We start from the raw sequence: 245,992 nt of genomic DNA, 5'->3' as shown, positions 1-245,992 counted from the left end.
CCCCCAGCTACCTGCTAACCCTTACATGCCTCTCAATCCCACCTCACCCCACCCAGGGTTTTCCCTCACCTGAAGTTTCCTCCTCCATCCTCATGATTTTAACTTCTCTACCTCCTCTTTGCTCCGGTTGCTTCCTACTTCCTTCTCTTGCCCAGGGGGCCCTTAGTTCTCCCTTAGTTCTCTACATACCCAGCTTACTTTGGTGAACTGAGAGTTGGATATTGTTCATCCATTAATCATTCACCCATTCATTCAGCAAATTGTGAGCACCTACTTTATGTCAGCCCCATTTATGCTGGGAGGAAAAGATGTATAGGCAGTCTTAGGAGAGAATGCCCATCCTTGGTGTTTGAATTTTGAGAAACAGAAATTAAATTGGACCAACTTAAGCAAAAGAAGGGTTCATGGGAAAGATGTTGGGGTAGCTCGTGGAACCAAAAGAATTATTGAACAATTAATTAGCCTTGGAGAGAGCGGGAACCAGGGCAGCTCCAGTGCTTGCCCCCAGGAGCTGTTGCTGTAGGTCCCAGTGTCTCCCTCCATTCAGGATCCAAATTCCAGGTAAGAGAAGCTGGCCTGGAGCTCAGGGCCTCACAGAGTGAGAGAGAGGCAGTTTCCCAAAGGATGAGGATTCTTGCCAGAAGAATTATGGAGAGTGGAAGGGTAGAAAGGGGTTTGAAGTACAAAACTAAGAGATATTCCCTGACACACACATGGTTCTTCCCATCTGATGTACTGACTCTCCCAAATACAACCCCAAACAAATTCCTCTCTGCTTAAGAAACTCTAGGTCATATCCAGCTACTAAGTCCAGGGGTAATGACAGGGCTATGATTTTCCCCAAAGTCCAGTTGTCACTAGTAATAATCTACCCCTTTTCGTTTTTTCACACTAAATCCCACTTTGAAATCCTGTAGCCCATGGATTAACTGATCAAATTAACCATGTTCAACCGAAATTATATAACCCAGCAAGAAAGGTGGTATAGGTAAAGACCATTTCTACAGCTGGTCATTAGAACTAGTGTCTATGATTAGGGCTTTTCAGCCTGTTGGAGTTCAGCTCTGAAGTGCAGCCCTTAGTGGTATTGCCTTTATGACAGGAACTGCTAGACATGGCAGTACCAGCAAGCACACTAGGAATCTCCCATGTCCATCTCTAGTCCTGGCTATGTAGCAGCAACCATGTTTTCCCTCCTTGGAGTTCATCATCCTAGCTATACCCTCAACCTCTTGTTCTCTGTCCCTTAGAGGCATAAGGAGCCCAAAACTGGCTTCCTTTTCAGTTGAATCATTACTCTCTCTCTTTGAGGATGTGTTTTTCCCTTGGGGACTAAAACCTCCACACCAGACTGGTTCCAAACCTTAAGTATGAGAAAAGCAGTGAGATATGGTGATAGCATGTCCATCTCCTCACTTTTTTCTAGCCCTGTAGGAGAAATGACATCATGTTTGATTGACAGTTCACAAAGTTTATACCTCCTCCTGCAGGCCTGAATCAGCCTCTCAGGTTGTTGTATTTGGTGCCATGTTTTCAACACACCATTTCACCATACTATCAAGTCAACTGGTCTGTGGGAATCTCACAAGCTGAATGAAGGTCCTATGTACTAACCCATTACTTTTGTTGTAAACTGAGTTCTTTGGTTGAGTGCAAGGTGTGAGAACACCACAATGATGTTTGTGGTATTTGATAATTCACTGCATATTGATGGTGGGAGAGGCATGATGGGTAAGGAGAACCAATCCAAATCCAGAACAAGTGACTGAGCCCTCTTAGGGCCATAGGTGTAGATGGAGGGAAGCTCAGCAGTGGGGTAGGAGGTGGCATAGTGGGGGAGTGAGTGAGCCATCCACATGTACTGCTTGTGCCTTTAGAGTCCCATCCTGAAGTGACTGTGTCCACCTGACTTCATGGCTGGTGGATCAGACAACTCCCTGAAGGCAGCATGGCTGCCTAATGTGCCTAAGCCATGTGTGGACCCCCTAGAGCCTAGTGGAGAGCCAGAGGGGTATTTCTCAAAATACCTGTTGGCCTGAGCCTCGCTTGGTTCTGAGTGCTGAATTCCCCTACCACATATCTCTTAGCAGGACTTATCACACATTCCCTAGAGCACTCTGCTCTGTCACAGGCTCCACATGGCTTCCTGATGTGCCACACACAGACACACTGAATCTGGAAGGTCATATGACTTGGTGGCAGAACCAGTTGTACAAAAGGCTTTTCCAGCAGGAGAGCTTTCACTTGCTCTAGGAGCAGCCCAGAGCTGGCAACTTACTAGATCAGTCAGTAATTGGTTTGGAGTACGATGCCCCAAAGTGGCACACGTTGCCTGGACAATTCCAGGCCGAATAGCCTTAGTGGTAAGGAGTTTGACCCGCATTATGAAGGAAATAGTCAACCCCCAGAACATTTACAAGGGGGCAATGTTTGTATTGTTTGTGTTTTCATGTGATTTATCTCTTACCTCTGACTTTCATATGTCTTACCCCTAAGGCACCTAGGGAAACTGTGGACCCCCAGACCCTTCTATAAACCTAGATAGATGGACACAGATCCCTTTGGGGGAAGGCTGCAAGGAAGGGTCACAATATGCATCAAAAGTTAAAATAAGCCTTTCCTTCAAAAAGATATTTGGGGGCTGGGGTTGTGGCTCAGCGGTTGAGCGCTTGTCTCCCATGCATGAGGCACTGGGTTTGATTCTCAGCACCACATAAAAAAATAAAGAAAGAAAGATATTGTGTCCATCTACAACTAAAAAAAGATACTTTAAAAAAGATATTTGGATATTTGACTTCCTCTCCAGTTAAAGCCTAAGGAAGGAGATCTTGACTTTATCTTGGCAGCTTGAAACAGACCTGTTGGCCCAACCAGGAATTATTGCTCAACCAGATACAAGACTTACTGGGTGATATTTTAGGAACTGCCTTTCCTTTTTCATTCCCAGGACTCAGCGATTGATTAACCACAGCTCAAGGTCTGGTTTCCATGTTCATGGCTATTTTCCTGACCATCCAACTTTGTTCCTTCTGACTATCTCTGAAGCTGAAGTCAGGGAGTTTGTATTTATAGCAGCTCTTCCAACCAGCATTCCAGGCCTAGAGATAGAGAGGAAGCCAGCAGAGCCTCACTCATTTATTTCTCAGGGCAAGGAGGGAGCCCACCTTCCAATCCTGCTAGAGGACAATGAGAGGGCAGGTGGGTTGGATACATGCCAGGGACTCAATAAAGCATTTTTGTCTTCTGAAATCTTTGAATTCTTTCCTTTCTTGGATTTTTTTTTAAATGATATGAGAGTCTTGATATGTTGTTCAGCCTGGCCCCAAACATCTGGGTTCAAGTGATACTTCTGCTTCAGCCTCCTAAGTACCTGGGATTATAGGCACACACACTACCACACTTGGCTTGTTAGGTCTTTTAATAAAATCTAGCATGAGCCAACATTTAGTCTAGAATTATGTTATCCAAGGCCCCCTAAATTAGTTAGAACCATATCTGGCTATGAGTTTCTATAGTGAGCAAAGAATCTCTGATAAGTGAACATATCAATAAATACGATCTAAACCAAAAGTATGTTCTGCTCATCTTGGTCAAACAATAATAAGTTTCTGTAAATATCCCTTTTTGGGGGGGGGTTTACTGGGGATTAAACCCAGGGATGCTAAACCACGAGCCACATCCCTAGCTCTTTTTAGTTTTTATTTTGAGACAACCTCACTAAATTGCTGAGGCTATCTTTGAACTTGTGATCCTCCTGCCTCAGGCTCCTAAGCCACTAGGATTGTAGGTATGCACCACCACTGCTAGCTCTATATGTTTTTGACAACATATATCCTCTAATTGATAGTTTCTTCTAAGAATCTTTCTTTTTCCTGATTCTGAACTACCACCACCACCCATCACCATCCCACTGTGCTAGGTATCCAACCCAGCTTTGGGCATTCTAAGCAAGTGCTGTTCTACTGATCTATATCCCCCAGCCCTGTGATTCTGCTTCTTATCCTCTGGGGTTATGTCAATTGTGGAGTTGAATAGTAGTGTACTGTGGGGCAGGAGGGAAGTGCTTTGCTTTCTCCTACCAGAGTGAGGTATGCTTTCTTGCTAAAGGAAATGTTTCTGTGTTTTTATATCCTCTGAATATTCCCAGACATCATTGATCCAATTAACAAAATTCTACCCTATTCTGAGATGGGGTGAGATTGTGAATTCGGCTACTGGTGAATTTAGAAATTTTACAGAATTAATCTCTGAGTTTATTTTTAAATAGACTCAATGGATTTGAGCTGTAAGGAGATTCCTACACAGTAATAGAAAGGTTCATCCATGCCCTGAGGTAAGAAGATTTAAAATATCTTCCTCTAGCTTTAAAAGGTGTCCACTGATGCACAAAGACTACTACTTTCCCATTCCAGCACAGGCATTTCAATGCTCTTCCCCCAATCTCACCTTCATAACAACTTTTAAAAGAAAACCCTCAGTTCTTGGGGAGGGGAGAGCCCATCCTTCATCATTTTCTCTAGTGAGAACATCTGCATCTGTTTGGGTCTCTGACTGCCAGCAACAGAAACCAGCTCTGACTTGCACAAGAACCAAAGGTGCCAGAGTAGCTCGTGGGTCTGAAGGAAGCCCTGGAAAACAAGGCTAAGGGAAGATGGTAACTAGGTCAGCTAAGGACTGTGGCCTTGGGACCCTGCAGGCCATCACCCAAGATGTTCCCTTCTTATAATTCAAACCTGATTCCCTTATGTGACTATGGTTTCTACTCCAGAAAGACAGGCTTAGCACTGGTCATATGTCTTCCTGAGGCCAGGGTAGCAGGAGTGCCATGAGACCCAGGAGGCGTGATTTCTGTTCCCCTCTCATCCCCCCAAAGAGGCATATACTTCTAAAAAATGGTTTGTAGAGAATACAAAGTAGGAGAGTCCTGGCTTATTCTGCGTGCCAGATAGAACCTGCTGAAAATGTGACAGGCGGCTCTTAGCACAAGTGTTGTTGCCCTGGAGAGGCCTTACACTGGGCCCCAGCGGCTTTGATGCATGTCACTAACCTGGCGAATCTATCCTAGGGCTGGCTCTGGGCCACACTTTTGTAACTTGATGCTCTCAGTACCTTGAGCTGATCAAACACAAGGAGACTGCCTCATTCTGGTTAAACTTACAAGAAAATGGAACTGCACACTAAAACTCACTTTGTTCATTTTCACTGAGAAACAGAACCATTCCGTGAACTGGAACAAAATTCTTGGTTACTTCTGAACTGAAGGGGAGACAAATTATCAGGTTTGGTGGGCTTAGAACAAGTCCATCAAGCCTGTGATGTTTTACTAAGTTGCCTCATTTTTTAAAAAAATGTATTTTTACTAATATTTATGGACTGCCTATAATATGTGATAATTGTATTGCTGTGTTTCTAATAGTGAACAGGACAGATATATAATCCTCCCAGTCTACTGGAGGAGACAAACATTAACAAATACACCAATAAATGTATGATGGCAAACACAGAAGGAATAAGGTGCTACAAAGTAGAAGAAACTAATCAGGGTGGAATCTAATTCTAATTGGGGGGGTCTTGGGAGCCTCCCAGGGCTTGACATTTGAGCTAAGATCAGAAAGATAATGGTCAGCAGGCACATTGGTAACTCAGGAGGCAGGGGCGTCACAAGTCTGAGACCAGCCGGGGCAACTTAGCAAGACCTTATCTCAAAATAAAAAAAAAAGGCTGGAGGTGTATTTCAGTGGCAGAGCACTCCTAAGTTCAATTCCCAGTACCACACAAAAAAGAAAGAAATCACTCCCTTTGTTGCTCGCTTATTTGGACTGTACTCAAAACAGAAAGACTTAGAGAGGAAATTCTCCTCCTTTACTCCAGGCACTGCCCAAAGGGGCATATCCCACTCAACTGGGACAAATTTGAGCTCCATTGTGTGAGACTAATAGATTTTTGAGACCAAGTGACTCTCTTAAGGAGGCTCTTGGGGTACAGCTGCCCTGACTTCTGAGTGGGAGGCGCCCCCTACTGGTAGTCAGAGGTCTTGGAATCTCACCTTCCTGATTATCAGAGATGTCTCTATCTTATTTCCAAAGGGTGGGTCTTAGCCACTGTGTACACATAGTCTCAGGATGCACCACGCAGGGGGATGAAGGACAGACATGGATGGTAAAGTTACAGCAGATCATGAATATATGGATTTCTAAGCTGAGGTAGTGGTCTAGCCAATTACTCTGGCCACTGGCTTTTATTGGTTACAGTACTATTTCCAGGCTCAGTTTGGGACACATCCCCATGAATTCAATCAGCTGACAGTTCTGACCAAATTAAATACCCTGGTTTCACACTAAGCCTCTTTGGTTTCACCAAACCTCTGACAGATTCTTGGAACAGGCTGCCCTCCCTGGGCCCTCCCTGAGGCTCTTGAAGCAAGCAGATCCTATGGGGAAGGAACCCTACCTTGGCATGGGCCTATGCCACAGAAGCCTGTGCCTGCTTCCAGCAATCAGTCCTTACCAATAGTGCCAACAGTCCCTTGCTGGAACTCTGTCCAGACCCGTTATTGAGGATACCTATTTGCCAGGAGTTGCAAGAGAATAGGTAAAAGCTCACAGCTGCCCTTCTCTGAAGCATTGCCCTGGACCAAATGGAAACTACCTTACTTGGAGGCAAAATTCACTCCCACCCTTCGCCCATTGTTGGTCCATGATTGGCAAAGAGTATGAGAGGCTGGCCTGGTCTGGTGTCACCTCAAGGAGGGACTATCTCCATGGCAAGTTTGCACTGCAAAATTTCCCTGTGGGATCAGACGATGAAAGCCAGGCTATAGCAGAGAACAAACTCTTGCTTCTTACCCTCTCCTTATTCTGTCTCCCTCACTCCCCCTCTGCCAAAGGCCCTCCCCTAATATATCACTTAAATAAGATTTCCCATCTCAGGCTGAGGAATCTGCCTCAGATCCATCAGATATCCTTCTGTGTTGACTCTTGAGGACAAAATTTTCACTGCCGTTATTAAGGCAAAGCAGATGTTCTTGGAGCAGTTGGATTCCTTATTTAGGATATTAGCCTGACTGTCTAGTAAGTCAGCTCCTGCAGCATTCACACTGGGTCTTATGCAGAAGTCAATCAGGCATTGTCCCAAGCTACAGGAATTCTGACCAGAAAACACAATTCCAAACACTGGCCCAGAATCCAGCCAGCCAAGCAGCAGGTGAGATGGCTACATGGGGTAGTCATCTCAAGTGCCAGCTCAGAGCTCACAAATACCAGCATGTAGCATGGCAGCTCCTGGTTCTACCTCAGTCTGTTCAATTTCTCAATAGTTGCTTCTTTAAGGTACTTATCACACACTTTCATGGAGGGCAGGTGTGAAAAAGGGTGGCTGGTACCTACCTCACTGAGCTATTGTGAGGATTTATTGAGATAGTTCAGGTAAAGATTTTAGCACAAAGCCTGTCATCTACCCAGCTCTCAGATGTGCCAGTTGTGTCATCATCTCTCGGAACTTCAGGATTCATCTCTGGGCCCACACACATTCTGCTCTTCTCCTCCATGCTGGGAGCCCTGCTGTTTCTCCATTCCCTGCAGGTGGGTGGTTGGCAAAGATCTCTGCCCAAACTCCTCTGACTACTGACTTCCCAGCTCCTTTCCTTTTTGAAAACAGTCATCTCTGCCCTTGGAATGGAGGACTGGTGGGATCCAATAGGAAATTGCTGCTGTGGAGGCTCCTGGCACATGAGCTGACCAATGGTTTGCTCCTGTGATGGGGCAAGTTCTCCTACAAATCCCCACAGTCACAGAACTCGCGGAAATGCACACAATCTTTAGAATAATGAAACTTGCTTCTACAGCATGGTGAAGTGAGAAGGAGTGTTTCAAAATGAGTCATGGGATCTAACTGGCAGGTTCATAAGAAAGAACAGTTGGAACTACTGAGAGTAAAATAGAACAAGAGATGTGGATGTGCCTTTGATCCTTTGCCATATTATTATTGGTGGAATTCCACCAGGGTGGAAGGAGAAAGGATATACCTAGAAAGTTCCTGTTATGGTTTGGATATTAGGGTGTCCCCCAAAAGCTCATGTGTGAGACAATGCAAGAAAGTTTAGAGGTGAAATGATTGTGTTATGAGAGGCTTAACTCAATCAGTGTGTTAGTCCCCTGATAGGGATTAACTGGTGACTGTAGGCAAGTAGGGTGCGGCTGGAGGAGGTGGGTCATTGGGGGCCCACCTTTGGGATATATATTTTGTGAGCTGGGCTTAGTCTCTCTCTCTCTCTCTCTCTCTCTCTCTCTCTGTCTCTGCTTCCTGGTGGGATGTCCTGAGCCACACCCTTCTGTCAAGATGTTCTACCTCACTTTGAGCCCTGAGGAATGGAGCCAGCTGTTTATGGACTGAGACCTCTGAAGCCATGAGACCCTCAAATAAACTCTTCATCATCTAAAATTATTCTTGTCAGGTCTTTTGGTTGCAGCAAAGAAAAAACTGACAAAGCAGTTACAATGCCTGTTAGATGTGACACTCAAAGGTATCCATTTTTGTCCCTCCTAACAATTGTATATAATTTGTGACACCCACTCATCTATATATTCAGTGCGAACACTGCTGGCTTTAGGAACTTCATTTTCTTAGCTCTTCCCAGGTGCCTAAGTCCTGTTTATGGCAATCCTTGGTAAAATACTTGGTTTTGCACTAAGGCTCAATGGGTGTTCCATCAGATCTTCTCTGATGGGAAAAAATGGTACAATCAAGGAAATTTTTCTTATATAAACTAAATCAACTTATCAACAGTGACTCTATGTTGAGTTCTTAGCCAATAAGAGAACTGGTCTTATTAATTTGGTAAAAAATGAATAGCCCCATATCCCTTGCTAATGGCTAGAGAAAATGATGCACTCAGAAGGAGGATACGCCTTTGGTATAAACCCCATAGAAGCCAGGGACATTGTCCTGGAACTCAACAAGATGTTGTGAATTAAGATTTACCTGGGTTTGTAGGTTATCTTAATCTGGATCAAACTGAAAAATATTTCAATGTCTCGCTCTGTCAGTCAGATTTTTGTTGCTATGACCAAAATGCCTGACAACAAAAACTTAGGGGAGGAAAAATCTATTTTGAGCTCATGGTTTCAGAGGTTAAGTCCATGGCCGGCCAACTCCCTTGCTCTAGTCCAGAGTGAGGCAGAACATTATGGCGGGAGTTTGTGGCAAATGAAAGCTGCTCAGCTCATGGTATCAAGGAAGCAGAGAGAGTGTGCAGAATGCCAAGAACAATATATAAATCTCAAGGGCACATCCCCAGTGACCTACTTCCTCCAGTCATGCCTCACCTGTCTATAAATATCACCCAGTAGTCCATTCAAATTATTAATTCATCAAATGGATTAATCCACTGATGAGGTTACCACTCTCACCATTGCCTAAAAGCTTACCTCTGTACCTCATTGTATCAGGGACCATGCTTCCAACACATGAGCTTTCTGAGCAATATCAAAGATCTAACCTTAACATTCAGTATATACAGAGCAAATATGAGATGGAGAAGCAGGAGGGATAGAAGGTAAAACAAGAAGAACAAGGGAAATATTCTTTACAAAGCAGCAACCAGCTAAATATTTGGAAATAGTGACGTCTGAACTTCTTGGGTAAATTTCCCTGATTGGTGGCCTTGAATTGTCATGGGTATGCAAGTGTCCTTATTCTACCAGCCCTACACTGTTGTTGAGGTAGATGAGCCCCAGACTCATCCTTTCATTCTGTGTTGTATTATGGCCATTAATGTCCATCTGTTCCCAATGAGTAGAAAGGGTCAAGGGGCAGAGTACATCTGGGAACCCTGGGATAATCATACCAAGCAGGCTGAGAGTGTGGGGGGGTCTGCCTTATGTGTATTATTAGAATGCTTCTTTCCCTGCAAACACCTGCACTTATATAGTTGCTAAAAGAGTATCATGCTTTAAGACTTGAAATAATCCATTCCTGAAAGAAAATTTATTATGATTTACAAGCAGAGAGTATAAAAGCCTGAGCTATTTCTTTAGTCTTTGTGTTTTGTTCATATCAAAAAAAATTTTTGAATAGAGGGATTGTGTCTTGTCCCTGGCTCCATATGTACACTCTCTCTGCTTCCTAGTTACCCATGGGCTGAGCAACTCTCCTCCACCCTGCCCTTCTGCCCTGATGTTCTGCCTTACCTCCAACCAAGAGCAAGGGAGTTGGACAACCATGGACAGAACCTCTGAAACCACAAGCCCCCAAAAGCTTAATATTTTTGCTATGTACTGTAGTTGAAATAGATCCCTTCTTGTTATAAGGCTCTGCTACAATGAACAGGATATTTTTCTAATTAGTAAGTGAAACATACTAATTTCTAGTTAGTAAGTGAAACTGCCTCTTTCATAACTGAAAGAGGCAGACATTTTTAAAAATTTTTTTTTAGTTGTAAATGGACACAACACCTTTATTTCATTTATTTATTCATTTATTTTTAATGTGGCGCTGGGGATCGAACCCAGTGCCTCACAAGTGCTAAGCAAGTGCTCTACCACTGAGCTACAACCCCAGGCCGAGGCAGACATCATTTTAAAAATGAGAACAACAAAATTGTACTAGGCTTTTATTCTGACAATATTCCCAGGCTTAAGGAGAGAAGAATGACAAGGTTATACTCATGAACTTTGAGCCTGTCTATTTGTCCACTGTTAGGACACCTGAATCAACACAATGAAAGAGATGACACTGGCAAAAAGCCAAGAAATAAGCGTAGGCAAAGTCGTGAGAAGAAAATCAAAAGATTGTTGAACAATCCTGATGATGTCTGCCTCTTAGAGTGCTGAGTGTTTTACTCACTATTTATTAAAAAATATGTATCCTGTTTATTAAAGCAGCCTGGCAAGGTAAAAGGATCCTTTCCAATTCTTTGGCTAAGAATTTCCCTAACACAGGAGATGGTCAGATAATCAGTCACCTCTGAAGAGTGGCACAGGGATGGGAGAGGTGGAACAGCCCCTTCACTATATACCCTTCTAAGTGTTGGGGGTACTTGTTTGTGTTTTTGGTTTGTTTTTATTTTTGTTCTTTGTGCTGGGGCTTGAAGCCAGGGCCTTGTGCATGCTACTGAGCTATAACCCAAAGTGCTGTTTTGATGACAGGGAGGCTATATATGTGTATTCATGTGGTCCTGTCCTCATCCTGGCCCTGTCCTGTACTTCACCAGTCCCTCTGGGTCGACTGGGTATCAGAGGCCATCTCCTCGGGAAGTATGCCACATAGGGGGTCATTGAGGTACTGAGGCCACTCAGCTGGATGGGTAGGAGCAGGACACCCATTTCAGCTCTTGGTCTTCTCCTGGGGAGTCTCAGTCATCTCTCCAGCCTCCCAGTTGCCGGCGCTGGGTTTTCAGCCAAATGCTACCTAAAAAGAGTTTGGCTTCACAAGGCCTGGGATCCCTGCCGGCCACTAATTCATGAGGGAAGAAGCAGGGAATAGGCACTGGTCCCCTAACTTGGAGAGGGGTCCAGTGTGTTAAGATGCCCTCAGGGGGCCGAAGGTGTAGCTCAATGGTAGAGTGCTTGCCTTGCATGCACAAGGCCCTGGGTTCAATCCCCAGCACCACAAAAAAAAAAAAAGAAGAAGAAGAAGAAGATGATGATGATGAAGATGGCCCCAGGTGCTGGGCTCTCTCTCAAGCATGTCATTTAATTCTCCGAGGTACTTTACCTACCTTCACCAGCTCACAGATGAGGAATCAAGTTAACTTGGAGAGTCTGGAGTGAGTGAATCTCAGTTAGAACATTGAACTTAGGGCTCTGTGCTCCAGGTTCATCCCATGAACACACAGCCTGTTGGACTCTTGTTCTAGAGATCAGGCCCATAAAGCTGCAATGAATGTTTTGAAACCAACCTGGTTGCCACTGGATACACTGGCTTCCCTCTGAGCACCAACAGACACCAAGGGGGGACGGGAGGGGAGGATGACAGGAGGAAGGGTTGACAGGAGGAGTTGGAAGGGGCAGAGGTGGAGAAGTTAATTAGTACAGTCCTTTGCCCTTCATTGGGGCTCAAGGAGGCCCCCTTTTAGGCAGCTTTGAGTCCATCTGTGTCTTGCTCCAGGTAAACAATCGGTCTACAGTCAAGGGGACATGTGGCCCCATCAATGTGAGTGGACACGTTGTGGATCTCTGTTGGAAAATGAAAAACAGAAAATTGTATACAGTTAGGGGGAAAGTAGGTGGGAAATTCCATGTACTCAATGATCCTTATCTGTGGAAGCCTCAGATTAGGGGGATTTTAATGCTTTCTGTGTTTTTCTATAAGATTTAAATGTATGTGACATTACTTCGGTAATTAGATTTTTTTTTTTTTTGTATTGGGGACTGAGCCCACAGTGCTTTTCCACTGAGTTATATCTCCAGCCCCACCCCCACACACATGCCTTTAAAAATTTATTTCATTTTAAGATAGGGTCTCCCTAAAGTTACCCAGGCGGGCTCAAACTTGCAATCTTCCTGCCTCAAACCCCCCCCCCACTCAGTCCCCGATAGCTGGGGTTACGGGTATGCACCATTGAGCCCAGCTAATGTTTTGGTAATTAGAATGAAAGAGAAAAAGAAGCCAGGTGCAGTGGCATGTGCCTAGCAACTCGGGAGGCTGAAACCGGAGAATCACAGGGTTGAGGCCAACCTCAGCAATTTAGTAGGACCCTGTCTCAAAATAAAAAATAAAAGTGCCGGGAATCTCACTCAGTGGTAAAGTGCTCCTGGGTCCAACCCTCAGTACCGCAAAACAAACAAAAAAGGGCAAAGAAAAGGAAGTTTTTAGAGAATAGGGGTCCCTCCATCCATCCGTCATCTAAACTTCCAAAACAACTTGCCTACCTGTACCAGGTGCTCTGCTCTTATGTTACCAGGAAGTAGTTTTGTGCCATAAAGGATTTTGTCCTTAGTGTGTACTATTAATTATTAAGGAAATGTCTGTTAATCTTGTCAGATAAGCTTAATGCTTAGCTTGAAGACTGAAAAACTAAATTGTTTGTCCCTTGACTTTGCACAATGTTGCTTAGGCATTTAGTTTAAAGGGGAAAAAAAAGAAAGAAACGAAGAGGAAACAGTGGGATTTTGTTTTCCTTTCGTGACTGTTTCAATGCTTAGACCTGCAACACGCTTCCTATTTGTGACAGCTACACATCTTCCCTATCTTCCAGCTTAGGAAAATAGGTTGTTATAATAATTACTAATCCAGGGAGGAAGAGAGAGTGAGATGCAAAATGGAAGGTGAAATACAGGGGATGACAGATGGAAACCGGAAGGGGGAGAGCGGGAATACCAAAGGTTGCTTCCTGGAGGAGGGGAACCAGATCTGGCCTTGGAAGAGGTCAGTTTAGGAGCAGGGAGAGTGGAGGGAGGGCATTTCTGGCGGGAGGCAGCCAGGTGGGGCAGAAGCTACACTGGGCCGGACCTCTGTAGGCTCCCTTTCCCACCCCGCTTTTCCCTCAATAAGGGTTGGGATCCTGCGGCAGCCTTGTGTCGCTGGACTCTGGGGAGGCCCAACCTACTGCAGTTCTGGACCTTGCCCAGGAATTTCCACTGAAAGGTGAAGACAGGCCAAAGCACAAGCAGGCTGGCTCAGCGCATCCCTAGAGAAACCTGTGCTTCCATTTCTTCCTGAGAACCACCTGTCACCACAAATATGTGAGTAGGAATAAGGTCCTGTCCTCTCTGTGCAGCTGTATCTGTGTGTGTGCTGGAATCAGGGCTTCCAAGGCTGTGTGTTTGTGTGTATTTGTGTGTGTGTGTGTGTGTGTGTGTGTGTGTGTGTGTGTGTGTGCATACGTACTCAATGTGTGTCCCTGCTTGTTTGTATGTATGTCTGGGTATGTTATCTTAACCAGTCTGCTGTTGGAATAGAGTACGGTAATCCCCAAAGGGAAAAAAAGGAGGAGGAATGGGAATAGGGAGACAGGGTCATACTTAGGACTTTATTTACAGATGAGCTGAAGCCTATGAATTGAGCTTCAGCAAAAAAGGAACTATAGACTGAGTGTAGTGGCTCACTCCTAGTAACTCCAGAGGTTGAAGCAGGAGGATTGCAAGTTTGAGGCCAGCCTCAATAATTTAGCTAGACCCTGTTTCAAAATAAAAATATAAAAATGACTGGGGATATAACTCAATGGTAGAGCAACCCTGGGTTCAATCCCCAATGTTGGGGGAAAAAAATAAAAGGAACTATTGGCTCTTGGCATGAAAAAGTCCAGGGGTAGTTATCTAGGGACCAGATTGTTATCTTCAGGATATTGTGTCTCCATTTTTCAAGTGTGGAAAAGTATAATACAATAAGTATATCACTACTTTTTTCCCTTGAAATATTGCATTAAAGAGAAGGATATGCTCTTCAGTAGAGAATCAGAGGGCTTTGGGGCCGAGTGCAGGCAGGCAGCGTAGAGTTGAACCATCCCAGCCCTGCCAGAGCATGAGGAGATTTTTATATTGCACAGTAAGTCCTCCAACAGTCATAATTTTTCCATGAAGAAGATTAAACCTTACACACCTGCTTCAAAAAACCAAAACAAAACTACCTCCCTGCCCCCATCCCAGGGAGGGGGGGAGTGGAGAAAAAGAAAAAAAGGAAAGAAAGAGAAAGGAAAAAAGGAGGAAACAAAGAACCTCTAATCCTAAGGGCTTACAAATGAGAGGCATGGCCTTTTCTCTATTTTCTATATTTATATGAAAATAATTCATGCTTCATGCTAAATACATTATTTACCTTATAAGAACTTTGTTGTTTTTAAATTTAAAAAGTTTGTTTAATGATTGCTTTTTCTTTGAAGGAATCCATGCATTATGGATCAGAAATATCTGCTGGCTATACTGGCTAAATGTGGAAATCGGATTTTTTGCAAAGATGAATTTTTTTGATACAAGGGATTGAATTCAGGGGCACTCAACCACTGAGCCGCATCCCCAGCCCTATTTTGCATTTTATTTAGAGATAGAGTCTCACTGAGTCGCTTAGTGCCTCGCTTTTGCTAAGGTTAGCTTTGACTTGCAATCCTCCTACCTCAGCCTCCCGAGCCATTAGGATTACAGTCATGCACCACCGCACCTGGCACAAAGATGGATCTTGACTGACATTAATTGCAGATTCTTTTTTGAGGGCAGTATAGGAGTTATTTTTTTACCATGGTTTATTTTTTGTGTGTCCATCAACATGTGAGCATATCACTTAATGGCAAGTGATTTTAACCTGTTGTGTGGAGTGAGGCAAGCCAGGGCCTCTCTTCAGAAAAATGCCTGTATCAGATACATACTCATTTCCTTCCTTTCCTTCCCTGTGAAATGGGCAGAATTTGCTGTTTTGGCCTGGAACTCCTGGAGCTTACAGGACAGGTTCAGAAGGGAATGTAAGAAGGGCCACCTCCTCCATGTGTTGGAGGGGCCCAGGCCCAGGCCCGAGGCACAATGAGGGGCCAGCTCTGGGATGGCTTATGCAACCCCCAGGCAAGGGCCTGGTGCTTCCAGGCTTCTGCTCCTGCCACCCTGCCCTCTTCCCCACTCCATCCTCTTCCCTTCCTCCACCTGGATCCTGCAGGCTCTCCCTTTAGCTTTGGGCCCTCTCTGTCTTTGTCTTTCAGCTGGAAGATCTGGCCCATGGAGAAACAGACACCCAAGCGAGGAGAGTTCATTTCTCTCAAACCTGCAACCCATGGCTTGGAGAACACGGACGCTGAGTTATTGAAGAGCCTGGTCTGTCCCCTTCCCCAGTCTCCTCAGTCTTTGGGTTTGAGTCCTAACCCACAGTGGGAGGGTCTGTGCCCACCTTCTTATATATCCATCTTCTTTGGCCTCCTCAGCTATTTGCTTGCATAGTTAAGGCAACTCTGATGAGCTGGAGTCCCTGTATAACTCAGCCCCCTTTATTTCACTCATGAAACATTTATTGGGCACCTACTATGTGCCAATATAACCCATCCAAGTCTGAAAGGTCAGAGAAATTTCCAATGTGGAAGTAACATTTAAGCTCCGATCTGAAAGATGAGAAGAGAAACAAGATGATGGGGTGAGTCTCTGAGAAAGCCTCAGCCTTCCAGGAGCTCCCAATCTTCTCCTTCCTCTCCACTGGCCAAGTTGAGGATCACAACCTGGTCTTTGGAGCATAACATGGCACCCTTTTCTCTCCCAACCTTCTGCGGCCAGACCCCTTCCCTATGCTGCCCTGTGCAGCACCCCAGGAGGCAGCTTTCACAATGTCACCTTGCAAGAATGTCCCCCACCCAATAACTCCAAGGACTGTGGGGTAAATGGCGTTCTTTAGACATACAATGAGGTAACCCTGCCTGGGACTTTCCTTAGAGGCTTCCTCTTGGCCCCCAACCAGTCAAAGTGTTCCTCCTTGATGCAGACTGCAAGTTCCCTGAAGGCAGAATATGTCTAACACAGAGCCCTGAACATAGTAGGTGCTCATGGTATACTTTGCAGAATTTAATTAAGTAGCCCTCTGATTATTTCTTGTGCAAAAGTCCCATTCTTACCTCAGTCTACTAATGAGGGCCTGTGGGTACCGTGGGGGTGGTCTGGGCCCCTCAGCTCTACTATCTCTCAGGTGGGAAGGCTGGTCCTGATGTCTCCCTGATGGCTTTAGGAGGAAGGCCGGCTCCCTGGCAGTGACTCCAGCCCCATGGAGCACGAGGGCAGCTGGAGCAAAGCTGACCCGAAGTCCTTCTCTAGATGGTAGGTGATCCCTGTGAGGATTATAGACTAGTCAGGGGAAATAGGTTGGGGACCCTGGTCTCCTGGCACATGTGGGGGCTAGATACCTTTGTTGAAGGAGGAACCAAGGCATTTCAGCAATTTCTTGCAGCTAGATGAGCCATGCTGTCCTCTCCCTCAGAGGTAAGCCAGGCCACAGGTCCTACCTGCTCACAAGCAGCCAGAAACCCCAACATGTACAGTGGGCTGCTCTGGCGGAAGTTGGGGAGGAGGCCCTGAACCAGTCAGGGCTTCCCCTTTAACCTCCCCCATCCCCCTTATACCTGGTCCTGCCTCTGAGGGAACTTAAGGGGAAATCTGAAGCTCAGTTTAAAACTCTTGGACAGACCCAGGTTCACAATTTATGTGGAGGGAAAAGGACCAGCCCAGAGTGTCCTCGGTGGCAGGATCCTGAACTGAGCACAGAATGAAGGATCTGGAGTGGCAATAGGGGAGGGATCCATCTATTGTCTGGATGGAGGGACTCAGGAAGATGCCTCACTTGCCCTCCAGAGAGGGGACGGGAGGATAAAATTGCTTCTAGTGGTTGAATTCCATGAGCACTGAGTGCACATCTACTAGAGGTACCTATCGTTCCTCCAGGGACAAACAGATGACCAAATGACCAGGTAAGAATTAGCATTTGGACTGGGTCTGAAGGTAGTCACAGTTGGGCAGGGGCCAGGCTGCCTCCCTCTGGAATAGGTAGTGCTGACTTAGATGATGAGTGTCCTGATCCAAAGGGAGCAAATGAAGATCAGGAAGCTACCTGTATCTTGCTCCATGGACAGGTGGAAATCAGGGATGTGAAGGCTGTCATCTTTGTATATTTCTGTATGTTGATAAGGTTCTTCCCTATCAATTCCCTCAGCTTGGAAACAGGGTTTATTCCTGGGGGAATGGGGCCTTCTGGAACTGCTCCAGTCCAAAGGCCCAACTTGTGTAGACCTAGAGGCAGGGAGGTCTGAACCATGGCTCAGTTTATTCTGGGCTGGGTTGTCTTGCAACCCTGTGGAATGTCAAGGCCAGAACCTGGCTTGCCCTCTTTCACCATTGTACTAGGAACATACTTGATTGGTTTCTACCTGAAGGTGTTGAGGATCCAAACTGGGATTACTTTTATGGGAGTAAAAGGGCCACTCATGAACACTGTTGGTCCTCTCCCCAGGAGGAGCCTGCAGCCAGTCCTGAGAGCCCGAAGCTTCTACAGGAAGCACGCACAGTTGTTCCGATGGATCTATATAGGCCTGTTATGTACTGGTGAGCTGGGGACAAAGCCCTACCCAGAAATCACTGCTTCCCCAGCCTCATGTCTCAGGACAGGGTCATTCACTTTACCAATCAGTCAACAAATGTTTGCTGAGCACCAACTCAGGGCCAGCTCCCAGGCTAGGAACTGAGGCACCAGTTAAACCAGACCAGATCTCATTCTGAAGTCACTCCCTCATCAGCTAGAAAGGGATACCAATATGCCCACATGATACAGTGAGCCATCTGAGAGCACCAAGGAGGCATGGGGCGGGGAGAGTCAGGGAGGACTTTCAGGAGGAAGTGAACTTCAAGTCTCATGAGGGGTGAATAGGAGGTGAGGGAAGGACAATAAGGAGTGAGAGGAGTCACAGAGCAGAGATGAAAACCATCATGGTGAGGACTTTGATGAAGTCTAGTGTGGCTGGAGGATAGAGTTTTTTTTTTTTTTTTTTTTCTGTAACATGCCACAATTTTTATTGCAACGTGGCCATTTTTGTGAGGATGGGGAGTTTGATCTCAAAACAATGTTCCATTTAAGGCTCTTTTATACAGAAATTGCCATCATGACTGATATTCAAAATATCTTTAGTGTTGCAAGACTCACATGGTAAACATAAAACTCCTACACTTATTCAGTAGTGTACACTCAATGGAACACAAAAAGGCATTAATAACAGATATTTCTTTTAAGAAGACATGTAGGTAATAGGAATGAACACTGAGGTACTAGGATAAATTGATGACACAGTTAATGAAACTTAATTGGCATTCCTTTGGGGGGATTAAACTCATTTTTTTAAAAAAAAGTGCTTTTAATGCATAGTGTTATATTCGTGCTGCCATGTCACAAAAGAAGGCTTGCCAAGGCAGGTGAGGTGTATGAATGATCCACCGCCTCACAGAACTACAATCAAGTGCAACTATAATAATACTGAAAAAAGTTCACCATCTGACCAGTGGATAATACTTTCAAGGCATTCAATCTGCTTATCCTTTGCAATATTCTAGACTATTCACATTGACAATCACATTCATTGTAGTGCTTGCTGCAAAGGAGGCATATAACCAGTTGTTTTGGCTAAAATAAAGACAGGAAGGCATTCCTTCTACATAAAAATAACCATATTGAAGAGTCTAATGGCAATCACTGACAGGCTGCTTAAATGAATGATATCTCCTTCATTCATTGTGTTGGAAGGGCCCAGAGGAAAGGGAAAAAAAATGAAAAAACACCTAATGCTATTCCAATGGACTGAGCTGGAGAAATGAAACCCCTTAAGATCCAGATGGCACTTGATGGTCATTTTATAATGGTTTTCCTTCAAGTGAAACTACTACATTGCCTCCCAATTTCTCTCCAAGTGTTGATCGGTCCTTAATATCATCCAAGCCATTTACTTGCCACTCGTGTTTAATACCTGTGAATTTCTTTTTAATGGCATCTTTAGAGCTAGCATAAATCATCTTGCTTTTTAAGGGTGCACTTTCAGGAGCCCAGAATATAAATACTAGGTCTTCTTTCTTAGACTCTTTTGTTTCGTATGTGGCATCGTACAAAGCATATCGGCAATCATTCAGAGGTAGCAACTTCACAAAAGATGTGTAGGGGTCCTCTACAGTATCACCAATGTCACTCACCAAGATCTGCTTTGCTTCCTCTACAATTATTTGTCTTTTGTCATCGCTTAAACAGAAGAGAACTGCTTTCTTTCTTTTTTTGATCTCCTCTTGTGTAGAAGATTTCCTTACTTTCATATCATTAAAAACTTTGATGACTTCATCACTCACTGTAACTCCAGATGCCATAGTGCCCGCGGCTGTGACTGGAGGATAGAGTTTATAAGGAATGCCAGTGCATGCGGTTGGAAGGCTAGGAAAGGGTCTGAAATTGGAAGTGGGGGTATGGGGGAAGATTCTCAGGGATTTTGATTTTACTCTCAAGAGAACCATCAAAAGATTGAAAACACAGACATGTCCAGGTGGAATTCATACTCTGGGATCCTGGGAAGACAGAGGGAGAAGGAGACATTGAGGGCCATGATATGTTTGAGAATTAAGTGATGGAAGAGGGACAGGGCTAGATTTGAGAAATCCTAGAGAAGCAATGCCAGTGTAACTTGGGAGGTGACCAAATGTGCAGGATGAAGGAGACCTTGAATCAAGGCTGCCTTGGGTTCCTGCATAAGTGATGGGTGAATTATGGAGCTTCCTGCAGAGCTATAGAACACAGGTGGAAGAGACGGTCTTGCTAAGGAGGGAGGTGATTTGGACAGTCTATTGGAGGTAGCACCTCCAGGTCATCCAGGGCAAGAGAAAGTTTCCCCTGGAGAAGTTACTTGGAGAGTGAATTGAGAAGTGGGTCAAGGACAGAAGTCTGGGACCATCCACATGGAAGATCAATAACATCTCTGCAAAGGGTAAACAGAGCAAGGACAGAGTCAAGTCCATTAATTTAGGGGCAAAAAGGTGGTAATGACTTAGGGCATAAGTGCAAAAACTAAATTGGAGTAAATGGGAGGTGAGGCAGTATAGACAGAAAGTATGGAAACTCTTTAGAGAAATTTTTATGAGAACAGAGAGGAAATATTAATGATTAGGATTTGACAAAAGATCAATGATAGACATGTGTTTGTGATGGGGGACACTTGAAACATGTTTGTGAGCTGAAGTGGGGGCTTTGTAGAAAGAGAACATTCCCCAGAGAAGGTACCTGGGCCCAGGTGGAGGGACAGGTCTTCGTAGGCTGAGACTTATCTCTGTCAGGTTAGAAGTAAAGAGGGGAAAATGGGTGTGGATATAGAGACCATAATAGGTAGCTAGGGAGGGGAGAGGAGAGTGAGAGAGGTGACAGAAATGGCCCTAGTCTCTTGAAGTACTTAAAAACAACTTCATCTGCTGAGATGGGGTGGGTTCATGATTTCTATATTAGTCAGTTTTCTGTTGCTATAATGAAATATCTGAAGCTAGATACTTTATAAAGGAAAGATTTATTTAGTTAATAGTTTTGGATGCTCATGGACATGGTACTAACATCAGCTAGAAAAGTTCATCACTTCTGAGGGCATACCCCCAATGACCTAATTATCTTCCATTAGGCTCCACCTCTTAAAGGTTCCACTACCTCTCAAAATTACCACACATGAATCGAACTTCTAACACATTATCCCTTTAGAGGAAACACTCAAGCCACATTCAAACCATAGAAGTTGCTCATAGTTTCCTTCATAGATGGTGTCTAAGACTGAAATCATTCTCCTTTGCTTTCTATGATATTAACTTTACTCAGATTCAGATATGCTTCCCTTGAAGGAGTGATTGCATAGACTCTCGTAGAGAATGGATTAACATGGATGGCTTTATTGTCCCTGGTATTAGAAGACTTTGCCTATCATTCTAGCCAAAGTCGAAGGGAGGTCTTTGATTGGTCCAGCTTTGGTCATGTGTGCGTGCTCTCTCTCTCTCTCTCTCTCTCTCTCTCTCTCTCTCTCTCTCTCTATATATATATATATATATATATATATATATATATGTTGTAGATGGACATGATACCTTTATTTTATTCACTTATTTTTTATGTGGTGCTGAGGATCAAACACAGTACTTCACGGGTGCTAGGCAAGTGCTCCACCCTGTCTTGGTCTTTCCAGACCCTTCCCTCCTCCCTGGCCTGCCACAGCCCACCTCGCAGATGGACCTAATTAGGGCCTAACATCCTCCCTGTGTGAGACATTTAACTTGTCTGGCCTGTTACGTCACCATCTAAGTGGGCATCACCACAGCAATGACCTTGTATGATGGCATGAAAATTCATTGTGAAAATGGCTATAAAGTGCTGATCTCAGCGCTTGGTGACCATGGCACCTCAACGTGTCCTCTTCCCCTTAACTTCCAGAGCCTACCTGCATCCCAGGCTGGGCTCTGAGGGGCTCTACCTGTGCCTCTAAATACCACCCATACAACAGGAATCCCAGTCCACAAGCTTCTGTGAGGAAGGGAGCTTTATTTCTACAACTCGATTTATTTTCTGTTGCCATTTTATCATCCCAGGGAGTGGCAGGAACTTAATTTATGTCTATTTGGAAACTCCCTTCACCCCTTTCCCTGGCAGACCCCAGGAGGCCTTAGCCATGATCACTCCTCAGGTTTCTTCTGACCGGCCCACTTCCAGGTGGTCCTAGGTTCTCCATGCTGGCAGGGAGCCCTGGAGATGTCCTTCCCCACCACAGGCCTGCCCTGGTTTCCCACCTCTCTTGTCTTCCTCATTTCCACTACTTAGTGACTACAGAGTGTACATACTTACCAGCTTTCTGGGGCTCCGCCTGACCCCACACCACGTAGTGATGCTCTCTGAAGTCTTAGTTTCTCCCTGGGGCTCCACCCTGGAAGCAAGGCCCATGGCTCCTCTGCTTGCTATGCCACAAACCCACTGGGTGCTGGCCACCTTTCCAGGCTCAGGCCTCTCTGGGACCCATCAGTGTCTTTGCTCTGATATTCTCTAACTAGTCTGATAGCAGAGGGGGCAGGGTGGGACATATTTCCTCATGATGTTTCATTCCACATTTTTAATCTATGACTCTAAGTCCTTTCCAATCCTTTAAGGCCATTTTTTTTATTAAAAAATTTGTGTGTGTGTGTGTGTATTTATACTGGGGATTGATCCCAGGGATGCTCTCTACCACTGAGTTGCATATTTTTATTTTGATACAGGGTCTTGCTAAGTTTGCTATCCTCCTGTCTCAGTCTCCCAAGAAGCTAGAATTACAGGAAGGTCCTACCACACCTGGCAAGGGCCCTTGATTTTGAAATTTGAAATCCCAAGGAGACACATTTCCCCTGTGGTCTCTGCTTGTTGAGGAACAAGCCCAGACTGGCTCAGCTGCTCACAGGAGAGAAAGGCAAAAGGTAAAAAGGAAACTTCAGGGAGAAAATGGTCATTGATTAATCATCAATGATTGATTACTTCATGGAGTCACTGATTCAGCTCCATCCTCCATGGGACATAGCATGGTTCTAGATGGTAGCAGGCACTCCATTGATGCCCAGAGATTTATGCTGTCTTATCTCACCTCTCTATTTACATCTCCTTACATTTGGTCAGCACTTCACAGTTTACAAAGCCCATTCACACACATTCTACCAGCTAATTTGTAACAAAATCTGACATGGCAGGATGAGTGTTCTCATTTCCAAATAAGGAAAGAGAAACCAGAGAGTCTGGGTGAATTTCCTGCCCTCTGTGCTTTGAATGGAGTGAGATGGAGTCTGTGTGAGGCTGCAGGGCCTGGAAAGATGGTTGATCCTTTCTCTGTTCCGTCTCCCAGCATTTGCTGCCTTCCTGCTCGTTGCCTGCCTCCTGGATTTCCGGAGGGCCCTGGCGCTGTTTGTCCTTGCCTGTGTGGTCTTTGTCTGCCTGGCCTGCAGGCTGCTGAAGAAGTTACTGGGGCCAAAACTGAGGAGGTGTGTGAAACTCCAGGGCCATCCCCGCCTCATCCTGTGGTTTAAGAGGTGAGTGAGCTGGCAGCCTGGGGCGGGCAGGAGGCAGCAGCCTCAGCCTTGGCCTACCGGAGGGTTCCCATGTCACAGAGACCACTCCCTACCCTGTTTGCCTTCTGGGCTTGGGGGCAAGAGTTGCAGGGTGGATTCAAAAGCAGCAGCCATCTCTGTTGTGTTTTGCCAATTCTCAGCCTGAGTTACAAAAGGTGGCTGTGATGACTGAGACAGGACTGGACAGTTTCTTAGGTTCCAAGAGCCCAGCCCATCCAAGCAGGGAGGGCCCTTCTCAGTGCCTCCCATAGGATCCCCTGGGGCAAGTGGGAGACATATGGCTGCCAGGGACCCCCCCTGGAGTCTGGCTTAGCAGGCTAGATTGGGGTCCAGGTGCTAGTATTTTTAATTATCCCCCAGGCGATTCTGGTGTAGTCACTCATGTCCCTGGACACATTTGGGGATCTCTTGATTTTGAAACAAGATTCCTTGGAGCTCTGGAAACAATGGAGATGCCATAGTGTAGGTTGGGGAAGAGAACATCAAACCCCTGTCTTAGTCATTTTCTACTGCTATAACTGAATACTAGACTGGGTGGTTTATAAAGAATAGAAGTTTATTTTGGCTCCTAGTTCTGGAGGCTGGGGAGTCCAAGAACAGGGCGCAGCATCTTAGCTTCTGGTGAGGCCTTGTGCTGCTTCAACTCATAGCAGAAAGCAAATGGGGTACCTGCAGAGAAGACAAAGTAGAAGCAGCTGGGTGTGGTGGCACAGGCCTGTAATCCCAGTGACTCTGGGGGCTGAGGCAGGAGGGTCGAGAGTTCAAAGCCAGCCTCAGCAATTTATCAAGGCCCTAAGCAACTCAATAAGAGCCGTCTCTAAATAAAATACAGAAGAAAAGGGCTGGAGATGTGGTTCAGTGGTTAAGTGCCCTGGTTTCAATCCCTGATTAAAAAAAAAAAAAAAAAAAAGCAGCTTTGATTTAAAATGAATCACACTCACAGTGCTCCCAGTAACTAATCCAGTCCTGTGAGAGCAAGAATTGATCCATGCCTGTAAGTATTAACCCATTCCTCATAGAAAAAAACTAAAGGCCCCACTGCCACGTTGGCAGTTGATTTCATTATGAGTTGTGGTGGGAACAAACCATGTCCAAGTCATAGAATTTCATCCTGACTCCCTAAAATTCATGTCTTTCTCACATTAAAAAAATAAAATCATTCCATCCCAATAGTTCCCAAAGTCTTAACTTAATCTGACACCAACTCAAACTCTGAAGTCCGTCTCATCTGAGACACAAGGCAAACTCCTTCCAGCTGTTCGGGAGCCTATAAATCAAGACCAGTTATCTACTTTCAAAATTCAGTAGTTGGGATAGGCAAAGGGAAAACACTCACAATCTCAAAGGGGAGAGAGAGGTAGAAGGAAAGGAACAATAGGTCCCAAGCTAGTCTGAAACCCAAGAAGGCAAGACATTAACTCTTAAGATGTCAGAATAAGTTGGGGGCAGTGTTACATGCCTTAATTCCAATAGCTCAGGAGGCTGAGGCAGGAGGATTGTGAGTTCAAAGCCAGCCTCAACAACTGAGCAAGACCCTACTTCTAAAAAAAATATAACAAAGGGACGAAAATGTGGTTCAGTGGTTGAGCACCCACGGTTTCAATAAAAAAAAAAAAAGCCAGAATAAACCCGGGGTGGTGGCACATCCTTATCCCAGTGACTCAGGAGGTTAAGACTGAAGGATTGCAAATTCAAGATGTAGTTCAGGGACAGAGCAAACCTAGGTTCAATCCCCAGAACTATTGACCAAAATTTAAATATATACATATATATATTCCAGAATAAATTTTCACACTGTGTGCTTCCTTCCAGACACACTGGGTTAGTTGGGTCTAAAACCTTAGGCAGCCTTGCCCTATGACTTCACTGAACTCAGTCCACATGGCTGCTCTCATGGTTGGATTTGCATGCAGCCTTCAGCTCTCCCACATTGGCATCACATGCCACACGTGTCTCTACTGTTCAGGGGTCTCAAAGGCAGTCTCAGCCTCCTGTGCAGGTCTCAGCATGGTCCTCCAGACTCTTCATAGCATTCTTTGAAATCTAGGTGGAGGAAACCATATTTTCATAGCCCTTGTGTTCTGCATGTCTGCAGAAAACCCCACATGGTGGTGGATGCTGCCCAGGCTTATTGCCTGGGCCCTCTGGAGTAGCAGCACTTTGCAGAGCATCAAAGAAGCGAAGCTGTCAAGAGTGACAATTCCAGAGATCTGCAAAGGCCCCCTGAAATGACCAGTTGAATTCTGATCAAATATATCTGAGGAAACTACTCCTAATAGTTTACTACTAGGAAACTACTTCCTGGGCTATATAGGAACTACCCACAAGGATGAGAGGGAACTGTGCTTGGAATCAGAGGGCCAGGAAGAGTGTCTACTCCTGACAGATTGTGGACAAACCCACAATCCATAGGGCATTGTACAGAGTACTAAGAAGTGTCTTGGCTCACCTTCTGGGGCCCTGGGTGTGTGTATTTGGTGTGTGTGTGTGTGTGTGTGTGTATGTGTGTGTGTGTGTAAGATGCTGAGGGTGATGGATTTCTCCCTCTTTCTTGCAGAGGTCTAGCCCTTGCTGCTGTCTTGGCCTTGGTCTTGTGGCTGGCTCTAGACACCTTCCAGAGGCCTGAGCGGCTGGTGTCCTTTGCAGGAACCTGCGTGTTCATCATCCTACTCTTTGCCTGCTCGAAACATCACGGTGCTGTGAGTGCTTAGCTGACAGCGGGGGCTGGAAGCCGGGGTGTTCTTTCTTCTGCCCCTTGGCTGGGGCTGGGAACTGGGTGGGAGCAGAGGCTCCTGTTGGGAGAACACCCAAGGCTCAGAGCCTGGGAATGACTGTACATCAGGATAGGCTTCCTATGAAGCAGGTGAGGGACATCCTGGAACTGGAGACCCCAAGTGGGTAGTCACCTCTTTTAGCAGAAGTCCTCAAGCTCCCCAAGGGGGGCAAGGACACTGGATAGACAGATCTGCTGCATTTCTCCAAACCAAGAGGCCACTGGAGGCATTTCTTTCCTTGGTGACATGTCCTCAAGTTTGTAGTCTCAGAAATCATCCCCATTACCCTAGAAAACACAGAATCAGACTCCAGAGTCCGTGTGAAGAACCAAAGGTTTTTTGGTATTATTAGTGTAAAACAGTGCTCCTCTTCCTCTTTTCCTTCTCCTCCTCTGTACTGGGGATTGAACACAGGGTGCACTACCAGTGAGCTACACCCTGAGACCCTTTTATTTTTTATTTTGAGATGGGATCTCACTAAGTCTGAGGCTGGCCTTGAACTCATGATCCTCCTGCCTCAGCCTCCCAAGTAGCTGGGATTATAGGTGTATACCACTGCACACAGCTTAGAAATGCTAATTTTCATAGTCAGAAACTGGGGTGAGATACCACAACCCTCTCATCTCTCTTGGTCATGGCCATTAATCAAGGAAGATATCAGATGTTCAGGAGTGATGATGGGATAGAGAAAAGACAGATACAACATAGAGAGTAAAAGTTGCAACCAGGTGGGCAGCCAAGCCCTGGTGAGGCTTGGCTCATCAAGTTTGTTATATAGGTTTCATCAAAAATTTATCTGTGGAAAAGTTTCAGCAAACAGGCAATCTGAAGGACGCTGGACTGGCAAGACATTAGGGTCATCTTGTTTTGCTCAGAATTCACTATTCCTGGGAGTTGGTGCTGAACTCAAGGCTTCAGCTGATAGAGCCAGAGCCATGAGCCTTCACAGTATCCCTCTCTGGCCAGTGTTACCATAGCAACTGGGGCATCTTGACCTGCACTTCACACAGGCAGCCCCCAGCTCAGATACAGCCACAAGAGTCAGACAGGCCATAATTCAAATCACTGCTCTCCACGGTGAGGCTCAGCTATCTTCATTTCAACAAGGCCTCTGGATAATTCTGATGCATAACAAAGTGTCCATCTGCCTATTTGGGAGGTCCCTGCCTACGCACAGCTGGTTGGCCCTACTGGATTGGTCAGATGGACTTTCTCTTCCTCTGCCTCCTTTTTCTCTCTCCCATCCTCTGGAATCAGGACCCCTCCCTGCTTCATAGTGTTGTTACTACTTTCCCCAGGCTATAGCCAAGTTTCAGAGCTCAGGATTCGGTAAGGAGTCTTTAGGTGCTGAGAGAGAAGACCAACCCAAAGGAATACAGCTCTCCTGTACAGGGTGGGCCTCAAGGGAGTGGGGTTTGGGAATCCTGCCAATGGAGGACAGATGGAGAGGGTTCAGGCAGATGGAGGTTACACAATGAGCTGGGTAGGCCCATGTCCATGTCCTGAGGCCATGACTCAGAAACTAAATGCCTTGGCATGTTCAAAGCTGGGCTGGCTTCTCAAGGGTCCTTGATTGGAATCTTGAGCCACCCCTGCCCACTGCCCACCTCATGGCTGCTAAGAGCATGGCCTATTCTGAATCCTAGGGAGGGAGTAACTTTTGGCAGCAGGCTCAGGGCTCTGGCCTCCAGGCAGGGCAAAGCTCCCATCACCCCCAGCAGTTCTGTGCTCTCCATCCTCACCCCTCATCCTGTTCTCTGTGGACCACCCAAGGAGCGAAGCTCACCAAGTCCTATTTATTGGGTGGCAGGTGTCTTGGCGGACCGTGTCCTGGGGCCTTGGGCTACAGTTTGTACTCGGACTCTTTGTCATCAGAACAGAACCAGGATTTGTAGCATTCCAGTGGCTGGGCGATCAGATCCAGGTTTGTACATGGGGCCTGACTGTTGAGAGCACCTTAGGTCATCAGGGAATGGGGGAGAAGCCACTTGGTTGTGGGGGAAGGTGGGTGGGGAGGCCATAGAGATAGTTTGGGACTAGAGGGTAGGTATGGATTGGGGCCCAGGCCAGGTGGACTGTTGAGGGCCGACAGGGCCAGGTACTGCTTCCCTCAAGCCAGGAACTCTGACCTAAGGGACAGAGCAGAGTCTGACATGGAAGAGAGTCCCTCAGCAGTGTGGCCTGCCAAGGTCACCTGTGACTCAGGACTTATAGTGTTAAAATTGCTTAAAAACAAAACCCTGCAAATGATTTGCTCTATGTGTGTATGTGTGTGTTCTTAGAAATGTCTACTGAAATCATAATTGTTGTGTGTGTGGTACTGGGGATTGAGCCCAGGCCCTCACACATGAGAGGCAAGCATTCTACCACTGAGCTACATCCCCAGACCTCTTTTTTTTTTTTTATTTTTTTTTTAGACAGGGCCTCACTAAGTGGCCTCAAACTTGTGATCCTCCTACTTCAACCTCCCAAGTACCTGGGATTATAGCACCCGACTGAGGTTATAATATTTCATTTTTTTCTGTGGTAAAATACACATAAGACAAAATTTACCATTTTAACCATCATTAAGTTCATGCACATTGTTGAGCAACCATCATGATTTTACTTTTTTCCCCCCAGTGCTGGGGAATGAACCTCAGGCTTTTTACATTCTAAGCAAATGCTCTACCACCGAGCTACACCCACAGCTCATAACTTACTGTTTCAAATATAAGTGATTGAGGACCCAAGGTTGAACCTCTACTCACCCTCTTCTCACCAGCTCAATGTCCACATGCTCTGTGTGGGGTGGAGCCAGGATCATTCCTGGGGTCTGTGCCCACCTATTGGCTTTGCTGATGGCACCAGCCTAAGTATTATAGAAGAAAAGGCTAAGAGTTACTGCTCTGGTCATGACCCCATTTTATTTTATTTTATTTTATTGTGGTACTGGGGATTGAACCCAGGGGCAATATACCACTAAGCTACATCCACAGTCCTTTTTATTTTTTATTTTGAGATAGGGTCTTGCTGAATTGCCCACACTAGCCTCAAACTTGCAATCCTCCAGCCTCAGCCTTCCTAGTAGCATATCCTCAATTTATAGATGAGAACATTGACTCCTGGATAAGAGAAGTGACTTGTTCCTGCAGTCACAATGCCAGATCTCCTGCAGAAGTGAGTGTGGACTCCCACATTAAGGCTACCAGTCTGGGATGGAGACAGGACATGGAGACAGTATACCATTGGCTGTCAGGGGACGAAGCAGGCACAAAAGACACCCCCTTTAACAGCCTTCTTCAACACAGCTTAAGGTCTTATTTCCTTATTATATCTTCTTTAATGTTTTTTAAAATATTTATTTTTTAGCTTTAGATGGACACAATATCTTTATTTTTTATTTGTATGTGGTGCTGAGGATCGAACCCAGTGCCTCACGCATGCTAGGCGAGCGTGCTACTACTTGAGCCATGTCCCCAGCCCTTCTTTAATGTTTTAACAACTCTCATCTCAGAGTATTTAAAATTTAAAATTGACCAAAAAAGTATCTCTCCTGCAGAACATGCTCTGAAAGAACAATGATTGTCACTTTAGTGTCTGTTCCTAGGCAGTGCCTCACCCCTGACAGGGACAGGGCGGGTGGGGGGAGCTGTGTTTCAAGGGCAACCTGCCTGGGCCAGGGAGGTCCTGTGGCTTTGGCATCCCTCTCTCCCACCTGGACCAGGGCCAGGCCCCTGCTCACCCCAGCCTGGGACTCTGCCCACAGTTCCCTCTCTCCTTCCTTCCTAGACTCACCCCATGTTTTTCTTGTGTGTGTGAGTGTACTTTTTTTTTTTTTTTCCTTTCAGACCTTCCTGAGCTACACTGAGGCCGGCTCCAGCTTCGTGTTTGGGGAGACTCTGGTCAAGAATGTCTTTGCCTTTCAGGTCAGCCTCACTCTTGGTCTAAGGCAACTGCTGCCCAGGTCTCCAGCTAGTGGGGAGCCTGAGCCAGCGGGGTGGGGCCAGGCTGGGAGGAGAGGGCAAGGCCCCCAGCAGGGAGGGTTCTTGTGGGCACAGGCTGGTTCTTGGAAAGTTAATGAAGCTTTAGCTCCTGGGCCCTGGGAGGGGGTCAGCAGTGCATTAAATTTAGGAAAGTCAGCTATTCTGTGTGCTTTTCCCTAAAGATAAATATATGACAGAATTGCTGGGAGGCTGATGACAAGAAGAGGAGGTGGGGAGCACAGGGATGGCTCCTGCTGAGACACTAGCCCCTAACATGCTGCAGGGACTCTGGGCCTATAAGGGACAGTTTCCAAAAGCTCAAACAGTCTTCTCATGGTGCTCTTCTTTCAAGGTCCCTCACAACCCACCTCTCTGCCAGGAAGCTATTCTTCTTAGTTCCGCAGCAAACTATAGCTCCCTCCTCCCCAGGCTTCTCTCCTTCCCACTCTCTCTTTTTCCAACAAAAATTTATCGTGCATCTACTGTTACATAATTTTTTTCCTATACTAGGAATTAAACCCAGGGGTGCTCTACCACTGAGCCACATTTCTAGTCCTTTTTATTTTTTTTTTAGCTTTGAGACAGGTCTGGCCAAATTGCCCAGGCTGGCCTCAAACTTATAATCTTGCCTCAACCTTCCAAGTCCCTGGGATTGTAAGTATACTGGCCGCTGCGCCCAGCATACTGCCACACAAAATATTATAGAGGAAATTGAGATTGAATATACTGTTCTGTTTCAAGCACTTAATTTCTAATAGTAGACACTGGCCCTAATTTAAAACAGGGCAGCCTTGATGAGGATGCTACTGGTGTGACCCACTTTGCTGTACTGAGTGGAAATATGGTTGCATTTCTTCAGTTACCTGTTCAATCCCTTAAATACCTTGTTTATTGAGGACTCTAGTATTGTCTTTTTCTACCTCACACCCAAATTTTCTAGAGACACCTAGATTCACTCCAGGCTTCAGCTCCATTTCTAAATGCCAGGCTGAGAGAGAGAGAGAGAGAGAGAGAGAGAGAGAGACAGACAGACCTGGGGCCCTGTTTACTCAGTACCTGGCTCCAGTTTTCTGCCACTAATGTCATAGTACCATGGAGGAAAGTTGCTGCTGCCTACCTGGCATGTCCTGGATCACTGTCCCTCAGAGGGACTATACAGGCCCCTATGTGTAGGTCCCAGATATTTCTGCTTTTTATCATTATTCTGGCCACTTTTTCCAGAGCCTCCCAACTCCTATGGGAGTGTTGGATCCAGGAAGCTTCCAGCCTAAGGCTTGGACTTGGCCCTGGACTTCTGTACTGGTATTGAGCCTAGATCCCCCTTCCCAGTTCTGACCCTGACCTCTGGTGGGTTCCCCTTGGACCCTTGGTGTCTGTTGGGCCAGCAGACTGTCTGAGGAATCTCCAGCCCATCTAAGGAGTTTTAATCATGCCAGCCCTAAAAGAAAAGGGAGGGGACATTTCTTATCATCTCAGGAGTCTTGTCTCCTGTACAGATTTTCCTGTCATGTTTTCTGAGGTCAGTTCTGTATAAGATAGATACATGGGTAACCCCCCAGAAGTCCCCTAACACCACCCCCTTAAGGCAGTATAGGCTGCTCCCTTCTTATCTGCATAATCAAGAAGAGGGCCACCCAAGCTTGCAGGAAGAACAGTGAAGATCTGCTTCAGGGTGACTTCTTGTGGCCACAACACAGAAGCTCCAGCAGTTTCTCAGATTTCAACACACACACACTCTGCAATTCCACCACCCAGGGCAGCTGGGCTCAGTACTGTAAGAGAGGCGCAAAGAAAGTGCTTGGGGAGCCCCCTGTAGGGAGAGATTGTTGGTAACTAGGATCAGCAAGGAAAACTCCCTGAGGATGTGGCATTTGACATGGAGCTTCAGGACAGGGTGGACTGGGACATGTGGAGCTAGGAGCAGGAGGAGTAAATGGCTTGGACAAAAGCATAGAGGCGAGAATATGTTGGGATGTCGAGGGTACAGGGTTCAGTGTGAAAGCTGTTTGAGGGAGCATATGTCAGCAAGTTTGGTCGGGCTATATCTTGAAGGGTCTTAAATGCCAGGCTGGGACATCTGGGTTTTGACTCCAGTAAAAGTGGAGCCATTGGAGATTATTTTATTGGAGTTTTGGATTGTTAACATGTCAATAGTGGGTAGAAAGGATTATAGTCATGATGCTGCAGAGAGAAAGAGAGGGACTGAGGTGGGGAGTGGGCGGGGGGAGAGAGAGAGAGAGAATGAATATGTATGCAAGCAAGGAGGTTGTTTCATAATCCAGGAGAAAAGTCACCCAGGGGACACGGGATGGGGGACAGAGACAGCTGGGTGGAGCTCATTGCTTAGCAGTTGTGGTTGCATTTAGCTATTTAGGAAGAGGCTTGGATCTTACTCATCTTTATGTCCTTTGCCCAATCTTGAACCCTACAAAGCCCTACCCAGCTACTCTGCTCCTTACTCAATGACTGAACTAAGTGATGATTCTCATGTGCCCTGGGAAGCCCTCCTGCACCTTCTGGGGAAGCTTTGCTTCATGTATCCCCTGCTACTAGTTGTATTCCATACAGCCAACCTCTCCAAGCTGGGCCACCATTGCCTTGTGGAAAGACCTTGAGTGGCTTTCCCTGTGCTTCAGTATCAGAGCTAAGATCTTTCTTCACCCATCCCAGAGGAAGCCAGCACTTCTCAGCCTTCTAGGGCCAAGAGATACACAGAGGATTAGAAGTAAATTCAGAGTCATTATAAACTATTTTGTCCTCCTCTATGCTTGACTTCCTGGAGGACCAGAGAAGAAAAGCTTAGGGAAAAAGCAAAGGCTAAAGAAATCATAATAACAGTTCCCACTTACAGAAAGGGAATTTCTGCCACTCATTTCACCCTTACAGCAAACCTTCAGGGAAAATACTATTACTCCCCTTTTGCAGAGAAGGTTCAGAGTGACTTTTGCTCCTACAAGATCACAAAACTGGTGAGGGCTGTAGTCAAGATTGGAGCCCAGATCCAACACTCTTGTTTATTAGATTCAATGCCCTGATATCAGAGCTCTTTAGTTAATGGTAACAAAGGTTCCTTGACCTGAGGAACATTCATTGGTTCCTCCAATTTATAGGAAATAATATTCCTTAGGTCTACTCAGTTATAAGTGACAGAAACCCATTTGCAACTCACTCTAAAGGCAGGATTGGGAAGGGCTGCCTCTTACAAGGATCACTAACTGAAAGGGCAAGGTAGAGCTGGCGAAGGCCAGAACTCAGGGCCCAGTGTTGCCAAGATCTCTGTTTACCTGTGGATGTCAACCCTATTCTCTCATACAAGATATGCTCCTGGCCCCCATATGCTCATTCTCAAGGTGCAGCCCCTAGGATGGGGGCAACTCTTTTCTCCCAGCTCAAGTCCTAGGACAGATTCTGATTGGTCTGACTCAGATCATGTGACCACCCTTGGACCAATCACTAACCGCAGAGCCTTGAGATACTGCAGTTGGAGCAAAAGGGGTCTTATGCTCACCCTTGAGGAAAGACAGGGCCAGAGCAGGACTCCATCACTGCATTTCCAATCAAGGGACATCTCCTTCCTCACACTATGAGTAGAAATCAGCAGGATCATGTTTCTCCTCCAAATATATAAAAAGTACCCTTCATAGCAAAAAATGACCATTTGAAAAACATATCTATGGTAGCAAAAGACTGAGATTTGATATTCAGTTAAGAGAGAAATAATAAGTGTGGTGGACTTAACCAGGCTCAGTATTTTGCAGTTGAACATGAAGAATTTTCTGGACCCTGGGAGATGATAACCTCTAGATAAATTCCTGGCCAATGTATTGGCCAGTGGCATCCTTAGCAATGCTAAGCCAGATGAGAGAGGTCTTAAGACAAATGCTTCCTGGCTACAGAATTCTCTTTCCTACCACAATAACTAAACACAAAATCTCATTCACACACTCTATTCATCTCTTTCTCTCTCTCTCTCTCTCTCTCTCTCTCTCTCTCTCTCTCTCTCTCTCTTTCTCTCACAACACACACACACACACACACACACACACACACATACACTTTTCATGCTTTGGACTTGCCTTCAGGTGGGGATGGCTCTGTTGAGTGCTGAGTTGAATGGAAGACTCAGGAATTTTCCATCTGTTCTTGTGAATCATGTGGATCTAGTCCAAGGCCTATGGCAAACTTCAGCCTGGGGGAGTCCCTAAATTCACTCAGACTGTCAGAATCTAAGCTATTTCCTAGAGTGCCATGGTCCAGCAGATGTCTTCTCCAGAAAGGCGAGTCTTTTTGTGGGACTTCTGCCTTCAACCTACTCTGGGCCTAGAGTCCAGCACTGTCAACATGGCAGCCAGCTCTTGGCTAGATTAGCTTGATTAGTAATTCCACTTCCCTTCTAATGACTTTCCATCCACAATGCCACCCACCCCAGGCCCTGCATCCTTCTCATTCCTCACCAACCTAGGAACACACCTACTCATTCTCTCACTCTCCTGCAGCTTCTGAGACATGCTTCCATCTACTGAGCTTAGCAGTGCTGTTCAGGGCTCTCCCTGAGAGCCCTTATGGTGAAGGAAGATGTTTCTGTCTCCTGAGAATTTTGTTGTGTTTGCCTGAGGCAGACTCCATAATCCCTAGTGGTCAGAATGTACATATACACACACACAAAAGATAAAATAAGATATGGATTGAAAGGTGAATTTGTGATTAAGGGGTTGTGGGCAACCTTAGTGAGCATGGTTTTCAGAGGGAGGAGTGGGAAGTGAGCGGAGGCTGGAGCAGGACAGCTGAAAGGAGGGACATGGGACCATTGAGTATGTGGCATGAAGGCAGAGGACATGAGAGGGCAGTTTGGAAAGGTCATCCTGTACACAAACAGGAAATCAGGAGACATGTCCAGTGGACAGCAGTAACCCACTTTACCTGGACCTGGAGCCCTTCAACTTCATGGCAGTAAACACCCCAAGCATACTGTTTACCCATCTTAAAGGAAGAACTTGGAGGACTCAATAGGGAGGTCTTGGGTATTATATTATTTATTCACTTCTTGATAGTGGCAGGCTGGGATATAAGGGTTGCACCATGCCTACAAGTGAGGGGATAGTATGGGTCCCATGCCCATTGAGCAGGTGGATTTCCTCATATGTTTTATGAGTGTATTCCTTTACTTTACAACTAGGGTCACTCTATCTCTTCTTAAGAATGGAGAAAAGTGGCCAGCTCCCTCTCTCTATTTCTTCATTATCACCTTCTTTAGAGTCTTTCTTATCTCATTGTAAGCTTTCCTAGGAACTGGTTAGTGTTTAACCCAATACTCCACCCATTTAAGGCCTTAGAAGCCCCTTAATGTCCCTCACAATCTCAGACTGTCCCATATCTTCCAGATAGTTCTTGGGACAGGCACACTGCTTTCATATTCCATAACAGCAGTACGAAGAGCAAGAACCTGTCAGCAAGTATGCGTGGGTAATAAAGATAAGATTAATTTGTTTTGACCCTGGAATTAAAGCATGAGAAATATTGTATTTTAGTCCAGTTCTGTTTTGTTCAAATCTATCCATCTAATTTGTAAGTTGGACTACCCAGGAAAGTCCTTGTGTTGCAGTCACATGTAGTTCTGAGCAGGTCCAACAGTCAATCTGATTGGTGTGTGTAGCTTCCAATACTCAGTCCAGGAATAGAATACTTACTTGTAAGCTCCATATACAGGAGATGATATACAGGCTATTGTATGATCTTGTGTTAGTAAAGCAGCCTGAACAGTAGACTTGTCTGGGTATAATATCAATCCATTTGTTTGCACTTCAGGGATATAGAAAGAATAAGACACCTTGGGAATATATAATTGTCTTAAACTGATACACAGTATTCCTTGGGTGATGACACCCTAGAGTAACATCACCTGTACTTGTGAGGGCCAGGTTCCCAACACAGTAGGACTTACTTGTAAAATCAGACATTCTCCCTCCCCACAGGGGTTGGTAAGGCAAACCACTGGGGGCTGACTTGTACAGTCCATGGTCAACTAAGGCTTCTTGTCTTCAATGTGGAAGACAAGAAGACTCAGTTGTAAGTTGTTACTTGTTTCCCCTGGCTGGTTTAAGAAATGCTCAATTTATTATAGCCTAAGGTATAATAGCCTTTATCTGCAACCATAAGGCTGGCAGCCATGGGTGAGATGATGTATGGATTTCTCATTTGGTGTCCTCTGTGCCTCAGGCTGACAAGCAGCCCACAGATGAATAGAGTTACTTTCAATCCTTAAGGCTTATTTCAGCAGGTCATTCATTCTTTCACCTAATCCAGCTCCTGTTGGAGTGTATGGCAGGTGGAAGATCCATAATATGTCCTGGTCTTGAGCCCACTGTTGTATGTTATGACCTGTGAAATGGGTTCCTTGGTCATTCTCATTTAGCTGTGGTGTGCCGTACCTGCCGTACCTGACACTCAGCTGGGATTCAGTTCCTTATTTGTTGTCCTTTGATTGGCTCTTTTGCTGAAAAAGACTTAGATCAAGTCTGTAACTGTGTCCACACAAGTCAATGCATATTTGGCCCCTTCTGAAAGTGGGAGAGGACCAGTACAATCTGTCTGCCATCACTAAAGAGGGAAATCACCTTGTTTGATATGCCCCTCTGTGGCATTTAGTCATCATCATGGGTAGCGCTGAGAGCAGGCAAGACAGTTCTGACACACAGCAGCAACATCGAACCTCATTAGGGGTCACAGCTGCCCACATACTCTTCTGACCTGCATGCTTTAATCCACCATGTAGCCAAGTGGAAGTTTCTTTTGCTAAGGCTTCCTCCAGCGATCTTTTTTTGTTTTTCTTTTTATTTTAATATATTTTTAGTTGTAGATGAACATAACTTTATTTACTTATTTTTATGTGGTGCTGAAGATCAAACGTCCTACCATTGAGCCACAACCCCAGTCCTCCTCCAGCCATCTTATCTTTGCCAACTGGTGCTTTGTACAACCTTGCCTGGTGCTTCTTTGGCGATGGGCTCCTTGGCAAGAAGGGCAGCCTTAGTGGCACACAATTGTTTTTAAAAAAGCTTTAACATTCCTTTGCTCCTTTCCATAATTGTGACCCAAATCCAATGGGGGTCTTATGTCCCTTCATCTGCTGCCATAAGCCCCATCCAAAACCATCCAGAGTGACATGGATGGTTAGCTTAGCAGGTTTTGTTATGCCCAGGGTCCCAAGAGCTTGTGCTTGTTTTACTGTCCATTTGGCCTGAGTAGAAGCCTCAGTATGCCAATCAGCCGAGTCCCACACTGCACCCCTCCTACACAAATTATCTAGGGGTCTTAATATTGAGTGAGATGAGGGATGAGAGCCCTCCAATGACCCAATAGCCTCACACATTCTTGTATTTGTTTTACTGTGTTGGGAAATGGAAAATTCCTGAACTTTATTTATTACAGCCTGAAGTATAACCTTCGTCTTACCCAAACAACACCCAGAATTTCACCGACAAGTTGCGGCCCTGCACTTTGTCAGAGTTTATGGTCCATCCTTTCCTTGGAAATGAGTCAAAAGTGTGAGGGTAGCCTTGGTGAACACTTAACAAGAATTGGGTGTGACCGTTAGTTAAACATTTTTTTCAACTAAGGTTGGCATCAGGTTTGTTATCATACCATGACACCTTGGCAATGGAGATACCCTTGAGGTAACACTGTAAATATCCACCATCGGCCTTCCCACTTGAAGGCCAATGGGATTTGACTCTCTAGAACTTTATTTGTGATAAAGAAGGCATTAGCAAGGTCCAGCACACAGCAAGATGTTCTCAGCTGAGTATGTAGCTCTTCTAGAATAACAGCTATGTTGGGAACAGTTGCACAAAGTGGAAGGTCACCTTATTTAATTTTCTGTAATCCACTGTCATGTACCAAGTTCCATCCTGCTTTCTTATCAGCTACACAGGGGAGTCAAAAAGGTCTGTGGGCTTGGAAAATTATATTTACTTTAGCAAATTCATATATAGTCTCCATTATCTCCTAATGGCCACTGATATTGTTTGGTGGAAACAATTCAGCAGCATTCAGGCAAAATAATAGAGAGTATTTAGCGTGCCCCCTGAATGTTGACTTTACCACTGACATGTGCTCAATTTCATGGCAATGCAAATGGAACTCCCCTGCAGTAGTCAATAGGCATTTACTGCACAAGATATCGCCACTCATTATATTTTCAGGTGTGGGGGCTATAAACACTGGATAGGAGGTAAAGGGCAGGTGCCCAAACCACAGAGACCACATTACGGCTTGAACTCTTGCTGTTTTCCCCCCATATCCTTCAATAGCAGTTAACTTGCTGAGAATTTGTTAGGATTACTGTAAATCAATGTACACAGCTCCCATGTCCACAATGCTATTACTATGAATATTTTTTGTTTGTTCTCTTTAGTTACATAACAGTAGAGTATATTTTGACATATTTATACAAACGTGTAGTACATCTTACTCTAATTAGGATCCCAGTCTTATGGTTTTACATGATGTGGAGATTCACTGTGGTGTAATCATTTATATACATAGGAAAGTTATGTCCGATTCATTCCACTGTCTTTCCTATTCCTGTGAATAGTGGTCCTCCCTCCTCCAATAGGGAAGGCACCCCAAACCACATCAAGGTGGTAGCCAGTCTGAGATCCCCTCCTACCCCCCGCCCCAGACTTCATGCCCTTTCTCAACTCCAGAGTTACCTCGACGTAGCCTTCTTTGGGATCCTGGCCAATCATGCCAATTATTCAACTCCAAGGTTGAAAATGCCCCAAGCATACAGTTTATTGATCCCAAAGGAAGAACTTGAAGAACTCAATAGACATTTTATTACACACTCCTCAGCGGTCAGGCTGGAATGCAATGGAGGGCCGTGGCATGCCTACAAGCCAGGGAAATATAGAGGATAGGTTGCATGACCACTGTACAGATGAATTTCCTAGGATGTTTCTTAAGTACTTTACAACCAGGGTTATCCTGTTTAGATCCTCATCTAAAGATTAGAAATAAGTGACCAGCTCCTCCTCTCCATTTCCGCTGTTATCACATTCTTTCAGAATCCTTTTTATCTTGCTGCAAGCTTTCCTAGGAACTGACCAGTGTTCAGCCCAACAAGTCCATTCTGCTTTTGGGTCATGTTGGTGTTATAACATTGCTACGGCCTCTGAGGGGCCTCTGAGGGGCCTTCCAGCTTTGGGTTTCTATGGTTCCTCATGGCCTGGGACTGGTGATGGCACTGTCTACAAGTGATTAGGTTGTGGGGTCTGGGGACATGGAGCTTTGCCCAAACAGCCTTAGGAAGTCATCAAGAGCCTTGGTTTAGCTCCCTTCAAGGAAAAGAGGGAGCTGGGCCACATCCCCAGTGGGCTTAGCCCTGTTCCAGGCCAAGTTCACTCAGAGCGTGTGGTCTGCACTCTGGAACAGTGGTTCTCAGGGTATGGTGTCCAGACCAGTAGTACCAAGAGTCCTGGAAAGACCCAAATATTAGACCCTGCCCTAAACTTTCTGAATCTGAAATTCTGGAGGAGGGGCTCAAAATGTGCATTTCTAACAAATCCTCAGATGACCCCACTCTGAGCGCCCACTGCTGGCCTGGAAAAGCTAGGAGTTCCATCATCAGGACTTATTTGGCTCTTCCTCAAAGGGAATTGTCATAGTCTACCTGGGATGCTATCACAAAAAAAAAAAGAAAGAAAAACAGATTGGGTGGCAATTGAACAACAGAAATTTATTCCTCACAGTTCTGGAAGCTGGAAATGAGATCAGAGTGCCAGCATGGGTGGGTCCCGATGAGGGCCCTTTTCCTGGCCATAGATGGTTTTCTCTCTGTGTCCTCACATGGGACCTCTTTTATAAGGATATTAATCCCATTCATGAGAGCTCCACCCCCATGACTTAATCACTTCTCAAAAGCCCTCTTCCTAATACCACTGGGGATTAGGTTACAGCATATAAATTTGTAGGAGGTGGAGGACAGACAACAACATTCAGTCTATAGCAGGGACACATGCTGCCCCTGAAGACAGAAGTACAAGATCTTTCTTGGGCAAACTCCTTTGGGTCACTGAGGACCAAAGCAATCTGTCTGGTGACCAGGAGGTCTCTGTATCTTTTCATGTAAGTGACTTTGGGCAGGTAGCCCACAACTTAGAGCCTCAGTGTGCCTATCTGTGAAGTGGAGACAGTTACTTCTACCTTAGTGGCTTTGAGGATCATCAAGTCACTGCACTTTGGTTACCTAGAACATAGTAGGACTTTATAATAAGCACATAGTGGGACTTGCTTGCACTTTTCTCATCCTTCCATGACAATACTACCCTGAGCTACCTGTTCTTCTATCATGTCATGCACTGCAGGTCCCAGAGGTGTTTCTGGGCTGGGAGATCATATTAGACACAGGGACCTTATTTAGTATTAAATATCCCACCTTAGAAGATCGGGGATCGCTTCTCTTCCATTTCCTCTCACACCCTAGAAAGTCACCACTTAATCCAAAACCCAGCTTCCTTTCCACCGAAAATCTCCATCATGCAGATAAAATATATCTCTTGGTGCTAAATCTGGATTTGGGTCCTGCCACCCTGAGTGCCTCCTTCCTGGCTTGTGTCCATCTCTGTGGCCCTGCCAGCTGCCCTGCTGTCCCTCACATGAGCAACTAGATGGGCAGTCTAGACAGTACGTGATCTTCTGTGCATCTCACTCCAGGAAAACAGAATGATATCACCACCCCACGCTGGTGGTGCTTCTAGCCCCAGGCAGTGGAGGAGTCACAGGGCAGGAAATGGATTTCTGGAGCCAGCGTCTGTGATCTCTGTCAGGTGACATCCGCAACTGCAGTGAAATTGGTGACAGATGTGAAGTGAAACAAGTCCAGATAAAAACTGGGGAGTTCTGGGAAAGGAGAGGATAGTCCCCCACCCCAGCCAGCAGGGCTTGCTTCTCATTTCCAGCCCAGCCAGTCAGAGCCCAGGATCTCCCTCTCACCAGGAACCTTCTTTGTATTCCCCTCGCCCCTCCTCTTTTTTTTTTTTTTTTCTTTGTGCAGTACTGGGGATTGAACCCAGGGGTGCTCTACTACAGAACTACATCCCCAGCTCTTTTTATGTTTTTTTTTCTTTTTTAAATTTTAAGACATTGCTGAAGCTGGCCTCAAACTTGTGATCCTCCTGCCTCAGCCTACCCTACTCACTGGAATTATAGGCATGCACCACGATGCCCCATTCCCTTTCGTTTTGAACGAGAACCTAAATTTGATTGCTCTAGACTCTACCTTCTTCAAAATCAAATCAACAGGGCCTTGATCCTCACCCGCTTCTAGCCAGGCTGCTCTTCCTGCACAGCCCAGGGTCTTGAAAGGGCTAGCTGGACTCATTGCCTCTACGCCTTTTATTTCCTCCCCTCCTTGGGTATCCCCACCCTTCCTCTGATACTGCTCCCACCTAGATTGCGTGAGACTTCTGAATTGCTAAGTGCTAACAATTAGCCTCAGGCCTTATCTTACCAGAGCTCTGAGGCACCCCTCAGCTGACTGGGCGTGCCTTCTCAGTTTGTGTCACATGCCTCTTTGGTTGTCTTCCAACCTCTGGCTATTTCCCCTCTTTCCCTTCTTATCCTTCTGTGATGATGATGACCCCAGGGCCCCGTCCTTAGCTCCTGCTCAGCTCACCCCAGGCAGTTTTCTCAGTGTATCACACTCCATCATCTCACCCTTCACTTTTTATTGATGAGTCCCAACTTGATCTGACCCGGATTTCCCCTTAGCTCTTAATCCTTTTATCTAGCTTCCCACTTGATACTCTACTGGGATGTTCCATGGACATCTCAAACCCATCAAGTCTAAAGTGAACTTCCCCCAGACCTCTCCTCTGCCTTTGCCCCTCTGCCTTGTGAAATGTCCAGCTGTTATAGAAAAATTATAGGAAAGGCAGGGAAATTCAGAAGTAGAGGAAAAAAGAAAACAAAATTCCTTTAGCCCCCACTCACAGAAGCCAGTCCTTTGGCTATCAGAGAGCACTGCCTTCCAGGTTCCTTTCTATATTTTTAATATTCCAATTTTCCCATTTAACGTTTTAGCACCAGAATGTTCCCAGATTATTACCAATTCTGCATGACTTCAAAATTGATTAGTTAACAACTGTTTGGAAGATAACACATGAATAGAAAAAAGGCAAAAGATACAAAAAGGCAAAAGGGAAAAATCAAACTCTACTCCTCCCCAAGGCACCTGCTGATGCTGGTTACACTCATATCCTAGTAATGTCCCATGTCACACAAGGCCACAACACAATGCTCTCTCACTTTTTACCCCCATAACAGCATGGCATACACCCCACCCCTCAATAATCCCACCCCCCATATATCTTCTCTTTCTTCGCTTAACAAACTAACTTGGAAATCCGTCCAAAATTTCTATAGAAAGCGTCCTCATTCTTGTGTTCTGATTTAGTGCACCATTGTGTGGTCATGCCAGAGGTTATTAAACTAGTCCTCTGTCTTTTAGATACGTCAGTTTTTGCCAGTCTGAATTATAAATGAGACCACAATAAGAAAGCACTGGGGTGGGGCCAGGGGCCTGGAAAGGAAGGAATAGATGTGAGGGAAATTTTGAAGGAAGAGGTAATGAATCTTGGAGTGAATGAAGAGGCAGGTTAAGGATGGTAGTAGGAAGCGGGGTGACAGGACGAGGTGCTGGTTGAAGGTCCAGGATGAATCTATTCTGAGCTTGTTGGCGCTGAGTGGAAGTGGAACACCAGAATGCATTGGTCCAGAATATGGGAAGGCGATAAAGGGCAGAGTTATAAGCCAGACATTGAGCTCCTGGAGGAGGGGATGTAGTGCAAGTGCTAGGTCCCAGGCAAGCTCCTAATTTAACCTTCAAAACAACCCTGAGGAGTGAGCATTTTATCCCATTCTGGAAACAAAGAAGCAAGTGAGCAAGTGGCACACTCAACCCCTGCTCCCAGCACATGCAGGCCTGTATGTGGGGAGGAGAGAGAGTGTGTGGCCTGGTGGATGTTGCTATTGAGAGGAAATGGAGAGAATAGTAGTGCCTCCAAAGAGGCCCCACATGCATAGCACCTGGGGTTTTCTGCACTAAAAATAGAGCTTCTTCCCTAGTTGACAATGGTACAGGTGAACTCGGTCACTCCAGGCCTGCCAGCCATAGGGGACCCAGAGCTTCTGTACAATACTGGACTGTCAGGCCTCTGAGAAGCAAGGCCTTGGGATGGAGTGGGCTGTTAGGGCCCTGCCTGGCCTCCTGCCACCTCCCTTCCTCTAACCTGGGGTCTTGTGCTCTCTTTCCTGGCAGGTTTTGCCCATCATTATTTTCTTCAGCTGTGTCATGTCAGTTCTCTACTATCTAGGTCTAATGCAGTGGGTAATCTTGAAGGTAAGTACCCTGCACCCAGGCCTGGGCTCTTTTGCAGTCACCAGCTCCCAAGGTCCATAGCCTCCCCAAATCCTTTGATTCCAGGGTTCATACTTTCCCCAAATCCCCTGCCCCCTGAGCCCTCACCCTCCCAAAATCCTTTGCTCCTGAGGTCTATACCTTCCCAGAATCCACTGCTCCCATGATGCCACATTCTTCCAGGACCTATCACTAACCAAACATCTTTCACAAGCTCTCTGGTTATGATACTAAGGAGAAATGGCACCCAGATCCAATGTGGTTTCCATGGGAGAGAGGGTTGTAGTCATTGGGCTATACTGAGTTTTTAGGGAAAAAAATAAAAATGACATACTCAGCTCAGACATACTCAGCTCAGAGGGCTGGGAATGTAGCTCAGTGGTAAAGTGCTTGCCTGGTATGCATGAGGCCTTGGTTCCATCCCCAGCACTAATAATGATAATAGCAACAATAATAATAACCTTGAGAGACTGTAACAGTGGGCCACAGTGAACAGACTTCACATGTAAATATGTCAAATTCTGTGCTTGTGTTCATAAAATCTGCTGCATAAAAACAGGATGCGGGAGACAGTATTGGACCTGGCAAAGATTCTGAGATTTTAGCTGATTAAGCTCAGCATAAATCAGCACCATCAGGTGGCTGCCAGGATGCAAAAACAACCTGTGCTTATGTTAAGAGCACACATTGCATGATGTGAGGGAGGTGACTGTCCCCAGATTTGGAGAATGTGTTCAACCTCAGGGCTGGTACAAATAGATTTTTAATCAAGAGAGTGAAAGGACTTGAAACCACGCCTTCCACAGAACAGTGGAAGGGATAAGGAACAATGGGCCTGGAACAGAAGAAATTAGGGATAAGAAAGCCATCTTTAAATACTTACAGAAGAGAGACTTTGGAAAGGACAGCCAGGGAGGTACTAGCAGTGGAGAGAAATTTCAAGGGAAGCAGATTTCATCTTGACTAGAAAGGAAGATCTTTTTGATACAGTGTTTTCTAGAACCTTTTCCACAAAAACTCTAGTTCCCTAGCATGTTAATAAATATTACTGAAGCTAGGTGCAGTGACATGTGCCTGTAATCCCAGTGACTTGGGAGACTGAGGCAGGAAGATCACAAGTTCCAGCCCAGACTGGGCAATTTAGCAAGACCCCATCTCAAACTAAACTAAAAAGGGCTGGGGATATAGCTCAGTGCTAAAGCGCTTGCTTAGCATGAGTGAATTTGGTTCCCAGACCACCAAAAATAATAAAATTAAACTTAAAAAGAGGTCACAAGAGCAATGAAATTTCAATGTGAGTTTTGGGGAGGACAATCAAAATATATCAATGTCCTGTGCTGGGCTGGGAGTTAGAAGACTTGCAAGACTCTCTGATTCTGGAGCTTGATAATTCAGCTCCTAAAAAGCAGCCTGCTTGCTTTTAGATTGCCTGGCTGATGCAGGTCACCATGGGAACCACAGCCACTGAGACCCTGAGTGTGGCAGGAAACATCTTTGTGGGCCAGGTGAGTACTATAAATTTCTCTAAGAGGGTGGAGGCCCTGAAGCCATGGAGCTCTGATTCAGTCCACTGAAGAGCCATTTAAACCTTCTCCCAAGGTCATCAAAGGCTGCTATCCCAAAGGTCCTCCATATGGAGGCTATGCTCTTTGCCTAGCTCATGCCAGAGAGGATCTGCCTGGCACCTGCTGCCACTCTAACCCTAGGCTGACTTCATTAGCTTAGAGACTCACAAATCCTACATGAGAAAACTGAGGCTCCTGGGATAGGAACAGTGTGATCAGTAGCCCACAGTATAAGCCAAGACTTATAATCCAGATTTTCTCCTTCCTCTCCAGTGTTCTTTCTGCTACACCATTTTGTCTTTTTTACCCCCACCATCTTTCTGAAAGTGTATTTTCCAAAGTAAACATGACTGAAGGTGCCATGAGTCCCGAGTCCCTTCAGGCCCAACCCTCTTGAGTGAGGAAGACTCTGGAGGCCTTTTCAGGGTCTATCCTGGCCCATCTACCTAACATTTGAGTCCCCAAGGGACACACTTGTCAAAAGATGCCATATTTGAATAGTTTATGAAACTTTGGAAACTATTTGCATCTTTTTTTGCTTTGGTATGTGTTGATTTCAATTTTTTTTTTGTTTTGTTTATTTTTATCCAACTAAGACAGATGTGCTGACAGGCAGAGTGTCCCAAATATTCCTTAAAATGTTCAAAATAGGGCTAGGAATGTAGCTCAGTGGCAGAGCACTTACCTAGTACGTGCAAAGCCCCGGGTTCAGTCCTCAGTACTAAATAAATTAATAAATAAATAGAGTAAGAAAGAAGACACTGATATACAAAGGCATTTACTTTATATGAGAGGCTGCAAATGCAATCTGTTTCTACTGATAAAATATAAATTGCATTGAATGTGTCACTGGGTGACATAAGGAGCTCCCAAGGTAAATTAACTTTGCACAAGTGGTTGGTCAAGTTGACCTAGATTTCTGCCTCATTTCCTTCGAGAGGAGGAGATGGGGAACCTTCAAAAATTACTGGCATCATTTCAACCTGTAAATGTGTCCACTCCCTCCCTAGGGATTTGCACCAGCCCCGTTGCTTTAAATGTTTAATTAATTAATTAATTTTTTGAGCTACATTGCCCAAGCTGGGCTGAAATTTGATCTTCCAGCTTCACTCTCCTGCATACCTGGGATTACAGGTGTGCACCACCATGCCTGCCCTTAAATGCTTGAAATGTCTCTCATATCCCACTCTGGAGCCCTGAATTCTCCCCTGAACTTGACTGACATGTCAACTGGTTTCTTAACTTTCCTCTTGGATATCTCAAATTCAGTAGGCTAAATCGTAAATACAGGACGCTTGACTTTCTCCCTCATCACAGCTGTGCCTCTCTCTAAGACTTTCCCTTCTCAGTAAATTATGTCACCTTCCACCACGTTGTTCAGACAGAACTCAGAGCCATCCTTCCTTCCTCTGCTTCCCTTGCTCCATGCACCCCCACCTGTCAGCAAGTCCTGCAGCTCTGCCTCCACATCACATGCACACTTGCCCTCTGCCCTTCTTCCTTGCTACTACCCACCCTGTCTCTCACCTGGATGGTGCTTTCACCTGCCTGTTCTCCCTGCTTCCATCCCACCTCTCCTATCCATCCTTTTTTATATCTGCCTGAGTGATCCATCAAAAACACCTCTAAGGGCTGAGGATGTGGCTCAAGCAGTAATGCACTCGCCTGGCATGCGTGGGGCGCTAGGTTCGATCCTCAGCACCACATACAAATAAAAGAAATAAAGATGTTGTGTCCACTGAAAACTGAAAAATAAATATTAAAAAATTCTCTCTCTCTCTCTTCACGTCTAAGGCCAGGTACAGTGGCACACATTTGTAATCCCAGCAACTCAGAGCCTGAGGCAAGAGGATCACAAGTTCAAGGCCAGCTTTAGCAACTTAGCAAGACCCTGTCTCAAAATAAAAATTTAAAAAGGGGCTGGGGATGCAGCTCAGTGGCAGTGAGCTTACTTACCATGCATGAGACCCTGGGTTCAATCCATACTACTATAAATAAATACCTCTAACTACTAAGCATGCTTTTATTCCATCTCTCTATTTCTACTTACATTATTTATCTACTTAGCTCCTTATTGATTATCCATAACCTCTCTTCCTCCATAAAAACCCCTCTCCCACCTTCCACTGCTCCCAGGATATAAACTATTTATCATGGTATCCCCATCCTACAAAACAGTGCCTAGAACATAGTAGGTGCTCCATAACTGAATGGATACTGGATAAAGAGGGGCTCCAGGCTTCCCCACATGCTCTGAAATAAACTCACCTTGCATACCCTGTCTTGTTTCTTTACAACAAGCCTCATGGCTTTATGAGAAGCTCAGGCCTGGAGTTAACCTGTGCTTCCCCCCCAACCCCTTTGCATGAGCACAGGTAATTCTCAGCACCTCTCTGAAGTTCTCTTTGCTCTCCTGGAAATGGGATGCCCAGTTCTGCCTCAGAAGGTTGAGAGTCATGACAGTGAGGTGCTTAGTAGGGTGCCTGTCACATGGCAGCAGTCCACACATGGGAGCATTATCAAATTAAGAGGGAGGCACGGGGGACCTTCCATAGAAGTGGGTCAACACGGAGGTTCAGAGAGTCTCAGCCAAGTACAGACCACAGTTCTGACCTCACCCCCTCCCCATGTCTCTTCCCTAGGGATTCCTCAATGCTTACTCTGACCTCCTGGCTCTCAGGGCAGAGGCTGGGAGGGGAAAGTACCCAATCACCCCAGCTCAGCCCTCTGCCATGTTTCCCATTTGTAGACTGAGGCTCCTCTACTGATCCGGCCCTACTTGGCAGACATGACGCTCTCTGAAGTCCATGTGGTCATGACTGGAGGCTTTGCCACCATCGCGGGAAGCCTGCTGGGCGTCTACATCTCCTTTGGGGTAGGGACAACTTTCCCTCTGCTTGGTTATACTGAGGGCCAGAAACCCACATTTGGGGGCACCCCATGCAGATCTGGGCCAGGGCATCCCTGGGATGTTCTCTCTTGGACCTCAAGCTCAGTTGCTGGGCTGGTGTGAGGAGACACCTCACCTGAGTGACACAGGCCTGAAGGGCTGGACCATTTGTCCATTCTTCTTACATGATCACTGGAGACAAAGATTCCCAGGGTTCTCTTTACTGAGCACCTACTACATGCCAGGCAATATGCTAGACGTTTTAGTATCCCCATTTTACAGTGAGAAAATTGAGGCTCAGAGAACAAGTAATGCTTAAAGCTAGGATCTGAGTCCAGATATATGTGATTCCAAAATTCATGCGCATTTCTCCAAGAACTCACACTTAGGCTGTCCTTGGAGGTCTGTGTTACTCTCCACCAATTGCCTCCCCACAATCTTTGGGCTCAGGTCCTTCCTCTTCTCTTAAATTATTGCTGTGCAACTTACAGAGCACACTGCATTCATAGGTTAAATTCCAGTGGTGTGAATTGGTCCCTTAAATCAACCACAGTACTACTTCCTGGTAGGTAGAAAGGAATCTTCAAATGTGTTCCCTACAAATTGCTGAGTTAACAATGTTATATATTTATAATATACCTTGTTCCTATTTTTGCTTTCATATACAAATTGTCAAAATCTTATTTTAAACAATCAAAGAAATTCTTAGTTATTGTGGAAGTGAATAAAGTTTTAGAAATTTCTCTTCCTGCCAGATGCAGTTGTGCATGCCTATAATCCTAATTGGGGAGGTTAAGGCAGGAGGATTGCAAGTTTGAGGAAAGCCTAGGCAACTTAGTGAGAGCTGCAGTAACTTAGAGAGATCCTGTCTCAAAATAAAAAAAAAAAAATTAAAAGGACAAGGGAGGTATTTCAGTGGTAGCATGCTTTTGGGTTCAATCCCCACTACTCAAAATAAATAAATAAATAATAAAATAATAAAATAAAAAATAAAAAACCTCTCTCTTCCTTACTGGTGGCACATGGCTGTAGTCCCTGCTACTGGGAGGCTGAGGCATGAGAAACTGCTTCAGCAACAGAAGTTCAAGGCCAACCTGCACAACATAGTGAGACCTTGAGAACCCTGTCTCATTATAAAACAAATCCATGGTGACTGCTTTTAATTGCTTAAAACAATGGTTCTCAAAGTGTGGTTCATGGACCAGCATCATCTGAGAATTTTTTTAAAATGTCTATTCTTGGGCCCACTGCAAACCTACTGAGCAAGCCTTCCAGTGACTCTGATGCTAGAGACTCACTGACTTTAAATATGTCATTCCAGATCCTTCTGTGTAAATAGTGATTTATCTACACCTGAATGCACACACACTTTATTTCTTTATAAAAGATGAGATACTTCTACCCATACTTTTCTGCAACTTGCTTTTTTCTTATATATTCTGAGCATGACACAAAAATACAGAAGTATAAAGAAGGTTGACAGAGCTAATAAAAATGGAAAACATTCTGTGTGGACAAAATCATTACACACAGAAGGTAGGGAACATCTATATTTAAAAAATTATCTGGAGAAAATGGTTATTATAAAAACTGTGCAGATGTTCAAAGAAATTAAAACAATATTTATTTCATGTTTTTTTCTAAATGAGTCACAATACTTTATATACCTCTAAATCGCAAGGATGTGGGGTGCTTATCCACTCGTTGTGGAAATAAAATTTGCCAGAGTCTCTGTGGAGAACATCTATCTATCAGTCAATTTAAAAATGTTCCTTCCCAGCTGGGTACAGTGGCACACTCCTGTGATCCCATCGATTCAGGAGGCTGAGTCAAGAGGACCACAAGTTTGAGGGCAGCCTCAGCAACTTAGGGAGGCCCTAAGCAAATTAGCGAGATCCTGTCTCAAAATCAAAAATAATTTTGGTTTAATGGGTTTAATACCAAGCTTAAAAAAAAAAGTTTCTTCCCCTTGATCCAGCTAGGGAGATTATGATATAGAAATGTTTTCACAAATGTTTTAAAATACAAAATTTTGACATTAGTTCTAATAGCAAGAAACTTGGAAACAACCTAAATGTCCAACTTATTGTTGGGATAATAATAATAATAATAATCCAATAATAAGCTGGATGAGTGAGTGAGTTAGTCCATACAATGTGATGCCACTCAGTGCTTGGAGTGAGGAAGGTTGTGGGTACCAACTGAGCTATCTTTGCCTGCCCCCCCTCACCCCTGTACTATGTATATAGGCACTGGAAGGACAGAATGACCCACTGTCCCATTCACAGTGCCAAATTCCACCTATCCCATTTATGATCTTGAGGTGGCTGGTGGGGATGGATGACAGGACAAGCCAGCCTACCCCTTAGTCCCTCTTTCACTCAGGACCTTTGACCACACCAGTAAGGTCAGCTCCATATTTCCATGAACTACCTGGGCAGAATTGGTGATTATGTGACTTTTAAAGAAGGCCCCTTGCACTCTGTGGCTTTGTCTTCCAGCCTGACACCCTCCTGTTTAGTATTCCAGAACCATCATTTGATTTGCATCTTGTCTTACCAAGATCCAAATGCATCCCTGCCTACCCCACCACCAATGGTTTTTTGGAAAGAATTTGATATTTCAAATTGGGAACTCAGAACTTTGTTCCTAAAACCTTTTTCATGGTGAAATACTAGGGAAAGGGAATGACATAATATTTTTGGTGACTTAGGGCCTTTAAATGTTTTTATATTTCTCGGGGCTCCAAAGTCAGTTATAAGAACATGCCTAGTATTCTTTTTAGCACATGGGCATTGCCGAGACTTCTACCATTACTTAAAAGTTAACTGTGGGTGCTCCTAAACTTACAATGGGGCCACATCCTGATAAACCCATGGTGAGTTGAAAATGCATATACTTCACTTAACCTATGGACCATTCTGACTTAGCCACATAGTGCGCTGCATGCAGAGCATTGAGATGTTTCCTTGGACTGGACCATTAGCTCAGCTGCCTGAGAGCTGCTGCTACCAGCATTGCAAGAGTATCTTGCATATTATTAGCATATCACTTGCCGAATGTGACTGACTAGCCCAGGAAAGATCAAACTTCAAAATTCAAAGTACAGGGCTGGGGTTGCAGCTCAGTGGCAGAGTGCTTGCCTAGCATGCATGAGGCACTGGTTTGATCCTCAGCACCACATAAAAATAAACAAATAAAGTAAAGGTTACAAAAAAATTAAAACCAAAAAATTCAAAGTACAGTGTCTATAGTGTGTATCACTTTCACACTATCCTAAAGTAAAAAATCAGTCAGTTGAAACGTTATTAAGCTGAAAATGATCTGTGCTGGAAGAACTCCCTCCCTTTCACACAATCTGGCTTAAAACTCAGTCCCCCTTCTTCCCTTTCTTACACCAGAGTCCACCCAGTCCTGGCAGTCTGGCCTCCTAACTGACAGGGCCTCGGTGCCCACCTCCGTTAGCTCCACAGAATGTGCAGAGGCACCCAGGATGAGCCATGTGATCACAGATTTCTGGGCTTGGAAGCCCCTGGCTACAGCCATAGTGGCTTGGGGAGGAAAAGGTCACCTAACACCTTCCTCCTTCCTTCTCCTTCCCTCCTCCTACTGGATCCACCTCCAATCTGGTTCCAGAGCAGCTCTCTTCTGCCCCCACCTGGCTCTGGGCCTCCTTTACCCAGTCCTGGGCTTTCCCCATGGTCTCCTCTCAACTCCTTCTCAAGGCTAGCTCCTCGGGGTGTCTCTGGTTCTTCCCTCAACCCCTGAATTCCAGAAGATCCCTTTTGCTCTCTCCTCCAAGCTACTAATTTCTTAAGACCTTTTTCTTTATGGCTCAACTTCTAACTCCCTTTTCCTCACCCTTCCTATGGCCCATATCCACATAGTTCCAGACCCACAGGGTCCAACACAATGGCCACTAGCCACACATGACTATTGAGCACCTGAAATAAGGTTAATCCAAAATGAGATGTGTTGCAAAACTTAGCACAGAAAAAAAATATTTTATTAATAAGTTGATACTGATTACATTGTGGGAAGAACATATTTGGATATATTGGGTTAATTAAAACATTGTTAAAATTGAATTTTAACTATTTATTTTTACTTTTAAAATGCAGCTACTAGAAAATGTGAAATTATGGATGTGCTTCCCTTTATATTTGTATTGGACAATGCTAGTCTAGGCTTTCTCCCATGGTCCCCAGCTCCAAGGGGTCACTCAATGGAATTATTTCAATTGTGACCTCCACATATGGCTCCGTCTTCACTGTTTTCCCCAAGCCTCTGGAGTAGGCACCAGTTTTCTCTACTGACACCTAGAAACTCACATCTCTACTCTGGCTCAGAGGCCACCCTGCACGAGAACCAGATGTGTACCTCAAGCCCTGAAAACAGGCTGGCCAGTGACATGAATTAGTTGTCCACTCAAGTTCCTCAATGAATTGTGCAAGAGTGGCTGCCTCAGAGACAGGGTCTGTGAGCCTACTGCTTAGTTTCCACATCCACAAAAGAGCAGACCTACTGGCCACCTCCCAGCAGTATAAGATTAAAGGCAATAATAGGCAGAAAATGCTTAAGAGCATGGTGTTAAAGAAGTAGTAGTTCTTTTCCTGACATATTGGAGTCAGAAATCTGTCCCACATGGCCCATTTTATGGTTTGTACTGGGTTTATTTCCTTTCTCAGTAAAAATCCTTTCCAAAATTGAAGCAGAGTGTTCTTATCCTCTCTCCTCTCTCTACATGGGACTATGGGTAGAGAGTGGAGGCCGTTGGGCAGGGGAAGGCCTAGGATGCTGGGAAAGAGGAAATGGATTCCTGAGCTGGTGCCTGGGAGGCAGGGCTGGGGGACAGCATGACCCTGCAGAGTGACTGGCAGTGGAGGGCCATACATGGGCTGAGCCAGCACCCAAACTGACTGTCTGTACAAGACTCAACCCTTTCTATGAAGAGCAGGGAATGACCAGCTGTGGTCACAACCAGCCCACTTAAAGGACGGAGTCCAGCAATATGACAACAGCAGAGTGTGTGCCTGCTGGGAATCAAGTTTATAAGCCAGATGTAATCTCTAAACTGGAGGAAAAGGCAATGTTGTGTCTGGCAGAGGGGAAAGCCCATGACAGATGTAACACTGTCCCCCTGGAGGCAGGCAGCCCAGGAGAAAGCAAGTGAAGTCCCCTGCCCCCAGGTAGGCTTTATCCTCTGAGTTCCCAAGTGCCTGGCCTGAGGAGGTGTCAGGGCTGCTGCTGGTTCTTGTTTGTGTTTCAAGGGGTGTCTGCACTTCATTGAAAAGAAACAACTGGGGTTTAGAAAAAGAAGGCATAGCCTGTGTATCAGAGCCTGAGATGGTCTCCAGCCCTGGTTCCTCATCTGCACTTCCTGTACTTCCCTTAGATGATGATAAGCTGTCCCACCATTTCTTCTGTACTCTGCTTTTATTAGCAGAGCATATGTCTTCAACTTACCTCCCTACTTCTTTTCCTTTTTATTAAAAATTTAAAAACTGAGATTGGCAGCTACTTGGGAAGTTGAAACATGAGGATCACAAATTCAAGACCAAATAAAATATAAAAAGGGCTAGAGATGTAGCTCAATGGTAAAGTGTCCCTGGGTTCAATCCCCAGTACCAAAAAAACAAAAACAAAATCCAAAACAACAGCTGTCCACAGAGGCACATGCCTGCAATCCCAGCAGTGAGGGAGGCTGAGTCAGGAGGATCACAAGTTCAAAGCCAGCCTAGCAAAAGCGAGGCACTAAACTCAGTGAGACCCTGTCTCTAAAAAAAAAAAAAAAAAAAAAAAAATACAAAATGGGGCTGGGGATGTGACTCAGTGGTCAAGTGCCCTGGGTTCAATCTCTAGTACCCACCCCCCTGCAAAAAAAATCCAAAACAACAGTGATTAAACAAACAAACATGCTATTGGCTTAATATAAACTTAAAGGAGAAAAAGACTATTTTGCTGTTCTGGGTATTGTGAAAGATGTCAAAATGCACCAAGAAGAGAAAAATGACTCCTGGCCCCACTTGCCAGCCAGGGGCAATTATGGAGTATTTCTGACCTTTTTTTATGACTATTTTTTTTTAGAGCAACAAAATTGAGAGCAAGATAGAGAGATTTCCCATCTATCTTCTGCCTTCACCCTTGCATATTCTCCTTGTCACCAACATCTGCTCTTCTTTTTATGCATAGTTTTCGAGTTGTCTTTCTCCCATGGTTGTGGTTCTGCTCTATGTGCAGTTTTGTGGGCACTTCCTTGCGTCATCAGGAGACCTTGTAACTGTGGTTTGTGATGGCAGCCTGACTGTGTTTAGCCATTCTTCCAATGTTAGATGTTTGAGTCGCTTCTAGTTTTACCATTTGTAAACAACAGGCTGGGGTGGGGGGAAGTGCCTCATCTATCTCTGTGGAAGAGGACAGGGAAAGCAAAGGGTTTGGGACCACAGTGAGGATAAAGCTTCTGGAAGGGAAAACTCTAGGAGCTGATGCTTCACCATCTTGCTGGGGAGGGCTTTTACAGAGTGGCTCCCAGAGGCAGACCCAGGACCACAGATGGCTCTTAGAGGAGGCAGATTTCCTAACAGTTCCCTAACTGCAAGAGAGGGTGTGATGAGCCGCCCTGAAGTGGGGAGTTCCCCAATATAGTAAGTATTCAAAGATGGATCCAATTCAGGGATTATAATCCCACACAGTACATAACCTACGACAAGGTTGAATTGGGTTACATCTTTGATCTGTCTCAACTCTCAGGTTCTGGAGCTTTGTTTGATCCATCACAAACCCTTTAGTTAATGGAAATCTCAGCTCATGGTTATGAGGGGTTAAAGAGAGACAGTCTTGAAAGGAAGGAAGAACCTTGAACCTGAAGCCAAAAGATATGATGAGTTTTAATTCTTTTATAGGTAGGGAAACTGAGGCCCCAAAGGATTGAATATGGTTTGCCCTCAAGTTTCCCTAACTATAAAATGTGGGTAACAAACCTTCCCTTTCCCCACCTATAAATGGGGGGGGGGTAACAATACTTGCCAGGCCCAGTTTACAGAAGTACTGGGAGGAAATATGTGGGCTTTTACATGTAGCCTGTGACCCTCTATACATAAAAGGTATAATTATTAGTACAATGACAATGACAATGAGGACATTAATGACAATGAGGATATACCAGTGGGACGGAGTACATATTTCCCCTGCTGCCCCGGGTCACTCTCCTTGGCAGTGGCCCTTTCCTTTAACTGTCCTCTCTCTCATCCTGCAGATCGATCCTGCGTCATTAGTTGCTGCCTCTGTGATGGCTGCCCCTTGTGCCTTGGCCCTCTCCAAGCTGATGTACCCAGAGGTGGAGGAGTCCAAGTTCAAGAGTAAGGAAGGAGTGAAACTGAGCCACGGGTGAGAGCAGCAAGGGGGCTGGTAGAGAGGACGGTGGTGCCCGGGACCCAGAGCAGAGGTGGAGGGCAACAGCACGTGTTCTCTCTGCCTATTACTGGCTTCGTGGGGGCTAGGACCACCTCTGCGGTCACTGCTCTGATTGTGGCTTCGCTTGCTAAAACAGACTCCAGTTCTCACATCTTACAACAGACTGGTCCAAGCCTGGGGGTGGGGCCCGGCTCCTAGGGGTGGGGCCCGGCTCCTAGGGGTGGGGCCCGGTCCCTGGAGGTGTGGCCTGATGTGGGAAGGCCATAGAAAGGCTCCGGGCCAAGTTCCCTGAGTGCAGAGCTCTGACCACCAGGTGGCACCACGTTCTGATATGTAAGAGCCAACTTGATACCAGTGACTACTAATATGTCATCACCATGGTCTTAAAAACGTTTAATCGGGGGCCTGGGGGGGGGGGGCAGGGAGAGTGTCGAAGGACCTCCTGGGTGCTAAGCAAATGCTCCACCCCTGAGCTATACCCCCAGCCCATATTAATCCTTTTAAAATGTTGGAAAGATCCAGACGCAATGGTGCATGCCTGTAATTCCGGTAACTCGGGAAATTGAGGCGGGAAGATCCCGAGTTCGAGTCCTTGCCTCAAAATAAAAAGGACTTGGGGTGCAGCTCAGTGGTAGAGGGTCCCTGGGTTCAGTCCCCAGTGCCAAAAATAAACAAACAATAAAATAAGATTAAAAATAAAATAAAGATATTGAAAGGGTACCACTTTGGATTAATATGCTTGAGGACACAATGGGTAGCCCAACCTCAAACCTCCTGAAGCTCTACAGCAGCACTGTCCTACGGAAATAGACTGCTAGCCATGGGGGTCTATCGCTTTACATTCTCTAGTCACTGTCTTGAAAACAGTACAAAGAAACTGATGATTTTAATAAAATATTTTACTTAGCCAAATACATCTAAAATATTGTCATTTCATCATATATTCAGTGTAAAAAGTACTAAGGATATTTTGCATTTTTTAAAATATGAAGTCCTCAAAAATCTATATATTTTACACTTAAAACAGAACTCAATTTGGACCAGCTTTCTTTCAAGTGGTCACAAGCCATATGGGGCTAACGGCTGCTGCCATGGACAGTGCAGTGCTAGAAATGTGGGTCTTATCCCAGTGCTGGCTCCTTCCTTTGGGTCTCAGAGAAAGTAAGGATTCTCTGATTCTGAAACACCCGTCCAAGGTTCCTCCTGGAACTTCTAGGATGGGGACCCTTGTTGGTGGGCAATCATGATCACTCTTCATCCCAATAACAGAGAGGCCCAAAACCTCGTGGAAGCAGCCAGCGGTGGGGCTGCCATCTCGGTGAAGATGATTGCCAACATCGCCTCCAACCTGATTGCGTTTCTGTCTGTGCTGGCCTTTGTCAATGCTGCCCTCTCCTGGCTGGGAGACATGGTGGAGATCCAAGGGCTCAGCTTCCAGGTGGGATTCCCGGATGTGGAGGGGAAGATCCTGGGGTTGGGGGTGGTGGGTGGTGACCCAGCAAAGCCCAGGCTTTGCCCTCAGTCCTCATCAGTCTTCTTGCTCTTGTACCCTCAGCTCATCTGCTCCTATATCTTGAGGCCTGTGGCCTTCTTGATGGGCGTTGCCTGGGAGGACTGCCCAGTGGTGGCTGAGCTGCTAGGAATCAAGCTGTTTCTGAATGAGTTTGTGGCATATCAGGAACTGTCTCAGTACAGGCAGCGCCGCCTGGCAGGGGTCGAGGAGTGGGTTGGTGCAAAGAAGCAGTGGATCTCTGTGAGTATCTTGGTCCCCTTTCTATGGTGGGGAATGACACAGTTGCTCCTGAGGGACAACCCCTCCACCACACACACACACACACACACACACACACACACACAAAGCTACTTTCCTGGCTACCTGGCTGAGACACACTGTGGCGATGTTTAACCACCCATGTTATTTATTGTCCTGGGAGACAGGACAGCATCAGGCTTACTGCCATCTTCCTCAAGACCTCTCAGGAGGCTGCGGTGCTGGAGAAGAGCATTGTTTGAAGTATCTGAGACCCTGCTCTACCCTAATGCCACCATTGGCTGTGGCATTAGGCTAGCCATTGCACCGCCTGTCTTCTGTTAGAAAACAGGAGTCTAATACTCTGTCTACCCCAAAGAAATACATATGAATGTCCAGTGGGCTACATACATGAGTGTGCTGGGTGGCCTCCCATCATGGTCCCTGTTAATGTATTGGATTCAGTTTAGGGACTGGCTCTTTCTGTGAAATTTTATTTTAAGAACCATAAGATGCTATAAAAATTAACCCTTCTAAAATAAAAACACTAATCCTGATAACATTGAGAATGAAAAAATTGCCAGATGTGGTGGTGCATACTTGTAATCCCAGCAGTTTTGGAGGCTGAGATAGGAGGATGGCAAGTTCGAGGCCAGCCTGTGCAACTTATCCAGACCCTGTCTCAAAATTAAAAATTAAAAAGGGTTGGAGATGTAGCTCAGTGATAGAACACCCCTGAATTATTCAATCCCCAGTACCACACACACACACACACACACACACACACACACACACACGAATGCAAAAATTACCTCTAATTTCATCATACTAAAACTATAGCTATTGTTTATCTATTTTATTCTACTCTTTTAAAGAGAATTTACATAATCTCTACTAAAGCATCCATACTATATTGTAGTATGCCGGGTGACTTCCCACCATGGTCCCTGTTAATATATTGGATTTTCTTCCTTCCTTCCTTCCTTCCTTCCTTCCTTCCTTCCTTCCTTCCTTCTTTCCTTCCTTCCTTTCTCTCTTTCTTCTGTTCTTTGCTTACTATTATGAAATCAGCATCATTTCTTAAAAATGTGGTGGTGCCAGGAACCTAGTACCTAGTAAAGGCTAAGCATGAGCTTTACCACTGAGCTACACCCCCAGCCCACATTATTTAAAAAAATATTTGTTATTTTTTAGTTGTAGTTGGACACAATACATTGTGTGTGTGTGTGTGTGTGTGTGTGTGTGTGCGCGCTGAGGATTGAACCCAGGGCGTTGCATGTGCAAGGTGAGCGCTCTACCCCTGAGCCACAGCCCCAGCCCCCACATGATTTTTGATGTGTGTATCCTCACGTATTTAACCAATCTCCCGCTGTTGGGCCATTCAAATGAATTCCATTACTTGGCTGTACATGCCATACAGTGTGGAAGTGAATCTTTCTGTATAGTACAGTTCCCACCTCTTGGGTCATTTCCGCAGGAGCTTTCCCAGATGTGGGCTGGTTGAATCACATAGCATGAGTCCTCCTGTGGTTGCTGCCAGTAATTTTCCCAAAGGGTTGGAACAACTGAAATTGCCACCAGCTGTGCCCGTGAGCATTTATCTCACCACATGCTGAATAGCACTAGGGAGTTTCTACTTAGAAACAAGTTTTGCTACTTTAATGGGCAAATAGTAGCTCATTGTTTTATTTTTCATTCTTGGGTGACTGAGAAATTTTAGTAAGAAATTTTTCTTAATTTCAATTATTTTTAAGTCTCTCCCTACCCCACCCTCACCACACTTGGGACTACACCCAGGAGTGCTCTACCACTGAACTACATCCCAGCCCTTTTTATTTTTATTTATTTATTTATTTAGTTTTGACACAGGGTATCACTCAGTTGCCCAAACTGGCCTAGAACTTGTGATCCTCCAGCCTCGTGAGTAGCTGAGATTATAGGCATTATGCTTCCAGTAGCCCAGCTTCCAACTACAACTTAAAATAAGTTGTAAATGAATATGTTTTTTAGGTTTTTTTTTAAAAAAGAGTATGAAGTAACAGCATGTTTCCCCTCACTCCTTGTCCTTACTTTGATCTCACCACACCTCAGAGGTAATCAAGTGTCTGATTCTTCATGATTTTTTTTTTCTTTGTAGGAGGTACCAGGGATTGGACTCAGGTGCACTCAACCACTGAGCCATATCCCCAGCCCTATTTGTATTTTTATTTAGAGACAGGGTCTCACTGAGTTGCTTGGCACCTCGCTAAATTGCTGAGGCTGGTCTGGATTTATGATCTTCCTGTCTCAGCCTCCTGAGCCACTGGGATTACAGGCTTGCACCACTGTGCCTGGCCCTGTGCTCAGCTTTTTAATGAATCTTATTCTTTCATTAAGTATTTGTGGAGATTGTTTAAGTGCAAGGCACTCTGCTAGGCAAAAAGGATAAAAAGGGGATTTAAACAACCATGATTCCTGGTCTCATATCTCTCTTATTGAGAGACACAGGCAAAACACAGTAAAGCAGAGTAATGAAAGATTACCACAATTTGTGGTAAATTTTATAAAGGAAAAACAAGTAAAAACAGGGAGGGGGTTCTCTTGGCTGAACTGGTTGGAGAAAGTCTCCTTGAGGTGTAACATTTAGGCCAAGACTTGAAGGGAAGAATATTCTAGACAAAAGAAGAGGCATGTGCAAAGGCCCTGAGATTGAAAGCACATAGTATGCTCAGAGAACTGAGGGTAGTACAGCTAGAGTATATTGTGAGAGTATGGCTCAGGGAGTACAGGAAGTCACTGAAGACTTGACATTTTACATCTTAAGAAAGTCATATGAGCTGGGCATGGTGTTGCATACCTATAATTTCCAGCCATTCAGGAGGCTGAGGCAGGAGGATCACAAACTCGAGGTCAGCCTCAATAACTTAGCAAGACCCTGTCTCAAAATAAAAATAAAAAGGACTGGGATGTAGCTCACTGGTTCACTCTCTCAGAATTAAAAAAAAGAAGAAGAAGATGGTTGTTTAGTTGGTCTATAAAGCACCATTGTATGTGAGCAAGCAGGGATAAGATACCTTAATATTTTTTCAATTAATATTTGCATAAACTTTTAAAATTATAGCATTATAATTACGTATAGTTTTTGAGTTCATTTTAACAAACTAATACATGCAAGGAATTTGTCAATCCCCATTTCCCCATTTTCCCTCCCCTCGTCCCTCCCCCATTCTCCTTACTCTATTTCCTTCACTCCTTTATTATTTAGTTTTGATGCATAAATTAGTTATGTTATAATGAAATTAACTCTTTTCATATTTCCTCTCTATATTTTTCCTTGTTTCTTCTTTCTTTCCCCCTTCATTTTCTATATAAGGATTTGTTTTCTCAACATAGATTTTTATACCAAATCTTTTCTTTTGTGATTTCTCCTATTATTTCTGTAATTTATATGCTAAAATGATATCTGGTAAGTATTAAATCCCTGGAACAAGGCAAGGAAGTCATTAAGACAATGAATTTTATAGTTATAACTGAATTCAAATTCTGACAAAGTCACCTTCTTGCTGTGTGAACTTCTTACTGAACCTGAGTCTCAGTTTGGTCCTCTCCAAAATGAGTGTAATACTATCTTGTAACTATAATTATTATTATCCTAAATTTTCTATCATTCTACATTTAAAATATTTGTCTGCTTCTATGATCTGAAGGGAATTTTATAAACTGTGGGAGATATGGATCTAAGCCAATTTTTTCCCCCAAATTGTTCCATTTGGGGCCTTAATGCTTCTTTCTGGAAAATTAAAAAAAAAAAAAAAAAAAAAAAAACACTTCAGAACAAAACAGAAGCACTACCTTGTTTAATTGCCCACTCAATGCCTGGTATTTCCCATATATCATAATATAATCCTTATCACAGTCCTGAAGCTTCAAGAAGCTGCTGACCTGCGGTGGGGACAAGCCTGGAAGCCAGGCTGGACGCCCAGTGCCTTACTCTTTCCAGTGGACCCCACTGTCCCCTCTCAGCCTGACAGTTCCCCACAAGGTCTCAGGTCCCCACAAGCCCAGGGCTTTCCCAGCCACCGGAAGCAGAAGACTACAGAGCACCAGAAGCGGGGGCCCTTCTCCAAGCGCCCCCTCTGGCCAGAGAGAGAGACTGAACCAGGCTGAATCACACCCCAAAAGGCTGGTATTTAAGAACAGGGGGTTGAAGATGAGAGGAGCGAGGGCAGCTATGTTGTTGAAGTGGCAGAATTCCAGCTGACTTAGATGTGGGAGAGCAAGGCCAGGGAAGGGGCAGCACAGAGGGTTCAGAAGTCAAGGGCACATGGGAAGTGGGTAAAAACAAAGCCAGAGCCTGGGCAGCGTGTTAGTGTCTTGTCCCAACTGAGGGCAGCCCGTCCTCACACACCGTCTGTATTTTCAGGACAGAGCAGAAATTCTCACGACGTACGCCCTCTGTGGATTCGCCAACTTCACCTCTATTGGGATCATGCTGGGAGGCCTGAGTGAGTCCTGTGGGGACCCCCACCCCACCCCGCCCCAGCATCTGAGGGAGTCAGGATCCTGAACTCACTGGGGACTCAGGCCTCAGTTGTCCCACTTGTCTAAGGCAGGAGCCTGAACAAGATGGCCGTGGGGCTCAGCGGCCCAGTCCTAGAGTTCCATGATTTCTCTGCTGCAGGGGATGGCCCCCCTCCAGGTCCTCCTTCAGGAAGCCTCAGGGCTTAGTCCCACAGTTGAAAGGAGGTGATGAAGTGAGTGAGCGGAGAGTGAGTTGGGGACATAAATAAAGGAAGGACACTTCCCACCCCTTCTGTTTCCCATTTCCTGCTTCCCCAAATGTGAGTTCTCAGGGGCAATGTGAGTGCTTCGCAAATGTGTTTTCTCCCTTTTCCCCTCCACATCCCAACAGTAGAGAGGAAGTTTCCACACTGTTCTCAGCTTTTTGCAGGGGGGCGGGTTGTACTAGAACTTGAAGCACACACTTGAAGCCACATCCCCCAGCCCTTTTTATTTTGAAGTTGCTGAGGCTGAGGGCTGGGGCTATAGCTCAGTTGGTAGAATGCTTGCTTCACGTGCACAAGGCCTCTGGGGGCAATCCCCAGCACCTCTCTCTCTCTCTCTCTCTCTCTCTCTCTCACACACACACACACACACACACACACACACACAAGTTGCTGAGGCTGGCCTCCAACTTTTGATCCTCCCACCTCAGCCTCTTGAGTTGTTGGGATTACAGGCATGTGCCACCACAGCTCGCTGTTCTTAGCTCTTCAACAATAACATCCTCTTTTTGCAGCCACCCTGTGGTGCAATCAGCCTTTGTGTGTGTGTGTGTGTGTGTGTGTGTGTGTGTGTGTGATTGTTTCTAAAGTGCTGGGGATCAAACCCAGAACCTTGTATGTGCTCGGCAAGCACTCTACCACGAGCCTACACCCCCAGCCCTAATCAACCCATTTTACAGAGCAAGAAACTGGATCTCTGAGAGTAAAGTAACAGCCCAATTCACTCAACTAACAAGTGGCTGAGCCTATATTTAGTCCCAGGTCTGCCAGATTTGATAGTTAAATTCTTTTTCTGCATCTGCCACTGATGATGCGTAGAGGAGGACTGGATCATATCCTAGGGGGCAGGAGCCAGGCCTTAGAGGACTCCCAAACTCAGGTGACCAGCAGCGACAACATCTGTCCTCTGACCATGCAGAAGAGGAGAATCAGCAGATGAGCCAGACCACAATCTGTGGTCGGAGAGGCACATGGAATCCCTGGCCCTGAGCACTCTTGTCCCCTTGCAGCCTCCCTGGTCCCCCAGCGGAAGAGTGACTTCTCTCAGGTTGTGCTCCGTGCGCTCTTCACGGGAGCCTGCGTGTCCCTGTTGAACGCCTGCGTGGCAGGTGAGTTCAGGCCAGTGGGCTTGGGACTTGGAGCCCTAATCTTCTAGCTGGCCCCTGGGCTGTGCCCACCAGCGGCTTTCCCTCCACAGGAATCCTGTATGTGCCCAGGGGCGCTGAGGTTGACTGTGTGTCCCTCCTGAATAGCACCCTCAGCAGCAGCAGTTTTGAGGTGTACCAGTGCTGCCGCCAGGCCTTCCAAAAGTAAGATCCTGGGCCATGGGGGGAGTGGAGGAGCAAAGTGTGAGGGAGCACACAGCACCCAAGTGCCTGGATGCCTTTGGCACAGGCAGGTAGGGTAGAAAATGTCCTGGCTGTAGCTGACGTGGCATGGGGAGGAGGAAGGGAAGACTTAAGGACCAAATCTGGGGAGGAAGTGTGGACCAGAGACGCAGAGTGACTTTCCCAGGGTGCACAACCTGGCCCGCAGAGGTGGGCCTGGAGCTCACACTGTACCTTTGCTTTCTTTTCAGCACCAGTCTGGAGTTCAGCCCAGTGGCGCTGGACAACTGCTGTCGATTTTACAACCACACAATCTGTACATAGCGGGGACAAAACATCTTTGGGGCCGTTCTTCCCAGGAAGCATCAGTCCTTACCCTTCCCATTCTAGGAAGCCACAGGGCTAGACCTGCCCCCGTCCCACAATTGGGAGGGTGACTGATCAAGTGGGAAGTGATTGGGGACATAAGAAAATGGAGGACACCTCCCACTCCTGATCTCCTTTCCACTCCTCTGTTTCCTAGCTCCCCAAACTTGAGTTCTCAGAGTCACCTCTGCCTTCTCCTCTATCGCCCCTACATCTAACAGCACTATGGACCTTTCTGTTGCTCTCTCCTTGGGGTCTCTCGTGTACACCTTCCCTTGTATTATCACAAGTGTGTCACACCCAAAGCCTCCTTCTCTCCCCTCTTCCCTCCCTGAGTGCCGGACTGTCTTTGTGTCGTCTTCTGCTAGAAGTTGTCTTCTGGAGACCCTTCCTCTGCTTTCAGACTCCCGCACTCCCTTCCCCATGGCGTTTCCCAAATTGATGTCCTGTGGAACATTGTCCCATGGGACAGTCAGAGGATTTCAGGATCCACCAGGTTTGGAAATAAAGTTAGATAGGGTTGGGGGTTTTGTTGTTTGTTTGTTTGTTTATTATTTTTTATTTTTTTTTTACTGTGGACTTGTCCACAATTCATAAGGATATTATATGTTTTCCAAATTTATTTTATCATAAGAATTTTTTTTTTTGGTACTGGGGATTAAATCCAGGGGTACTTTATCCCAGCCTTTTTTGTTGTTGATGTTGCTGTTTTGAAACAGGATCTCACTAAGTTGCCGAGGCTGGCCTTGAACTTGTGATCCTCCTGTCTCAGCCTCCCAAGTAGCTGGGATTTTAGGCATGCAGTACAGTGCCCAGCACATAAAAACTTTTTTGATGAGAGCATCTCCTGTTTGAAGTTTCATGGAATACATCTGGGGAAATATTGGTTAATGCTCAAACTACTTTACCTTCTTGACTAGCAAATGTTTATAAAGCACTATGTGCCAGGCACTGTTCTTGGTGTTTTATATGTTTTAACTCAATTCTTATAGTAATCCTATGAGATTGATACTACTGTCAGCCCAAGTTGAGGAATCAGAGTCCCCAAGAAGTTAAGTAAGTTGCCCAGAGTGATGCAGGGAGGACAGGTAGGATTCAAACCCAGGGCATCCAAATCTACTGCATGGTGTTCACCTCTGTGTTGGCTGCTAGTGTTGGAAGAACTCTGTTAGGTATCTTGTCCTCACCTCCTCCCCCTGCCTTTTCTTTTCTTTTCTTTTTTTTTTTTTAAGAGAGAGAGAGAGAGAACTCTTAATATTTTATTTTTTAGTTTTCGGCAGACACAACATCTTTGTTTGTGTGTGGTGCTGAAGATCGAACCCAGGCCCCACGCATGCCAGATGAGCGTGCTACCGCTTGAGCCACATCCCCAGCCCAGCCCCCCTACCTTTTCTTCCAATCCAAGCCCTCTGCTCCATGGGAGTCAGGTGTTGTCACCTTTTCCTGGATCCTCTCCATCTCCTTCCAGCCTGTGCTGCTCCCATTTCAGTGGGTGCTGGCTCTGCCCCTTGACCACCACAGGTGGTGAGTCCTTCCCATAGCCCTGCAGAACGGAGCTTGGCCTACTCCCACACCGGAGGGCTATGGTCCCTGCCTTGCTCTCCGCAGCCCCCCTACTCAGCCCCTGCCCCTGTTCCAGCTCCCCTTGGACTGTTGGTAGGATGACCACACAACCATCTCCCAGGATCACCACCTGCCCCTTCCCTACTATCTGATGGCTTCAGCCCCTCCAGTCAGATCTTGGAATAGTCCATGGATGCCCCCGTGCAGCATCCTCAGATCCCTGCACACCTCACATGGCCAGTGGCGTTCCCTAGAAGACTATAAGTCCCTGGGACACCAGGCTCACAATACTTCTGTTTTCTCCCCAGTGCCTAGCACAGTGCTGGACTCATGAAAGTTGCTGAATAAATGTTTGTAGAGTTGAATTGCAACTTCTCTAAGGGGCCCCATGTGTAGAACATGCTGTATAGGATAGATTGCTGTTGTGAACTCGGGGGACAGGCAAGATTAAGAGCTCCTTCATCATAGAGCAGCAGATTTTTACCCTCTCCATCACCCACCATGCTCCTTTTTTTTAATCTTGCACCCACAGAAGTTGGGAGCCCCTGAGGATGAGGCTGCAAATACACACAGTTTCGAGGAGGCCCCAGTGCTGATATCAGATGCCCAGGCTTAGCTGCAACCCAGGCACAGAAGCAGATTCCTCCACCAACCCCTCCCACAGTCATGACAGGCACAGAACTCCTCTCACTGCCTCTAGAAGAAACTTCAGATTCTGTAACAGCTCAGCATTAGATAAGCCCACTAACAAGTGGTTCAAGGTGCCTTTTCAGGAGATAAATATTTGCTACCTCTGTGCTATGAAACAGACCCAAACTACCATTGAGTTTATGTATAAAAGGGATTGAAGGTGTTGTAAAAAGACTTTAGAAATTAAAAGAGGTACAAAACAGAGGGATTCCCACAAAGAATGGAAGTTGTGTAAGTAATTCTTGTATTCTAAAATTATTACAAAATTCATATGTTGAAATTGTAACTTCATGATGATGGCATTAAGAGGTGGGGCCTTGGGATATGATTAGGTCATGAGGGTGGAGCCCTCACAAATGGGATCAGAGCCCTTATAAAGGCTCTGGAGAGTTTCCTCACCCACCATGTGAGGTTAGAGTGAGAAGTTGTCACTCTGCAAGCCAGAATTCAAGCATGCTGGCACCCTGACCCTGGACTCCCAGCCCCAAGATCTGTGAGAAGTAAATTTTGTTTATGAACCACCCAGTTGATAATATTTTATTATAGAGTCTGAACTAAGAGCCCCCACCCTCATGATTTCATCAGAACCTAATTATCTGCCAAAGGCCCCACCTGCAAATCCCATCCCACTGGGGGTTGGAGCTTCAGCATATCAATTAAGGGGGGATATAATACAGTCTATAAAGCCCTACTATGTGCCAGACTCTGAGCTAAAACTGAGAGAACAGCTGAGAACCAAACTCTAATGAGCTAAAGGAGTGGAATCTTCCTTAGAGAAGAGGGATTGGAAAAGGAAATCCTAAGAGCCACTTGCAGTAAGCAGACCTTGAGAAGAGGGAGGAGGGAAATGATCTCTAGGAGGACTTCTCAGCCTTCCATTGGTAGATCTGCTAATGGCGTTTTTGAGACTAATTAGATATTATAAAGTAAAAATAAGGCCAGGGTAGGATTATACAAATTATGGTTTATAGTGTTATCTACTTTAACACAGAATACACTGCAATACTGGGCTAACTACAAGATAATGATTTTTTTACATAAAACTTAATTTATTATTAATAATAAAATCCATTTTTATTTATATCAAGTATGTCAATGTGATCACACATTTTTACATAAATACGTTTCTTGAAACAAGTAGATTCAGGGCTGGGGCTGTAGCTCAGCGGCAGAGCATCTATCTAGCACATATCAGCCACTGGGTTTGATCTTTAGCACCACATAAAAATAATCAAATAAAATAAAGGCATGCTGTTCATCTACAACTACAAAAAAAAAAATTAAAAGAAAGAAACAAGTAGATTCTGTGTTCTTCTATATTTAGTGTAATAATAATCAACATACAAGATTCAATTGTTATTTTATTTAATTTTTTAATTGTTTTTATTTTTTTAATTGTTTTTAAATGTAAACTTCTTTTTTTATGTACCTTTATTCCATTCGTTTATTTTTATGTGGTGCTGAGGATCAAACACAGGACCCCGTGCATGCTAGGCGAGCACTCTATCGCTGAGCTACAACCCCAGCCCCTCAATTGTTATTTTAAATTAAGTTCTAGTGGGGTGATGTGTTGAATTCCTTTCAGACCTGTGACCATATGAATGACTTAATTTGGAGATATTAGCAAAAGTCCACATTGACATCTTTCATGGGTGGAAGGCTCCTGACCCCTCCAGTTGTCCCCTGCATAGTCTCGATCCCCAACAAAAGAACTGAATGGGCTTTGCTCATGGAAATGACGGAGACCCAAGCATGATGAGAGCAGAACCCATGCAGCAGGGCTGGCAGTGGCCATCCAGGGAGCTACCTGTAGCCAGGCTAGGAGCAGCTAGAGAGGGGCCATCCTGCTTCCAAGATGGTGCAGGACCTGCCAGGGGAAGGTAGGGACAGCATGCTCTAAGGAGAGAGCCAGGAGCTCAGTGGGGTAAGGCTGGGATATTGGCCTGTTGGTGATGGGCCCAGGCCTCATTGTCACATCTAGAGAATAAGGAGGACATATGGATGTGGGTAAGGTAAAGGAGAGCCCAAAATTCTAGTCTGTATGAGGCACACAAATCAATCAGAATGATCCATACAACTTCCTACAGTAGACTTTCCTCCACTCTTGGTACTGAATGCCATTTCCCCCTAATCTGTCTGAGGCCAATACTTTTATAAAGAAAATAAAAATGAATCATTGGAAAAAAATAGTAAAGACATGTGAAGTACAGTCATCCATTGGTACCTGTTGGAGATTGGTTTCAGGATCCCTGGCGGATACCCAGATCATGGGTGCTCAAGTTCCTTATATAAAATGGTGTAGTATTTACATATAACCTAAGTTCATCCTCCCTTACACTTTAGACCCTCTCTAGGTTATTTGTACTGTGACACCATTAGGCCCAAAGCAAAAGATTGAAGTGATCATGAACTTATGAGCCAAAATAAGACTTTCCTCCTTTAAAGTTGATTATTTCAAGTATTTTTTATAGTAATGAAAATGTTCATGCTAAATAAATGGTGCTAGACTGTGTTTATTAAAATTGGAAATGCTACATAAATAGTGTTGTGCTATATTGTTGAAGGAATGATGATAAGAAGTAAAGTTTGTTCTTGTTCAGTATAGACAGAATTTGTTAAAAGAATATTTTCTGTTATTTATGGATGTAGAACCCATAAATACAGAGGGCAGCTTGTGCAAGCCCCAATTATTTATTGTTAGAGTCAATACAGTTACTATTTATTTTGCCATGAAAGCTCCTAAATGTTGCTCTCAATTTCTGTACTTACATTATTCCTAGACCCATAAACAGATGCAGATCATGGTGGTCCATGGCCCACATTTTGAATAGTTCTGTCTTCATAGTACTTCTGTTAATGAAAACTGCAGAGAATTATCTGCTCAGAGGCTTGCCCCACATTTCTAATTCTCTCAGGATAGATGGGAAAAGGCAGTAGAAGGCTTGTTAGAACCCATGAAACTTTGCCTTTCATATGAGATAAGGCATACAAAATTGTATTAATAATTTATGCAAATGATTCCCTCTCAGTGGGTGGAGCATTATTCCTACTGTTTAAATGTCCTCTAAAGACATCTGTATTTGTCTGGGGTTGTGGCTCAGTGGTACGGCGCTTGCCTAGCATGTGTGAGGCACTGGGTTCAATTCTCAGCACTGCCTATAAATAAAATAAAGGTCCATTGACAACATATGTGTGTGTGAAAATATATATATATAATTTTTTTAAAGGCTTGGTTCCAAATGTATTAGCCATGTTCAAATGTAGATCATGAGGGCTCTTATAGAAACTATAGGAGGAAGAAATTTTGGAGGTGGGCCAATTGGAAGAAATAGGTCACTAGGAGCATGTGCTGGAAGGGTATGTCCTGTGTCTGCTCCACCCTTCTTCGTGTCTTCCATGAAGTGAGCAGATTTGTTCTGCCATGTGTTTCCACCATGATATACTGCCTCACCATGGGCCCAGAAACAATGGAACTAGCTGACCATAGTCAAAAGCCTTTGAAAACTGTGAGCCAAAATAAATATTTCTTCCCTTAAGTAGATTCTCTCAGGTATTTTGTCACAGCAATGAAAAGCTGAACAACACAGCTGCTATAACAAAATACCACAAATGGCTTATAAACAACAAAAAAATTATTTCTCACAGTTCTGGAGGCTAGGAAGTTCCAGATCAAGGCGCTGGCAGATTCAGAGTCTGAGGAGGGCCCATTCCTCATGGATGGCTGCTTTGCTATGTTCTTACATGGTGGAAGGATCAAATGAACTCCTTCAGATTTTATTTATTTATTTTGGTACTGGGGATTGAACCCAAAGGTCATCACTGAGTTATATCTCTAACTCTTTCCATATTTTATTTTGTGACAGGTTTTGCTAAGGTACTCATGCAGACTTTGAACTTGAATTCCTCCTATCTCAGCCTCCTGAGTTGCTTGGATTACAGGTGTGTGCCATTGTGCCCTGTATAAAGGCCCTGCCATGGCTTACATATGAGGTGTTTCCCCAAAGCTCATGTGTGAGATAATGTAGGAATGTTCACAGGTGAAATGATTAGATTATGATAGATGTGACCTGATCAGTGGGTTAATCCATTCAATGGAACACTAGGTGTTAACTATAGGCAGATGAGGCTTGGCTATAGGAAGTAGGTCACTGGGGACATGCCCTTGGGGATTGTATTTTGTCCCCTGCTTCTCTCTCTCTCTCTTTCTCTCCCACTCCTTTCTGGGTGCCATGACTGGATCAGTGCTTTCCCACCACACCCTTCTGTCATGATGCTTTACTTCACTTCAGTCTGGGAATGGAGTTGGCCAATCATGGACTGAACTTCTGAAACTTGAGCCCAAGATAAACTTTTCCTTCTCTGAGTTGTTCTTGTCAGGTAGTTTTGTCGCAGCAGCAAAAACCTGACCTCACAAGGGGTCTGCTATCATGACTAAATCACTCCCCAAAAGCCCCACTTTAAAATACCATCACCTTAGTGGGTTAGGATTTTGTGCAGGGACACAAACATTCACACTGCAGTACATGGTAATAATGTAAGATACTAATAATACAGGAAACTGGGTGTGGGATACACGAAAACTGTGTTATGTTTGCAACCTTTCTGTAAATCTAAACCTGCTTGGATATAGGTGCAGGGCGACTTATGATTCAGTGCCAAGGTAGCTCTGTCCTAGGCTATGCACATCCCAACAGGTAGCTCACTGAAGTCTAGGACCTGACTAGGGAGCTACATTTCTGCCTCTTCTTCCCATGGCCCTGCTCTCACCCCTGCTGTCTCCTCACTTTAAATTCAAGTATCTGCCTTCAGCTGAATATTAATTAGTCCTGATCTTTGTCCAAACCATGTGAAGAATATCATCTGCTTGAAATTATTTTTGACTCAGAAATAGTGAGCCCTACATTTGGACAGGGCCTTTAAACATCATTTTGAAGGTGACTGTGCTCCCTCACCTCCGCCCCAGCTTTTCTGAGAATTTTTACACCCACTGCGTGGATGGTGTCTGTCACCACATTTTTATGTTTGAATCATGAGACTCCACTTCTAAGAGTAATTCACTGATTCAACCAGGACTGAATGCCTGACCTGGGGCAAGCCAAGTCCATATTCTTGCCAAGTGCCTTTCAGACTCTCAAGAAATAATATGAATTATAAAACCCAGAAACAGAGAGCTGGGAGCTGAGTCACCATGGTGGGACTGTCTTAGAGTTGATCTCATATCCACCCTTGTGGCAGCCTAGTTGTTCAGCTTTTCTTTGAATTATGTGAGAGCTGAATTCTTTCCAGAAATTTCCTTTAACCTGAAGTAATTTGAGAAGGTTCCTCTTCATAGTCAAAAATACATTGCCGAGGATAGCCACTTAATTAAACTTTTCCTCCCGTTTTAGTCAGCTTTTGCATCATTATGACCAAAAGGCCTAACAAGAACAACATAAAGAAGGAAAAGTTTATTTTGGCTCATGGTTTCAGAGGTTCAGTCCATGGTCACCTGGCTTCATATCTCTGGGCCCAAAGTGGAGCAGAATATCATAGTGGAAGGGCATGGTAGAAGGAAGTGGCTCAGTACATAGCAACAGGAAACAGAGAGCTCTGCTCACCTGGAACAAAATATAAACCCCCGAGGCACACCCTCAGTGACCTACCTCTTCCAGTTTACAGTTGCCATTCAGTTGGATTAATATCAGTGGATTAATATACTGACTAGGTTACAACTCTCTTAATTTAATTATTTAATAATTTCACCTCTGAACATTCTTGCATTATCTCACACATGAGCTTTTTGGGGGATACTGTGTGGTTAAACTGCTTGGAATCAAGTGGCCATTTATCATTTGCTTAAATCCCACCAAAGACAAGAACTTCATAACTTCTCAGTGCAACCAATTTCATATTCATTAAAGGTGCTTCACTTTGATCCCAGTTTTACCATTCTGAGCCATTCAGAAGAGTCTCATCTCATGTATATAACATTGCTGTTCTTTTTTCTTACATACCAAAATAATAGTTGCTCATTATTTTCTAAATCTTACAGATATCTTGCAGGAATGTTCTAGTCCCTTTCTATACGACAGGACTTCAACTCTTTGAAGATGGTGACCATCCAGATTTCCCTTCTCTGAGCCAGGAACCCTTAATTCTTTCAGTTATTCCTGACATAATTCACAGCAGAGTATCAAAAAGTTCCCCAGACCTGAATTTAGTTGTTCTGCATTTGTATACAGACAGTACATGAGTCATGAGCAAGTTCAAGATGAAGCCAGAACACAGTGTGGTGAATATGATTTCATGGGTGTAACCAAGATGATGTGTTGAGACTAAACACTGGATGTAGCCTTGGGAGGGTACTCAAGAGAGGCAGAGTTATTAGGAAGGAAGAGTGTCAAGAAGCTACAGATTACTTCTAGAATTCTCAAACCTGAAGGTTTGCATATTGAGGGTGAAACGTGAGGATGGGTTGCCATAAAGGGAGAGAATGAGAGGAAGTTCTAGCCTAGATCACAAATTGGACCAGCGACAGGAGAGAGCAGGAATGGGGTAGGTAGGGCCTTGTCTACTGGGTCATCCTGTTTGCCTACCATCAGGGTTGCATCCAGTTCCTAACATACCTGGAGGTTGCTTCTCAGTCCCAGAGTAGGTAGGGAATTGCTGCTTTGGACCAAGTTCTGACAAAGAGGTGAAATGGTGATATAGGAGTAACTGTATCAATAGAGACTTTGTGACTAGAAGTGAAAGGAAGGCCAACACAGCCAAGCACTTAATCCACACTTGAGGATAAAGGCGATCAGAAAAGAGACTCTGAAGCCAGGTGCAGTGTCACATACCTGTAATCCCAGGAACTCACAAGGCTGAGACAGGAGGATCACAAATTTAAGGGTAGCCTTGGCAACTTAGTGAGACTCTGTCTCAAAATTTAAAAAAAAAAAAAAAAAAAAATCAAAGGGCTGTGATGTAGTTCAGTGGTAAAGTGCCCTGGGTTCCTTTCCCAGTATCAGTACCACAAAAAGAGAGAGAGCCTCTGAAAGGAAAGTTAACTGTTAAATGGAACCCTGACTGTTATGACAAAATATTCCAATGAGGAAGAAAAGGAAATAAGATAAACCAACATGGCTAGAAATGAATATTAGAGTCTTCCTCGTAAGTACAGAATTTTAAAATAATAGGCACCACAAACTGGCTGAAAGACACTGACCCAGCGTAGAAAAAAAGGCTGTTTGTTCTCCAATAATCATTGTCCCCCTTTTCCTTTAGTAATAGCTAATTGTCTTGTTAGGCACATGGCCTCTTAGGATGAAGACTATATTTCCCAAATTTCTTGTATCCAGTGACGATGTGACTAAAGTCTGGCCAATAGGGTGAAAGGGGTGGGCAGATTTTTTTTTTCTTAAAGGGCCAGATAATACATATTTTTGGTTTTATGGGTCACATTATCTCCATTACAACTATTCAACTCTGCCCTTATAGTTTGAAAGCAGCCACAGACAATAAATACTTAAATATATAAAAAAGTGTGTGTGTTCTAATAAAATTTCATTTATAAAAATATGTGGCTACCATGTTGGCTGTAGTTTGCTGACCCCTGCCTTAAGTAAAAGGCTCATCCCTATGTGTCCCTGATCCATTTCAAATTTTTGTTCTATACCATTTGGAATGTGGAAGAAAAGGTTAGCCATCTTGGACCATGAAGACAAAGATAAAGGCAACATCCTGGAGATGGAGCAGCCTCAAGTTACAGGGAGCCTGGGTCCCTGCTGCTTTTATATTGCAAGGTTGCTATATAAAACAACAACAACAACAAAAACAACTAAGGGCTAGGGCTGTAGCTCAGTGGTAGAGCACTTGCCTAGCAGGTGTGAGACTCTGGGTTCGATCCTCAGCACACATAAAAATAAATAAATAAATAAATAAATAAATAAATAAAGATATTGTGTCCATCTACAACTAAAAAAAAATTTTTTTTTAAAAAATAGACTAAGCTGGGCATGGTGGTGTACACCTGTGATCACAGCAAGTCAGAAAGCTGAGGCAGGTGGATCACAAGTTTGAAGCCAGTCTTGGCAATTTAGTGAGACCCTCAGCAACCTATCAAGACCCTGTCTCAAAATAAAAAATAAAAAGAACTATGGGTGTAGCTCAGTGGTAAATCACCCCTGGTACCCCCACCACCTCCTACCACACCTCCTCAAATAGCCCTTATGGGGAAGGAATAAATTTCTATCTTGTTTAGGTCATTATTTGGCATCTCTGTTACATGTACCCTGCCATTGGAAGGAAGAACAAGACAGGTAGTGAGCAAGAGCATGTTTGACTCTTTCTTGTGGCTTCCAATGAACAAATGGAAAACAAGATTCTATTAACCAGGTGCCCATCATCCCTGAACTGCTGGTTTTCTGGCAAAGTGGGACTGGTGCAATCAACTGAAGCCCTAAATAGAATCATTCCCTCTGACAAATCCAAATCTTGAAAAAAATTTTCCACCAGCCACCAGACCTTAAGAAGATAGAATGCTGGGGCTGGGGCTGGGGCTGTAGCTCAGTGGCAGAGTGCCTGCCTAACACATGTGAAGCACTAGGTTAGATCTTTAAATGACATAAAAATAAACAAATAAAATAAAGGCATTCTGTCCATCTACGAAAACAACAACCATATAATATGTGTGTGTGTGTGTGTGTGTGTGTGTGTGTGTGTGTATATATATATATATATATATATATATATATATATTTTTTTTTTTTTTTTTTTTTTTTTTTTTTTAAGGAAGGATAGAATACACATTGAGGGGCAACAGAGAGAGAGCCCCAGGGCCCAACTGCAAAATTTTCCAATTCAGCTCACAACAGGATTGTACTAGAGAGATAAAGAAGGGTCAGGATAAGGTCAAGACAACTTCCAGCCTCAGGGTCACTGGAGCAGAAAGAGGAAGAGTCCAATCCCATGTGTAGAACCTTGATCCCCTTGTAACTTGATCCATTTGTAAGCAAGTCTCAGGATAACAATCAGATCCCTGTTCCCTCCTCTTCTTCTCTCCAGAAAACAGCAAGATAGGACCAGAAGAACAAGTCACTGTCAGCAAACCAACCAGCTCCCCTCCTACCCACCAAGCATTGTACAGAGCAACGAACACAAGGAAGAGAGAATCCTACAAGGACTCTTTGAAAGAGGTTTCATGTTCCCTCACAGGTTGTGCTACTCAGTTCTCGCCATATAGACACCTTTCACATCTTTCCAAGGTGGGACTCCTTATTTCTCATGTATGAATAAAACAAGCAATCATCCCCAGATCAAGTCTGCTCCCCGACTGTCACATGGGGATGCTGCAGATTCTCCTAAATGGCTGTCAATATCTCGCATCCCATGACTCCCAGTGCCTAAATAAGTGAGCGTGGTGAAGCTAGCAGAGCTTCTACATGGGCTACTTCTGCCAGTCGGTTCCCCCTGACAAAGGACACATCACCTACCCTCCTCCCAGCAAAACTTTGTTTTTCTTATACAAGGAAAAAAAAAAAAAAGAAAGTCATCTAGGGATGGGAAACTCTTTGTAAGTAAATGTTTCTTTTATCCCTTCAACATTCTCTTCTACTTTTAGAGGAAGCCCTTATTTATTTTCTTACTAAACTTTTCTTTTTCTCTCAAAGCCTCTATTAGATGAGAATTAAAGTGTATCAAAGCACACCACTTTCAAGGGATTTTTCCCTATCTTGGGCAGTGCCCAGAAGGCAAATATCTCTAATTTCCTCTCCTCTCGTTTGTTTGTGCTTGGGGCATGTCATTATTTTGATGCCTACTGCACTGAGCCAGAATATGGCCCCAGGGTAGGAACTGAAGCCAGAAGTGAGAAAGTCTGCTGGGTAGTGCAGGAAAAACATCCTCCTCATGAAGAGTTTTGAATTCAGTGAATTATCTTCAACTATTTAAGTTCTGATGAATTTCAGGAAGCTCATGTCAGCAGCTTTCAATGTGCTGGGGAGGGGGTTGTTATTAGATCACTTGCTGGGTGTTACAATAATTAATTGGTTCACCTGTAACAGTGCAAATACTGAAGTTTATGAACAATTTACCTTTTTGTAAATACATATATATATATATATATATATATATATATATATATGCTTGAGTGGTATATTATTCAGGATTCTTTTAATTGCAAATGACAGAATAAAAATCAAATTGTTTGGAAGGAGGGGAATGAATGGGCACCATGGGGAACAAGGATAGCTACAGGCAACTGAACCCAGGGACTTCAGGATTTTGGTACTCTCTAGCTCTCAGCCTCTGCTTGCATTGGGTTTGTGTAGTCCAGAAAATCAGAGATTCACATGTGAGCCTGCTTTTCTAACAGCTACTTGAGGAGGGTGAGTTGAGCAACCCTTCAGGAACATGATTGTTGCATGAGGATCATGTGCCTTCCTCCAGACCAATCAACAAGGCCTAGAAAATAGGATGTGAAGTCAGTTCTGTCTGACTCTTCTGTCCTCCCCTGGGGCAATAACTGGTGAACAGGGAAGTAGCAGCTGGCAGCTTCTATTTGGGCAGCAGCGTTGGAGGGAGAAGAAGCAGTTCCCCCAAAGAATGGGGGTGTTGTTCCCTGAAGAAAGGCAACCATTCTTTCCATTTATCTATAAAGAATTATAATGGTAACACATCTTTGAAAGTCTGAGATAATAGAAATAATGGAAATGTTGCTTCTGAAATCACTTAGGAAAGAGGAATTAACATTTTCTAAATGCTTACTGAGGGACAAATTTTTTGCATGTTGCTCTCTGAGTAATCTTCAAAACCAACCAATCAAACATTAGGGGAAGCTGAATACTGAGAGAAAGGAGGTGGTTGGTTCAAGGTCACACAGCTGAATGACTGAGCCAGGCTTTGAAACCAGTTCTGTTTGACGTTAATTCCAGGCATTTAGCCATTATAATACATTGGCTTCTTCATAATCAACCCAATGAACAAACATATGTATAAACTACAGTAAATTTTTCTAATTCTGATTAATAATATTGGGTTTCTATGGTAGCTTTAATCTTGGGTGCAAATTCTCTAATACTTCTTACACTGAGTAGTTAGGTCTATGTACTCTCCCTGTTCATGTGAGCTGGTTTGTTACTGCTTTGAATGGTATAGTATAGTCGGAACAATCCTGTGTGATGTCTGAGGTTGGGTCATAAAAGGGCGGACAAGTTTGGTCTTATTTACTGGGACAATGGCTCCTTGCATTCTGATCTACCCCCCCATCTCAGCCCCCACCCTCACCCCCACTCCTGCCAGCTTGCATACTGTAAGGCCCAAGCCACAAGGAAGGGTAATATGCAGATGCTGAGTCAACATTCCCAGCTGAAACCAGTCTTCCCATCATGTCAGCCCAGGGGCTAAACATGAGTGAAGATACTTCCAATTGATTCCAGGGCCCAGCCACTTGAATCTTCCCAGTTGAGGCCTCAGACATGGAACATAAAAAAGTCATCCAAACCATGCGCAGTGGCACATGCCTATAATCCCAGTGACTTGGAAGTCTGAGGCAGGAGGATTGCTAGTTTGAGGCCAGCCTGTTCAATTTAGCAAGACCCTGTCTCAAACTAAAAAAAATAAAAAGGGCTGAGAATGTAGTTCAGTTGTAGAGCACCCCTTGATTCAATACCCAGGACCGACCAACCAACTAACCAACCAAGCCATCCTACGATGCCCCCACATGAATTCCTGAAGCATTGAATCCTTGAGCATGGTAGTGATTGTTTTAAGCAACTAAGTTTAATATGCTTTATTACTTAGCAAAAGATAACTGGAACAGCCCCACGATAGAAATCAAAGATGCCTGGCCATGGAGCACCTGGAATGAGAAGATGAAATCAAGGATTGTCTTGTCTCAATAGAGTAGCAAAGCAATGATTCTTCACAACCCCGAAGCCATTGGAAAAATTCTGGTTGCCCTGTGCTGCAATCTCGCTTCCTCCACCAGGTGGGGTGGATGCACCAACAGTTGCCTCCTCTGGGCTCCCCTTGGCCTTGGAAGAATGAGTTCCTCTGATTCAACAGGATGGTGACTGACTCACCCCAGCCTGGGTCCTGAGCTCCAAGGTTGTAGAGGGCACAGCCCCAGAAGAGCCTGGGTGTAACTATTGCCATCCTTCTTTTGAGGAGATCAGTGCCTCTGAAGGAGGCGAGGACCTGAAAACAAAATTCCCCTGGCAGGCTCTGCCCTCCCACTGCACACCCACCAACCTCCCTTTACAAGGGGATTCGCTTTAACTACAATGGAGCCGCTCAGTGCTGCTCATTTTCCCCTCCCATCTGACCTCAGGTTGGGGTGTCACCCAGTTCTCTTCATCCTCACTGAGGGTTGAGATTCTTAAAGAAGCTCCAATTTCCTGCATCCTTCCGCCACATCCTTTTTCTGTTTCATTCAAATCAAAGTATGTGTGCACTATAATATATACATGAGTTTTAAGTGAAACAGTACCACGGGTTTATCACAGCAGCAATAACAAAAACATTTTAAGCAATTCTCTTCCTCTTCTTCCTTATTCCTCCCCCCCCTCCAATACTTTTTTTCTCTATTTATTTATTGTACGATATAACCCAAGGGTGCTTTGCTGCTAAGTATATCTCCAACTCCTTTTTAAAAATTTGAGACAGGATCTCACTAAGTTGCCCAGACTGGCCTCAAACTTGCAGCCCTCCTGCCGCAGCCTCCCCAGTTACTGGGGTTACAGGTGTGTGCCACCATGCCTGACTGGATTTCTTTTCTTTCTTCCTTTCTTTTTTTTTTTTTTAAAGAGAGAGAGAGAGAGAATTTTTAAATGTTTATTTTTTTAGTTTTCGGTGGACACAACATCTTTATTTTTATTTATTTTTATGTGGTGCTGAGGATGGAACTCAGTGCCCCGCGCATGCCAGGCAAGCGCGCTACCGCTTGAGCCACATCCCCAGCCCCTGGATTTATTTTCTAATATTTTTATCTTTCTTCTGTTGCCTCCTCCACTCACTATGATTTTGTTTGCTTTTCTGGAAATTGTCTCTAAGCTTGTCTCAGCTTTCTTTGAACTTTTTTCCTGATATCATAATTTTGATTTTCAAAAGCTCTTTCCTTCTGGTTAGATTTTCTTTGTTTCTAATATCCTCTTCCTGTTTTTTTGTGTGTAACATCATTTTCCTGTCTCTGAGGATAATAATAGTTTTAAGGCATTTTCTCTGTCCATCTGCATTGCCTCTGGCCTCTCCATTCCTTTTTTTTTTTTTTTCTAATTTGCTCTTTTTAGATATACGTGACAGTAGAGTATATTTGTTAAATATATACTTTTAATTGTAGGTGGACACAATACCTTTTATTTTATTTTTTATGTAGTGCTGAGGACTAAACCCAGTGCCCCACATGCGCCAGGCGAGCACTCCACCACTCAGCCCCAGCCCCAGCCCTAGAGTGTATATTTTGAGATATTATACATACATGGAGTATAACTTCCCATTCTTGTGGTTGTACATGATATGGAGTTACACTGGTCGTGTGTTCATATGTGAGCATAGGAAAGTTATGTTCGATTCATTCTACTCTCTTTTCTATTCCCATCCCCCCTCTCTTTTCTTCATTCTCCTTTGTCTAATCCAATGAACTTCTCTCCTTCTCTCCCCAACTTATTGCCATTACCTTTTCTGTTGTTTGTTTTAATCTGTCTTCTATATTGGATGCTTTCCTCAAATGTATAGTGATCTTTTGCTTCTTGTTCATACATAATAATGAGTCCCTAAAGAGTTGTTTATTTACTGGAGTTGTTTGGATTTGGGTGGAGGGCAGCAAGGGATAGGGTTTTTCGGCTGGTGGATCTCATTATGGGGTAACTGGGCTGGAGCACCACCATTTCATTGGGGGTGTCTCCCAGATGTCAGTATCTATAGATCTCTTTTCTGGGGCCCTAATGATTCTCCAGAGGAATATCTTCTAGTCTGCTACCTCGGGGTTTACTTAGAGTGAAGAGGATCCCGAGGAAGGAGCGGACCAAGGAGTAGGAAGAGGTGCCCAACATTCAAGTTATAAGTTCTCACTTGACTTAAGAATACAGAAACTCTTCCCTTCACCATGCCTGCTGCCCTGGTTCCAGCTCTCCTACTATAAAACTGCAGTATCCTGTCAGAGAGGTGGCAGCCACCTGGCTGTAGGGAGACCCTCAACCAACCTCCCTGTTTCAGCCCCACCCTTCTCCCCAGCTTTTGCAGTGACAGATGTTCCTGTTCCTGAGCTTTGAGGTACTACTCTCTCAGCTCTGCCACCAGTCCTCCTCCTGCTTGACATCTTCCAAAATTTTTGTTATCATCTTTGTGTGTGTGTGTGTGTGTGTATGTGTGTGTGTGTTGCTGAGGATTGAACCCAGTGCCTTGTGCATTTGAGGCAAGCACTCTACCAATTGAGCTATAGCTCCAGCCTGTTATTATCTTTTATCTTTATTGTTGCTGCTCTCATTCTCTTTGTCCATTTTGACTTATAGATCTTTTATTTTTGTTTGTAAGTCTTTTTTTATTGGGGTTTTGAGAGAATAGTGCTAAATGCATGTGTTCAATTGATTGTGGGGTGTGGTTCCCCCCTCCCCCAGGGCTGTTTTACCACTAAGCTACATACCCAGCCCTTTTTATTTTGAAATTTTGAATTTCTTATTTTGAAACAGGGACTCACTAAGTTGCTGAGGGTCTTGCTATAATTTTCCCAGGGTGGCCTTGAACTTGCAGAATAGCAGAGGGACTGAGAACATAGGCTTTGGAGCCAGACAGATCTGTGGGTGAGTTTCAGTTGCACTTCTTCACATCTTGTGTGTCTTTAGCCAAGATAATCTTTCTGAGCCTCAGATTTCTCATCTGTAAAGTGAGAAATATATTACCTTCTAACTCCTAGGAGTGTTGTGTTACTTCTGATAATACAGGGATTTTTGCACAGGATTATCTGAGTGGAAGGCTGTGTGCTGAACCATCAAAGAGTCTGCCAGGGGACCAGAATGATTCATGAAGAGGCTACTCTTTCAGCCTGGAAGACAAGGCTCACAACAACCCCTAGCCAACCCAGACTGTGAGTGAGAGATAAATCTTGATGACTGTAAACCACTGAGATTCTAAGATTGTTACTGCATCATCATTTGATTTATATTTCCTCCTCCCCAGGATCTTTTAAGCAGAAAGTCAGTCCGTCCCTTGGTATTCCCTTGCTCCTTGGGTATTTTGGGTGGTAAGAGCCTAAAAGCTTCTGTTGTTGAATCTTTCTTCTTTCCTTCTTTCTTTTTTCTTTTTGAGGAACTGGGGATTGAACGCAGAAACACTCTACCACTGAGCTACATCCCTTTTTATTTTATTTTGAGGCAGAGTCTAACTAAGTTGTACAGGTTGGCCTCAAACTTGCCATCGTCCTGCTTCAGCCTCCCAAATTGCTGGGATTAAGGCATGAGCCACTGTGCCCTAATATTTTTTATCCTAGAGGCAGAAAGAAGAAAGGGTAGTCCTTTGAGAGCAGCAAGAACGAAGAGGGAAAGATTTTTAACCCAGAATAGGAAAAGGGCAGAGTTAACTGGGGCTGGAAGAAGTGGGAAAAGTCCCATGTACTGATTTTAGGAGTGTTAGAGGGGATGGTTGTATGGAACACTCCAGGAGTGTGGACCTTGAGCATTGAGTTTGTGTGCCTCCCCACATTCCCACAAACCGAAGGGTTTCCAAATCAGTGGAGCCATGCCTTCCTCGAAGGTAACCACTTTATCCTGGTTTGCCTCAGACTTTGCTGGTTTTAACATTGAAAGTCCTACAATCCAGGAAATCCCTCAGGCCTGAGCAAACCAATTAGTCACTTTCTTCATTCCCTGATCCTTCCTCCTGGCAAGAATTTGAGTGTGATGGAAGCCATCTTGGGCCTATGAGGTAGAAGCCACCTTGAGCCCATGATATAGAAGCCACACAATATAGATTTTGAAAGATTGGGCTGCTGGAACAGTGCTGGCACATTGCTTTTAGGTCACTATGGAGAGGGACACTGAGCCCCGATCTCTGATTACTCCCTATAAACATTGTTTATATGAGAGAAAAATAAACTTGTTGAAGCTTCTGCTATTTTGGAGTTTCTGTCACAAACAGCTCCACCTAATCCTAAGTGATATAGAAACAGGACTAAAGCTTTGTTGACTCCTAGGGGTTCAGAATGCCTTGTTATTCTGCTTGTTGGGCATGTTGGGGGAGGGATTTGAGTCCTAAAAGTGTGAGACATTTTTCATAGAGATGCCTCAGAGGCTACACCTTGAAAGGAGTTCGTGACCAGCATTATGGTTTCAGCTGGAGTGGCTGAATACTGGACTAAATGGTTCTTTCCTGAAAAGCAATTAGAAAGCCATAGGTTCTAAAAGGGATGGTGAGGACTCTGGCCATTTCTTCCCAGCAACTTAAGTCACTGCTTGATCATGTACATATGAATTGCACAAAATTCATTCAGACATAATTATGAACATAAAGACCAAAAAGAAAGAGTTAAATTCTAGAAAAAGTTGCATAAGCCTAACCCTCCCCCTTCGAGGAGACCTGATACTAGAGGATGTTGCTGGCACGGGACTTGCTGCTATGGACACTTCTCTGGGGGCCACCTTGGGAAGGGAACCTACCAGCCCCTGGGAGTGTTGCATCATACCCCAGGTGACCATTGTTTCTAACAAAACATAGCTGTTCCTGGAAATACTGGTTTCAGGCACATTGGGCAACCTAGGAATCACATGGGTCTACGCATAAGTCTGAGTGTGCTCTACAGGTCCAGAGAATGAGGGGTACACAGCAGAGGCATGTGCAGATGTATTTGAGAGGCTGGAAAAAAAAAAAGGCAGACTGAAATTTAGTGATCCTGGGAGTCAGGCTTTCACTCTGGTTTTGCTGTCAGGTACCTTGAAAGGTCCAGGCAGAGCCTTATACTTGAGGAATAAATGGGGGCCTTGGCACCCAGGACAAGAGGCATAGATAAGGGAATTTGTGAAAGTAAATCTAGATAAGCAGAGCTGGGCTTGTTGTCCCAGCTCAACCCTTCAAGAGAAGGCTTTGTTGTGTCCCATCTCAGTCACTTTCTGCTTGTCTCAGTTTCCCCTTCTGCAGCATGGAGTAATTAATAATAAAGTTTCTTTCATAGATGTCGTGAGGCCAGGATGTAAAAACTTAGTCCAATGCCTAGTTGGATGTGTCTCTGTTGGTCATTCCAGTTCAGGGTCTCCTATAAGGCTGCAGCTGTCTGGGGCTGGAAGGGCCACTGCCAACAAGTCTTACTCACAAGGCTCTTGGCAGGAAGCCTCAGTTCCTCTATAAATGGGCCTCTTCCTGGACTGCTTGAGTGTCTTCATAATATAGCAGCTAGCAGAGTGAGTGACAAGGTAAAAGCCACAATCAATGTCTTTTATGACCTTTTTTTTTTTTTTTTTTCCAGTATTGGGTTTGGAACCCAGGGCCTTGCACATGCTAGGCATGTGCTGTACCACTGAGCTGCATCTCTGACCCTTTTCTTTTTCTTTCTTTCTTTCTTTCTTTCTTTCTTTCTTTCTTTCTTTCTTTCTTTCTTTCTTTCTTTCTTTCTCTCTCTCTCTCTCTCTCCCTCCCTCCCTCCCTCCCTCCCTCTCTCTCTCTCTTTCTTTCTTTCTTTCTTTTTCTTTCTTTCTTTCACTGGAGATTGAACCCAGCTATATCCCCAGTCCTTTTATTTATATTTTATTTTGAGACAGGATCTCACTAAGTTTTCCAGGCTGGCCTTGAATATGTGATCTTCCTGCCCCAGGCTTCTGAGTAGCTGGGATTAACAACATGTGCCACCACACCCAGCTGACCTAGCTATCTTGAAGGCTACCATAGTGACCTCATGGAGCTGCTGAACCAAATTTGGCATAGAAGTCACTAGTCGACTTCTGCTACATAGTCTAAGAAATCCTGGTGTTATTGAGCTACATATAGCCCAGAGGTATTCCTTCCCTCAAATTTCTTTTTTGTCCAAAGTTTCTTTTTTGCTAAGGTAACCAGTGTTGGATTCTGTGACTAACAACCAGAGCCCCTGACTAAGGCCAGAGAGGCAGCCCAGACCATCATCCTGGGTTGTGGGCACTCTCACTCTGAACCTCACAAACCTGGCTTGGTTTTCTAGAGCTGAAGAACAAGCACTGTGAGGGAGAGGAAGCCTGGCTTTTACATGTGTAAAAAACTATGGTTAGTTAAAATTAAAAAGAAAGCAAGAAAAATGCTTGCAGTAATGATATGACTGGTTCTGCTTGCTTCTCCAGCTGGATCTGTGGCTGAGCTCCTCCACAGCAACGGACTCCTTCTTCCTCTTTCTCTCCTTCCTTGGATTCCCAGATAAACCTGGGGGTTGGGCAAATCCCAGCAGATATGCCCAGGCATTGTCACTTGGATGGCCAGCATCTAGAAGAATCTCTGAAGTTCTGACCATGAGCCAGGAAGAGGCTGAGTTTATACAAATCTGGTCTCCTATCAAAAGTAGACTAGAAGATTAGGATTCACCGAGCTCTCTGTTGCCTGCATGTGGGCACTGGCATGCTTTCCCATTTCAGAAGAAAGAAGAACCTTTTTGAACTCACGTTCTGATCTTCTGGATCAGCTGCAGCTGGGAGCAGAGTGGCTGGGTGGCCACAGAAGCTGGAGCATCATCACTGCCAAGCATGGTCATTATGTGCTGGGGAAATCATCATCCTGCCCCCTGCTAAACGGTGTCATCTTCTGGGTCTGAATGGCACACTTGCAGTGGGGCAGACTATGGAGTGGAAAATTATATAATGATTATGTTCATTCAATCTTATACTCTCTGAAACCCAGGAAGCAACAGGTCAGTAGAAAAATTAAGCATTTCTTAGAAATAAGATTTATTTAGCAATCTTCTCCATCATTGCCTTGGGCTTGGGCAAAGGGGTGGAGTGGGAGAGAATGCAGCAGAGTTGAGATCCTGGCTCTGCACACATGTGTAGGTGTGATATTTGACAATTTCACTCTTGCTAAGTCTCATTTTTTTTTTCTTTGAAAGAAAATAAATTGCTGGGAACAGTGGCACATTCCTGTAATTCCAGCAACTTGGAAGGCTGAGGCAGGAGGATCTCAGGTTTGAGGCCAGCCTGGGTCACTTAGGAGACCCTGTCTCAAAATAAAATAAAATAAAAAAGAGCTGAGGATGTAATGCAGAGGTAGAACCCTCTGGGTTCAACCAGTAAATCGATACCACCACCAAAAAAAAATAAAACTAAAAAAAATTTTGAGAAAGAGAAGGAGAATAAATTGAATCACAAAATGTCAGATGTAAGAAGGACCAAGAAATTTGTCTGGTGACCTAATATGTAAAGTGGAATGCTTTTGGCAGCAGGTAACAGAATCCTACCAAAAATAGCTTGAACAACAAAAATATATTATATACCACATAATAAATCCGGATGCTGGGTGGTTCCAGAGTTGGTTATCTTTCCACTTTTCTGTCCTCAGATGTTGTCAACAGCGTCTCCTGATGGCCAGGTAGCTGAAATAACTCCCGGTATCACTTTTTCACCAAGCCAGTTGAGGAAGAAAATGGTTAGCTTCTTTCCTCCTTTCCTTCTTCATCTTTTCCCTCCCTTCCTCCCTTTTTCAGCATAAGGAAAACTTTGCCAGAAACCTCTCTCCATACCATCCCCCCCGCCACCATCCCCCTGCATCTCATTATCAGTTTATGTCACATACCCATGGCCAAACCAATCCCTGACATGGGACATGGAGAAAGGAGTGACCATGGTTAACTGAAACCAGTCAACCTTCACCCCTGGGGTGTGGGAAAGGTTCCATGAAGCCCAGAAAGAAAAATGAGAAGAATGGGGTGGCAGGAGGTGGGCAACTGGATACTGGTTGGGTAGGAAACCAACTCTGCCCCAGCTCAGCTCTTCTTCTCACAGAAGAGGACATGAGCCTGAGAGACATTTCCTCATACCTAGTCCTACAAGAATTGGTGGCAGGCAGTTGGAGTGAACTCAGTTCTGACTTTTGGATAAGCCACTTATCATAACCTGTTGCTTCTGACCTCAATGGGCTCAAGCCAAGAACTAGAACTCTGATTCTCTGTGAAAACTTTTCTTTTTAGAATCATCTTAAGTCATGGTCTGAGAGCATTACCAAGGATTGAACCCACGGGTGCTGTACCACTGAGCTACATCCCCAGTTCTTATTATTTTTTATCTTGAGACCAGGTTTCCCTTTGGTACCCAAGCTGGCCTTGAACTTTTGATCCTCCTGTCTCAGTCTCCTGAGTTGCCGGGATTATAGGCATGTGCCACTGTGCCCAACAGGGACATGATTTTTTAGAACTGACTCAAGCTCCGAAGCTTGTATGTCTCTAAGCCCAGCAGAACACTAGTATGAAGTTGCTATGATACAGTGGAAAGAAGATTTTCAGGCAGACAACAGGTTAAAATATTATCCCTCCCTTATCTGCTGTTGACTGATACCAGCAGAATTCCCTGGCAGACACAGGCAGTGATATTTCTGCTGTGGAGAGTAGCAGCTCCTAATAGGCACCTTGTTGGTGAGAGTGTATCAATCAGTGGCCAGTCAGGAAAATGGAAACCATTGGAGATTTTTCCATAGAGCTGTTGTAGTAAAGAAGATTGGTCACAGAGATGTTGAAAGGGCTGGAGGAGCAAAAGCATGACAAGGGTGTAACCCAGAAATCAGGAAGTTATGTATCCCAGGAGCCCACACACCTCATTGCCAAACTGCTATAAGCCATTAACCCAGCCATAAAGTCTTAATTTATTTATTTGTAAAATAGAAATGATAATACATGTATTTCAGAGTGGTACTGTGAAAACTCAAGAAGAGGGCTGGGGATGTGGCTCAAGCGGTAGCGCGCTCGCCTAGCATGCGTGCGGCCCGGGTTCGATCCTCAGCACCACATACAAACAAAGATGTTGTGTCTGCTGAAAACTAAAAAATAAATATTAAAACTCTCTCTCTCTCTTTAAAAAAGTGGTTTTATTGATATTAACATCACACCATTCTGGAAATTCAAAATAAAATAAGTGGATATTACATGGGAAGTGAAATTTAATGCCTTCATTTTCAGAAAAAAAAAATTAAAAAAAAAAAAACTCAAAAAGAAAATTACTCTGAAGGACTTTAGCACAGTATCCCGAAGCTTAGAATGATCACAAAACCCTTTCATTGTCACCGCCATCTTCAATCATCCCAAAGCTTCTGACCACAGTACTCTTCTGGGGGCCAGTTGGGGCTTTCACAGGTCTTTTAGTAGGACCCCCTTTGAATTTCCCAAAAGTTCTCAAATTTTCACAATAATAGTTATGTTTTCAGTCTCATGAGAGGAAAGATCAAATGACAAAACCTCACATGGATTCCATCACACGAGTGACTAATCTCATAATTGGCTGAATTCTTTAGAGACTAATGGATTCCTTGAGTGACTCTCCTCTGACCTGTGGCCACCTCCTTCAGACTGACAACCTTTCTGCTTATATGTAGATTCCCATTGTTCTCAGGCTAAAGACCTAGTAGTGGCTGGCAAGGTCCTGTATGCTCCCACTTTATCCCTTGATCATCTCTCCACTTCATTTTTGCCACTTACCGCCATGCTTTCTTTTCTTTTCTCCTTACTCTCTCCCTCCCTTCCTCTTTCTTTCTTCCTTTCTTTTTCTGAGGCAAGATATCACTTTCTTGCCCAGTCTGACCCCAAATCCTGGGCTCCAAAGATCCTTCTGCCTCAGGCTACCATCAAGTCTTTGGAATTACAGGCACAGCACCACTTTATCAGGCTCCAAGCTTTCTCTTTTTTCTTTTTTCTCTCTTTTCTCTCTCTCTCTTTTTTCTCTCTTTCCTTTGTGGTTGTGGATGGAACCCAGGGCCTCACACACGCTCGATGAGCACTCTACCCCAGCCCAGGCAGGGCTGCTGTGTAATCATTGCATTCTTCGTGTTGGGCCTGGAACCTACAGGAAGGGATGAATTTGGAACCTAGTTGGGACTAGGCCCAGCCTATTTGAGTTTTCAACTGCATCATCACCTAGATATCAAGTTTTCCCTCCTCTACAAGCAGACTTTGGGACATTTAACCATTCTCTCCCCTGAGAGACAATTTTCCCATGGGACCTGGTAGGCCTGAGTTCTGCAACTTGGGTCGTGTGATTCAGGCCAGCCGAGGGGACTCAGTGAATCAGAAGGGAACTGGGGGGAAAAGGAGGTTAGTCTGGATTAAGAACTTTAAAAAGAGTGATTCATGATCATTGTGGCTGACATTTTAAAAGGCCCAAATACTTTTGGTAACCAGTGTGCTGCTTTGCAGTTTGCCTCCCGTTTATTCTTCGAATGAAGCTGCCCACAGTTGCTCTGGGGTATATCATATTTCATTTTCTGCTTCTCAACCCTCAGTGATGTTTGGCTCCTCAGTTTCCCGTATTTAACTTACCATTGCCAAAGTTTATTTTCATGTAAGCTCTTGCACAGCATAGACACACTGGGCTTTGAGATCAGATAGGCCGCAGTGGGCAACTTGCTTCTGACATCTACTGAGTAACTGAGTTACTGAACCTCTCCGAGTCTCCACTCCCTCCCCAATGGAGTAAGGACAATAATGTCAAGCTTGCAGGGCTTTGGGGAGATTTAGACACAGAGGTTTCTATGCAGCCTGTGCTATGGGGGGATGGCAGAAAGAGTAAGAAGAAGCATGTCTCTTGTATGAGGCAGGAGAATGGGGAAGCCAGCCCAGCTCTGGTATCTCTGTCCTGCCATGGTGTGGGTGTGAGTCTGAGTCCCCAAGAGGAAGTCTGTGGACAGAACTGGAAGGGCTACTTGCCCAGATATAAATTCTACAAGATCTAGACCTGCAGAGTCTGGGAGACACTGTGGGACTTCCACATAGGACTACAGGGGAGGAAGGCTGTGAAAAAGGTGTAGGATGGGCAGCCATCCTGGTTTGCCTGGGACTGAGGGGTTTCCTGAATGCAGGATTTTCAACATTAAAATGGAGACAGAGTTGGCCACCCTGTGAGTGTGTTATGTCTAAGTGGTGCCTGACACTGAAGAGCTTCAGGTTCTTGAGGACTATGAAGCCTCAGATTTCCCAGCATCAGAGTCAGTGCCTGGGGTCCAACTACTAACCTGGCATAGGCCACTGGGGTGGAGATAACAAACCTTACCTCTTTTCAGACATACCCAGAAATAACTGGCTGAAGTTTTGCAAGAGGTCAGAGACCTAGGTTAATAGTCCACATAGTGGTCCACATAGTACCCGGCATTTGCTGTGATTTAAAATACTTTTTGGTACTGGGGACTGAACCCAGGGGCATCCTACCACTGAGCTAACTCACTAGCCTTTATTTTTTATTTTGAGACGGGATCTCCCTAAGTTGCAGAGGCTGATGTAGAACTTGTGATAGCAAGTGCCCTTTGTTTTATTTATCCCTGATTCCATTAGCCAAATGCTCCAATGAAGTGTTTCTTGGGGGTTGGAATACTCTTCATAAGTAGTCCTGCTGAGTTCCAGCTGTGAGAGTCGGTCTAGTGATTCCCTATTAATAAATATCTCAAAAGCTCTTAGCTGGAAGTAGTCCTCATTGTATTATTATTATTATTATTATTATTATTTTGTATTGGAGATTGAACCCAGGGGCACTCTATCACTGAGCTGCATCCCCAACCTTCCAACCTTTTTATTTTTTATTTTCAGACAGGGTCTCCCTAAGTTGCAGAGGCTGGCCTTGAACTTATGATCCTCCTGCCTCAGTCTCCTTAGTCACTGGAATTATAGGCATGCACTACCACCCCTGGCTATCTTCTCTGTATTAAAGGAGCTCCTTCCTCCCTCCCTCCCTCCCTCCCTTCCTTCCTTCCTTTCTTCCTTTCTTCCTTCCTTCCTTTACTGGAGATCAAACCCAGGGCATCCTGCATGCTAGGCAAGTACTCTATCACTGAGTTAGATCCCCAGCCCTTTTCACTTTGAGACAGGGTCTTGCTAAATTGCCCAGACTGACCTTGAACTTTCAATCTCCCTGCTTTAGCTTTCCAAGTTTCTGGGGTTACAGGCCTGCACCACTGTGACAAGTAACATCTTTCTGTTTTTAAGAGTCCTTATAGGGCTGGGGATGTGGCTCAAGCGGTAGTGTGCTCCCCTGGCATGCGCGGGGTGCTGGGTTTGATCCTAAGCACCACATAAAAAAATAAAAAAGATGTTGTGTCCACCGAAAACTAAAAAATAAATATTAAAAAAGTCTCTCTCTCTTAAAAAAAAAAAAAAAAAAAACACTTGGGACAGGGAACTTGTTTTTTGGGGTGGAAATCAATAGTGTAGTCATGGGGCTGTGCAGGTGGAGGCCTGGGGCTCCTAAGCCCATGGAGAATTGGGCCCCCTTGCCTTGTAGGAAAGAGTAGATGGAGCCACAGAGCAGGGCCCGTTGGCAGGCATTAGGGACAGAGCCTTTTGCTGGAGGTGGAGAAGTCTGAGACTGTGGGAGTTAATAAGGCCATTTTGAGAAAGGGAGCCCACACAGAGTTGACACAATGGCTCTAAGTAAACTATTAAGAATCAAGGTCTGGAGCCAAATAGAGAGGGGACGCATATACACCCATGAATTTTGGAGATAGATGATGCATTCTCCTGGGGTCTCACTCCCTCACCATTCTGGCTCCCAGGGGGCACTGCTCCTTACTTATGGTTTGGCCTAAAGGTGGTCTCCCAGTCCTTCCTTTAAAAAAATATTTTTAGGGCTGGGGATGTGGCTCAAGCGGTAGCGCGCTCGCCTGGCATGCGTGCGGCCCGGGTTCGATCCTCAGCACCACATACAAAAAAACAAAGATGTTGTGTCCGCCGATAACTAAAAAAAATAAATAAATATTAAAATTCTCTCTCTCTCACTCTCTCTTTTTAAAAAAATTTTTAATTGTCAATGGACCTTTTATTTATTTATATGTGGTGTTGAGGATCAAACTCAGAGCCTCACACATGCCAGGCAAGCACTCCACCACTGAGCCACAACTCCAGCCCTCCCAGTCCTTTCTTTACCTGAAAAAGGCTGGAACATTATAAAACACTTTATAAAGCCTTGGGGGATATCAAGAAGTAAAAATAAGGAGGCTAATGAATCTGAAGAAGATGACCAAGAGAGGCTTGCCTCTGGGTTTGGCTAGACCCCCTTTCTAGGGGCAGAGAGGACAGGCAATCTCTCAGCTGCAGCAGGACACTCTCTGATTTTATTTCCCCTCATCCCTTCTGGAGCTCAGAGGTGGGGTACACACCTTTAGATTAAGCAATTCCACTTTAAAGATTCCACAAAACAACATTCAAGGATGTTCACTGAAGTCTGATTTTTAATATTGTAATAGGTACATATGTGTATGCATGGGTGGGGTGTGTGTGTGTGAGTGTGTGTGTATGTGTGTGTGTATATGTAAAACATATTTAATGTTGTGACAGGTCTGGAAGTGTATAGTCCAAACTATTAGCAATAATTATCTCTATAAGAGGGTGGGGGGAGGAGAAGGAGAAGGGAGAGAGTTTCCTTTGCTTCTGCACACTTAATATACCTTTGCTTAGTTTGAATGTTTGTTCCATCATGTATTCATGTGTAAATTGAAGGCTATGTCATTTAAAAACAATGACTTTTTAAAAATTTGAATCGGGGTCTAAGTTGCCCTAATTGGCCTAGAATTGTGGTCTTCCCACTTTAGTCTCTCCACTAGCTGGGATTACAGGTGTGTACCACCATGTCCCACTTTAAAATGATGATCATTTAAAAAATGTTATATAAAATTTTGAAAGTTAGGGAATAGAATCTGATGAAGTTGGAAATCATTGATTCATGGCGATATTGATCCTCATGGTAATTTTATTCCTTCCATTGTTTTTTAGCAGTCTAGGACAAAGAAGGTGATGTTGAATGTACCCAAAGGGAGATGGGAAGCTGAGGCACAGGGGACTCAGTAGTTATTCTAGCTATTTGACATTGGTTAGCCCACTTAATCTCTGTGAGGTAGATACCATTAATCCTAGATTTAGGGTGGAGAAAAGCAGCTCAGAAAGATGAAGTTAGCAACCCAAGGTCTAGGAGGGGGCACGGTGGGGATTCAGACCTTGGTGCCAGAGTTCCTCCTTGGGCGGCCTCCAGTACAGTTCAGTGGGGTGGGGTTGGGGGGACAAGTGGCAACATAGGGAAGTAGAAGCCAAGACTGTCTGGGACCCAGCATTCTTATGTGTCTAATAATTTGGCAAAGAGGGCCTTGAGCACTGAGTCTCCTGGGAATGGACTGACCTGTAACATAAAAAACTGTGGCCATTAGCTAGGCAGGAAGGAGACTGGGCCTAGGCCCCGTGGTTTGTCTCCCTTCCTAGCCCCACTAACCTCATGCATGAGTCCTGGAGTAAGAACTGAAATAGATATTCAATTTATTTGTGGGGGTCCAGCTGCTCTGTTTGGAGTCCCCAAGTGAAATGGATTGAGGCTGCTGGTGGATTGTGCTCTCTAGATGCTACTGGAGCTCAAGGCTACCACTGATAGGCATGGAGGGGTAGGATTCTTTACTCAGCCTGGGAGGCCTCTGACTACTCTGGAGTTGAGTAGCTGGGTGGTGCTACATCCAGGGAGGCTTGGGTTACTTTTGTCAGTGTGATTCTTTGTGGTAAAGGTCACTGAAGGCAGTGGAAACTCCTTTCACAGGGTAGTGTGCAGGGACCTCCAGATGCAATTTACAGCTGGGGAAAGAGAGTGGGTTGGGTTGTTTTCAGGTGGTTGGAGCTGTGATGTCTGGAGTTCCCCAGGCTAGGGTTCTGCATTTTTGTGTGTGCCCAGAAGCAGGCAGATGATTCCTACCTTTACTGTCTGGGATCCATACTCCAGAGCACGAAACAGTAAACACAGCTTTTGGGAACAGATGGTCAATGACCAGCTCAAGAGGACAAGAAGGCAGCCAAGTGGTCAGTGAGGTGAGGGGCGGAGCACAAGCTGCCCTAGACCCTACCCCCATCATTAGCATAAGGCTCTGGGGGAGGCAGGGAAGGAGGTCTGGCCTGAGAGGGGAGGGCCAAGAGGACTGGAGCTGTCTGGAGCCTCAGAGGCTGAAAGGTCAGCGCTCAGAGTTCTCAAGGCCAGACTTCTAGGGGGAGAGGGGAAAAGAGAGAGAGAGTTGGACTTCTATGAACTTAGGTGACTCAAAGCATTTTCTGCAGGAATCACTATTTACAGAGATCTAGACTCTATCCGGAAAAATTATCTTCTAAAATGACTGGTCAAGGCTGAAAACACTCACTATATAGGTGAAAAAATGAAACGGGGTGACATTAAAAATCTTTTCCTGTTTTTAAGACATCTTCATCAAGCCAATGGTAATTTTAAGATAGGGAGGCATAAATATTGCTTAATGTGGTTTAACTTGAAAAAGAGCCACGTGCTGGTGGTTTGGGCCAGTTTGGCCAGTAAAGAGGGAGAATTGCACAGAGCTACCCTCGGGCTGACTTTTTTACTCTGCCGCCGTCGGGAAATCGTTCGGTGCTCTCCCCAGGCCAGGAAGAACCAGGCTCGAGTGGCGTCAAGTTTGCAGCGGGGTATCGGGCACCAGAGTCTTCTGACAGCCATCCCCACAGCAACTGTACTCCAGCCCGGCAGCCTCAGGGTCTTTACAAGAGAGGGTCTGGGAGGAAGCCGCAGCCTCCCACGGCGGCGCTGGAAAAGATGTGGACACAAGAAAGGGAAGCAAGGGTCCGGGGCGGCGCCAGGGGTGGAGGGGTGGAGGGGTGGGGGGTGTCTCAGTGGACCCAGAGCGCCCAGAAGGCAGGAAGCTCCAAAATAACTCGCTCTGAAATACGTGATGGACTTCCAGCAGCGCCGTCCTCCAGCTGGCAGGGGAGGAACCCCAGTCACAGAGAGGTTAAGTGACTTGCCCAGGGTCACACAGATAGTTGGTGGTAGCGCGTTGTTCTGACTATGCTCCTGGGGTCCTCAGACATCCCACTCTTGCACAGCGTGAGCCCCTCCCCAGATTCTGATTCTGTAAGTAAAGGAGCCTTGGGGGTCTCCTATGGCAGGCCTAGTCCTTTGGTTAGGAGAGGACCGCGTTCCAGCCTGCCACGCACAGTAGGTACCCAGTCCCGCGGCCGCCTCACGCCGGTGCAGCACCGAGCGTGGGGATCAGTTCTGGGCGTGCGGGGCAGCGGAGTAGCATTCAGGAACAACATGCCGGATGACAGCTCCAAGGCTCAGTGACACGAACGTCATGCAGCCTTGAAGTTACAAGCGGGGACGGAACCTGCAGGTTTAGGTTCTAATGACCCTGAGTCAAAGAAGGCTGTGTATCCTTGGGCAAGTCTCTCTCCCATCGCTGGGCTGGCTGCGCATGCTCAGTTGCGGGCGGAGCCCCAAGAAGCGGCGGGCGCCCAGCAGCTTTGCATTGACGCCAGCAGCCGCTGGAGGTCACCGCTGGGGGCTGGGCGCGGCGTACCGTCTGTAAGACCCGGCCCGGAACTTGAACCGGAGCCGGAGCCCGAGCCCCGCCGCGTGCAACTCCCGCCGCGCGCAGCCGCTCTGCGCTCCTCGACGGCGCGGCCCCAGGCCTTGCCGTAGCCAGCTGCTTCGTTCACCGTCCGGCTGCCACCGCTGGCTCCTCAGTCCTGTCAGCAGGAGCAAGTGAACAGCGGTCCCCCAGGGGCCCTGTTCGCGGGGCGGCGGACCGACAAGCGGGGTCGAACCCCGCTGCGGCGGCGCAGTGACTAGCAAGGCGGGAGAGCATCTCTTTGGGCCTCAAGGCGCTCCGGAGGGCGGCGTTGCCAGCGCGGCGCGGGCTGTCTGCTGGAGCTGGGAGAGCGCAGATCTCCTCCCCGAAATTCCCCGGAAGCGCGGCGCGGCGCAGCGAGCGCGGCGATGTGAGGGAGGCGGCGGCCCCCGCCTCAGGAAGGGCATGTTCGGAGGGGCGGCCGCGGAGCGCCGCCCGCCCCAGCGCCCCCTCCCCGCGGCAGCTGCCGCCGCCGCGCCCGCTCCGCGATAAAAGGGCGGCCGCTCTGCCTGACGCGAGACCCCGCTCGCCGCCGCCCGCCGAAGCGGCGATGACACGGCGCCCGCGGCGGCCCCGAGGCGCCGGGCGGGCCGTTTGCTGACCGGACCGCGGCCGCCGCCGCCGCCAGCGTGTCCGCCACGCCGCCGCCAGTATGGGCTGCGCGCCGAGCATCCGCATTTCCGAGAGCCGGGCAGCACATCCCGGCGGCAAGGAGGCTGAGGACGCGCCGGTCCCTGCGGCGCCGCGGCAGCCGTCCGTTCGGCCGCTCCTCCCTCACTACTCGAAGAGGGACGCCCAGCTCAGGCCCCGCGGCGCCGGCCGCGCGGACAATGAGGCTCGCGACGGCACCGGCGCGCAGGTAAGGGACGGCGGGCCGGTGCGCGGTGACACTCGGGCGGCGAGCGGCAGCTTCCCCCAAGAGTGGGTGGGCGCGGTCTCACGCCGCGGTGCCCCTGCCGGGCGTTGGATGGCCTCGACGGATCGCAGCGCCTAGAGGACCCGCCAGTCCCTGGCCCCGGATCTACGGGGCTGCGCCTAGGACGCCATCCGAAGCGCGGGGTTGGTTCCTGGGTCAGACCCGACTCCTGGAGCAGCAGGGCCAGCGGAGGCGCCAGAATCAGTTTCCCCCTGGAGGGAACACTCAGGGAATTCTGGCGCGCCCCTTGAGGTGCCGGTGGTAGGAAGGGAAGGGCGGCTGATCCTGTGTAGGGCGTAGAACACTGTCATCCGGAGTTTTCCCTCTGTCAGCTTTGGACACGCAATTTTCCATTTTCTTTGGGACTATTAAAATGTAATCTGGAACAACATCAGTTTTGCTTCATTGCACATGTATTTGAGGTTCACATTTATTAGCATACATATTGTATTTAAAGTGAATGTAATTAGAAAATGCTATCCGAAATGCGATTTTTGAAACATTCAGTAGAACGAAGTTGATCTTTTATTGAGCAGTCTCTCTGGGACCTTTTGTGACAGTTTTTTCTTTTTTCCTTTTTTAAATATTGCATGTCTTCTCCAGCACGTATTGCCTTGGCTTGCGCTTTGTCAAAGTTTCTAGACTTAGTTAAGGTTTTCTAAAGGAAATATAAAAGGTGGTGGGGTGGGGGCGAAGAAAGTTCATTAACATACCCAGCAGCAGTTTTCCAGTTCTCTGGTTTGGAATTTTAGAGCTAGCACTCATGCACTGGTTTATGTTTTATTAAAGTAGTAAAACAGAAAACTTTGGTGGGCTTGGCTGCAGATGGTTGAATATCATCCGTCTCATCATTACCCATTTTTAAGAGTCATTGGCAGAAATTTTTATTTCCTTGATTACCAAGAACAGGTAAATCTCCCAAATTGGAAGGATATAGTGTGATCTACTTATTGTCTTCAATTTCTTTTTTTAAATTTTTTTTTCTAGTTGTGTCTGGACTCACCGCTTGTATATTTTTTTTAGTTGTTGATGAACCTTTATTTTATTTTTTAAAATATATTTTTAGTTGTAGATGGACACAATACCTTTTATTTGTTTATGTTTATGTGGTGTGGGGGATCAAACCCAGTGCCTGACACTGAGCCACAACTCCAGCCCCCTGTCTTCAATTTCTAGTAGAAATTTCTGCTTTGTCTCTATGAAAAGGAAAAGTTTTTTTCAGTGTTGCATAACTGAAATGATTTCTCACCTCTCCCTTAGTATAAGTGAATATTTTACTTTGTTCTCATTACCAGAAGTTGAATTCCTTCAATAGATTCTTTGAAGAAACCTGTGATTATTAGATTATTAAGCCACACTGCTTTTAATTGTCATCGGGAAACTTTTGCATTAAACCTGACTAACTAGCTTAAAAAAGAAAAAAGAAAAGAAAAGAAAAGCATTATTACACAGGTGAAGTTTAACATGAAAACTTTAACAACTTTCAAGCTTTTGACCCAAATCTCACATTGACTATTTTGCATTAAGTAATATTGAACTTTTAGATTACCAGAGTAACCCTTTTAATAAGAAGGATTTGATAATTACAGGTCTTTTTATGGCTGCCTGGATGTCCTTAAATTTACACTTAGGTATCTTGTAAGCTTCTCCAGTGCAGCAATTTACCCCATATGCTGATAGATCCCTGAGTTTCTAAGAGTCCTAATTTCAGATATTCTGCTACCTTGGCAGACCATTTCCTTTTTGGGGGGCCCAGAAAATAAATTCATCCTTACAGTGCCTAATCCAGTGGCATGCATATAGTAGGGGCTTAACAAATGTTTAGTACTTTTTAAATTGTTCACTGAACGATTATACTTTTTCAATTACTGTAATTTGATTCCATAAAGCCTCTAAGGTAAAAATTAAGATATTTCCAGAGGAAAAGTCAGATTATAAATATCAACAATACAATCACAGACATAATAGTTCCTCCCATACTTGTTATTCATGAGTTGTACATCTGATGCCATGTCTCAGTTACAGATATTTGTTTTTGAGTATAACAGGCAATATGGCAGAGGTAAATAGCTTTTTAAAAGTTTAGTATTTTTTAAAAAATTTTTAAAACTGTAGATGAACAAAATGCCTTTATTTTATTTATTAATTTTTTTATGTGGTGTCAAGGATCACATGTGCTAGGCAAGTGTAATATCACTGAGCCACAACCCCAGCCCAAAGTTCAGTATTTTTTCAATTAAAATTAAGATATACATATACTCTGGAAATTGAGAATTACATGTTAGAGAAAAACTTCTTGCAATCTAGCAAGCTCAAATTATTATATAATTGTTTTGAGTTTCTTTATATTATCACCCCAAGATCCAGTTTTTTTAAAATCTTTTTTTTAGTTGTAGATGGACACAATATATTTGTTTTTGTTTATTTTTGTGTGGTGTTGGGGACTGAACCCAGGGCCTCACGCATGCGAGGCAAGCGGTCTACCACAGAGCTACAACCCCAGCCCCCAAGATCTACTTTTAGTTCAGTAAAAGTTTCTTCTTGAAACTTCAGTATATATTTGAGTGGATTTCAATAAATTCAGTGGGAAAAGTTTTTCTATTCCTGTAGCATGTAGTAAATGGAAGTTCCTTAGTGGTGAGGAGATTGATAATTAAATGCATTTTCAGATTAAACAGTATGTGCCCTATACTATAAAGTATCTCATACACGGTCAATGGAGCAGTTTGTGACCTGTTAATAAGTATTAAACACACACACACACATATACACACACACACACACACACACACACAAAACAAAAACAAAAACAAACCGGTTCCATGGTCAAATCAGTTTGGAAAATACTGGCTCAAACTGTTTAGCTAACTTTTTTCATACAGGACTTGTCAGAGAACTTATTTCTTAAAATAGCCCATGAATCTGAAGTGGTGTTTAGTGTGTACAGCATTTCCCCAACTTGTTTGATTATGGAGCACTTTTCTTGAGGTATATCTTGGGTAGGCCCATGTTAAGACCTGATTGCTTACTTGAGATACCAGTATTCAAAGTACAGGAAATACACCTAACAGTAAAACTCAACAAATGTAATTTACTTCTTAATGATTCCAAAGGTACTATAGGATCTTGTAGTACATTAGGCTGGGATGGCTCTATGAACTTTTTTAAGTATTACTAAAAATACTCTCTGACTGTTTATTCATTTCAGGAGTTATAGTCTGTGTGGTTACAGATAATGAGTGCTGTGTTCAGTTTGAACACTTACAGTTTTGTTTATTTTTAATCAGTATGAGCTTTAACTGTAACATTTCAATATTTTCTTGTCAGTCTGTGATTTACTCCATTTCCCTTTTCCTTAGCTAGGATGCAAATTGCCCTTGAAATGTTCATGTGTGGGGGAAGGCCTGCTAGAGGAAACCCTGGGCTTACCCTCCCTTGCTTTTTACAAACCCTCTGTGCACTGCTAAATGGTTAGTCACCCTGTTCGAGTCTCACTGATCAACTTTGTGAGGTGGCAGTCACAATTGTTTTGCTGTGTCCCCCAGGCCTGAAGCATAGTAGGCCTTCTGTAAACATTCCTTGAATTGGAGGGTTGTGTGAATCAGTGGAAAATCTACCTAGCTCATCTAAAGGAGAAAGAGAAACCAGTTTTCCTATAAAGTTTGGATTTGTTTTGTAGAAAACTCTCTTCAGTAAAATCTTTTATTCCACCCTAGTGAGCAGCATCAATTTCTCTATAAAGATCTAAGGATTAGTGCAGCTGGGTGGGTAGTACACCACAGGTGACTGATAAGATGCAGCAATGCTAACCTCTGACCAAGTGTTCATATCTTTGAGAGCTCGCTGAAAATCCTCACTCATAGCTTGTCAGACTATGCTCCCTTTTGCTTCTTTGATAATTTTTCTCCATTGGCTTTTCTTTTTCATTATCTCTTCCTCTCTTTCTCCAGCCTGCCTCCTTGCTTTTTCCTACCAGCCCCCTTTCCTCCATAAAACTAGCCAAACTAGCCATTTTAGAAACAAAGTTCAGTAGTTTCTCAGTATTTCTTAGCTATTGAATACAGTTTGTTATCTGGTTTTTAAATTTTGTTTTATTTTGAGACAGGGTCTCACTAAGTTACCCAGATCCTCCTGCCTCAGCTTCTCCAATTGCTAAGATTGTAGGCATACACCATCATACCTGGTTGTTTATTCTGAATTTATAAGTAGACTAATCACATTTTTATATTCACCTAAACTAATTGTGTGTGTGTGTGTGTGTGTGTGTGTGTGAGAGAGAGAGAGAGAGAGGGGCGGGAGACTGAGACTGATTTTGTTTCTCCACCTAGAGATCTTTTGGCCTTTTATAGATCTATGGAATTATTGAAAGTTTTCTTCTGAAAGTATAATTGAGAAAATGAGACCTAACTTTCTGCTCCTATCATAAATGACTATAATGTATCTCTAGAGTTCATGGTGGTGAGTTTTATCATTGTATGGTGCCTTTTGATATATAGGATCTTACTGTCTCAACATGCTTAACTACAAAGATTTTTTTTTACATTTTCTTAAATTCCAGTATATACATAAAATGTTTTGTATTTATATAATTCATTCATATATATAGCTTACTATCATTACCACCATAACTTTAAGTGTGATTTTCAAGATGTACATTATGTCATAATTCTTTCATCTCAGACCCACCCCAGCACAACCTGGATGGACTCTTTCTTTGTTAAAGTGAGGGTGGTGATGGGGCCCATGGTCCCTTCTTGAACCAGTGTTCCCTTTGAAGTGGCTTGTGACACTGGTTTTCCTTTGGATGGCTTGCCCATTTGGACTGGGTTCTTAAACAGGAGAAGGGTCAAGATGTGAGGCCACAGAGCGAGACAGCTGTCTCAGAATAAAATAAAATGCCCTAAAGGACAGAATATATATATATAAAATTAAACAAAACAGAAAGAGAAGTTACTTAGGATATGAGAAAGCCCTTAGTTTTGCCCAAGGTCTGTGGCTTCAGCCTGGTTTTTTAGTACAGTGAGGCAGTAGGAGGCAATGGACCCTCAAGTTCTTAGAGTGCAAACTATTTTATTAGTAATATCACCATTTCTTAGATACCCTTTATGTTTTAAGCACCCTGCTAGATGTATCTCAAATGTTCTCATTTAATCCTTGAAACCCAGCAGCTGGCTGGCATCATTTCCTCTTTACAGATGAGGCAGATACTAGGTTAGATACTTTCCTAGGGTCATACATTTAAGCTGGGATCAAATCCACTGTTCCTGGCCCTCATCCTTTGGTTGTGCCGATAACTACCTAGGTTGCATTGCATCTTCCATTCTTTGGCCCTCTCTTAGGCTACAGGTGACTGCTTAAAAAGCAGTCATTCTGAATTTGCATCACCAGGATTTTAAGTCTTTGTGAAAAAGTTGGTTATAGCCCTATCTTAGGCTCCTGTGTTTGTGGAAGTTGTAATATCTTTAGCCCTATTCCAGTTAACTCCTGAAATTAACCATCTTGTGACACTCTCTGGTCTTTCCTCTTTGTTGTCTGAAACACCAGTTGGTGGGGAATCCCTTGGGACTCTTTCCCTTCTCCCTCCTGCTCAGGCTACAGACAGCCTTCCTTAGCCAGGAGCTGATTCTTCCCACTGACTTCTGCCAGAAGTGCCTTTCCCCTAGGCCTGCATGTTGGCATCCTCCAAGAGTTATTAAAGGCCAACTGGAAATTTTCCTGAGCCCCTGGCTGGGCTTGCACTCTTTTCTGTGTTCTTGGGAACTTGACCCCCTGTAACCTTTGTAAGCCTAGAATTTCTATTTGGGGTCTTCTCCTAAATTGTAGGCTACTTAAAGGTAAGGACTATGCTCTGGTTTTATTTCAGTTCCTAAATGCTTGGCATACTTATCAAATACTTGGATAAATACATTAGTCTTTGAGGCTGTCAGGGCTTCATGTTCCCCAGGTCTATCACCTTGTTTATATTTAACAAAAATTGTTAGGGTATTGTTGTATGTATTTTAAGAAAAAGCCAGAATATCCTTGAGCCAGTGATTAATCTTTGGGGTTATTAGAAAAACTTTTGCCTCTAGTTTTGGCAGTGTTCAGGTTGAGCAGTGTTCCTAGGTCCCCTCCTTCTGTTCTACTTTTGTTCTGCTCTGTTTGGTAAGAAGAGTGGTGAAATATCATGTTAGAGCGTTGTTTTGACAAGTTTTGTGCTGCAGTTTCTTAGCTACAGGCGTGATGTGCAGTTTGACCATCCACACAGATTGGAAGGATATTGCAAAGTTCCCTGAACTTTGAGCATGATCTCAAGGAACTCTAGGATGGTGGGCTTGCCAGTGATTTTATTCTGTATGGGTTGAAAAATGCACCTTTGATCTGTTGAGTTCATCTCTGTCACTACAGAATGGCTGCTTTCTCACTCTGCTAGTGGAAGAGCTCAAAAATTCCCATGTTGTCCTGGGATGTTTGGAGTTTGAAGCAGTTCCCCAGTGAGATGTTTAAGAATACAGGAATAGGAGCCAGAGACTTAGGTTTAGGCCATGTGATATCTGGTAAGTTCTGATCTTGGGTTTTCTCAAGTGTAAAACGAGGTTAAAATACCGATTGTAATGAAGATTACTTAAAATAGTCTCTGTGAAAGTGTTTTGTGAATTCTAAGACATTATCACATGCAAGGATTGATCATTTTCTCAGTATCCTTTTTTTTTTTGTACCAGGGGATGTTATTTCGTTGTGGTTTTTGATTGCATTTCCTTGGTGGTTGGTGATTTTGAGTACTTTTTCATGTGGCTAGTGATCATTTATTTATGTAACTTTCCTTTTGAAGTTTTAAACTTTTTAATCAAAAGGAAATGTAAACATAATAATCTCTGGGTAGGGAAGGACTTATTAATGAGCAAGTTACACAAGAGATTAACCATAAAGGAAAGTGTCAATAAATTCAGTATATTAACTTTTCATCAAAAGAGAATGGAAAGGAGAGCCACTGACTGGAAGAAACATATTTTTAGTACCTAATGTCAATAAAGGATTAGTATCTAAAATATATTTGGAACTGCTGGATACAGTGGCCAATATTTGTAATGCCAACAACTCTGGGAGGCTGAGGCAGGAGGATTTCAAGTTCCAGGTCAGCCTCAGCAATTTAGACACTGTCTTAAAAAATAAAAAGGGATGGGGATGTAGCTCAGTGGTAGAGTTCTGTCTTTACTTCTAAAGTAAATCAATGAATCAGTTATAAGGAGCTTTTATAAGTCAATAAGAAAAATACAGCCAGTTGAAAAATGGATGCAGACTTGGAGAGGCATTTCACTAAAGAGGCAACCAAATTCCTAATACTTCTATGAAAAGATTATTATTGGGGAAAATGTAAATTAAAACCACAGCAAAATAACGTTTTACATCTACCAAATTGACAAATATTAAAAGCCTGACAGTATTTTGAGAAATTCCTGGACACTGTCCTTAGAGGTGTAAATTGTTTCAACCATTAAGGGAAACCCATTGTTGTTACTTAGTAACAACAATGAAAGTGAACATGTGACTCTGTGACCTACCAATTTTGCTCCCAGAAACACTTACACATCTTTACTAGAAATGTGTACTAGAATGTGCATAGCGGCATAGTTTTAAATCTGAAACTTTTCCATAAACCAGAATGTCCATCAGCAACATAAAGGATAAAACAAGTTGTGATACGCTTTTAAGAAAGGAATACTTGAGCTGGGGTTGTGGCTTAGTGGTAGAGCGTTTGCCTAGCATGTGTGAGGCATTGTGTTCCAACCTCAACACCACATAAAAGAATAAGTAAATAAACAAAATAAAGGTATTGTGTCTACAATTAAAAAAAAATTTAAAAATAATATAAAAAAAGAAAGGAATACTTTACCACCGTAAAATGTATTATAGGTTCAGGTATAGCTATAGGTCAATCTCAGCTTAATGTTGAGAGAAAGTCAAGTTATGGGAGAATTTTGCAAAGTACAATTCTTTTTATTTAAAAAAAGCATTTTTATTTAAAACTTATTAGCTAAGCAATATATAGGAATATATATATTTGACACACCCAGAGATGTTAAAGCTATGAAGAAAATCAAAGAAACAATTATTATAAAATTCAGTTAGACAGGGGGCTGGGGTTATGGCTCAGTGGTAGAGCACTTGCCTGGTATATGCGAGGCACTGGGTTTGATTCTCAGTACCACATAGAAATTAATAAATAAAGTATACAATTTGTTAAAAATTTTTTTCAGTTAGACAAAGTTTAAGGATTTAAATGGTTAATGGGTTGAGTGCCTAATATAGAGGATATAGGAGGAATGTGCCAGACTCTGCCATTTTATTTTTTAGGGAAGTTGGACAGGTCTCTGACCTGAAAGTGACTGATGGGCCTTGAGGGATGGAATTGATGTTTAAGGAGGAGGCAAGAGCTTGGTCTGAATTGGTCATGAGGTGCAGAGAGGGATTTTGACCTGGGCTGAGAAGACTGAGGACTTGGGTGAGTGGAAAAAGGGGGAAGAGGGTGGCAAGGGAAATGGTGGCTTGAGATCATGAGGAGGCTTCTGGGATAGAAAGGAAGGCCTGAAAACCAGGATGAAGAGTTTGAAGTCTATCCTGTAAACCTCAGAAAGCTCCCAAAGGCCTTTCATTTTCAGCAGGGTGGTTATAGGATAAACATGTTTTATGAAGATTAAGTTTTAGGCAGAAATTGCGATGGTGAGTGAAGAAAAGCTAGAGGTGGGCACCATCCAGGTCCTGTGGCAGTGGTTCAAGCAGGAGGTATGACCAGGTGGTTTGGGAAAGGAGGAAATGAGCAAAGGAGAAACAGAGGCTGGAACAGATTGGATTTGTGCAGTGAAGGGGTAGAGAAATGGAGGGTGACTCAGAGATTCTGGTTTACGGGCTTAGAAGGACTGTGATAACAGGCCACAATTTGTACAGTGCTTTATGGTTTGCCAGATGCTATTTTTGTACATCATCTCATTCCCTGTGAGGTAGAAAGGAGGGATTTTATTTTCCCTGTTTAAGACTTAAAGAAGAAGAAACTCTCCAACTTTGTGGTGACCAACTACAGAAACAGGTTCACTTTAATAGCATAGGGTAAATGCCAGAGGAGAGAGTTTAGGGAGTTTTTTAGAAAACCTTTTTTAAAAGGTTTTCTAAAAGTAAGCATTTACTTTTCCTCATTTCACTCATTCCACCATGTTTATTGCTGAAACTTGAAACATACAGGAAACAACAAGGATCACTAAGAAGTTACTTGAATTGCATGGTTAGGAGACAGCCTCTCATAAAATGGTGGCGTGTTTCCTTCCATTCACGTTTATTGCTTTAAATAACTGTAATTAAAAACTTTTAAAAACAGTTTTGTTCTTTAGTTCTAGGAAATATTTAGCTATTATTTACTCAAATATTTCCCCCCTTTTCTCTCATTTCTCTTCTTCCTTTTTCAGCTTCCCAAAAGAGAGGATTTAGACACAGCTTGATCTGCATGCCTCCTGCCTTTCTTTTCCTTCCTCTCTTGATGCTGTCTTTGGGAAGAAGTCTTGGTTCAGTCTTTTAGCTCACTAATCCATTCCTCAAGGCCTACATAGCTCCTTAGCCCATTGAATTTTTAAATTTGACTAGTTTTGTGTTCAAGATTTATGGTTTGTTCTTTTTTCATACTTGCTTATTCATGTTTTATGGTTACAACATACTCCCTTATCTCTTTGAGGATATTAATTATACTCACTTTAAAGTCCTATTCTGATTGCTATTTATTTAAAACATTTTTTTATTATGGTATAATGTGGGCAGCAAAGTATACAAAATCCTTAAGTGTACAGCTTGATGTATGTATGCTCCCAGGTAACCATCACTCAGATCAAGACAGAATATTTCCTGTACTTCAGAAGGCTGCCATAGGTCTCTGCAGTGGTTTTTAGAATTTTAAACATTTTATTTTGAAAAACCTCAAGCATACTGCATATTACTTAAACTATTTTCAGGTATACAGTTCATTATACCTAAAGTATATTCACATTTTTTTAGATTTTTTTAAAGATGGAAACAATATCTTTATATTTATTTTATTTATTTTTATGTGGTGCTGAGGCTTGAACTCAGTGTCTCACATGTACGAGGCAAGCGCTCTACCGCCCCATATATTCACATTTTTATGCAAGCATCACCACCATCCATCTTTGTAACTTTTTCATCTTGTAAAAACTGAAATTGCACATCCATTAGCCAATAACTGCTAATTCTCTTTCCTGCCCCTGGCAACCTCCATTCTCCATTCTCTGTGAACTCAACTATTGAAGGTACCTCCTTATAAGTGGAATCTTACAGTTGTTCTTTTGTGACTGGCTTATCTTACTTAGCATAATGGTGTCAAGGGTTATACCATGTGTCATATTTTAATAATCCAGTTGCTTATTTTAATATGTTTGACTTCATGATTATACCATTTTTATAATCAGTTCTTTTTGAAGACTGAATAATATTCCATTGTATGTATGTACCACATTGTTTTTTAAAAAAAATATTTTTAGTTGTAGATGAACACAATACATTTATTTTTAATTATTTATTTTTATATGGTGCTGGGGGTCGAACCCAGTGCCTCATACATGCTAGGCCAAGTGCTCTACTGTTGAGCTACACCCCCAGCCCACCACATTGTTTTTTCAATCACTGATGGACACTGGGGTTGCTCCAACTTTTGGCTATTGTGAACAGTGCTGCTGTGAACATGGATTCCCTGCTTTTAGTTATTTTGGAAATATATCCAGAAGTAAAATTACTGATTTTAATTTTTTGAGGATCTATCATAAGTATATACTATTTTGCAATGTTTCAGCTAATTGTATATTTCTGTTTCAATAATAATAATAATAATTTTTTGGTACTTGGAATTGAACCCAGGGTGCTCAACCACTGAGCTACATTCCTAATCCTTTTTAACTTTTATTTTAAAATAGGGTCTCACTAAGTTGATGAGGCTGGCCTCAAATTTACAATCCTCTTGCCTCAGCCTCCTGAATGGCTATATAATAGACACGTGCCACCATGCCTAGCTCCATTTCAGTAATTTATAACATTTTTATCTAATATTCATATCATACCATATCAGTATTCCCTATGATTTCAGAAATATCCTGAATTTTATTTGCTTATGATCTTTATATTTCTTTTTATACACACCCTTTTTAAAGAGGCCTGGCCACTTGGGTCCCATCTTGCTTCGTTGAGCTGTCATTTAGCTTTCTACCTGCTATCTGTCTTGTAAACTGGAAATTGTATCTAAAATGGATTCATGGTAAGTATTTTGGTTAAAATATATCATTGGTCATTCATGAATGACATCAGAAGACAAGCCACCAGTAAAAGATGTTCAGATTAACTAGGTGAGTATAACAGTCTGGTTGTTAGGTTAATTTCCTCTATGGTTAGATAAGTGTCTCCACAAGGCCCAGGTGTTAAAGTCTTGTCACAATTTCTGGTGCTGTTGGATGTGATGGATCCTTTAGGAGTTGGGAACTGATGGAAAGAAGTTAGGTCATTGGAGGCATGCCCTTGGAGAAATTGGGACTCTGATCCCTCCTTTTGCTTTTTCTTTGCCTCCTGGCTGTTATGAGGTGAGCAGTTTCTCTTCCTGTGCATGCGCCCCACTGTGATACTGTCTCTTCTCCAGTCCAGAAGCAAAGGGGCCAACTGATCATGGATTGAAATTTCTCAAACTGGGAGCCAAAATAAACCTTTCCTCCTGATAAGCAGTTTAGCTCAAGGATTGTGTAAAATTGACAGAAAATTGACTAATACAGTTCCTTTCCTTTGACCTGAAAGTGATCTATATGGCATTTGTCACTGTACAGATATTCAATTCACCATTGGCTCTTCACCTATGGCTGGCTGGCTGGTGGCTTTGTTTCTTTCTTTTATTCATTCATTCATTCATTTTTTTAAGAACCAATTGGCAATCCTATATAAAACAACAATTTTGATTAGAGTTAACCAGAAATGTTTCCTCATCCAGTTTTTTTCCCTATATTTAATAATTAGTGTTCTTTTTTACAGTAGAAGTTCCCCTGATTATTTGGGGTGGTTCAATGACAGTAAACTATCCATATTGGAAAGGCAAGATTAATAATTTTTTTGCTTTAATTAATATTTTAATAGTAAAGGGCTGTTGCCTCAAATGGTAAAGAGTACTGTTTTTTTTTTACTGAATTTCACTTTTTTATAATTTTTTTAAGATGTTGATGAACCTTTATTGTATTCATTTATTTTTATGTGGTGTTGAGAATCAAACACAGTGCCTCACACATGCTAGGCAAGTGCTCTACCATTGAGCCACAACCCCAGCCCTCTCTTTTCTTTTTGACTTAATTGTGGACACGAATTTGTATTGGTTGCATGTATTTAGATCTATTGCAGTTTTGCATTTTTTTTTAAAGACTGAAATTGTATTAAACTACCTTTGGCTAGTTGGAGCTCCTTCAAATTGACTTCTGTGTTTTTTGACACAATCTTATTAATCTTTTTTTTTTTTTAATGTTGTAGATGGACACAATACATTTGTTTAGTTTTTTTATGTGGTGCTGGGGATCGAACCCAGTGCCTCATGCATGCTAGGCAAGCGCTTCACCACTAAGCCATAACCCAGCTTACAGTCTGTTAATCTTTGAAAGCATAAACAATCAGTTGTTTCAGCCTCAACTTGTATCTTGCTTGTCCTAGGCCAAGAATGGACTTTTTCTCCAAGGTGCCCTGGTTCCTCTCAGGGAAGTGGTGTTAGAAACTACAGTCTAGGAGCTAGAGATACTCATTACTCTAGAAGTGGTATTATTTGGGGGTCATTTTAATGGCTAGATCTGGAAAATGTGTATAGTAAGACCCTCCAGAAATACATATTTATGTTTCAATTTAGGTTTAATAGTTCAGTTGCTTATTTTAATATGTTTGATTTTTTGTAATGTATCATTTTCCTCTTACACCAACTTTGGTTTGTCTTCCTTTGCTTTTAAGCTTAAGTCCTTGTCTATCCAGATATATAATAGTTAAGTATTCAGTCATACCATTTTACAGTTTTTATTTTATTTATTTAATTTCTTCATTTAGTTTTTAAATTTGAAATTTGAGCACATGATGTGAGGTAAGGATAATAACTAGTTACTTTAGTGGAAATAACTAGTTATTTTAGCCGCTTTTATGTGAGCTATTCCTTTTTTTCCCAGCTGGTTTATACTTTTACATTTATACTTCTTTGGATTATCTATTCCTATACTATTACTACACTGATTTCATTTTTATGACTTTATATCACGTTTTAATTCAGTGTTTGGTAAGGTTAATCCCTTTCTTTATGCCTCACTTAAATTTTTTCTTAACTCAATTATCATTTATTCTTCTTCCATGCCAATTTTAATTATTTGATGCTGGAGATTAAACTCAGGGCCTAGTGCATGCCAAGAATGTGCTCCACCACCTGTACTTACCCCCTACCAATTTTATAATAATTTTATTTTACCTGCAAATTTGTTATTGGTGAGGGGAGATTCTGATCATATTGTAGTCAAATCCACTGTAATTTGGGAAGAATGGATAACTTTAAAGTTGTTGTAGTAGTCCATTTTCCATTGCCAAAACAGAATACTCGAGGCTGCGTACTTTATAAAGCAAAGAGATTTATTTAGCTAACTGAACTTTTAAGTCTTGAAAGTTTGAGATAAGTGGCTCCATTGATTCAGCTTCTTCTGAGGACCTCCTTGACTGTGTCACTTCATGGCAGATGGAATCATGGCAGGAGTGTATGTTGGAGAGATCACATGATAAGAGAGGAAGCCAGAGAGTAGGTGAAGACCACACTTGCTCTTTTATAACAACTTTCTTGTAGGAACTAACAGGATCCCACAGAAACTATATTGAAGGCAATGACCCCAGTGACCCAATTGCCTTCCATAGGCTCCCGCTCCTGCTTTTAAAGGTTCTACCACTTCCTAGTATTGCCACATCGAGGATCAAGCTACCAACACATGAACCCTTTCGGGATACATCCACACCATAGTCAAACCAATAATATTTCTTTTTTCTGTCCAGTAATGTGATATTTATTATTCATTTATCTTATTTTTATATATTTTCATATGATTTTGATATCTTTTTAGGAGGCTTTCATGTGGTCAGAGTAGTTTTTCATTAACTCTTGTTTCATTAGTTAGATAAAATATTTGATATTGTTGAAAAAACTATTTTCTAAACATTCTTATAGTTTTCCAGCAGATTGTTTTTTAAATACATACATATTCTAAGTGTATGATATTTGGGATTATTGGGATAGATGTTTATGTTATTACCCGACTGATCGTTTTGGGTCTTTCTGAAGGAATGCTTTTTAAAATTCTTTTCTTTTTATTATTGTATTATAGTTATACGTAATGTTGGGGTTTGTTTTGACAATTATACAAACATGGAATATAATTTATTCTGATTCAGTCCCCAGTACTTCCCTTTTCCCTTCCTACTTCCCTCTCCTGTTCCCTTCCCTTTACTTATTGGTCTTTCTTCTATTTAATAGTTTTTTTTTTTAAAAATTAGTGCATTATATGGGGCTGGGGATGTGGCTCAAGCGGTGGCGCGCTCGCCTGGCATGCGTGCCGCCCGGGTTCGATCCTCAGCACCACATACAAACAAAGATGTTGTGCCTGCCGATAACTAAAAAATAGATATTAAAAAATTCTCTCTACCTCTCGCTCTCTCTAAAAAAAAAAAAATTAGTGCATTATAGATACACATAAAGGTGAAATTCACTCTGGTATATTCATACATGTACTAAGGATAGTTTGGGCAGTTTCATTCTACCATCTGAAGTTTTATTTATTTTTTATTTTTTGGTCCCAGTGATTGAACTCAGCAGGGCTTAACCACTGAGCCACTTCCATAGCCCTTCTTATTCTTTGTTTTAAGATAGGGTCTTGCTAAGTTACCTAGGGCCTTGCTGAGTTGCTGAGGCTGGCTTTGAACTTGTGATCCTTTTGCCTCACCTTCTGCGTAATTACATGTGTGTGCCATCATACATATATACATGTAATTCTGTGGGAAATTCATGTGTGTGCCATCATACCTGGCACATGCATAGGAATTTAAAATTAAAAAAAAATTTTTTCTGTTGTGTTGGAGCTCAAACCCAGGGCCTTAGGTATGCTAGTCTAATGCTCTACCACTGAGCTACAACATTATACCTAAATTTAAAATTTTAATCATGAATTTAATTTAATTTTTTTTTTTTTAGTTATAGATGAACACAGTACCTTTATTTTATTTTTATGTGGTGCTGAGGATCAAACCCAATGCCTCACACATACCAGGCAAGTGCTCTACCACTGAGCCCCGACCCCAGCCCCTTAATCATGAATTTTTAAAAAATAATTTCTCATATTATTTTATATCTTGACTCCTAAATTTTATAAAAAATTGCAGCTATTTTAAAGGTTATTAAAATTTCTTCAAAACAACTTATATGATGCTAATGCTGCCATGTATATCTTCCTACAAAAGTATGTACAAGTGTGATCATTTTCTTGAATTTATTCCTAGAAGTTGAATCTACTTTTAAGTCTTGGTTTAGAAAACAATTCTGTTAGGTCAGGTTTTACAACATTTTGGGGTACTCTGCAAAGAAAAAGGATTATATTTTCTAAAATTTATGTATAAATTTGACTCAGATTAGTTACATTTTCTTATTGAAATCTTTCATTTTCTGAATAGTTTTATTTCCTAATAGGATCTTTGACTTTACCATAACCAACTTCCTTGTTTTGTGGGGAGGAACTTGAAAGCCTCAGGCATTTGGGAAACATATCCAAGATTACACTGCAAGTTTTGGCAAAGCCAAGACAAGAACCCCAAGTTAGCACTTGCTCCTTATTTCCCTGGTACTGTTTATATTTGTGAAAAGTAGGCTAGAGATAGTTATTTTCTGTAGTCATTTCATGAGATATCCAGGCATCAAACCAAATTGCTCTCCTAATTCAGGTTTGTGAGGTGTACTCTTGTCCCTTGGTTTTGCTGCATCAGAGGCGATAAAGAAATTGAATACCTGGAATTTCTAAGCTTGGATACCATTAGGGAATTGCTTCATTATTGCAAAATGGCTCTGTTTTTACTTTAAAGACCATTATACATATTTGTTTTTCCTTTTTAGTTTGCATCCTGAGTGTATGGAGTTGGAGTTGGCATGCAGTGAGACCTATATAGCATTTACATAATCACTCACTGGATATTTGACCGTTCTTTTACTGTTTTAACATTTTTAGATAAAAGTAGAAAGTTTTGGTTCCTTTTTCTCCTTTAACTCATTATGCCATGTCTTTTCTGTTTTTTCTAAAGTTAAGAAATAGGATCTTGAAAAGCCAAAAATTCCAAGGAAGGTGAGCTATAGTAGAACTTTGCCTTGAGATAAAGAAGGCAGGTGTGGCATCCAGTGTGGCCCTGCGGTTCAGCAGGATTATCAGAAGTCTCAGAAGACCTCTCTGGGACTCTGTGATCTCTAGAGATTAGTTTTCAGAGGCTGAGAGTTAGGAAGTGTTTGAGTGGTCTTCTAAGTCTCACTTCTTGAATTCTATTGTAGGCATTCTTTCTTCAATTCTCCATCTACACAGAGAACTTTAGTTTGGTAAATGTTTGTGATAAGGAGGTCACTAATTCCTTATTGAACAATAAAATATTTCCTCAGTCATTCAGCATATATTCATTTAGTGCTTACTGTGGGCCAGGAACTTCACTAGTCATTTGCTGGCCACATGAAGATGAGTAAGATGTGGCCTCCCTTTTTAGATGATCTGCTCAGTGGAAGATGAGCTTGCCTCTAAATGTATGCGTCTCCCCTGCCCCTGGGTTCTACAGTGCCTGTTCAAAATCTGAACATACTGTTACTGTCATATTGTCACAGGGGCAGAAGAATTGGAATCATAAGATTTAGATTTGAATTTTGACTTTGGTACTTTTTAAAAAATATTTTTTAGCTATAGATGGACACAATATCTTTATTTTGTTTATTAATTTTTATGTGGAGCTGAGGATTGAACCCAGTGTCTCAACGTGCTAGGCAAGTGCTCAACCACTGAGCCACAACCTCAGCCCAGCTTTGGTACTTTTTTTCACTGTGTAAATGCATACAGTTCCTTGTATGGAAAATATGACTATGAGAGAATGTATGGAAACATAACTTCTAAGCTGTTACGCATCATAGGAATGATAGACGTTTCTTGATTCTCATTGCTTGTTATCCAGAATTGTTTTCTCAATAATGGGTCAATGGAGAAGGAAGCTCTGTTATAATTCTTTCAGTGCTGCTGAATATTCTGATAATGGAAAAATAAACAGGGGTATACTGCTTTTCTGGCCTGTAAACCAAAAAATAATTTTCAGTGCCAAAAACTTGTGTTTGTCTTGAGAGGCCAAGAATGTTTCTACAATGTAGGATAGCTTCAGATCCCACGGTGAATCTCTTGGATCATCACACAGTTTTGGTTTAGGTTGGGTTGTTTATGAGCTAGCTTTTGCTTACTATCCTCATTTCCTGCTGGGAGTGGTTTCTGGTCAAGGCTCCTAAGAGTTGAACCTGTCCTTCCCTTGTGCAGACACTTGCCATCAGGGTAGGGTACCTTTCCCATACCCAGGCCTGGACAGACCTCTGGTCGTGGCACTGCATCTGGGCCTTTCTTCTCCTCATCAGGTCGGTGTGGAGCCACCAGCTTCTAAACAGTGGCTGTGAAGGCTTTGCCTCTGCCCTCAGCATTCTTAGCTTTTTCTACTTCTGTAGAGCCAGTTTGCTAAAATAATTAGCCTTATTTTTCTCTTTCATGAGAAAATTTTCTGGAATCTCAATTACACTTTATCTGTTTTTCTGAATAGTATGTTTTCAGATCTCGTTTCTGTAGTTCCCAGCTAACTAGAACCTGATACAGAAGTTCAGAAAAGGAGCAAAGTAAACAATGCAAGTATGGTTGTGCCATTGCCCTGCTTAAAGCCCTCTGTGACTCCACCTTGTCACATTCACTCCTGTCTTTGTCCTCTGGGGCCCAGCCTGCTAGGGCTCTTGCCCTCTCTCCTGCTTCATCCTGTGCTGTACATACTAAACACCTCAAGTACTATATTCAGTGACTTCTGGACATTTCAACCATTCAGTTCCTTGCCAATGCTCTGCTGAGAAATTCTCCCCAACTTAGCACAATGACAGAAGACCCTTGATGAAGGTAGGGCTCTGAGAGAGAAGTAGGTAACTGTTAGAGGAAGGGTTTTATGTGTGGAACAAATTCCTCAGAATTTCGTGTTTGTGCTATTTCAGTACAGAAACAAAGCAAGACTAAAATGGGATAGAGGGTTTTTCCTGGCAAGGTCAAGCATACTCAGGATAGGGAGGGCCTGGGGGCTGTTCTTGGATGGTGTTTGGCTCTCCCAGCTGTTTGGCTATGGCCATGAGAGCTGAAGAAGGTCACCAGAGAGCAGATGGATGTTGTAGGGACCAGGGGAGGTTGTGGGTGGTATTTCTCTGAACTCCTGGTGGAATCCAAGGCTGCTGCAGTGGCCTACTATGAAGGGCACCTGAAGAAGCTCTCCTGTCATCATAAATCAGAGATCTTCTGGGGTTGATGGCACACTACTAAGGGTTGGGTTATGAGATCACTGCATGAGCATGTGGGACAAACAGACTTTTCTGTGATAAGCTTGGCACTTGTTTTTGTCTAGTTGTGACAACTTATTAAAGCATAGACCACTAACCTTGAAATCTGCTAGAACTGAGATAATATAACAATAATTTAGCTCCTTTTTTGGTTCAATAATTTGTTAGAGTGGCTCTCAGAATCTTGGAGAACACTTTTCTTATTAGGTTGGTGGTTGATTATATAGGAAATATTAAAGGATACACAGAACAGGCAGATGGAGAAATATAGGGTAAGGTTTGGAAAAGTCCCAAGCACATCAGCTTCTGTCCCTGTAGACTTAGGTGTGCCACCCTCCTAATAAATGGTGTGTTTTCTTTAAACAACCTGGAAGCTCCTTGACCCATCTTTGTGGATATTTACAGAAGCATCATTATATGATATGATTGATTAAATCCTCAACCATTGTCATCAACTCAACTTTTCTCTCTTGTCTTTTTTTTTCAGGGGACCTGATAATTTCAGCACTCTAATCACCTGGTAGATTCCCCTGATAACTAGCCCCCCATCCTATGGTTGTTTATACAAGAGCTTTTCATAAATCATTAATAAACTCAACTGTGGTTGAAAGGAACTTGTGATGGGGCTGGGGTTGTGGCTCAGTGGTAGAGCACTCACCTAGCACATGCAAGGCCCTGGGTTCGATCCTCAGCATCACATAAAAATAAATAAATAAAATAAAGGTATTGTGTCCAACTACAACTGAAAAAAAAATTAAAAAGAAAGGGACCCTATGATGAACAACAAAGGATGCTTCTTACACCTTGATTTTTCTAGAGATGCTCCAGAGTTGTTTCAGGACAAAAGGCATTGTAACAAAAAGAAGTTGTTAGCCAGGAACTGTACTTATTTCTTCTTATGTCCAACTGTGCTTTCTTATTAATTCCAACTTGAATATGTTTCTTTAATTCTGACTTTGGTATGTTTGTATTTTTCATTTTATTTTTGAGTTTAGTAGATGTCACATAAATTTTTTTTACATATTTAAAAAATTTAATTCATATCTGGTCTTGAATGAATCTGGTGTATTAAGTTGTGCCCTAACTGGAAACATATGGCCAAGAAAAACAATAAAATATATGGAACTGCCTGAAAGCTACATAGTTGATTATTTAGCATAAAAAGTCTTTTTTAAAAAGTTCATGACTAGTTAGTTATTAGGAAAATCATTTCATCTAGGAGTGATTTTTAAGGCAGCATCTTGGAGTTTCCATAAAAACTTAGAACCTTCCATCTTAGAAGAAGGGATATCAACAAGAGGACCAAATTTCTCTATATCCAAGTGCAGTGGTTTCTTCTGTTCATAAATCAGGTTTGAACTATTGTTCATTTACATCTCTTGCTCTTCTAACTCCAAAGGTTTATTGAGGCTGGAGTTACAATTCAACTTCATTTTCGTGTAGAAAGCTACAAATCATATTGGGTCTATAGGAGAAGTATTATCCTTCATTTGTAGCCATTTTGCCCCACCTGTTTTCTTCTCCTTTCTTCTGTTCTGTCATAAGAGTTCTTGTCATGCTGAACTTCTTCATTGTATGGTATTATATTTTAGTGCTATTTCATTATTGCCTTCTGCATCTGCATTTTCAACATTTTCTTTAGATACAACATGAGTTCTAAAAATATTTTCATACTCCCCAGAAAAGAACATAGCTATCCAATTGTAGAATGGCCCTTTCAGTGTCAATTCCCAAAATCTTGCATTTATTTTCACATTTTGAGAGAAAGTTTGGATCAGTAACTCCTGATAATTCTACCAGAACTGCTTCTAAGGTTCCTTTCCAGAACTTCTCCATTCTTACTATGGTGGGTTTTTTGAGACCCTTTTTCTAATTACAGTTGTCTCCCAGTATGCACAGGGGAATTGATTCTAGGATCCCCCTACCCATAGCATAATCTGTGTATGCTGAAGTCCTGTATATGATATAATGTTTGCATATAATTAGCATGTCATTAATCATGTCTAGCTTACTTATAATACCTGTACATGCTGTGTAATAGTTGTTTTACTTATTGTTTAGGGAACAGTGACAAGAATTTGTACACATTCAGTACAGATGCAATATTTTTTCTGATTATTTTCTATCCATGGTTGGTTGAATTTGTGGACACCGAGCCCACAGATACAGAGGAGGCTGAATGTATGTTAGTCAGGATTCTTTGGACTGCAAGTCCAGTGTGCTCTGAGGCCAGAAGAGGAATTTGTGGGCTGTCATAGCCTGGCTTACATAAACAACCAAGGGAAGGACATGGGTTTGCTAACCCTGAGACAAATGAAACCAAGATTTGTTCCATCTTTTCCTCTTACCAGTTATCTTCTTTTTCTTGTGCTGTTTTTTGCTGTTCACTAGGAAACAATGCCACTGGCTTCATTTTGTAGCTTATAAATGGAGATGTTTTTTCATTAATTCCAACTTGAAAAGTCCAGGGGAGGAGCTAAGATGGGCCTGGCCTGGAATACCGGCCTGTCTCAGTGGCCTGTGGGTGGCCTCCATGATAGGCAACAACTTTCACAAAACTGGGCATTTGGAGTGGGGAGGAATACCCAGATGAAGGAAGGGTGTTGGTCAGAGAGAACAAAGCTGCCCTTACACTGGGATTCTACCCAGGCTTCTCAGCTTAAGAATTAATGCTACTTTTATATATAATGACAGTCATTCTTTATGCTGATTCTGAGATACCTTGCATTCTGAATTATCAGAAACTTTCCATTCACTCTATTTGCCAAGAGAACAATGGATGATAACACATGGGAAAATTTCATCAATGTTTGACATAGAAAGGGCTTCCTATTTGACATTGTCTCTTATTCTGTGTATTATTGTGTGTATTATTGAGGCTGGAGTTACAATTTAATTACTCTGCTCTTCATTACTTCTTATTTATTTATTTATTTTTATGTGGTGCTGAAGATCGAACCTAGGGCCTCACACGTGCTAGGCGACCGCTGTACCACTGAGCCACAATCCCAGCCCCATTACTTGTTTTTGTACTTGGTACTTTCATAGTTATTATTTGCTCATAATTCTTTTTTTTTTTTAATTCCAGTGATAAGATCACTGCATCCTGTGTTCTGATTCTTCAGCTATATATTCTTCACTATATCTCTGGTGGGTTATATAACCTTGTGGATTTTAACCTGTTAAGAGAGGGTGATAGAAGAGTCTCGATTATGTAAAATTTAAAATGCGTATTTCAGTGGATCATCTGTAGCTCTGCTGTCTTCAACACATGGGTCCCAACGTCACTGTGCTTATTGGTATGGACACGCTCCAGAACCAGGTCTGAAGTGATCCATGTCAGTTTTTTCACATTCTGTTGGTCACATGGTCATACTGACTTCACCAGAGACTGGGAAATGTGGTCTAGCTGAGTGTCCAGGAAGAAGAGGAACTGGGTTTGAGTAGCTAGACAGTCTCCACACTTCTTGGTAACTTTTGTTATTTTCCCCCTTTCCCATACATGGCAGTTGTGTCGTTTGGGTGGGATTGAGCTCACTCCCTGCCCCAGTTCTCCTTGCCCCAGTTATTGGTTCAAAAATAGAAACATGACCCAGGCCCAGATTGGGCAGGGCTTGGAAAGCCTCTGGTCCCGATTAATAGTTCAGGGACAAGCATATGAGGCTAACTGTCCCAATTGCTATAAAATGGTGGAGGGAAAACCACTCCATCTTGATGGCAGAACCAACTTTTGGAGAACAAGCTTAGAGAATTGCAGAATCAGAGTTGGAGTCCTTTTGAACCTTGCCTGAAGTGCACAAGAGCTGATGCGGACTTTGCATCAATAGGAGCCATTAAATTCACTTTATCGCATAATAATTTGAGGTTAATTTTCTCTGCTTGCAACAACAAGCATTCTGATTGATACAACTTATAAAATGGAAAGGGAGAACGGAAAGAAAAAGATAAAATGGAAAGGGAGAATGGAAAGAAAAAGGTTAGAACCTGGATCTTAAGTTCCTTTTCCTTTCATTGTTGACATTTATGTGGTGTTTCTTAAATATTTGAATACTCCCAAGCAAGGTCTGATTAGATGGTATCGAAGCTTGATTTCCCAAATCCTTAGAATTACAGCAGGGATCATTCTATTCTTTTAAATTCTTAAAAAAAAAACTCTTATACAATGATTTCTCTTTGAATAATATATAGTTCTTTTGAGGAATAAATTATGACACATCTACCAAAATGAATGGAATATAGACACATGATTTGTTTTCCCATATTTTAGCAGATTCTCTAAAATTTGTCTTTTCATCAAGCAGGTATATGTAATAGATGTATCATACACATTTATAGCTGTATATTATCTCTTTTTTAGTAATTTTTTGAGTTGAATGTTCCAAACCCTTTTGAATAGTTTGTCAAATTTGTTGATTTTATGTAGCACCTTCAATTTGAAAAAAATGTCTCATGGGGTTCCTGAAAGAACATTTTAGGAGAATCAGTAAGGCAGTTTGAATAACCTGCTAAGTATGCATGGACTGTTGTTTAAGAAGCTCATGTACACAACCAGAAGCCCCTGGCTCAACACAAAGACACCTCATACACCTGTGGTAACAAATGTACAGCATCAAGATCCAATCTGAGCCAATTGTGGTGGTGCATGCCTATAATCCTAATGGCTCAGAAGGCTGAGACAAGAGGATCACGAGTTCAAAGCCAGTCTTAACAAAAGAGAGGGCTAAGCAACTCAGTGAGTCCCTGTCTCTAAGTAAAATACAAAATAGGGCTGGGATCTGTCTGGCTCAGTGGTTGGGTACTCCTGAGTTCAATTCCTGGTAAATTGCACCCCCCCTGCAAAAACAAACAAACAAACAAACAAACAACAATAACAAAACACCCCACAAACCAGCCTGATTCATTCCTCAGAACATAGAGAACAGCAGAGAGGTGACAGCCTCAGCAGTAGAACTGACTTTGTTTTCAGAAAGGCTTTGAGGTAACTTCAGAATACTTACAGTAGGATGAAAATAGAAAAAGGAATTGGGATCAAGGGAATGTAAGGGGGTTTAATCAGTGAAGTCAAGAGTCAGCAGTTTGTGGACATATTGCCACAGGGACATGCATGGTTGTCACACATTTGGCTCTGAGTTTCCCATAGTCTCACCAAAGAGGGAATTTAGCAATGACTCAGGAACAGTTGTTTCTGAGCTGAGGCCCAAAGAAATTACTCTCCTGGGTCCTTTTTGAGAAATGGGGTGCTTACTAGTATTCCCCTAATAAATATGTGTTCATGAGGAGGAGAGGAGTGGTCAGGAACATGGGCTTGGTGCCCAGCCATCTTGGGACATTGTGCATTTATGTGCTGTTTTACAAAGTTGTGTGATCTCTTTCTTCAGCAGTGCTTGGCTACCCTTTAGTGTGGTGGAGGTCTAATGTGAACAATTAGATGGATATAGAATTGGAGTTTTGCATTTTGCAGAAGGTCCACTAGCTACTAACAAGGTGGATAAGAGAGTAGAAATGAGGGTACTGGGTTTAACAGAAGTAACAGGCATTAGAGGAACCTGGGGAACTAGAAGAACAGGTGAAGATGAGGGCAAGGAAACATCATGTAAAGGGGACTGGAGGTTATGGGCTTAGCATAGTGCATAATAGGTGGAATTGCTGAGCACCTTTAACTCAGTCTATGGTAGTGAAGACTGCCAGCCACAAAAATACAGAAATACGCAAAGCTGATCTGTGCTGTTGGAAGTCAGCATATTGGTACTGGAAAAGGATTCTGGGGGTACCTGGTCTGCTGGTGATTTCGCTTCTTTTTTTTTTAATTTTTAGTTGTTGATGGACCTTTGTTTATTTATTAATTTATATATGGTGCTGAGAATCAAACCCAGTGCCTCACATATACTAGGCAAGCACTCTACCACTGAGCCCCAACCTCAGCCCCTGATTTTGCTTCTTGATCTGGATGCTGGTTATACAGGTATGTTCAATTTGCAAAGATGCATCTACTAGTAAAAGTACATAAATATGCGTACATTTTCTGTGATTATTAATGAAGTGTATAAAAGGAAAGAAAAAGAATGAATGTACACTTGGATGTCAGACCACTTGTTTTCATATCCAAGCTCTTGTCACCTTATAGCTGTGGGGCTTTGGGCAAATTTTACTTTACCTCTCTGCCCTCATATTTCAAATCATGTAAAATAATAATAATAACACCTACATCAGAGAGTGTCACGAGGATGAAATGAGTTGATACATGTCCAACAAATACTCCCTGAGTATTAGTGATTATTAGTGATTTTTGTAAGTAATAGTTATTATTATAAATGAGAATGTCTGAGGGAAAGCTGATGAATTGAGAGATTGTGATCAGATTGCTCCTGGACATTCTGCCAATCAATATCTGGGGTGGGGCAGGGGTCCTCAGAGTGGGATTGGGCTGTAGGTCATAGTCACAATAAAAGATAAGGAACTGTGAGGGGGTGGTGTCAGACTTGGGATGGAGAATATGGAGCTTGGGGCACTGAGGTCCTTAGTGAATGTGAGTGGTCCAGAGATCAAGGGAAAGTGGTGAAGGTGGCATTCCTGGGTGATGTCACCTTATAGCTATGGGCCTCAGAGGCCTAGGAGTGGAGTGCTTCTTTGAGAGCGGTAGTGGAGTGGTCTGGAGGAGTGTAGCTGTGGCCTTTGCAGAGTCCTGTTCCAGGGCTTTTCCAGGAGTCTCTGTGACTGTTCAGTTAGTAGCCCAGAGAAGCATCAGAAGCCAGGAGATATTTGCTGTTGTGTCATTGAAATATGAATTAATTACATCTGTTTCAGTGTTTTCAGAATTCTATTCTCAGTCTTCTGATACCTGCAATGGTCTGCCTGGCTCGCTGTTTCTACCTTTTCCTGGGAATCTTGACTAGATATTTCTCCCCACCAGATCCTTTTTCCATACTCTGTAACTTCAGTGATGCTGGAGGAAGTTAGTCATTCTTATCCCACCTCCTGGACCTAGTGGCAGTTAAACTCTCATCTGAAATTTTGCCACCAGGTGCAGGCCTTGTTTCTTACACCCTGTCAGGACTGCCTGATGCTTGCCCCACAGCTGGGGTCTTCTTTGCTTTTGGCCAAACCCTTTTCTGACCCTTACTCCAAGGATGAGATCCTCTCACTTGACAAGGACTTCCTTTCATCCTCTGACTCTTCTGCCTTTGCTACCACCTTCACCTCACCCTTCCCCACCCCTGCCTGCTGAGCCATTGCATTTTCCTGACTCTCCCTGAGGCAGTCATGTCTGCTAGCATTGTCTGGGGGATGAAGCCTGCCTCTCCTGCCTCTGAGTAATCAGGTGGGACTCTACCTTAATGAGCCTCTGAGGTTTCCTGGGCACCCAGCTCCCAGGTCAGCCTGTCCTTTGTCTTCAGGGCTCCTGTTCTGACAGTGGGCAACATTATTAAAAAAGAAAGAAAGAAAGAAAACTAAAGGAAGTACTGCTTATGTAACTTCTACCCTTTTGCCTTATTCTTCCTGGGTATATGTTGTATGATGTTAGTTAGGGAATGAGGACATAAAGTGGAGAAGGGTAGGAGAGTCGAAAAGTAATTTTTATTTTGGGACTAGGCAAAGATAGTCGAAGGAGCCAACCTATAGACTAATTGTGGTGCTCTTCTACCTAATAATATGGTACAAGTGTTATAAATCTAGGCCTCTTTTCTTTTGAAAGTGGTTTTTCAAAAAATCATTTTCAGGGGCTGGGGTATAGTTCATTTCATCTACAAGTAAATTTTTTTAAAAAATACCATTTGGCGGGGCTAGGTTGTGGCTCAGTGGTTGAGTGCTTGCCTTGCACACATGAAGCCCTGGGTTTGATCCTCAACACCACATAAAAATAAATAAATAAAAAATAAAGATATTTTAAAAAATTTGGGTCTGTAGGTAATATAGAATGTTTTATAATTAGACCAGTGAAATTCTATTCACACGTATTTTCTATGACCTGAGAATAATGAGGTTATAAATCAATTTTTATAATGGGATTTGCTGTCCTAAAAGCTTACCCTTTGTAAAATTTAGGAATTATGGGGAGGGTAATGATGGAATTTATGTAAAGGAATACATAAAAGGATTTTAGTTCAGAAAGGGACAACTGGCCGTCACTTTTTCTTGGCCAATTTTCATCAAAAGTTTAGATTTTCTCCAGACTATGGTAGGTTATCTTGTCTATTAGGAGAAAATCCAAGTGTACACAAAACAAATGTTATAAGCTGTTAAGAATGTATATTAGTAAGGATTGGAAAGTTGTTTATAATATTTACTGAAGTTGAAAATAAGCATATTCTCAGAGGGACTTCATTACCCTAGGTACATGTATGATTGCATGAATTGTGTGACTCGGCTATATGCACAACCAGAGAAGTGAAAATTTCTGCTCCATTTGTGTACAATGAATTGAAGAGCTTTCTATTGTCATGTATAACTGATTAGAACTAGTAAATAAATTTTAATAAGCATATTCTCTAACCTACCAATTCTAGTTTTACCAAAAGTCATGTAGTACTAGAATGTTCATTGTACTATTTACTCATACTAACTAACAACTAGAAATAATCTCATAATCCATCAAAAGGAGAATAAGTTGTGGTGTAAGCAAACAATGAAATACTTTATAAGAATGAAAATGAAAGTACCATTGCTAGGTGCCGTAGCATGGATGAATTTCATAAGTGTTGAGCGAAAGAAGCCACATATCAAAAGATTATGTGTTTATATGATTTGGTTTCTATGAAGTTCAAGCTCAGGCAGAACTGTGGTGTCTAATTCAGGAGATGCTGAGCTCTGGAAAGAGGGAGGGGTAGTGATTTGGAGAAGGTGTGAGGGCTCTGGATACTGGTAGTATGCTGGTTTATTACCTGGTGGTACTTATACAAGTGAGTTCACTTTGTGATAATTCACCAGGCTATACACTTATATTAATCTTCAATAAATATATCTATTACCCACTCCCCACCCCAGTATGTATTATACTTGAGTTAGAGATGTATGTATGTCCCTTCCGGCCTTAGGGACTTGACATGTGCTAACTCTTCCTCCTTGTCACCCATCCTTTGGGCAGTCTTCCTTGAGCAGTTCTTTCCTTCCCATCTCCACACAAGCTGGGTCCAGTTTACCTATTTGATGTACTGTTAGTGGCACAGCTCTGATTTCACCCATGTGAGTAGTTAATCTGCTTCTGGTGTGTGAGTTCCAGGAGAGTGGAGGCTGGGCCAGTCGAGCCACTCACTGTGTTTCAGGTACTGCCACTGTGCCTACACTCATTGGTACTGTCAGGTGAATGCACCAAATTGCCCAGTTCCAGAGGGAGCAACAATTCCTTCCCTGTCCTTTGACTTCTAGTTCAGAAAAGTGAGAGCTTGAAGGAGCTGTGAAGTTGAAGCCCTGTGAAGGTTGCCTGGAACATTTTTGAGATTATCATAGCTTTAATAACCTTAGAGGGTGATCTATAGGAAAACTCAGCTGAGAGAGAGAAGCAGTGTTGGCTCATTGGTGTCCCTTAACCTAGTTCTATGTCCACTAGTCATGTTCCTGAGAATGAGTAGTTTATATATTATGACTTCATTTGTTCTGGCTTTTCTCATGACAATCCTAAGGTCAAGTTTATTTTAAGCCTGAGAAATATGTCCTGGAAGTCAGTTCCAAAGTCCTTATTTCCTTTTTCTTTCCTTTGTATTGAAGTATTGGCTATCCCCTTCATCTCCTCCCCCAGAACAACTTTGCGAGTATCATGAATATTCTCAATTTTGCTCTTTCCCTTAATGAAAGTTCTTTTCCAACCAAATATAGGAAAATGGCACATTCTTATTTACCATGCTAATGTGACATCTTTTAGCCAAAAGCAATGCTCCAGTTAACCCAGTAGGAAGAAAAATTTAAGAAATACATTTACATTTAGACTTTATTTGTTGGATGATTTTTGTTGGGCTTTTTTCTTCTTGTGTGATGTGGTTAGGAGACATGTCTAGAGCCAGACACTACCAGTCCAAATCCCAGCCTTTTGGCAAGTCTCATAACCTCAGCTTTTTCTTATTTGTAAAATGGGAGTAGTTGTCAAGATTTAATTAACTTTTGAATGTAAAAATGGTCTGCCTAAAATATTATGAGCATTCAATAAATAGCAGGTACCCTAAAATGGAAGATTCAACTTTATTGTTAGAAAAATAATGGTTTAAATCTATAGTACCTATTAAGATTCTAAAAAGTTGAGGCCTTTTTGTTTAAGAATATATTTGGAAATTAATTTTGGTAACTTAAAAATGATTATGCATACCCAATATGATTATGTATACCAGTTCAATCCCCAATACCAACTATACAATTTACCCTTGAGAATTAAGAAGGAAGTATAATATCATTATATTGATTTGTATAATTCTTCCCACCACATTTTGTTTTAGAAACAAGAGTGGAGTGGGGTGGGGGGGGTGAAAATTTTGGAGAACCTGATAAACTTCACCTCTTAATAATGTTTCCTGAAGAACAGCCCCATCCAGAATTTCACAGGAAGCTGGGAATGTTAATTGGAGCCATGAGTTCTTTATTTTTCCTTTCTCCAGCAGTTTTTATTTGCTCTGGTTTTAAGGGCTACACTAAATGACCCTGTATTTGTTATTGAGAAAAGGGAAGGCTGAGAAATGTTTTGCAAAGAATGGGAGATGGTAATTACATTAAAATGTATAGATTTGGACCTTAGCAACTTTGGTCCTAAAGGGTTTGATGGGGGAAATTATAAGGTCATAAGGGCTTTGAGATGTGGTAGAAAGAACAGAGACTCTCGATATCCTGCCTCTGCCACTGTGTACTTCGAACAAGTTACTAACTTCTCTGGGTGTTGCCTTCCTAACTTACAAAATAGAAATGATAAATTCTACCTTATTGAGTTTTTGAAAAAATGTGATAATGATACTTTTCCTATGAGACAGTGAGATAAATATAAAGGAGTGAGTTTTTATTAGCTCTTTTTTTTCCCCACTTGAACTTAACCAAATATATGCTCTGGCAAGAATAAAGGAATTCTGTTCAATAGACTGATTGCAGAAGGATTGCAGGTAGGTTGCCAACCTAGGAAACTTAGCAAGACCCTGTTTCAAAATAAAATAAAAAAGAGCTGGTGACATAGCTCAGCGGTAGAGTGTTCTTGGGTTCAATCCCCAATACCAAAAAAAGGAAGATAAAAAGGATTCATTGCAGTTAGTTTGTTTAGTATTATGAACCATTTCTTTGTGGAGAATTATAATATATGAAAGTAGAATAGTATTATATTTGTTGTATAACAATGACCCAAAATTTAGTGGCTTATAGCAGTAATAGTAATTGATTTCTCACTATTTCTGTGGGTCAGGAATTTGAAAGTGTCTGGCTCCGAGTCTCTGTGAGGTTGCAGTCAGGTGTTGGCAGGGCCTACAGTCATCCTAGGCTTTACTAGGACTTACTTCCAAGGTAGTTCACTCACATAATTGACCAAGTTAGTGCAGGATGGTATGAAGATGGGTCATCTTCTCAGGGCTGCTCAAGTGTCCTCACAGTGTGATTGTTGGCTTCTCCCAAAAAAAGCAGTCCAAGAGGTCAAGGCGATCCTTACAATGCCCTTTCTGATGTAGTCTGAGATGTTAGATATCATCAGTTCCACCATATTCTGTTTGTTGCAGAAACCTCGATAACTCAGTGGGGGTGGAGACCATATAAAATCTTGTGATAATCATCACATCTGTAGTTCATTAGTGATGATGTGGTGGCAACTGATGATATTTAAATATTGTCATTCTTTTTTCATTTAATACTCCCCTCACTAATTATTTGATAAAGTTTGAATAGCACAGGCAAGATAAATGCTTGTTTCTTGCTCTTTATTTACCAATTGTTAGAATAATGATTTGGCTTGCTAGCATCCTTAAAAGAGGGCCAGCTAAATTATATTTAAAAAATTTTTTTTGGCAAATATTTATTTTTTGGTTGTAGGTGGACACAATATCTTTATTTTATTTTCATGTGGTGCTGAGGATCAAACTCAGTGCCTCACACATGCTAGGTGAGCAGTCTGCCTCTGAGCCACAACCCCTGCCCAAGATATTATTATTAAATCAAAAGATTTTAACATATTGAGTGTTTTAGTCTGTTGCATTTATCTATATTGATAGGTACATTTATGTATTTACATCCCTTTATAATGAATAATAACACTACATGTTGTATTTTTTACTTTTTCTCATTTAACAATATATTCTTGATCACTCCATAGCCGGATGTGGAGGCATACATTGAAAAAAAAAGATATAATTCATTATACGCACCCTTGTAATTTGATGGTATTTAGCATATTCACAGAATTGCATAACCTTTACCACTGATTCTAAAATGTTTTTTTTAATCAAAGAAACGTTTTTTTTTGTTTTTTTTTATAAAAAAAAACCAAAAAACGGTGTACCCATTTGTAGTTGCTCTCCATTGCCTCCTGTTCCTGCCCTTTACTCAGGTCTGGCAACCACTAATCTGCTTTCTGTCTCTTTGGATTTGCCAGTGGACATTTCATTTGCCAATAGACATTCATTTAAATGGAATCATTTAATTTCTGACCTTTGTGTCTGACTGTTTTCACTTTATATGATGTTTTCAAGATTCATCCATGCTGTGGTTAGAATCAACTCTCCATTTCTTTTTAGCAGTATTAGGAGTATAGGAGTATTCCACTGAACTGATCTGTCTGTACTCCAGTCAGCCAGCCCACATTAGAGAACATTTGAGTTGTTTCCAAACTTGTTATTAAATGACTTTTTACATCATTATTCTTTCATTTTTCATGTGTAATATTGCTAAATTTTGCTGAATTCTTTATGGGCTTGTACCATTTTGAATTTTTACCAGGAGCATTTCAGAAATTCCATTCTTCACTGGTCTGTGATAGAGTAGTATTTTATTATATCTCACTGTAGTTTTAGTTGACATTTTAGTTTATATTTTTCATAATCAAGAGTAATTGAACATCTTTTCATGTGTTTAAAAGCCATTTGCATTCTTTTTTCTGTGAATTATCTGTTTGTATTCTTCTAGATTATTTCTCTAAAGGGTTTTCATTCCCTTTTTGGCTTCCCTCTCTGAATTTGCAAGTATATATTTTTCAGTTTCTTACATTCTTTTTTTTTTTTTAAGATAGAGAGAGAGAGGAGAGAGAGAGAGAGAGAGAGAATGAGAGAGAATTTTTCAATATTTATTTTTTAGTTCTCGGCGGACACAACATCCTTGTTTGTATGTGGTGCCGAGGATCGAACCCGGGCCGCACACATGCCAGGTGAGCACGCTACAGCTTGAGCCACATCCCAGCCCCAGTTTCTTACATTCTTATTTTTACTTTAAGGTAACTTGTCATGCAAATTTAAATTTTTTTATGTAATTAATTTTAATAATGTTTTCCTTATTGCTTCTGGACTTTGAGTCATAGTAGGCAACTTTTCCTTACTCTCACATTATAATATATTTACTGTTGTACTCAATGAGTTTATTTTTCACATTTACTTCTCTGATCCCTTTGAAATTTATCTTGGCGTATTGATATGGCTGTGGAATTTTTCCCAGCACCATTTCCCCTACTAATTTAATATGCTTTATGATAAATTTCATACATAATTCTGTCCATATTTGGATTTTCTCTTCTAAGAATCAGATATGTTTAGTGTACACCATTACAACATTGTTGTAATTATAAGGCATTTGTATATGTTTTAATAACTGTTAAGGCTAGCCCTCATTTATTTCCCTTTTCAGTTTCTTCTACCATTCATTGCATGCTTTTTGTTTGTTTTTAACAGATGACTTTTTAATCAGTTTGCCCACCTCCAAAAAGAAAATTTGAGATTTTTATTGGGATTATGTTAAATGTATAAATTAGTACAGGGAGAACTAATACCTTGATGATGATGTGTCTTCTTGTCTAAGAGTATAGTATATCTTTGCATTTGTTTAGATCTGTTGTTTTAGGGGAGTGTTTTTACCATAGTTGTCCTTATTAAGCTTATGCTTAGATTTTTTTTTTTTTTTGCTTTTACAAGTAGGATTTTCTCTTCCATTAGATTTTCTGATTTTCTTTTTCTAAAATAAATGAATCTTATTGATTTTTGATATGTTTATTGTATAACCTGCTAAATTCTCTGATTTATAGTAGTACTTCTTTCATCAATTCTTTAGGGTTCCCAGACATATTGTTGTAAATTGAGCTTACCTCTTTTCTAATTTTTAGATCACTAATTGTAGTCTCTTATCTAATTGCATTGGATAGTATCTCCAATACATGTTAAAAAGTAAAGAGGATAGTATTTTTTAAAATATATTTTTAGTTGTAGATGAACGTAATACCTTTATTTTATTTAATTTATTTTTTGTGTGGTGCTGAGGACCGAACCCAGTGCTTCACACAAGCTAGGCAAGCACTTTATCACTGAGCTTATCACCTTAGCCCCAAGAGGAGAATATTTTGATGTAAAATAGTCTTGTTTCTAATTTTGTCAAGAAAATTCTAGTTTTTCTCCATGAAAATTTACCAGATTTTTTTTAAAGATTCTTTTTATTTATTTATTTATTTATTTATTTTTTATTTTTTAGTTATCGGCGGACACAACATCTTTGTTTGTATGTGGTGCTGAGGATCGAACCCGGGCCGCATGCATGCCAGGCGAGCGCGCTACCACTTGAGCCACATCCCCAGCCCCAATTTACCAGATTTTTATGCTGAATAAAAGTAACAAGGAAGGAAATTATATGGAGAAAGTATTTATTTATTCATTTTGCTTCTTTTCAAAGCACTGGGTGAGGTATACTCAAGAATGGTAGAAATTAATTTTGCTGTTATCCATCTCTCAACTTTGTAGTGTAATATTTTCTCAGTAGTTGGTGAATTTTCAATAGTTGCTATCAACTACTGATGACATGGAAAATATTTAGTATATTGAAGTAATAAAAAATGTGGTAGGGGGCTGGGATTGTGGCTCAATGGTAGAGTGCTCGCCTAGCACTTGTGAGGCACTGGGTTCGATCCACAGCACCACATTAAAAAAAATAAGTGAAATAAAGGTATTGTGTCCATCTACAACTAAAAATATGTTTTAAGAAATATGGTAGGATTCTATTACTATCTAATTTTAATATTGAAAATGCATAGAAAAAAAGAGGTTTAACCAAAGCTCAGAGGCATTACCTCTGAATTGCCATCTGAATACTTACTTAAGTGTTTATTTTGTCAGAGCAGGAAATACTGGAGGATTTGCACATCCTCAGCTAAATGCTTTAGTGACAGCTCAGGCTCTTGGATGAAACTAGTAACTGCAAGGGATGGGAAAGGGTAATCTTTCTGTGGGCTTGTGAAGGAAGAGAACTAGATATGGATGTGTTGAGAATCCCTGCCCAATAGAGTTTTTTTTTTTTTTTTTTTTCCTGGGTGGTGGTGGGGTGCTAATTCTTTAATCTTTTTAGTTTCTTTCATGTTTGGGTTTCATTCTACTTCTATAAATTTCAATTTGGTTCCAGGCAGTTGTTCTTAAGATTTAAAATATTATTTGCAACATATCCCACATAAACATGGTTTTGTGAGTATTTCAAAACAATCACTTTAGCTACTGAGTGAAAAATGAATTATAGGGGGCACAGAAATAGCAGTAGGCTAAAGGGCTTTTGCAGCTGTTCAAAGAGGTAGTCTTGGTTTGGTGGAAAGATGTAAGCAAACTGGGGCTGTGTTCTGGAGGTAGTCTGTGGTCATGTAGACAAACTGTTTCATATAGTTTCAGGACAAAGTAAGGAGCCTATGTCGGATGTCTTCATCCAGAATGTCTGGCTGTTAACAATTTTTTTGTTGTTGATTCACATTCTGGCTTAAACTCTGTATTTAATTGTAGACCACAACCCACCAGTTCAGGGGCCACACTTTCAGCAACACCAGTGTCTAGTATTTCCATCTTAGGGATAAGCCATGAATTATTTACTCATTCTCTTAGTTTTGGACATTTATGTGTTTAGCCTCCCTATCATCTTTGTTTCTGTATTAGAAATAAATAATATTGGGCTGGGATTGTGGCTCAGCAGTAGAGTGCTTGCCTAGCATGAGCGGGACCTAGGTTCGATTCTCAGCACCACATAAAAATAAAGGCATTGTGTTGTGTCTATCTACACCTAAAAAATAAATATTAAAAAAAAGAGTTAAAGAAAGAATAAATAATATTGCTAAGAAATTCTTACTGATACAACTATGTATGTATATCTTATAATTTCTTTAGAATAACTCCTGGAAACAGAATTAGGATTTTGGAACATATTGACAAATTGTTCTCTAAAGAGGTTGTATCCACTTACAGAGCCATATTTTTGCCATCCCAATTAAAAAGAAACTTTGCTTGGATAGCAAGTCATCATTTGAATATGTACTTATTTGATTATAGTAAAATATTTTCATATATTTTTGGAATTATTATTTATATTTTTGCCATATATTTTGTTTATGCTCTTTGGGAAAAAATTTCAGAAATTTTCTTGAAAATATTACAGGAAAAAAATCTATGTAGCAAATGTGTCACAATTATGATAGTTGTCACACCATTTGGGTGATAGATATATGAGGGTTCTCAATACTATTATTTTCATGTGTGTTTGGAAACTTTCATTTAAAAAAGACTCTAGTTCTTTGGAGGGCTTTTTTTTTTTTTTTGGTGGGGGGGTAATCTGTTTTCTTTGGCTTCTCTGTGGCGAGTGTTGTCTTCTTGGGCCCTTTTACTGGTACACTTTAGATGGTGTGATCTTTACCAGAAAAAGCCATAAAAGACAGGAAAGAGGGGCTGTGGATATGGCTCAGTGGTAGCGTACTCGCTAGCATGCGTGAGGCACTGGGTTCGATTCTCAGCACCACATAAAAATAAAATAAAGATATTGTGTCCACCTAAAACTAAAAAATAAATTAAAAAAGACAGGAAGAAGTCAAAGGAGGAGGCTTATAATTACCTTCTTATTTAAAATGTTCATGGTCATTTGCAAATGATATGTTCTCTTTCAGGTACAAATTTTGAAGCATACCAGCTACATAAACTTGCTACTAAATCAACTTTCTACTCTTCTAGATCCTGAGTCCATGTTTTGTACCCCATCTTCCAAGGCATTTACCAGAGTTATGATTTCAGTCAATTTCTCCTTATAATATTCACAGCTCTGGGCTGTTGAAAAAACAAACAAAACAAAAAAGAAAAAAAAATTAAAAATTTTGAATTGATTTTAGGCTTATTAGAAGAGTTTTGAAAAAATATAGTATAAATACTTCCTGCATTCTCTTTACTGATATTACTGAAATGGTATTTTACTATCTTTTATTATATCTGTATCCATATTATTATTTTGGACCATTTGAAAATGAATATATCTGATGTCCTTTTATAGTCCTTAAGTGTATATTTCTTAAAAACAAGGGTATACTGTTATCAATACAGCTGTCAAAATCATGAAATTAACAGTTATGTAATTCACAGACCTTATTCAAATTTGCCATTTGTCTCACTAATTTCCTTTATGGCTCCTAAGTCTGAATATTTGTGTTCCCTCTGTAAAATTTATATGTTGGGCCAATGCAGTTGTATTAAGAAGTGCAGCCTTGGACTGTGGTTATAGCTCAGTGGTAGAGCACTTGCCTCACACGTGTGAGGCCCTGGGTTTGATCCTCAGCACTACTTAAAAATAAATAAAAGTAAAGATATTGTGTCCATATACAACTATATATATATATATATATATATATATAGTATATTTATATAAAAATATATACATTTATATATTATATATTTTATATATTCTATTATATATGTAAAAAATATATATAAATAATATATGTATAATAGAAGTGCAGCTTTTAGGAGGTGATTAGGAAATGAGGATGGGATTTGTGCCCTTTCAGAAGAGACAGACCTTACCAGACTCTGAATCTGCTAACATCTTGATCTTGGATTTTTCCACTCTCTAGAACTGTGAGCAGTAAATTTATATTGTTTATAAATTATCAGTTTAAGACACAAGTTGAGCACCACTTATTCAAAATACTTAGGACCAGAGAAGTTTTTTAGATTTTGGATTTTTTTAAATTTTGGAATATTTATATAGACTTCACCTTTTTGAGGGCTATTATTATTATTACTATTTGTATGTGTGGGGAGTATGCATGTACATGGTGTTAAGGATCAAACCTAGGGCTCTGTGCATGCTAGGCAAGTACTCTACTGCAGAGCTACAGCCCAAACCCTTAATTAAAAAAAAAAAAAAAAGAAAGAAAGAAATTTTTTTTTTTTTCCCTTTTTGAGACAGGGTCTGTTATGATGTTCTGATGGCCTCAAATTCCTGGGCTCATGTGATCCTCCTGTTCCAGCTTCCTTAGTGGCTTAGTGGCTTCCTTAGGCACATGCCACTAGGCCCAACTTGGATTTTAGATTCTTGGCTTAGGGATGCTCAGCCTGTATTTTGTTAAAGCAGCACAAACTAATATAATAGCAAAAGAAAAATATTATTATTTTCTGATCCAGTGTCCAGTCCAGGATAATGCATTTAATTATTGTGTCATTTTAGGTTTTAGTCTGAGACAGTTCCTCAGTATTTATCCATTGAGATCTGGGCATTTTTGAAGAGCACAGACAAGATGTTTTGTATAGTTTTTCTTATATTAGCTCTGTCTGATGTTTTCTCACTATAGATTCAGTTTGTACACTTTGGGCAGGAATGTCACAGAGGTGACATTCTGTCACCTCAATGCATCATAGCAGAAGGTCCCTTCTGTCTGTTGGTTCTATTACTGATGATGTTCCCTGTGGTCACTGGATTAGAATGGGCTTTTTCAGGTTTCCTCATGTTTTTCCCTTCTGAAATGAATAAATATCTCGGGGGAGGGAATAATTTGAGACTATGTAAATACCTCTTAATTTTTTAAACTTCTACAACTAGTTTTAGTATTCATTGATTTTTGCCTGAAACAAAACCATGATGATTACAAAATGGTGAGTTTTAACTCCTGGGCAGCACTTTTTGACAGCTTGTCTTTTAGCTACATGGTGTCTGTCTCAAGTCTTTTATGGTTGAGATACACAGCAGCTTTACGGAAAAGAGCAGCGAGGTCTTAACAGTGGTTCAGACTCATGGTTGCTTCATCTGTCTTACATCTTCTTAGAGAAGATTTAATAATTGAGTTCAGGTCTCACCCCCTGCTTGATAGATTGGACACTGTTTGCCTCTGCCCATCTGCTGTCCTCTAGCTCACTCCTAATTTTGGTCCACTGCCAAGTTGAATGCAGGGCATTGGTGGAGGGGTGTGACTTGTTTTTCAAGTGTTCAGGAAAAGAGGAGAGCCCAGCAAGAATGAATATGGTAATACTAAACGTGTGTGTTTGTGTTTTTTAAATGACATCTGTGACACAGATCATATCAAGTAGAATAAATTAGCCAAGGCTTCTTTTTCAAGAAGGGGCTTCAGTATTGTAGCATGTCATGGATTCTATATAAGAGTCAAGAGAAGATTTGTTCATTTTGTTGAATGGAAAAATATATGAATATGTTTACACACTAAAGGACAGAGTCATTAGAGGAAAACAAATGATCAAGATAGAGTTATTTTGAGGGATCTCTGAAAAGGTAAGCCTAGGTGGTAAGATTAACTCTTGAGCTAGAAGGAGGATGCTTATTTTAGGAAAACATTGTAAAGAAAGAATTGAATGCCATTATTTTTGTAGATGATACACAGGCAAGAAGTTACTGCATGGTTTCCTCATTTTTTTCTTTGTGAAAATAGGAGTGAGATCATATTCTTAGAGTGAAGGAGTACAGGAGGACATCATTGGTTAGGGAGAGTGTTATGAAGACTAAGTACATTGTCTGGGGCTCATCAAAGGATTTCCAGGCAGCTGGTAACAGAGACCATGAATTCTTCATGGCCTTGGTCCATAAGGCCATGTGATTTTCTCCAGCAGTGCTCAGCAGCCTGGGTGTAGAAGCAGAGGAAATGAACAGGAAGGTTGATTGAGGGTTGTTGCTTTGCCACATATTGTGGAAGTAGGAGAGCAGAAGATGGAACGAAAGAGTATGGGAGAGGTGGTTGAGTAAGGTATCATAGTTTGAGACTCCAAGGTCTATAAAGATTGGGGAGTTGGGCTGGGAGGAGAGAACACAAGTGAAAGGATTGGCCGTCTGAGAATTAATAGGGAAAGAATAGGGTTCAGGATCGTCAGCAGGATAGATAAGTTGGTCAGAGACTAGGATTTAGAGTTAAAATTTCCAGTGTGGGACACTTTTGGGTTGTGAGGGTTCCAAGTGAAGTGGGGTGGAGTTGAAGATTACTGAGGTAGGATGAAACTTGTTGACATTGCTGGCTGGACAGTGACACCACCAAGTTGATGGCAGGGCATTGGTGGAGGGGCATGATTGTTCCAAGTGTTCAGAAAAGGAGGAGAGTCAAATAAGAATGAATATTATATACAAATAGCACAAACAATCTTCAACAAAGGTGGAATTTTGGCTGCCAAGGAATCAAGGATCATTGGATCTGGAGACTTGCTGGAGCTGGCTTTTGTCTATAGCCAAAAGTTGGTAATTGGGTAGTTATATCATTTCTTTTTCCTATAGCAGTCTTCCTTTCCCTCCCTTCTCTACCTGGCCCACTCCAGCTAGCCCTTAAAGAATGAGCTATGAGATCACCTTTTCCAGGAAATCTTTCTTGCCCCCTGTGGTCTGTCTCTCTATCCCCATCACTCCTCATGCTTTCCTCTAACTTAGCAGGAAGCACACTCTGTCATCATCACTGTTGTTGCCTCATTCAGACTGTAACTTCCCTGTCTTTGCATTCTTTGCATATATTTGGCTAAATAGTATGAAATTGTCATTTAGTAAGTAAATTTGTTCCAGTTTGTTATTCCTCTGCCTAATAGGCAACTTTCCTTTGTCAGTTATCTTCAGTCTTAGTTTCTGAAGTCTCATGCTCCATTCTTAGTTTTGCTTTAGCCAAGTTCCATGCAGATAAACAGAGAAGTTTCTTTCTCCGTGACCAACAAACATTCATGTAGAACAGTCAACCTGTTCAACCCTGCTTAGGGTTTTGTTTTGTTGACTTCCTTTTCTTCTGCATTTTTCTCTACTCTGTAGAAAGGGCCAAAAGAAACTTTGTACTCAGTCTTCCCCTGTTGCCCCAGTTTCTCAGCTCTTTGTCCATGGGTTTCATCCTCCATGATTCTTACTGAGTTATCTAAGTGCTACATAGAAATCAGGACTCAGTCTAGTATTCTCCTTCTGGTGTGTCCCATCCCATGCTGGAGTCTGTTGGCTTAAATGTCTTGATGGGGATGCTATTGCTTCTGTGTTTGTCATTCACTCTTTTCAAAAGTGACTTTAGATTACCAGTTGTTCTAGATACAGTTTTCCAGAAATTTAATGATCTACATGCATTATACATTAAAAAGAGCACTGAACAACAGCATATCCAGATTTCAGGTTTATCTAAAATAATAGTAAAACATTTCCCTTTATTAATTGGGGGAGACATGCTGTGTGTAAATCTGGTAAGTTAGTTTGGGCATTTTCAGTAGATTCCTGTTCCCCTTCCTATCTAATCTTCTCAAGAGTTGTTTGTTCTTGTTTTTGTGGTCACCAAGAAGGTAATGTAAGAATGCTCTTCACTGTAAGTTATGCATCAGATCTCTTCTCCTTGAAGACAGATGAATTTGGTTGCAGGCTTCTTCCCATCCCTCCTCCTGCTACCCCTCTGAATTGAACTGCCGCAGTCTGGCTGGGCACAAAATCACGAGCCACTCAAGCAGGAACAGACTTTATTTTTTGAAACTGCCGCCAATGCCCCATAGGCTCCTGGGAAGATTGCCGACTGACCCAGGTGGCATTCTCCCGGACCCCAACAGGAAGTCCCTCCTCTGGAATTCCCTCCTACTGCACTTCCCCAACCAATGGGAACTCTCCAGGAGTCCTGTAGCAGGCCGAGGTGGACAGCAGGAGTCCAATATCCATATGAATGCAGATCTTAACATAATCATTTCATCTCAATGGCTTGCTGGCATCACCCTTCAACCAAAAATGCCATGCATCATATTACTTGGCTGTGGCTCTTAGCATTGGACCTTCCATTTTGAGGGGCCCTCCCTGAAGTCAGTTCCCTGAGATGACCCACTTTCATGAGGAGCTTGCTTTAAGAATGTCCTCCTCCTTCGAGAGCAGGGTTCCTCAAAGCCACCATTTCCAGGTGTTCATGGGGTCCTGTCCTAGCCATGCATTTTTCTTTTCCAGGGCCAGTTCTATAATTGTAGCATGATTAGTGACATTTAAAGAAAGAAACCCCATGAACCGATTTCACTTAAGTTGTCTAGTCTGCTGAGCACTCTGCATCCACCAGAAATGCTTCTTACTCCCCTCCTCCTCCCTTTTTAGACTCTGGTAATCCTTTAGCAGGTTAATCTGAGTTTATATTTAGATGAAAGTTATCCATTAACAGAAAAGTCTGAAACTGAAGAGGGGCTGACAGCCTTGAAGGTTCACAGGCCGTGTTTAGACCAAAAAGTCTTTCCAGAACATGGGGAGGGGACTGTAAGTATCTATTTTGGTAGATAGTATGTAGGAGCATCAGATCAGCTTCAGAAAGCTGGGAACTTCTAGAAACTCAGGCCAGAACAATATGTCCTACCTTCATGCTTCAGGCTTTGACCCCAGTGGGTCTCAAACCTTTCTGATGCTGGTGTGTGTGTGTGTGTGTGTGTGTGTGTATCACAGAACCCCACAGTCTACTTTGCCCCATTCCACCCTTCCCATCTGTTACCAACTGCAGAAATTCCAACCTATCTGAATATGTGCAGACTTTGTGGGAACTCTGTACCATTGAATGCCAGGCTCCAAATATCGAATTAGAGTCCTCTGAACCAGTGTTTGTCAAACTGCCCACTAATGAGTCATGACATCAGGTTAGCAGGTTATATCTAGTACTATTGTTCTGGTTACTATTGCTATGAAACAAACCACCCCAAACTGAGTGGCATTAAACCATAGCTATTTTATTATACTCATGGATTCTGTGGGTCAGGAATTTGGGCAGGGCATAATAGGGAATAGTTTACTTGTACCATGATAACAGGGTGTGTATGTGTGTGTGTGTGTGGGGGGGGGGTATTGTGGAATCATTTGGAGACTGTTTGATACACATTTCTGGTGCCTGTGCTGGGGAACCTTGAAGGCTGATTAGATCAGCTGGGACTGATGGCCAGTGCCTGTAGTTAGTCTCTTCACATTGTTGGGGCTTCTCATAGCTTGGTGGCTGGGTTCCAAGGAAGCCTCTAGAGAGCTAGCTTTTCAAGAGCCCAAGGTATATATTTACATGACACTTAATAACCTTGCTTAAGAAGTCACATGATTTTGATTGGTAGGAGCTTACCCATATTCCAGGAGAGGGACATAGGTTCCCACCTTTCAATGGATGGAGGGTCAAAACATTTGTAGGTGTTTTGAAAACTGTTAACTCTATTGTAAAACAAGATAGAATATGAAATAACAGTGCTTCATGTGTAGTACGAATAAGTATTATAAGACTTGCATTTCAATTATAATATGTGTCTGTATATTCCCGTTTTTCTTACTATCGACAAAAAAATTTTTAATTGCTTAACCATAGCTAATTTGGTTTATGAATGCCAGCTTTTAATCTCTTGGTACTTTAATTAATTGATTACAACCAAAAACCACTTAGTAGCAAAGATCATAGGTATTGATTGTTCTTACGTGTAAAGATGAGAACCTAAGGAATTGGTTGGATACTTTTGCTGGGACAAAAGAAGGACCTCTCTTTTTGGACCCATTTTCCTTGCCCACTAGGAAGCCTTCAAGGCTCTGTTGGACCTGACTTGGAGATTATTTTCACTGCAGAACAGGCTGGGGTGCAGACAAGCAGTCACAATGTACCTCAATTTTGGCCTAATCTTTGCCAGTTTCCTAAAAGCATAGCAAACAGATGTGAAATAAGAAGGGCATAATTCTTTTTTCAGGCAATCCAAAATTCTGTAAGCATCTGGAAGCAGAATCATGACCCATAATAGACAGCACCCTGCCTGAGGAAGGTGGTGTTTGTGGTAAAACAATTTCCAGGAAATTGGTGTGGAAACTGAAAGAAAATATTGAGATTGAGGTCTTTTAGAGAAGACATACTTGTTGTCAAAACTGTTGTCTACCATGTATGAGGCACTGGATTTGATCCTCAGCACCACATAAAAATTAGTAAATAAAATAAAGTTATTGTGTCCATCTACACTAAAAAAAATTTTTTTAAATGTTTGTCAAGTTGAAGACTATGCAAAGGTAATCTGGAAAGGACATCATTCTGGTATTTCATTTAGGCAACCTAGCCTTCAAACTCTTTGTAAACAATGGCTGACATTTTGTCTTTTTTTTGTTTTGTTTTGTTTTAACCATAGGTAGAAGGATTCTCCCCAAACCAGGATTCTTTTAGAATGTCCTAATTTTCCATTAAAAGACATTTTCCCAATAAGTTAGTGTTGGCTATAGTGAGAATCTTATATTTCTCTTACTGCCATTCTCTTCCCTGCATACCTTGTTTTTATTCGAAAGTACTTCAGGTCTGTTCTGTTCTCATGAGTCTTTGTTTGTTTGTTTAAAATAACTTTGTTTAAAAACTTTAGAGTATCATTCAAAAATTTACAAAAACAATGGGCAGTTTCCTCTCTGCCCATTTTTTTTTTAAACCAGAGACTATTTTCTGTGTTTATAACATCCATTATGTTTTGCCTTATATCCTTTATTTTCTTCCCAAATATATAGCATTTTACTTCCATTTACTGCTTTTGTGCTACTGAATTGTTTGTGTTTGTGAGAGAGATGTGGGGAAGGGAGAGGGAGAGGGAGATGTGCTGAGTGAAATTAGAAGGTACAGTAGTAAAATGCAGCATATAAAACCTGGAGATAGAAACTTTTTTGGTGCCTCGCTCCACTGGACAGTCCTGCCAAGCCGTTGCCAGAGCATTTTGAAGCTGCATATTCTGTCATTGTTCATCTCTGAGGGTTAGAACTGTCAGTGAGGACTCTTCAGCTACAACCAAAAGCATTTATTGCTAAGATGCTACTTACTCTTCTTACATTACAAGAATTCTTGAGGAGTGAAGTTAAGAATGGTGATTTGGGCGCACCTGGGACAACTTCTCTCTGGGTATCAGGTGGTAGCCATGTTTTCAAACATCATTTACTCACATGGCAATGTCAAAGGTAGGCAGGGAGACTCTTACTTTAAACAGGGAGGAAGAAGTTTCTCATAAAACCTTTTCCCTGTCAGCAGCCCTTCCCTCCTGTCCTACTGCCCAGGGGTTCTGCACACTGATGCTCTGCTGCAGAGAAGGCTGAGCAGAAGCATCTAGTGGTCTCTGCTGCTATCAAAGGTGAGGGTGAATGAAGAAAAGAATGCAGCTAAGTGACCTTTAGAGGCTGTCACAGGTGTGATTCTCCCTGATGTGGGGCTCTAGCCTCTCCTGTTATTCCACAGGTGAGCTCTAGCTATACTGAGCTCACGTCTGTTTGAGCTCTTTCCTTTGTGATATCCTAGAGATGTTTCAGAATAGCTCCTATGACTCTGCCTGAGTTTTGGCTCCTGCTGTGTCTTCAGTTCTTTGAACCTGTGCTGTGGTTTTTCTTGCCTCCCTATCCCTAGCCATAGTTACTGGTTTTCCTCTCCTGTGACAGGCAAGAATTAGTCACTCACTTTCAGCACTGGCAATGATCAGAGTGGTGGATGTAGGATCAGCTCTGCCTGTGAGCTATCTAGGAGTATCCGAAATGAACTTTATTGTTTTAACCTGGCATTTGTGCCTGGACACTTGAGTGCTCACCTGACTGCAGCATTCTATCATCTGACCCCGCCCGCTCTGCAGCCTCATCTTAAATGGAATCTTCCATCTCAACCACACTTGGCCTTGTAACTGAGCTTCCCCCGAACTCCATGCCTTTGCACATAATGTTTTCTCTTTCTAGAATGTTCTTTATACCTAGCAGAGCCCTGTTGTTTCTTCAAAATTTACCTCAACAGGCATCACTTTACTGAAAATTGTTGTGATTTTTATTCTTTCCTTTAGGCAAAGTTAATTAGTTACCTCTCAGTCTCACACGGTACAAGTTTTTGTTGTTAAACATTCACAAAATGTTGTAATTGTCTGCTTATTCTTTTAATCTTTCTATATTTATCTTCTGTAAGATGGGGATCCATATTTTTATTTCTATAATACTCTGTAGACTTATTTCATAAAAGGTACTCTATAAGTATTTGTTGAAATGAATGACAATCTGAATCTGCTGATTTAATAGCTTTTTATTCTCCTTAGATAGGAAGTTAATATATATTAAAATATTGTTATTTAATACTGAACCTGATAGCCTATTACTTTCTTACTTGGCAGACCAGATTGAGGCCTACCCTGGATTAGCAGCTAGCCTAAGGCCACGTGATAATGAGAGGCGGGGCTGGGACCAGACTTCCAGATCTTCATCTCTTATCCCTTACCTTCCAGTTGTTAACACCATCTAACTAGCTAGATGAGGGAGATTTGTTATTAGAAATGGCGTGTGGTTGTCAAAGGCTTGTTTTTTTCCTTCCTCTCTCCTGTGCTTTTGAAACTCTACTGGACCTTTCTCTGCCTCTCTGCTTGTCAGAGTCCTGTCTAGTCTTCTGTTCCCAACCTGATTACTGCCTTTTCTGACCATCTCAGTTAAAATCTCCTGCGACCTCTTCTGGGTTTCCACAGCTGGTTAACACATGAGGCTGTGCAGTACAGTGACTGAGTGAGCCTTGTGGGGCACCCACGCCTGGGTCCAAGTTCCATACCCCTGCCTACTAACAGTGTGACAGGTTAGCCTCTCAGAGTCTGCTTCCAGATCTATGATCAGGAGTAATAATAACATCTCCTACTTTACAGGATTGATATACAGTAAACAAACAGGCATCATGGGCTATCATTGTTGGTGGTGACTTGCTTGATGACTTGCTGGAGGCTGATTACTGGCCTTGTCTCATTCCAGGTCTTGTGCCTGATTGCTGGTTTGCTGAATCAGGGGTTACCCAGTTTTGTAAGGCACATATCCCAACCCTCAAACACTTGTTAGAATATTTTTGTAAATAACATTGACTTATAATTTTGTTCCTTGGCATATGCTAGTGCTTTGCCATCTGGAGGTTTGTTCATTTGTGTAGGGGATGTTTCTTTGAAAAAGTTGTTTCTAAGGTCTGCTGAGAAAAAGAACAGAATGTTTTCTCTCCTTACTTCACAGCTACAACCAGCTTTGCAGTTCCTTGCTTGTATAGCTCCTAATTAAGGAAATGGATTAGAAAAGACAGCCTAATGAAAACTCAGACTGCAGGCAGTCTGTACAAGTCCACTTGCTTGACATCACAGCTCAAGCTCACCTGTTGATGTGAAAAGGAGTGGTCTGTAATTATCTTGACTGTCTTTCTGATTAATGACCTGTAGAGACCGTTCACCAACGGTATGAGCCTGGGACCATTTTGTTTGGATTTTATCCATCTTGTAAATGAGAAACCAGGAAAATACAACATATTTATTATAGAGGGAACAAAGGTCATGGAAACAGTAACTTTTAAAAAGAACCCTTGGTTACCTAACTTTTAAAGACCTATGTCTGCTTATTTTATTTCTAAAGGACTGTGGAATAAACCCCTCATTTTCTCTGATTTACAAGGAAACTAAAATGTGGAAAATTTGATCTTTAAGGGGCATGACTTCTGGTTTATGGGGTTGTTTATTTTAAAGTTTAACATTTCAGTGTCTTATGATACTCTTGGTTAAAAGGACGTTCTCTTGAATATCAGGAAGCAATTAAAATTGTAATTTAGATCTGTATGTCCAAGAAAAGACCCAGTTTCAACTGAGAATAAAATCATGGGGATAAATTTGATTTCTGTGCATTGAAAAAAAAGGGATATGTGTTTGTATGTTAATAAGGATTATTTTAGAGTAATAAGATTTCAAGGAATAGCTTTTTATTTTTTCCTCTTCTCTGTATTGTGTGGAATTTTAAGTGACCATGTATTACCCTATATTCAAAATAATTTTAAAGACAAACATTTGAACATGGTAAATTCAGTCTTTTTCTATCCTTCCTAGGGAAATTACCCCAAGTACCTAGGAGAAAAAGACACATGAATAAAAACTCCCATCTGTGAAGCAATTAGATGTCTAAAACCCCAAGCCGGAAAATAAGTAGAAAGTTTTTTTTTTTTTAATATTTATTTTTAGGTGTAGATGGACACAACACAATGCCTTTATTTTTATGTGGTGCTGAGAATCGAACCCATGCTAGGCAAGCGTTCTACCGCTGAGCCACAGTCCCAGCCCCAGAAAGTTTTTTGATAGATTAAACCAGGAGTAGTAGAAGAGGAAATAGACAAAAACAAACAAACAAACAAACATTTGGAGCTACAGATCTTAGGAAAAAAGAAGCAAAAACAAAGACAAACTGGCACATAGCATTTTCCAAGGTGGGGGGATATACTATGGAATTCAAAATCAAGATCCTTCATTCAAAATAAAGGACATAAGTATACAAGTTGGTGGCAGGAGCTTTCCTAGATCCAGTTTGTCTCCACAATGCATTGGAGACAGGACTGAATGAGGACTTAGACAAGTAGCATTTGCAGGAAGTGATCTGACCATGTGGTTGTAAGAAGGGAGAAAAACTTCTACATGAGCCTCAAGCCCCCCTGTGGCTTTAGATTGGGGAGAGCAGCTCAGGAATACCTTCCCCACCCTACGTGCACCGCAGACTCAATTCTGTCTGAAAAAAAGATGGCCCTGGCTCTTCTCCCAAGTGAATCTTCTTCAAAGAGTTGATCAAGGAAAAACTGTCTTCAAAAATGAGTAATCAGAAAATGCATACAATTCAGGATCTAGTCAGACATAAGAAAAATGATAAAAAAAGAATATAAGAAACAAAAAGATGCCCAAGAACAGTACTAGAAAAGATGTTGGCACAGAACAAATGAAAGTCATAACCAAATGCTTTACGAGTTAAAAAAAGTGTTAACCCATTGACTAACTGTATACTACAGGGACACAGCCACATCCATGTTTTTAGCAGCACAATTTATAATAGCTCAACTGTGGAACCAATTTAGATGCCCTTCAGTAGATGAATGGATAAAGAAACTATGGTATATATACACAGTGGAATATTATTCAGCATTAAAAGAGAATAAAATCATGGCATTTGCAGGTAAAATGGATGGAGTCAAGAGAATATAATGCTAAGTGAAGTTAGCCAATCCCAAAAAACCAAATGCCGAATGTTTTCTTTGATATAAAGATGCTTATTCATAATGGGGTTTGGGTGGGTAGAGCATGGGAGGATTAGATGAACTCTAGATAGGGCAAAGGGGTGGGTGGGGAAGGGAGGGGGCATAAGGGTAGAAAAGATGGTGGAATGAGATAGACATCGTTACCCTAAGTACATGTATAAAAGACACAATTGGTGTGTCTATACTTTGTGTACAACCAGAGATATGAAAAATTGTTTTCTATACGTGTAATATGAATTGTAATGCATTCTGCTGTCGTATATAATAAATTAGAATAAAAAAAACTAGAGTGTAAATCAAAAATACAAAAGCTCAGGGACAAGATGTTAAGCTAGGAGGAAAAGGAACATGAGTTCAGGGAAGAAAATGAAGGGGAAAAGAAAATCATTAAAGAAGCAAAGACAGAATTTAAAGTAACACAAGACAACATATCGAAAACAAGAATGAAGTAAGTGGTATGGTTGAGAAGCACAAAAATTTTAAGTTATAAACCAGGAAAGTTTCTAGATAGACAAGAAAGCATGAGTCTACACTTTGAAAGGACACAATGTGTTCAGAATGGCCAGCCTTGCAGTGTAGCTCAGTAATTACTGGACTTCAAGTGAAAAGAACTATTTGGGTGTCCTGGATGAAAGACCAAGGCCCTATTCTAAAAGGGGAAATTCCTACTGTATTATCAGGGAACATGGGAGGACTCTGAAGCAACAGCGACAAAAATCCTTGACTCAATGATTTTTATATTCAGTGAAATAGTTTCTAAATTTTTGTATTTTAGTTATTGATAGGCCTTTATTTTATTTATTTATATGTGTTGCTGAGAATTGAACCCTGTGCCTCACACATGCCAGGCAAGTACGCTGCCACTGAACCACAGCTCCAGCCCCCAGTAGAAATAGTTTTTTAAGTATAAAAGCATCAAGTGAGTTTTTAAACATAAGAAATTGAGAAAGAATATTCTCTTGAAATCCTTCTTGAGGAATCTATTCAAAGACAAACTTGAATCCAGCAAGAGATAGCTAGAAAAATTATAGCAAAAGAATGATGATGAGCATTAACTCTGTTTAACTGTGGGTCAAAACAAATGTGGAGCTCAGTGCAGCAGAACAGCATTTAAAGCTTAATGTGAGCTGCTGATGCCATCTTTAATAGTGAGGGTTCACAAGGTACCATTTAAAGCTATCAGATAAACTAATGGAGGTGTAGGTTTATTTAAGAGAACAAAACCATATTGAAAAGTAAAATACTGAAGGGATGGTGCAGGAGAGGAAAATGTTTTGATTTCATCATTTTTCATACAGGATTAAATAGATATATAATGAAATCAAAGTTTATAGTTATTAAGAAAAGTAATTACCAGACAAAAATGGAAACCAAATTTGAAAATATATATGAAAACAGTCTCTACAAAGTGTAACAAAAGTAATTTATAGAACTAAAGCCAATATTGGTTGTATCCAAAAGTATAAATGGGAGTTGGGGGTCACGGGATGCCATCCACCAGCTAAGTCATCAGGAAGTCAACTCATGTTTACTTCAGTGTGGTTCCTTGGCAGAAGGAGCAACTCAAAACCTAATGTTTCAGAAGCTTTGAGGTTAACAAGAGCACCATCTTTTCTCCAGGTGTTCATTTTAAACTGATCTTTTCATTCATCTAGTTAAAGTGAATATACTTAGTGTTTGATTTAAGGTGATTAGCTTCACTTACTTTGAAGAATTCAGGACTAAAAATGAATGAATGAAACTAGAAAAGACTAAACTATGATTTATTTTGAATAGTTATATTGGAGGTTTTAATGAAGTTCTTTTCTCAAAACTATAATGGGGAACAGAAAAATATGACATTTGGGGTTTAGAAGCTCTTGGAATATAAACAGGCCATCTGCCTGAAGTGTCAATAATATGTGGTTCAGTATAATATTGTGTTCTTTGTTTCATGAACCTCAGAACTAAGTCCTTATCTAATCCTGGTTTCATGGGAATGGTGTATGTATTATGTATAGGTAGGTATAAATATACATGTTTTAGTTTAAATAACATCTAGCTATCACCTTCCTAAGTTATCATGTTGTATCTGAAGTTGGAAACTCATAATACCAAAAGCCTAAGGGAAGCACCTATTGAGGGCTGATGGAATTGAATTGCAAACCCCCCATTTTAGACAGACTTATCACACCTGCAAACCTGAAAGAAAATAGGAAGACTTACTATCTTCCTTGTGGTATGCCTCTTGGTTAGTGTTGTAGCTATCCAAATCCCTTTACTTATGTGGGTGCTTCTTTTAACAGCAGTCAGGCTTGCTTTCCCTTTCTTTAAAAAATAAACAAACAAAAAATTACAGCGTAAATCAAAAATACAAAAGCTCTTTTCACTTCCTTTTGGTTCTTTATGCTATATCCATTCAGGTTTCAGCTCAGCATATAGGGAGCAGTGAATGGGAATGCTTTTTATAGCCTCCCACTAGTAAAAATGGTGGAATAAGAGGAAGCACCCCATAGTTGACCATGAACATTGAAGGACAGAGTACTCAAGCCAGGCAGGCAGAAAGACTTTACCCTACAGACCATGGGCTTGAACCTAGATATATCAGCCTTCCCTTCTACCACACAGTACACTAGTGCTCACTCAGAGCAGGGCTGTGAGCATGCACACTTGGCTTTGGGCATGTGCTGGACCTAGGTAGACTGTTGACATGGGGTTATTCTGAAAGAGTTCTTGCCTAGTAACCTACCAGGTTGATGGGAATCCAGTACTAAAGGCTGTGGTTTCTATATTTTGGTAGAAACTATGGAAGGATTGAGGAAAGCCAGCTAGAAGAGAGGCACTGAACACCTGAATGGAGCTGTAATAGGAGGGACAGAGTAGGAGAATCTCCAGAGAAATCATAAAAATGGTCCATCAGAGAACATGTTTTAAACATTCATCAGTCCCCAAGAGTGAAAAATCTTCATATTAGTCAAAAACTTCTTTGGCTCTTTCCTGCCCTTCCTGCCTCAGAAACAGCAGCTGGCAGGTGGAATAAGAAGTGAGGGAGTTGGAAGCAGCCGCTACCCCTTCTTCCCCAAAGGCAGGCTGTCCTGGTAGCTGGCCTTGCCCATAGAGAGAGAGGTTTTTTCTTCCAGTGAAAGTTGAAGAGCTCTTAAGATACTGAACTATAATCCCAGGTACTCAGGAGGCTGAGGCAGGAAGATTGTGAATTCAAGGCCAGCCTGGGCAATGTATGGAAACATGTCTAAAAATAGAAAATACAAAGGCCTATGGATGTAGCCAGTGGTAGAATGCCTCTGGGTTCAATCCCCAGTACCAAAAAACAAAAAATCTATTTTGAAAGTGTAACATAAGCAATTGATACACAGATTGTAAGTGTATAACTTAATAATTTTCAAAAAATACAACCATTACCCAGATCAAGAAATAGAATATTATAGGACCCCATAAAACACCCTATATTCTCTCTGTCACCCCTCCCACCTCACAAAATATACTTAAGATTAATTTTGCCCAGTTTGAACTTTACTTAAATTAACTGATCACTTTTAAATACTGAATGATTCTGTGTCTGTTACTTAATGTGTGTACTGGATTAAATAATCTCTCTCTTCCAATTCATTTTCCCCGGAACATCAGAATGTGACCTTATTTGGAAATAGGGCCTTTGCAGATGTAATTAGTTAAGATGAAGTCATACTGGGTTAGGGTAGGCCTTAAATCAGTGAGTGGTATCCTCATAAAAAGGCAGTGTGATAACATAGGCAGAGGTTTGAGTGATGCAGCCACAAGTCAAGGAATACCAAGGATTTCTGGCAAACAATAGGAACTAGGAGAGATGCATGAACACAGCTTTTTTCTCAAGATTCCAGAAGGAACCAGCTCCACCTATCCCTTGATTTTTGGACTTCAGGTCTCCTCAACAGTGAGAGAATAACTTCCTTTTGTTTTAAGCCACCCAGTTTGTTATAATTTGTTGCAGCAGCCCTAGAAACTAATACAGTGCATCTCTGGGAGGTTGTATTAAGAAAGAATGGGTAGCGGGATGGGTTGGTGCATGCCTGGAATCTTGGCTACTGAAGAGGCCAAGGTAGGAGGATCTCATTTTTGAGGCCAGTGTGGGCAACTTAGTGAGATGCTGTCTAAAAATAAAAATGGCTGGGGATGTAGCTCAGTTGTTGAGCACCCCTGGGTTCAATCCCTAGTTCCACACACACATAAACAGAAAAAAAAATGTGGGCAAAAAAGTTATGAGGTTTGTTCAAGTTTCAATAGTAGAGGAAACACTAGACCCATTGAACAGGTTTAAAGTGGTGGGGAAATGACTTAAATTTTTTGTTGTTGTTGTTAGCTTACAAGAGCTTTATTTATCTAGTCTACTAATATGAAAGCAAACTCTTGGCTAACTCAGAATATTAGATCTTGAGTGTTCACTGTCCAAAGGGGAGAAGCAATGAATGTAAAACTGACCCCAAATTTATTTCATGCATTGTCTTTCATTATCAAGCTTTTTTTTTTTCTTTTCTAAGTGAGTCAAATGTTCTGAAGCACATTCATCTCCAAGTGTGGGAAGTTCAGTGATGCCTAAAGGGGCCCCATCCTGCCCTTATTCCACCACAGCTCAAATGCTGCCAAGTGATTACTCTGCCTGTTGAGTACATAGAGCAGAACAAAGTTAAAAGGTTATAAAAACAAAACTGCACATTTAAACTTCTTGTTCTCTTCTGTCAATGGTATTTTTACAGGCCACCTCTGACAAGATGAATTAAGTTAGCCCTTGGACTGCCTTTCTCATGAGAAGTCATCACTGTGCTGGGAACCTGTGAACTTCCCCATTTCCTTCAGCCACCTGTTTGTAGAACACTGTTTCAGAAAAATTAGCATGTAGTAAGTGAAAACAGTCCCCTACAGAAGCCGTGTGCCATAATTTCTTTATCTTAGGGCAATTATAATTTCATGTGTCATTTTTATTACTTGGCACCTCATGTATATTCGGTCCTCTCTCCATTTCTAATAACCCCTTTCTAGTGATTTATACTATTAAGTCTTCATGATGAAATTTAAATTTCACTTTAGTTTGATATATAAAGATTTTTAATTTTTTTAACTTTTTAGTTTTTGAAGGACCTTTATTTTTTTGTTAATTTATATGCAGTGCTGAGAATCAAACCCAGTGCCTCACACATGCTAGGCAGGCGCTCTACCACTGAGCCACAACCCCAGCCTTGTGAAGATATTTTTAATGTTTATGTATACTTAAGTATTTTTGCTTTATTTATTTCTGGTTGTATAAATTTTTCTACAAAACCATGTGGTCACATCCTAACATTTTTTTATATGAAACTTGTGCCTTTAATTGAAACGGACAGCTTAAACTATATGGTGCATATTGTACTTTCTTTTCAGAGTTAGTTATGTATGCTCAAGACTGGTGCTATTTTTCACTTATTATAACTTATAATTTAAATGGAAAGCTTTTTTTTCCCAAAAGGAGTTAAATACTTTCTATGATATCTAAACAAAACACAGTTGAAAATTTATATGGGGGCTAAAATGCCCAAGAGTAGCAACAAGATAAAAATCTAATCAATAGAACTTTGAATATTTGGTTAAGCAGAGGATATGCTCAACTGTAACAAAATTAAAGATTGCATCATTTCCTTGGAGACTTATGAGAATGAGACAGAATATCCATTCATTGGGAAAGATTTCGCAGTGAAATTAGAAAAAGAGCAGAATGATTTATAATATAAGCTTGTCAGGAAATCTGGCTAGTCTTCATTTTACTCTAATAACTGGGATTGCTTATCTTTTTTCTTAGAAATTTCCTTTAGAAATGTTCATTATCAAAATATGAGGAAATGATGGGGACTTCAGTTATTCAGTAATTGGTTCATTCAGCTGGCAGTTATGGAACACTGCACTTTACTAGAAAGCTTTATGCAAGTGAGTAGAACCTAGAAGCTTAGTCTGGTGGGAAATATATGTGCTCAGAGTCCCACTGTGATGACAGCTAGCCCAGGGTATCTTGGGAACACACAGAAATGGCCCCTCATCTAGGCAGAGGTTGAGGCCAGAGGCATAGGAGCAGCTCCCCTATGCTTGACTCTTAAAGATTGAGGAGTTAGGAAAGAGGAAGAAAGCAGGAATTTGCCAGTTTCAGTGAGCCACATGGCCATAGTACCATAGTGAGAGATAAGCTTTCAGGTTATAAGTGGTTTGGGGAAGTTGAGACTCAGGCTTCAAGGACTCTATGAGCCTTGAATGCCGTATCAGGTCATCTTGGCTTTAGCCTGGGCAATATGGTACCCCTGAAGGATTTTACCCATGCTTTATTTATGCATCATATGTTTTATATTTTCAAATTTAACAGTTCAGATATTTTTGTGCTTTGAATTAATAAATTTATGCATGTCTCCTCCTTCCCAAGTTTACAGCTTGTCTTTTGAAATCAGATAACAGTGATGAAGGCAAACAGAATTGACTTGTCTTGCTCTTTAGACTATAAGAGAACGCTTAAATGTAATAGGTGTGAAATATGTCACTGTATTTTATATTGGCTTTTTATGGTCAATATTTTTGTAAATCCTATAGGAATGTGTCATTCCCATTATTTACAGGCACTTATGAGATTTGGGGGGTATAAATTCCTTTTAAGGATTTGTATAGATGTATTCTCATTATTCTTACTAAGTTGAGGAAATGATATCAGCAGATGAGCAGAGCTTTTATTCACACTGAATACACTATTCATGTAGACAAAAAGATCATTTCTCAATTCAAATCAGAATATTCTAATTTAAGGTCTAAATCAGTTATGTCATAATCTCTATGGAAACAAAGCTTTCTACTGTGTAGTAGTTTCATGAGTAACCCTCTTCCCCCTGTAGATACACAAATTGTAGCTTCTTTTCCCAAAATTCTTAAAATAGAAGAGACCTTAGCCAGTGACATTTGTTTGTATGTTTTATAATATTTAAAATATCTGCTCAACTTCCCAGCTTACATACATTCTTATAATTGGTAAAGCATAAAAATTTTTTATGAGCTTGCTTTCTTTTTCAAATTGAATCCAGATGCAGAGGATTGAATTGTCCTTCTCTGTTCTTGGCATCTTGGCATCATCTGTCTGCAAGGCTCTATTCAGTGGGATTATCTATCAGTTGTTTATTTTCTCTTATTGATCTTCAGGCATTCTTCATATATTGTAGGTATGAGTCCTTTGTTGCTTAAATATTTTGTAGATGCCTTCTCCAAATTTGAGGCTAACTTTTTCATATTTTTACTAGGATCTTTTAGTGAATATGAATTCTTAACTTTAAAATCCAACTTATCCTTTCCTTTTTGATTAGTCCTTTTTTTTAGAGAGAGAGAGAGAGAGAGAGAGAGAGAGAGAGAGAGAGAATTTTTTAATATTTATTTTTTTTAGTTTTCGATGGACACAACATCTTTGTTTGTATGTGGTGCTGAGGATCAAACCCAGGCCGCACGAATGCCAGGCGAGCGCGCTATCACTTGAGCCACATCCTCAGCCCTGATTAGTCCTTTTTTGTGTCTGGTTAAGATTTTTGCTGCAGTGAAAGGAAAAATGGGACAAATGGGGTTGCATTAAACTAAAAGTTTCTATATAGTAAAGGAAACAAACAGAGTGAAGAGACAACATGCAGACTGGGAGAAAATACTTGCAAATCCTACATCAGATAAAGAGCTAATATCCAAAATACACAAGGAATTCAAGCTACTCAATAATAAGAAAACAAGTAATCAAATTAAAATAGACAAAGGACCTGAGTAGACATTTCTCAAAGAAAATACTGGCCAGTAGATAAATGAACAAACAAAACAAAAACCTCATTATCTTGAATCATCAGAGAAGTGCACACTGAAACCACAATGAACTATCACATCGTACTGGTTAAATTGCTTATTTCCAAAAACATGAAAGACAGCATATGTCGGCAAGAATGTAGGGAAAAGGATTGTATGCTGTTGGTGGTATTGTGGATTATTAGTACAACCACTTTGGGAAACAGTATGGAGTTTCCTCAAAAACTAAAAATAGAATTACCACAGGATCTAGTGGTCTCACTTCTGGGCATATATCCAAAGAAATTGAAATTAGTATTTCGAAGAGATGGCTGCACTCCAATGTTCATTGCAGCATTATTCACAAGAGTGAGATATGGGAACAACTGAAGTGCCCATCATTAGATGAATGAATTAAAAATATACATACACACATACATATCCATGCATATAATGGAACATTATTTGGCCTTTAAAAAGCAAGTAATTCTGTCACTTGTGATAACATGGATTCACCTACAGGACATTATGCTTAGTGAAATAGGGTAGAAAGAGAAAACTGCTGTATGATCTCACTTGTATGTGGACTCTAAAAGAATTGAACTCATAAAAATAGAGCAGAATAGTGGTTCCCAGAGGCTAGGTGGGGGTAGATGAGAAAAGACCAGCCATTAGTCAAACTTATTCCTATTTAGTAAATAGGAATAAGTTCTGGTGATTTGTGGTACTTTATGGTGACTATAGTCAACAATAATATATATTTCATAAGAACTGAAAGAGGATTTTAAATGTTCTTACCACAAAGAAATGACATATTTAAAAAAGAAATGTTTGCCTTGAGGTTCCTCTCTTTCATTGTTTTATTTCTGTCTGATCCTCTCTGCTCCTTTTCCCTCCCGCTTCCCATAGGCATCTGTTCTAATATGTTTAATGTATGTTATTGTGTTTTTATAAAGTATATATTATGTGCTTGTGTATTTTTTAAATTTTTATGTTATTTTTAGTTATACATGGCAGTAGAATCCATTTTATACAACTTTATATATACATTTTATATATATTTATACAAGCTTGGAATATATCTTATTCTAATTAGGATCTCAGTCTTGTGGATATGTGTGATGGGTGAGATTCACTGTGGTGTATTCATATATGTACATAGGAAAGTTATGTCAAATTCATTCCACTGTCTTTCCCATTCTCATGCCCCCTCCCTTCCCTTAATTCCCTTTTGTTTAATTGCTTTTGTATTTTTAATTTATATAAATGATATTATATCATGGACCTCATTCTCTTTATTTTCTCACATAGTATATGTTTTTAAGAATCCATCATATTATTGTTCCCAATTAAGTATACACCAAATGCCTGTAATTGCCTGCTGCCACCCATAACCCCAGACAAACATTTTTATACACATCTCCTTCTGGATCTTTGTGATTAGGCCCAGGCTTACTACTTCTGGGTTACAAGGTAAGGCAAATGCAGGCATTTTTGATTTAACCTCAATAACTGGTCCCTTAACATCACATTCTGTAAGTGAAAATTTCAACCAGTAGCCATTTCTTATTATTATTAAAATATTTTTTTACTTGTAGATGGACACAATACCTTTACTTATTTATTTATCTTTATGTGGTAATGAGGATTGAACCCAGTGCTTCACACATCTAGCTGAGTGCTCTACCACTGAGCTACAACCCCAGCCCCCCATTTCTTATTATTTTTAGTAGGAAGAATTGCAATTCATTACAAGTTAATTCAAAACCCTGAAGCTACTTCCTAAAGCATAACTGAAACTTAGTAAAAATTATACAAAAATAGCATCTAGCATTTTAAGATTTTAAGTGCTTAAAAATATTATTTTCTTATCACCAAACAATATGATTATTAACACATTGGTTTGAATCCACTAAGAGCAGTTTGCCTGCCCTTTCCTGACTGCCAAAGGTAGGCAGAGTCATTCCTTCGAGGATGGTGCCGGATGTCCCTCTCTTCACCACATAGAACTTCTGAGATGCCTGTCTCCTTTGACACTGTGCTTTTCAAAATGCTTACACAGTTATGACTACTATGATCATTTAACAAGTATATCTGAGTTATAATTTGAGACTTCCCTCCCATTGTTTTATTAAAACTGTATTGAGTGGTTTTCTTTGAGGATGTAAATATACATTTTCCCCACATAAACACACAGACAACTTCTGGTCAAGATTTAAACCCTTAGGAAGAAAGGTCTCCCTTGGGAGAGCTGTAGGTTTCCTAAACCTGTAGTACAGACTGTTGCTGCTATCTGCAAATAAGGAGCTGGCAGTGATTATCCAAGGCCATGGCCTTACCTCTACACTTGCCCTTAGTGCCCCATTCTTGAACAGAAGGCCTTCATATGCCCCAGGACTTCTAACATTCTTTGTTGCTGTTACTTCTTTTACTATATACTTTCCTATTTTTCCTGTAGTTTCTCCTCTGAAATCCAATGTTCATTTTCCCATGACACAAAGAAGAACTCTTTGACTTTCTAAGATGATTTGAAATTTAATCATAATTAGTAGTGTTAAAAAAAACAAGAAGCCAATATTGTTTTAAAAAATAGCATAGGCAAGTTGCTGAGAATACTTATGTATTTCTCATGAAAGAATATTGAGAGATGGGTTCAATAGCAGAGCCACAAGTGGGGGACTGCATTTATGCTTTAAAACAGGAGGGAGATTGGAATAAGCAGTTTGTGGTAGACTTTTTCAAATAGTATTCAGCCTGAAAACCCACTTTCTACTAAATGCTGTGATGAAAATAAAGTGTTTAGCCTCCACACACCTGGTCAATGATTTCTTCCCTGTTTTAGAGCCAAAAGAGGAACTTTGTGAATTGTCATGTCTCTCCTTCCACTAATAGTGTCTTCTCATAATGGAGCATTGAACTTGGAGCTCAGCACTGAGCCGGGAGCTGCATATCTGTTAAATCATGTAATCTTCTAAATCACTTTTCCAGGTGAGGCTTATAGCAAAGGGAAGAAATTTGCCTAATGTTACACAGTTTATCAGGAAGAGGGGTCCAGCCTGTGCAATGCTGGTTATGGAAACTCTCTCGATGATTTTAGATCATTCTGTTGTGTGGATTGTCATTCTCAGTGTAACCCTTTTGGATCTCATTAAGGTTTGTTAGATAATCCAGAAAAACCTAGGCTGGCCTTTGTAGTCAGGATGCTAGAAATGACCAGAGAGGCAGGCAGACTGCTGTAGAACCTCTGAATAAAGCTCCCTGCCGTCTGAATGTGATTTGTGTTTCATAAACATGACAGATCAATGTAAATATGCCTGAGAATCTCATGGATTGAGTTATCCTATAGTTGAGTCATTCCCATTTTTTATGGGTTGATTGTTAGTAGTAAGTTTCACTTTCAAAGTTAATTTTATTTTAGCATTTCAGGAAAATATTTGTCCCCTGTATCAAATATAGTAATATGATATTATGAATTGGTTCCTACTTTGTATAGTATTTCAAGTTATGAAGTTAATGGCTCTAATTAGAGATTATTACCTTAGTATTCTGAAAGAAATGGCTTTCTGGGAAAAGTAATTTTAAAAATGCCTGATAATGTGTATGCATATAAAATTATAGTTTCATAGCCAAAAGTATTAGAAAAATCTTTGTTGTAGATATTGGAAATTTATTGGGCATTTGCTCAATGTAAGGTAGAAGCACTTGACACAGCTCATTTTGTCCAGATACTGTTTTTTGCCCAACACTATGGGTTTGGGAAAAAGGATCTGAATGGTTTCACCCTAGCAGGCAACTCAGTTTTGGCATTCAGTTGGGGTAACATAAAATGCTCTTAGTAAATATTTGCTATTTAAATTTATCTAAGGGAAAATTAGGAATAGGTGAGGGGAGAAAAAAAAAAGACTAGGACTGTGGGTATGACTATCAGTGGGAGGTTCCAGGAAAGCTTTGCCTCAGGTAGATCTTGGTGCCATCTTGTGGGTGGATCTGGAAAGAGGCAAGTAGACTCTCAACATCCTCTAGGGTGCCTCGCAGAGCCCAGCATTTCCACACAACACTAGTATCAAATTGCAGGGCCGGTATCAGAACTTTGGTCTAGGAACAATGGGTCAGTCGGATTGTCTCTTGTTCATCAGCAAGTCTTGATCACTCGGCCTCCAAAACACATCCCAAATCCATCCACTCATCTCCTTGGCCACTGCCCTTTTTTGCTTGGACTACTGCAGAAGCTTCCACTTTTTATATATATATATATATGGTGTTCCTCTCCTGGCTGGCTGCTTCTTATTTTTCAGAACTCATGGTCCGATCTCTGCCATAGAGAGGCCTTCTTTGACTCTTTCTTTGAAATAGCAGCCCAGTTACTCTAATTGGTCCTGTCTGTCCTAGGAAACCATTTGGCATACTGTGGGTGCTTGTAAAAGACTTGTCAAATTGATGAAGGCTGCTTTCCAGTTTCTTGATCTTATTTCAGCTAGATATAGATGAGAGTCAGGTGATTTTATACCTTTCCTAATAGAATATGAAAGGATCATAGGAATTAAATTCAGACAGAACCAAGTCCCATTCCACATTACTGCGTATGAGCTGTTTAACCATTCAGTTCAGAGCTACAGTTTTTTTTTTAACAGTAAAATGGAGTTAACAAGCTTAGAGTAGAACTAAATTGTATTTAAATATGTTTAGAAACAAAGTATTTAACGCATAGTAGGTACTTTTTCTGCATTGTCTATTTAATTATATTTTTTCCCATCCTACTATTCAAGGACAGGGCTAGGTACCCCCAGTAGCCAGCAATTGTGCTTATTTTCTCACATAGTAATAGGCAGTTACAAATGTCTGCATTAATTTAGACAACTCTTACACACCTAAGAACTATTATCTCCTGACTCATCCAGGCTTGGGCTCTCTGATTAAAAGTTATTTCTCCTTTGAGAGATGGACAGACAAGATGACCACTGGCTTAACAGGCAAAACCTGAAGGGACAGTGTGGTTCAGGCCAAAATTATATTTATATATACTGTTAACCCATTTTTTCCCATTGTCTTAGATGTAGAATACCTACAAGAGCTTAAAGTGAGCAATAAATAAACCACTTATGGTAACTTTGAAATAATAATTGAATATTTATTATGTTTTGAGAATTAAAAATTTGGGACTTAACTTAAATTGATCCTAGCAAAACTTTTTGTTTCTAATAAAGGGAACATTGGGAAAAAATTCATAATTCCTTTGTGGTTTCTACTTATTGAGGTTGTCATAAAATTCTTTCCTTTTTGTTCCTAATGAAATAAAGTATATATGAAATTACTCTGAAAACTAGAAATACTGTATTACATATACACAAGTGTATAATAAGCTAGTATAATTTCTAGATACATGATTGGCTCAAAAAGATTAGCTGTTGAGTAAACATTCATTTGAAAATATTTTTTGAATGCCTACCATGTGCTAGGCACTGTTTTTTAAAATTTGTTCTTTTTAGATAGTCATGATAGTAGAGTATATTTTGATATATTTATACATACACGGAATATGACTTATTCTAATTAGGATCCTGTTTTTGTGGTTGTACATTATGTGGAATTATTCGGGTCATGTATTCACATATAAGGATAGTTATGTCCAATTCATTCTACTATTTTTCCTATTCCCATCCCTTCATTCCCCTTTGTCTTATCTAATGAACTTTTGTTCTTCCCCTCCCCACCCTCCCTTGTTGCAGGTTAGCATTCATATATCAGAGAAAACATTCAGCCTTTGGTTTTTGGGGACTGGCTTATTTCACTTAGCATGATACTCTCCAGTTTTCATTCACTTACCAGCAAATGCCATAATTTCATTCTTCATGGATAAGTAATATTCCATCGTGTGTATGTGGTATATATCACATTTTCTTTTTCCATTCATCTGTTGAAGGACACCTAGGTTGGTTCCATAGCTTTGCTATTGTGAATTGAGCAGCAAAATTGATGTGGCTGCATCACTGTAGTATGCTGATTTTTAAGTCCTTTGGGTATACACCAAGGAGTGGTATAACTGGATCAAATGGTGGTTCCATTCCCAGTTTTCTGAGAAATCTCCATATTGCTTTCCATAGTGGTTGCACCAATTTGCAGTACCACGAGCAATGGATGAGTATACCTTTTCCCCCACCTCCTCACCAACATTTATCGTTGCTTGTTTTTAACATAAAATACAATGATAATTGCCATTCTGACTGTAGTAAGATAAAGTCTCAGTGTAGTTTTTATTTATATTTCTCTAATTGCTAGAGATGTTGAACATTGTTTTCATATATTTTTTTATAATGTTTATTTTTTAATTTTTTTTAATATTTATTTTTTAGTTTTTGGCGGACACAACTCTTTATTCGTATGTGGTGTTGAGGATCGAACCCAGCACTGTGTGCATGCCAGGCGAGCGTGCTACCGCTTGAGCCACATCCCCAGCCCTGTTTTCATATATTTTTTGACCATTTTTATTTCTTCTTATGTTAAGCAGGCACTGTTTTGGGTGTTGGGAAGACAACAATAAATAAAGCAGATAAATTCCTATTGTCCTAGAACCAAAATTTACATTCTAGTGGGAGAAATGGATGATAAAGAAAATAATAAAATAGATCTTCTATTAAATGGTGAGTAGCAGCTAAGAAGAGAAAATACAATAGGCAAGGGGACAGGAAGGGTTGAAGAAAATGGGAATTTTTAAAGAGGTTGGAATTACATAGTATGCCTCTTTCCCGCCTCCCATCTTCAGTCAAGATTCACAGTAGTAACTTTGCCTTTATGTATCCTATCAAAATACAAGGTTGAGGGGGGCCTAGGGTTGTGGCTCAGCAGTAGAGCACTTGCCTAACATGTGCAAAGCTCTGGGTTCAATCCTCAGCACCACATATAAATAAATAAATTTAAAAATAAAGGTATTGTGTCCAACTATAACTAAAAAATAAATATTAAAATATGTGTATTTAGGGCTGAGGATGTGGGGATGTGGCTGAAGGGCTTGCCTAGCATGTGTGAGGTACTGGGTTCGATTCTCAGCACCACATAAAAACAAAATAAAGATATTGTGTCCACCTAAAATTAAAAAAATAAATATTAAAAAAATGTATATTTAAAAAAAATAAGGTTGTGGCAGGGGTTGTGGCTCAGTGTTAGCATACTTGCCTGGCATGTGTGAGGCACTGGGTTCAATTCTCAGCACCACATATAAATAAATAAAATACAGTCTATCAACAACTAAAAAAAATTTACAAAAATAAGATTAGTCAGATAATCAAAATAAAGTGGTTTATCAAAGCTAATAATACTTTGTTTCATATTTTATTCAGCCATATTTACAAAAAAATTACTTAAAAGTATTAAATTGCAAATCAATATCCTTATTATCTGATAGTCTAATTTTATAAGCTTTTAAAAATAATAAATCTTAATACAGAAATATTTAAAAATCCAAAAATCTAAACAACTTGTATCATTACTAGTATCCTTTGAACATATTGTAGTTTGTATTATCTGAAAACATCAATTGCTTTTGATGCTGTAAGATTATATCAGAGACACATTATTAAAATTGATTTGAAAATGACTATTCCCTTCTAAATATTAACATGAAAAATAAATTACTGTTAAGAGGGCTATGGCCTAAAGCATTAGGTTAGTTTGATTCTGATTTCATACACAATGGATGCTAGAATTCCAGTGGTTCCAATCCCCTTATCCAGAACTGTTGGGAAGTTGTTTACTTTTTGGAGGGCCCAGTGCTGACGTCTGCTCACTGAGTAATGTCATCAGATTTCCTGGTGGTGGTTATTTTGGGGGGACAGTGGTAAGTAGTTGTCCGGCTGTGCTGAGACTCTGTTCCACAGAGGTCCTGAGAGCCGGATATTTCCGGTAGACAGGATGTGAGGCTAAATGCAATGTTGTTAAGTAAATAAAGTGATGTTCAATGATAAAATAGACTTGCTGAAACATGAACATTTTAAAATGATATTGCTAAAATTATACTATGGCAAAATTTGTTGTCTTAAATCTTATAAAAATGAATCTCTAGTTGTGTTTTCTTTTTTAAAAATATTTATTTTTTTGTTGTAGTTGAACACAATATCTTTATTTTATTTTGATGTGGTACTGAGGATTGAACCCCAGGCCTCACACCTTGCTAGGTGAGCTCTCTACCACTGAGCTACAATCCTAGCCCCAATAGTTTTGTTTTCTTAAAGTAGATCCAATAGTGAGTCATTTTTATAAGCTGGGATCATAAAGTTATTTTTTCCTTTGTAAAAGTTTTATCTCATCAACTTTTAGTGTAGACAGTGTTCTTGGTTGTGTTTCCTCAGCAGGAATGATCTTTTTGCCCTGGACTACTCATATTTATTTCATCCCTCAGCTTGTGACCAACACTATACATTTTATATATGGATGTATTTTTTTCTCACTCTCATCACTAGCATTTAAACCATTTATTAATTATTGCCTTTAAGTTTATTTTTCTACTGTTTTTTACTTTTGACTTCCTCAAACTTAATGATTTGAAAGCTTAGTATAGTTATTTGATTCTTGTTTAATGATAAAAAGTTTTAGACTGTGAATTTTGTGTCTCCCTATAATTTAGCAGGGTCTTCAAGTTTTATTTCATGGTATTCTCATTTATTTTTTCCAAGAAATCTGTCACTATAGTTGACATTTCCCTCTTTGATTCAGCAATTGTGTGAGTTAATATTCTTAAACTTCTAGAAATAGGGAATTTTTAAGTTCTCTTTTTAATCTCTGGTTTGATTGCATTGTGACTGAGAAATAAGAACTACAATTTTTAATCTAGAAATTTGTTAAATGTTGAGATGAGCCCAGTTACTATGTATGAAGTTATAATTAAAAAAGGGGAATATTTTTAAGGGTTTCTTTGTGACCTAGTATATCATATTATTTTATAATATTCTTAAATAATTTCTCTTTCTTTCCATTTAGGCTTTATTTATTTATTTATTTTTCACTTGATCCTTCGTAGGAAATTAGTTTTCTGTCAGAGGCTGAAAACCCTAATTCAGGTGAAGGATTCAAGTGCTCTCTAACCACTGCTTTACTTGGGTAGTAGTAGCTTTCCTCCTCTTAATTCTTTTTTCTTCTTTCTGTTATGAAACTGTGCTGCACCCCATAGAAAATCAACAAAATTATTTTTCTTTTTTTTTTTGTCATTTCATTCCCTTCTTCCTGAGCAGTTCTACTGTAGTCTCCAACACATAGGCCTATTTCCTTCCTTATTCTTTCATTCATGCATTGCTTTAAGTTTTGTTCATTTAAAAAAAAAAAAACTAACAGGGCTGGGGCTAGGTAGTGCACTTGCCTGGCATATGTGAGGCACTGGGTTTGATTCTCAGCACCACATATAAATAAATACACTAAAGGTCTATCAACAACTAAAAAAAATATTAAAATAAAACAACCACTGACAAAGCCAGGTGCAGTGTGGCATATGCCTGTAATCCCAGCTACTTGGGATGGGGAGGATTGCAAAGTTCAAGGCCAGCCTGGGCAACTTAGTGAGACCTATCTCAAAGTAAGATAAAATAAAAAGGACTGGGGATGTATATCAGTGGAGAGCACTCCTGGTTCTGCAAAGTATGAAAAAACAAAAAAGCAAAACTCAGTACCTCTTTCCTTCTTACTGCACTGTGAGAATATGATTACATAGGTCAGATCTCTCCATGTCCACCCTGATTTTTAATAATTTGGTAAATACACATAACACAATTTATGAACTTAAGTGTACAGGTAAATTATGTGCATCTATCTCCAAAACTTTCATTTTGTAAAGCAGAAACTCTGTTATATCTATTCAGCAATAATTTACCATTCCCCTGTTTGCCTAGACCCAGGCATCCACCCTTTTACTTTCTTTCTCTGATTAAATGTAATCATCTAGAATTTATATTTTTGTGACTGACTTATTTCATTAGCATAATGTCTTTAAGGTTCATTCATGTTATAGTATATATATATATATATATATATATATATATATATATACACACACACACACACACACACACACACACACACACACACATTATTTATAGCTGAATAATATTCCATTGCATGTATGTACCTCATTTTGAACCTTTTCATGTATCTTTTCCATTCATCTGTTGACAAAAGGGTTGCTTGGGTTGCTTCCACATTTCAACTATTGTGAATAATTATGCTATGAACTTGGGTGTCAAATATCTACTTACAGTTCTTTGGGGCTTATACCTAGAAGTGGAATTGCCGAATCATTTGGTATTTCTATTGTGGGGTGTTTTTTTTTTTTTCTTTCTGTGCTAGGGATTGAATCCAGAGCCTTGTACATGCTAGGCAAGTGCTCTACTGCTGAGCCACATCCCCAGCCCATATTGTTATTTTTTTGCCAAATTACCATACTATGTTCTGCAGTACCTATATCATTTTATATTTCTACCAACTATGCTAAGGTTTCTAGTTTCTCTGTATCCTTACACCCCCCCCCCGTGTGTGTGTGTGTGTGTGTGTGTGTGTGTGTGCGTGCGTGTGTGTTTTAATAGTAGCCATCCTAATAGGGTCGAAGTGGTGTCTCATGTGGCTTTGATTTGCATTTCCCAAATTATTAGTGATGTTGAACATCCTTTCATGTGCTTATTGGCTGTTATATATTTTCTTTGGAGAAATGTCTGTTTATTCAAATCCTTTGCCTCTTTTTGAAGCAGGTTGTTATTGAGTAGTGGTAGTTCTCCATATATTCTATATTGATCCCTTATATATGATTTATAAATATTTTCTCCTATTCTATCGGTTGCCTATTTACTATGTTGACATTGTCTTTTGATGCACAAAAGTTTTAATTTTGTTGTTTGTCTATTTTTTCTTTTGCTCCCTGTGCCTTTGGTGTCATATCTAAGCAATTATTACAAAAACAAGTATTATGAAACCTTTGACCTATATAAAAAGTGGAAAAACTCTTAGAAAAAAAACTAAGAGTTTTGTATTTTAAGTCTTACATTTATGTATTTGATTTTTTAAACATATATCTTGTATGCTCTTTCTATTCCAAAAGGGAGAGATAGGGGTATAGAAAAAAGGAAAGGGACTAAAGACAGATCAAAATCTAGCTGGCAAACAAGTTCTCCACATCTAGCATCTGGGGCATGTGGAATTGTGATTTTCTTCCTAAAGGACTTTTGTAGCTTGGTCCCTATGGCCTTACTGGTTGCAACCCACATGACCTCTCTCTTGTTTTTTTTTTTCTGCTTGATTCCTGCAGCTTTCCTCTGCAGATGCCCCTTGTTACTGGCATCTCTTAATCACAGGGTTCATACTGCAACTTCAGTTTCCTTCTCACTTCTCCATATATCACCCTGTTAGGGCCAGCCCACAGGAACTCCAACCTTGCTATACGTTGCCTGACCTCCCAGGCCTTCCTTTGAAATCTCAGTGAAAGCCTCTCGGACCCTCTAACTTCAGCATCCTGCATTCCTGCAGAACCAGAACCATGTGGTTAATATCAAGATCTGCCGCCATCTGGCAGAGTAGTCAAGCCTTCTGGGGCCATGGCTGAGGCAGTTTTTGAGTGCCTGGGTGACTGAACATGGTGAAGAAGCTTCCTAGGTCCTCCTGTGCAAGCAGAATGTCCCCATGGTCTCTTCTCAAAGGAAATTTTACTTTTACATCCTTGAGTCTGTGATGAGTGTGGTCCCAATTCCTGAGATGCCCTTGAGCCATCTTTTCTATTGTCTCTGGGTAAAGTACTTAGCATCTCTTTTTCTTTTAATCTCTTTAGCAACCACAACTACCTTAGTCTCAGTTTTACTTGCACTTTTCTGGCCAAAGTACAAGTTTTTCAAAACTTTCTGCTGTGTTTTCTCATTCTGATATCACAATAAACTTGACTAAATACTGCTAGTAATATCCATGCTATTGCTGAATGCTATCCTGCCTTGAACTTTCCTCTGCCAGATTAATTAGTACATCATCTTTAAATTCAGCCACACAACAAGTATTAGGACATGAGTAAAATGTAGAAAACTTATTTTCCAGAACATAACTTGAATAACCTCTAGTCCAAGTCCTAATAGGTCCTCCTCCTGTGAAAACTCATGAGCCCAGTCTTTACTGTCTGCAGTCTTGTCAGCATTCTGGTCTCTGAGCTTCCACCAGAATCACCTATTAAGTTCTGATTACAACATCCTAAAGCTTTTCCAGCCTGCATCTCCAAACTCCCAAACTTCTCTCACAAGCCAGTTCCCAAATGATTCCAAACCACATGGTCAGGTTAGTTATAGGAACAACCCCTATTCTTAATACCCTAAGAATTCAGTTTTTTAATAACTTAATAATTCAGTTTCTATTTCAGTCAGCTTTTGTTACTGTGACCAAAAGACCTGACGAGAACAGTGTAGAGGAAGAACATTTTATTCTGGCTTATGGTTTTAGAGGTCAATCCTTAAGTGGTTGACTCCATCGCTGTGGGCCCAGAGTGAAGCAGAACATCATGGTGGAAGAAATGACATGGCAGCTTAGGACATTGCAACGAGGGAGCAGAGAGATCTTTGATCCATTTTTGGTTAAATTTTTTAATATGGTGTTAGGTAAATGTCCAGCTTCATTCTCTGAATGTGAATATCTGGTTTTCTCAGCACCATTTTTAAAATGATGTGTTATAATTGTACATGAAGTGAGATTTGTTTGTGATATATTCATGTATGCATAATTTGGTTGATTTTATTTACCCTTTTTCTTCCCCCCTTTTTCTTCTTTCTTCTCTTTCCCTTACTCCCTTCTACTTATACTGGTTTCCCTTCAATTTTCATGAGTTTGCCTTTTTTATTCTCTGTACCCCTCCCTCCAGCTTCTACATATAAGAGAAAACATATAACCCTTGAGTTTCTGAGTCTGGCTCATTTCACTTAGCATGATCTTTTGTAGTTCTATTTACTAACAAATGGCATAATTTCATCTTTATGGCTGAGTAAAACTTGTGTGTGTATATATACTTATTTTCTTTCTTGGTGCAATGCTGGGAATCAAACCCAGATCCTCATGCATGCTAGGTAAGTGTGTTATCACTGAGCTACATCCCCAGCCCTATATACAACATTTTCTTTATCCATTAATCTGTGGGCAGATACCAGTGCTATTTCCAGAATTTTGCTATTGTGAATTGCACTACTTAAAAAACATCAATATACATGGATCACTATAGTATTCTAGCAGCATTTGTTGAAAAGATTGTCCTTCCTCCCATTGAATGTTGTTGACACCCTTGCTAAAGATTAATTTATCACATAAATTTTACTTTTGGACTCTGTTTAATCCCACTGGCATGTATGTCTCTCTTTGTGCCAGTACCACTTTGCCTTATACTAGTTTTTTTAATATTTATTCTTAAGTTTTAGATGGACACAATATCTTCATTTCACAAATATGTGGTACTGAGGATCGAACCTAGTGCCTCATGCATGCTAGGCGAGCACTCTACCACTGAGCCAACACACCAGCCCCTATACTAGGTTTTGAAATCAGGAATTGTGAGTCTTTCTATTTTGTTCTTTTTCAAGATTGTTTTGGATATTTAGGATCCCTTGTGATTCTTATGAATTCTATGATAGATTTATCTATTACTGCAAAAAAATCATTGAGATTTTTTAAAAATACATGACAATAGTGGAATGCATTATACTCATTATTACTTATATACAGCACAATTTTTCGTAACTCTGTATATAAAGTAAGTACACACCAAATTATGCCATTATACATGTACTCATTTTTTTGCATTACAATTCTTAATACACATATATATCACAAATTTTCATATCTCTGTTTGTATATAAGGTATGTTGACACCAAATTCAAATCTTCATACATGTATTTTGTATAATGATGACCATTATTTCTATTTTTTTATTATTTTTTTATTGGTTATTCAAAGCATTACAAAGATTGCAGAATCACATCAGTTACACATCCACATTTTTACATAATGCCATAATAGTAACTGTTGTATTCTGGTACCTTTCCTATCCTCTACTATCCCCCCTCCCCTCCCCTCCCATCTTCTCTCTCTACCCCATCTACTGTAATTCATTTCTCTCCTTATTTTTTCTCCCTTCCCCCTCAAATTCTCTTATATGTAATTTTGTATATCAATGAGGGTCTCCTTCCATTTCCATGCAATTTCCCTTTTCTCTCCCTTTCCCTCCCACCTCATGACTCTATTTAATGTTAATCTTTTCCTCCTGCTCTTCCTCCCTGCTCTGTTCTTGGTTGCTCTCATTATATCAAAGAAGACATTTGACATTTGTTTTTTAGGGATTGGCTAGCTTCACTTAGCATAATCTGCTCTAATACCATCCATTTCCCTGCAAATTTCATGATTTTGTCATTTTTTAGTGCTGCGTAGTACTCCATTGTGTATAAATGCCACATTTTTTTAATCCATTCATCTATTGAGGGGCATCGGGGTTGGTTCCACAGTCTAGCTATTGTGAATTGTGCTGCTATGAACATCGATGTGGCAGTATCCCTGTAGTATGCTCTTTTAAGGTCTTCAGGGAATAGTCCGAGAAGGGCAATAGCTGGGTCAAATGGTGGTTCCATTCCCAGCTTTCCCAGGAATCTCCATACTGCTTTCCATATTGGCCGCACCAATTTGCAGTCCCACCAGCAATGTACAAGAGTACCCTTTTCCCCACATCCTCGCCAACACTTGTTGTTGTTTGATTTCATAATGACTGCCAGTCTTACTGGAGTGAGGTGGTATCTTAGGGTGGTTTTGATTTGCATTTCTCTGACTGCTAGAGATGGTGAGCATTTTTTCATGTACTTGTTGATTGATTGTATGTCCTCCTCTGAGAAGTGTCTGTTCAGGTCCTTGGCCCATTTGTTGATTGGGTTATTTGTTTTCTTATTGTTTAATTTTTTGAGTTCTTTGTATACTCTGGATATTAGGGCTCTATCTGAAGTGTGAGGAGTAAAGATTTGTTCCCATGATGTAGGCTCCCTATTTACCTCTCTTATTGTTTCTTTTGCTGAGAAAGAACTTTTTAGTTTGAGTAAGTCCCATTTGTTGATTCTTGTTATTAACTCTTGTGTTATGGGTGTCCTATTGAGGAATTTGGAGCCCGACCCCACAGTATGTAGATCGTAGCCAACCTTATGTTCTATCAGACGCAGAGACTCTGATTTGATATCTAGGTCCTTGATCCATTTTGAGTTAACTTTTGTGCATGGCGAGAGAAGGGGATTCAGTTTCATTTTGTTGCTTATGGATTTTCAGTTTTCCCAGCACCATTTGTTGAAGATGCTATCCTTCCTCCATTGCATGCTTTTAGCCCCTTCATTGAATATAAGATAGTTGTAATTTTGTGGATTGGTCTCTGTATCCTCTATTCTGTACCATTGGTCCATCCGCCTGTTTTGGTACCAGTACCATGCTGTTTTTGTTACTATTGTTTTGTAGTACAGTTTGAAATCTGGTATCGCTACACCTCCTGATTCACACTTCCTGCTTAGAATTGCTTTTGCTATTCTGGGTCTTTTATTTTTTCATATGAATTTCATGATTGCTTTATCTATTTTTATAAGAAATGCCGTTGGAATTTTGATTGGCATTGCATTGAACCTGTAGAGAACTTTTGGTAATTTCGCCATTTTGATGATGTTAGTTCTGCCTATCCATGAACAGGGTATATTTTTCCGTCTTCTAAGATCTTCTTCTATTTCTCTCTTTAGGGTTCTGTAGTTTCCATTGTATAAATCTTTCACCTCTTTTGTTAGGTTGATTCCCATGTATTTTATTTTTTTTGAGGATATTGTGAATGGGGTGGTTTTCCTCATTTCCAGTTCAGAAGGTTTGTTGCTGATATACAGGAATGCCTTTGATTTATGCGTGTTGATTTTATATCCTGCTACTTTGCTGAATTCGTTTATTAGCTCTAGTAGTTTCTTTGTAGACCCTTTTGGGTCTTCTAGGTATAAAATCATATCATCCGCAAATAGTGATAATTTAAGTTCTTCTTTTCCTATCTTAATGCCTTTAATTTCTTTTGTCTGTTTAATTGCTCTGGCCAGTATTTTGAGAACTATATTGAATAGAAGTGGTGATAGAGGGCATCCCTGTCTTGTTCCAGATTTTAGAGGGAATGCCTTCAGTTTTTTTCCATTTAGAATGATGCTAGCCTGAGGCTTAGCATATATAGCTTTTACAATGTTGAGGTAAGTTCCTGTTATCCCTAGTTTTTCTAATGTTTTGAACATAAAGGGATGCTGTACTTTGTCGAATGCTTTTTCTGCGTCTATCAAGATGATCATATGGTTCTTATCTTTAAGTCTATTGATGTGATGAATAACGTTTATTGATTTCCGTATATTGAACCAACCTTGCATCCCAGGGATGAATCCTACTTGATCATGGTGCACGATCTTTTTGATATGTTTTGTATCCAATTTGCCAGAATTTTATTGAGGATTTTTGCATCTAAATTCATTAGGGATATTGGTCTGTAGTTTTCTTTCTTTGAGGTGTCTTTATCTGGTTTGGGAATCAGGGTGATCTTGGCCTCATAGAATGAATCTGGAAGTTCTCCCTCTTTTTCTATCTCCTGAAATAGATTGTGGAGTATTGGTATTAGTTCTTCTTTAAAGTTCTTGTAAAACTTTGCTGTATATCCATCCAGTCCTGGGCTTTTCGTGGTTGGTAGTCTTTTGATGGCTTCTTCTATTTCATCACTTGATATTGTTCTGTTTAGGTTGTTTATATCATCCTGACTCAATCTGGGTAGTTCATATGTCTTAAGGAATTTATTGATGCCTTCACTATCTTCTATTTTATTAGAGTATAGGGTTTCAAAATAATTTCTAATTATCTTCTGTATTTATGAATTGTCTGTTGTGATGTTGCCTTTTTCATCCTGTATGCTAGTAATTTGGGTTCTCTCTCTTCTTCTCTTCGGTAGTGTGGCTAGTGGTCTATCAATCTTATTTATTTTTTCAAAGAACCAACTTTTGGTTTTGTCAATTTTTTCAATTGTTTCTTTTGTTTCGATTTCATTGATTTCAGCTCTAATTTTAATTATTTCTTGCCTTCTACTGTATTTGCTGCTGATTTGTTCTTCTTTTTCTAAGGCTTCGAGGTGTAGTGTGAGGTCATTTATTTGTTGGCTTTTCTTTCTTTTAAGGAATGAACTCCATGAAATGAATTTTCCTCTTAGTACTGCTTTCATAATGTCCCAGAGATTTCGATATGTTGTGTCTGAGTTTTCGTTTACCTCTAAGAATTTTTAAATTTCCTCTTTGATGTCTTCTGTAACCCTTTGTTCATTCAGTAGCATATTTCTCCATGTGATGTAGGATTTTTCCTTTCTCATTTTGTTATTGATTTCCAATTTCATTCTATTATGATCAGATAAAATGCATGGTAGTATCTCAACTCCTTTGTAATTGCTAAGACTTGCCCTGTGACATAATATATGGTCTATTTTTGAGAAGGATCCATGTGCTGCTGAGAAGAAAGTGTATCCGCTTGATGTTGGGTGGTATATTCTGTATATATCAATTAAGTCTAAGTTTTTAATTGTATTATTGAGCTCTATGGTTTCTTTATTCAACTTTTGTTTGGAAGATCTGTCCAGTGGTAAGAGAGGTGTGTTAAAATCTCCCATGATTATTGTGTTGTAGTCTATTATACTCTTTAACTTGAGAAGAGTTTGTTTGATGAACGTAGCTGCACCATTGTTTGGGGCATATATATTAATGATCGTCAAGTCTTGTTGGTGTATGGTTCCCTTGAGCAGTATGTAGTGTCCTTGTTTATCCCTTTTGATTAACTTTGGCTTGAAGTCTATTTTATATATATTTTATATTATACAAATATGGACACCCCTGCTTGCTTCCGGGGACCGTATGAGTGATATGATTTTTCCCAACCTTTCACCTTCAGTCTGTTTATGTCTTTTCCTATCAGATGCGTCTCCTGTAGGCAGCATATTGTTGGATCTTTTTTTTTAAATCCATTCTACTAGCCTATGTCTTTTGATTGGTGCATTTAAGCCATTAACATTTAGGGTTACTATTGAGATATGGTTTGTATTTCCAGCCATATTTGGTTATGTACGATACTTAACATGATTTGTTTTTCCTCTATGCTTAGTTTTTCCTTTACTGTACTACCTCCCGCTGTTGGTTTTCATTGTTATTTTTCATTTCCTCTTCCTGTAATGTTTTGCCAAGGATGTTTTGAAGAGCTGGTTTTCTAGCTGCAAATTCTTTTAACTTTTGTTTATCGTGGAAGATTTTTATTTCATCTTCAATCCTGAAGATTAATTTCGCTGGATACATGATTCTTGGTTGGAACCCTTTTTCTTTCAGCATTTGAAATATGTTGTTCCAGGATCTTCTAGCTTTCAGAGTCTGTGTTGAAAGATCAGCAGTTATACTGATTGGTTTACCCCTATATGTAATCTGCTTCCTCTCTCTTGTGGCTTTTAAGATTCTCTCCTTATTCTGTATGTTGGGCATCTTCATTATTATGTGTCTTGGTGTGGATCTCTTATGATTTTGTATTTTTGGTGTCCTGTAGGCTTCTAGTATTAGGATTTCTTTTTCATTCTTTAAGTCTGGGAAGTTTCCTAGTATTATTTCATTGAATAGATTGCTCATTCCCTTGGTTTGGACCTCTGTACCCTCTTGTATTCCAATAACTTTTAGGTTTGGTTTTTTGATGTTATTCCATAATTCTTGGATGTTCTGCTCATGATTTCTTAACATTCTCGCTTAGCTGTCTATGTTCTTTTCAAGTTGAAAAGCTTTGTGTTCGTTGTCTGAAGTTCTGTCTTCTAAGTGTTCTACTCTGCTGCTAATACTCTCATTTGAGCTTTTAATTTGGTTTATTGTTTCCTGCATTTCCAGGATTTCTGTTTGTTTGTTTTTTATATCCTCTATCTCCCTATAGAGTTCATCTTTTGCTTCTTGGATTTGTTTATGTAATTCATTGTCAAAGTGATTTTTCATTGTCTGAATTTGATGTTTAATGTCTTCCTTGAGACTCCAGATCATCTGAAGCATGTATATCCTGAACTCTTTGTCTGACATTCCATCAGCTGCAGATATTACTTCATCTAATGTTGAATTGACCTGTATTGTTTGTGGTCCTTTCTTTCCTTGTCTTTTCATACTGCTCATGATTCTTTCTAGCTTTGTGAAACTGTTGTGCCAATGTTTTTCCCCTTATATATTTGTATTGTTCTTGTAAAGCTCCAAAATCCCTCTTTTGCGGAGCAAGACAATGTTAACAGATCCCAATATTAACAGTACATAATCTAAGCACAAGTTTTCATTATTAATACATTTATAGTTAGATTCTAAGACTATAGATATTGATTTTAATTATTACTTAAGAATATATTCCTTAGTTTCATAAAAGGCGTACCATATCTGGTGGCATATAGAAAACTTAATTTGAGACGAAGGATGTTATACTTAGAGGGAGAGGAGTGAGGGTATGAGGTTAAACTAACTTAGCACCTTTGGAGAACTCTAACCACTAGACTGGTAATTTATGGAAGAATGTATAGACTCAACCTCCTATCTATTTAGATAGTTACCCTATGTATAATAGCAAAAGTTAGGAGATTGAAAGTGGGATAGAGAGAATACGAATTAAAAAAAAAGAAATAAAATAACAAGGAAGAAAAGAGAAATAAGAGAAGGGAAAGGGATGTAAGATAGAAATAAAGAAAAAAAATGGAGGGGAGGTGGGGTATATGCAATTCCTCTAATATTACTTTGGTAATTCGGTTGTTCATGCACAGTTCTTGGTTTCACATATGCTGAAGTTGTGGAAGAGAGAGAAGAAAAGAGAAAGAGAGTGAAAAAAAAAAAAAGTCTCTCAGAACACTGTTTTCCTTGCTTCCAGTAGGTGGCGTTGTCTATTCCTAGCTTGAGCCTCTGTATTCAGGGTGGTGGGTATAGCCAATGTGAAAGGAAATGAGCTTCCACCTGTATCTTCCCTACTCTAGTCTCTGAGGTAGAACCCAGGTGCCTGTACAGTTGTTGTTTTGCGTTGATAGCTACAACCCCCAAAAGCTTGTGGAAAATATTTTGAGTTATCGCAGCTAAGGGTGGGGGAGTTGGAAACCGGGTACCTGGATCAGCCGCAGAACCGTGCTGGTAGCCACACCCCCTTTGATGGGTTTTAAGGGTTGATGGGCTTCCTCCGGACTAGCACTCAGGTCGGGGCCGGACTTCCTCCTCCGGTCTGGCTGGGCGCCTGGCGTGTCTTCCTCCTCTGGTCTGGCTGGGCTGACCATTATTTCTAGATAGTGAAGAGGGGTCGGAAGGAAAGGGAGGAGGGGAAGGGGAATAGCAAGGATTGTGGAATGTGATGGTCATCATTGAGATTTTAATAGAGAGTATAAATATTTAGATTGCTTTAGGTAATATTGATATCTTAGCAATATTATCTTCTAATCCATATACATTGGGATGTACTGCCATTCATTTGTGTCAAGCAGTTTATTCTTTTTGATACTATTGTCAATGGAATTCTTTTTGTAATTTCCTTTTCAGATTGATCATTGTTAGTATCTAGTAATGCATTTGATTTTTGTATCTGCTGTTTTACTGAATTCATTTATTAGTTCTGACAGCTTTTTATGTATAACCTTTAGGATTTTCTACATATGGGATTATATCATTTATGAACAAAGATAGTTTTAATCATTTTTTTCCATTTTGATGCCTCATGTATTTTTCTTGCTTAATTGCTTTGGCTAGAACTTTCCAGTAATGTTTTGAATAGAAGTGGTGAAAGTAGTCTTCTTTCCTTGTTTTTGTCTTAGAGGAAAAGCTTTCAGTGTTTCACCATTGAGTTTGATGTTAGTTGTGGGTTTTTCATGTATGACTTTGTTGAGATATTTTCCTTCTATTCCTAATTTGTTGAGTGTTTTTGGTCATGAAAGGCTATTGAGTTTTGCCATATGCTTTTTCTACACTAATTGAAGTGATCATGTGGGGCTTCCCTTTATTCTGTTAATGTGCTGTATTACATTGATTGATTTTCATCTGTTGAACTATTTTTTTAATTTCAGAGATATTTTCTTTATAAGGAAGGGGCAGGGAGACAAAACAACGCACAAACAACTGGTTGGTTAACATCAGGTTACCTTCTTTCTTTTTTGGGGGGGGGGTACTGGGAATGGAGCCTAGGGGTACTCTACCATTGAACAGCGCTTCATAATTTTTGTAAATCATAATTTAGTAAATCACTCAGGCTGGCTTTGAACTTATAATCCGGCACCCTCAACCTCACTGAATAGGTGGAATTATAAGTGCGCACCACCATGCCCAGCTCAAATGGAATATTAAAGACTGAAAAAGTCCTACAATCAAGAAATAATTTTTTGGGTAGGGGATACCAGGGATTGAACTTGGGGGCACTCAACCACTGAGTCACATCCCCAGCCCTATTTTGTATTTTATTTATTTAGAGACAAGGATCTCACTGAGTTGCTTAGCGCCTCACCATTGCTGAGGCTGGCTTTGAACTTTTTTTGTTGTTGTTGAGATATGATTTCTGTATGGTACAATTTACCCTATTTATTTTTATAGTTACATGAATTTTTTTAAAAAAATATTTATTCTTAAGTTTTAGGTGGACACAATATCTTTATTTTACATTTATGTAGTGCTGAGGATCGAACCCAGTGCCTTGTGCATGCTAGGTGAGCGCTCTACCACTGAGCCACAACCCCAGCCCCTATAGTTATATGAATTTTGATAATACAAATATAAAAAATGACAACATATATATGGATATATACCATCAAGATACATCTTTTTGCTAGATACAGAATGTTACCTTGTTCTTTTTTACTTCTTTTTTTTAAACAGAGTAATTAATTTTAATATATTTTCATTTAACCCAATGGATTACCAACATAATTTGCAAAGAAAATAATTGTTAGCAAGATATTTCATGTCCATTTTCTTTGTCCTAGTAATTCTTTGGAATCTAATATCTATTTAACACATAGCACACCTCAATTCAGACTAGACTCATTTCAGATACTCAGTGGCCTCATGTAACTAATGGCTGCTATATTGGCTCCTTTCTCCATCTTTCACCTTTTGTTGAGACATATGCTGTAGGCTGCATGATAAGTCCCTTTGTTATTTGGTTTCTTGGTGAGTTCAGTGAGGTGTTTTATTCCTCCTCCCTATAAGACTCTATTAGAATGTCAGTTGGTTTCCACATGATTTTGGTGGGAATAACTTCAGTTAGGTCACCTTCTCCTTTTTTCATGATGGCTCTCTTTTATTTCACTTCCTACCTCTCCAAGTTTACAGAAGGAAAATTGCTTCACAAAATTTGTTGGTTTCCCTCAACCTTGCCCTTACCTTTATAAATACCTTATTAAACATTTTTTACTCTGATTGATCTTTTTTCATCCTTGAATCCTGAATAATGGATTTCAAATTATAAGGGAGTATAAAATATACCTCATCTCATATCACAGGCAATGTATATACATATACCAAATTAATTATAATTTAAAATATAGCATACAAAATATTAAAACTTTTTAAGAACATATTTGTATAATTTTGTGAAGATAAATGGAAAACAAAAAATATGAAATAAACAAAAACCTGAAAAATTAGATGATATTGTAGTTAAACTGTTTATGTGTAAAAATTTACCAAAAAGTTAAAGAGACGTGAATTGTATTACAGGTCATTTTTGTTTATTTTTGATATTTAACTTGACTTTGTTTTTAACTTTTGGTTGGCTTTTCCTTTATTGTAGTTCTTCCCTTTACAGATTTTCATTATTGATTTTTATTTCCTCTTTGTGGAATATTTTTCCAAGAATGTTCTATAGTGCAGGATTTCTTGCTGTAAATTCTTTTAGCTTTTGTTTATCATGAAAGGTTTTTTAGTTCATCGTCAAATGTGAAGCTTAATATTGCTGGATATAAGATTCTTGGTTGGCATCCATTATTTTTTAGAGCTTGGTATATGTTGTTCCTGGATTTCCTGGCTTTGAGAGTTTGGGTTGGAAAATTTACTGAGATCTGAATTGGTCTTCCATTATAGGTAATCTGATCATTTTCTCTTGCGGCCTTTAAAAATTCTATCCTTATTCTCTATGCGGGGCATTTTCATTATAATGTGTCTTGATGTAACTCTGTTGTAATTTTGTACATTTGGTGTCCTATAGGCCTCTTGTATTTGATTTTCCAGTTCATTCTTCATGCTTGGGAAATTTTCTGCTATTATTTCATTGAAGAGATTGTACATTCTTTTGGTTTGAATCTCTGAACCTTCCTCTATCCCAATAAATTTTAAATTTGGTCTTTTGATGGTATTCCATAATTCTTGGATATTCTCTTTATGGTTTCGTACTATCTTCACTGTGTGGTCAACTTTATTTTCAAGATTGTATATTTTTGTCTTTATTGTTTGAAGTTCTGACTTCCAAGTGATCTAGTCTGTTGGCGAAGCTATTTATTGAGTTTTTTAATTGGTTTATTGTTTCTTTCATTTCAGGGATTTCTATTTGTTTTTTTCCCCCCAGCATCTCTATCTCTTTCTTGAAGTAGTCTCTAGAAACTTGTATTTGCTCTCTTGCTCTCTTATCTCTTTGTTGGAGTGGTCGATTTTTGCCTGTATCTGCTCACTTAGTTGTTCTTTAATTCCCAAATCATTTTAATTATATATATTCTGAGCTCCTTCTCTGACAGTTCACCTGCTTTGCTATCTACGAATATGCCTGAAATTAATCTCAATTTACTATCTAAGCTTCTTCTGGAAGTTGCAAGTCTTTAATAGACCCCAGAGTTCCCCAAACAGTTGAATTAGACACATTCTACTAGGACAGAGATTGGAGATTCCTCCATCTTCTACCTAGTTCTTTTTAGACTCCTCCAGAGCTTTTAGACCATCTTTTCTTTCAGAAATTCTATCTTGTGAGCCTGGCCAATACTATTGTTGTAGTATTTCGGTTTGTTTGGGGCACTTTCCTCCCTTGTTTTTTCATGATGTCTAAGAGTCTTCCTCTCTTGCAGTGTAGATCTGAAGTATGACAGCTTCTGCCCTATTGTCTTATAGTGTCACTATAGATTACCAATACCTTTTAAGGGAGAGAATCAGTATTCCAGCACTCATTGTACCCAATGTGCAGCCATATATTGGTTAGCTTCTATTTTTACATTTACAGTTTTGCACTAAAATCAAAAATGATGAGTTCGGTTATCTTCTGCCTTATAGTCAATAGGTTTGCATAATGGTTTACAGTTTCTAATAGTAGGAGGCGGCCTAGGGGGTTGGCTGAGATGTGTATGAGGTAGGATGTTAGAATGTGGAAGTATTAGATTATATGATAGTGAGAGGGTAATCATAAGAAGTTGGCTGTTAGTAGGAGAAACAAGAGATAGGCAACCCCATGCAAGACTCCCTGTTACCTCAGCAACAGGATAACTGTTAGCACCCCTAGTAGGGATACCCATGGTGTAGCCAGGCCACAGGAACCTTGATGATGTCTTACCAGGTCCTTATTGTTGTCCCTTGATACAAGTGGTGATATCCCAGTTTTGTGGTGGTGGCAGCCTCAAGCCTATATGTACCCTGTTGTTGGGCTGTGGAGCCATGCTTTGGTGAATAAGGAACCCCAGTGTGGGGTGGCTCACCACATGTCTCTGGGCCCCCGACAGGCCTCTCCTCCCAGTCTCTGGGCTGCATGTGGCGGACGAGCCTCTCCTCCCGATCTTGGGCCTTGGTTGTTGAACTATTCTTGCATTATACACCATGACCATCATCATTTGGTCATATGTTATCTTTTTAGTGTGCTGCTGAATTCAGTTTGCTAGCATTTGTTGAAAGTTTTTACATCCATTTTCTTAAAGGATATTGATCTATAGTTTTCTTAGTGTCTTTGTTTAGTCTTGATATCAGAGTAACACTGGACTTATAAATATAAGTAGGGAGGTGTTCCCTTCTCTTCAATTGTTGGAAAAAATTTGAGAAGGATTGGAATTAAATATTTAATAGAACTTGCCCATGAAACCATCAGATCCAGGGATCTTCTGTCATGGGGTTTATTATTATTATTAATATTACTGATTGAATCTTTTTGCTAGTTTTAGATCTATCCGGATTCTCTCTTTTTTTGTGATTTAATCTTGACAAGTTTTGTATTTCTAGTAACTTGCCCATTTCATCCATGTTATCCAACTTGTTGGTATGCAGTTGTTCATAGGACCCCTATAAATATTATTTCTATGGATTTGGTAGCAATGTCCCCACTTTCATTTGTGATTTTTAGAAATTTGAGTCTAATCTCTTTATTTCCACCTAGTTAAAAGTTTTTTTAACTTATTGTTTTTTTCTTAAGAACTTTTGGTTCCATTGATTTTTCTGTTATTTGTATATTCTCTTTTGCATTTATCTCTGCTGTAAATCTTTATTATTTCCTTCCTCCTGCTAGATTTGGGTTTAGTTTGTTCTTTTTCTATTTCCTTAAATTATAAAGTTAATTTGATAATTTGTGATCTTGACTGATTGTTTTTAATTTTTAATTTTATTATTTTTTGGTACTGCGGATTGAGCCCAGGGATTTGAGCATGGTAGGCATACCCCCAGCCTTCTTGTTTGATTTTCACTGTAAATGCTTATAGCTGTATGTTAACCCCTCAACATTCAGAGCCCAGATCTCTGAAATTTGCAGAATGGAGTCCTTTTTGCTATGTGTTCAGATTGTTTTGGAAACACATATACAGCTGCCTCCTGCAGGTTGGGCTGGGCCACTGCAATGGACTAAGAGCTAACATTGCCTGAAATTAATCTCAATTTACTATCTAAGCTTCTTCTGGAATTTGCAAATACAAGAGTTCCCCAAACAGACACATTCTACTAGGACAGAGATTGGAGATTCCTCCATCTTCTATCTAGTTTTTTTTAGACTCCTCCAGGCTCTTAGACCATCTTCTCTTTCAGAAATTCTATTTTGTGAGCCTGGCTAGTAGTTCCATAGCCCAAGAGGATGTGCAGTGCCTCTAGCTGTCTGTTTTCCTTACTCTGCCTCCTTTCCAAAGAATCCTAGTCTTAGATCTGAAACAGTAGAGATCCTCATTCTTTTTATGCTTTTTTTTCTAGTTTTAGATTGACACAATATCTTTATTTTATATTTATGTGGTGCTGAGGATTGAACCTAGTGCCTTATGCATACTAGGTGAGCACTCTACCACTGAGCCACAACCCCAGCCCCATTTTTATGCCTTTTTTAAAAAACATTTTTTTTTAGTTGTGGATGAACACACTATCTTTCTTTCTTTCTTTCTTTCTTTCTATGTGATGCTGAGGATCAAACTCAGTGCCTCAGATGTGTGAGGCAGGCACTCTACCACTGAGCTACAACTCTAGCCCCTTTTTTATGCCTTTTGAAAGACAAAATTATTACAAGGAAAAATCAGAAATTAGCCAGGGGCCCATAATTAGGAGATTAGTACACATCAGCTTCTCATGGTTCCCTTATCACTAAGAATTTTGTTACATGTGCTTACTATAGCTTACGGTTTGCAGGGGGAGATAGGAGTTGGTAGTTAAGTAGGAAATGTTTTGTAGGAAGTTTCTTATAGATCCAGTTCTTTGGTTTCTGCTCTAGGTATGAAACCTACCATCACCAGAGGACTAGGATAAGGTTCCCTTCAATACATGTAGATTGCAAAGTGTGACTGCTCTTATGTCAGAATCTCAGTGCCAGAATTCATCACCTGGTACTGGGTTTCCTTTTCCCTCTCTTGGGCTCCTTTATGCAGAGAACAAGTTGCCCAAACCTTCTGGTAGCCCTAACTTTGCAGCACAGGGTATGGAATTAAATAGACCTGGATTAGAATCCCAGCAATACCACTTTCTAGCTATATAGTCCTAAGCAAAATACTCGGAACCTCGGATCACCATGTTACTGAGATAATTTAGTGAAATAACATGTTCAGTCCTAAGCACAGTGACTAGAACAGGCAATCCCTGATTTGGTTTATGGCTGCTCACTGGGGTTGGGTTTGTCATGGTATGTTTTAATGATAAGTTCTTATATGGATAAGCACTTATTGTCAAGTGCTATTACCTGTCTCTGTAAAACAAACCATCAACTATTTCTCAGAGGTTTCTTTGATATTCTGTGGTTTTGACTGCTGGATTGCATTATTCATATGCCCTTTTGGATATAAGATTTCATTGCTATCAGGAGAAAGGCAGAAGTAGGCATCGAGGGCACCAAGGTTTATTTGGTGTCTACTATTTGGGGGGGGGCTCTTTATATTGTAATGTCATTTGATATTTATAAAACAAGAAATTAAGACTGAGAATGGTTGAGTAATTCACTTAAAGTTGCACATTGTAAAAGGTAGCACCAAGATCAGATTAATTTTATTTCTCCTTTCCTGCTCCAGTTTTTCCTGGGGGATATAAGGAAATCCTTAGGAATTTTCTTAATTCATCTTTAGGGAGATGAACATTTGTCTATCTACTTTATGTAATTGTTTTCTAGAGTAGACATTTTACTTTCATCTGTAGCACTGATTAAACAGAAAATTTAAGCAAGATTCTCCCTTGTTAAACAGCAAATCTCTTTCTTACAGGGAGCAGTGGCTGATGTACAATTTGGCCCCATGAGATTTCATCAAGATCAACTTCAGGTACTAATGAACCATGCTGTGATTTTCACATGTTGACTTTCATTAAAAAATAAAGTTATATATTTAAAATATAGCCAGGTGTGGTGGTATACATCTGTAATCCCATCAATTTGGGAGGCTGAAGCAAGCAGATCGTGTGTTCAAAGCCAGTCTTAGCAATTTAGCAAGGTCCTAAGCAATTTAGTGAGATTCTGTGTCAAAATTTAAAAAATATAAAAAGGACTGGGGAAGTGGTTAAGTGCCCCTGGGTTCAATCCCTAGTACAAAACAAGAATAAAACAAAATAAGAACAGTATAAAATATAAAGTCTTCTCTGTTAGATAGCAATATAGGATCAATATTAAATTTCCTGGCCTTGACAACAATACTATACTTACATAAGAGACCATCCTTAGAAATGTACATTGAGATATTTAGGGATACAGATGTGTCTGCAGTCCACATTAAGTTGGTTTAGCAATATCTATCATTTGTTTAATCATAAGCAGGAAACAAAGTATCCATTAAAATTTAACCAGATTATTTGGGGCTCCCTGTACACATGCAAACACATGTTCACTGTTACGTTTTTAGAAATATGGAAAGGGCTGGTGGAAGTATATGCTCTTAGTTCCTTGCATTCGTGGTATTTGTGCTGTGGGTATACTTGAAGGAAGTAAACCGTGGGGAAGAATGTTTCTGTTAGCTTTGAAGTTTTTGAAGAAACAGTCCATAGCAGTCAGGCATCCCCTCTAGGGAGATCTTTAGGGAGATGAACATTTATAATGGCTGCTTCATTTCCACCTGACCCATTACTGTTACCACATTAATGAGTCTGGCTCTGAAGAGATGGAACCATGTTCTGGTTCAGGAGTCAGCTCTGGTTGGGCCCTGGATGGAGAGGGAAGAGGTAGTAGATCCAGGCCTCCCAGATCTGGGGCTGGAGCTAGCATAGCCAGCTCTTGTCGTATCATCCACACAGATGTTGCCTATCACACCTGGTATTGTTCCTTTGTCACTTAAGTGGTAGGCTTTGAAATGTAATATTTCAGTCTACCTATACTTTTACAATCAGAGTGATTTTTTTTAACTTGAAGGAACTATATAAAATTTGGTGTCAAAACTTTAAAATACAATATTGAAATAATTGAGTGTTTTTATAGTTTCACTGAAATATTAACATTTGTCATCAGAGGCATACTCCATTAAGTTTCTGTTTACTAAATAAATATTGTGTATTTTAATTGATTCAGTTTCAATATAAAATGCTCTATTTAAAGTCTTTGTTGAGTTCTGCCAGTGGGTTTATTAGCAAAAGAAGTAAGTATATGAGCCATGCACTTGAACTTCTAGACTAAGAGTAGATAGATAATAACACTGATTCGGGGAACTAAATGAGAATGCTGTGAGTTATGGATAGAAGAAGGATTTGAATTTGATGATTATGTTCTTGTGTGACCTTGCCTGAAAAGAGTTGGGAAATCATAGTTAATAAATAACAATTCTAAAAACATCTCTGAAAAAAAATGTGTATGTGCTCTTTTTGATTCAGGTACTTTTAGTGTTTACCAAAGAAGATAACCAGTGTAAGGGATTCTGCAGGGCATGTGAAAAAGCAGGGTTTAAGTGTACAGTAACCAAGGAGGCACAAACAGTCCTTGACTGTTTCCTGGACAAACATCATGACATCATCATCATAGACCACAGAAATCCCCGTCAGCTGGATGCAGAGGCATTGTGCAGGTAAGCGCATGACTCAAGCCTAAATAATCCCACTGGCATTTGTAACAAAAAATATCTCCTAGAAACATTGAGTTGAATTCAGTCTCTCAATGGAAAGTAAGCAAGACATTAGAACCTCATTATTTCTTAGACTAATCTCTCTTGTTTTGTGTGGCTTTGCTTTGTTTAAAAAAGTTTTAAAAAATGTGAATGAGAACCATTAAGGGTTAAGATGAAACTCAATGTTTAATTAAGCATAGTTATCAACTGCATGTTACTGTGACAAAAATTATAATAATTTTCCAGATTGTTTTTTAATTTAAAAAATTTCAGAATTGTTTTCTAATATTAGAGAAATGTGCTTCATTTATAATGCATGCAACAATATTAATATCATGAGAGAATTTTGGGTTGCAAGCATAAATATAAAAAAGTGCTTCTTTAAAATTAAAGAAATTTTTTTTTGCTGCTGATAGATGCAAAGTGAAGTAAACTACCATTTTATTTAATAGGGGAAAGACAAATCATGACTTTAGTATAATGTACTATATACCATAGTTATAGGATATTTATTTAATTATATAACATAGATAGGATATTTAAAATCTTGACTTTTGATAAAAAAGATTTAAGCCAAATATAAAGAGTTATTTATTGATATGACAAATAGCATCATATCAAAAGGTTGTTTGCAGGGGTACCTAGTTATTTCTGCATGTGCTTGCTTTCTTGGTGGCAAGAACCCACATTTCTGATAGTAAGACCAGGTGGCTTTCACCCTAGCATGTTTGTATTTGTAGTTTCCTCTCTGACCTTGATCTAGTAGCTGAAGTGCTGCAGCAAGCCATTATCACTATAGTCCAGAACTATTTGACATCTTGTCTGGCCAGTCACCAAGGGAAATAGAGAAAGCTCTGGCCTGGGCAGAGGGAAGCAAACATCCTAGCTCAGCTTTTCCTCTGTCCACCTGCTGGGCTGGGTAACTCTGCCTTCTCTGGAGATGTTTTATCTCAGCTGTAAATTATTTTTTTCAGCATTCTTTTTGTTGTTGTTGTTGTTATTTATACAAAATAACAAATACAAAATACAAAAAAGTGGAATGCATTACAATTCTTATTACACATATAGAGCACAATTTTTCATACCTCTGATTGTATACAAAGTATATTCACATCAATTTGTATCTTCATACCTGTACTTTGGATAATAATGATCATCACATTCCACCATCATTTATAACCCCATGTCACCTTCCTTCCCCTCCAATCCCTCTGCCCTATCTAGAGTTCGTCTATTCCTCCCAAGCTCCCTCTCCCTATCCCACTATGAATCAGCCTCCTTATATCAAAAAAACATTCAGCATTTGTTTTTTGGGGATTGGCTAACTGCACTTAGCATTATCTCCTCCAGTGCCATCAATTTACCTGCAAATGCCCTGATTTTATTCTCTTTTATTGCTGAGTAATATTCCATCTTTTTTATACATTCATCTATTAAAGGGTATCTAGGTTGATTTCACAGTTTAGTTATTATGAATTGTGCTGCTATAAACATTGATGTGGCTGTGTCCCTGTAGTATGCTGTTTTTAAGTCCTTTGGGTATAGACTGAGGAGACAGATAGTTGGGTCAAATGGTGGTTCCATTCCCAATTTTCCAAGAAATCTCCATACTGCTTTCCATATTGGCTGCACCAATTTGCAGTCCCACCAGCAGTGTATGAATGTACTTTTTTCCCCACATCCTCACCAACATTTATTGTTGTCTTCGTAATAGCTGCCATTCTCATCTGAGTGAGATGAAATCTTAGAGTGGTTTTGATTTGCATTTCTCTAATTGCTAGAGATGATGAACATTTTTTCATATATTGATTGATTGTATATCATTTTCTGAGAAGTGTCTCTTCAGATCCTTGGCCCACTTATTGATTGGATTATTTGTTTTTATGGTGCTTAGCTTTTTGTTGTTGTTGTTGTTATTTTATTTATTTTTGTGTGGTGCTGAGGATTGAACCCAGCTCCCCTCACATGCTAGGCGAGTGCTCCACCGCTGAGCCCCTGCCCCAGCCCCGGTGCTTAGCTTTTTGAATCATATCATCATGTTGAGTTCTTTATATACCTTAGAGATTAGTGCTCTATCTGATGTGTGAGGGGTAGAGATTTGCTCCCAAGATGTAGGCTCTCTATTCACCTCACAGATTGTTTCTTTTGATGAGAAGAAACTTTTAGTTTGAGTCCATCCCATTTATTGATTCTTGATTTTAATTCTTGTGACACAGGATAAATTGAAGAATATTGGTATTACTTCTTATAAGGAAGCTGGGGCCTAATCCCACATGATGGAGATTAGGGCCTACTTTTTCTTTTATTAGACTCAAGGTTTCTAGTTTTATTCCTAAGTCCTTGATTCATTTTGAGTTGAGTTTTGTCCATGGTGAGAGATAGGGATTTAATTTCATTTTGTTGCATATGGATTTCCAGTTTTCCCAGCACCATTTGTTGAAGAGGCTATCTTTTCTCCAATGAATGTTTTTGACACCTTTGTCTAATATAAGATAATTGTAATTTTGTGGGTTAGTCTCTGTGTCCTCTATTCTGTACCATTGGTCTACCAGTCTATTTTGGTGCCAGTACCATGCTGTTTTTGTTATTATTGCTCTGTAGATTAGTTTAAGGTCTCATGTAGTGATGCCACCTGCTTCACTCTTCCTGCTAAGGATTGCTTTAGCTATTCTGGGACTCTTATTTTTCCAGATGAGTTTCATGATTGCTTTTTCTCTTTCTATGAGGAATGTCATTGGAATTTTGATCAGAATTGCATTAAATCTGAATAGTGCTTTTGGAAGTATGGTCATTTTGATAATATTAATTCTGCCTATCCAAGAGCAAGGTAGATCTTTGTATCTTCTAAGGTCTTCTTTGACTTCTTTCTTTAGGATTCCATAATTTTCATTATATAGATCTTTCACCTCTTTTGTTAAGTCGATTTCCAAGTATTTTATTTTATTTATTTTTTGAGGCTATTGAAAATGGGATAGTTTTTCTCGTTTCCCTTTCTGAGAATTTGTCACTGATACAGAAATGCCATTGATTTATGGGTGTTGATTTTATATCCTGCTACTTTGCTGAATTCATTTACTGGTTCAAGAAGTTTTCTGGTGGAACTTTTAATCTTTTCTTCCTGCTCTTCCTCCCTGCTCTGTTCTTAGTTGCTCTCATTTTATCAAAGAAGACATTTGGTATTTGTTTTTTAGGGATTGGCTAGCTTCACTTAGCATAATCTGCTCTAATGCCATCCATTTCCCTGCAAATTCCATGATTTTGTCATTTTTTAGTGCTGCGTAGTACTCCATTGTGTATAAATGCCACATTTTTTTTTATTCATTCATCTATTGAAGGGCATCTGGGTTGGTTCCACAGTCTAGCTATTGTGAATTGTGCTGCTATGAACATCGATGTGGCAGTATCCCTGTAGTATGCTCTTTTAAGGTCTTCAGGGAATAGTCTGAGAAGGGCAATAGCTGGGTCAAATGATGGTTCCATTCCCAGCTTTCCCAGGAATCTCCATACTGCTTTCCAAATTGGCCTCACCAATTTGCAGTCCCACCAGCAATGTACAAGAGTACCCTTTTCCCCACATCCTCGCCAGCACTTGTTGTTGTTTGACTTCATAATGGCTGCCAATCTTACTGGAGTGAGATGGTGTCTTAGGGTGGTTTTGATTTGCATTTCTCTGACTGCTAGAGATGGTGAGCATTTTTTCATGTACTTGTTGATTGATTGATTCTCCTCTGAGAAGTGTCTGTTCAGGTCCTTGGCCCATTTGTTGATTGGGTTATTTGTTATCTTATTGTTTAATTTTTTGAGTTCTTTGTATACTCTGGATATTAGGGCTCTGTCTGAAGTGTGAGGAGTAAAAATTTGTTCCCATGATGTAGGCTCCCTATTTACCTCTCTTATTGTTTCTCTTGCTGAGAAAAAAACTTTTTAGTTTCAGTAAGTCCCATTTGTTGATTCTTGTTATTAACTCTCGTGCTATGGGTGTCCTATTAAGGAATTTGGAGCCCGACCCCACAATACGTAGATCGGAGCCAACTTTTTCTTTCAGAGCTTGGTATATATTGTTCCACGATCTCCTGGCTTTGGGGGTCCGGGTTGAAAAATCTTCTGAGATTCAAATTGGTCTCCCCCATATGTGATTTAATTTCTCTCTATTGCGGCTTTTAAGATCCTTATTCTGTATGCTAGGCATTTTCACTATAATGTGCCTTGGTGTAGATCTGTTGTAATTTTGTGCATTTGGTGTCCTGTAAGCCTCTTGTATTTGGTTTTCCAATTTGTTCTTCATGCTTGGGAAATTTTCTGATATTATCTCATTGAGGAGATTGTGCATTCCTTTGGTTTGAAAAAACTGTGCCTTCCTCTGTCCCAGTAACTCTTATATTTGGTCTTTTGATGCTGTCCCATAATTCTTGGAATGTCTGTTCATGGTTTCTTACTATCGTCACTGTGTGATCAACTTTATTTTCCAGATTGTATATTTTGTCTTCATTATCTGACATCCTTTCTTCCAAGTGATCTAGTCTGTTGGATATGCTTTCTGTTGAGTTTTTTTATTTGACTTATTGTATCCTTCATTTCAAAGATTTCTGACTGTTTTTTTTTTTCAGAGTCTCTATCTCTTTCTTGAAGTAATCTTTTGCTACCTGTATTTACTCTCTTACCTCATTGTTGGAGTGATCAATTTTTGCCTGTATTCACTCATTTAGGTCATTCTTTAATTCACAGATCATTTTAATTATGAACCTTCTGAACCCCTTCTCTGAAAATTTCATCAACTTCACTGTCCATGGGTTCTGTTACTGTAGAGTCCTGGTTTGTTTGAGGCACTTTCCTCCCTTGTTTTTTTCATGTTGTCTATGTGTCTTCCTTTCTTGCAGTGTGGATCTGAGATATTACAGTTTCTTCCCTACATTCTTGTAGTACCCATGCAGATTGTCTTATCTCACCTTGATGTTGGGCTTCCAGACCTTTCTGGTATTCCTCAATGAATGCCACTGCATCCTAGAATAGGTTCTGTGCAAGTTGGAGTGGGTGGATCTGGACTGCTGGGCTCAACCTTCTGAGGTAGTCTGCTGTTCGGAAGAGGCAGTCCTGTGCCAGAGGTTAGGCTCTGGTGAGTGTCTGCCCCACTGGTGGAGGGGTGGACTAGACCTACTATGAGCCTGGGTCCCGCGTGGGCTGGTATGGGCCATCAGCTGTAAATTTGGAACACTTATTTTCCAAGATCTCTTCGTTCCCTAACATCTGATGGGTATCACTCAAAGGAAGGGCAGGAAATATATAAATTATGTGATGTCTGAGTGTGTTGGTGGAATGCTGCAGGGCAGGAGAGATATCTAAGGAAGGTCAAAGGGATGCCAAGTTAGAAAAGCTGAGGCAGGGGATGGGAGGAAATGCTAAGGAAAACTTAGCCTCTTTCCCTGTCTTCTGCAGCCTCAAACATAGCCACTGGTATGTGCTGGACAATGGAAATTTTATATTCATAAAGGTGACTGCTGGATCATCCTGTATTATGAAAGAAAAACTAAGTTATATTAGTTATGCTCCACTTTTTAAATCATGATAAAATATACATAACATACTCCACTTTTTTTGTTTTTTGGTAGTGAGGATGAACCACCACTAACTAAGGCACTACCCCACCACCACCTTTTTTTTTTTTTTAATTTCAAGACAGGGTCTGGCTTGCTCAGGCTGGCCCTCAACTGGCTATCCTCCTGCCTCAGGCTCCCAGTTAGTCAGGATTATACTCTGCGCCTGGCTTCTGCTCCACTTTTTTTTTTTTTTTTAATTTTCATGTGGTGCTGAGGATTGAACCCAGTGCCTCACGCATGCCAGGTGGGGGTACTACCACTTGAGCCACATCCCCAGCCCACTTTTTAAGGGAAGAAAATACACTGTTGTATATTTTGGGAATATTCTAAACACATAGGGTTAATTAATTTAACAAAATTTTATAGAGCCCTGTATAAGAGAATTTTGTTTATCCAAAAGTAAATAAAATTAAGCTCTTGTCTTTTACAAACCTGTGAACTAGTGAAGTTGGAATATTTAAATGAAAAAAGTATGTTACATACTACTGAGAAAAAATACAAATACCAAATTCCATAAATATTGTAATCATTTTTTTCATCATATAAAGGACTATTTTATATAATTTTTTAAACAAAGTGTAGGAACTAAATTGCCTAACATGGTTCTTAAGAAATGCAGAATGTCATCTATGATATTCACTTCTACAGAGTACCCACCACCCTTTATCCAACCTCTTTTGGGGTCCTCCAGTTCCCCAAGGGAAAGCTTCTGAGTTTCAGAATTTCTCCTTCAGGTTGAGCCCAACTTGTCTGGATTTGGTTGCCAGGTAGATCTGCTCCTCTTTCCCGGAATGAATCTCCAACATTTGAAGACAGAAATTATGTTCCTTCAAGATATGTCTTTGTTGAATTGAGCACATCCTCATTGCTGTTAGTGGCCCCTCACAAGAGTGTGGTTTCAGATTCTCACCCCATCTGAGGACCCTCTTCCAATTAAAAGCTCTTGTAAACCTGGCTCTGAACTGAAAGTTCACAATAAGTTTGGATGGACCAGTGAAGAGCAAACAGAACAGTACCCTCCCTTCCCCTACCAGAGAGCAGACCTTTACAAAAGCAGACTCTGGTCACATTCCTTTCCTGATGGCTGCATTCTCGCCGGGCCAAGAATCTCAAGTCTTTCTCGCTAGCTTTTTCCTACCACAGCATCTTCATCTTATTGGGTAAGAGTTTGGGGTGGGGTTTGGGTCTTTCCTCCCATTCATATTGAATTTTCTAGACGCAGGAGCAGGCCTTAATTTATTATCCTAAGTTAATTTCATCTTTATTCTGGCTCTTACCAGGTTCATCTCTTTGCACATCTCCCTAGAGGGATGCCTGCTTGCTATAGACTGCTTCTTCAAGAACTCTCTACAGACTCTGCTCCTTAATTGGCTTACTGTTTCTCCCAGGAGACCTGCACAACCAATGAGTCCTTAGCCTTGAGAGAGGATTGTCCTTCCCTCTGTCTTCCCTTTTAGGATGCCTAATTGACACCTGTGGTCTTTGAAGGATTTTTCATCAGTTGCTGACTTGTTCAAATAACTGGGGGCATTTGGAATTCCTTACACTCCTTATGAATTGCCTTCCTGAAGGTCAAATATTCTGTGCTGTATTTCCACATTCATGATTTAGGGGCCCTACTTTGCAAGTCTCAGCCTGCATTTGATACTAGAGTCATATAGATGAATAAGACATGATTCTCACCTTCAAGGAACTAATTTTCTAGCTGGAGTATGTCTTTGTTTTGTACTGCTCTAACAAAATACTTGAGACTAGGTAATTTATTTATTACTATGCTTTTAAACTAACATAAAATTGTACATACTAATGTGTGGTACCTTATGATATTTAATACATGTATGCATTGTGTAATGTTTAAATCAGGTTAAACATATTTATCTCCTCAAATATGCATCATTTCTTTATGGTGAAAACTTTCAGAATTCTTTCTTATAACTTTTTGAAATGTACAGTATATTACTGTTACCTGTAGTCACCTCACTGTGCATAGTATATCAGAAGTTCTTGAGAATGGTAATCTATAAAGAACAGAAAATGATTTTTCTCTTAGTTCTGGAGGCTAGGAAATCTCAGATCAAGGGGCTTGCAGGTTTGGTTGTCTGGTGAATGCTGCATCCTCAAAGGCTGCATGCAGTCCCTCTTTTAAGAGCCTTGATCCCATTCATGAGAGAGGAACCCTTATGGCCTATGCACCTCTTAAAGACCCCACTCTTAGTGCTATCACATTGATACCGCCTCAGTTTTGGAGTAGACACATCAGCTCATACAGAGGACAAGTGAGTGACTACAGTACAGAGTTACAAGTGCCCACAGAAGAGGTTTACACATAGTGCTCTGGGTACCTGTGTTAAGGAGGGCTACACAGAGGATATTTGGGTTGAGTCCTGAAGGGTGGATATAAACTTTGAAAGAAACTTTCTGGTAGAGGGAGCTTCTACCGGGTAGGAAAATGAGGGTGTCTGGGCTCCTCTGCTCAGTGCTGGTGGCTGCCAGCCAATCAGATGAGGATCATGGTTTAGCAGACTGAAGCAGCAGACACAAGCCAGGTCTGGAGGCCCAGTGTGCTGAGCCAAAGGCTCTGAATTCTACCCTTTGGGCAATTAAGACATTAGCATATTCTGTGCAGGGCAGTTCCAGGAGAAGATGGAAGATCACTTGGTACAAAGTAGAGGATAGTGTGGAAGACAGGAGGAGTAGAGGCAGGTGAGCCTGTGGTGGGGCTGCTGGAGACCATTTTGTGCAGTACCTGTATTTCCTGTCAGGAGATCCAAAAGATAGCAAGAGAGAAGATCACGCAATAAAAAAAGCAAAGATAAGACAATAGAGATAGAAGAAGCTGGGGAAGCAGAAAAGGACAGGGGTTTCCACTCTGATCTGTTATACTGGGGAAATATCATAAGAGTGTGCTCCACACACTTCAGTTTCTGAAGCTTAAGTACCGGTGGCCCTAAAGGAAGGCAGTGGGAAGAGGCTTTAATTTTCTCCCACTGCATCTGCTAAGTTTGGGATGTAGGAGTTGCACTAAAGAAACAGACAGCCAAGCCCCAGCTGGTCAGCAAGGCTTCTGTGAGCTCGCCAGAGGTCCCACTGCTACGCCTGTTGCCGCTTTGTTCTTCACATTCTGTGTGTTTAGAAACCTGAGATGGGATTGGACAGAACCATGGTTTTTCCTGTTGTGTTAGAGAAAGGGACAGAAGCACAAGGAGGCTGAAACAGTCCTTCACATACTGCAGTTTTAGAACAGCAAACTACATCAATTCTAAAATTTAGTTTGAGAACAGGGAGAGCAGAACAAGGGCGCAGTAGATGCGTCCACCCACTGCCAGCACTCGCCAAGCCTGACTGCACCTGTCCACCTGACCTGCAGCTCGGAGCTCAGAAGGAGTTGCTGGCACCTAGAGTCCAGTGCAGGGGTGCTAAGGAAACTTTGACCCTCTCTTCTGACAAACTCTCAGCCTGGGTAGGTGCTGCTCCTGTTCAGTGGTGAGTGAACAGGATGAAGTAGGGGACCTATGAAGATCTGCCTTGGCATATCTTCAGGGAAGAATAGCCCTAATAACTAAGAGCATCATTTTTTTATAAGAAACTGAAAATCTTTTTGGAGACATACGCTGAGTGTACTCTGAAGAAGTGAAGAAATATTCCTTTGTGCTATAGGAGCAGGGCTCTGTAATGAAAAGGAAGGTTTTGTAAAAGGAGATGGAAGAAACACTACATGGAAACCCAAAGCGCATTAACAAAATTAAAATCTGTGTTGAGTGCAGAAGCAAGATTGAAAGTTCCAGATGCTTTCATGTAATTTCTTGATTCACCTTGGTCTGCAGATCCTTTTTACCATTGGAAATTTCAATATTTTTTATCTGAAATTCACTCCATGTGGCTGAGAACAGTAGCAAAAGCACAATGAGTTGTGCTTATGCAAAATTTAACTCTATAAAGAGCTTTACCATGTTCGTATTGAGAGCCTCCATCATGTGGCTGTTTTTCCAAGACCATCAACAGAATTATTTGTAGACGGCCCAGGTGACTTGAGACTGTAATTAGTTGCTCCCCATATCCATTTCTGATCTTTTCCTAATAACAGAATTTCTGATATTTAGCTGGGCCTATGGCCACTGAGAAACAATATTGCATTTGCTAGCTTTTCTTGAAGGTGGCCAGTGGAGCTATCCTGAGATCATCTGTGGGTTGCCTATGTGCTATTCCTGCATACTTAGGTCTCTTAAAACTTTTCTTGAAGAGAGGGAGCACACCCTTTTTCCTGCTGTCTGGAATGTGGACATTATGACTAGCATTCAACAACTCTTGGATTATGAGGAAGAAACCATGTATAGACAATATTGGAAAAATAACTAGTGGAAGAGGCCAGGTTCCTGGCTGTTCAAAGTGCTATGGCAGCCCTGGACTCTCTTCCTCTGTATATCTTTTATGTGTGAAACAGGTACGTATAGTAAAGTAACTCTTCTTTGGGGCTTTCTATCATGTGTAGCCAAGTTGACTCCTACCAGTACACCAGGTAACATGGTTTTCAGAGAATCATGCTTTGCTCTCACAGAATCTCATTCTGCAGGATAGCGCTCCTTCTTAAATCTGCCTCCTATTGTCCACGTGTACTTATTGACTGGGCCGAGTCATTTCTTTCCTAATTTTTATGATTCTAAAGGATGTCCCTTTTCTAGCAGTTCCTCCTCTATATGCACTAGAAAAAGTCAAGAGTACGCCTCTACCTTCTTTTCACTTTTAGAGCTCCTTTGAAGGGCTTGCTCCAATTAAACATGGTCCTCCCTTCCACTTCTTCCTTAGTCAGAGCCCCTTGTTCTTGTATCTCCAGTTATGAACAGGCCACCCAAACTTTCTTACTGAGATCATCTGTGTGGTTGCCTATGTGCCATTCCATCATTCAGGTATCTGTTTTTCTAAAAAGCTAGAGCTGGTTTAAATGGCTGGCTGGGTACTTAAATCTCCTTTTCCTCCCTCTAGATCTATGTGATACGATAGAAACATAAATACAAGAACAGATACAGTGTTCCTTGAAGTCATGAAAAACCACTGTGTGACTGTTTCTCTCTTGCTCCTTGTTTTGAGATGAATGCTGGGATGGACATTAGCCTTCACGAGTGTCTGCCACTCAGCAACCTTTCTAGACCTGAACCAGGGTTAGACACTTGGTCTGCAAGCCCTGCAGTGACCTGTTTGGATGGTCTCTTCCTATTGAACCATGTAGTATGTGTTAGGTTGGCTCTTCTTGAGAGCATAGGCAGGTGGGATCTAGAGAAGTTAGTCCCTAGAGCTGCTTTCCTATTCCTGAGCAACACTCCTACCACAAGATAGTCTGCATCTATATTACAGCAAGCCTTTCTCAGCCTGGGAGCCCTAAGGAAATTTATCCTGAAGGCCCTAAGACATAGCCTTGCCCGTTCATTTGTGTATAGCCTGTGACTGCATTCAATGTCAGAGTTAGGTCGTTGGGACAGAGTTCATATGGATCCATATGGCTCACAAAACCTAAAATATTTACTTCCTGGCTCTTTACAGAAAGTTTGCCAACACTGAGGCCCTCCAATGTATATGCAGAATCTCTGACACATCTAGAATGCTTATGTTATGTACTGTCTTTAGGAGAATTGAGAAATAGTCATTCAAATAGTTTGTGTTTTGTAATTTAGAAATGGTTCTAGATCTTGAAGTTTTGTTACCAGCCTCAGCTCTCTGGAGACATTCTCTAAGAGGCCAGCATGCTTCTCCCTTGGCTAGCACAAGCTGGGTATGGTCCTTACTATTCCTCTTCTTCTAAAGTCCCCCTTGTGAGTCCTCTTCCTCTGTCTGGGCAGAGTTCCTTCCTCCTTTGGTCACCTGGACATTCTCCAGACAGCCCCACTGGAGGATGTATTCGGAGCTGATGCAGGCCTCCAGCGGAGCTCTTCCTTTTCCTTCTCCTATTCCTCTGTGTCATATTTACATCGCCCCCCCCTCTGATCTTTAAAGCTATATTCTTATCCCCAGGGTCTCTGAGCCTCATACTCTCTCAGTACCTTCAGTGGAGCAGCCTTTTACTTTTCTCCACCAGGCCTCCATGATTAACCACTTCTCACAGGTGTTGATGCTCTTCATAGAATAAATATCTTGCATTTCCTAGTTAGGATTTGCGGTGGTGTTAATTTTGCCTTCATTTTACCCAGGAACTCTTCAGGTTTTGTTTTGTTTTGTTTTGTTTTGTTTTGCTGCTTAGAATAGAGTGAAGAGCTGACCTTTGAGCTCTTTCATCCCCACAGTCTGCACAGCCATCAGCCTTTAATACACATAAACTTGCATTTCCCTTTAGTAGGAAGAAAGGGACTACAACTATGTAGTCCCTTTCACATAAGCAGAGGATAGAGGAAATTCTCCATCCAAAACAACCAGTTAGCAAAACAAAAGTGGGTAGACGGCACATAACTTCATCTCTACTGTTAACAGTCATTCCATAATTTTACGGTTATTGCTATTCACTGATTAGGACTTTGTCCCCTAAGAGAAAAAGAAAAAGATCAAGTAGCTAAGAAGGTGAATCCAGAGTATGGAGTGACCTTTTCTTCCCTTGTATCCCTCACCCTGAACTTTTAATTGCTCTATCAAATTTATTTATTTGTTTTTTGAGAACTATTTTCATATTTAATTTTTTGTTTTTTTAAGGTCTATCAGGTCATCAAAACTCGCAGAAAACACAGTTATTGTTGGTGTAGTACGCAGGTAAATTTTTGTTGTTTTATTACTTTTTTTTTTTTTTTATGTTGAAACCCAGGTATCAGTGTAATGCTTCCTCTTATCAGATAGTCAAGTTAGGGTTTCCATGCTATAACTGGAAAACCCCTTTGAAATTTAACTTTTTATTTATTCTTTTGTATTTATTTTACTTCTCCAGTTAACTTTATATGGAGCAAGTTCTGTTCTCAAGCTAGTCATTCTGATTTTGCTTCAACAGTAGGCAAACCCTGAGAGAATTCCATTCCTAAAAGTGTGGAGGTTTCTGGGATATCTTCCTAGGTCCTCTACCTCCAGATCTCCCTGGGGATTTGAATTATACATAAATGGGAGCCTTATGCGGTGGCATGTGCAACTTGGGAGGCTAAGGCAGGAGGATTGCAAGTTCAAGGCCAGCCTTGAGAACTTAGTGTGACCCTGTCTCAAAATAAAAAATAAAAAGTACTAGGAACATAGCTCAGAGGTAAAGTATTCCTGGGTTCAATCCCCAGTGTTAAAAAAAAAAAAAAAGAATTCTATATAAATGGGGAGAATCTTATTAAATTGGAGTAAGGAAAGAAGGTAAGTATATAAAGAGGAAAAATATTCAGATAGTCATTTATAATGTATATTTTTATAGATAGAAGAAATATTTCTGTATCTTTTAATCTTTTTCTCTGAGCTATAGGAGGGAGAGTATATTTTAAAAAACTGGAAGTAAAAGAAAATCTAAAAGAATTTAATTTTGTTAAAAATTTTAACATAATAAGAAGATTTTTGGTCACTCCTATTTTATTTGTTATATTTCAAGTATTATAATAGCTGGGCACAGTGGTGCATTTCTTGTAGTCCCAGCTAAACCTGAAGGATCACTTGAATCAGGAATTCAAAACCAGCCTGGGATACATAGAAAGCGGGGAAATAGTAGCATATATACTGCCAAAAAGGTAACTATGAGATTGAAACAGAAAATCATTTTCAACTTTACATTAGTGTATTAATCTAATTCCTCTAAAAGTACTTGTTAAATGACAGTGAAAGTATGTAAATTAGTGAATAGTAAAAGAAGAGAGATGTAATTGATAAAAACTTTTGTCTAACCCTTTATGATATTCTTCTGAAGGGTGGACAGAGAAGAGTTGTCTGTAATGCCTTTAATTTCTGCTGGCTTTACAAGGGTATGTATCCACTTTTATACACATATAGTTTATTGTGGAGAAATTACTTTATAAGTTTCTACTTTTAGTGCCCAGAAAAACTGTAGAGAATCCTGCACAATAAAGAAGAATTCAGTAAATATGCTATATGTGTAATACATTTTAAAGTTCTCATGACTCAGATGAGTCTTGAGCACTTTAAATGAAATATCTATGGTTATTTATTGGTACAATTTATTTGGGGATTTATTGGATTCTCCATTTTTTTCTTTTTCTCGTTCATCTTGAAAAAATATCTCTTTGAAAATAAGTTTTGCCAAATTGACCACCGTTGTCTCTGGTTAACGTAATTCATTAACAAGTTCTAATCACTTTCTATCAATTTCAGTTGATTCATTTTACTTAAAGAATATTTTCTTGCCTATTTCAAACAAACTAATTTAAACATAAATGGTTCTTATTTTAGGGGAAAAACTATGCCTATTAAGTCATATAAACATAATTAAATTTCCTATAATGGCATATTCATTAAAAATTCTACCATAGAAGTGTTGTTATGATACTTCAATGTATACATGCAGTTTTTAAAGCTAGGTCAAAGGTTCAGAAATTAGGAAACCCAACCATGACTCCCTTTTCCTCTACCCCTAGCTTCAATCTGTTGGTTTCTCCTAAGCCAAAAGGTTGTGGAGGATTTTGATCAACTGGTTACAAATGAGGCCTTGGAAATTATGATGGAGACTTAAGTAATGCTGACCCTCAGGCTGATTTTTGGCCCTAGTTTGTATCAGTCAGGTAGTTCAGAAATCTCAAGCCATGACTTTATTTTTTAAATTTTTTTATTTTTTTCAAACCATGACTTTAAAGTGGTCTAAAATGGATGGTGCTCCTGGGAACTGACAGAATTAAATATAGATCCTCCCCAGAAGAGGATACCTTCATCTGTGGGAGGTTGCAAAACTAAATTTTGAGAAATAACTTAAATTTAGAAGGCAAGACAAAATTATTCAGCATGTAGCACAGAGATACAACAGGTAGTAAGTTAGAGAGGTTAAGAAATATGGAGGATAGAATGTGAGCATTCAGTGTGTATAAAACTAAGTTTCAGGGGAAGAAAAGGAAGAATGGGGAGTAGGATAAATTTGAAGAGTAAATGGCTGAGAATTTCCCAGCACATGATGAAAAACCAGTCCACAGATTTAAAAATTTCAACAAATACAAACTTGAAGTGAATTTAAAGAAGAGGTCATGTCATATCATAGTGAAACTGTAACAAACAAACAACAACAACAAAACCCAGCAAAAAACCAATGAGAAAAATAGATTTTAAAATCAACCAGAGAAAAAAGATGACCTTTAGAAGAACAAGAGACTAACAGCTAATTTCTCAGCAGCAAGTGGAAAGCAGAATTTAGTGGAATAATATTGTCAATATGATAAAAGAAATTAACTGCCAATCTAGAATTTTATAACTACCATAAATATCTTTTTAAAATGAAGGTGAAAGAAAGATATTCAGAGACATGGAAACTGAGAGAGTTTGTAATTAGCAAATTTTCATAAGGAAATTCTAAAGGATGTGCTTCATCCAGAAAGAATGTGAATCTTAGGTGGAAGGTCTGCAATGCAAGAAACAAAGAGCAAAGAAAATGGTGAATATGGGGTAAATATAAACACATACTTAATGCATGAAATAGTAATAATATGCAATTAGAGTTTATAGAGAGAAAAGGAAAATTATTGAGTAAAGAATTCTAACAGTGCAAGAAATGAAGTAACAATACTAGAACAGAAACACCAAGATGAGGGAAAATGAAGAGGACAAGAGGTAGTAGAGAGCAATAATCGCTGCCATGTGCCTGCTTCCCCTCTCTGATTTTCCCTCCCTCCCTCCCTCCCTCCCTCCCTCTCTCTCTCTACACACACACACTCTCACACACACACACACACACACACGTCTGTTTAATTTATGTCTGTCTATGTATAAAATAAGTCCCCAAAGAATAAATGTAGTCTGGAATATATAATACTCTCTGATAGAAGAAACATACCCAAAGAGAAGATTTAATAATAGCCTAATATGCAAACCCTAGACTGCGATAGCCAACCCCAGGTGTTTGCAAGTTTGTGGGCAGGTGAGAATAAATATATTCTTATGGCCTTATCTAGGAGTTATGGAATGAGGATGGGCCATGGGAATATTCTGAATTTTTCATCTTTGTGGGAAATATGCAGACTAGAGTATCATTCTGTGGGAGATACTTTGTTTTGGGAGTAGTTGATACCAGGTTTCCAAATAATAGTCAACAAATCTGTCTGCATTTGAGGTCAGTGAAAATGAAGGTAATCATTAATAGAACAGAAAAGCTTAATAAATCTTTTAAATTAACCAAACGAAATATGAAATTTATAGCAACTTGATCAAACTGGCGAACACAAGGAAGAAAAAACCCAACAATGTACAGTGGGTTTTAAACATAAAGTGAGATAGAAACTGTGGACTGGCATTTCCCTTTAAAGATGGGCTATTAGATTGGGTTAAAAAAGAACAATTATACAACACATAAAGTGATAAAAGGAACTTAATAATAAAAGATCAACAAGGTAGCAAGTAAAAGTAGGCCCAAAGAACACAGAAATATCAATATCTTATCAGATAACAGAACATTGTATGTGTATACACAATTTTATGTAAAATGATACATTAAATTATCATTGCATAGTTTTGTGGCTGTTTTGTTTCCCCCCCTTTTTTTTGACAACGTACAACTTGTTGTAGCACTGCCCCACCCCCTGACCTCCATTAATCCTTATTAAATTGTGTGAAAACAACCTAGTCCACCAGCATGAAGGTGACTCCTTTAAACAAGGAGTCCCAGGTTGGGAGTTGTTGACCACCTATTTCCTGTGGATCTTCAGTTCATCCCTTAGAAATGATTTTCTTAGAAAATCATTTACACAAAGAAAAAAAGCTTTCCCAGGTAAATTTGAAGATCTTTTTATGTTACCCTGAGGCTGCAAACTTGGCTATTGCCAAGGCCCTTAAAATCATCCATTTTCTAATGAAACTTAAGGAGATAGATTATTCCCACTGCCTTGCTATTAATGTGCTCACCTGCAGCCTTCTGAGACCACTAAACTTTGTATTCTATGAGGTCTCTTTGAAAATATATAGATGCAGAGCTGGAAATTTCTGTGTTCAAAAGTCTGTTTAAAATTCTGTATAGAAAGTCCATCGGCACAACTAGGTGAATGGGAAGGAGCATCCCAATAGAAGGTCCTGTCAACCATGGTCCTTTTATTTATGTATTTCTCAGTAAATTGAGTTACAATGGAGCAAGCTTGAAAATTCATGAGTAACTCACATATACACTCTCTTCCTGTCCCCTTGCCTGTGTACCACTAGCCAGGGTGTTCCCTGAAGCCTTTATCTGTACCACTTTTAGGTGAATGCACTCATGAGACCATTCCATACAAAAGCACAAAATCTCCCTGATTAGGGAGACCAGTAGATAATGTCAGGCCCACAGTTTTATAGATAAGGAATCCAGGTGGGTGGCCATTCCTCAGAGACCATGAGTACTAACTAATCTTCTCATCCAGAGTCCCTAATCTTCTTGTGACAAAAGGGTGTATAGGATGCAGAGAACAGCTAGAGATTGGGAAAGGGATTCTCCCAGGTCTCCTGCCCTAGAGGCAGTGGTGCTGAAGCTTGAACTGAAAACCAACACCACCATGAGCTTTGATGTTTGGTGTTTGGTGTTTTGTGCATTAGCCATGGCTTCGGATGAAAAAAGTAAATGGAGGATGTCTTTCTGCCCTCATATGATTGAGCATTTGCTGACTAAAATCTCTAGGGTTGGGATTTGGTGCCTCTCATTGCTGATTAGAAGTCCCTGAAGAGTGTCTCTGGAGAGTCTGGGGAGGAGATTGCATGCTATATTGTTTTTCAAATTGTGGGTTATTTTAACATACAGCCAAGTGTTGAGAGAGACTGGGAGAGGCCTACCAAGATGGGGCTTAGGTCCAGCAGCTGTGTGATCTGCCTTGAGAAAGTGAGGTCCAATCATATTAAGAAGCCTGCAGAATTTATAGCCCCAGATCTCTCCTGGGATGGAACTGGGGAGAGGAAATTGGCTGCTCTTTAAGTTGAAGGAATAGCAGCCTGCTTCCTGAGGGATCCCCTGCACCTTCTTCACCTGTTTTGTCCTGTGGGGTCCTTGGGACAGAATTGGAACTTGGAGAAGGACAGTAAAGATGAGTTATTTAGATACACAGAACAAAGGCAAAGGTAATAAAAAGGAAGTATAGACAGAAGGAGCAAGATGTCAGGTTTTAAAACTTTGGCTTTTGCCTTTTGGGTAAAAAAGTTTGGATATTTAATATTCATATCCAGTGAAACATCTGGTTGCATGGGAGGGCCTTTGTTGAAGTGGATAAATGCATGTGCCCCAACTATCCCAAGGGCTCACCACCATCCCTTGTCTGCTTAAGCAGTTCAAGCCCTGTGCTCAGAGATTCCTCCTCCCTGTCCTTGCCTGGTCAGCATTGAGTGCCTGTGTGGATGGGCAGCATTCTTGGATGTTCCCATGGAGTCCTGACATGGGCAGCAGGTCCAGCACTCTCTGGAAGCTGGAAGGTGTGTCATATCATCTCCGCTAGATCTCTTGGGTGAGGAGGACTGTTTTGACCTACAGGCTTGGGAACCAGCATGCCTCTGGCCAGCAGTCTTCGATGTTCCTCCGGGGGGTTGCACTCACTATTCTGTACATTCATGCAGCAGTTTATAGGTGGCAGCATTTTTTCTCATTGTGGTCACAGCAACAACAGTATTACTTACTTGTTTTATTACAGATGAGGAAGCATGTTTAGGAAGACTAAGTGCTTAATTTAGGATCACATAGCTTTTTAAGGCATGAACTGGCTGAATATTTAAGTTGCTTGATACCCAGTCAAGACCCTGATTGCTGTTGAACAGGACAACTGCCTTCATTAGGGCAATAGAGGGAACTCCTTGAGGAACCATATGCCCAGATTGATCTGGCTGGGGCTGGTGATAGCGGCTTGTGGAGCTTCACTTGCTAGGCCTCTGCTTCCTCCTAGATATTGTTCATTTATTGTGTGGGTAAAGGTGAAGAATCCCTTACAAAAATAGGAGATAGTAAATGTTCATAAATATTTTAACATCTGCATAAAACAACAGTTGGCCTTCACTAGACATGAGTCCCTTATCTGCATCAGCAGATTTCACCATTTGCAGATTGAAAATATATGGAGAAATTTTTTTTCTGTACAGAGCACATAGACTTTTCCATCACTAAATCTAAACAATACAACATAACAACTGTCTATATAGCATTTACATTGCATTAAGGATTATAAGTATTTTAGAGATGATTTAAAGTAACAGGAGAATGGAGCCATTTTTAAATAAGGAATTTGAATATCTATGGGTTCTGGAATCCTGGAGGAGTGGGGGGTCATGTCTTGGAACTAATTCCCTGTGGATATTAAGGGATAACATGACAACACAGTGATGTCTAAGATATTCTCATGAACCATATCGTTTGATGGTGGACTTGGTCCAGCTTCTCAAAATTATGTGCTTTGCCTTGGGATGTTTCCAGCATGTAGAGGTTCTTATACAAGCTACTGTCCACATCAGTAAGAGACACTGGGCAAATCCCTGGCTCCTGCTGTGGTGGATAGTCATCACCAGCCACTTTGGAGAGTCATGGAGGAAAGTATTGCCTGAGGAGGAGTTTCCTCTGTGAACTGTAGCATGCTTTTTCTCACCATGAGCTTGTCTGACTAGAGGACAAAATATTGTTCCTGATTCAGCAGATTATGCTTAGTGAAGCTAGCCAATCCCTAAAAAACAAATACCAAATGTCTTCTTTGATATAATGAGAGCAACTAAGAACAGAGCAGGGAGAAAGAGCAGGAAGAAAAGATTAACATTAAACAGAGACATGAGGTGGGAGGGAAAGGGAGAGAAAAGGGAAATTGCATGGAAATGGAGGGAGACCCTCAATGTTATACAAAATTACATATAAGAGGTTGTGAGGGGAAGGGGAAAATAAACAAGGAGGGAAATGAATTACAGTAGATGGGGTAGAGAGAGAAGATGGGAGGGGAGGGGAGGGGAGGGAGGATAGTAGAGGATAGGAAAGGTAGCAGAATACAACAGTTACTAATAGGGCATTATGTAAAAATGTGGATGTGTAACCGATGTGATTCTGCAATCTGTATTTGGGGTAAAAATGGGAGTTCATAATCCACTTGAATCTAATATATGAAATATGATATGTCAAGAGCTTTGTAATATTTTGAACAACCAATTAAAAAAAACCTAACATAACTATGATATTGTTAACAAATTTCCTCCTCAATATATTCTAGCCTCTGCTTTGTCAGTGACATGCTACAACCAAAGTGCTCTTAAGGCCCTCAAAGAAAACCCTATTTTTTAAAAAGCTAATTTGATTTCTACAAATTTCATCTCTCACCTCCTTTTCACCATTAATGACTGAAAGTATTATTTAGATTTTAGTTGCCAAATTGATAAATTTGTTTAGAAGAATTACTTTTTATTGGCATACATAATTATTTTAAAATGCTTCTTTCTTTATCCACAAAATTCCCCTTTCTGTTTATAGAGGTATATAGAAAACCCCAGTATCATGGCCTGTTACAATGAACTGCTCCAGCTGGAATTTGGAGAGGTGCGATCACAACTGAAACTCAGGTAATTCTACCACTTCTGGAAAGCCCTCCAGGCCACGCAGGATAATGCTATAAGTGGAGACCTTTTGGTTATAACTGGCCTGCTAAGACCAGATGGGGTGATCTAGTGGTGACTGCTTATCCAGGCTTTCTGGTATCTGCTTGGATATCTAGTAAAGGGTCATGTTAGTGAATGGAGACTCACATTTAAATATGGGGCCCTAAAGTATGAGGAAAGGTAGAATTCAAAACTGCACATGCTGAATGTTCTGCTTTGTGTTTGAAGAAAAACATGTATTTTACATATACCCAACCTGTTAATAATGTTATCTCTGGTAGTGACATTTTTAACTTTTCTTTAATAGACATATTTTGCTCTTGATAAACAGGTTTTTGTTTTGTGGGTTTTTTTTTTTTAATAAGTGAAATGAGTTCAAGCTTAGCTCTTTGTAGAGCAAGGAAAGCAGAAAAATAAGTAAAATTATGTCAGCTTGACATAAAGTCAGCAGTTTTCTGTCATTCTAAGTTTATTACTTGGGTGTCCTACTGTTTAACTTTTCCTTTACCAGGGATCAAGGAGAATTGAATTCTGTTTGTTTATGCCCCAGGCTGAGAAAACAAGGATCAGAATTAGAGTATTAAGATTAGTAAGAACCAGTGCAGGGCTCTACATACAGGGAAAAAAAGTACTTCATAGATCAAGTGAAGTGAATGGCTAGCAGGCAGGGCGTGAGGTAGTGGAGAAGTGCTGCTGAGCAGCAGTTGTGTAGAGGCTGGTTTGACGTACAGAAGGACCCTTTTATTTATCTTTTGGTACTGGGGATTGAACCCAGTGGTGCTATACCACTGAGTTGCATCCCCAGCCCTTTTTAATTTTTTGAGACAGGGTATCACTAAGTTGCTTAGGCCCTTAATAAATTGCTGAGGTTTGAACTTGTGATGCTTCTACCTCAGACTCCCCAGGTCTCTGGGATTACAGCGTGCACCACTGTGCCTAGCTAGAATAGCCCCTTTAGTTGCCAGACTTTTCAAAGAAACTTGAGGTAGCCCCATGCCCTTGGGCCTGTGAGCCTTCTCCCTGTTGAGCTATCCGCAGCCTAACAGGGCATGCTGCCACACATTATGCTACCACCCTCTCTTAGAAGAGAACAGAATTAATTTTGGAGCAGTAAATGACGTTGGACCTTATTTTATCCAATCAAGATGCAGAAAATGAAATCCAAGGAAATGCACTAACTCACATTTCAGATTTTTATAAGTAGCAAATGGCAAAGATAGTTCACATTTTCTGCAGTTGGCTCTTCCCATTTCTAAATCTAACTAACCTCAAACCTTTCTAAATAGCTTAGTTAACACACCTTACCAACCTATGGACATATATTGAAACTCCTGTATCTCCTTCATCCATGCCTAAGGCCCATCCCTTACCACGTCCTATTGATCTTACCTCTGAGTATCTCTGGGTTTTGTCTACTTAACTTCATCTTGTCATTATGGTTACTGTTGTTTTTTTTTTTTTAACTTGGATTATTGAATCCATCAGTCTGTCTCCTTATATCTAGCCTTGACTCCCTCTTGTTCATTCTTCAAATTCAAGTAACACATAACTCATCTATTTCTATCCTGCAATTCTCCACTGCCTTCAAAATAAACTCCAGATTCAAAATGCATTTCCAATGCTCTCCACAGTTGTCTAACATTTACATCACTGTTCACATCTCCCATTATGCCCTGCTCCAGGTGACAACCAAATGGAGATGTCCATTAAAAAGGGAAAGAGGGGGCTGGGGATGTGGCTCAAGTGGTAGCGTGCTTGCCTGGCATGTGTGCGGCCTGGGTTCGATTCTCAGCACCACGTACAAACAAAGATGTGTCCGCCAATAACTAAAAAAATAAATAAATATCAAAAAATTCTCTCTCTTTCTCTCTCTCTCCTCTCTCACTCTCTCTTAAAAAAAAAAGGGAAAGAGACAAATAGGAAGGGAAATGGAAATATGAGTTAGGGACTTGGGAGAAGTAGGAACTTGTTCTCCCAGTCACCAGAAAGCTATAACAAGCAACTTTGTATTAATGCTAGATTAATAAACTAGAATATAATGTCTAGAAATAGACTTGAGTATATTTAAGGATTTAGTATATGATTAACATTGAAGTCAACATGGGAAAGGGTGGACTTTTCAGTGAATAGCACTGTGATGACTGTTTTCATATAGGACAGGTACTAGGCCAGTGTCTTATATAAGAAGCTTTGATGAATGAATTTAAAAATTGAAACACTCCAGTAGAAAAAAAAAATTTAAACACGCACAAGTAGATGATAAACATGGAAAGATGTTCAGCCACACTATTAATAAAAGAAAGCAAATGAAAATTATATAACATTTTAAAAATTTACCAGATCTGCAAAAGTTAGAAAAGAATGATAAAACCATGTAGGACTTCTCATAGATCTATCCCCTCTTATAGTTGCTATATCAGAGATGAGAACTAACTTCTCATTGTTTGTTTGTTTATTAGTACTGGGGATTGAACCCAGGGGTGCTTAACCACTGAGCCACCTCCTCCCACTTTTTTGTGGTGCTGGGGCCTTGTGCATACGAGGCAAGCACTCTGCCAACTGAGGTATATCCCCAACGCCCCCAGACCCTTTTAATATTTTATTTAGAGCAGGGTCTCTCTAAGTTATTTAGGGCCTTGCTAAATTGCTGAGACTGGCTTTGAACTAGTAATCCTCCTGCCTCAGCCTCCCAAACCACTGGCATTACAGGTGTGTACACCAGGCTCAGCTTCTTTTTTAAGTTTTTTTTTTGTTTTTTTAGAGAGAGAGAGAGAGAGATAATTTTTTTTTTAAGACAAGCAGTCTTTTTTTTTTTTTTTAAAGAGAGAGAGAGAATTTTATTATTTATTTCTTTTAGTTTTCAGTGGACACAACGAGAATTTTTTTTAATATTTATTTTTTGGTGGACACAACATCTTTATTTCATGTGGTGCTGAGGATCGAACCCCGTGCCCTGCGCTTGCCAAGCATTACCGCTTGAGCCACATCCCCAGCCCCTGTTTTAAGTTTTTTGAGGTATAATTCACATACTGTCTCTTGATTTTTACATTTCCAAAAACTAATTTTTACTGGCTGAGCTGTTTAATTTTATTTAACAACAGAGTTTAGTAATACAGCTGGGTGGTGGCGCCCGCCTATAGTCCCAGCTGCTGGGGAGGCTGAGATGGGAGGATCATGAGTTCAAAGCTAGCCTCAACAATGGCAAGGCACTAAACAACTCAGTAAGACCCTGTCTCTAAATAAGAAACAAAATAGGGCTGGGGATGTGGCTCAGTGGTCAAGTGCCCCTGAGTTCAATTCCTGGTACCTGCCCCCCCCCAAAAAAAGAGAGTTTATAATACAAAAAAATAATGTAAAAGCTTTGTTTTTTTTTTATTTTTTTTTATTTTTGGTTTTTTTTTTTTTTTTGAGTACGAGGGTTTGAACTTAGGTTCTACCACTAGCTACCACTGAACTATATCCCCAGCCATTTTTATTTTATTTTGAGACAGGGTCTTGCTAAGTTGCCCAAGCTGGTCTCAAATTTGGGGTCCTCCTACCTCGGCCTTCTAAGTAACTGGGATTACAGATAGGTACCACTGTGCCTCATCTGTTGTTTATCTTAAAGTTTATAATTTATTTCTTAATATCTTGGTACTTTATGAGCAACTAGCCAGGAATAGCCCCCTCTCAATCTGAGGCAAGAGAGCCTCCTAATTTGGGAGATTTCTTATATAGAAAAAAATCCAGATGCAGCATACATGTCTGATCACAGGGGATTTGTTGAACTACTTATGGTATGGCTTTTTTTAGTTGTCAGTGGATCTTTATTTTGCTTATTTATATACAGTGCTGAGAATTGAACCCAGTGCCTCACACGTTAGGCAAGCACTCTGCCACTGAGCCACATCTCCAGCCGTTTATGCTATGACTTTACAATAGAATATTCTATGGTTATTTAAAGTGATAATGGCACACACCTATAATCCCAGTGACTCAAGATGCTGGGGCAGGAGGATCACAAGTTTGAGGCTAGCTTCTGCAACTTAGTGATCTCATTTCAAAATAAGAAGGGCTGGGGATGTAGCTCAGTGGTAGAGCACTTGCCTAATTTGTGTGAGCCCTGGTTCTATCACCAGTACCCACCTACCCCCCTCAAATAACTGTAATTATTGATTGAAAAGATATTGTCTGGGTATTGATTTCAAATGTTTTGATTTATTTTGTTTATAAACAACTTTAAGATAATTTATATACCATACAGTACACCTATTTTAAGTGCATAATTTAATGGCTTTTATTGTATTCAGACAATTGTACACCTATCACCACGATTTTAGAACGTTTTCATTAACCTCAACCCCATATCTACTTTGTATTTGTAGATTTGCCTATTCTGGACATTTCATATTAAATGGAATCATATAATATGTGGGTCCTCTGTGATTGGCTTCTTTCACTAACACTGATTTTTTTTGAGGTTCATTCATGTCATGGTCTATATCAAGACTTCAGTTCTTTTTGTGTCTGCATAGTATTCCATTACATGGATATACCGCATTTTGTTTATTCATTCTTCAGTGATGGACTGTTTATACTGTTTATACTTCTTGACTATTATGAATAATACTTCCCTGAAAATATGTGTTTACTTTTGAAAGCATATTTTCATTTCTGTTGGTTATATATCTATGAGCGGAATAGCTGAATCATATGATAGTTCCTTGTTTAGCTATTTGAATAACTTCTAGATGTTTCCCAAAATGAGACTACACCATTTTATGTGCCCACCAGCAGTGTATGAGGATTCCTTACAGCACTTACTATTACCTGTCTTTTTGATTATTCTAGTGGAGTGATATGCTATTTTATTTGTCTTTATCTGTATTTTAAATTTTTTTATCAGTAAACATTTGTTACTTGGATATTAGAAAATGCTCACAGTATAAACCAAAGTGAAGAAATCAGGGAACAAAGCTAGTTGTTCTAGATGTCCCCAATTTTGTGAAAAATAATTTAAAATAATTCTATAATAGCTACAAATGTTTTATTGTCTCTTCTCTGACAGACTGTGGCATTTTTTGCTCAGTTCTCCTGACAAGGACTCTTGATACTGAGAAGAGATACTCTGTGGGGTTCAGTCCTATAGCTGTGAGAGCTGTGATCTGACCCTGGTGTGTGACCATCTAGGCCCCCTGCCCCTTCACAAGGGAAAGAAAGACAACAGCGTCTGCAGTGGTGATCCGAAGTGCTGGGGCAACACTGGGTGTCGTCTTCATACTTTTATTATTTCCCTTCCCTTTTCTTGAATGAGCACACATTAACTTTATACATCAGACAAAAACACATCTTAAATAAGCTAATATAATACTCCAAGATTGTATTTGATTTGGTAGTATTTATATTAATCAGTTATTTTGTTTCTATCCATAAAGGGCTTGTAACTCAATATTCACTGCATTAGAGAAAAGTCAAGAAGCAATTGAAATTACAAGTGAAGACCACATTATACAGGTTTGTTATTTGGGAGATTTGTCCTTTGGATTTATTGTTTTGTTTGTTCTCATTATTAGTATTGAACTTCTCCAATTTGGTTGTTTTTTTCTTTTTGGAGTTTAAGAGACCAGATTTTCCTTAAGGGATTATAGAACAAAATGAATATTTAAAATAAGCTTTCTAGATAAGAAAATATATTAATTAAAATATATTAATTATTACTTATGGTTCTAGAAAATATCTGTAGGAATACCATAGTTACATTCATTATTTCTCACTGGAAAGAGGGGATGGGGGAGGGGACTGAGAGAGAGAGAGAAAGAGAGACACTCTGTGTGTGTTTTTAGTAAGGAGAGGATTTTAATTTAATTTAATTTTATTTTATTTTATTTAGAAGTACTGGGGATGGAACCAGGGGCGCTCTTCATTGAGCCACATCCTAGCCCTTTTTACTTTTTTTTAATCTTAAGACAGGTTATCACTCAGTTGCTGAGGCTGGCTTTGAACTTGCGGTCTCCCTCACCAGCCTCCTGAGTTCCTAAAATTACAGGCATGTGCAACCGTGCCTGGCAAGGAGAGGCTTTTACTCAAGAGGATTATTACTTGGGTGGGCAGGACTACTGCAATAGGGGCAGTGCTCTGACCATAGGCCTGCAAGCCTTCCTCACTGTGCTTACACCTTTCACTGGTTTTGAAGATAGTTCATACTTACAGAAGCTTACTAGCAATAACTAAAATGTCACAAACAAGAGACCTAGTAATTACAGAATGAAGACCCTAATAGCACAGTGGGTTTATTTGTCACTTAAGATAGCATAGCTCATACTTTGGATAACAGCAAAAAGGATAGTTATGGCAAAGAAACATTCATTTAGTCTGAGAATCTGCCCCATTTTGATTTTACATCTGGGCACACCCTAGTCTCTCACTTTAATCTAATTTGTGACTCTCTTGCTGGTGCTGACTTTCGGGAGTTGGTATCCCGAGGGATGAGGTAGGCCAGTGGTTGGGGGCCCAGGCTTTAGTTCCCATCCACCTCAACTGAGCAACCTGGGACAAGACCCTTAATCTGGCTGAATCTGCCTTCACTGTGCAGAGGATAATATAAATAATAATAGTCACCTACATTTGGGAAGGTGGTTTTGAGAACTAAATGAGTTAATGTGTATGAAGTGTTTATTGTTGTGTCCAGCAAGGAAAACATCTTGATAAACAGTATCCGTTACTGTCTTTATCATCATTAGCAACACATCACAGCTTTGCTAAGTATTTTTCCTCATCTTGTAGTTGTTTTTGAAACTTAAACTATAAAGCATTGTATTTGTAAACCCTTCCTAGTTCATGGCCTGCTTTCTACACACATTATTTATTTGACTTATATGAGAAAAGCAAGATCAGGATTTCCTTCCTGTTATCCAGAGGAGGAACTAGAGATTCAGCTGTGTGAAGTAACTTGCAGAAGCCCAGCAGTGTGTGGAGGAGAGTGGAGCCTAATGCTACATGTCCCAACCTGGTGTTTTATTCCACATGGCTCCATCTTGGCAGCCCCTGGACTGTCCCAGAGCAGCTGCCTTCCATGGTCCTTGCTGACATGTACAAGCCTAGCCAGATACCACTTTTCTCAGGGCTCCAGAATTCTTCTGGGGTTGTACTCTTGTGGCTCTAGAACCACCATGGTGAGGTCCTAGCTCCTGACCTTTCTGGGGGAAAAACAGGATGCCCAGATAGAAGACCTAGATTGTCCTCTTTTCAAAATGTTTTTTTAATTCACTTGATGTTTTTTTTCTTTTGTCTCTCCCCAGTATGCAAATCCTGCATTTGAAACAACAATGGGCTATCAGTCAGGTGAATTAATAGGGAAGGAGTTAGCAGAAGTGCCTATAAATGAAAAAAAAGCTGAATTGCTTGATTCTATAAATTCATGCATCAGGATAGGCAAGGTAAGTAGGAGTCGGTTTATCACTTTTGTGAAATAAAGAGGGAAGGAGTATGCATGTTCCCTGAATACTGCATGTGCCAGGTACTCAGTCTTTCGGAAAAGTAGTCCCAGGAAGTATAGATAGTGTTGTCCCTGTTATTCCCATTTTGCAGCTGAGGATCCAAGGTCAAGAAAGTATATTTGTTATGATTGAACTATAAGCAGAATAACTTGAATTAACCCTTAAAATCATTGTTCTCACCTTTGTGATAGGTGAATAATTGATCTTTCTAATAATTGGTTTTATTTTTAAAAAATATTTATTTTAGTTGTAGTTGGACACAATACCTTTATTTATTTATTTTTATGTGGTGCTGAGGATTGAACCCAGGGCCTCACATGTGCTAGGCAAGCACTCTACCACAGAGCCACAACCCCAGCCCCTGATAATTGGTTTTCTAATGGTAGATGTTGTCACATTGTTCTGGGTTAGAGGTGCCAGTGAAAACAGCACTTTCTCAGAGCATATCTGAGCCCAGCAGTTCTCCAGCCTCAGTCATTCATTCAGAATTTTTAAATGCCTGCTGATTGTCAGGTACTATGTTAGATCCTGGTGTAAAACGAATAACTCAACGAGAATTCTTTCTTTAGAGGGCTCATTTTCCAGAGTTGGAAATAGAGGGAATCATTACATAATAATGTGAGTGGTCACATAATAGACAGAAGAAAGGCAGAGTCTGTCTGAAAGATGTTTCTTTCTCTGATGTGCCTGTCACAAGGCTTTAAGGTGAGATGAGAAGAAGAGTTTACTGCTGCTCACAGTCGCTTTCAGTCTTTCTGCTGGATTTTTCTTCACTTTTGAATGTTGGGTAGGGCCTATTAATCTGATTATTTGAAACATTTGCAAAATGAGTGACCTGTGGAGGTGCCAGGAGAAGTGATGCCCTCTCCCGTTGCCATTAGCCAGTACATGCTCCACAGCACAACCTTGTAGCCTAGTATGGCAGGTGTCATGCCAAGCTTACTGCCCTTGGCCTGGGCCTCTTTCCTTTGGCTTTCCCTTGTGTCTGAGCCCACAAGGTTGCCTTGACCTGAGAACAAGGAAGGGCCAATGGGGCACTGTCAGGATAGTGTCAAAAGCAGATGCTGTGAGAGTCCTGTTTGCCTTCAACTTTTCTGTCTAGGTTAGTTTTCTTACTAGAAGGAGTGGAGGGTCTTCTGGGAAGAGAAACAAAGGTTGAAATGTATGATGAGATGCTAAGGTGCACTGCGCAGGTCAGATAGAGTGTGACTGAGAAAGATGTCTTCAGAAAGAAGCCGCAGAGCACCAGTCCTCCCAGACCACAGTAGCTGTGAAGGGGGCTCTACAGTGGCTGTTCCAATTCTGGAATTTTGGGTCGACCAGTGGTTTTTTCGCAGATAAGACCAGGATGACCACATGCACCTGTGTCCCTTTCACTGAGGAGGGCAGGTAGAGATAGGGAGGGATGTTGGGGGGTTATCTGTAAGCCCTGGGATGCACCTGGTGTCTTCTGGATGCATACTGTTGGGTACCAGGTATAGATGGCCTCAGACTTGACTAGCAGGAGACCTGTTTTCTAACTTCTGAATTTATTGTGAACAAAGACTAGGAAAGATTATCGTATTACTGCCCTTGTACTGCTTTGTTCTAAAAGGAGTCTTCCATTTGCATTGTATATTTCAGAGTTCTTGGGGAGAGTGAAAAGGCATCCATTTTTTTAAAAGTGACCTGCTGGTTTTCTGGCAGGTCAAGCCTCTTAGGTTCCTGAGGTGAAAGGCAAAAGAATAGACAGTTTTTCTAATTCAGTCTCTCCAGGAGAAGGGCTCATTGAGAGGGCAGCAACCTCAGGGAGCCACAGTGCTGTGATCCCTCCAGAGATGTCCACTGAGGATTAACTAGCATGGCAGAATGGAGACTTTCAGCAAGTAGTCAGATGACCATGACTATGGACCCTCGAATTTCCGATTCTAGGTGTTGGTTTTCTAAGTTGGATACTGTTGGGGGCAAAGGGAAGATTCTGGAGCTGCTCAAGCAGAGAACTTTGTAGACACTAGCCACTCTTCTCATAGCCCTCTGCCCATTGTTCCCAGCTGCCTCTTTCTGGGGAAGGAGTAGAAGGCACCTTGATTTTAGCCCCCACACATGCTTCCTTGCATCCTCCATTTATATCCTTGATAGATTTTTCTCATTTTTACTTTTCCCCAAGACTGCCCTGTCAGGGTTTTAGGACCCATAGTCTCCTCTCCTCTCAGACACCTCGGCCTTCTTCTCTTCTAGAAATCCTTAATTTTTTCCCTTTTGCTGTTCTTCCTCTAGTATATACTAGATGCAGGATAAATGACTGCTTATTTACCTTTATCTAATAATGTGTACAGATTCAGGGCCATTTGGCTGTTTTAAACTTTGACCTTCCTTAACTTCTGTGATGCTTCCTCTTTTCTCCCTTGCAGTTCCCCCTTTCCTACTCTGTACCTCCACTTAGTCCACCTTTTATTGTCATGAATAGTCTTATTAAATCATCATTTTGTCACATTATTCCCTCAATGTAGTGCTCAGATTCCTTAGCCTGGTGGCCAGGATTCTGTTGTTGACCTCAGCCTCTCAGTAAATAAAGCCCCAAGTGTTCCTTGATTGTTTACCATGTGTAAGCACTGTGCTGGCTCCGTGGTAGGACAGCTGGGTGATGATGATTTAATCCTCAAGGCACTGGGTGCCAAGAAGGGCTGCATCAGTAGCCAGAGAAGCCCAGCTTGGTTACTAGCTTGTACTGGAAAAAAGGGAGGTATGGGCCTTACTGCTGTGCTGCAGAGGGTTCTCCTGGAGACAGATGCCTGTGCAGAACCACATGCATCTGCAGCAGGCTACTTACTGAAAGCTCCTGGTGCGAGAAGACATGGCTAAGAGCCTGTGTACATTATTCAACTAAATCTTTTTGACAGCATTCTAAGGTAGTACTGTTGTTTGTAGGAATTAAAGCTTACATGATATTCATAAAAAGTATTTTTATATATTTATAAGTAAATATGGTTTATGCTAAGGAAATTTTTTGTTTCCATTGGCAACCAGAAAACTTAGAAAGAACTCTGTCACCTAACCCACATTATTGGCTATTCATCCTGCTCCTTTGGGGACCATGGAGTTTTGGCTGGTACAGCCTGTTATACCTTGGCTTGGGGTCTGTCAGCTGCATGATTATTCAGAAAGGACTAGAGAAGAAGATCCTGAATTTAAAAAAATATATATATATATTAAATTTTTAATCGATTTTTTAAAAAATGACAGCAGAATGCATTACAATTCTTATTACACATATACAGCACAATTTTTCACATCTCTGTTTCTACATAGAGTATGTTCACACCAATTCATGTCTTCATACATGTACTTTGAATAACGATGTCCATCACATTCCACTGTCCTTGCTAATCCCCTGCCCCCTCCCTTCCCCTCCCACCCCTCTTCCCAATCTAGACTTCGTCTATTCCTCCATGTTCCCCCTCCCTACCTCACTATGAATCAGCCTCCTTATATCAGAGAAAACATTTCAGCATTTGTTTTTTGGGGACTGGCTAACTTCACTTAGCATTATCGTCTCCAATGCCATCCATTTACCTGCAAATGCCATGATTTTATTCTCTTTATTGCTCAGTAATATTTCATTGTGGATATAAGCCACATTTTTTTTTATCCATTCATCTACTGAAGGGCATCTAGGTTGGTTCCACAGTTTAGCTATTGTGAATTCTGCTGCTATAAACATTGATGTGGCTGTGTCCCTGTAGTATGCTGTTTTTAAGTCCTTTGAGTATAGACTGGGGAGAGGGATAGCTGGGTCAAATGGTGGTTCCATATCCAGTTTTCCAAGGAATCTCCATACTGCTTTCCATATTGGCTGTACCAATTTGCAGTCCTACCAGCAATGTATGAGTGTGCTTTTTTCCCCACATCCTCATCAACACTTATTGTTGTTTGTCTTCATAATAGCTGCCATTCTGACTGGAGTGAGATGAAAAATCTTAGAGTAGTTTTGATTTGAATTTCTCTAATTGCTAGAGATGATGAACATTTTTTCATATATTTGTTGATTAATTGTATATCCTCTTCTGAGAAGTGTCTATTCAGGTCTTTGGCCCATTTATTGATTGGGTTATTTGTTGTTGTTGTTGTTGTTTTGATTTTTAGCTTTTTGAGTTCTTTATATACCCTAGATATTAGTGCTCTATCTGATGTGTGAGGGATAAAGATTTGCTCCCAAAATGTAGGCTCTGTATTCACCTCACAGATTGTTTCTTTTGCTGAGAAGAAGGCCCCAACTTCCTTAATAAGACTCCTATAGCACAAGAATTAAAATCAAGAATCAGTAAATGGGATGGATTCAAGCTGAATATATATTTTTAAAGTGCTGACTGCTTGATTGAATTCAGAATCTTTTAGGATGGTGATAAGACCCAGCTCCCTTCCTGCCTTCCTTAAAACCTCAAAAGAAGTGGAAGCACCACAGCACAGCCCTTGTCATGTCCCCGCTTCTGCACTGCCCTTCCCTACTGAGGGAATCACCAGGCCTGTCTGACCTTGAGGGCATGATAGACACAGTTGCACCCCTGCATTTTGAGGTTTTACCTGTTTGTTCTACCCAAGTTTGGTACCCAAGTTCAGTCCTGGCTGCCTTCATTCTTCCCACTCTGTCTGCAAGAGGAACTGAAACCCTCCCACATCCCATGGAGGCCTTGAGTCATTCAGAGAAAGAAGCTGAAAGCAGTTCATGATGGAAGTAGCCACAGAATGGCTCCTTCCATGCCCCATCCTGAGACTTTTCTTCTCCAAAATCAAGGGCTGGGCCAAACTCCCTCCTCTACTATAGTGGTAGGAGTTCTGAGGAGCAGAGAGTGCTCTTTATTTGGAGCCCAGGACCCCTCTTGCCAGCAGATGACCACTGAAAACATAGGATATCTTAGGTTGAGGTGACTGACTTTCATCAGCAGTGTGACAGGAGGTTATTTTTGGATGTTTAAGGAAGAATTGTTGGATTACCTGAAATTAGGTTTGGGATTTGGGTCATTCTTTATCCTAATTGCTTTAGCAATGGTAAATGAATCAGAACTGAAGTGGAAAATGTTCTTGGGCTTATGTTTTGAACACAAAGAGTAATGATGCTTATATTCCACTTATAGGAGTGGCAAGGAACTCACTATACCAAAAAGAAAAATGGAGATAGTATACAGCAAAATGTGAAGATAATACCTGTCATTGGACAGGGAGGGTAAGTGGGGGGAAAATGTCCTTCAGTTAGCATTCCAGAATGTTTTGGGTTATTGCAAAATTTGCTTTCAATACTTAAGTTCAGAACTGCTTGCAGAACTTAAAAGCCTTGTAATAAGGCCAGGTATCAACCAGAATGATCTCCCAGGGAGTGTTTCCTTTATGACTTTCTCACAGCTGCAGGCTGACCCTCCACATGCAGCCCAGAGACACCAGACTTGGGACAGTCCGAAGTATTTAAATCAGCATGTCAGGTGTTTTATTTTTGTGTGGTTGGTTTTTTGTTTTGTTGTTGTTTGGTTGGTTGGTTTTGGCTTTTTTTTTCTCAGTATGGGTACTAAACCTAGGGACGCTCTACCACTGAGCTAATCCCCAATCTTTTTTATTTCAAGACAGGGTCTTACTAAGTTACCAGGGCTGACCTGGAACTTACTGCAGGCTCCTGGGTAGCTGAGATTATAGGCATACACCACCACATCCATCTAGAATGTCAGTTTTCAAAGCTGTGTGATAAGAATGCTCCCTAATATTTAAAAGATTTGTATCTAATTTGATTATAACCTATATACCATTTCTGCAAAGGCCTATCAAATTTGTTAAAAATATTTTAAATGCTATCAGTTATGGAAATTCTTATGTAAAACAGATATGACTACAGATGGGAAATCATTATGTATCAGGAACCAAAACAAAAAATCAGATGGTTCATCTTAGAACCTAATTGAAATAATTTGGAAAGTGAAAAATTATGCATATGAACTGTGGAACACCCAATAGAAGACATGTAACCACTAAAAATGATGATCATAGAACACTAATTATACAGGGAAAGTGTATGATATCATGTTAAATGCAAAAAGCAAAATGTGAAGTCAGACCTAACGTGTGATCAGTCATAGATAAGAAAGGAGGCGAATAGGAGAAGCTTGGCTCTGGCAATTGCAGGTCTCCCACCATCCTCGGCGCCCCATGTTTGCCAGACGGGCCACTTCATCCTAACTGCAGCCCTGTGAGGCTGCCACCATGATTGTTTTCATTTTACAGATGAAGAAACTGAGGCTTAGAGAGATTCAGTTTCTAACCCTAGTGTGGACTTCCGCGTGTGCTGGTGCCAGGCGCAGCCCTCAGCACTGACTGCACAGCTCACGTGCTCTGTGTCACCAGGCTGTGCTGCCAGTTGGCGATCGCCTCAGGGAACTGGATCTGTGTGGGTTCTCTGTTCTGATTCTATGCCCTTTTATGTCCTTTCCAATTTTTTTTTAATGATAAGTGCATAGGGATTTGATTATCAAGGGGGGAAAAGTGAAAAAACTGAAGGAACAATAAATAAATGGGGGAAAGAGTCAGCAGCTTCTGAGCTCACTCAATGCTTTGTTTTAGAGTCTGGTTAACCAAGGTCAGGGGGAACCTTGGCCCCAGTGTTGGCCTTTGGCTGTTTCCATGAGTGACTATGAACAGACGGTTTGTCAGAAGTCAAAAAAGGGTGTCAATATAAAGGGTAGTGAGATCCATAGCATGTTGGGAAACTGAAGGCTCTTGGTTGGTCAACATGCAATACATTTTTAAAATATTTATTTTTTACTGTTTGTTGTCATGACTGGGGACAAATTTTGTTTTTACTGAAGTCACTTCTTTTCTCCAGAGACACCAGAGGATGTTTGTAAACGTTCGTTCATTTATTATTGACCTTGGCCACCAAAAAATAGAAATGCTCTTAAAGCATTTTGTGTAGTGAAAAGGGGGAGCTCGTTTCATAATGAAAAATTAACTACATGTCCATCAAATTAATGTCAGGAGAGAAATAATGCATTGTTTTGTATTTGCAGAAAAATTAGACACTATGTGTCCATTATCAGAGTATGCAGTGGCAACAATAAGGTATGTGAGAAGAGCCCTAGGACCCCAAGCTCACCGCAGCAAGATTTCCAGGCATTCAGAACTAATGGCTTTTTTTTTTTTTGGTGGGGGGGCTACTGGGGTTTGAACTAAGGGGCATTTAACCACTGAGCCACATCCCCAGCCCTATTTTGTATTTTATTTAGAGACAGGGTCTCACTGAGCTGCTTAGCACCTTGCTTTTGCTGAGGCTGGCTTTGAACTCTCAATCCTCCTGTCTCAGCCTCCTGAGCCACTGGGATTACAGGCATGTGCCACCATGCCTGGCCAGAATTAATGGCTTTTAAAATTTCTTTTTAGGCTGAGAAAATACCAGAAGGTGTTCAGTCTGACACTCATACAGGTATGGTACCTTATATTCTGTTGAGCTTTAAGAGAAAAAATAAAAACAGAACCTTCCTTTGATAAGTCTGTGGATATCGTGGTGGGACCCTATTTTTCTAGCACCATAGCATCCCCATGGTGGGTTAGGAGTTCAAGGACCCAAGCACTGGTGGGCATTCTGACAGATAGATGCTGAGGGTAGTCTCAGCCTGCTGCCCGGTCAACTCAAACACGGGACTTATGTCAAGATGTATTGAATGTATGTTTTAAACCCAATCTGTGCTGTAAGAAGCAGATAGGATTGGTGTCACACCCAGAACTTTGGGGACATCTTCACCTGCCCTGACATAGTCCCCACCAGCTCATAGGATGGTCACTGGGCCCTTCAGATTTGCCTCATCTCCTGTCTCCCACCCATTCCTGGGATACCACGTGTTCATCCCCAATATGTGTTACTACAAATGCTTCTCCCTGGCCTGGAGTCACCTGTTTCCTTCAGATATTTCATGGAGTCAGCAAACCCCTTCCTGCTCTGTCCTCACAGATGGGGGTGGTGAGTGGCATTCCATCAGGTGCTTGTGTGGACACTGTACCACCCCGCCATGCCCAGGCATTGTGCTTTGGTTGCAACTAATCTATAAGGGCCTCCAGGGAGAAGACCACCTTCCATACCTTTGTGCTGTTAGTGTCATGCTTTCTACAGCACCACAAGAGTTTATTCATGGATTCTAGGAGTGTTTACTATGTTTTTCTGAGCGCTCACTGTTCCATGACAGTGTGCTAAGTGCTTTATGTGTGGTTTATTTAACTGAGGTCCTGGAGTAGCCCAAGGAAGTAGTAATTGACAGATGAAGTTACCTTTTCACAGGTAAGAAAATAGACGGGCTAAATAATTTGCCCAAGGATGTTCACGTAGGAGGTGGCAAGGGTTGATCTTGAATCTCAAAATGCTAACTCCAAATTTCTGAAGCACATGCAGAAACAGTTCTTATAGGTGCCCCAAGAGCAACCAGAGCTTTCATCTGACAAGAAGAGACACCAGGCAAGTGATGAAAAGTGGTCAGCACGGATCGGGAGGGGCCAGTGGAGCCATGATGGCTCACAGAAGAGAAGATGTTCCAGATTGAGAGAGGCAGATTTGAATAAGAATAGGGGTGGGGAAGGGAAAAGCAATAAAAACAGGCACAGAAGAGGGAAAGTACAGGGTGTGTTCTAGAAAAACCAAGTACTAAATGTAGACCAGTATAAAGGGGTAATGGTTCGGGGAAAGGAGTTTGGATCAATATGATCCTTAAATGGTAGGCAGGAAGTTAGCTTTTCATTTATAGGCATCAGGAGTCAGAGAATGTTCAAGCAGGGGTGTGAGAAAACACTTGAGCTCTAGAAGTCCTTAGATTGTGCCTGTAACACAGTTCACATGGAAGGAGGGACAGAAGTACTGTGGCTGAGAGGAGAGAAAGCATTGGCAAGGAAAAATGATGTGATGGGGGTAAGAAGAGAGGAGTGACCACATGTGAGGCTGGTGTGGAACCAGGGAGCAGTTGAGAAGACCTGGCTCAGTCTGGAGACTTAGAGTGTGGTGACAGGGCTGGGGAGGTCAATGCAGAATGCTTTCCGTGTGAGTGGGCAGCTAGGCGGCTGTGTTTATTCACTCCTCTGTCTACTCACGGTACACATTTCTTTGAGTACCTACCTGCTGGCCACTGGTTCCTGTGCTTTGCAGAGAGATAAGGGTTAGAGGTGCAGATGTTTCAGACCAGCAAAAGCATTAGCAAGCAACAGCCACGGAACAGATGAGGTAGAGTCCATGAATGGTAAAGGGGAGTGGAAACTTTGAGGTTACTGTGGAAGAGAATGACAGGAAAAGGAGCAGAGGGGTGAGGCAGCATCCTGGAGACCACCTGCCTCAGAGAACGAGGAAGCCATGCCTAGGGGTGTGAAGGAGGGAGTGTGTAGGGTGTCACTGCTGCCCAGAACAGGGAGAAGGGAGGAATGGTGAGGGCTGGATGGCATGGAGCAGGGCCAGCGATGCGGACTTTCATGTTAAGGAGCTCACGTGACCAGTATAAGTGTGGTTTCAGGAGAAGAGTAAGTGCAGAAGCCAAATTGCAGGAGACAGAATAATCAGAATAAACATGACCAATGTGGTCCTATATGCAACAGTCCTACACTGCAAGCTTACAGGGCATTTCTCCTGTTTGATTTTTTGTTGTTGTTGTTGTTGTTTGTTTGTTTGTTTTATTTAAATTCTTCAGAATAGCCCTGTGAAGTAGGCATGGCTATCATTAACACTTTATTACAGAAGAAACTGAGACTCAGAAAAATTCAGTGACAGCCTGACTTGGACAGTCAGGAAGTGACAGCTGGCACTGGAAAGGAGAGTTAGTGAGACTGTTGTTAAGAAATGTTAGGCCAGGGAAGAACCCCTCAAACAGCGCTGCTCTGCCGGGTCATTTAGTCATTTCACCTGAACAGCACTCACTTAGGAATCTTACCCATCGCCCAGTTGAGCCACCCTCCTGCCCCATCTGAGTCCCCCGTGGCAGCATAACCATCTTTATGTTTGAAGGGCCTAGCTGGCTGGCCTTGGCAGAGCAGGTGAAGCTCTTATGGACTATCTCAACTCCTCAGTAAGACACAAGAAAAATTAATTCTTAAATAGAAATGGAGTTTATTTGGAAGGAGATAGAGTAGCTTTCAGATTGGACAGGAAAGCTTAGTTAGTTTTGGAAAGGGGGTGGGAAAAAGAGAAACTGGGCAAATGTCCCCACTATCCTAGGCATGCCATAGAAGCAGCATGGTTGCACACCACTGGCTGTGGTGGGGTGTGGGAGAGGTATTGCTGCCACCATCATGGGCAAAATGGCTTCCTCACTCCCTTGCTCACTTCACTCCAGTGCAGACTGGGGAGAAAGCACTTATTTGGCTGGCGTGGGCCACCTGCTTCTTCATAACTTCCTTGGTGTGGAGCAAGGGAACCTCCAGCTCCTCCCTTCTGTGGTGGGAGCCTTAGAACCCCCAAACTGAGAAAGAAGGCTGAGTCCAGGTGTCTAGAGAAGTAATAAAGCCCCAGAACACCCCCTTTCCCTGGTCTGTGTCTTGCTTGCACATGACACTGTGTCTCACTGGTGGTCTAGTGACAGTGGTCCATTCTCTAAACCTGGATTTGTTCTGGGTCAGGCCCCCACCCTGGCCGAACACAGAATTCACTGCCTGATGGAAGATGGAAATAGTCTGAGCACCACTTTACCATGTAATACCACACTGGAGGGAAATGGGGGACATTTCCAGTGATGATGATGGTTGAGCAGGTGTTTGGAAGAGAAGTGGGGGTCAGCCACAGGACAGAAGGGAAGGAATCACATGCACAAAGGCATGGAGTCAGGTAAGCGGGTGAGCCAGTTTGGGGAAGCTGCGGGGCAGGCCGTGTCTTCATAAATGGGTGAGTTGAAGGGGTCAGATCTTAGTGTGATGGGGTCAGATCTTAGTGTGATGGTATAGAGACCAAAGGCAAAGAGACAGTGGAGTGACAGTGTTGAAGAGCTCCTTAGAGTAGTCGGGGAATTGGCATACTGTGCAGGAGAGAGAAAAGATTTGCAGATGACACCAACACTTCCAGCTTGACCTGTGGATAACACTGATTAAAAATAATAAGTGAAAATAAGATGGTCATGAGAAATAGCAGATTTGTACAGGAGAAAATAGAAGGTTTAGGTTTGAATTTATTACATATGAAGTCCTGTAACATTCTAGTGTAGCTGTTTGGTGGCATTCAGTGATAGGCAAAACTCTGGGCCCTGGGCCAGCTCTCCTAAAGAGAGGAATTGAGGCAGGAAGAAAGTCCTAGGAATGGCACCTGGCAACAATAGACATTTAAGAGATGGGCAGGGAGCAAGATGTAGAATTCATTCACTCAGCCAGCACTGTCTGTGCTTGGGAAGAACCTGCATTACAGCTGAGGGGTGTGGCATATCAGGTGGTACTAAGTTCTGTGCAGAAAAATGAAGCAGCATATGGGAGGTAGGCAAGGCGTGCTAGTAACAAGGCAAGCTCTGGCTCTGTTGGCATGGAGTGTGGCCCAGGCCACAGCATGCTTTTCGTGCTGTGGTCTTGTCAATTGTTGCCAGGGTTGGGACCATTGCTGTTAAGTCCCACAGATCACTGGAGACTTGGAACCTCATCCTGCACCTGGGGGGAAGTAAGCCTGCTCTGGAAGAGTGGATAGTCAGTGTTCACCATCCAGTAGGAGACCAGAGAGCACAGGTGGCAGACAGCTGTGTAACTGGCTGTCCACAGGTGGTGCTGATGCAGAGCAGCATTCCACATGTGCCTGCAATATAGAGTGCCCATGCAAGGGCTCAAGCAGTCGCTGAGGTCTTGGCACAGTGACTTGGGGACTTGAGCTCTTCCCATTTCCATACTGAAACTCCTACTGCCAAGCTGCAGGGTTAATGCAGTTGGGAGGAAGTTGCTGCAGGTGAGGGGTGGTGGCTGGCTACCATCTCTCCCTTCCCCCCACTGCTTTTCCAGCATTTCCTGGATTTATCCAGGGGACCAAAAACATGCTGCTGATGTTTCTGTACTAAAAAAAAAAAAAAAAAAAGGCAAAATTTAACCCATTAAGTCCCAAATTTTCAATTCTGCAAATATTTCAATGAAATTGGCAGAGGTACATTAAAATGGGTTGGAAATCATAATCTACAGCTTATATTTCCTTTATATATTTTTCATATATATGAATGCTCTAATCATTCACCTAATCATTCTTTTCTCAAAAGAACAAAACTTTAAAAAAAAACCATCTATTTCAAAAGTTACTGAGTTGTATATATTTTTTGCTCAGTTTGAGTTTTTATACATGTCCCACACCTGGGATGATGAGACTTAGCTGGTTAAGGATCTCGTTTTACAGAACAGGAAAACAAAAGCAGGAAGGTGAAGTGGCAGGTGGTGCTGGGCCCAGACCACAGCTACAGAGTCCTCCTCTGTGTTCTCTCCACTGACAGGCCTGGTACTTGAGGTGGGTCTGCATTTGTTGAGCATTCACTAAGTATGTGGCCCTTCAGCAGCCGAAGTCTGTAGGAATTGAAGGTCACACTTCCTCTTTTATCCCCTGGTATTCAACTTCTGAAAACTGGGCACTGGGCAGACAGGGTTGAGGTGTGCATGGCCCATCTCCACCCACGGGGTAACAATTGCTTAAGAAGCATTTATGACATGCTACAGGGACTGAAGGGAGCAAAAATCCTACCGGGGCTGTTGGAAACAAGAGGATCTAGTATTTACATAAAGTAGCTTTAAAATGTCTCAGTAGAAATTAAATTTACGGGAGCTGGGGATGTGGCTCAAGCGGTCGCTCGCTCGCCTGGCATGTGTGCGGCCCAGGTTCAATCTTCAGCACCACATACAAAGATGTTGTGTCTGCCGAAAACTAAAAAAATAAATAAATATTAAAAATTCTCTCTCTCTCAAAAAAAAAAAAAAAGAAAAGAAAAATTAAATTTGCCTCTGTTTCTTCCACTCTTGCCCACCTCTGATACACACACTGCTTGACTCCTCCTGCCTTCAGAATGGTTGCTTTAACTCTTGGTTTATCTGCCCTTGCTCTCCATTAGGCTACCCCTTTTGAGGACATGGACTACATCTTATTCATCTTCCATCCCTAGTGCTAGTTGTGTTAGCTTTCTCTCACTATAACAAAATATCTGAGGTAATTAACTTGTGACTGAAGCCCTCCCACTAGGCCCTAGTTCTTAAAGCTTCTACCACTTCCCAGTAGTGCCACTCTGGGAACCAAGGCTTTAAACCCATGGGCCCTTGGGGGACATTCAGAAACCAGATTATAATAACAGTCTTAGGGCCTGACACAGGATAGGTGCCCAGTGAATATTTGTTGAATGGATAAAAGGGAACAGAACAAGGAACAAACGATAAGCTCACAGCCCAGTGTTGGTAGACAGCAGTGTGGACATAAGTCATCACGAAGCTCAAGAGAAAGGAGATATGGCGCAGCATTGAGAGCACTGGTTGAGAGAAAGTGCCCTTTGAAGGAGTGAGCATCTAGGGAGGGTACATTTTTATCCCACAGGAGCAGCCGTTGTCAAGGCTGCTCCAGAGATGGGGCAAAGCAGTTGTGCTGATGCAACACATAGTTAAGGCCAGTGTGAGGGAGAGGCAGGTCTCTGCAGGCAGATTGTGCCTTGAAGCCATTCTTTAATCTCTGAGGTACTGGAGGATTCCATGTAGGGGAGTCACCGAATCAGAGTGGTTGTCTTTAACAGCACTTTCATTTGTGCACAGAATATGTAGGTGTTTGGCAAAGCAGGTGCATATTTATCGAGCATCTGTTAGTATGTGCTAGTGCAATGCTGGTCACCTAGGGAGGACTGTCCCTGCTCTCAGGTTGTTCACAGTTGGCAAGGAAGACAGTAAAGCCAGACATCTCCCTGCTCTATTGGGATGGTATGGGAAAATTTTCCACAGCTTCTGGTTCCTGAATTGCCTCTTCACAGAGGATCAGAGTTGGGAAGGAGGTATATTCCCAAGCAGCAGTTGGTACCAATGTTTGTGAGATGATGGCTTTAGAGAGGAGTTCCAAATCTTGTGGGACTCTGGGTGCCACACTGAAGAGTTTAAATCTTTTCCTAAATATTGGTGAGCCATTGAGCCCAGACTTGTTGTGCTCCCTGTAGAGAATGGGCAAGGTTGGGGCCTTGGAGGACACTTGTTATTACGATGAATGTCTGAACTAGGACAGGGACAGAGCATGGGTAGAGAAAGAGGTATTTAGGAGATAGAGTCCATGGATTTGGTTGACCATTTGAGGGAGAGAAGGGAAGAAGTCATGGGTGACTTGCCTCTACCTTAAAAGTTAGATGCAGTTCCGTGACCTGGAATAAAGAGCAGCTTCAGAAAATGGGTCAGTGAGTCCACTGCAGTACCTGAAGAGTGTTCAAATGGAAGTGACTGGCATCTGTAAGTCGTAAGTCTGGACCTCAGGAGAGAGGCCAGAGGCAGACAGATAATGCAGGAAGGAGTAACATCTTCCATGGAGGTTGTATTTCCTGAGAAGAGAAGAAAGGCTAAATCTAGAACCTTTGGAAAGTAACCAGAGGGCCAAGAAAAGGAGTAAAGGAAGAATCAGTTAAGAGGTAGAAGGAAAACTAGGAGAGTGTGGATTTCATAAAACAGGACAATCTTAAGGGGAGCAGTTGTGTCTGATGGGGTTAAGAACTGAATTGTGATCTTCAGAGTAACAAATAGGTCATTGGTGATCTTGACAAATCACTGTGTCCACAGAGAAGACAATCAGGCTTCTGCAAAGAGCAGGTGAGAAATTTCTTGATGGTGCAGAAGGAGGACTAAGGGCCTGCACTGGGGTCTCGTCTGTGAGTAGGGGATTGAAAGGGTCGAGATGAAGATGCCAAGTGAGACAGAGAAGCCCCTCCTTGAGCATGAGGAGAGCCCATCCAGAGTTCCTGCCCAGCCATATGGACATCTGCAGCTGGGCTCCATTTCCATATCTGTGAAATGGAGATAAGAGGGTAGGCAGGAAGGCTCCAGTACCACAGGAGGTACACAGCAAGTGCACAGAGGAGTGGCCGAAGGATGGAAAAGCTTGCCTTGTCGGGGACTAGCATGGAGTCAAAGACAATCTCATTTGGAGCCCAGGAGAGCACTAGTGCCTCTTATAAAAAAAAAAGGCGGGGGAGTCAGAGGAGAAAGGCCTTCAAAACACACCCCAAACAGCATTCTCCATGATGAGAAGAACATTCTCAGGGACATTTTACTTATGTTGTAGAGAAGATGTTTTTTTTCTCCTTTAGGGTAAGGGTGAATGGGGATCAAACTTTCGATCATTTTTTCCAAATATATGCAAATGTAATAGAAACACTCCTGAGACCATTTCTGCCAGTTGTTATTTTGTATCATGGGACTATTAAAGCTCTTATTTATGAATGCCCCCTCCAGGACATTTTGAGAATGTCCACTCCCTCAAGACTGGGTTCTTCGTTCTTCTCTATGCTGCACTGATTTGGGGGGCATCTTAAACGGTGTTCTAGTTCTTAAATTTGATGTTGTTAAAAATTCAGCTTGATTTCCTTTGCTAATATGTTGTTAACATCTCTGAAAAGATGATTTATAATCAAATTGTTTCCACAGATAATCAGACAGGCAAACATAAAGACAGGAGGAAAAGCTCACTCGACATTAAATCTGTTGCCTCTCGAAGTGAAGGTGAGTGACAAAGATGGGAGAAGAAAATAGGATAATGCCCAACCCACCCTCCCAGTCTTATGGCCTGGTCACCTTGCACTAGGTTTCCACAGAAGAGGTCCATCCCCTCCCACACCCTTGCCAGTTGGCTCCATTTCAAGCTTTTAATAGTCAGGGAATAAGGAAAAAGAAAAGAAACATTTACTACATATTCTATGTGGATTTTCTAAACTACAACAGCAGATGTCATTTGATCTCTTGTAGTTATATAATGACACCTGGTAACTCCAGGATTCCCTTACAACTTGCAGTTTGCTATGGAAGCTTACCTTTGGGGAAGGGGTGAACCGATTTGGAGATTGTGAGATTCTCATTAAGCAAATATTATTTAAGTTCTAAATGAATATAATATTTTTTAGTTGTTCATGTACTTTTATTTTTTATTTATTTATATATAGTACTAAGATTCAAACCTGGTGCCTCACACATGCTGGGCAAGTGTTCTGCCACTGAGCCACAACCCCAGCCCCATGAACTTTTTTTTAAGAAGGTCATGGAGATGCATAGCCTGAATGATGTGGCATTTTTAATGTACTAAAAATTGTTCATAGACTGAGGAGGCAAAAATGACTGCTAGTTAAGTACATTCTTTGGCCAAAAGATGAATAGGAAAGACATAAGGCTAGCTATTACTCATTCAAAAGATAAACAGAGTAAAGGAGATAGCTAGAATTTTATATCTGTCCTGGTGCCCTGCACAGGTTTGTAGTGTAGCTCAGATGACATGCTGTGGGTGCTTTCACTGGGAGGACTGTACAGATTACATCCCTGCTGCAAGGGCAGGGTTGGGGGCCAGCTGGGAAAGTGTGGTGCTATGGGAAGGAAAATGGGCTTTGGCATCAGAATGACCTTGGTTCAGTCCCAGGTTCATCTTGAGAGTGGACTTCTGTGCTTCCACTGCCATATCTGTATCCTAAGGATGATGGCACTGCCCAGGGACTGTCTGAGGTTTAGCTACCATCATCATCTTCAGTGTGGCCATCATCATGGCATTCCCATGATTCTCTATTACTTCTGTTGGGCCTTTGTACATGTCTGGGTTTTTTATATTTATTTTTTAGTTGTAGTTGGACTCAATATCTTTATTTATTTATATGTGGTGCTGAGGATTGAACCTAGGGTCTCATACGTGCTAGGCGAGCGCTCTACCACTGAGCCACAACCTCAGCCCCGTTTCTGTTTTTTTAATCATTTGCTTTTTGAAATCATTTTTAATCAGATATAAAATTTTAGTTCAGTGGATTTTGACAACCTGTTTCGCTCATGTAACCTTCACACAAAATAGATACAGGAAATCTATGTTTACACACACCCTTCACCACTGATCTCTAGCACCCTAAATCAGTTCGGTCTCTTCTTGTGCTTCATGGAAATGGAATCATATCATACTTATTCTCTTCAGTCAAACTTCTTTCACTCATTTTAATGTTTTTGAGGTTCACCTAGGTTTATACACTGGAGAATGACTAAATGGAGCTAATTAATACATATATTACTTCATCCTTATTTTTTTGTGTGTGATGAGAACAATTACAATCTACTCTTAGCAGTTTTAAATAATTAAGACATTGTTATTGCTTTAATAGTAACATACAATAGATCTCTATTGTTTTTTTAATAAACTTGTTGATTTTTTTATTTATTGTATTTGTTTATTTTGGTACTATGGGTTGAACCCAAGGGTGCTTTACCACTGAGCTACATCCACAACCATTTTTGAAGTTTTTTAAAATTTTGAGACAGGGTCTCACTAAGTTGCTAAGTCTGGCCTGGAACTTGTAATCCTCCTGCTTCAGCCTCCAAGTGACTGGGATTATAGGTGTTTGCCTTGCATCTGGCTTATTGTATTTTTAAATTAGAACAAGTCCCTTTTTGACAGTGATAAAATAGGAGTTGTTTTTTGGTTTAATGACTGATTGTATAAAATGGAAATTAGACAACTATATACTATAATTAGATTTAAGAAGTTTTGTTGGTCTCCAAAATTTAAAGCATTTGAGAACACTGGCCTGGTTAACTTTGAACAGCGTATCTCCTTGGGCCTCAGCTTCTCTATTGGTACAGTGAGACTGATGCATCAGCTGTGGAATAGGCCCTGACCTAGATGGCCTCTGGGAAAGCAGCAGCTGGCCTGACAGTGGGTGTTCAGAGGTACGGAGGACTCTAAATCAGTTTCTCCTTCTATCCATTGCCCAGGCCTCTCCTACCTCGAAGGAGCCATGTCTTGACAGGAGCAACACAAATTTACTTTGAGCCTAAGAGTTGCAACTTGCTTCATTTCAGTTATTTACTTAATCAGCCTAGATTAAGCCTAACAGTATAGAACATCAGAGAGACTTATAAAAATTTCCCCAGAAAGTGATTTATTTCAGTTAATGGTGAATTTAGTATTGTAACTGCCATATATAAAACAAAGAGCCTGTGTGGCATTGTCTTCCAGAACATTTTTACTCCTGGAGAGCACCAGTCAGAAAAATTATAAAGCCTATTGTTACAGATACAAAAAAGGGGCTATTTGGCCTTGACTTGGCAGATTGTTTTCTCTGTGGCTATGACATCAGTAGTTAATCCATGGGGACATGTGTGCATCCTAGTGCCTAGAACTGCAGGAAGCAGAGCGGGGTGTACCAGAATGCAAGGTTGTCAGGATAGGAAGGAAGCTCCGCAGCCCTGCAGCTCTAGTCGTGCCCCACCTCCACTCCCATAATGCAGTTGAGCACACTGAGGCCTGGAGAGGGAGGGAGGTCAGGGATCCCTGGGCTGTCAGGGAACAAGGCTGTGCAGACCCTGATTTCTGATCCTTCCTCCACAGTTAACAACCAGAGACGACACTCCTCCCTGGCCCGGATACATTCCATGACGATTGAGGCACCCATCACCAAGGTGAAGTGCGGTGATCAGTCTCCACTGAGCAGAGACCCTTGTACTCTCAGGGCATTGTTACCCTGACAAGACAGGGACCCACAACAATAAGATGGCTCTTAGAATTGTGTGATGCTGAAGAGGATGTTTCAAGAACATTTTACCTAGTCTTAAGTTAGTGTAGTGGCATAGTTAAGCACTGTCAAGTTTGACTCCCCATTGCTGTCCAATTGTTGTAAGGTTGGAAACTTTGGTCTTTTCTTTCCATAATGTAGGTAATCAATATCATCAATGCTGCCCAGGAAAATAGTCCCATGCCTGTGACAGAAGCCTTGGACCGTGTGTTAGAAATTTTGAGAACCACTGAGTTATATTCACCACAGTTCGGTGCTAAGGATGATGATCCTCATGCCAATGACCTCGTTGGGGGCTTAATGTCTGTAAGTTTATTTGACCAGGCTATTAGCTAAGAGCTTGTTTTCTCAGAGATTATTTGTTTAAACAATGAGGCAAACAGGGCATCATGTATGGGGCTCATCAAGGACTAAACTCCCCCATATCTGGGTTCATCTGTTCTCCTGCCCAGCTGTCACCCACCTGTTGCTCACCTCCTAGGGAACCTCAGTCTGGAGAAGAGAAGGATGGACAATATTCTAGACAGTTTACTGGTCCCAGTCTCCAGTGTTCCTGAGGTTTTAATGAGTAATTTATTTAAATAAAACTTTTTATTAAAGTCTTAGAAAACTGGGACAGAAAAACACATATTGAATGTTGCATATCAAATTGCAAAACAGGAAGACTGTCTTTTTCCTGGCAAATGTGTCTAAAATGGTGCCGGTGGGTGGGGCAGTTTCCCCTCTAAAGCATTCCAGTTTGGATAACTACAGAGGAAAAAAGGCCATAGGAAGAGAATGTCACTAGAAGAGGGTTTTGTGTGTAAATTCCTGGGGGACCCTGGACGCCTCCTCTAGCTTGTGTAGATGGAGCTCTCACAAGAACACAGCTCATCCATTCTTCTCTGCCAACTGTTTTCTTGGTTAGGAATGGAATTCACCATTTGATTTCATAAAAATAGGGTTTTAGGCAAATTATTGGAGGTAGAATGGCTCTCTAACTGTGGCCTTGTGACAAAGGCTTCTCCAGCCTGTAGGCCAGGAATGAGAATGATGGGGGCAGGGTGGGCAAGTCCCCTGGAAGTTAGATGAGAAGGACCATGGACTGAAGCAAATGGGTGCCTACAAACCAGGCCCCAAGCTCTGGGAGCAGTGGGGAGGATCCCAGGAAAGTCACCAGGGGAAACTGAAGTCACTTAGAAGGCAAGAAAAGATCCAGTGTTCCATAGAGATACAGTGTCCTTAGGGTGAAGAGAGTAGCAAGAAAATGGTGGGGAAAGACTGAGGGCAGAGGGGAGTTGTCTCTAAGATACCAGAGCAGCCCCAGAGTGAGGCAGGAATGCTGGGCTTCCAACGCCTGTCTAGAGCTAACCTCCCTGGTGTTCAGGAAGGGGAGGGCTGCCCTGAGCCATCCTCTGGGGCTGACCAGCTAGAATTTTCACAGAGGAAAGAACAGCCATGACTTCTTTTTCTTGTTTCCTTGTTTTTTATCAGGATGGTTTGCGAAGATTATCAGGGAATGAATATGTTCTTTCAACAAAAAGTAAGTTTTTTTGTTTTTAATTTTTGGATCACTTCCTATAATAAAAGTCACGGTTTAAGGGATGAAATAATTTTTCTCATCAGTAAGAGGTTTCTTGGTGTATCATAAAGCCTCAGAAACAAAGCAGCCATTCCTTGATGCAGTTCTGTCCTCCCTAAGAAATAGAAAATGCTATTAACCTACTAATTTTGGTCTCTACATTACATCACTTTGCAGACCTTCAACAGGTTTCACATAGTATAATCACTCCCATTTCCCTTCACGATGTCCCATCGCGGATAGCTCGAGGCCTGGAAAATGTGGAATACTGGGACTTTGATATTTTTGAACTGGAGGCTGCCACCCATAATAGGTGAGTGTGGGGAACTCTACAGATGGAGAGCTGCGCTCCAGGGGCCTGCATGAAGGAGGCCTGCCAAGGAGCATGGGTTGCATGAAGAACGAGGCCCTGGTCTAGGGAGAAAAGCTGAGGAAGGAGTTTTCTGGAGGGAGCCCTTGCCTGGATACCACAGAGATGGCAGGTTAGTGGAAAGCACAAAACTGAACAAGTGACTTCATGCCTCCAAATAGTGGAGGGTTTTTTCCATGAAATAGGATACTGATTTCTTTTGTAGTGTAATTATTGACAATAGCAGCAACACCCCACTACCATCACCCAGAGTCTTGAACCAACATTGATTAGGAACACACACACACATTTTTAAGAGCTGTCCATGTTGGTGACAGGCATGGGGACATTCAAAACCCTAGTTGTCCTCATCTGGGTTCGATTGCAGAGCAGGGGCAGGAATGGGATCTTGCTTCATTTTGTACCTTGCTGGTTGAGAGGTGTTAACCAAAGGGGTGAGCTTGGCATGCAGAAAGGGGGCATTCACACAGTTGATGCCACCAGGGCTGCTGGCAGGGATTTCAGGAGAGGTGTGCTCTGGTGGGCTGTGGATGATTTATCAGGATTCATCCCAGTCTGGATAAACTGTCCCCAGGAGGCCTCCACTTTGCTTATGCAAAATCAGTTCACCTTCTGATATTTTCTACTTCCCTGGGCCCTAACACAGACAAGTGGAGTAGAGAAGACCATTCAGATGTAATTCTCAGGAAATTTTCTTCTAGGCAGGACATCTGACATAGGTCCAGCAAGTCCAATGAGAGGATAGGGTTCAAAGTGGCATAAAAGTAGCCTAGACAAAGGATTATTTTGAGGAACCCAGTAGTGCAAGTAGAAATCTGAATAAGGAAGGGCAGGTAGCAAACCTCCCCCGAGTAGATGGGGAGCCTCCAAAGGAGGCTGGGCCAGAAGTTGGCTATTGTGAGCAGCCAGCTCTCACCCATCTTGGCCCTCTGAAGCTAGAAGCTGCACAGGGTTGTCAACTGCTGCAGAGAGAGGACAGCACATCCGAGGCAACTCCAGTTGGCTGCCCTGCACACTCTGCAGTCTGGTTTGGATTTGCTTATTACATCTGAATCTATTTGGGGCTCAGAACACTTAGCCTGTTTCTTTGCTTTGTTTATATTTGGTATATGTTTTTATCTGTAGACCTTTGATTTATCTTGGTCTCAAAATATTTGCTCACTTTGGAATCTGTGAATTCTTAAACTGCTCGGAGTCAACACTGAAATCGTGGTTACAAATTATTGAAGCAAACTATCATTCTTCTAACCCCTACCACAATTCTACACATGCTGCTGATGTTCTTCACGCCACTGCCTATTTTCTGTACAAACAGAGGATAAAGGTGAGCCCATGCTTGTACTCCATTTTTAATAGCAGGAGCAGTGGGGGAAGAGTCTAGTGTTTCTGCCTCCACCAAGTGATAGGCAGAGTGACCACTCAGGTGCAGCCTGGCATACACATGGAGAGCTCACTTGAGAATTCAGACAGGAAGCAACATTTGTATTTCTGAGGAATTACTATGTGAATTCATAACCTACTTCCAGCCATTCTGTGGGAGTACAAGAAACAGGATTTGGTCCATGGAGAGAGAGCCAGGAAGGACAGGTTCTTGTGGGGATCTCATCCTGAGTCTGTAGGCAGATGCAGCCAAATAGCTGTTGCATAGCACCTCTTAGTCAGTGAGGGTCAGAGCCCAATTCTGCCATCTTTGCTGCAGCACTACTCCCACCCCAGATTATCTGCCTGGTCTAGGGTCCATCATTCATCCAGATAACCCAAGTCAGAAGTCTAGAATCATCCTTCGTTCTTCTGCTCCTCAAGCCCTCTCCCCCTCGACATCTGATCCTGCATCTAAATGGTATCAGATTCATCTCTCCCTCCTCCTGTCCCCATCATTTCTCATCTAGACAGTTATTCCTGACTGTCCTTCTCAAGAACTTGCTTGCATTGCTACCAGATATTCTGTCTGAAGCAGCAGCTTCCTATCTCCTGCAGGGATTTAAAGCTTAAAACTCCACCAAATGGGTGGAGTGATGATTCCTTTCAGACACACAGGCCACATTTGGGCCTTGCCAAAGCACTTTAGTGTCTGAAGCTTCTGCCTAAGACCAAGCATGGCCACAGTCCCACAGGATTTGTTGCCTTCTGGTCACATTTTGTCCTGCATAACACGAGACTAGTATGTGAAATTGAATAAGGTGAAGGATGCCAGAACAACATCCTTGGCTTGAGCAAAAGGTAATTCCTCTCTGAAAGGCAGACCTCAGAGCAGGATCTTTCAGTTGCCCTTACCCTTCATTCTTCTGTTATTTTAAAAATCAAGACCACAGGTAGAATAAAAGTCCAGAGAGAACTATTTTACAAATTATGAAAACAAGTGTCAAGGGACGTCTGCGTCAGTATGACTGAGCATATAAAGACCACCCATTTTTACTATACTTATTGCTTTTGAACTACTCTATAAATATATATTCAGAGCTAATTTAAATTTACAAAAGTAGTTAAAAACATTTATTGAAGTATAATTCATACACCATATAATTCACCCATTTAAAGCTAAGACTATTAAATTTTAATTTAAGTCAAATTAACTGACAAGGCTGATTTACTAGATGCACACCTTCTTTTCAAGTATCTGTAGAATATTTTCAAATGTGATCACGTAGTAGAACATATGTCTCAATAAACTTCTAAATTTCCTAGGTCAGTATCACAGAAATAAATGTTAAATTATCAATTTCTTCAAAACCTGCCTTTCTCCTGACTCACTTAACATAATGTCTTCATTATGTTAAGTTCTTTGGCCCTTTGAAGAATTTTTCCATGTTTAAGTAATATATATTTTGAAATTATTTTTCTCTTATAATATTGGCATATGTTAGTTTAAGTAAATATCTATCTCTAAATATCTTTTTTGTGAGGTTTGGAGAAAGACTGGCTGAGGAGGTGACTTGTGTCTGTTGAGGACACCTTCCATTTGATTAAGTCCTTAACTTGTTCATCCTGAGAATCAGAATGTTCTCTAATAAACACATATGTGGAGAGATTGCTGTTTCAGAGTGGAGAGAGGAAAATGTATGTGCTTTTCTCAGAAATCTGAGGTATTCTTACCTTCAAGTAACAGGGCAGAGGAAGCTATATATGTCTACAGTGCCATACCCCAGTTTTAAAAAGATCTCTGTTTTCAGGAAAGTTTAGATCCAGTTGATGAGGTCGCTGCTCTCATCGCAGCCACCATTCACGATGTGGATCACCCTGGGAGGACCAACTCCTTCTTGTGCAATGCAGGGAGCGAGCTGGCCATTTTGTACAATGACACTGCTGTGCTGGAGAGCCATCATGCAGCCTTGGCCTTCCAGCTTACTGTTAGAGATGACAAATGCAATATCTTCAAAAATGTGGAGAGGTAAGAACAATGACATGTTGGTTGGGTTTTTTTTTTTTTTTTTTGGTACTTGGGCAAAGAATGCAAGGTCTGCATGTTAGGTAAGTGCTCTATACTGAGATACATCCCAGTCCCTGTCTTTTTTTTTTTTTTTTTTTAGAGAGAATTTTTTAATATTTATTTTTTTTAGTTTTCGGCGGACACAACATCTTTGTTTGTATGTGGTGCTGAGGATCGAACCCAGGCCGCACACATGCCAGGCGAGCGTGCTACTGCTTGAGCCACATCCCCAGCCCAAGTCCCTGTCTTTTTATAAAAATAGTGTTATTAAGAAAGTCCACCCATCTGGAGTGTACAGTAGGCTTTAGTGTAGTCACAGAGCTGTAAAACCATCACCCCAGTCACTTGAAAGCATTTTTCATATCCCTTACAAAACTCTCAAACCCACAGCAATCCCTTGACATCCAGTTCCCCACCCAGCCTCCTAACCCTGGACATCCACATCGATTTCCCAGTTCAGGACACTTTTTATAAATGGAATCATATGTAGTAAGTGGTCTTTCGTGACTGTCTTCTCTCACTTAACGTAGTGTCTTCAAGGTTTGGTCCCTTTGTATTCTGACATTTCAAGAAAACAATATAACGCTGATGTCTTGAGCTCTTGGAAGTTCAGAAAGTGGCCTCTTACACATTCGCCTGAAGCCACTCCTGTGCCCACTGTGCCCGGTGGTTCTCCTCACCATTGTCTATTTATGTGTCATTTCCTTGGAGAGGTGATCTTCCTTCCCTGGTCCTTCACACTCAGTTAAGCCTTCTAATTATGCAATCCCAATTTCATTCATAGCATGTATCACATTTTTATTAAATAATTTTTAAGTTTATTTGTATAATATCTGATCAGATTTTCAAGCTCTGTAAGGTCTTGGGTGTCATGTCACTGTATCTTCCCTATCTAGTCCAGTTAGCACCTGGTACATAGTAGGGACATAGTACATATCAGCTGAAGAAAGAAAATGTTTTAGTTTGTGTTTTTAAGAAAGTTTTTTAAAAAATATTTATTTTTTAGGTGTAGATGGAAACAACACAATGCCTTTATTTTTATGTGGTGCCAAGGATCGAACCCGGGTCTCGCCCATGCTAGGCAAGCACTCTACCACTGAGCCACAATCCCAGCCCTTAAGAAAGTTTTATATGGGATTGTAAGGATATGCCAATTTCCCAAAACTACCTCCTGCTCTATCCTAGGAATTTAGAGATGAACTTGGGTTTCATTTACATTCACCTGTAGATACATCATTTCATTCATCTTTGGAAAAATATGTAAAACCCTGCTAACTTTAGTTTCCAGGTAAAGGAACAGGATGACTGCAGAAAAGAAGTTGAACAGAGACATTGTTCCATACTCTTTTATACCTTTTGAATTTTGAATTATATGGATTGCTTCTTCAAAAAATACAAATTTAAAAATATTAAAATAAAAACAAGGACTACAGGAAGAGCTGTCAAGTATTCTCTGTGATTTTCTCAGCTCTCAGAAGGTCTAGCCTCGAAGTTCTCTGGGTAGTAACATTTTGGATCACAGGGTACATTGTTTTTGTTTTTTTAATATTTTTTAGTTGCCAATGGATTTTTTACTTTGTGTATTTATATGCGATGCTGAGGATCAAACCCAGGGTTTCACACATGCCAGGCAAGCGCTCTACCACTAAGCCACAACCCAGTCCCATAGGGTACATTCTTAATGAAGATGGAGATCCGTGATTTTAAGAACAGGTCTTGTTCACTGACTCTGACATGTCTTAGTTCTTTGTTCTGAGAACTAATATGGACTATACTACAGGGGACAATAAGGTGGAACATTGCAGCACTACAATCTTGCCCATAAGCTTCTGATATGAACTTTTGTTTGGGTTCCCTTTGCTAATGATGTAGGCTCTAACCTATAATTTCCGCATTCTTTCAAAGTGAGACTTGCAGTGGCATTGTACTTGTAGCCATAGTGGACATGCGTCCTGAATAACAGATTGTTTCCAGGAGTACTTGTCTGGATAAATAACCTATAGCAGCCTCTTATTTGTCATCTGAAACAGGAATGACTATCGGACACTGCGCCAGAATATTATTGACATGGTCTTAGCCACAGAAATGACAAAGCACTTCGAACATGTCAACAAATTTGTTAATAGTGTTAACAAGCCCTTGGCAACACTAGAACAAGATGAGGTAAGTGAAATTTATTTAAAGAGGACCCATATCTGGGCCTCCTGTGCCTATGTGTTGTGCATAACATGGATCACAAGTCCCTGAGCCATGTGAGGGGCTTCCTTAGAGGGATCACTGAATTGGTTTTTGTTTTTGCAGTATGAGAGAGTGGACTAAGAGCCCCACATGTTCTAGGCCAGCGTTCTACAGCTGAACTACATCCCCAGCCCTGAATTGGTTAAAAAATTATTGAGTATAAAAACTTAGCAGAAAGAATTGAGTGAAAACTCACCATTCCTGCTCCCTTTCTCATAAATATCTCCTCTCTTCTCTTCTTGGGCATTCTAGGGCCAGTTGGAGTCTTTTCTCAGACACTCCCCACTGAGGCACATTCATTCCATGGTAGCAACAGCTCCCCTCACAGTAGGGTGGGGTCAGGAAGGACCCTGAATTTGGGTCACAGGGCAACATTTTTGCTCCTCATTTGTGGATTTGAGGCATGAAATCCACAACTACCTGGGGCAAGGGTAACATTAAACATCTAGCCAGGAAGGAGACCCCAGCTGTGGAAACAGGCATGGCTCAGTGCTCACCCTAGTTTTCAGTACCATTTCCATTTCTATACAGTGGGGCGGGGGAAGCTCAAGGCATAAGATGGATGGGCATCACACCAGATCCACTGTGAGAGCAGCAACTGAGGCCCTCAAGAGCGGGCCATCTCTGAGCGAGAACAATAAAGGAGATAATGCTATCTCCAAATTTATTACTGTTCTATGGTTGACTTGAAAATTTGGGTCCTCCTTCAGCAACCTTTGCCAGTCAGGTGTTCAACTCCTCCACGTTGGGTAGTAGAGTTTTTGACCTTAGTTCATCCTCTTCAGAACTGTCATGATAGCCATCCTATTCAGAGGGGCTTCATCTACTATCAATCCTGTGTTGATGTGAGCATTGGGGTTAAAGTAGCTGGTCAGAAATTACCTTAGTGCACCTGAACTACTAAAGGAATCTTCCTTCCCAGAGAGATGGAGACATGTATGACCATAATTTCTAGCTTCACACCAACCTCAATGGACCCTGCCTGGCAAGAGTTAATTCCATTAAACCTCTTATTCATGATGTATCTTCCAATGAGCTCCTATGTTTTTAACAGATTAACTGTCACCATTTGCTTTTTCATCCACTTTGAGAATAGTTAAAAGAAGACCCTAAAGTAATTTAAAGAATACTTGTGACCTTGCCATGTATTTCACTGCTCATTACTAGTTATTACCTAACACCTTGATGGTAGATCTGTCCCTGCTGAGATGGGACTGTTGGGCCTCCTTCAACTGCTGTTGCACATTGAAATCACATGTCTAAATCAGTTAATAAGGGAACACTGCTCAAAAGGGAGTGATCGCTCTGTCACTGCTGACTGCCCTGGTGCACTCTTCCAACCCAAGTTCTCTTCAGAGTGCCTACAGCCAGGTGGTCTGTTACACTATGGACCAGGGCTCCTCGTGAAGGAGACAGCATGTGAGTGGGAGGATGTGGGACTAAAAGGTAGAACTTAAGTTCTTATCCTGGCTTAGCTGGGGAGCTCTGTATTGGTTATTTCACCTCTGATCCCAGTGTTCTTTTATAAAATTTAATAGTAAAACTTTCCACGTTCTCCATAAAGTCTTCTTGTGAGTGGAAATTAAAAGAGAATGACTTAAGTCTTTTGTACATCAAAAACTTTATAGCAGCATAATGGAATATCACTATATCTAAATGATCTAGGTATACTGAAGGCTAAAAATTCCCCAAACACACCTATCAGAGGCCTGTGTTGTAGGAAGCAGGAAGCCTGAGGACCCACAAGAACCCCTTTGTTATGAGGATGGAGAAATTGTTTTATTTTCTTCCAGTTCATACTTTTTTTTAGTAAGTATAATAAAAAAATAAAACTGATCTTCAGTAAGAAAGAGGGAAAGAGAAATAGTGGAACAGAAAGAAAAAGGCAACTGTGAAAGATTTAGGAGTAAGAGGAAAAGATGGAAGAGGCAAGGGGAAGGGTGTGTGCACCAGCCCCTGGTCCTGCTGAGCTGTTTTGTGAGACCCTTAACTCTATGGATCCTGGCCAAAGCTTTTTTGTGCTTACAGTGGGGCCCTACCAAATAAGAGGGGGCTTGGCACAAAGGACCCATTTTGATCACTTTGAATTCTTCTCGTGTTTCAGGAAACTGAAAAAGACCAGGAAGCCGTAAACACTATGCTTAGGGCTCCAGAGAACCGCACTCTGATCAAACGAATGCTTATTAAATGTGCTGATGTGTCCAACCCCTGCCGGCCCCTGGAGCACTGCATTGAGTGGGCTGCACGCATCTCAGAAGAATATTTTTCTCAGGTAAGATGGTGCCTCATAAGTACCTTGACACACACACAGATGGAAATCATCAGTGGTAAAGGACTTAAAACTAGGAAATACAATTCCTAAAGAAATCCTGTCCCTGAAGAACATTTCTTGTATTGCATATTTACCAACCCTTCGGCTGTGGCTCTCAACAGTTTTCATTTATCTGAGAACTTGTTTATTCTGTCTTCATTCTTGCAGAAATTTTTGCTGGGTATGGAATCCTTGGTTGACAGATTTCTCCTAAAAACACTTTAAGGGAGTCATCTGTCCATATTCTCTTGGGTTAGGGAAAAAAAAAATCAGAACATATATTATCCAAGAATTTTCCAGATTTGATAGAGGGCATGCATACAGATTCCAAAAGCCTGTTGAGGATTAAATTGTGAGGCATGTCATAGGCAAGTCAAAGATAAAGAAAAAAATCTTGAAATTGGCCAGAGAAAAATAACACTTGACTTATCAGAAGAAAAATGATCTCATGTTTTCTGACTTCCTGTCAGAAACCATGAAGGCCAGAAGACACTGAAACATCTTTAAATTTCTATTAGAAGAAAATTGTCAACCCAGAACTTTATATCCAGTGAAATGTCCTTCAAGAATCAAAGAAAAATATTTCAAAAAATTCTCAGATAAGGAAAAACTAATACATTACCTGTAAATCTACAATACAAGAATTGCTAAAGGAAGTGCTTAAGGCTGAAAGGAAATGATGTGCCAACCTGGATCTTCAAGAAGGAATGAAAACAGGTAAATACCTGGGTGACTCTTTTGTTCTCTAAATTTCTCTGAATACATAGGACCATTTTAAGTAAAAGTTCTAACACCGTATCATAGGATGTATAATGTATAGCCGTAAGGTCTATATGACATCTAAAACAAAGAACGAAAGAAAGAAAATAGACTTAACAAAGGTCCAAGGTTCTAGATTCTACACAAAGTATAACAATATTAGCTCAGTGAGGTCCAATGTGAAGGATACATATTGTAATCCCAAGAGCAATCACTGTAGTCTAAAAACTAATAGACATACTATAATGGAATTGAAAATATATTAAAATAGAATATTTCAAGGGAGAAACAGGAAAAAAAACAAGGGAACAAAGAAAACAGTAACATGCTAGCTCTGACAAACAATATCAATACTATTAAATTCAGTTCCATTAAAATGTTAGTGGACAAAACACTTCCCTTAAAAGGACATTCTTCAGCATTGGTTTAAGAAAACAAAACAATACCCAACTATACAGAGTCTAGAAGACATATTTTAAATATAAAGAACAGATAGGTTTAGAATAAATAGATGGAAGAAGATATACCATGCAGATTTTAAGTATAAGAAGACTAGACTGGCCGTATTAATTTCAGACAAAATAGACATCAAAACAAAGGATATTTCCAGAGATAAAATGGGAGACTTTATAATGATAAAAGGTTCAGTTCTGTAAGAACACATAATAATTATAAATGTATAGAAACCTAATATCAGTTTCAAAATAAATGAAGCAAAAATGACAGAATCAAAGAGAGAAATAGACAATTCTGCAATCAGATTTTAAAACCCCCTTTCATCTATTGACAGAACCAGATTAAAGTATCAGTGAAGACACAAGAGATCTAAATAAGGTCAGCCAACTGACTTAAGTTACTACTTAGAGAACACAGAGGCTGTCTGCAGGACACACAGCCTTTAACTAAAAGGGTGCACTCACCAAGATGGAGCATGGGCTGGGCCTTCAGAAAGGATTGAAATCAGATGGAGGCCAGGCACGGTGGTGCACTCCTATAATCCCAGAGGCTCGGGAGGCTGAGGCAGGAGGATCACAAATTCAAAGCTAGCCTCAGCAAAAGTGAGAGGCACAAGCAACTCAGTGAGATCCTGTCTCTAAATAAAATACAAAATAGGGCTGGGGATGTGGCTCAGTTGTGGAGTGACCCCGAGTTCATTCCTTGGTAACCCCTTCCTGCCAAAAAAAAAAAAAAAAAAAAATCAGATGGATGAGCAGAGACTGGAAGACAGGGTGGGAAATCAGGTCCCTCGTCTCTTTCCTTTGTTGCTGGGGGTGGGTTCCAGGAGGGAGGCTTCCCCAGAAGATGAACCAAGACACATTCAAGGTGCACAGCCTTGACCTCTGAATCCCCATTATTAAACTTCTCCTGGAAAACTGACATAGAGAAATGGGGGATGGAGACTCATTGCCTAATTCATGCTTTCATTTCCATGTGGTCTTCGGTGATGAGCTTCACCACTGATCTAATCTCCCTCTGGTCCTCCTTCACTGTGTACCTAACTACAGCAGTCCTGTGATCACCCCTTAGGATCACGTGTACATGCTTCAGCAGAGGAGCTGGGTCTTGTTTAGAAGGTCTTGCAGTCCTGGCCCTCACCTTTATGTGAAATAATTGACTTTTGGATTTTCTGAAGAAGAACAGTAGAGCTAAGGATACAGCCAGCAATAGGGTGATGTTTCTTTCAGGGTCTTAAGTGCTAAACACAGGTATCCTAAAAGCTAGGACTAAACACTCAAGAATCTGGTTGGTTGGTTGGTTTTTGCTTTTCACTCAAGGTTTCAAAGCAGAGGCTGAAGCTGGCATGGTGGTGCCTGTCAGCAATCCAAGTGACTCAAGAGGCTGAGGCAGGAGGATCACAAGGTCGAGGCCGGTCTGAAATAATTTTCCTGTGTACATATATGAACACACCATAGTAAATCCCAGCATTGTGTACATCCATAAGCATGGGGTCCTACTCAGAATAAGATATATTCCATGCTTCTATAATAATATCAAAATGAATTCTACTCTCATGTATAATAAAAAGAACCAATAGAAATTAAAAAAAGGTTTGAGGCCAGCCTCAGGGGGGAAAAAATCAGATGGAATATGTTCTCTGACCACAGTGCAATTAAATCAGAAATAATTGAAAGTAAGATATCTAGGAAAATACCAAACATTTAGAAATCAAACACTTCTGAATAACTCATGGATCAAATATAAGGCAAATGAGAAAATAATTAGAATTAAATGATAATAAAAATAAAATTTTGGGATGCAGCTTAAACAGTGCTTAGAGGAAGATTTATAATTTTACTTTATTATTGGGGAAAAAGAAATACCTCAAGCTACTAGAAAACAGTAAAAATTTAAAGCCAAAAGTTGGTTCTTTAATAAGATTAATTAATGAAATTGGTAAGTACACCCAGACTAATCAAGAGGAAAAGAGAGCACAAATAACCAATATCGGAAAGTCTAAAAAAAAAAAAAGTCTCAGACTTTAGAAGAATAATAAATAATTGTGAACTTTATACTAACATATTTGACAACTTAAAGGACGGATTCCTTGAAACCTACCAAAACTAACCTATGTAAATCCTTTTTAAAGAAATCCTATTAAAAAACTCTCCCACAAAGAAAACTGAGGAATCTTTATATCAACCTTTTAAGGAAGAAATAATGTCCCTCTTACAGATTGTAACAAAAAAATAGAGAATCTCATTTTATGAGGCCTGTTACCTAAAACTGACAGAGAAAATACCAGGAGAAAAAAAAAGTCACAGTTTATTATCCTCATGAGCATGGATGCAGAGACATTTAATCAAATTAATATGTAGAGGGGATAATATGTCATCACCAAATCGGTTGTTCCCAGTAATGCAATGTTAATTTACTACTAGAAAAACAAATTATTTTAAATTATCTTACAAAGTGAATGAAGGAGAAAAAACACGAGATTATAGGTACAGAAAAACAATGTCAATTCAACATTTACTCATCATAGAAACTATTAGCAAACTTGAACAAGATAGAAATTACTTTTTAAAAAAAAATTTACAAAAACTTAGCTAACATTATATATTTAATGGTGCAGTATTGAATCCCCAAGATTGTTTATAAGGCAAGGGTGCCTATTCTTGCCATGACAATAAACAAGGGGGAAAAAACAGTCATTAAGAACAGAAAATAGTATAAATGTTTGTTCTATTTGCAGGTGACACTTTTTATGTAAAAATTCCAAAGGAAGGTGCAAAAATTACTAGCATTAATAGGTAAATTTGATTTAACAATATCAATATACCTCAGTCAGTTGTGTTTTATGTACTAGCAGCAATCAGAAAATGAAACTAAAAATACAGTCCTGTTTATAATAGCAAAAAGCAAAAAATTACTTATAGATGACTAGACCTTAACAATGAAAACCACAAAACATTGCTGAGAAATTAACAAACATGTGAATAAATGGGGAGGTATATACTATGTTCATATATCAGAAGGTACAAATGCTAAGATTTGATTTCTCCCAGATTGATGTCTCAATTTGATACAATCCCAGTTGGAGAATTTGAAAAAATGGAATCTGAATTGTATATGGAAATGTGAAGGACCTTGAATAAGTAAAGCAAACTTAAAAAACAAAAAGTTGGAAGACTTAATATCTGGCTTCAATACAGTAACCAACACAGTGTGGTACTAGTGTAAAGATAGCAGATACATCTAAGGAAAGAAACAGAAACAGATCACATTTATACAAACAGTAGGGAAAGCAAATTTTTTTCAGTAAGTGTTGTTAGAGTGAGAGGATATCTCTGTGCCAAGACAACAAAAGAACCACAACTCCTCCTGTCTCATGCCGTAGAGAATTATCACTTTCAAAGTGAATCATAGATCTGTATACAAAAGCTAAAACCATGAAACTTTTAGAGGAAACCACAGCAGAATGTCCTCAGTGACTTGGAAATGGACAAAGATGTCTTAGGTACAGAAAGCAATAACCATAAAAAGAAAATTGGACTTTGCTAAAAATTATACTTATCCAGGGATGGGGATGTAGTTCAGTTGGCAGAGCACTTGCCTAGCATGCACAAGGCCCTGGGTTCAAGCCTCAACCCCCAACCACTACCACCAAAAAAACCCTGTTCATCCAAACACAGCCAAGAAAATGAGTAGGCAAGTCACACTAGAAGAAAGTATTCACACGTCATTTCTGACAAAGAATTCTGTCCAAGGTATTTAAAGAACTACAACATAATAGTAAAAGACAAACACCAATTAAAAATGGGCAATTATTTTACTAGACATTTCACAAAAGAAAATACTATGAATGGGGCTGGGATTGTGGCTCAGCGGTAGAGCACTCACCTAGCACTGGTGGGACCCGGGTTCGATCACATTAAAATAAAGGCATTGTGTTGTGTCCATCTGCACCTAAAAAGTAAATATTAAAAAAAATACTGTGAATGGCCAATAAGCACATGAAAAAGTACTGCACATCATTATTCATCAGGAAAATTGAAATTAATATTACCACATATCCAGCAGAATGGCTAACAATTTAAAAACTGATCAGATGTTGGTGAAAATGTGAGGTAACTAGACTGCTATCAGTGACAGGTATATAAAATTCTGCAAGCACTTTGGGACACAGATTTCTTTCCTTTTTTTGTGGTAAAATTTATATACATAAAATTTACTGTTTAGATCATGTAGGGTTTTTTTCTTTATACTTTTATTGAAGTATATATGCATTGAGTTTCATGTGTTGAACCATCCTTACATTCCAGGAAAAAATTCTGTGGTCATGGTCCTTTTGATATACTAAATTCATCCTAGGATTTTTATATCAACATTCATAAAGTATGCTGGCCTATAGTTTTTCTGGTAGCGTCTTTGTCTGGCTTTGTTGATACAGTGCTGCTCAATTTCAGAATGAGTTAGAAAGTGTTTCTTCCTGTCCAACTTCTTGGAAGAGTGTGAGAAAGACTCTTAATTCTTTAAATATTTGTTTTGTTTTTGGTGGTGCTGGGGATTGAACTCAGGGCCTTATGCCTGCTAGGCAGATGCTCCACCACTGAGCTACATCCCCAGCCCCTTAATTCTTTAAAAATGTTTCTTAGAATTCACCAGTGAAGCCATCTGACCCAGAATTTCTTTTGTATGAAGGATTTTTAGCTGTTGATCCAATCTCCTTACTAGTTAGAGGTCTATTCAGAACCTTTTTAAGTAAGATAATTCAGTGGTAGATAAGAAGCAGCCACTAGGTGCTTCTCTGTGAATGGGGCTGTTTCTTACTCTGGAGCCCAATTATGGGGGCCTTCCCCACAATGGAAGGATGGCAGTAGACAGCTGGCTGACTGCAGATACCATTTGAAACTCTTACCTAAAAGACTTCTAGATTTTGGATTGAGTTGGGGGATCCTCAAGCCCCTCAGCATGGAATCCTTCCCACTCAGAACAACGTGGCATCTAGTTTGCTTGATTAGCGCTGTGCGGCTTCTCACCACAAGCTACCGGGAGACATCAGGGGAGGGCTGCTCAGAAGTGGGATGGAGCCAGACATGGATCTGGAGACCTGGACATTTTCTGCTTTGCAGACTGATGAAGAGAAGCAGCAGAACTTGCCTGTGGTAATGCCGGTTTTTGACAGAAACACCTGCAGCATCCCCAAATCCCAGATCTCTTTTATAGATTACTTCATCACAGACATGTTTGATGCTTGGGACGGTAAGAAATCTTATAGCATATCTTCCTTTAAAAAACAAGGAACTGCATATTAAATAATAAATAGTGCATCTGAACCCAGAACACACTTTGGGGCTTAGACTTTTAAGAGGGGATGAGAAGAAATGAACCATCATGGAGGGATGGGTGTTCTTTGTGCATTTTCTCACTAATACCCCAACCTGCAGGAGGGGGCAAAAAGCCTATCAAATAAAAGATTATCAGAGAAAAAGATCCCACTGATATTCCCTAGGCTCCTTGTGCCCTGAGGACTGCACAACAGATCTGCATTTGCCAGATCCAGGGAAGCTGATTAGAGTGCTAGGGCTGATTCAGGAGTTAACTTCATTCCAGCTTCTGGGTGTGTTTTCCCACATCTCCTTGGCATTATGTGCCTACTCCATCTGTCTCTGTTCCTTAAAATGCTCTCACTAAAACTGGGGGCTGGGGTGTGGCTCAGTGGTGAGCTCTTGCCTAGAATTGTGCAGGGTTCTGGGTTCCATCCCCAGTCTAGGGGGAAAAAAAAAAAAAAGGCAAGCCTAAATCTGTTTAACAAAGTCACAAAAGGACATTGCATTCCTGTCTTTCTCTCCAGCCTTTGTGGACCTTCCTGACTTAATGCAGCATCTTGACAACAACTTTAAATACTGGAAAGGACTGGATGAAATGAAACTTCGGAGCCTCAGACCTCCTCCTGAGTAGAGCAGGAGGCCTCATGGGCCCTGAAATCTTGTGCCTCCAGTCATTTGGAATTCCTGAGGGCAGCCAGAGTTCCTTAGGCCTTCAGTATTAAGCAGAACCATTCCCTCATCTGCAAAGCCTGTAAAACACATGGTGACATCAGTAACCACCTGCAGCCACCATCTGATGCCATAATGTGAGCCTTGGCCATTAGCAAGGGCTGCAGGGGCTCTTCAGAAAAGCACCTGAGAACCACAGTTTGCATCAGCCTCCTGTTCACATGAAGCCTCGGTCATACCTACAGAGGGGTACTGATGGATTTCCTGCCAGTGACAGACTGTCTGGCTGCAAACAGTTGCTCTCAAATATGTTCAGCACTTCAGAACAGCTAGTGGCAATCGGATCTTTAGCAACTTTTTTCACATCATAGAAGGTGCAATCACTCACTTTGGAACACTACTGAAAGTGACTTCTCTTTTAAAATTGAGTAGAAAATAAACAAAAGAGAAATTTTGTAGTTGATTATTAATCAATTATTAAAATGTTTATTTATTTTATTGGAAGTCCATATTTCCTGTGAGTTTAAAAACACTTCAAAGCCAAAGCCAACATCACATGCCATGACCAAATTTACACGATTGGTATCATTATGCATTACTTGGTGTACAGACTTATTTTCATAATGCAAATTAAAAAATGACATTTTTACTTCACTATAGAAATATTTGTGTATGTTAAACTTCTTTCTGATTGATTCTATTTGAAAAAAAAAATGGTTTGGTTTGGACTTATAGTAGAGAACTAAACTTGGAGAAGGCTCCTTTCATTATATAGAATCTAGGCTCTGAACAGGCTGGTTGATGTGATTTGCAAGTGACATCCCAAAGTAAAATTACACCCTTCTTGATTTGTAAAGAAAAATTAGGACTTAACAACTTTTTCTTAAAATTCTATAATTGAATTTCCAAAATTCTGCTTAATTTTGTACTGTTTCTAAAAAATATTCCCTATAAAAACAAAATGCAAACAAACATGGAATATTTAATGAATTGACATTTTATAACCAACCAGTTTTCATCTGCAGTGGGGACTCTTTGATTCCAGAAATTTATAAGGGTTCTGTATCTTCACATTTTGAATAAGCATAATGCCATAAAAAATGACACTTGATGACAGGTCAAAGCATTAGTTGTTTCATTTTAAGCTGGTATGTTTTTTCCAGATAAAAATGAAATTAAACTTTTTGTTTTTAAGAAATCATTTGTTGCCCTTTCTTTGGGTTAATCTTTTTCCAAACAAATACATCTTTATTTTACAGACCAGATTAGTAAATGATTTTTCCAAGGTGGCATGAGTCCAGATGATTATATTGAAAATTATTGGAATTAACTTTAATTCAGCAGCCTAGGGCACATGAGAGGGATGACAGACTTTGCTCAAAGATGGGTCTTTGGGTACCTGGTACCCATTAAGAGATGTCAGAACAGTGGAGGGCCAACAGGACCAGCCTGAAGGGGTCTCTTTGTCTAGGGAAACAAAGGATCCTTTTTTCCTTTATTAAGGCAGTCTGATCATTGTGTACTGAGCTAGGTAGAAAGTGCTCTCCTCCTCCTCCAGGTGCCAAGAACAAAAAGAAAATGAACCACATGAGCAACTCAGCCATCATGAGGTTGGAGACAGCAGTGCATATAATATATGGAATTTTTACCACAAAGAGCCAATAGTAATTGAACAATCTGAAAGAGACACCAAGCTGCATATGCTTAACTTGTCTGAAGAGATAAAAGAAGCAATTAACTACAATAAAACCAAGAGA

The 245,992-nt window shown here is 41.1% G+C and overlaps 2 protein-coding genes, 1 non-coding gene and 2 pseudogenes across 6 annotated transcripts; 3 read left to right on the top strand and 2 right to left on the bottom strand.

Moving 5' to 3' along the window:
* Positions 1-11,538: 11,538 nt before the first annotated feature.
* On the top strand, positions 11,539-11,609 carry Trnaa-ugc (transfer RNA alanine (anticodon UGC)). The gene has a single exon. It is a non-coding gene; the product is annotated as a tRNA-Ala (tRNA).
* A 2,052-nt stretch (positions 11,610-13,661) lies between these two features.
* Slc28a1 (solute carrier family 28 member 1) lies at positions 13,662-63,720 on the top strand. The gene is made up of 18 exons (XM_076848780.2): positions 13,662-13,682; positions 15,623-15,734; positions 16,630-16,718; positions 17,905-17,996; positions 23,309-23,492; positions 26,089-26,230; positions 28,116-28,229; positions 30,136-30,213; positions 43,589-43,669; positions 45,112-45,192; positions 48,002-48,127; positions 55,398-55,528; positions 56,825-56,993; positions 57,111-57,308; positions 61,708-61,789; positions 63,079-63,177; positions 63,267-63,378; positions 63,648-63,720. The coding sequence occupies exons 2-18, from the start codon at positions 15,639-15,641 to the stop codon at positions 63,718-63,720; spliced, it is 1,947 nt and encodes a 648-aa protein (XP_076704895.1). The 5' UTR covers positions 13,662-13,682; positions 15,623-15,638.
* On the bottom strand, positions 19,275-19,807 carry LOC143394217 (cofilin-2 pseudogene; annotated as a pseudogene).
* Positions 63,721-94,490: 30,770 nt separating the features above from the next.
* Positions 94,491-245,433, top strand: Pde8a (phosphodiesterase 8A). 4 transcript variants are annotated; one of them, XM_076851291.1, is made up of 23 exons: positions 95,212-95,237; positions 95,326-95,365; positions 178,890-178,946; positions 180,478-180,668; positions 192,974-193,030; positions 194,145-194,199; positions 200,838-200,926; positions 206,377-206,455; positions 208,240-208,377; positions 213,549-213,637; positions 215,463-215,514; positions 215,833-215,875; positions 224,020-224,094; positions 226,946-227,016; positions 227,271-227,435; positions 228,603-228,651; positions 228,868-229,003; positions 230,186-230,384; positions 232,231-232,448; positions 234,518-234,650; positions 236,830-236,997; positions 243,369-243,498; positions 244,091-245,433. In XM_076851291.1, the coding sequence occupies exons 3-23, from the start codon at positions 178,920-178,922 to the stop codon at positions 244,195-244,197; spliced, it is 2,271 nt and encodes a 756-aa protein (XP_076707406.1). In that variant the 5' UTR covers positions 95,212-95,237; positions 95,326-95,365; positions 178,890-178,919; the 3' UTR covers positions 244,198-245,433. The 4 variants fall into 4 exon arrangements, 3 of the variants coding, with proteins under 3 accessions (XP_076707405.1, XP_076707404.1, XP_076707406.1); XR_013090785.1 differs by lacking the exon at positions 244,091-245,433 and adding an exon at positions 237,507-237,753 and having other exon boundaries at positions 94,491-95,365; positions 243,369-243,452; XM_076851289.1 differs by having other exon boundaries at positions 94,495-95,365.
* LOC143393502 (general transcription factor 3C polypeptide 6 pseudogene) lies at positions 115,286-115,910 on the bottom strand (annotated as a pseudogene).
* Positions 245,434-245,992: the final 559 nt, after the last annotated feature.

This window comes from Callospermophilus lateralis, chromosome 3 (assembly GCF_048772815.1).
Source record: "Callospermophilus lateralis isolate mCalLat2 chromosome 3, mCalLat2.hap1, whole genome shotgun sequence".
Taxonomy (NCBI): domain Eukaryota; kingdom Metazoa; phylum Chordata; class Mammalia; order Rodentia; family Sciuridae; genus Callospermophilus; species Callospermophilus lateralis.
The sequence above is the reverse complement of the archived record's forward strand: the minus strand, read 5'-3'. Positions and strand labels throughout refer to the sequence as shown.

Coding starts and splice junctions, on each gene's coding strand:
- Slc28a1 (XM_076848780.2), top strand. CDS start 15,639: ATGGAGAAACAGACACCCAAGCGAGGAGAGTTCATTTCTCTCAAACCT. Junction 26,231..28,115: donor GCTCGAAACATCACGGTGCT/GTGAGTGCTTAG, acceptor ATTGGGTGGCAG/GTGTCTTGGCGGACCGTGTC. Junction 57,309..61,707: donor CAAAGAAGCAGTGGATCTCT/GTGAGTATCTTG, acceptor CTGTATTTTCAG/GACAGAGCAGAAATTCTCAC.
- Pde8a (XM_076851289.1), top strand. CDS start 95,159: ATGGGCTGCGCGCCGAGCATCCGCATTTCCGAGAGCCGGGCAGCACAT. Junction 213,638..215,462: donor CCTGTCATTGGACAGGGAGG/GTAAGTGGGGGG, acceptor TTGTATTTGCAG/AAAAATTAGACACTATGTGT. Junction 224,095..226,945: donor TGTTGCCTCTCGAAGTGAAG/GTGAGTGACAAA, acceptor CTTCCTCCACAG/TTAACAACCAGAGACGACAC.